Source organism: Molothrus aeneus, chromosome 28, assembly GCF_037042795.1.
Source record: "Molothrus aeneus isolate 106 chromosome 28, BPBGC_Maene_1.0, whole genome shotgun sequence".
Taxonomy (NCBI): Eukaryota; Metazoa; Chordata; class Aves; order Passeriformes; family Icteridae; genus Molothrus; species Molothrus aeneus.
In genome coordinates this window covers 3522110-3761088 of record NC_089673.1, presented here as the reverse complement: position 1 = coordinate 3761088, position 238979 = coordinate 3522110, and the positions used below count along the sequence as shown (strand labels likewise).

The 238979-nt window shown below is 57.7% G+C and overlaps 26 protein-coding genes across 39 annotated transcripts; 16 read left to right on the top strand and 10 right to left on the bottom strand.

Moving 5' to 3' along the window:
• Positions 1–3339: 3339 nt before the first annotated feature.
• On the bottom strand, positions 3340–6309 carry VPS25 (vacuolar protein sorting 25 homolog). Its single transcript, XM_066566909.1, has 6 exons — positions 6218–6309; positions 5925–6070; positions 5795–5848; positions 4747–4835; positions 4497–4572; positions 3340–3963 (listed from the first exon to the last, which is right to left on the bottom strand). The coding sequence occupies exons 1-6, from the start codon at positions 6262–6264 to the stop codon at positions 3851–3853; spliced, it is 525 nt and encodes a 174-aa protein (XP_066423006.1). The 5' UTR covers positions 6265–6309; the 3' UTR covers positions 3340–3850.
• Positions 6310–6628: 319 nt separating this feature from the next.
• RAMP2 (receptor activity modifying protein 2) lies at positions 6629–9388 on the bottom strand. The gene is made up of 4 exons (XM_066567000.1): positions 9262–9388; positions 8217–8327; positions 7751–7853; positions 6629–7014 (listed from the first exon to the last, which is right to left on the bottom strand). Exons 1-4 carry the CDS (start codon positions 9320–9322, stop codon positions 6759–6761), a joined length of 531 nt encoding a protein of 176 aa, XP_066423097.1. The 5' UTR covers positions 9323–9388; the 3' UTR covers positions 6629–6758.
• A 2818-nt stretch (positions 9389–12206) lies between these two features.
• Positions 12207–24453, top strand: EZH1 (enhancer of zeste 1 polycomb repressive complex 2 subunit). Its single transcript, XM_066566925.1, has 20 exons — positions 12207–12270; positions 12782–12902; positions 13236–13364; positions 13642–13761; positions 14256–14376; positions 15052–15225; positions 16090–16192; positions 17039–17202; positions 17967–18058; positions 18616–18790; positions 19179–19375; positions 19780–19871; positions 20404–20444; positions 20871–20996; positions 21489–21667; positions 22183–22278; positions 22627–22708; positions 22824–22904; positions 23007–23095; positions 23195–24453. The coding sequence occupies exons 1-20, from the start codon at positions 12260–12262 to the stop codon at positions 23249–23251; spliced, it is 2250 nt and encodes a 749-aa protein (XP_066423022.1). The 5' UTR covers positions 12207–12259; the 3' UTR covers positions 23252–24453.
• A 378-nt stretch (positions 24454–24831) lies between these two features.
• CNTNAP1 (contactin associated protein 1) lies at positions 24832–33462 on the bottom strand. Its single transcript, XM_066566924.1, has 24 exons — positions 33331–33462; positions 32160–32261; positions 31830–32023; positions 31589–31736; positions 31202–31405; positions 30950–31134; positions 30726–30869; positions 30161–30422; positions 29622–29771; positions 29383–29554; positions 29196–29302; positions 28971–29090; positions 28671–28874; positions 28389–28545; positions 28106–28233; positions 27829–27996; positions 27534–27752; positions 27217–27456; positions 26901–27137; positions 26664–26791; positions 26460–26553; positions 26125–26358; positions 25955–26002; positions 24832–25869 (listed from the first exon to the last, which is right to left on the bottom strand). The coding sequence occupies exons 1-24, from the start codon at positions 33407–33409 to the stop codon at positions 25679–25681; spliced, it is 3915 nt and encodes a 1304-aa protein (XP_066423021.1). The 5' UTR covers positions 33410–33462; the 3' UTR covers positions 24832–25678.
• A 2040-nt stretch (positions 33463–35502) lies between these two features.
• Positions 35503–37586, top strand: CCR10 (C-C motif chemokine receptor 10). Its single transcript, XM_066567070.1, has 2 exons — positions 35503–35514; positions 36510–37586. Exons 1-2 carry the CDS (start codon positions 35503–35505, stop codon positions 37584–37586), a joined length of 1089 nt encoding a protein of 362 aa, XP_066423167.1.
• A 2159-nt stretch (positions 37587–39745) lies between these two features.
• PLEKHH3 (pleckstrin homology, MyTH4 and FERM domain containing H3) lies at positions 39746–46908 on the top strand. Its single transcript, XM_066566907.1, has 13 exons — positions 39746–39941; positions 41806–41861; positions 42508–42596; positions 42722–42916; positions 43098–43255; positions 43506–43629; positions 44010–44307; positions 44405–44612; positions 44842–44978; positions 45095–45215; positions 45294–45743; positions 45817–46008; positions 46089–46908. The coding sequence occupies exons 1-13, from the start codon at positions 39789–39791 to the stop codon at positions 46269–46271; spliced, it is 2364 nt and encodes a 787-aa protein (XP_066423004.1). The 5' UTR covers positions 39746–39788; the 3' UTR covers positions 46272–46908.
• Positions 46909–47793: 885 nt separating this feature from the next.
• On the bottom strand, positions 47794–55006 carry TUBG1 (tubulin gamma 1). The gene is made up of 11 exons (XM_066566856.1): positions 54895–55006; positions 54564–54676; positions 53894–54061; positions 53634–53702; positions 52768–52847; positions 52035–52161; positions 51296–51382; positions 50940–51089; positions 49519–49671; positions 49108–49269; positions 47794–48480 (listed from the first exon to the last, which is right to left on the bottom strand). The coding sequence occupies exons 1-11, from the start codon at positions 54941–54943 to the stop codon at positions 48283–48285; spliced, it is 1356 nt and encodes a 451-aa protein (XP_066422953.1). The 5' UTR covers positions 54944–55006; the 3' UTR covers positions 47794–48282.
• A 210-nt stretch (positions 55007–55216) lies between these two features.
• Positions 55217–63746, top strand: RETREG3 (reticulophagy regulator family member 3). The gene is made up of 9 exons (XM_066566677.1): positions 55217–55407; positions 55894–56000; positions 57138–57168; positions 58258–58384; positions 59054–59138; positions 59890–60027; positions 61186–61265; positions 61634–61766; positions 62237–63746. Exons 1-9 carry the CDS (start codon positions 55217–55219, stop codon positions 62668–62670), a joined length of 1326 nt encoding a protein of 441 aa, XP_066422774.1. The 3' UTR covers positions 62671–63746.
• Positions 63747–64067: 321 nt separating this feature from the next.
• Positions 64068–65589, top strand: PSMC3IP (PSMC3 interacting protein). Its single transcript, XM_066566714.1, has 8 exons — positions 64068–64179; positions 64251–64357; positions 64423–64512; positions 64583–64694; positions 64778–64923; positions 65050–65103; positions 65193–65252; positions 65332–65589. Exons 1-8 carry the CDS (start codon positions 64149–64151, stop codon positions 65389–65391), a joined length of 660 nt encoding a protein of 219 aa, XP_066422811.1. The 5' UTR covers positions 64068–64148; the 3' UTR covers positions 65392–65589.
• Positions 65590–65970: 381 nt separating this feature from the next.
• Positions 65971–69481, bottom strand: MLX (MAX dimerization protein MLX). The gene is made up of 8 exons (XM_066566713.1): positions 69423–69481; positions 69080–69116; positions 68854–68943; positions 68328–68434; positions 68031–68130; positions 67685–67784; positions 67228–67429; positions 65971–67123 (listed from the first exon to the last, which is right to left on the bottom strand). The coding sequence occupies exons 1-8, from the start codon at positions 69468–69470 to the stop codon at positions 67067–67069; spliced, it is 741 nt and encodes a 246-aa protein (XP_066422810.1). The 5' UTR covers positions 69471–69481; the 3' UTR covers positions 65971–67066.
• Positions 69482–69944: 463 nt separating this feature from the next.
• Positions 69945–73954, bottom strand: COASY (Coenzyme A synthase). Its single transcript, XM_066566712.1, has 9 exons — positions 73348–73954; positions 72807–73021; positions 72545–72676; positions 72215–72404; positions 71807–71871; positions 70832–70916; positions 70662–70759; positions 70428–70574; positions 69945–70122 (listed from the first exon to the last, which is right to left on the bottom strand). Exons 1-9 carry the CDS (start codon positions 73952–73954, stop codon positions 70066–70068), a joined length of 1596 nt encoding a protein of 531 aa, XP_066422809.1. The 3' UTR covers positions 69945–70065.
• A 294-nt stretch (positions 73955–74248) lies between these two features.
• HSD17B1 (hydroxysteroid 17-beta dehydrogenase 1) lies at positions 74249–75798 on the bottom strand. The gene is made up of 6 exons (XM_066567039.1): positions 75669–75798; positions 75384–75545; positions 74929–75108; positions 74754–74847; positions 74491–74674; positions 74249–74419 (listed from the first exon to the last, which is right to left on the bottom strand). The coding sequence occupies exons 1-6, from the start codon at positions 75796–75798 to the stop codon at positions 74249–74251; spliced, it is 921 nt and encodes a 306-aa protein (XP_066423136.1).
• Positions 75799–76146: 348 nt separating this feature from the next.
• NAGLU (N-acetyl-alpha-glucosaminidase) lies at positions 76147–79778 on the bottom strand. Its single transcript, XM_066566897.1, has 6 exons — positions 79369–79778; positions 79100–79247; positions 78863–79009; positions 78622–78707; positions 78210–78466; positions 76147–78008 (listed from the first exon to the last, which is right to left on the bottom strand). The coding sequence occupies exons 1-6, from the start codon at positions 79776–79778 to the stop codon at positions 76792–76794; spliced, it is 2265 nt and encodes a 754-aa protein (XP_066422994.1). The 3' UTR covers positions 76147–76791.
• A 1120-nt stretch (positions 79779–80898) lies between these two features.
• On the bottom strand, positions 80899–111631 carry ATP6V0A1 (ATPase H+ transporting V0 subunit a1). Of its 7 annotated transcripts, XM_066567046.1 has the most exons (23): positions 111524–111631; positions 111193–111334; positions 110990–111068; positions 109972–110069; positions 109344–109472; positions 104976–105079; positions 103213–103339; positions 101726–101808; positions 101009–101102; positions 99506–99718; positions 98768–98918; positions 98436–98575; positions 96904–97061; positions 95610–95700; positions 94718–94836; positions 94256–94472; positions 93571–93678; positions 92811–92879; positions 90569–90676; positions 89970–89987; positions 88137–88254; positions 86920–87091; positions 80899–82180 (listed from the first exon to the last, which is right to left on the bottom strand). In XM_066567046.1, the coding sequence occupies exons 2-23, from the start codon at positions 111307–111309 to the stop codon at positions 82087–82089; spliced, it is 2607 nt and encodes an 868-aa protein (XP_066423143.1). In that variant the 5' UTR covers positions 111310–111334; positions 111524–111631; the 3' UTR covers positions 80899–82086. The 7 variants fall into 7 exon arrangements, with proteins under 7 accessions (XP_066423143.1, XP_066423141.1, XP_066423137.1 ...); XM_066567044.1 differs by lacking the exon at positions 90569–90676; XM_066567040.1 differs by lacking the exon at positions 92811–92879.
• Positions 111632–113726: 2095 nt separating this feature from the next.
• CAVIN1 (caveolae associated protein 1) lies at positions 113727–128881 on the top strand. Its single transcript, XM_066567053.1, has 2 exons — positions 113727–114276; positions 126504–128881. The coding sequence occupies exons 1-2, from the start codon at positions 113857–113859 to the stop codon at positions 127167–127169; spliced, it is 1086 nt and encodes a 361-aa protein (XP_066423150.1). The 5' UTR covers positions 113727–113856; the 3' UTR covers positions 127170–128881.
• Positions 128882–129967: 1086 nt separating this feature from the next.
• Positions 129968–143221, top strand: STAT3 (signal transducer and activator of transcription 3). 2 transcript variants are annotated; one of them, XM_066566774.1, is made up of 24 exons: positions 129968–130056; positions 133505–133651; positions 134169–134313; positions 135144–135242; positions 135501–135596; positions 135680–135761; positions 136144–136238; positions 136448–136599; positions 137042–137200; positions 137286–137378; positions 137975–138034; positions 138326–138355; positions 138473–138566; positions 138649–138696; positions 138899–138982; positions 139072–139170; positions 139311–139446; positions 139678–139730; positions 139818–139912; positions 140175–140314; positions 140656–140868; positions 141083–141125; positions 141446–141558; positions 141640–143221. In XM_066566774.1, exons 2-24 carry the CDS (start codon positions 133524–133526, stop codon positions 141693–141695), a joined length of 2313 nt encoding a protein of 770 aa, XP_066422871.1. In that variant the 5' UTR covers positions 129968–130056; positions 133505–133523; the 3' UTR covers positions 141696–143221. The 2 variants fall into 2 exon arrangements, with proteins under 2 accessions (XP_066422871.1, XP_066422870.1); XM_066566773.1 differs by having other exon boundaries at positions 140656–140871.
• Positions 143222–149244: 6023 nt separating this feature from the next.
• LOC136567256 (signal transducer and activator of transcription 5B) lies at positions 149245–164405 on the top strand. 3 transcript variants are annotated; one of them, XM_066566790.1, is made up of 19 exons: positions 149245–149323; positions 158828–158965; positions 159050–159206; positions 159289–159378; positions 159523–159697; positions 159772–159902; positions 159993–160144; positions 160220–160375; positions 160459–160638; positions 160763–160850; positions 160938–161060; positions 161210–161302; positions 161420–161626; positions 161800–161894; positions 161961–162091; positions 162740–162910; positions 163115–163166; positions 163366–163473; positions 163541–164405. In XM_066566790.1, exons 2-19 carry the CDS (start codon positions 158838–158840, stop codon positions 163665–163667), a joined length of 2364 nt encoding a protein of 787 aa, XP_066422887.1. In that variant the 5' UTR covers positions 149245–149323; positions 158828–158837; the 3' UTR covers positions 163668–164405. The 3 variants fall into 3 exon arrangements, with proteins under 3 accessions (XP_066422887.1, XP_066422888.1, XP_066422886.1); XM_066566791.1 differs by lacking the exon at positions 149245–149323 and adding an exon at positions 155819–156591 and having other exon boundaries at positions 162740–162895; XM_066566789.1 differs by lacking the exon at positions 149245–149323 and adding an exon at positions 155821–156591.
• Positions 164406–164874: 469 nt separating this feature from the next.
• On the top strand, positions 164875–167939 carry GHDC (GH3 domain containing). Of its 2 annotated transcripts, XM_066566959.1 has the most exons (9): positions 164875–165131; positions 165232–165362; positions 165435–166011; positions 166248–166431; positions 166517–166588; positions 166691–166824; positions 166951–167039; positions 167128–167211; positions 167622–167939. In XM_066566959.1, exons 1-9 carry the CDS (start codon positions 164921–164923, stop codon positions 167649–167651), a joined length of 1512 nt encoding a protein of 503 aa, XP_066423056.1. In that variant the 5' UTR covers positions 164875–164920; the 3' UTR covers positions 167652–167939. The 2 variants fall into 2 exon arrangements, with proteins under 2 accessions (XP_066423056.1, XP_066423055.1); XM_066566958.1 differs by having other exon boundaries at positions 167128–167939.
• Positions 167940–169022: 1083 nt separating this feature from the next.
• On the top strand, positions 169023–179358 carry LOC136567323 (inactive phospholipase C-like protein 2). The gene is made up of 6 exons (XM_066566902.1): positions 169023–169220; positions 173325–175814; positions 175994–176197; positions 176772–176847; positions 178135–178244; positions 178527–179358. Exons 1-6 carry the CDS (start codon positions 169023–169025, stop codon positions 178710–178712), a joined length of 3264 nt encoding a protein of 1087 aa, XP_066422999.1. The 3' UTR covers positions 178713–179358.
• HCRT (hypocretin neuropeptide precursor) lies at positions 178861–181344 on the top strand. The gene is made up of 2 exons (XM_066566904.1): positions 178861–180109; positions 180724–181344. The coding sequence occupies exons 1-2, from the start codon at positions 180041–180043 to the stop codon at positions 181159–181161; spliced, it is 507 nt and encodes a 168-aa protein (XP_066423001.1). The 5' UTR covers positions 178861–180040; the 3' UTR covers positions 181162–181344.
• A 606-nt stretch (positions 181345–181950) lies between these two features.
• Positions 181951–197028, top strand: KCNH4 (potassium voltage-gated channel subfamily H member 4). 2 transcript variants are annotated; one of them, XM_066566855.1, is made up of 16 exons: positions 181951–182055; positions 184449–184682; positions 185679–185810; positions 185922–186064; positions 186939–187182; positions 188176–188333; positions 189441–189477; positions 189601–189795; positions 190766–190965; positions 192116–192365; positions 192839–193053; positions 193561–193608; positions 194312–194673; positions 194776–194876; positions 196033–196112; positions 196198–197028. In XM_066566855.1, the coding sequence occupies exons 1-16, from the start codon at positions 181980–181982 to the stop codon at positions 196621–196623; spliced, it is 2901 nt and encodes a 966-aa protein (XP_066422952.1). In that variant the 5' UTR covers positions 181951–181979; the 3' UTR covers positions 196624–197028. The 2 variants fall into 2 exon arrangements, with proteins under 2 accessions (XP_066422952.1, XP_066422950.1); XM_066566853.1 differs by having other exon boundaries at positions 189270–189477.
• Positions 197029–197255: 227 nt separating this feature from the next.
• Positions 197256–210285, top strand: RAB5C (RAB5C, member RAS oncogene family). The gene is made up of 6 exons (XM_066567047.1): positions 197256–197335; positions 205782–206019; positions 206990–207141; positions 207440–207562; positions 208276–208369; positions 209136–210285. Exons 2-6 carry the CDS (start codon positions 205854–205856, stop codon positions 209249–209251), a joined length of 651 nt encoding a protein of 216 aa, XP_066423144.1. The 5' UTR covers positions 197256–197335; positions 205782–205853; the 3' UTR covers positions 209252–210285.
• A 1711-nt stretch (positions 210286–211996) lies between these two features.
• Positions 211997–212837, bottom strand: LOC136567335 (heat shock protein 30C-like). The gene has a single exon (XM_066566921.1). The coding sequence runs from the start codon at positions 212724–212726 to the stop codon at positions 212145–212147; it is 582 nt and encodes a 193-aa protein (XP_066423018.1). The 5' UTR covers positions 212727–212837; the 3' UTR covers positions 211997–212144.
• A 1091-nt stretch (positions 212838–213928) lies between these two features.
• Positions 213929–214719, top strand: LOC136567408 (heat shock protein 30C-like). Its single transcript, XM_066567007.1, has one exon. It carries the CDS (start codon positions 213978–213980, stop codon positions 214572–214574), a length of 597 nt encoding a protein of 198 aa, XP_066423104.1. The 5' UTR covers positions 213929–213977; the 3' UTR covers positions 214575–214719.
• A 924-nt stretch (positions 214720–215643) lies between these two features.
• On the top strand, positions 215644–223642 carry KAT2A (lysine acetyltransferase 2A). Its single transcript, XM_066566772.1, has 18 exons — positions 215644–215871; positions 216401–216524; positions 217199–217344; positions 217694–217783; positions 218000–218181; positions 219018–219209; positions 219285–219391; positions 219516–219623; positions 219710–219846; positions 220482–220690; positions 220761–220887; positions 221124–221234; positions 221324–221467; positions 221702–221816; positions 221897–221933; positions 222072–222135; positions 222341–222425; positions 222632–223642. Exons 1-18 carry the CDS (start codon positions 215644–215646, stop codon positions 222823–222825), a joined length of 2400 nt encoding a protein of 799 aa, XP_066422869.1. The 3' UTR covers positions 222826–223642.
• Positions 223643–224100: 458 nt separating this feature from the next.
• On the top strand, positions 224101–228771 carry DHX58 (DExH-box helicase 58). Of its 3 annotated transcripts, XM_066566880.1 has the most exons (13): positions 224101–224282; positions 224360–224561; positions 224642–224832; positions 225027–225143; positions 225347–225473; positions 225553–225735; positions 225810–226066; positions 226174–226323; positions 226545–226706; positions 227492–227682; positions 227922–228018; positions 228243–228467; positions 228548–228771. In XM_066566880.1, the coding sequence occupies exons 1-12, from the start codon at positions 224115–224117 to the stop codon at positions 228420–228422; spliced, it is 2025 nt and encodes a 674-aa protein (XP_066422977.1). In that variant the 5' UTR covers positions 224101–224114; the 3' UTR covers positions 228423–228467; positions 228548–228771. The 3 variants fall into 3 exon arrangements, with proteins under 3 accessions (XP_066422977.1, XP_066422978.1, XP_066422976.1); XM_066566881.1 differs by having other exon boundaries at positions 224642–224757; positions 228243–228771; XM_066566879.1 differs by having other exon boundaries at positions 228243–228771.
• The last annotated feature ends 10208 nt before the right edge of the window (positions 228772–238979 follow it).

Below are 238979 nucleotides of genomic sequence, written 5' to 3'. Positions count from 1 at the left end.
GATGCAACATGGTTTGATTCAGCCCTGTTAAACAACGCTCTTTGTTCAGGTGAGCCTTGCCCAGAACCTTCTCAGCATGGCCAGAAAGGGGAGCATGGTGCCTGAGCCCTCTGGGCTGACTCTGTGGCTGTCCCCACACAGGGCTCCCATGCACTGCCCAGGCCCAGGAACTCAGCCCAGGCTGGCAGGGAGCCCCAGCTCTCCAACAGGAGACACAGAGCCAGGCAGGGATCTCAGCTTGGTCCCTGGCAGGCTCCTGTCTCCTTATCAAGGGTTTCCATCGTGAAACAAGATGCCTTGGAAGATCCCAGAGGAGCAGGGGAGTATTCCAGTCCAATGAGGCCCCTGCAGACAGGAGAGGAAATTAGGGGTGAAGTTTGCTCCAAGTGCTGCCCTCCCACACCTCCCTTTGTGAGTGATCTGAGAAATTCCCTAAATGGTCCCTCCAAATGCCACTCCACAGCAGAACTTTTTAGGGAGGTGGCAGCTCGGGCAGGGGAACAGGTCCTCTCCTGACCTGGTCAGGAACACCAATCTGCAGCCAGCTTGGCCTGAAAGCAGTAGGCTCATGTTCCACAATCAGCAGCCCACTGCAGCTCCTCAGCCTTATCAGGGTGACATTTCTGGGCTGCAGGTGCCAGTGCCAGGCTTCACTTTGAGGAACCGCCACAATCAGGGAACATAACCCATTTCTTGCCTGCATTTGGCTGCCAGAAAGAGTACAGGGGCCTGTGTAATCACTCTCCTCAGAATTAGATCATGAATCAAAGCCCTGCTCAGCTCCAGGCTCCACCAAGCCCTGCCAGGAATTGTCTGTGTGATCCCAGAGCTTGGGGCAGGAGCACAGGGGGGCCAGGATGGGTCTGGGTGAAGGGGACGCACAGCTGGGCATGCACAGCACAGGGTGCCTGCCCCAGGAGGGCTCCAGGGACACCCAGGGCTTGTTTCACTGCTGGCTTCACCACCCCACACCCATGGGAGCTTCTGTGTCTCTCATGTGAGTTCAGGGAGGAGGAGAGGCACCCAAACCTCAGCTGTGGCTGGAACCCTGGGCAGATCACTGCAGAGGATTTCCTCAGCCCAGAGGCACAGATGGGACCCACCTGCACGTTTATCCTGACATATAAAGTTATCAAACTCAAACAGCTCTTGCTCCTAAGCAGCTGCATTAAGAAAAATCTTTCTCAGAATCTTTCCTCCTTCACCAGCAGGATCCAAGTGTGCCCAGCCTGATAGAGCCTTATCTTGGCACCAGCCCCTCTGAGCTCTGCCTCACCCTGCCCAGAGAGCCCTAATCACCACAGCCAGACATGGCAAAGGCCTCTGAGGGGCCACAGGCTGGAGGAAGGGGTTGTACCAGCCACCCCCACCCCCCCAAAACCACCCTGAGCCTCCTCCTGCAGCAGGGCTGTGTGGCTGGGCTGGGCAGCACCTCCACAGAGGGACATCTGCTCCCTCCAGGGTGGCAGCACCAGCTCTGCCACTCCCAGGACTCAGCCCATGGCCTCAGCAGGGACATCCCAGCCTCAGCAGGGACATCTCGGCCTCAGCAGTGACACCATGGACTCAGCAGGGACATCCCAGCCTCAGCAGGGACATCTCGGCCTCAGCAGTGGCACCTCAGCCTCAGCAGGGACACCTCAGCCTCAGCAGGGACATTTCAGCCTCAGCAGTGGCACCTTAGCCTCAGCAGGGACACCTCAGCCTCAGCAGGGACACCTCAGCCTCAGCAGGGACATTTCAGCCTCAGCAGGGACATCCCAGCCCAGGGAAGTTGGTCCCAAAGGCTCCTCACAGGCACTGCTGGTAACCAGCCCAGAGGGTGTGGAAAAGGAATTTTACACAATGTCCACACTGCAGAGGGGATGTACTCTTCCTCCTCCTCCTCCTCTTCCCCCCACCCTGACTGAGTAACTAAATAGGAAGCTGAAAAAGAGAAGGGAATTGCTGCCAGGAGTGGCTTGGAATGAAAAGCTGGTTTTGGGCTTATCTAATGTCACATCAGCCATTTCCTAAGAAGGGAGCAAATTTAATTAAGAACACAGACTCCCTCAAGGACAGCCAGGTTACACAGAGCACTCCCAGCCTGGAACACAGTGCTGGGAGGTCGGGATTGTGCACACAGGCAGTGAGAACAGACACTCCAGCCTGGCTGCTGAAGGGATCAAACAGTTTGGGATCAAATGCAGACACCTGCAGGCACAGCACCTTGCTCTCTGCAGGGCCACCACAGAGGGAAGGGGCAATGCCCACAGAGGGTGGCATGGGGAGGAAAGCAGAGGCAGATCTTGGACATGGAAACAAAGCCAGGCTGGGAGCATAAAATCCTGCACAGGGACTTTGGTGGCTGCAGACACAGAGAGATGATCCCTGATCAAGCAGAGCCTGTGCCAGCTGTGGGGACATGGCACATGCCATGGCACAGCCTGTGCTGCTGGGTTTGCTCAGCACCATCAGTGGCAGGGCCATGACAGAGCTCCCAGGGCTGATGGTCCTCAGGAAGAACCCACACCAGCCTGTTGTGAGCACTGCTGGTGCCTCTGCTCAGCTCACAAGTGCTGGCACTCAGGAACTCCTGCACTGCTGAGCCTGGCACAGAGAGGAAGCCTGGGCTCCAGAGCAAGGTGCCCACACCAGGGCAGCACATCCCACCAGGTCCAGCTCAACAGGCTCCTGCTACAGAGCAAATTTTCACATTTCACAGCCCCCAGAACCTCACCTCCACTGAGAATTCCTCAATGCTGACATCAGCTGTCAGGAGCAGGGGAGCCAGTGCCAGGCTGTCCCCAAGGGCAGGGAAGGACAGACAGGGGCAGCCTGTGGGGTGCAAGTGCCACCTGCTCTGCTGGACCCCCAGACTGACCTGAGGTCACTCCAGCACTGTCCCCAACCTCTGCCAGTGACATACAGACAATGATCAGGGAAAGGTGACCCTGCCCCAGCACAGCCATCCCCGGGGCTCACAGGGTCAGCAACTGCACCTGGCCATGGTTTCTGACAAGTTATCACAATTTCTGACTTTGTTATCACAATTTCTGACTTTGTTATCACCTAAAGCTGAGTCATCCCTCTCCCAGCCACAGTGGTACAGAGCTTACCCCATCAGCTCTGCACAAACCCAGGGGCTTCCAGCAGGCTGCACATGCAAATTTAAAGTAAATGTTGTCCTGAGAAAGGCAGCAAGGGTCCCCTTCTCCTTTCTTCTTGTGCTGTTTCCCACCCTGGAAGCACTGGATTTCCCTGGGGCACACAGGAAATATGGCTGAAGGGCAAAAATCTGGTACAGATTTTCTGTTCTGTCTCTGATGGAAAAATAAAGATAGATGAAAACAGCCAGGCTGCTCTATAAATACATCTCATTTTAATCACCTGAAATGAGTTCCCTGGCTTCCCCCAGCCTGCTTGGCAGCAAGTGCATTTCCTTCTGCCACTGAGGGCTTCCACAGCCAGTGCCCTGCTCCTGCCTCATCCCCTGGCACTGCAGGACCCAGGCACGTGTGGCTGGCAGGGACACGGGGGGGGACCCTCTGAGGCCAAGCTTGACCCCAGCTGGGGCTCCTTGGAGGCCATCACAGGCACAGGGAGCAGCAGCAAGTCCAGTTCCACTTCTGGGTGGTCCCTCCCAGAACTGCCTAGAGCAGCTTCAGCCTCTGGAACACATCAACAGGGAGAACAGACAGACAGAGGATCTCAGGATATTCCTAAGTCTTTGGAAGGGTTCTCAGACTCATCTTGCCCCGAGAAATCCCGAGGTGCAGCTACTTGCAGTCACAGTTTGAGGCCAGGCCCAGAGAGGAAGGCTTGGCAAGGGAGAGCCCAGACTGCAGCAGGGAAGGGGAGGAGGCTGCAGTCAGAAGAATTTGACTCCTCGGCCATCATCCAGCGTGATAATCTCAGCCTTGTGCTCCTGCTGCAGGGCCTGCAGGGCACGGAGCAGCGTGGCCTCATCCAAGCCATGAAACTCTAGGGAAGGACAAAGATCCCCATCAGCAGGAAGGAAAAATAACAATAATAACATAAACAAAAATAGAAAAGTAACAAAAATAACAACGGGAAGCAAACAGGTTTGTGAGGGGACTGGGGGCAGCAATGCTGAGGGCTCTCAGAGCACCATAACTCGACAGCAAACCCAGAGGGATGGACACACTGACAGGCTCATCATCTCTGCTTGGGGAACAGAGCCTGGAGGTCAGCAGGGACGAGCCACAGCAGCCTGCAAGGCAGAGCTGGGGCTGGGCTTGAAAGCAAAACACCCCACAGCACACCAGATAAAAATGTTAAGCAGTGAGGAAGGGAAAATGCAATTACAGAGGGGATGTCCCTGCAAAGTGATAAAAGCCTTTGGAGCAGCATGTGCCAATGGTGGGAAAGGGTGAGTTTGCACCTGAGACTTCAGAATATTTAATCTACAAAAGTGCAATCTGTCAATCAGCTGTTTACATGCTCCAATCCAGTGTGCTCTGAAAACCTGCTCCAGAACAGGAGCCCAGCTTTACCTTCATTCTCTGTATCATCTCCACTGACCAGCTCATACAGCGTGAACACAGAGTTGGTCAGGCCATTCTTGGACACCTGGAAACACAAGGGCAAAACAGCAAATTTTATCCACGTGGCTGAACATCCTTGTCCAAACCTCTCACACCTCCTGGAGTGTGCAAAACTGAGTGTGCAAGCAGTGCTCTCTCCCAAGTGGCAGCCAGGACCCCCCATCCTCATGGACACAGCCTGGCCTGGGTGTGCTCTCACCCATTGATAGATGAGCTTTCCCCATTCTTCTGGTCTCTTCCACATGATCAGGAAGCTGGTTTTGTTCTTATCCAACCATTCCAGGTTCCCTAGAAGCAACAGGGAACAGGGATTGAGGCAGAGAAGCCAGAAGTAAGGATTGTGAAAAATGCGTATTTTATGATTGGCTTTTTGCAAATATTAAATTTAATATTATATGTGTTGTGTTAGAAAGTGATGCTGTATTAATTCTCTTGAGTAGTGTGTTAAATATAGTTTTAGGTTATAAAAAAAAGTTAAAATAGAAACGATGCTATGTAGGATACTTTTTTTAAAGAAAGGACTCGCATTGAGATAGCAGCCACAGGACACCTGAATCTTTCAGAGAAAGAGAATTTATTGCTCCATTATCAGAAGAAATGAACTTCTTCCTGCCTTGAAGGCACCATTAGGATTCAGAGGAAGAAGTTGACACTGACCAGACAGAATCCTGTGTTTGAATGGAATTTGTGCATCATGTATGAGGTGTATGAATATGCAACAGGTTATTGTTTTTAAGGGTTAATCCTCTATTAACGTGGGTCCTTTTTTGGGCTTATTTTACCCAGAAAAAAGGTACCCGGACTGCCCGTAACTCTTTGTTTCTATTGTCTCATATTGTCCTAATCCAAATTGCCCAAATTATTATTACTCTAATTATATTACTATTTTTATAACCATTTTATCACTATTAAACGTTTAAAATCCTAAAAACAAGTGATTGGCGTTTTTTCACAGGACCAAACACGCAGATTTCGGGCCATGTGCCAGACACTGCACCCGGAGGCAGCCTCACAGACCACCTCTGCCCTAGCACTGAATATTGTTGTGTTTATAGAGCAATGGAGCAATATTGTAGTGTTTATAGAGCAACATTCAATGTGTGATTTCTCTGTCGAGCCCTCCCTTCCCTGCACAGCTAACCCTGCCCGCTGCACAGCCCACACCCACGGGACGGAGCCGCCCGGTGGCTGCGCGGGTCGGGCACAGGGGACGGACGGACGGACGGACGGACGGACGGGGCACGCACCATTCTTGCGCAGCTCCTCCAGCACCACCTGGATGGATTCCAGCGGCAGCTTCCCTGGTTGCGGGTTAAGGAGGCGTTGGCGGAGGCGGGGGGCAGGGGCTGGGGGAGGCACCGGGAGCACAAAGGATACGCTGGAGCCGGTGGTTGGCGAAGAGCGGGATGTCCTGGGCCTCCCGCACCGTCATGGCGGGCAGCCGGTGCTCCTGGCTGTAGGCCAGCGCCAGCGCGCACCACGCCGACAGCTGCTTCTGCCGCGTCTCGCCGTTCGGCTGCAGCCTGCGGGGCCCGGTCAGCACGGATGGGCACCGGCACCCCCGGTTCCCGGTGCCCGCGCTCCCCGCCCGGCCCCGCCTCCCCCAACCCCAACCCCAGCCCCAGCCCCAGCCCCAGCCCCAGCCCCGGCCCCGGCCCGGCCGTGCTCACGTGAAGAAGGGCGGGAAGCTGTACTGCCACGGCCACACGAAGCTCATCGCCGCCGCCGCTACCGGAACCGCCGCTGCCGCTTTCCGCCCCGCCCCGCCCCGCTTCCGGCCCGGCAGCGGGACACGCCCACCGCGCGGGGCCCCGCCCTCCACACGAGACCACGCCCACAGAATTCACGCCCACTTCGCCAGACCACGCCCTCTCAATGTGACTACGCCCTCTCGATGTGGCCACGCCCCTGTATAGCCCCGCCCCTCCCGCACCGCGTCCCGGTTTCGGTGCCGGTTCTGGTCCCGGTGTCCCGCCCGAGCGTTCCCTACAGCAAGGAGCTGCCGGGAGGGCGCTGGCGGCGGGAGCTGGCCCGGGCCGGGCCCTGCAGGGATGGAGCGGCCGAAGAACAAGCGCCAGGCGTGGGGGGAGAAGCGTTTAATACCGGGCCGCGGGGTGGGGAAGGCGCGGGAGGAACCGGCCGCCTCCGCAGCGCGGGTTGGTGGCACCGAGAGCCCGCCGGGCGGTCCGGGGGTCCCGCAGCCGGGCAGCTCTAAGCCTGCGCCTTGCCGTCCTTGCTGCGCCAAATGACCAGGGTGACAAGGAAGGGGATGAGGCAGATGGGTGCGATGATCATGGCCAGGAGCACATCTTCGGGCGGGTCGAAGTACACCGGGTGCTCCAGGGTGCAGTTGTGGAAGTAGATGTGGTGGCTCTGGAAGATGTACTGCTCGGCCAGGGCGTTGGGGTAGCTGTAGTTGAGTCGCTCTGCCCACCCCTCCAGGCAGTTCTGCAGCTCGCTGTAGGGCCTGGAGGAGAGACAGCGGGACACCGGCAGGGGATGGGACACCGGGGGCACACAGCCGGGCACCAGCAGTACCCTGGTGGAGCGCCCAGCCCCTGCCCCCTGCTCTAGAGGGTAAGGTGCTGTGTTGGGAAGGATGCAAGTTTGACAAGAGAGTCTCACAGATGCTTAGCAGAAAGATTTTTAAATGTAGGAATAGAGATGGAAGCAAGTTTTGATATAGAAGAAAAGAATTGCTGAGCCAGTCTTACTGGATAACCAAGGAGGCAAAGGGTGTGTTAGTTACAAGGGGTTTTTAAGACTTAGAGCAAGAAGATGTTTTTACCAAGAAGAAAGATAGCACAGGGAAACAAGCCTGCTCATGTTGCAAGTAGAAAAAAGGTCTCAGAATTTTCTACTGCAAGAAAACTGAAAAACAACTTCTAGCTTAAACTGTAATGTTCTAACTTAAAGTGACTGGAGAACAGTGACACGAATATGGTAATTCTCGTAGTTATGATAGGCTATAGATAAAAGTTAAGGTATAGATTGGTTCTACTGTATGAAGATGTTCAGCAAAGAAAAGTCTATAATGCATTGTAAGCAAAAGAAAAGTATAAAATGCATTGTAACCTAAACTAAGGGTCTCCAGGCCTGCCCTGGACTGCTGTAACATCTTGGATACAGTAAACTGCATTTTGAAGAGCCACCTGGAGTCCTGCATCTCTCATTTAGGCTCTTATAGTCCTGCTGGCCCGTACCTGCTGATGACTTTCCACTCGCACAGCTCCGATGTCAGCACATTCCTCATCAGGTAGACGAAGTAATCCCAGCAGTGCTGTGTGATGGCGGTGTAATTCCCCTCTGTGAGGAAAGGGGCTGAGCACGGGGCTGAGCATGCCTCTGCCCCACAGTGCATCCCTGCCTGGCCCTGCTGCCAGGTGACACCTGGCACCTGGAGCCCTGCCCAGGCCGGTGGCAGAGCCATCAGCACAGGGAGGGATGGACCTGCAGCAGCCCAGGGCAATGCCAGGGGCACAGAGGGAGGGCAGGCTGCTGCTGGCTGCCCCCACTGTGGGCAGTGGCAGGGAGAGCTTTGCGGCACGGGCTTTATTTTTGGGATGGTTAAGGGAAAGAAGGGATCACTCTGTGGCACAGGGCCAGCTCTGGCCAGGGCACCATTTGTCCTACAGTGCTGCCTGGCCCTTGCTGAACCCCAACACTCACCCATGGACTGGGCTGTCCCGTTGGACGTGGCCGTGGGTGGGCTTGTCGCAGTGTCCTGGCTGAAGCTCGTTGTCACGGCGTCCGTGTGACAAAGGCCAGGCCCCAGGAGCACTGCAGAGGGAGGGACACCGGGTGAGAGGGGACACAGGGTCTGAGGCAGGGCGTAAGGGTGCTGACAGGGCTCATTTTGGCACTGGAGCCGGCAGGTGGGGCACAGGGAGCCAGAGCCTGGCACATGCTGTGGCTGAGGTGTCCAGCCCCCCATATGGGCAGGGGCTAGGCAGGCTGCAGGCAGCTATCCAAAGGTTCAGAGGGGCTGTTTAGGGGCTACAAACCCTGGGCCATGCTCACAGCATGGGGACAAACGGGGACCCCCAGCCACGGGGAGCCAGCGTGGTGCTGCGTGTCAGCCGGACAGGGCTGGGGCAGGAAGAGGAAGCACTGGCCCCAGCCCAGAGCTGCTGCAGAGCCCCTCTGCCTGCCATCAGCTCCACACCCAGCACTGCCTGCCAAGGGCGTGGGGCACGTCTGGCCTGGCCCACGGGAACCCCATGGCTCAGGGAAACTGCCCCATCCACCTTCCACCCTCGGCTGTGGGGCACTGATGCTGGCTCTGTGCTGAACTGCCGGACTGTGCGCTCCTTGGGCAGCTTGTGGGGAGCTCTGGCACAGCTGGGCACTGGCCATGGGGCGCTGCTGGGCTGGTACACTGGCTGTGCTAAGGGCAGCCCACCCTGTCCCGATTTCTGCCCCTGATGGCCCCATCCAGCCCCCCTGCCCGGCCATGTGCGGTGCTACAGCTCCTCTCCCAGCCCTGCCACATCGTGGTGGGAGCTGCCCACAGCACCTGGTGCTCACCTGCCGTGCCCCCTGGCCATGCCTGCCCCATCTAACCTCAGCCTTGACAGGCTGGTCCCGTTTCGGGGTGGGCCGATGGGGGCGGGCTGAGCCGAGACCCTGGCCCCGGGCCCCACGAGTGGGAGGGCGGCCACGTGCGGGGTGGTTCGGGGCGCGGAGCCCCCGGGGCCGCGCCCCGCGCACTTACCGCAGAGCAGCAGGAGCCCCTGGGAGAGACGGCCGGAGCTGATGTGCGTGCGCGGTGCCATCCTGCCAAAGCCTGCCGGCTAACGAGCGGGACAAGGATTTCAATGGAAATAACAGGAAGCAACTCCTTTCCTCTGACAGGGGCAGTTTGACTACAGGAGACGTGTGAAAAATGAGATTGCTCAGTGCTGCTCTGAAGCCGCTCTCCCGGCGGGACCCGGCGCTGTCCCGTGCGGTGCCGGCCCCCGCGGGCATCGCTCCCGCACCCCGGCACCCACGGCGCCCCCGCCTCACCCACCGGCCTGCAGGATCCGCTCCCTGAACGGCACGTCCAGCGTTAGGAGGCCGCGATTTGTTTACTTGTGTATTTCTCTTTAATCCTGTCTGGGCTGGGTTGTGAAATCCCTCGTCTCCTGCGTGGAGGGCAGGCAGCCCAGCAGCGGGGGGAGTGGACGGGAAAGCACAATGTCCCCGGACGGGTGCTGCCGCCCGGCAATGGGGGCGGCAGGGGGACCCACGGCCCCAAAACCGCAGTTTCTGCTTCACCCGAGCACCTGCCCCATAGGGGCAGCCCCAGCTCCTGCCCATGGCCAAGGAGGGAAGGGTGATGACACAATCCACCCCCAGGCACCAGGCCGAGGAGGTGGGGAGAGGGCAGACACTTGGCCGACCCTGCCAGTCCTTGGCCCCAGTGCCTTCCTCCTGCTCTGTCCAGCCTGGCGCCTGCCTGACTCTGCCAGAGCCCCCCTTCCTGGAGCAGTTCCTGCCCAGGGGCCCGTGTCCCCCGCACTGGGGGTGACTTTAGCCCGCGGGTCTGCGACATTCCTACACGGGACCTTTCACGCCTGGCCGGGGCAGAGCGCAGCCCTTTAACATCAGCCTGCAGAGCAGGGAGCGGAGCGCAGGGCAGGGCAGCTCGGAGGGACCCTCCCCGCTGCGGATCGCAGCTCCCCAGCAAAGGTCCTGGCAGAGCTGTCTGATGCTTCCCCGGCTGCAGCAGCCACCCTCTGCGGGCGAGTGGCCACATCTGGAAGTCATCCCCAGCTCTCCAGTGCCTGCAGGGCTGGAGCCACTGGTCCCTGTTTCTGGTGGAGCCGGCGGAGCCTCCAGCCGGGTGGCAGGAGCCTCTGCCAGGGAGACACCCAATGATCTCAGCGCGGCCCCAGGGCTGGGACGGCCGCCCGCCCCCCTCCTGGGGCGTCCGGAGGGGATGGGCAGGGACAGGACGGTGGCTGCCTGCCAAGGGCTCCCCACCCAGCCTGGCATCCCCGGCGTTCCCTGCCAGCCCCCACCTGGGGTGCGGGGTCAGTTGTGTGGGGCTCTTCTCCCCCCGGTGTTCTCCCAGGCAGATGCAGGCACCTGGAGCCCCGTGCCCAGCCTCCCCTCGCACCACGGGACCCCCTCCATGCCCAGGGAATCCCAAGCTCCCCATCCCTGCTCTGCCCTGTCACCCTCACCCTCAGTCCTGTCCTCCCACTCATTAGCTGCCAGGACTGGGAGGGAAGGAGGCTGTCGCTGGCCCCTCAAAGACCTGGGGGCAAGCAGGAGATGGGCAGCTTCTCCCTGGGATTGGAACCCTTTTCTGGGCTCTGTTGAGTGTGAGGGCAGCTGTGAGGGGCACGAGGCAGCCACAGCCACACTGGGGGCCAACTGCCCAGCTTGGGGAGCCTGGCCTCTGTGCAGCTGGTGAAGAATTCAGCGTGGACCCGCAGAAAGAAGGTGTCGATGGCCCCAGGCCAGGGCAGGAGAGCAGCTGGGTTCCACTGGAGAGCTCGCTGTGGGTGCTGCGGAGGGGACAGCATGAGGCCAGCCTGCAGGGCTGGGGACACATCCCTGTGATGCTCCAAGTGTGCATGTGGTGGCACTGGGGCCTCCGTGCAGCACCCCCAGCTGCCCCTGCCGCACCCGCGGGAGCAGAGACACGAGCGGGCAGCAGAGCAGCCCTAGCCCGGGGAGCATCCTCATCCTCCCGACAGCGGGGTCCCTGCGCCCGGGCTGGGGCTCCCCCAGGCACCTATCCGGGACCCCGGCTCCCGAGCTGTCCGCCCGCTCCCGAGCCAATGCCCGGCAGAGTCGGGGGACGCCGGGCCCCCGCCCCACCGGGCTCGGCGGAGCTCCCAGGTACGGGCGGGCCGGCCCCGCTCGAACCCCGCAGTCACCCTGCCGGAGCCCCGGGGCAGCCGGCACTCCGCACCGCGCACGGGGCCCCCGCCGGGGCACAGGCAGCTCCGGCCGCTCCCCAGCGCCGGGGCCCCCGGGGCAGGAAAGCGGCCGCCCGCAGCCGCTTCCTGCCCGGCGCCGCCACAGGGAGGGGTGGGGCCAAAAGGACCCGGGATCACCGGGACGGCTCGTCGGGGAGCGTGGCCACGCCGGGCAGGGCTGTCCCGAGGCCCGGAGCGCTGTGGAACCGGGCGGGAACGGCGCTGTCCTACCAACGCTTCCGGCAGGACCGGGCCGGTCCCGCAATAGGGGCCGGGAGGGCCCAGGCACACCGGGAGTGGGCGGGCACGGCACTGAGCCGCTGCTTAACCCGTTCCCCGTAGCCGACAGGGGATGTCCTCCAGGCTAGAACGGGCCCGCTCCGCCGGGGCAGCCCATGCGCCCCGACCCACCGGCACCGGCACCGGCACCGGCGGCGGCGGCGGCGGCGCGGGGCGGGGCCTGTGGATGAGAGGGGCGGGGCCTGTGGATGAGAGGGCGCGGGCCCGGGGGGGGGGTGTGAGGACCGGGGGCGGGGCCTGGCGATGTTAGAGACCGGGCCCGGGGCGGGCCGAGGCGGGGTACGGGGCCTGAGGCGGGCCTGGGGCGGGGTCCGGGGCCGGGTCCGGTGCCTGAGGCGGGCCCGGGGCGGGCCCGGGGCGGGATTCGGGGCCGGGTCCGGTCCCTGAGGCGGGCCCGGGGCGGGCCCGGGGCGGGGTCCGGGGCGGGCCCGGGGCGGGGTCCGGGGCGGGCCGGCGCGCGCGCAGTGTGGCGGGGGCGCGCGGCCTCCCCCTGTCGCGATGGCCGAGCAGTGAGTGCGGGCGGGGCCGGGGGGTCCCGGGCGTTCCCGGGGGGTTGCGGGTCCCCGCGGTACCAGCCGGGCCCGCTGGGGCAGGGAGTTGCGGGGCTCGGGCCCGCTCCCCCCCGGCCCGGCCTCGGCTCGCTCCGGGTCTTGTTGGCGGAGCTGGGACGCGCTCGGGCCCGGCCGGAGCGGCAGGGAGGGCGGCTGGAGTGGAGCTTCGGCTCCCCGGCGGCGTGTCCCGGGGGAGGGCGGGGACCCCCGCTCGCCCCGGGGGCTCGGGGGACAGCACGGGCGGTTCTGGTCAGCACCGCCCCTCGCTGCTGTCCCGGGCCTGTCCGTGCGCTTCGGCTGGGGGTGTTCCACAGCCAGGAGCGCTGCAGAGCGGCGGCGTAATTTTGCTCGGTTTAAGTCTTTGATGGACAGAGTGTTTTTCCGGTCCACAGGGACGTTTTTCTAGTATCAGTTATTTCGGGGTTGAGCTCGCTATTATTTAATGTTTATTCTTTCTGTACTGTTTCAGAAAAATGGAAATTACCACTCCTCCGACATCCAAGTGTATCATGTACTGGAAAAGGAAAGTCAAGTCTGAGTACATGCGTCTGCGGCAGCTCAAGAGGTTCCAGGCAAACATGGGAGCAAAGGTACAGCCACAGCAAGGACTGGGCTGAGATGCCCCAAAAAGAATTCATTTCAGCTCAGAGTGTCTTGAGTGATACCAGAGGGTGTCAGCGAGGTGAATTGATAAGCTGTGCTTGACTTGGGTCAATGGGAAGAGATGCCACTTCTCCTCATGCTCTGTCTTGAGCTGTGTGGGCAGCAGCTGTTGCACACACAAGGCCATTGAACAAGCACTGGTGTAACTGCAGCAGGAGAGTTCATTTCCAGTTGGTTTTTTCTCCTTGCTGAACCTTTTCAGTGCTGTTGGAGTTCTCAATGGGTTTTCTTAAATTTTGAGACTCCTCCCTCTCTTTCAGGCTCTCTTTGTGGCCAACTTTGCGAAGGTTCATGAAAAGACTCAGATCCTTAATGAAGACTGGAAGAAGCTTCGAGTGCAGCCAGTGCAGCTGATGAAGCCAGTCAGTGGGCACCCATTCCTGAAACAGGTGTGCAGAGGAAAAGGGGCAGCATCAGCAAGTGGGGACTGCAGCCAGGACTCTGCAGGGAGCTGTGGGGATATGGATGAGTTTTTGTCTGTGTTGTCCATGCCTCACACTTCTGCAATGCAGAAATGGATAAAAAGTACCCCCAAGGCTTTTTCCTGTGATGGAGTGCACAGAGTGCATGTGGGGCTTCTGTGTTTGTCCTGAATTCAGTTTTCCTCAGGCTGTGGCAGCCTCCCAGAGTGGTTCCTCACTGACCTTCTCTGTACTTGTATTCCAGTGCACTGTTGAGAGCATTTTCCCGGGATTTTCAAGCCAGACACTGTACATGAGGACCCTGAACACAGTGGCACTGGTGCCCATTATGTACTCCTGGTCCCCCCTTCAGCAGAATTTCATGGTACGTGAGAAGCATGGGGTCTCAGTGAGGTCAGCATCTGATTGTTACACAGTTGGGAAGTAGCTCTTCATCCCACTTGTTTCAGGCAACATCTGCTTGAGAGATGATGGAAAATGCTACCTTAGTTGCTTGTTTTGTAGAATCCCAGCCAGCCTTGTGTCCACACTACCTCGCCAGGTAGTCTCATTTGCATGTGGCTTCTTGACAGAGTCACCATTGTTTCACAGGATTCAACGAGTAAATATGTTTTTTTGGGGGGGTTTTGTTTGTTTGTGTTTTTCCCTAAGATTTTTATTTCCCTTTATACAAAGAGATTTATTTCTTAGGCAGGTCCTTTTGATTGTGACTGGGTTACAGTGGGATAGCACTGATGTGTCAGTGATGAGACATCTGAAGCTTTGCTGTGTGTTGTTGGCAGGTCTGAGGGACCAGAGCACAGCCCCATTGGGGTCAGCAAACTCTGCTTTTCTGAGCTGTGTCTGATCTCTCTTCAGGTGGAGGATGAAACAGTTCTATGCAATATCCCTTACATGGGTGACGAGGTGAAGGAAGAAGATGAAACTTTCATTGAAGAACTTATTAATAACTACGATGGCAAAGTTCATGGAGAGGAAGGTAACCTGGGAGCAGCCAGCTCTGTCCCCTCCAGGCCAGGCTGGATGGGGCTTGGAGCAACCTGGCTTGTCCATGGCAGGGGTGGAACAAGATGAGCTTTAAGATCCCTTCCAACCCAAACCTTCCTATGGGTCTGTGATTCAGTCTCTTGCAAATATCCAAGTAGTTCAGAAGTCAAAAGGTGGCAGCAGCAACCAGCTTTTCTGTGGGAGCTCTCGGAGCAGGGAAACAGGATGGTGCCTGCTATTCTCCTTTGCAAGGGCACATTCCTGCCTTTGGGTACCTCACTCCATTTTAATGCCTGGAGTGCTCTGGAGCCAGTTCTCCTGTGTGCAGGGATTCACTGGCATCCTCTGGGATGCTGAAAATGTGCTAGAGGGGGAGTAGCTCAGCAACCCTGTTCTGCTTGTTGCCTCAGCCAAGAGTTTAATCAATGAAAAGCGCTGCCTGCCCCATCATAAAATTACCCAGCAGGGAGGAAGACAGGAAAAACTGGTGTGGCCTATCCCCAGATTGCTGAAAATGATCCACCACTACTGACTTTAGTGCTAAAATCCCACCTACCCCAAAAAAACTGAGAGAAGGGCTCTGATGGGTAGCAGAGCACGTAGGCTTGTGGTTTGCTGTGGTGAGAAATGAGAAAGATGGTGGCACTGCCACTTCTGTGTGTTTCAGAAATGATTTCAGGGTCAGTCCTCATCAGTGATGCTGTGTTCCTGGAGCTAGTGAATGCTCTGAATCAGTACTCGGACGAGGAAGAGGAAGGACACAATGATTCTGAGGCGAAACAGGAGGACGGAAAGGAGGAGCTGCCAGTGACAAGGAAAAGAAAGCGAATTGCAGTGGAAGGTGGGTTTGCCCCCAGAGAAGTGAAGATTATGTTGGTCACATTTCTGTCCTGCCCCTCCTGAGCGCTGGGCACTGCTCTGCTGCCATCCCTGGCTTGTTAATGTGCCAAGAGCAGTTCCAGCTTGACAAGTTCTGTAGCAGAAGGGAAATTATTTGTTCTCACTGTCTGCTATGGACAGGGGAAGAGATCACCATCTGAAAGTGTGGTGAGAAGTTATTTAGATGAGTCATCTGGAAACCCACTTCCTGTGAGATTAGCAGAGCTGGGTGTTTTCTGAGTGGCTGTGGGATGTTTTCAAGTGCTGGTCTGGCAAACACCTGTCAGGGAGGTGTGGGTGGATCTATTTCTGTGGGAGGCAGGGAGATGGACATTTTCAAATCCCTTCCAGACCTGCTTTCCATGTATTAGTGTTCCTCTTCCCTCTCCTGTGCCACCTGGAGCTCTTGTTGCCTAGAGGAAGCTCTGGTTTGTGGGATTTTCACGTGTCCTCGATGACCTTTTGAATGCTGCTGGGTAATTTTGTCTTTGTCCTTGGTCTGTAGTGATATGGGCAGCACAAACACCAACACTTCTGTGGATGTAGGAAAGCATTGTCTGCAAGTTCTGCCTTGGCAGAAACAAATAGTAATAGCACTTCAGAGAAGTTGGTGCTCTCAGCAGTGCATCATGCTGCACTGAAAGTGGCCTAGCACTGCTTTGGGAATACCTCAACCTGGCTGCAGATCACAAGGTTATCTGTTGTGCATGGGATTACATTTCTGTCTTAAAACACAATCCTGAGCATCTCTGGAATTGCTCTGTGCAGGGAGGAAAGACCCATCCACATCAGCTTGTCTGAAGAATTGTGTCTCCTCTCTTTGCAGGTAACAAGAAGTGTTCAAAGAAGAGGTTCCCCAATGACATGATATTCACTGCTATTTCTTCCATGTTTCCTGAGTATGGCTTCCCAGAGGATATGAAAGAAAGGTAGAAAATTCCTGCACTGTTGTCTGTTCCTTTTCTTAGCAAGAGTTGAAATCTTTATTTCAGAGACCAGCACTGTGGGCTGGCTGGGCCACAAAGCTCAGTGCCTGCAGGCTCTGTGAGCAGAGTGTGTTTTGAGTGTTACAAGCTGCAGTTTGGTCTTGAGGTACCTTCTCAGGACTTCTGCTGCTCAGAGTGACCCCCAGATGTGGTAGAAATTCTCTTTTCCCAGCCCGGCAGTCAAAGAAGGAGTCAGAACTCTTCTATTCTCATTCTCGAGATTGTTTATTGTTTCTTATCTATAAAATTCTTTCTTTGGCCTGCCGAGGTCCGTTCAGCAGGTCAGACAGAGGCACACTGGTGTTATCTTTTTATATTAAAAACTATGTGTACATTATTTACCATAACTTCCCAATACCTATCACCTATGTTAGACAGTGAGCTTCTACTCAAACCAATCCAAAAGTGCCAACATCACAGCAGAAGATGGAGGCCAAGAAGAAGGAGAAAGACTGGCCATGCCCAGATTCCTCCATCTTGCCTCCTGAACCCCCATTCTAAAAACCCAAAAAATCTATTTTTCACCCTGTGACAAGCTAATCATTATTCTATTTAGACTTTTGTGGCTTGTAGATCCTCATACAATTTTTTCCATGGGTCATAATCAAAGTCACAGGTGTCTTGAGCTCTGTGCCAAGGTCTCTGAGCCCCCTGGCAGGGGTTTGGGCAATGCAGGACAGCCAGAGGGATGTCCTGAATTCTAACAGTACCAGGACCCGGGCCTGATGGTGCTGTAAAGCTGTCCCAGCTGGGGAAGGCACATCCCTGGGTGTTTGTGTTTGTGCCCAGGTACCGGGAGCTCACGGAGGTGTCTGACCCCAACGTGCTGCCTCCACAGTGCACCCCCAACATCGACGGGCCGTGCGCCAAGTCGGTGCAGCGGGAGCAGTCCCTGCACTCCTTCCACACCCTCTTCTGCCGCCGCTGCTTCAAGTACGACTGCTTTCTGCATCGTAAGTGCCGCCTCAGCCGGACGCTCCCCTAGAGCCCTTTCTCCTCAGTTTTCCTCTGCACGCCTTGCTTAGTCCGTGCTGGAGTCTCTGGAGGGTGGTGCCTCGTGCGTTTGCAGTGGGGCCTTAGGAGCTGACGGGTGCCCAGAAGCCTTTTGTACAGACGGCTCCGCTCTTGGCTCCCACGGACGGCAGACCGACGCGCGCGGCCGTCCCCTCTCCGCGCTCAGCACGCCGCCTCCGAGCTCCCGGCAGTTTGTGCAGTAGTCCTGCCACCACCAGACTTTGCTCTTGCTTTGCAGAAGCTCCTCAGTGAAAGGCATGAATGTTTCACTGCCAAAGTCTGGACATGCCCCCCGTGTTTTGTTGCCTTACTGGAACTTACAGCTTCGTCTTAGTCATGTTCCTGCGGTTGGTCCTGCCAAAGCCTTTTGGATACTGATTAGCTGCTGTTCTCCAGGTCTTAAGGGCTTCTTTGGGAAGTCACAGGACTTTTTCCAGTGAATTATTTATTAAAAGATATAATATTAATATGACGTGGTCTTTTTGTTTCAGTGTGAAAGCTGATCCTTCTCCTTTGGCCTCTCCTTCCCAAGCTGCCTAGTGCCCCTTGTGGGTTGGAGCAGGGTTACCCTGTGGGTCTGGTCACCTCAGGCCCTGCTGCCAGGGGAACCCTCAGCCACACAGGCTCCTGCTTCCTGTCCCTTGCAGAGTGGGGGGAGACCCTTGGAGAATGCTAATAGTAAAGATAACTGTTACTTTTTCAGCTTTTCATGCTACTCCTAATGTGTACAAACGAAAGAATAGAGAGACCAAGATTGAGCCAGATCCTTGCGGCGCAGACTGTTTCCTGTGGCTGGTATGTTTCTCTGTCACCTTAGAAACCATGAGAGAAGTGCCCTGGCCAGCTGTGCTCTGCAGAGCTCTGTGGATCTTTTGCACAACTCGGATAATATTTTCAGAATTAGTTCTGGTCCTTGTTGGATTCAGAGGAGCATGACTGCAAATGCAGACCTTACCAGATGCATATTATAGCAGATCTCCAATAAAGATTAATTGCTATGCTGGCAGATGGGAAATTGTATGACAGATGATTTCTCTGGACTCAGTACAGTGTCAGAGAAATTAAGCCCTTGCTAAAAGGAGCAGAGCGAGAATTCAGGAGGATCCAGAGGAGTGGGCTGGGGGTTCAGGCCAAGGAGCCTCTGCTGACTGGGCAGCAATGCCAAAGGGAACAGAGTGGGAACATGCAACACAAGCAGCTGGTTTGGCACTTGCTGAAGGGACCACGTGTGGCCAGCCTCTTCTACCTGCTCTTGGTGGTGGCAGGACAGGGCTTGTCCCAGGGTCTGTGGAAAAGCCTTCCTGCATTCCCTGGTCATTTGCCACCTGTCTTGTCTTCTGCTCTGCTTGCAGGAAGGAGCCAAGGAGTTTGCTGCCCTGCACAACCCCCGATCCAAGTGCTCCGGGCGTCGGCGCCGGCGGCACCACGTGGTGGGCGCGTCCTGCTCCAGCACCCCGGCTGTCACCGAGACCAGGGAGGGCGACAGCGACCGCGACACGGGCAACGAGTGGGCCTCTAGCTCCTCGGGTATGGTGCCAGTCCTGAGACACCCCACTCCTCTCTGTGAGGGCAGGCAGCTCCTCCCAGCTGGAGTTCTCCCAGGCTCAGCTGGAGAATTTGGAGTTAGCAGTCAGTGTTCCCAGCAAACATGAGAGACACCAGCCCTGCCCTTGCTGCTGTGGGATTCACTGTCCTTTCCCAGGAAGGAGGAACGTTGCCAGGCCAAGCAAGAGCTTTGCTGGGACCTGCAAAGCCCAGAGCGAGCCCTTGGCTCCTGAGCACTGTGCCTGGCCTGAAGCAGGAGTGTGTGGCTGGGAATGCAGTGCAGGGATGCAGGGCACTAGGGGGTGACCACTGCCCCCCAGAACCATGATGGCCAGGGTGTGCTTGGCTTACCATGTGCCTTTCCTGCCAGAGGCCAACTCCCGCTGCCAAACCCCCACAAAGCAGAAGCTGAGCCCGGCCTCCTCCCAGCTGTTTGCGGTGGAGACGCCGCAGGAGCCCGTGGAGTGGACAGGAGCCGAGGAGTCACTCTTCCGTGTCTTCCATGGGACCTACTTCAACAACTTCTGCTCAATTGCCAGGCTGCTGGGGACAAAGACCTGCAAGCAGGTGGGTGCCCAGAGCAGGTGATGCAGGTGCAAGAGGGGGGCCAGGGCCAGAGCCACTGCCTGTTGATTTTATTTCTCTGCCACAAACCTCCCCACATCAACGCTTTTGCAGGAAGGTGCCATATCAACGCTTTTGCAACAGTGCTGCTGTTGGCAGAGTGAGCCCTTTGTTGCTGGCATTGTGGGTTCCCTCCCGTGTGCACTGTCACAGCCAGGTGTGCAGGCATTCATTTTCCAGGCAGGAGGAGGCAGTGTGCCATAGGCAGGAAAATGGGGCAGAGCTGCTGCTCTCTCAGCCCAGGCCTGTGAGCCTTGCTGTGCTTACTCACACTCTCCTTATGCTTTTGATAAAACAACTTCAGTGCACTGAACTTGTTTCTTCTTTTTGCTTGTGTTCTTTGGTAGGTCTTTCAGTTTGCAGTGAAGGAATCGCTTATAACGAAACTGCCAACAAATGAGTTAATGAATCCATCCCAGAAGAAGAAAAGGAAGCACAGGCAAGTGTTGGACAAGCTTGTTTTGTTCTTAAAATGCAACCAGATCCTCTGCTTTTTGTGCCAGCGCATTCCTGGTAATCCCCATCTGGCTCCCATCTGTGTGCACGTCCTGCTGTCACATGGACTGCTGCTGCTGGGTGCTGGCCCTGGCCCAGCTCCAGGGCTGCTGCTCTGCCTGGGGGCTCAGTGGCCCTGCAGCCCCAGGCTCAGCTCGAGGATAGGGCAGCACAGGCTGCTAGTCCTGGTGCCACTTCCCTAAGAGCAGCCTCTGCCTCAGCTCCCTGACCTGTAACCCACTTTGTGTGTTGATCTCAGTGTGTCCAATATTATTCTGGCTCTAGTGTTTGGCTTAAAGAGCTCCTGCTGCAGCTGCATCACTCTCATCTCTCTCCACTTTATGATGGCTGCTGATCATTAATGCATGAATCTGCCAGGCCCATCTCTGCTGTGCTGGCTGCTGGTGCTGAGCAGTGCTGGCTTGCTCTCCCTGATGGCTTACACATCCTCTCAACCTTCTCTGCTCCCTTTGCAGGCTGTGGGCTGCACACTGCAGGAAGATCCAGCTGAAGAAAGGTAGAGTTGGCTGTGGCTGTGTCATGGGAGGTTTGCAAAGGTTCAGTTTTCCAGCAGGGTGGCCGTGTCCTGCTCACCAGCCTGGCAGGTTGGCATTGCTGAGGGGAGTGACTGCCCCTGGCCAGGCTCCTTGGGGTGCCAGGGGCATCATGGCCATCCCAGTGCCCACTGGAGCTGCATGTGCAGCAGGGTTTGCTGCAGCCAGGGGAGGCTGAGGGCAGTGTGCAGCCCTGCTGTGGACTGGGCTGTGGTCAGTGAGCCCAGCCATGTGTGTGTCTGTGGGAGCTGGCTGCTGCCAGGCTCCCTGCCCAGTGCAGGCAGATGGGCAGCTTGCACCTTCTTGGCTCCAGTGCCCTGCACTTGCTGCTTTGAAAAGGTTCCTGCAACATTCAGCTTCCAATCTTGGCATTTCTCTTCTTGTTCTAGATAATTCACCAACCCAGGTGTACAACTACCAGCCCTGTGACCACCCTGAGCATCCCTGTGACAGCTCCTGCCCTTGCATCATGACTCAGAATTTCTGTGAGAAGTTCTGCCAGTGCAACCCTGACTGTAAGAAGAGGTCAAGGACTATTGGGCAGGAAAACAGCCAGCTCTCCTGGCACAGAGCACAGGGAGGGTGCAGAGCTGGGGCTTGCTGGGTGCCTACTTTATTCCTGCACTTGCTGCTCTGTCCATCCACAGCAGTTCTGTTAGCTAAGGTCCAAAAGGAGATGGTTCTGTGCTGCCATGCAGCTGTTGGCAGCTGAGACACTCCTGCTAGTGCTCATCCCTGTGTCTGTATCCTGTGGGTGCTGCTGCTGGTCCCCTGTGAGCAGGATGAGCCTCCAGCAGCTAGGCTGGGCATTGGGTCCCTGCTCTGCCATGTTTGTTTATCCTATCTGGGCTTCCATTCCCAGCTCTGCAGTGGAGAAAACAGCCAGACTTTATTCTGTCCCTGCTCAAGATCTGGCTGGGGAGGAGCAGTTGGGGCAGAGAGCCTGCATGGTGCCCCTGTTCTGTTCCAAAGCTCACAGTGCAAACCCACTGTGTGTGTTGCTGCAGGTCAGAACCGCTTCCCAGGCTGCCGCTGCAAGACCCAGTGCAACACCAAGCAGTGCCCCTGCTACCTGGCTGTGAGGGAGTGTGACCCTGACCTCTGCCTCACCTGTGGGGCTTCAGAGCACTGGGACTGCAAGGTGGTCTCCTGCAAGAACTGCAGCATCCAGCGAGGCCTCAAAAAGGTATTGACAGCAGCGCGGCCGGGGCTGCCTCAGGGCAGAGCTGACACACAGCTGCTGCTGCTGTGTGTGGGGTGGGGGGAGCAGCTTTCCTGGAGCTGCCAGAGTCTAGAAAAGAAGCTGCTCTGCTCTGGGCCTCTGCAGCACTTACTCTGGAGTAGGGATTGTAGATGGAAAAATCAGGAGGGATTGTGGATGTCAAAGTCAGGAGATGGGAGTGAGGAATGGTGAGAGCAGAGGAGTGTATAAATTGGCTCTAGAGAAAGATTTAGTCTTGAATTCTGTTGGTCAGAGCAAGGAATTGAGCATTTAAAAAAAAGGGAAATTCAGAGAAAATCACAAATCAGTGTGTGTCAGGTCCTGAGCAGCTCCATGTAAGGGTGTAAGTCTGTAGGGAGCTGTGTCACCATAACAAAGGGATGCTGGATGGACACTGGCTCCCTGCTGCCCCCCTGACCTGTGTTTTGTGAAGTGCTGTAGCTGCCAACTCTCCCCATTTCCTTTCATTTTGGTTCCAGCATTTGTTGCTGGCCCCATCAGACGTGGCTGGCTGGGGGACATTCATCAAGGAGGCAGTGCAGAAGAACGAGTTCATCTCCGAGTACTGCGGGGAGGTCAGTGCTGTGCTGGGGCTGCTGGCCAGGCACACGGGGGCTGTGTGTGGTGGGAGAGCTTCCTTTGGCTGCAGGGTCAGCTGCCTTCCCTGGCTCAGCTGCACCCATGGGCTCTGACCAGGTCTGGAGATGGAGCCCTGTGCTGTCTTGTCTCAGTACCTCTGGCCCTCCACTGTGGAGGAGTGTGTGCTGCTGCCTGAGAGCCCTGCTCTGGCCCTGCCCCATCCCTGGGAGCCCTGGCAAGCTCCTGAGGTGGGAGGGAGAGCAGGGGGGTGTTTCCAGGTGGGAGCCCTGGAACCTGGCTCAGCCCTCAGCTGCTGAGTCTCTCAAGGTGATCTCCCTCTACAGCTCATTTCGCAGGATGAGGCTGACAGGCGAGGAAAGGTCTACGACAAGTACATGTCCAGCTTCCTCTTCAACCTCAACAATGGTAACTTCCTGAGGTTTCCAGGGGTGAAGAGGCCAGGTGGGCATGCTCAGCCCACCTCTTGCCTGGTGACAGGCCTGGCCTTACACCATGGTTTCCTTATCTTTTTTTTAAATAGATTTTGTTGTTGACGCTACTCGCAAAGGAAATAAAATCCGCTTTGCCAACCACTCAGTGAACCCCAACTGCTATGCGAAAGGTGAGGTCCCCCTGCCCAACCAGGCCAGGCAGGACATGGTGCTGTGAGAGCTCCAGCCCAAGCTGGGGCTGCACATCTCTGATGCTGCATCTCTGGTTGCAGTTGTGATGGTGAACGGAGACCACCGCATTGGCATCTTCGCCAAGAGAGCCATCCAGGCAGGAGAGGAGCTCTTCTTTGACTACAGGTACCTGGGCCAGCAGCAACCTTGGCCTGCAGGGTTGACCCCACCTCTGTGCAGGTTTGTGGGGGGAGCATTGCTGCAGCCATGATTTCTGTCCTGCAGGTACAGCCAGGCGGATGCCCTGAAGTATGTGGGCATAGAGAGGGAGACGGACATCATCTAAGCTCCGGGGTGGTTCTGGCACACCTTGCTGCTGCACCTTGTAAGCAATGCCATGTTTGCTTCACGCTGACATGACTGCTGCTGTTCCTGCTGCTGTGTGTGTCACAAGTGCTACTTTCCATCCAGACACCAGAGGGACTCGGGGCAGGAGTGTAAGCAGCCCCTGGGCCGTGGCTGTCCCAGGGTGGTCTCCCCTCTGCCCCAGCTGGCTGGGAAATGGGGACTGCCCAGCTGTGGCTGGAGTGGCACCAAGGGATGCCTGGGGATGGGAGAGCAGCACTATGCAATATGATACTTTGAGTAGGGGTGCCACTGAGCTGGGTAGAGGATGATGTTAAAATCCCTGCCTGTTGTGACCCAGGGAGGGTTTCTCAGAAACCTTCCTTGGGCTTTGTGACCCCCTGGCCCTGGGAATAAAGGGGAAATATTCTCTGGCAGGGTGAGATTTAGCCTTGCACTCCATGCAAAAAGGAAAGAAAAAAGCACTTTAAACTAATCCTCAACTTGTGGCTGGGCCCTGTATTTTGGGGTGGAGGGACTGCAGGCATCCCAGGTGTCCTGCATCTGTCAGCACCTTTGCTGGGATGTTGCTCCAGGGCTGGGACAGGGCAGGCTGGATGGGGCTGGGCTGACCTGAAGGTTGGGGCTGTCCCCTGAGAGCCACATACGGCACCAGCCTCCTGCCTGGCCTGGTGCTGGGTGCTGGGCTGTGCTCCCACTGCCCAGGGCTGGGTTTCCAGGATGACATGGGGAGCCTGACTGAGCCCTGACCTGGCTCCAGGCCCCCAGCCCGCTCCCAGCTTATTTAGTCCAGGAGCACACAGAGGTGCTGGGTTTGCCTGGGAGCCAAGCCCTCCCTGGCCCAGCCCTCACCATACTTTCCCAGGCCCCTGCCACGGCAGGCCAGGCTGTCTGTCTGTCCTTCCCATTGTCCATGATGGGCCCCTGGAGCATGGAGGTGTTTAGGTCTGTCTGGAGCAGTGCTTGTATCCCAGCACCTGCCTGAGCCTCGCTCCCTGCCACCTCCATCCACCCAGCTCCTGCCAGCCCTGCTCTTGCCTAAGCGTCTTCTGCCACTTTGGCCATATCTGCACTATGCCAGGCTTGTGTCTGTGGTTTGTTGACGGTGAATAATGGTAATAATAATGCACTTTAAATAACATGGCTTGTAGCCTTTGTCATAATAAAGTGGTAGCAAAGATCCTTCCCTGCTCCTGGCCTCTGTTACCCTGGGCACCAGCCTGTCCCCAGACTGTCCCCAGCCTGCTGGGCTCTGCCCAGCTGTCCCCAACGTGGCTCCCAGGGTCCAGGGGGGACAGAGTGACCCTGTGCTGCCAGCTGCCTGAATCACTCTGGCTCAGGGTGGGAAGGGGGCAGAGGTGGTGGTGGGGAGAGCAGGACACGATGTGTGTGTGCAGCAGCAGCTGAGCTGCCTCCAGCCCTGGCTCCCTGCACCCTGCATCTCACTCTGGGACCAGGAATTGCTGTTGCCAATGTGGTGCCTCCCTTGGTGCAGGCTGAGCCGGGATGGGAGGGGAGGATCTGCCCAGGCTGCCAAGGTGAAGTCTGGGGAGTGTCAAATGCCATCATTCTGCCTTTATTTGATTATCTTCACATCTCATTCAAAAGAACAGACTTTTTAAAAATAAAGTGCCCAGTGGAGCCAGGCCTTTGGGTAGATAAATGCATATCTGTAACATTGTCTTACCACAAACACAGCAAGTGAACAGGAGCTTTCCCTGGGCTGGAGGTAATCGGCAGGACTGGCACTTCGTACAGAGAAGTAGCAAACTACAGACCACGTACCACGACACGCGGGAGCCTCACTCCCGCGGGAGCTTCCGTTTGGTTTTTTATACAAACCGATAGAATAAAAAAAACCAGAGTGTGTAGTAGAATTATCCAGCAACAAAAATGGTAGAAAGGACCTGTACCTGATTTATGAAAGCAGCATCTCAGCAAGGTGCGGTGGCGGCATGCGCGGCCGGTGTGGAGTATTGCTGGGCAGCGCGGCCGGCGCTCGTGGCTCTCTCTGCGTGGCGCTGGCGAAGCGAGCAAAGCAGCGGGTCAGCTACACGGGTGGCAGCAGCAGAGGGGTGCCCCCGGCCAGAGGGAGGGTGGGCACCGGGCCTGGGGCTCCCCGGCAGAGTGACGGAGGCCGGGCAGGGTTTGGCAGCTGTGGAGGCCTCCGGCGTGGGGGCTGTCGGTGTATCCGGGGCGAGCGAGGCTGGGGCTCGGCGCATCGTGGCCGCGCTGCGGGGCCGGGCGGTGGCGGCCGTGGGGAGGAGGTGGCGCTCGGTCCGCCCCGGTGCGGTCAGTCTGAAGGCGGGTGTTGGCAGTTCAGGTGTGCTCGGCCTTTTGGTCCCGCGGCGCTCGCTCATTGCCGGGCGGCTCCCGGGGCTGTGAGCCCGTCCCACCCCCGGCCCCGTTAGTCCCCTCTCGGCTCCTCCAGGATCTGGGGCAGGTTCTGTTCCTTGCGTGCCGCCGGCGGTTTGGCGGCACCGCCGTAATCCTGGATGGCCTTGGGCTCGTTGGTGTGGTAAGAGCCCTTGTAGCGGTGGTGGTAGAAGTAGAGCAGCACCAGCAGCCCTGACAGCAGCAGGAGCAGGAAGATCACGACTGCGGGGAAGAGACGGCAGTGAGGGACTGGGGAGGGGCCGCAGGGCCGTTCCAGGGGGGAATACCAGCCAGAGGCTTCACTTACACCCAATGATGATCCCAATCCAGCCATCGTCGTGCACGTGGGGGAACTCTGCAGAGACAGAGGAGGCAGCTGAGACCAGGCTGCAGCAAGGTCTCATGCTGGAGCTCCCCTTCTGCAGCTGGTGCTTGACGAGGGCTCCATCCCCACCAGGGTCCCACCACAGCACCCACCTGTGGCCATGTACCAGGGGTCCATCTCAGGAGGGATAAGGATGGTGCTGAGGGGGAGCATTGAGGCACAGCTCGACTCCACCAATTCCCCCCGGATGCTGTAGGGCCGCAGGGGACTGGTGGGGTGGAAGATGGCTTTGAGGGGCACGAGAGTGTTGAATTTCACCCCTGAGAGGCAGCCTGAGAAGCCAGGTGTGTTGTAGCGCTGGATCTCGGGGTCAATCACGCCAGTTTCTGTGGGGCCACAGAAGGGGATTACTCATCCCTCTCAGAGGACAAGGGCCATGCTGTGCAGAGGAGACCCCAGACCCCAGCATGGGCAGGACCCAGCTCACCCATCACACGACCCAGGTACAGGTTTTTGGGTGAGTCCAGCTTGCTGTCCACAAACAGGGAAAACTGCTGCTCCATGATGGGGAGATAGTCCACCTGGGAGGAAGGTGCACAGCATCAGTGCCCACAGAGCCACCCTGCCCATGCCCTCTCCCAGCCTGACCTGAAGCCCCCAGGCCCCACTGGGAGGGTGCCCCAGCGCAAACCTGGGTGTAGAGTGTGCGGTGCAGGCGGGTGATATTGACACGGTGGGGCCGCCCATCTGTCACTGGCTTGTTGGTGAGAGTGAAGACGTAGGGGCTGGTGCCCAGCTGGTAGCGCAGCTGCAGGCTCCCTGTGGGCAGCACAGGGCTGTCAGCAGGGCTGCACCTCTCAGTGGGCACGTCCAGCCCATCTATAGGCTCAGAAAGTGGCACCTACAGTGAAGGGGCCCTTGCCCTCACCATCATCCTTGATGAGCACAGCCATATAGTCCTTGACGAAGGTGCTGACGTAGAGCAGCACGGCAGGTGCTGAAGTGGTGCTGAAGCTGAAGCTGACCTCCTCGCTGGTGAGGTTGTAGCCAGGCAGGGGCTGCCAGGGGCTGCTCACAATGCTGGCAAACTCACGGGCGGCGTACAGCGACATGGGCAGGATGTTGTACCGCACCCAGGTGCCCTCCTCGAAGTACCCACCGATATCTGCAGGGAAGCCCACGGGGTGAGAGAGAGGAGCGCCGGCTCCTCAGCCCCTCCCGCCCCGCGGAGCGCTGCCGCTCACCGTGGTTGCAGAAGGGCCCGGTGAAGGCGGAGACGCTGCAGTTGCAGGTGTAGTGGCTGTAGCGCTCCACGCAGAGCCCGCTGTTCTGGCAGGGCACCGGCGGGTCCTGGCAGTAGCCGGTGCAGTTGACCCTCACGCCCTCCGTCTCGTTGGCTTTGCCCTCCAGGTTGAGCGTGACCCCGTTCATCCGCAGCGCCCGCAGGCACCCCAGGAACGGGCGCATCTTGTGCTCTGCCGCGCCTGCAGCGGGGCCGAGACTGAGTGCCCCGTGGCACCTGGGCACCTGGGGGTGCAGGGATGTTGCCAGGGGCTCTCACCGACGTAGAGGGGCCGGTCAAATTCCAGGCGGACGAAGCTCTGTGGGGGGAATGGCCGCACCACCCAGGGCAGTTTGTCCACCCGCAGCCGGGCCAGCTTGACGTTGAGCTCAGCCTTCACCTGGTGCCACTCATCGTCGTTCCAGGGTACCACCGACCGCACCGTCAGGTTCTCGTCGCCATTCCCGATGTCAAATATAAACGCCACGTCCCTGGTGGCTGCAAGGACACGGTGCTGAGAAGATGCCCCAGCCCTTCTGCCCCCAACAGCCCTGCAGCCTCTGGCCCCCCGTACTGTTGAGCTCAATGCGGATGTAATTTCGGTAGCCTGGGTTCTCCAGGAAGACTCCAGACTGGGCAGTGGTCTTGAAGTAGAAGGAAATGTCAAGGCTGTGGTTGGCTTGGAAGGTGGGGAAGATCAGGGCTGCACCCCTGTTGAAGGAGACAGTGTTCCAGGTGTTGCCTGTGGGGAACAGGAGGGGCAGTGAGGGATGGGCAGGGTCCTTCCATGTGGGACGCCTCCATGTAGGCACTCTGCAGGCAGGGGATGTTCTGTGGGGCCGCTCACTTACGGTCTCCATAGCACCGTAGGGGCCCCAGCACGAACTGGGCTTCAGAGCCAGTGCGGTTGGTGTCTCCAACCACAACCTGGGTGACAGGCAGGTGGTCCACAAAGGTCAGCAGACCCTTGTCTGTCCTCCTGCAAATGTGAGTGCATCAGAGGGGCCATGAGGTGTTTCTGTCCCTTCACCAGCCCACAACCCTGTTACACCCATCTGGGTGCCCCAGAGTTTGTGCCCGGCCATGACTGCAGTCCCCACCCACAGCTCCTGTTCCACAGCTGCCACCACTCACCAAATTGCATGGTCAGCATCACAGTTGCAGAAGTACTGGGGGTCAGCACAGTTCTTTTCCAGCCCGCAGGCACAGCGCTGGATGCCCGGGCGGGAGCCCCCCCAGTAGTAGTGCCGCTCATCGTTCCGACCCATCCAGAAGCTGAAGGGCAGCCCAGCTGCAGGCAGGGAGGAGGGTCAGGACACTGTCCCGTGTCACAGCCCTGCAGTGCAGCCATGCAGCACCGACCCACAGCCCTGCAGTGCAGCCATGCAGCACCGACCCCCTTCTCCCGACGCTCACAGGGGGTGTTGAGCAGGCGGGAGTTATAGCAGTTCAGCTCAATGCGCTGCTCGCAGTACTCAGAGGCGTTGGCCAGGGCTGAGACCTCAGCCCAGGAGGCGTTCCAGTACTCCACGGCCCCCAGGTAGGGCTGGTCCACGCTGGAGCCCGTCACCCGCGTGGCGTAGTGACGGTTGTGCCGGATGATGGTCCACGCTCGGTCCTCTGCAGTGAAAGGGGAGCTTTAGGACTTGACCCCTAGGACACCCCTGCTCCAGGGGCATCAGACAGAGGTCCCCTTTGCCCTCCTGCTACCCCCACCTCGGATGTCACAATACACTGTGAAGGGTTTCAATGGCCCACTGCCATCTGGGTCAATGGTGTAGTTGCCCGAGGTCTTCCCGCTGACCCGGTAAGCATCACATGTTTCCTTGTAAAGGGCTGGAAGAAAAGAATGGAGAGGAGGTCAGTGCAAGGGAGGCACCAGGCAGGAGTAAGGGCTGCAGGTGCCCCTACTGTCCCTGACCCACAAGGCTCCAGGCTCACATTTGTGGCAGGTCTCCCCCTTGTACCCCGTCAGGTCGCAGATGCACATGAAGTCATCCCAGGACTGGATACAGCGGCTGTCATGCTCACACAGGTTGGGGGTGCACCTGAGGGCACAGAGAGCTCCTGTCACAGCACCAGCGCAGCCCCCACAATGTCCCCCACTCCCAGGCAGCACCATCAATACCTGTCTGTGATCCCACAGACGTTGAAGAACACGTTGTGGTACTGTGCCAGCCGTTGCAGTGCCAGCAGCTCCACGTCCACGGGCTGCATGTCTACGTTCAGCATCTGCAGGCAGCCGTGGAAAGCCGTCTGGTTTGACCGGCAGCCAGTGACTGAGGCCGGCTTGGGGCAGCCTGCAAGACAGATGGGGGTGAGCAGCCCTGAGGCACCCATTGCCCCAGACCCTGCCCTGCTGCCCACCTCCAAAGAAGTACTGGCTGCCAGTGCGTAGCTGGAAGGGGTGCGCCACCCGGAACTCGGCACCGTCATCATCGTCAATGGTCACCACAGCTGAGCCCTCCCGTGCCACCAGGTGCACCGAGTGCCAGAAGCCATCATTCAGGCGATGCCCTGTGCAGAGAGGTGTAGGGGGATAGAATGTAAGTAAATAAAGGTAGTATAGAAAGTAATCTTACCCCCTAAAGAGTTGCAGCTGGGTTAATTATTAAAGATTAGGAGCAGGCCTGATTTTAACAGGCCACAGCTGTAGCTGATAATAAGAAGAGTGTTATGAAAAAGTGGATTGGTTGGTTGAGGGGAACTGGAGTCAGTTGGCTACTGCGAGAAGAAGGAAAAGTCAGTGCCTAGAGGAGCTGCCTATGAGAAACATCAAGGAGGTACGAAACTCCAGCAATATGGAACTCTTGCAATGTAATGACAATAGAACTCTTGCAATATAATAACAACAGAGAGGAAGGTGCTTGGGGATGCTCCGCTGCCAGCCTAACCCCCCAGCCCACCTGCAGCAAACTCCAGCTTCTTCTTGCCAGGCTGGGCGATGGAGACATTGACCTGCCCCTCGCTGAGCACCATCTCCAGGGAGCCCAGGCGGTCAGAAAAGCCGGTGTAGAGCAGGAGGCCAACGGTGTCCCAGGAGCGGAAGCGGAAGCTGACGGCCAGGCGGTTCCTCCGTGGGATCCCTGGCACCCGCACGTAGTTGTTGATGCCAGCAAAGGTGATGGGGCTGGTCAGCTGGTCCTGGCAGTAGTGGCCCACATTGCCCTAGGAGTGACCATGGGAGGGGTGAGGAAGGGAATGTCCCCCTTTCATCCCCATAGTGCTGGCCTCAATCGTGCCCAATTGATCCCAATGCCTGGCAGAGCCAGGCGGGTGCCCCAGGCCAGGGACAACCTTGCAGGGTCAATCCGGCACCGCCTGGCTGAGCACGGCCGCTGCCTGGCCCCACATCACCCCACAGCGGGCAGGGAGCCCAGTCCCAGGGAAGGGGGTACCCCACAGTGGGGCTAAGGATGCCCAGGGGTCTCCCCACAGCAGGGAGAGAAGGGGCAACCCCCCAGGCTGGACCTCAAAGCGAATGTTGGGCCGCCGGTGCCGGGCCAGGTCGGCGACGTTGACCCCGTTGAACATGATGTTCTCCACGCAGCCCCGGAAGTTCTGCCGGTACGTGAGGTGCTGCTTGTCGTGGTCGATCACCCCTCCAAAGAACACCTGGCAGGCAGAGGGAAGGTGTCAACCCCTCTCTGGAGGACACCATCAACATCCTGGCAGCCCCTGCCCAGTGCACCCACCTCAGTTTCGAGGTCAAGCTGGTCGAAGGTGCCACGGCAGCGGAAGCGCTTGACCTCCCCGTCCAGCGTCAGGTTGACGTAGTGGCCCAAACGCTCGATGTGCAAGGAGTGCCAGTGCTGGTCATCCAGGAGGCTGCCCATGGCCACCGTGGTGTGGCCCTCAGTGGCGTGCAGTGGGCTGCTGCCTGGGGAGGACCAGCATCAGCTCGTGGCCCCCTGACCCCACGCCCCCAGCCCCTGGTCCTGGCTCACCTAAGCTGATGTGCAGGAGGAGCTGGGCCTGTTTGAGCTCCACTGTGATGTAGTCACCCTGGGAGCCCTCCCCGTGCATCAGCACCCCATCCTGCTCCAGTGTCTTGAAGTTGAAGGAGATGTCATCCTCGAAGGTGCTGACCCTCTTGGCTCGGAAACGGTAGGAGATGGCATCGTCCCCATCAAAGTAGAGCACGTGGGACCCTGGGGAGAGCAGAGCAGCCCCAGCCATGTCACTGCCTGCAGCAGCAGGTGCCCTGGTATGGGGAACACACCCTTCTGCTGCCACGGCTGCAGAGTGTTTGGGCACAACCCCCTCTGAGAGAGGTTTGCCAGAGCCAGGATCCCACCAGGCAGGGCTGCTGGATCCCCTGGCCAGGTACTCACGGTAGGGGCAGCCATAGAGGCCCAGGCGCAGCCCAATCTTCCCACGCGGGTTCCAGGCCACGGGAATGATGCGAATGTACCGTGCAAGGATGGGGTAATGCAGGTCGTGCCGCACCACCCCGCTCTCGTTCACGTTCCCAAAGAATGTCTGGGGATGAAGGGTCACTGTCAACACCTTGCTCTGAGTCAGAGGTCTCTACCCACCTCAGAGAGCCCCCTCCCACCCCGGGCTCCCCCCTACCCAGTTGCTGCCCTGCTGGAAGAAGGGTTTCCAGCTGGTGGGGTGGTCTCCATAGAGCACAATGTAGCGTGTAAGCCAGTCGTAGGTGTTGAAAGTTCCCTGCGTGGCCACTGCGTTGATCCGGTGCTTTTGCATCAGGTCGATCTGGAGCCAGGGCTGCTTGTCCCGGGGGTCGGGGGACCAGCCGCTGGTGCCTGCGGGGGGAGCAGCTCAGCGCCTGCGGCTGCTTGCTCGGCACCACCACAGCACCTGACCGGGCCCCTCAGCCCCGCGAGAGGCAAAACCCGGCCAGGGACACCCCCTGCCCACCTCCCCTGCGGGGAGACTCACTGTGCAGACGGGCGAAGCTGGCCGAGTAGAAGATGTTGTATCTGGAGGAGGCACCGATGGAGTAGGAGTAAAGGGGAGCAACGAGCTCATCATAGCAGGGTCCTGAGGGGAGAATGGAGTTGGGGGCGGCCAGGGAGCGCTGAGCTGGGCAGTGTCCCTGTGGGAGCTCCCCAGCCCTGGGGACCCCGAGGGCTCCGGGGCTCCCGAGGGCCGGCGGAGCGGCGGGCCCGCTTTGCTCTCCCCTCCCACTGCAGCGGAGCTGACACACCTCTGCGGGCCCGGCGCCGGCACCAGCCGCCTCCGCACTGACGTGGGCGACGGGACCCCCGCTCTGCCCCGCCCCGGCGGGGAACGATCCCGCGTGGGATCCCGGGGGATCCCGTGCGAACCCTCGCAGCACCGGCAGAAGACCCTTCGGAGGGGCCGGGGTCCCAAACCTCTTTCAGGGTCCCTTACCGGGTCGGACGGAGCGCGGGGAGCTCAGGAGCATCCCCAGCTCTCTCTGTAGGATCCGTGCTGCATCAACCCCCGGCCCACCGCCCCCCGACTCTGCCCTCCCCTGTACCACCGACCCCCGCCTCGATGCCCCTTCGCCCCGACCCCGGAGGAGAGACCCCGGGCACCGTCTCAGGAGGCCACGGGGAGCTCCCCGGTGCGACCAGGGCCTCGCCGATTCCCGTTCCCGAGCGGCTGCCCCCAGCCCCGGTACGGGGTCGGGCCCGGTGCAGCCCCGCGGCGGGGCCAGCCCGGCGGGCGGCGGCGCTGACCGAGGTGCTGGCAGAGCCCGCAGGTCCCACGGGGCGTCCCCGCTCTCCTCGGCATCCCGGGGCATTCCGGGGCATCCCGCATCCTCGGGGCGTCCCGGTTGTCCCGGGTCCCCAGAGGCTGCGGCCGGCGGGGGGGCTGCGGCGGGGCCGCCCCGGGCGGGGCGCGGTCGGCGGGAGAGCCCGGACGGCCGCGTCCGGCGGTGACCTTGGGAACGATGCGAACAGGGGCAGCGGAGGATCCCGAGGGATGCCGGGGGGGGGGGGGGGGGGGTGGTGCCCGGGGAAGAAGAGGGGACGCCCGAGGGAACGGAGGATGCGGGGACTGCTCGGGGATGCGCGGACGGGGCGGCGGGCGCGGTCCCGCAGTGCGGAGCGGCCGCTGCCGGGACTGCGGCCCCACTTACGTGCGAGGCAGCCGGGACCGGGGCGCAGGAAGCCGGCGCAGGCGGCGAGCAAGAGCCCGAAGAGGCGGCGGGCGCTCATGCTGCGCGCCCCGAGCGCCCTCGGCGCCGCCGCTCCCGGTGCTGCAGCCGCGCGGCGGAGCGGGGCCGGCGGCTCCGCCCACGGGGCGGGAGGGAACCGGGCCGGGCGCGGCGCAGAGCCCCGGCCACCCCCGCCGCGCCCCCGGCAGATGCTCCGCCCGGGAGGGAGCTCGATTTCCCCACTCCTCGGCACGGCGAGCGGCCCCGGGCTGCACCGGGGCTCTGTGAGTGCGGTACTGGGGCACCGGGAGGCTCTGCGGGAGCTCCCCGGGCACCCCCGGTCGGTTCCCAGGCAGTGCCCGGTCCGAGCCGCCGCTCGGGGAGAGTCGGAGCGGTGCCCGCAGCCCCCCCGCAGCAGATGTGGAGGGTTTGTAATCAAGCCGTGGATTAAGGCCTGCAGGTCTCGGGGTCGCCGCTCTCTCCAGTGGTGCAGAAGAAGGGATTTAGTTTGTATCTGCTCTCAACCACCCCCAGACGCCCACAGAGGGGTTTGGGGGGGCTGGTGCCTGCGTGCCCTACATACCCCACAGCCCCGAGGAGCAGGAGTCCTACTGTCCCAGGGGCCTGGAGCAGTCCCGGGGGACGGGGATGCCCCAGCAGCTGCTGGCTCCAGGCTGGCTCCAGGCAGGAGCAGGAGCACGGCCAGGCTGTGCCCAGCTCTGCACCGGTGGCTCCAGACCTGGCAGAATGTGCCAGGCTGGCTGCCCGGGCAGGGCAGCACAGCAATCAGCTGGGGCAGCCGGGGCTGAGCCTGGGCAGGGAGAGAGAATAGAAAGCCCCAGGTGTGGCAGGGATGTGGGACACCTGGCAGTGCACCAGTTCTGCTACCAGGAGCTGGAACTGTAAGCTGAGGGCGTTGGCACCTTCCCTCCTGGCCCCCAGACCTGGCAGTGCCCACAGGTCCATCCCAGGAGAGGCACAGCTTCCCTGGCCTTATCCTGCCACCCCGTCTGCTCTCAGCCCCACATCCTGACCCTGTGCTGGGCCAGATCTGTGACAGCCCCAACAGGGATGTGTAGAATCCCTGCTCTGCACCCACAGACTGGCCCCAGGACCCTCCTCCCTCCCCTTCCCCCCAGATGCAGGGTGCAGGAAGGCACCCCCAGAGCCAGCACAGGGCAGAGAGCTGCAGTTGGCATCCCTGCACTGCAGAAAGAGCAGGAGAGGGGGAAGAGAACATCCAGCAAAGAGCCCTGGGGGCCCCCTGGATACTGGGGGCACCTGTCCTGGCTGCTCTTCATCCAGGGTGCAGCAGCTCCTCAGCCCCACAGAGAGCAGCCAGGATCCTGTCTGGAGGCAGCAGGAGGGCCGAGGGCAGGGTGGAGATAAGCCATGGCAAAGACAGCTGGAGCTGGGAGAAAGGGGGATTGAGGGATTATGGCCAGGAGCCCATCAAAGCTAGGGATCAATCTTCTCCCCCCCGAGGAGAGGAAATGGGGCCTCTGCCCCACAGGAACTAATCTGCTTTTTAATGAGGAGCTGGGAATTGTGTTGTCAACAACCAGCAACAGCCCTGCCCAGCACTGTGGGGATGCAGCACCAGGCTGGGAGCCCTGGGCGAGTGCTCTGCACCAGCAGCCACCCAGCTTCTGGAACCACCACGTTTGCCATCAGGAAAAAACAACCCTAGGCCAGACAGGGCCCTGCCAATCCTGCCTGAGGAGCAGCCTGCCTGTGCCCAGCTCAGTGCCAGCCCACAGCAGCAGCTCCCACTCCGTTCATTCTCTCTGGTCCTGCAGAAGCCAACAACAGCCCTGGGGTGGGCTGGGGTTTCCTGCATGTGCTGGATGCCCTCGGCCAGACCCTGCTCCCCTGGCTGGGTGCTCCCAGGTTTGTCCTGCACACCCACATGACAGAGACTGAGCAGAGCTGCTATTTCTGTCCCCAGCATGCAGATGTAGAAGGTGAACCAAGTAAAAGATTCATTATAGGGCCACAGGGGGGTCACACCTGCCTTGCCTTCCACCCGAGGGCTGGATATGTGCTCTGTTGTTTTCAGTTTTGGGAGCTGCATGTGGTCAAACCACAGGTTAGAAAGAGCTGAGACACCAACAGCTTCAGATCCAGCAGCCAGGAGAAAGGCTCTGCTGTGCAATGACAGAGCAGGTAAGGGGGCTCCAGGGTGAGGGGTGTGCTGGGAGCCAGGCAGGACCCCCCCCTATCACTGGCTTTTCTTAATTTTTTAGTGAGTCCTGTGGGTTTAGACTGAAAGGCAAAACCCTGGGGAATCAGGGCAGTGCCTGGTGCTCCAGGCCCCTGGGGCCCTGAGCAGGAAAGGGTCTGGAGGAGCTGCTGGAGAGTCAACCTGCCCTGCGTTCTGATCCCAGCTGTGGCCCCAGAGCAGCTGAGAGGCCCAAGCCCAGCTGCCTGGGCTCACTGACAGGGGCCAGAGTGCAATTGCTGTTATGAGGCTATGATGAGTCAGAGAGTGTCAGATCCTGGTCTCCAGGTTACTGGGGGTCCAACTGGCCAGTGCCAGGCTGTACCAGGCTGCAGCACCGTCCTGCTGCCCCAGAGGGGTGAGCAGCTGGGAGGTGGGAGCACTGTGCTCCCTGTGTGAGGCAGGAGCTCCCTACCTGGGAACAGGACCAGGCAGTGCAAGGCCGTGCCCACTCTGGGGTCCCCAGGGTGGTGCGTGAGGGCTTTGGGCACCTGGGGATGAGGGTGTGGATCCCCAGGACTCAACTGTCCAGGGCCATAGGCTGGGTGCTGAGCCCCAGAGCAGCTCCCTTGTACGTGCAGGGTGGGTTTGTGGGACAAGGTGTGCTGGGGATGCTGTGGCTGGGGTCACGTCCTTCCACCAGCTCTGCTTTGCAGAAGCTACTAAGGAAGCCTCTGTGGTCGCTCTTGCAATGTCTGAAACCTGCAAAATTAACTGCTGCAGGGTGGGTGTGAGATAGAAACAAATCCCACAGGTAGAGCCAGGGGCTGGGGACTGCGACACACCCGGGCTGGGCTCCCTGTGGCGAGGCTCGGTCGAGAGGGGCTGCCCTGGGTGTGTCCTGGGCTCCCAGGAGTGAGGCTGGGTGGAGGATGGCTGTCCCAGGTGTGGCTCTGCACCTCGTGGCCGGGCCACCCCTGCCGAGCCTCCCTCTGCACAGGTGACTCCCAGCTCCTTCTCAACAGAGCTGATGGCCACCACTGACTTCTACCTCTGGGAGGATGGGTACTCAGGCGAGGCCAGCACGTTGCCTGAGCTCTGTGAGAAGGAGGCAGTGCAGGGCTTTGCCCGCACCTTCCAGCCTGCCGTGTACCTGCTGCTCTCGCTGCTGGGCACAGTGGGGAACGGGCTGGTGCTGCTCACACACACCCGCTACCGCCAGGCACGCAGCGTCACCGATGTCTGCCTCCTGCACCTGGCTCTGTCCGACCTCCTGCTGCTCCTGACGCTGCCCTTGGCCATCCTCGACACGCTGCGGGGCTGGTCCCCGGCCACAGCCGCCTGCAAGGCGCTGCAGGGTCTCTACGCCCTCAACTTCTACAGCGGCTTCCTCTTCCTCACCTTCATCAGCGTGGATCGCTACGTGGCCATCGTGCGGGTGCCGGCCGCCTGCCGCCTGCGCCCCCGGGCTCGCCGGCTCGGCTGCCTGGCAGCGGGGCTGGCCTGGGGGGTGGCCACGCTGCTGGCACTGCCCCAGTTCATCTACAGCCAGGCGGAGCAGCACCACGACCTCCGCCTCTGCCGTGTCGTCTTCCCCCGCGAGGTCTCACGGGCGGCCCGCGGTGCCACCAACCTGCTGCAGGTGGTGCTGGGCTTCGCGGTGCCCTGCCTGGTGATGACGAGCTCTTATGCAGCCGTGGCACGGACGCTGCTGGCGAGCCGCGGTGCCCAGCCCCAGCGGGCTCTGCGGGTGCTGCTGGCCCTGGTGCTCGTGTTTGTGGCCCTGCAGCTGCCCCACAGCCTGATGGTGCTGCTGGACGCGGCCGAGCTGCTGCTCCCCTGGGAGATGAACTGCGCCCAGAGCCGCCGCAAGGACCTGGCGCTGCTGGTCACCGGCGGGCTGGCGTACCTGCGCTGCTGCCTCAACCCCCTGCTCTACGCCTTCCTCGGCCAGCGCTTCCGCCGGGAGCTGCGGCTGCTCGCCAGCGACTGTGTGGGCTCCCTCGGCCCGCGCTGCTCCGGCCGCCCCAGTCCCCGCCGGCGGACATCGCTCTCCAGCTACTTGGACGTGATGTAGGAGCCCGGTGCCGCGGGGCTCGGTCCCTCCGCCACTCCCCGGGGTCAGCCCCGTCCCGTGGGCACCGGCACACGGGCAGCACCGGGACAGCCCGCACGGTGCCTGCACACGCCTGGGCAGAGGGGAGAGCAGCCCCGCGGCGCCTGCACGCCCTGCGAGTGCCCGCACTGCCCGGCGACTCGCGGGGCTGCGGTCCCCGCACAGACCCTGCAGTGTCACCGCGCCGCGGGCCGTGCCATGCTTGCGTGCTCCGGTGAGCCGGTTCGGTGGGTGCCAGGGAGGCAGCTGGTTCCCACTCTCACAATAAACCCCGAACGAGCTGGTTCCCACTCTCACAATAAACCCCGAACGAGTCCCGGTGGGCCAGCGCGGTCTCGGTGCGGCGGTTTTGCGGGGCCGAGGGCGGCTCCGTGGCCACGGGCACCGGCGGGCGATGCCTGCAGGAGGCAGCAGAAGCTCGCGCTTCCTTGTCGCCCTCCGCTCGTCCCCGCCGCTGGAGGGACACGGAGCCCCCAGACAGGGGACAGCAGAGATCCTCGGAAAATCCCTCCTTGGGTCCTGCACCCCAGAGCGGGGGCAGAGGGAGGTTTGTCTCCCCTCCTTACTCCCCCCACGAGCTCCTGGGCCACGGCACATCCCGGCCCGGAGGCTCTGCGGCACCAGGGCTTTGCGCTGGGGCTGGCCCGGCCCGGACACGTGGCGACCAACACAGGAGCACGGGCTAGGACATGGCGAGCGACACTTGTCCCACGGGCTGGCACACGGTGCCATGGGCCGGCAGCGCCGGGGCCGTGTCCCATCACCCGGCCTGGCTAAGGAAACGCTCCACAGTGAGGGAACAGGACTGGGCTTGGCTGTGGTGCAGCTGCTTCATGCAGAGAAGCACCTCCCGGTCCTGCCGGGGCTGCAGGCTACTTCCTGCTCACCCCCTGCTCTGTTTGGGATTAGCCCAGGCTTCCACAGGAAGAAGCCATTCCAGAAGCTTCACCTACTGCTGGGCCAGAAGCAGGTTACTGCTGACTCAGCAGCCGCAGAGGTGGGGTGATGGGCCTCTGTGCCCCCCCAGCCCTCGGTGGGGATCAAGAGCCAGATTCGGGCAGTTCTTGGCCAGACAGCACAGCTGCCCCTGCTGCCCACCCAGCCTGTGGTCTGGGGTGGTCCCACTCCAGCCCTCCGATGCCCCCACGGCTGGTGGGCTCTGCTGGATGCTCGTGGCTGCACAGCCGGCCCCACACCAGGGGCTCAGCCCCAGGCACAATCCAGAGCAGGCTGCGTGGGAGGGGAGCTGGCAGCCGGAGCTTCCTGCCTGTTCATCCCAGCAGCCAGGCTCCCAGGGACGGCGCTGACCCAACAGCTGTAGCACAGCCAGAGCCTGAGCTCCTGGGGCCTGGGGAGCAGGACCAGAGCCTCGACACTGCCATGGCACCCATGGCTCGAGGGTGCCACAGACCCTCTGCCACTGGGTGAGCTCGGGGCTGAGCTGAGCCCACAGCTGTGGCACTGGGTGTGACACCACCACGAAGGCCTTCCACCAGCTCCTTGGTGGAAAGTCGCTATGAGGGCCTGCAGGACAGGCCTGCCTGGGCATGGTGTCCTCCTGCCCACGGTGCCCTCCTGCCCATGGTGCCCTCCTGCCCACGGTGTCCTCCTGCCCCACGGTGTCCTCCTGCCCCACGGTGTTCTGCTCACGGTGCCCTCCTGCCCCACGGTGCCCTCCTGCCCCACGGTGCCCTCCTGCCCGAGCACAGAGCCCACGGTGCTGCCCGCTGGCACAAACTTGGCTGAGTCGCCATGCTGGGACAGGCGCCAGTGCTGCCGGAGCCAGGGCAGCGCACGATGCGGGCGCCGCGGGGCAGGGCAGGGGCCCGTGCCCGGTGCCGGTGCCCACACCGGGAGCAGGCGGCGCTCAGTGACGGTGCCCCCGTGATGTGCCGAGGGTCCCCGGTGCACTCTTACCGGCGGCGGCTCCGGGAGCACCGTCCCCAGCGCAGCCCGGCCCCGCGCTGGCCCCGCCCCTCCGTGACGCACCGGCGGCCCCGCCGCCCCGGGCGGGAGCTCCGCCCCGGGCCGCGCGCGGCGATTGGCGGCGCCCGGTGACGCGCGGCCCGGCCCGCCCGGGGCGGCGGCGGGGCCGGCGGCCGGTGCGCGGGGCGGGCCGGTCCCGTCGCGTCCCGGTGCCGTCCCGTTGGTGTCGGCGGGGCGATGCCGTTCCCGGGCGGGCTGTGGTGGCTGCTGTGCTGTCGGCGGGGCTTCACGCTGCTGCGGCGGGACTACGGCGAGGCGGAGCGGGAGGCGGACGGCGAGGCCGAAGAGGAGGAGGAGGCGTCCTTCGAGCTCCGCGCTCAGGGAGACCAGGTAGGGCCGGCACCGGCGCTGGGGCGGCCACCGGGACGAGCGCGGACGCGCCGCCGGGGCGGCCCCGCTGGATGCGGGGTGCGGGGTGCAGGGTGGGTCGCTCCGGTGGGTGCGGGAGAGCCGCAGCCCAGGGAAGCTCCGGGCGGGCGCGGAGGTCCCGGGCCCGCGGGGCAGCACCGACCGTCCCGCTGGGCGCTCCTGCCCGGGCTGCTCGCTCCTTAGGGCAGGGACCGCCGGGTACCGTGCCAGACCCGCGGCGGGGCCCCGCCGGAGCGGACCGGGGCTGTCCCGGGAGCACGTGCCGGGCGCGGGGAGCGGGCCTGGATCTCCCCTCTCCGGCTGCTTCCTCTCTGGAGGGAAACGGAGCGGCGGAAACCGGTGCTTCCTCCGGCCGGGCTGCGTGTGCGACGGCTGATAGCGCGGGGTGCGGGGGCAGCTCCCGGGGCTCCGGTCTGTCCCGCCGCTCTCCTGCACCGAGACCCGTGGGGCCGGATCCCAGCCCGGACTCGGGGGACGCAGGGGCTGGTGACTGCCTGGTCCCGCTGGCTGTGGCCCCTCTCCCCTGCCCGCTGCGGGGGCTGCAGCACGGCCCTGGCTCCGTCGGTCCCTTAGCAGCAGGTCTCCTTTCACAGCAGTGCCAGCCCGTGGGGACAGTGACAAGGCTGGAGCTGGGCCCTCTGGGGACTGACTGGTGGCAGTGCCAAGGGCACAACTGCGTAAGGAACCGTCTTTGGGCTTCCCACATCCCATGGGCTGCACTGGCTCCGGGCTGGCGTGGGCGACTGGTGACGCCAGCTCCCCCGAGAGCCCTTTGCTGTGGCCAGGGGGTCCTTGGAAAGCCACAGTGTCAGCCCCCCCTTGGTGGGAGCGTGGGAGCAGCTCCCCTGGCCCTGCCGCCGCAGCTCCTCTCCTGTTTATTTATATCCCTGAGAAAGAGCCGGCTGCCACCGCTGCCTCCTCTGGACTGCCCGCGAGAAACCAGGCACTGCCTCCGTGCCTGCAGCCCTGAGGAGCGTGCGAGGCCCTCCCCAAGTGGGACAGTGTCTGGAGCTGCTGGCCCTGTGCATGGGCACCAGCACTGTGTGACAGGTGCCCTTAATGCCACAGGTCAGTGGCGCCTGGCCCTGCCCCACAGCACAGCCATACCTGCGGCGGCTCCCCCCTCCCTGACACTATTTTTAGCATCTGTCTCTTTTTCTTGGCGTTGCGTGCTCTGGCCTGTCGAGCCTCTGGCTGCCCCGTTGGGCTGCAGCTGGCAGGAGCTCCCGTGCATCTCCCAGGACGGCACTGCCGGTGCTTCCATGTCCCCGCACCCCACTGCGCTGGGCGCCGTGCCCGACCCGGTGCCTGCCTGTGCCTGGGCTCTGCCTCGTGTCCCAGCATGTGTGCCAGGCCTGTCACGTGAGCCCCACTGTCCATGTCAAGTTGTGCTGCGTGAGGAGGAACTGACCCTGTCCCACTGCAGGGCCAGGGACTTCCCAGTGCTGCGTCCCACCGCCGCGGGCAGGAAGTCAGCGGCCCCATTACAATGGGACTTTGTGCCGTAAGCGTATTACTCAGCACTGACCTTGTGCAATTCTGCACGGTATTCAGCCAGCTGGGTCAGCTCAGGACACACGGCCAGCGCGCCCGCCGGCTGCCCCCGCACCCGGGGTGCCCCAGCTGCAGCCCTGGTTCTTGCCGTGCCCTTGTGGCTGCCAGGGCTCCTCTGCCCCATGGCAGCAGGGTGTGAGCCTGTCTCTCTGGGCCCAGAGCTGGGTTGATGATGAGGAGGAGGAGGAGGAGGCATACAGTCATGCCTCACCCTCATTGCATGGGGTGCCAGGTGATGACCGTGGGGCTGAGATGTCTCCTTCCTCCCCAGGGATCCCTGGAGGTGAGCCTGAGCCAGCCCACCCGTAGCAGCAGTGGCTCGGAGCGGTGAGTGTTCCCCTGCCTTGTGTCCCTTGTGTGGTGCTGCAGGAGCGGAGGGACTGGCGTGTTGTGGGAGGTTGCCCTGGTGCTGGTGTGTGCTCCACCGTCCTGCTCACTGAGCTAGCACCAGGCTATGCTGCTCTGTCAGGTGGAGCAGGGAGTGGCAGAGCCGGGACTGCCGTGCTTGTCCCCATCCCTGGCGCATCCTCAGGCATGTCTCCATCCCCCTGCCGTGCTGGAGAGCCTGACTGCCTCAGGCTTAGCTGATGGGGCTGTGCATGACTCTTGCTGTGCCAGGAGGCTCTGCCAGGCTGTGTCCATCAGCAGAGGCTGTGCCCTGGGGTGCTTGGTGCTGAGGAAGACGGGGTGCCGGGGCACAGGGGCCTGCTCGCTCGCTGTACGCGCAGTTCTGACGCTGCTGCCAACATTCCTTCCTGGTTGTTCATTTTCCGAATTCCTTGGCAGGGCCAAGACTGCAAACAGCTTATTTTTAGCCGGGGTCATTTGCACCCAATGACTCTGTTCCCACCGCAGGGCTGTGGGGTGCCCAGAGCCCCTCGGGACCCAGCTCATCCCAGCCCTGAGGCCAGCTCACTGCTCCGGGGCTGAGACCCCCTGTGGGTGCCTGAGCTCAGCCCCATGTTGTCCTCAGGTCCCTGCTTGTTGCAGAGGAGATGCGCAGCCTCATCGTGGAGAAGGGCCCAGGGCCAGTGGAGGACGAGCCTGATGCTCTCGTGAAAGGTGGGATTGCGCCCCAGCTGTGGCTGGTCCCACCCCAGAGGGATGCTCAGACCTGTGCAGACCCTTCCCCGTGCTGAGAAGCCGGTGGGGTGGATGTCAGTGAGGCTGAGGGTTCCCCTTCCCAGGCTGGCTGCAGCGGGAGATGCGGGGCTGCATGAAGACGCCCTGGATCCGCCCTCGGAAGTACTGGTTCGTGCTGACACCCGACTCCCTGGACTACTACAGCAGCAACGAGAAGGGGGCCAGGCGCCTGGGCTCCCTGGTGCTCACCAGCCTCTGCTCCGTGCTCTGGCCAGACAAGCAGCTCTACAAAGAGACGGGTGAGGTGCCCATGCCCCTTGGCCAGGCTTCATCTTCCCGGCACAACTTGTACCCTGTGTTACCCTCCCAGCCCTGAGGGCCTGTTTTGCCCAGAGGAGAGGCTGTGCTGAGCCCTGGGGCGCTGAGCCAGCCTGGCTGGGGTGCTGGTGGGCAGTGGGTGAGTGGGTCTGTGCCTTGCAGGCTACTGGAGCGTGACGGTGTTTGGCAGGAAGCACTGCTACCGCCTGTACACGGAGCACCTCAACGAGGCCGTGCGCTGGGTGTGTGCTGTGCAGAAGGTCATTGACAGCAAAGCTCCTGTCCAAACACCCACCCAGCTGCTCATGCGTGATGTCGAGGTGAGCCCAGGCACCGGGCTGCCCATGCCCACAGCTGTAGGCCGCCCTGGGGTGGGTGTTTGGGGCCTCACATGCCTCAGGGTGGTGATGGGGGTTTGTGCACTGGGGTGGGTGTTTGGGGCCTCACATGCCCCAGGGTGGTGATGGGGGTTTGTGCACTGGGGTGGGTGTTTGGGGCCTCACATGCCCCAGGGTGGTGGTGGGGGTTTGTGCCAGGTTACCCCTCTGCAGCTGTTGCTTTGCTCTCCAGGAGCACAGAGACAGCCCCGAGGTTCTGGAGCAGATCTATCGCTGCAACCCCATCCTGCGCTACACCAGTGGCCCCCTCTACGCCCCCCTGCTGCCCTTCCCCTATGGCAGCCTGGACCAAAGTGGTGAGCAGCAGATGGGGGACACAGAGCTGGGTCCTACACTCTAGGCTGGCAGCAGTGATGGCTGGGATGGATGTTCTGTGGGGCAGGTGGGCACTGGGCTGGGGTCTGGCTGGCCCTGGCTGTGAGGGCAGTGCCCAGCTGCTGGCAGGGGGTCCTGGGGAGGATCATGGGGCTGTTAACCCCTATCCCATCCCATCCCATCCCACAGCCCCTGACCCCACAGCTGCACCACGGGGCTGTTAACCCCTATCCCATCCCATCCCACAGCCCCTGACCCCACAGCTACACCATGGGGCTGTTAACCCTCATCCCATCCCACAGACCTTGACCCCACAGCTGCACCACGGGGCTGTTAACCCCTATCCCATCCCATCCCACAGCCCCTGGCCCCCGCAGCTACACCACGCTGCGTGACGAGGCTGTGAAGCTCTTCAACTCGCTGCAGCAGCTGGAGTCAGAGCGGGACCCGGTGCCGCTGATGCAGGGTGTCCTGCAGACCTGCCTGGACCTGCCCCCGCTGGTGGATGAGATTTACTGCCAGCTGGTGAAGCAGACAACGGAGCCGCCGGCGCCGGGCGGGCAGGGCGACCTGCACTACTGGCAGCTCCTCACCTGCATGAGCTGCACCTTCCTGCCCTCCCCGCCTGTCCTGCGCTTCCTGCGCTTCCACCTGGACAGGTGAGTGCCAGGGGTGCTAGCTGGCACCAGGGAGCTCGCCAGGTGCTGGGCACCCCTCAGATCAGTGCCACCCTGATCCTCCTGGCATTTCTTGCAGGACAGAGAACCGTTTCCCTGCCTCGGAGATGGCCAAGTACGCCTGTTTCATCCGAGAGGCGTTGGGAAAGACAAAGGGGAGGGAGTGTGTGCCTTCTCTGGAGGAAATCCTGGTGCTGATGCAGCGGCAGGAGATGATCTGCACAGTGCACTGCCCTGGGGCACCTGCCTGCAGTGTGGCCATCAGTTCCCACACCACAGCCGAGGAGGTGAGGGGTTATGGCTGTGCCAGGCAGGGGGCTGGGGACATTTTGATGCACAGGGTTGGGTGGGCAGTGTGTCACAGCAGGTGAGCAGGTCTCTCCCAGCTGAGCCATGGTGGAGAGGGGCCAGGAGCTGTCTGCCTTTGCCCACCATGACCAGTCTGTGTCCCTTTACAGCCCTGAGTGCCGTGGCCAGGAACACGTGGTCACCATCGGTTGCCTTTGTCTCGCCCAGGTGGCCCAGGAACTTGTGTCACGCCTGGGGCTGTCCCAGAGCCCCAACCTCTTTGCGCTCTACGAGCAGTCCCGGCGACGGGAGCAGCCAGTGGGCAGTGCCACACTGCTGGCTGATGTCCTCACCAGGTTTGAAAAGTAAATGTCCTGTTCTGCTGCCTATGGAGGAGAGGGGCTGGGGGGCCACGGGTGGGAGGGGGCAGATGAGTATGGGACACATCCACAAGCTGATGGAGCCGTCCTGTCTGCTGCAGCCTGGCTGGAGAGGACCGGGAGCAGGACCCACCATGCCGCCTCTGCTTCAAGCACTACGGCTTCCTGGACACGGACAACGTACCACGGGACAGCCTGGAGTTTGCCCTCCTCTTTGAGCAGGTGAGTGGCACGCTGGGGTGGCTGTGCCGTGGTGGCCACGCCACGATGGCCGTGCCAGCTCACCCTGCTCTCTGGCAGGCACACGAGATGGTGCTGCGGGGCTACGTGCCCACGTCGGAGGAGACGCTGCAGACGCTGGCGGCCCTGCGCCTGCAGAGCCTCAACAGCGACTTCTCCACCCACGCGCCCTTCCCGCGCCTGGAGGAGCTCTTCCCTCCCCACGTGCTGCACGCCCGCCTGCCGCCCCTGCCCCACCGGCCCCCGGCCAAGTGCCGCGGGGCCCGGCTGCGTGCGGGGCTGCTGGCCGGGGGGCTCTGGGGCCAGGCGCTGGCCAAGCAGCGGGCGGAGCGGGACCAGCGCCTGCGGGGCCGGCTGCGTGAGGAGGGGGCCAGCACCATGGCTGCCATCGTGGAGAAGTGGAAGCTGCTGCAAGGCATGGGCCGGCCCGAGGCCATGGCTGCCTACGTGGCTTTGGTGCGGGAGTGGCCTGGCTTTGGCTCCACGCTCTTCGATGTCGACCTGCAGGCGGTGAGGCCCCGGCTGGGGGTGGTACAGGGGCAGCCCTGGCAGTGGGCAAGCCTGACAGCCCTCTCCCTTGCAGAGCCCAGTGGGCGCTGGGCCCCAGCGCCTGTGGCTGGGCATCGGGGCCAAGGCTGTCTCGCTCTACAAGCCGGGAGAGCCTGAACCCTTGGACAGCTTCTGCTACGGCCGCATCTCCTCCTTTGGTGCCTCTGACAGCAGCACCTTCCGCCTCTCCGTGGAGGATCGAGACCTGCTCTTTGAGACCTCCCAGGTAAGGGGCTGCCATGCCTCCACCCTCCCCTCTCACCAAGGCTGCCCCAGACTGACCCCCTGTGCCCCCTCTCCCTGCAGGTGGATGAGATCGCCCAGCTCCTCAAGACGTACCTGGCCTCTGCGGGTGCCCAGCGGCTGCCCCGGCCCCAGGAGCCTCCCACCAGTCCCCCCAGTCTGGAGCCCACTGTGCTGCCCCAGGGGCTCTGCCCTGCTCCCGGACCCTGGCAGCACCGGCCACCAGTGGGTTCCTCCCACAGCTAACCCAGCAGCTGCTGTGGCCACGCAGGTGCTCCCATGGCCGGCGTGGGAGGGCAGCCAAGCCTGGCAGCGAGTGGCAGCTCTGTGCTGGCCCCCAGCTGCTCCAGAGAGCAGGGGGCCAGGGGGTCGTGCTCCCCCACTGCCATTGCCTTTCTGGCTATTCCCTTAATTTATTTTGAGACGCCTGCGCGCCCCACGTCTCCCAGCACTTTCCCTGGTGGGCAGCGGGGCCACCCTGCTGTGGTCCCCCACACTGCCCCCAGGCCTGTCCCTGTCCCCTATACCCTGGTGCCTTTGCCTCCAGCACTTGTGTTGCCTGGCCACCCTGCTCGTGCCCTGGGCAAGCAGAGGGTACCAGGCAGTAGTGCTGTGCCATCATCTGTCTGTCCGTCCTCTGGACCCACCCCTTCTGGAAAGCTGCGGGCGGCTTTTGGCCAAGCTGCCCTGGGGACCCACGGGCTCCTCCTGCATGAGTGGCTGGGCTCTGCGGTGGCCCTGTGGCCAGGTTAATGTCACAGGGGTGGATGGTGGAGTGGCAGCTGGTACGGCTGGGGCTCGGCCCCTCTGTAGAGTTTGTTGGTTCTGTCTTGGGATGGGGGGGGTTGGTTGGTTGTTTTTCTAAATAAATGCACAAAGGAAAGGCTGGGCCTCCTGTCCTGGAGCGTGGGCTGACAGCGGGAGGCTGGGACAGTCGGATCCCTGGGGCAGCCAGGGCAGCAGGGCCTGGAACAGGCAGCGGGGAGGAGCAGCACAGCGTGTCCTTGGGGGCAGGGACTGCTGTCCCTCTGGTCATTGCCAGGCGACCTTTGGCATTTCACCAAGAGCACAGGCAGCTCCAGCTCCCCGGCAGCCCCTGGCACTGGCTGCCCCGGCGGGGGGAACTGCCCCAGCCACAGGGGCTGCTGCCAAAGAGGGCGTGGGAGCCCATGCTGCCACCATGGCTGTATTTTTAGTCACCTGCTCTGTGCCCCAAAGGGTAAGAGGAAAATGCTAATTTTCACCTTGGGCTGCCTAGGTTTGGGATGGCGCCAGCACTGCCCCTTGTCCCCAGGCCACAGCCCAACTCCCACAGGTCAGGACCAGCGCTGCTGTGTCTGTTTCTCCTGACACTGTCCGGCCTCCCACCCATGTCCTTCCTGGTGTTGCTGTTCCCTGCCTTGGATCCTGAGTGGTGAGGGCACCTCCAGCCCCTTGTGGCCCACCCCTGCAAGGGCCTCACTCCTGCAGGAGATCCATGTGGGTGCTGTGTGCTCTGCAGGCAGGGCGGTGCCAGTGCCAGCCCTGGTCAGCCGTGCAGGCAGGTCCTGCCAGTATTTCTGGCTCTGCTGCAGCAGTTGCCCAGTGCTGCCTGGGCCCCATGGCACTGCCAGCTGGGGCAGAGCTGGCCCTGCACACCCCAGGGCATGTCAGTGAGCAGTGGCCATGGTACTCCTGTGCAATGGAGCTGGCTGGCCGGCCAGACAAAGCAGGCACCAACCCCCGGCTTCCCTGCCTGGCTGTTCAATCTGGAGTCATGCAGGCAGCATCAGTGCAGGAACAGCCTTTATTAAAGCAAAATAACCTACAAAAATATAGATACAGCCCGTGCCCCAGGCCTGATCTGGCCAAGGAGGAACAAGGCTCCCGCCCAGGGCAAGGACTAGCTCAGCCACACGGAGCCTTTGGCCACGGGGGTTGTGTGCACCCAAACTTAGGGGGCCAGGCCTGTTCCCAGCCCCAGGGTCACTCTCCTCCTCCTCACAGCAAGTGTTGCTCCCACAGGCAGAGGTTCCCTCCCAGCAGAGCGCGCAGCTGCCCCAGTCCTGTCCTGGGCCAGGGCACACGGTGGGGCCGGGGCTGTGCCCCGCTGAGGAGCTGCAGCTCCCCGCAGAGAGCTTTCCACAGAGGAGCACTGGCACGAGGGCTCTGCCACGCCAGGCAGCGCTGAGGGGTGACAAACGTGGGCACGGCAGAGACGAGCCCTGCCGGCGTGCGTGGGGGTGGCCACGGACCTTCCCGTCCCCTGGCAGGGCACTCACTGTTCCTGCGTGCCCCAGGAGATGTAGTCGGGGCGTGTGGCTGCGTGATACTCATCGATCAGCTGCTGCACGATCTCCCGGGAGTTGTCCAGCTCGTCAAAGTTGTCCTTGAAGATGTCCTCCTTGCGGAACTGCTCCAGGAAAGCCTCTCGCTTGCGCAGCTTGTCGTACTGCCGGCACGTCCGCTCGAACAGCTGGGGAGCAGCACCGGGTCAGGGCGGCCACAGCTCCCCAGGGAACCTTCCCAGAGGAGCCAGCAGGACTTGCGAGGACACTGGACCTGATCTGAGCCCTGCTGGGAGCCACCCAACCCCGTCCCTGGTTTTGTGACAGGCCCAGAATGAAGAGAAGAAGATGGATGAAGCCCGGGGACACAGAGATAGACAATGCCCAGGGACAGGAGGATGGACAATGCCCAGGGACACAGAGATGGACAATGCCCAGGGACAGGAGGATGGACAATGCCCGGGGACAGGAGGATGGACAATGCCCGGGGACAGGAGGATGGACAATGCCCAGGGACAGGGAGATGGACAATGCCCAGGGACACAGAGATGGACAATGCCCAGGGACAGGAGGATGGACAATGCCCAGGGACAGGGAGATGGACAATGCCCAGGGACACGGAGATGGACAATGCCCAGGGACACGGAGATGGACAATGCCCAGGGACACAGAGATGGACAATGCCCAGGGACACAGAGATGGACAATGCCCAGGGACAGGAGGATGGACAATGCCCAGGGACACAGAGATGGACAATGCCCAGACACCACAAGGTCTGGGGCTGCAGGGCCTGGCGTGGCAGGGAAGGCACTCACCGAGGAGATGTTGGTGTGGTTGGCCATCATGAGGCCACTGACACGGTGAGCAGATGGCAGGTAAGGGGACTTGCGGGACAGAGCCACCTGGATGCTGGCAGGGCCCCAGGGGATGAAGTTGGCCAACTTCCTCTCCCGGATCCGCTGCAGACTCTTGTGAACCTGCAAGGATGAGAACAGCAAGGGACAGCAGGGTGAGGGACAAACAGCCTGAGCTGCTCCTCACAGCCATGGGGAGTCATTTCAGTCATTTCAGCATGACTGCTGCCTTGCCATGAGGCCAAAGCCCAAACAGGAGCAACCTGAAGCCAGCTCTCAGGCACTGCCTAGCCTCACCCCAGGATCCCTGCACACTGACCATGCTCTTCCCTGTGCCACACCACGGCCATCAGTACCTGAATGGGGACTCACCTGTGTAGGATCCACCTCCCCCTGGATGATGTTGAGGATGGCAATGTAGCAGTGGTTGGTCTGCCTGTCTCGCCCTGTGGACACCATCACGTTTTTAGGCTGCAGCAACCTCCTCATCACGTCCAGGACTGTGGTTTTCCTCACACTGGCCACCTGCACAGGCCAGCCAGGGGTCAGAGGGAGTAGGTGTGCTGCTCCCTGCCCTCCTGCTGCCTGGTACACACACACACACACAGGAGCAGGGGGCAGCTGGACAGAAATGCCCTCACCCCGGGGATGGAGTCACATGCAAAGCCACAGGCAAGACAGGGAAATCCCAACACTGCACAACAGGCACAGCCAGGCCAAGAAACAAAGTGTCAGTGGGGGCTCCAGCATGGGGGCTGTTTGGCTCCCACCCTGCAGCACAGCAGGGGCTGGGGGTGAAGCTCAGCTGAGAACAGAGGGACGGGGACCTGTTTTATGTTGCTGCTGTCAGACATGGGTCCCGTCCCACTGCCAGGCAGGGAGCAGTGGGGGTTCAACAGCAAAGGGGTTGTCCCCAGCTGCCTGCTCTCCCTGCCTTGCCCAGCTCTGAGCCGTGGGCAGCCTGTCCCTGAGTGCTGTTGGGGCTTTGCCCAGCTGCTGCTGGCTAGGGGGGCCACAGCCAGGGCCAGCACCCAGCCTGCCCACATCAGGGACAGCTGGCTGAGGTGGCAGCCCCCTCCTGCACTGGTTGAGCCCTGCCCACACTCCTCCCATGGAGGACAGATCACACACTGATACCCTTTTCAGAGCCAGCAGTTTTTCAGATTTGCTTCTCTGAGAAACATCCTGAGGAAATGCACACAGGGAGAGGAGAAGAGCAGCTGTTAGTTCCTTCCAGGCTGTGGTGGGTCAGTGCAGGTGAGCACCTCCCAAAACAGAACTGCCCCACTGGCACCAGGGGGCTGGGGGGCACTGCTTAGGGACCAGCCAAACACAAGAAGCAGCACTTGAAGTGCAGAGGGGTGGCAAATTCACTCTCAGACACAGCCTGAGCTTCAGGAAGTGGCTGACACCTGCAGCCCACTATCAATGAGCATTGGTGTTTGGACCCAAAGTGCCAAAGCTGATGGCCCACAGGGGTGGCAGGACTGGCAAGTGCACTCTCCTGGCCTTGCTCTCATCACTGCTAAGGGTGGCTTTTGCCAGTGCAGACCCTGATGCATGCAGCAGGTAGCCTGGCACAAGCACAGCTGCCTGCTCAGGTCTGATTCACTGCACATGCGGCTGTCACGTGGTGTGAAGCACACGTGGGTTGGGATTTGGGACGTGAGCCTGGGATCTGGGACGTGCAGTGACAGCTCACAGAGAGACGAGGCTGACACAAGATGCTGCAAGGTGAGTGTGGCAGCTTCTGTGCCCTTGGGGATGGGGAGGAGAGCCTGGGGCTGCCTTACCGACTGGTCGGTGGTGAGCGGTGTGTAGCCCGTCATGAGGAAGTGCAGCCGGGGCGTGGGGATCAGCGAGGCAATCAGCCCAATGAGGTCGTTGTTCATGTACCCGGGATACCTGAGCGTGGTGGTGCTGGCAGACATGATGGTGGACACCTAGGGGAGAGGACAGGCTCAGCAGAGTGTCACAGAGCGTGTCAAAATCTGCGTCATGCTGACATGCCAAGGGAAGGGCACAGGGCCCTCACTCACAGCTCCAGGCTGCCCACCCCTGAGCCCAGCCCATGAAGCTGGTTCAGACTAAACTGAACACAGCAGGGAAACCCTGTGCTTGCTTCTCCTGAGGGAAAAGCCCTTCTCACCAGCTGGTTGATCTGTGAGAATGACGGGTTCTGGATGTGCAGCCGGTCTGTCGCGATCCGATTCAAGGCTGTGTTGTCCAGAACCACCTGCAAGAGAAACCTGGCTCTGAAGGGCCCCTGAGGCAACTGAGGAAGACCAGCCCTGGCCATGTGTCCCAGGGCACTGGTGGTCCAGCACAGGAGCCCTCTGCACAAGTGGCAGACACTTGAAACCACAAGCTGACTCACGCATGGCACGTAACTGACACCATCAATGGAGCCTCTTCCCTCCCTCCTGGCTGAGCTCCCCATGCTCTCCCCAAGAGCTCTGCCCCACTGTAGCAGCTCCAGTGCAACTGCTCCTGCACTGCCACATGCAGGGAGCAGCTGCAGGGATGAGCAGTGTCTGGTGAGATGTGACTGAAGGCAGACTGGAGGTGCTGCCTGGCTGGGGATGCTGTGGGTGCTGCAAATGACACAGGTGCTGCATTCAGGAGGGGCTGCAGCACAGCTACAGAGAAAGCACAGCCAGTCCTCACTGCCTTGGCAAGATCTGCTGGAGCCAAGGCAGAAATGCCAGGCAGCTCTGCAGGGGTGAGCACCAGTGAGGGTCCCTGGGGCCACATCTGCTTGGCCCTTCTGTTTGGGGCGTGCTTGTTGCTGCACTTGGAGCTTGCTCATCTCCCCAGGATGGGCTGCAATTCTGAGCTGTGGGGACAAGGCCACCTCCTCAGGGCTGGCTGCACCACGGGCCTCTTACCACACAGTCAGCATTCTGGGTCAGCCTCTTCAATGTCAGCAGAGAGTTGTAGGGCTGGACTACAACGTCGCTCATCTCATCCTGGTTTGGGAACACTGAGTAGGTCTCCACCAGTTTCTTGGGATACCTGGTGAGAAGTGCAGCATCTCAAGGGTTAACACCATCAAGCTGCTCTCTCCCCTCCCACAAGCTGCCTTAGCAGTCTCCAGGGCTCAGGACAGGGTGAGTCACCAAAGCTGCAGCCAGAGTGGCTCCCAGGGAGGGAGAGAATGTGTCCCAGCAATGCCTACCCCAGCAGCACAGGAGCTGGCTGCCAGAGGAGCTACAGGGAGGCTGAGCCATCCACAGGCTGATTAAGCAGCTGCTCACAAGTCTTTTCAAGAGGATGCAAGCTGCAACAGGCCAGGATGGCAGCTCACAGCCTTCAGCCAGAGCCTCCCACCCTCCCCTGCACCGTCAGGGTGTCCGCAGGCAGCTGCCTGATAAGAACGGCTGAGGGAAGGCAGAGCTTGGACAGATCAAGTCCAGTTCCAGAGCCTCTGAAGTCCCCAGGCGTATCAGGAGCCAGCCTTGTGCAGGCAGCGTGCCAGGGATTGCACAAGGCAGTGTTTGGGTGGGGGTGGTGCCTCTGAGTCAGCGCTCTCCAGCTCCAGGCAGGCTGCCCGGGCTGGGCCAGGCTCTGCGCTCTGGGCAGGGGACAGGGCTGTGCTCACCTGTCCAGGGCTGTGCTCACCTGTCATTCAGCCTCTCCAGGAGGTACGAGCCCAGCCCGGAGCCTGTTCCACCAGCAATGGAGTGGCAAAGCACAAAGCCCTGGAAGGAAGCAGCAGGCAGGTGCTGAAGGTAAAGCTCAGCCCCAGAGTAGGCAGACAATGTGTCAGCCCTGCTACCTCCAGCAAAGACCTGTCAGACAGGGCCAGAGCTTCTCAGAGCATGGAGGCAGCAGAGGCTGACCCAGCTCCTCCAGAGCCCAGCAGCAGCTGCAGCTCCTCAGGCCACTGCTGCCCACACAGTGGGATCCACATCTCTGCACACCCCACAAAGTGCAACAGCTGCTCTCAGGTTCCTCCCACCCAGACCAGCATTGGAACAGCTCCAATGTCACCTCCAGGGTCCAGTCTGTCACAGGAAATGGAACTGCACGTTCTCAGCTCTTTCCTGGGTCCTTCACATCCCTCCCTCCTTCTAGAATGAGGCCAAGCTCCCAGTGCCTGGCTCCGGGGCAGCTCCCACATGCTCAGCTCCCACAACAGGCACTTGAATCTCCTGCCAGCTTGTTTTAGTGATGTTCTCCCTTCCCCTGCTGCCATGTCACAGCCTGACACGAGCACCTGGCAGCCCTGTCTGTCTGTATGGGTTCACATGGACAGCACAGAGAAAAATGTCCCACAAGCAAACACTGAGAGAACTTCTGGGGCAGGCTGGAGTGGGGATGGACAGACCTCCTGTCCCCAGATCCCCTCTCTACATGTTCTGTGCTCAGAAGTTCACTGAGCTAAGTCTGTGCCCACCAGACTGCTGAGCTCAACCTTACAAAGAGCAACCTAGCTGGGAAAACACCAGGCAGGGCCACCAGATCCAAATCCCTTGTTTACTTACTTCCAAGCTGTCACTCCCATCAGCCTCTCTGTCTATTATGTCAAAAATATCTTCATGGATCTTTTCTCCCTGCAAGAGAGAGATCAGCACTGGTTTTGCTCCTTTCCCACACAGAACATGGATGAGAGCTGCTCAAGCTCAGTGTGAAGCTGAGTCAGAGTGGCAATGTGGTCCTGTGTCAGGGTGCCACACAGTGCAGGGACACAGGACAACCCCCAGGGCTGAGGAGTCTCACCCAGCAGCACTAGGGCTGGTGGTACCTGTGAGAAGCCACTGGCCCAGTTGTTGCCAGCTCCCCCTCCATGCTCAGACAGGTAGATGTTTTCTGGGTTGTAGAGGTTGGCATAGGGGGAGTTGAGGATGGAGTGGATGACTCGGGGCTCCAGGTCCAGCAGCACAGCCCGGGGGATGTAGTGCTCATCATCTGCCTACAACGGGAGCAAGAGGATCACCATGCTGCTGCAGCTCACCTCCTTCCCAGAGCATGAGCCACCCCTGGCTGCAGGTGAGGGCGAGAGGGAGGAGGGAGAGGCTGCTCCTGTGCATGAGCCACCCCCTGGCTGCAGGTGAGCCCCACACAACGACAGGAAGGAGGGAGAGGCAGCTCCTGTGCAGCCTGTCCTCAGTACAGCATCTCTGTGCCCCCGAGCTCTCCCAGCCGGCGAGGGGGAGGAACTCCCGGTGCTTATATAAGACACTATCTATGGCAGCCCCAGCCTCGTGCCTCTGCTCCGCCTCCACAGCGCTCCAGTGACAGAGCGGGAGCGCGGGCGGGAGCCCGGAGCGGGCTGGGAGCGGGAGCCCGGGCTGAGAGCCGCTCGTGCCCGCGGGGGTGTGGAACGGGCACGGACAGTGAGCGGAGCCTGCCGGGGCACGGAGCCCCGCGCGGAGCAGGGCAGCTCACGCTCCGCGGCCCGGGGTTGGCGGTACCTGGTAGAAGAAGACATCCTTGCGGTCGGTGCCCTCGGTGGCGAACTCCTCCACGATGCCCTCGGGGCTGATGCCGTGCTCGGCGCAGAGCTGCTTCCAGAACTCGAACCCGACTGCGGGGAGGCGCGGTCAAATGGGCCGGGCACCGGGGCCGGTAGCGGGGCAAGGCCCGGAGCGCCCCGTCCCGCAGGCCCCGCCCCACCCGCGTGAGGCCCCGCCCCGTCCCGCCAGGCCCCGCTAACTGCTCCCCCCCCCCCCCCCCACCACCACAGCATCCCGGCCCCGCCCGGTGCGCGCTGCCCCGGGCCCGCCGCGGCCGTGGCGCGCTCACTCTGGTTGCCGCACTGGCCCAGCTGCAGGGTGATGATCTCCCGCGGCATCGCGGCCGAGGCTCCGCTCCGCTCCGCGCCCCGCCCGACTCCGGTACCGCCGCGTCTCCCGCCGGCGCCAACGGCAGTGCGCGTGCGCGCCGCTCGCTTCCGGGGCAGCGCCTCCCCGGTAACGCGCGTGCGGCCCGGCAGGAGGCGCGGGCGGCGCATGCGTCAAGATGGCGGCGCGCACAGTGGCGTCGCAGTCGGTTGCTGGGGGCCGCCATGCCTGAGGCGGGCGCGCGCGCGCGGCAGACGGGCGGATGTTGACGCCGTGAGGGAGCGATGGCGGCGGCGGCAACGGCGGTGGGGCCCGGGCCCGGCGAGCGGCAGCGGCGGGTGCAGGCGCTGAGCGCGGCGCTGCGCTGCCGCCTCGGGCCCTACGAGCCACTGCTGGGCGCCGTGCAGGCCGCGCTGGTGTGGGAGCGGCCGGGCCGCAGCGCGCTGTGCTGGGTGGCGGTGCACGGCCTGTTCTGGTGAGCGGCGGGGCTGAAACCGGGATCGGGATCGGGTGGTGCAGCGGCCCCACCAAGCCCCGTCACTGGGGGTCGGGGGCTTGGGGGAGCTGCCCCCGGGGAGGAGCGGTCGGTAAGGGGCCGCGGGTTTGCTCCGTGCCCCGTTCCGCACAGGAGGGACCGGGAGCGCTGGGTCTGCTGCAGCCCCGTCCCCGTGCTCTCCTTGTACCTGAGAGCATCAAACCAGCCGGGAAAACTCAGCCGACTCTGTGGCAGGGGAGGGAGGGCAGCCTGCCCGGGACAGGAGCTGTACAGCAGGGCTGTCCCGGGACAACTGACACGAGCAAACCGGAGTCACCCGGCACCTGCCCCCGGGGCACGCTGTGTGCGACTGAGTAGCAGGTGCTGAATTTTCCCCGAGTGAGTGGTTTGAGGTCGGTTTGTGTTACCCCTTTTTGTCTCATAAACATCTGGCTAGTACCGACTCTTTGGTTTTTTTCCCCACAGGTTCTTTGCTCTGACTTCCCTGCGTTTGCTGTTCCTGATTGCTGTAACCCTCATAGTAGTAGTGTGTCTAGACCAGTGGAAGCACAAAATCTGGCCAGAAATTGGTGGTAAGTTGCATTTTGAGCTCATAGCAGCAAATCAAGCCTACTTTCCAGCCCCACAACTACAGGCTCTGCATTGCCTGTAGTTACCTTGTCAAAACCTCAATTTTTTGCTTTAAGGGTCTAGAAGCCAGCAAGAGTACTTGCAGGCATGCTCTTTCTGGAGCTGGAATATTCTGACCTGTGTAAACACAAGTTCTTTTTGTGCTTGTGACACTGGTATTTGTCTTGTAATCCTGAACCACAGGATGTACGTGACCTAGTGCAGGTTTGAGACAGTGATTCACTTTGTGAGCATTCAGTACCAGAGTGTGAAACAGAAGCATATGGAACTCGTCTGGATTCCCCCTCAGAATCCATAATCAGTTTAGGATGAAGACAAGTCCCAGCCTTGCTGTTGATCAGAGATGTCTTTGGGAGAAGAGGCATCTGAAGGGCTGTAATAAAGTTACTTTTCAGCTTTCAGTAACCAAAGCAGTTGTTTCCCTCCTTTGTGACATTAATACACTGATGAACACCCCCAATCCAAGTAGGGTCCCTTGGCTTTGCATGGACAGGCTAGTTTGGAGCAGTGTGAGGGTCTGCATGTTCCCAGGGCTGGTTCCCTGACTAACTAGCAAGTCCAGCTCCCAGCTTTCTGCTTCAATCCATGTTCCCTGTAGTTCCTGGGAAGACATTAAAGCTTTCCTCTGTTTCAAAGCTTGGCTCAGGCTCCTTGTTAGGAGACAGTATCTGTCCAGCTTCCTCATCGCTCTGATTTAATCTCTCAGGGTGGCTGGTACATCCTTTTCAAGTCCCAGCCTGGGTGGGAAGGTATTAAAGGACTTAAATCCCTGATGCCTCCAGTCTGCAGGCTGTTCCTGCTGCCCAGCTGGTGTGTGCAGGGAGTGGGGGAGAGGGAGGTGGGAGCCTCTAGAGTCCAACAAACACCAAGGAGCACCAGGGAGACTCCTGCAGTCCTGTGCTGTCACACGTACACACTCAGGATTTGTTATGGAGTGATGCTTCTCCATCCTGTAATTACACTTAATGTCTTTTCCAGGTGTTCCCCAGCTTATTAAAGCTTTACTTAAATCCTAAGAGCTAAGCATTCCCATGGCAAATTCCTTGCGACTAATGTAGTGTCTGTTCTTAATATTTTAGTGGCAAGACCTGATGAATTAGACAATGAGAGGTAGGAAACTAATTGACTGCTCTGCTGTGATACTTTGCTGTGATACTGTGTTGTTACCTGCACATGCTTGGGATGTTGGCACCTTTGGGTGAGGAGGAGGAGGAGGGGGGAGGAGGGAGCTGGGAGCTGCTCAGCAGAGGGCAGGTGGAGACCCAGGTGCAGCCAGGTGGTCATGAGAAGTTTTTGGCTTGCCCCAGCCATTTTATTATACTTTGCCTTCATACCAGCCTCCAGATATGCCTGCTTGATTCCCTGCCCCCTGAAGTTAGAAGTTCTGCCTTAAGAGCAATTCCTCTTGTGTGGGTCTCCAGTAGCAGGAAAACAGCATTTCTGTGGGAATTAATGAAGTCTTCTGAGACTTGATAGGGAATATTTAACAGGCTTGTTCCAGCAGTTGTTTCTGCATAGTTATGATCTGACTGCAGCATTAATTATGGGTTGAGAAATGCTGAGGTGTTGCCTCACTGCTCACACCTGCCTCTCTGGGCACACCTTCCTGCCCCACTGCCAGGCTGTGCTGGATGTCAGTTCCTGATTAAATCACCTGACCTGCTGCCACAGGACAATTGTCTTTATTTATTTTTTTTTAAGAGGCCCAAGCACAAAAGGAATTGCTCTTTTTAACCTTCAGGTACTCCTGATTAGCAGTTAGGCAACACTAACAAAACTGACCAGTTCAAGGCCTCCAGAGTAACTGAGTACATGAAGTGAGGTGCAAGGCTGCTTCTAGACCTCATGCTGAACATTTGGAGGCTGCAGTTGACCAGATAAACACAGAAAAAGTAAATGGATTCACTTGATTTGCCTCTGAACTGTGCACTCCCTCCAGCAGCATGGAAACTGAAATTTGACAGTGCATTGACTGAAATTCCTGCTCGTCAGCTGCTGTGGGAGCACTGGGATGCTGCTAGAGGGGCTGTAGATGAACTGCTTTGGGCAGGGCACTGCTTGGAGGGCAAGTGGCCCTCACCTCTGGAGCTCTGTGCTGGGTGGGAACAGAAGGAAGCTTTAAGACAAATATTTGTAACGAGGGTCTTCAGCCCTGACACTGATGCAGCAATGTCTTCCCAAATTCTGCCTTCCCTGCAGCTGGGGATACGTCCACCCTCGGCTGCTCGGGCTGCCAGAGCTCTGTCATCATTTGGCTGAGGGATGGGTGACTGGGACCAACTTCTTCAGTAATCTCTTCGTTTTCAAGAGGCAAAGTCCTGGCAAGGTAAGAATGTGCAGTTCAGAAATAACCTGTTTGGTGTGGAGCTTCTGCTGACCACGAGGATCCTCCTGTGCTGGCATCCAGCACTGGCTGAACACGTTTCTGATGGGAGATTGTCATGGGAGGTCTTCCACAGCACCGTGCCTATTATGTGGTGGGGAAGAATGGAAAACCCAGGCAGAATAATCAGGTTGTGGAGGAGGGAGGAGAAAGTGAATGTCAGTGTGTGGATTGCACCACTGAAGTGAGAGCGTGGCTGCTCCTTCTGTAGGTTTCTGGCTTTTCAAGTGTCTGTCAAATTTGTCTCCTCACTGGGTTTTAACAGTTTGAGAATGTGTCAAGCTTTTTCCTTCTTCTTTTTTTGAGTTTATGGAAAGAGAAACCTGTAGCACAGTGATATTGTCCTTGTGCTCTTCACCTTGAAGAGCTCTCTAGTTTGACCTCTTCCTTGCTGTTGGTGTCCCTGCTTTGGGAATCTCCTCTTCTGCCTGTGGCTCTGAGGGCAGATACCCCTGTGCCTGTGCCCACATTGGAGCAGGGGGTTGGACACTGTGAAGGCTTCACCCTCCTTGGAACAATGACCTGACCCAGAATTTGCAGAGGCTGGCATGGTCAAGAAGTGAGTGCACCTACTGCTTAACCCTGGAAACTCACTGTCTCTCATGTCTTCAGTTTTGCCTTCTAGTGTGTGGAGTGTTCACTTTCCTGGCTGTCCTGGGCCGGTACATCCCTGGGCTCTTGCTCTCATACCTGCTGTGTAAGTAAATCTCTGTGCCAACACAGACTTACATGTGAAAGGAGATGAGTGGGTGCCAAATGTCCAAGGAATGGGGCTCAAAAGGAAAGCTTGTGTGAATGGGTTTAAAATTTAAAACAATACATTCTGCCAGAATGGGGTGCTTCTTGACCAGGACTCTGGTCTGGAGAGAAGATGTTTGAGTGCTTAGTAACTACAGATCTGAGCACTAACAGGCTGGCCTCTCCATTTTGTTAAATTGGCAGAGGTGATGTGATATAGTAGCCTCCTTGAGCCAGGTCTAATAAGCTCTTGGAGGGCTATAACACACTCAAGATAGCTCAGCTACCCTTGGAGGCATAAAAGTCAGCAGGATGGCTTCTATTGCAGTGTTGGAAACAAAAAGATTTAATAAAAGGCAAAATAACAAACAGAGAAAAACTGAGCCAGGTGCCAGAAGTCCTGCTCTTAGTGATACACCTCACAAAAGTGATTAGTTTCTTTGTTCACTTCTTTTTCTACTCAATTGCCCAGGCAGGACTTTTTGGCTTCTGTCCAATTAGTTATCCTTACATTTGGGGTGAAGTCCCCATGACCTATGAGGTAGCTTTTTTCACCTAATCGAGGAGAGAAACTTCCAGGCTTCTTTCCTTTCTAAAAGGACAAAAATAGTTTTGTCACTCCGTCAACAAGAAACACACTGCTACAGTGATGGCACCCGCTCCAGCAGCATCCTGAGCACCCTTCTAACCCACATCCCTGCTTCCTGCAGTGCTCCTGGTGCTGCTGTGGCCCCTGGCCGTGTACCACAGGCTGGGGCAGCGCGTGTACCACAGGCTGGAGCCCGTGCTGCAGCGCCTGGACTTCAGCGTGCGGGGATACGTGACAGCGAGGCAGCGCCAGAGGCAGCGTGAGTCCTTGCTGGGTTGGGATCTCAGGGTTTACCTCAGAGCCTCGGGTCCCTCCCCTGATAATTCCCTGCCAGGTGTGTCAGTCACCTCTCCTTTCCCCTCCCAGCACTGTCTGGCAGTCCTGGCATTCCAGAATGATTGGCAGATTCAAAGGATGCCCTCTACCCCTGGAGGGACACTGGGCCATCCAGGTGTCCTTTGTCCCTTGTACCTGGTTGGTGGCTCCCTACCCCTTCCCTGCCCCTCTCCCCGGGGTTAAAAGGAGCAGCAACCACGGGCTCAGGGAGTTCTGTTGGAGCTGGTGCTGGATTCAGAGGCCTGTGGGCCAGAATAAAGCTCTGGATCCAAACCCTCCATCAGAACCGACTCCTTTCCTTCACCATCACCTTAAAGCTTCTCCACCAGAGGTAACCCCAAGGAGCAGCCCCTGTTATGGGGTGAAGCTCCATCCCAGCACCACCAGAGCTCCTGCAGGCCTGGACTTGTCTCCACGTGCCCAGCTGCAGCACCCAGGCAGCCAAAAGTGTCTGTGGGGTGAAAACACCACACACCCAGCCAGCCAAAAGTGTCTGTGGGGTGAAACACCACACACCCAAAGTGTCTGTGGGGTGAAAACACCACAGTGCCGCTGTTTGGTTCAGTACCAAGGGCCAGAGAAACTCAGGCATGTCCCATCTGGCAGTATTGGTAATATTCCAATAGAGTCCTGTGCCCTTTCTGCCCCCAAGGTTTCACACCTGGATCTTTGATCCCTGGAATAGGCTGTGAACAGAGGTTCCGGCCTTGGTGGGTGGTAGGGGCTGCATGTCTGGCATGGCAGATCCTTGGAACTGCCTCGGGAAGAGAGAGGCAGTTCCTCCTCTGCAGCCATCTCCTAGGAAGCAGCTGCTGTGGGCTTTTCACAGCACTGAGCTGCTCCAGTTCTTGGCTGTCAGAACCGTGTGTTCTCTATTCTGGAAAAAGGAAGGAAAGGAGGAAAAACAACTCCCTCTGTGCGAGGGAGTTCTGAACATGTTCATTTCAGCAAAAAACCTGCAAATGATCATGGCTCTGCTGTGGAACAGAGCTCTGCTCTGTAAAGTGCAGTTTGGGGGTTTCTGGTCCTGCACAGAGCCTTGCCCAGCAGCAGTAACAGCTTTGTGTGTGGTTTCTAACAGTGCATGGCCAGGCCCTGGGTCAGGAAGCCACGGATGATGGGAGTGACAGTGAAGAGGAGCTGGCTGCATTCTGCCCCAAGGTAATGGAGCTTCTGGGAGAGGGAAGAGATCAGCCGGAAAGAGCAAACCTCACTGGGGGGGACATGCAGCATCTGGCTGAGATGTGAGCAGCACATCTGGCAGCACAGCTGAGAGTGATAGGAGAGCAGATGAGGACACTGTCCTTTTAGATAGGTCTTTCCCACTCTATTCCAATAAAGAATGTCCAGAGCTGCTTGTGCCAGCTGCAGTCTCCTAGCCTGTGCAGTAAATGTGAATGAGTCTCAGGTACCAGTCTCCCATGGGGTCCAGCTTTAGCTGGAGGGCCACTCCATCATCTGTTTTGTCTTGAGGCATGGGGATAACCTTTCTAGAGCTGATGTTGTCAATTTTATTTTCTATTTCAAAGCTGGATGACTCTGTGGTCGCCAAGGAACTGACCATCTCCGACTCTGAGCATTCAGATGCTGAGGTTTCCTATACTGAAAATGGGATGTTCAACCTTTCCAGGGGCCAGACACCCCTGACAGAGGGATCAGAAGGTGAGAGGGAGCAGCTTCTGGAAGGTGTGGAATGCTAAGCAGGCGCCAGTGTGACAGGCTAGAGGGAGGATGTGTTACCTCCCATCATTGAGGTCTGGCTGTTTGATGTCAGCCTTGCTGCTGGAAATGAGCTACAGCTGCCTGTTTTGTTCAGAACTGAACTTCCTCCTTCATTCCTGTGGTGCTTGAGTGAGGGCAGCAGCTCTGCACAGGCAGATCTGGCTCTGCCAGTCTGGCTCTGGGTGCTGGTGCTCCCCACTCACAGGGGGCTGCTTCAGCACCAGTGTTCCTTGTGAGTGAGCTGGAGGTCAGTGGGATCTGAGCACTTGGGATGAGGGGAGGGAAACATTGAAAAATGCGTTATCTGTGAGCTGCTAACAGTCTGTCCAAGGGAGCTGCTGGCCCAGCTCCTGCCTGGGCCTGTGGGTGCTGGTGAGTCCTGGCAATTAAAGCACTTTCTCCTCTTCCAGACCTGGATGGTCACAGTGACCCAGAAGAATCTTTTGCCAGGGATCTGCCTGACTTCCCTTCCATAAACCCAGAAACAACAGGCATAGATGATGAGGATGACACCAGCATTGGGATCCCGAGCCTGGCGTACCGCCCCCAAGGGACAGAGGATCTGCAGCTCCAGTATGAGCAGGAGGAGTTTGGCACGCTGCCATCAGTGCAGAACCTCACCAACAACATCGCTGGCTTTGTCACCAGGGGCATGATCCAGCTGGCACTATCAGGAGGCTCCCAGGCAGGCCCCTCACGCAGCACCAATCCCCAGAGAGGGGCAAAGACTCACCTCAGAGCAGCCAGTTTGGACTTGGACACTGATGCTGAAGGGGATGACTTTGAACTGCTGGATCAGTCCGAGCTGAACCAGCTGGATCCCACTGGCTCCCGGGGCCAGTAAACCATCCTGTCACTTCCCTCTGGTTTTCTATTTTGCATCATGGAGTGAATCCTAGAAGGAAAGCTTTGCACAGTTCTCTCCTGGGAGTCTGGGTGATGTGACAGCCACTCCTGGCTGGGTGCACCACTGTGACTTGTGACTCCGTAGCCTCGCTTGGATCTTCAAATAAAGGACACTGGCAATCTGTAGGGAAGAGGCGTTGATGGGATAGCTCCACAATCACCCTGCACTGTCTGACATGATGCTGCCTGCTCCAAACTTTCTCTAAGACAATAAATCTGGTGTTTGCAGCTCTCAAGTCCAGTGGGACTGACAGCATCGCCAGGAACAATTGTGCACTGAGTTCTGGCACTGATGTGTAACCAGGGGAACAGGACAGAGCCCCTCAGATGTGGTGTCTGGGCCTCAATGCTGTTCTGTCTCAGACAGCGGTTCCCCAATCCTAATATGTGCACAAATCCAAGTCTTCTCTCCTAGCAATATCCAACTCCAGGTGGAACCAAGCCCCTTGCTCCACTGTGGATGTTGAGCAGCCACAATGTTTTCCTTGCACTGGCTGCTCCCTCGGCTCCAGCTCCTCGTGATGCTGTTTTGTAAGAGCTTAATGGCAATAAGACACCTGCTGTGACCATCAGACCACCTACAAGAACATCCACGTGTGGCCCCTGCTCTTGTGTTGCTTTTCTGAACTAACAGCCTTTGTTAACAGCCAACTAACACTTTGCTAGAAACCCCTGTGCTGCTCCAGTGCGTTCCCGTGGGCAGGGCCGAGGCTGCACGTTTTCCTGGAGGAAGGAGGAGGTGGAGCAGGGCTCACAGGGTCCTGGTGTGTCCCCTGAGCCCTTGCTGCCTCCAGCCTTGTGCAGGCAGAGCCCGGCCGTGGGAACCGCACAGGGACAGCAGTCCAGACCAGCAGTGACTGAAGAGGTTCGTGCCTGTGAACAAACCAGCAGCCTCCAGGGAGAGCCAGCCCCCCTCTGCCCACCGAGTGCCCCCGTTACTTTTCCTAAGCCATACAGACCCGGTTCTGATCACGTTTGTGCAGCCAAGAACGTACCTCGTCAGGGACCCCGTTACCGGCTGCTGTCTCTGATTCTGCTTATCCCACTGGTTCAGCCGTGCCGGGGCTGAGGTCGGGGGCGGGGGAGCGGCCTCGGCCGGGAAGGGGAGCTCGGTAACGGGTTGTTCGGGCTGGGTCGGTAACGGGTACGGGCTGGAGCCCCTTCGCTGGCCGAGTCCGGTGCGGAGGTGGCGGGGGACGAGGCAGCGGGAGCGCCGGCTCCGGCCGGTGAGTGCTGAGCCCTCCGCGGGCTGTGCGCGGGCCCCGTTCCCGCCGGGGCGGGCCGGTACCGGGCGGGGCACGTTCCCCCGCCCATCGCGGTCTGCCCCGCCCTCGCCGCGATTGGCGGGGAGCGGGCGGCGCGCCGGAAGTGCGTGAACGGCGCCAACCGGGAACGGAGCGGGGCTGGAGGCGCGGGATGAGCAAAGGGCGGGAGGCCGCGGCCGGCGGTGAGTGCGGGAGTGGCGGGGGAGCAGCGGGCGGCCCCGGGGGGCCGCGGTGACCGGGGCTGGTCCCGCAGGAGGCGCCGCCGCTGTCCTGCTGCGGTACCTGCGGGAGCAGAACCGGCCGTACAGCGCCCAGGATGCCTTCGGGAACCTGCAGCGGGAGCACGGGCTGGGCAAGGCGGTGAGCGGGGCCGGGCCGGGCTGGGGCGGGGCGGGCCCGGGCCCGGCTGACGCCGCCTCCCGCAGGCCGTGGTGAAGGCGCTGGAGCAGCTGGCGCAGCAGGGCCGCGTTCGCGAGAAGGTCTACGGGAAGCAGAAGATCTACTTCGCCGACCAGGTGAGCCCCGGCCTCCGCCGCCGCCCGCCGGCCCCGGTGCCCCGCAGCCCTGACCCGCCGCTCCCCGCAGGAGCAACTCCCGGCCGCCAGCGATGCGGAGCTCCGCGGGCTGGACGCGGAGATTGCCGAGCGCTCCGGCCAGCTGCAAGCGCTGCAGCAGAGCTGCCGGCACATGGAGGCGGGTGAGTGAGTGAGTGTGCCTGGCCCGGCAGCCCCAGCCGTGCCCTGGTGCCAGCCTGGGCGGTGATCGGTGCCACCTTCCCAGAGCTGAAGGACTTGAACAGCTCCATGACAACCCCTGAGATTGCCAGGGAGATCGAGGCGCTGAGGAAGGACTGTGCCAGTTACACGGAGAAACTGGAGAGGATTAAATCTGCTACCAACCATGTGACGCCAGAGGAAAAAGAGAAGGTGAACAGCTGCTGTGTCCGAACCGGGGCCAGTGTGGATCCAGGATCCAGCACTTCCCTTACAGGCTTTGCTTGCCCGGGGCTGCTGAGAGCCCTGCAGGGCAGCTCTGACCCGGGGCTGTTGCAGGTGTGCCGGGAGCAGCAGCTGTACCGCCGGGAGTGGCGCCGGAGGAAGAGGATGGTACGGAGGAAGAGGATGGTACTGCGGGTGGGCAGTGAGGGCCCCACCGGGAGTGCTGCCCACAGCCCGCACGTGCCCTGTCTCACCAGGCCACCGAGCTGCTGGATGCCATCCTGGAGGGCTATCCCAAGAGCAAGAAGCAATTCTTTGTAAGTACCAGGGCTGGGTTGTGCCCACGGCTGCCAAGCCAGACCCTGAGCCTGTTCTGATCTGCTCGGTGCTGTGCAGGAGGAGGTCGGGATAGAGACAGATGAGGACCACGGCGTGGAGCTGCCAGCGACCACGTGAGGTGCTGGGGCAGCCTTTGTTCTGGGGAGAAGCTGCTGCAGAGCTGCCTCTGAAACTCGGCTGTTGGGTTGTTCTTTTTCTCTTTTTGCAGGACTGGGATTTGTCCTGTGTATTTATTTGGGTTTGTTTTAAAATGTTTTGCAGTTGGAAGGGTGGTGGGTAGCAGTAACTTGGCACTGGCCCTCTCCTTGCAGTGGAATATTGTTTTTTCCTGCCCCCAGTGCACGGAGCTGCCTGGCTGGGGGGGACACGTGGGGGCACTGGTGCTGTGTCCCTGGTGTTGTGGTAAGGAAAGGCAGCGAGGGACTGTCTGGGCTGCAGAGCTCTGTGCGTGTTCTTGCTGCTTCCTGCTGCGTGCCTGAGTGGTCACATGAGCATATGATCCATTAAACACCAGGATTTTGGTTCAGCTGCACATCCCTGTGGTGTTTGTCTCTTCAGAGGGTGTCAGGGAAGGGTTTAAGCCCTCAGGAGTGGGGAGGGCAGGAGCCAGGAAACCTGAGCCACAGGGGTGGAATGGGCTGCTGGAACTCACCAGCTCTAGGGCACAGCTGCAGGAACTCAGCATCAGAAAAATCGTTAAAACATTCAGTGAAATTTATTTAATTACTTTTCACAATAGAAAAATACATCACTTTCACGTGTGAGGTCTGTAAAATTCCACGTCTTCTTCCCAAGGCAGGAGGCAGTGCTCCCTCCTCAGTGCTGGAAAAACTGCCTGAAATAAACATTCCCTGGATGTGCCTCTGGAGCAGGAGCACAAACATGGTTATGGAGAACAAACCCTGCTGCTGGCAGCACCCTGGTCCCCTCACTCTGGACAGTGCCCAGCCCTCACCTGGGCAGAGCTGTGTCCCAAACTGGGCGTGGGACAGGGTCAAACATGTCCCTGATAGCAGCTGCTTCTACAGCTGGCACAGGCAGCACTCTGGGACCATTTCAGAATTTACAATAAAAAAAATCCAATCGAGGCTGGTCATATATGTGTGTGTATAAAAGTTCTGAGGAGGAGCAGTAAGTGCACATGGCCATGCTATGCTACAGCTGCAAAACTTTCCTGTGCAATACAGCCACAGTTTCTGAAAATGAGAGGTGTTCCTCTGTTCCTTCCCAGGGCTGCAGCACACTTGGGATTCACCAAGGCCCTAGCATGTGCTGCCAGGGCCACAGCTCCCAGCTCTTGATGGGCTCCTCCAAAATGCAACAGCTGATTCAAAACAGCTGCTTCAGAGGGGCAGGGCACAGCCCAGAGGGTCAGGGAAAAGCAATTCCTGCTGCTATACCAGAAACCCTTTGTTTTTAGTATGCATTTGTCACATTTGCCCACCTTGGGGACAGCAGGGCTGTCAGAGGCCTGAGGGCACAGAGTGGAGCTGCTCTGGGATCAGCTCTGCAAGGAGAGTCAGTGGCACAGGCAACCCCATGGCACTGCCTGAGCCAGAGACTCTGCCCCCCACCTTTCCCTCCCCTCCTGCCCAGTCCCTGTAAAGATTTGGTGGCACCGAGTGGAGCAGCAGTGTTTGCACAGCCACCGTTGGGCTTCAGAAGGAATACAATAAATAATTCAGAGAACCTTAAAAACAGCCACAAGGGAGAGGGCCCAGGGTGGTGCCTGGCACCCTGGCCTCTGGCAGAAGTGCCCCATCCCCACGGGCACAGAAGTGGCACGGGAGGCTTAGTAGAGCTGGCTCTTCACCTTGTGCAGGACCCCGATGACAACGTCCCGCAGCGTCTGTGGCAGAGAGAGGACACGGTCAGCTGGTCTGTGGAGGCACAGCCACCCCTGTGCCACCGTCTCTGTCCCCTCAGCCACGCCACCAGCCCCTCTGCATTCACCTGGGGCTTGCAGTGCTCCTCAATCCAGCTGAAGACACACGCTGAGAGCTCCTGAAAACTCGTTACAGAGACTGAGGCGTTGAAGGACTGGAACAGGGAGTCCATGATGCCTTGGAAAACATTGAACTTCAGCTCGTCAGAGATCTGGTTCTTCCCCTCGTTCGGGTTGTTCTGATGAGCCTTCACAATCTGCTCATAGTTCCTGAAACAAGCACAGCACACCAAGGTCAGCAGTGAGGTCTCCACACTTGACTCTGAGCTGCCACTCCCAGTTCCTGCTCCCAGCTCTGAATTCCCACACCAACTCCTGTTCCCAGCTCTCAATTCCCACACCAACTCCTGCTCCTGGTTCCCAGCTCCAGGCCCGTCTCCAGATGCAGAACCACTGCAGGACCCCACAAGGATGTGAGGGAACAACAGCAAGTAGAGGACATGACCCCAACAGCTCTTCCCTTACACTTTCATGATCTTCAAGGCCATCACGTCTTTCCTGAGGGTAGAAACTTCCTCCTCCTGCTTTTTCTTCTCCTTGTGCAGGAACTGGATGTAGTCAATAGCTGAGCATGAAAACACAGAGTGAGGATTTGGGAGCACACATGAGATCCCCACAGGAGGTGCCTGAGCCAGGGCTCCATCAGCTCCCACTGACCCAGTTCCCTTGGAGTGCAGGTGAGCAGCACCCAGGCTCCCCAGAGCCTCATCACACCAGAAGGTTCCAAGGTGCTGAACTTTGCCCTGCACACCTCTAGGGCGGAGCTTTGGGGGTTGACAGCACCTCCTTCCCTCCTGCCCTTGGGACTCACTTTTCTGCAGCACAATGGCCTTGCTCAGCTTCTGCGAGCTGATGGAGAAATCCTGCTGCTCACAGGTGGGGACGATGGCCTGCAGGTCATTGTAGCCTTTCTGCAGGGAAGCAGAGCCACGGCGTGTGGTGGGCTCATCCATCCTGTGAGGCCAGGAGCACACCCAGCTCCCACAGCACAGAGCCAGGGCAGCTCCCAGCACACACAGAGCAGGGATCTGGCAGCTCCAGCAGCAGAACAGAAGTGCTGGGAGAGCAGAGCCCTGCAGCACTGCCTGCTGCCTTGTGCCTCGCTCACCTTGATGGCATCCCGGCGTTTCTGCTCGGCCTGGGTGTGTGCCCGGCGGCGCTGGTCCTTGTAGGTCTCCTTTGGGGACTCCTGGGCGCAGTCACTGTCCTCATCATCTGTGGGGACACAGTGGGGCTGGGCGTGGGACACAGAGGACCATGAGGGGCACAAGACTGCTCAAGGGACCATACAGCTGCAGCCAGGCCCAGCACAGCCCCCATTCAACTACAGCAGGCCGGGCAGAAAAGCCTTCCAAGGAGCCCTGGCAATACTTTCAGTCTCCTCAGGGAGCTGGGCAAGAGGCAGATGCTGGCAGCTCCCTTGGGAAGGTGACAAAACCAGAGTGATTCTCGACTCCAAACCCTGCTGGAAACCACAGAACCCTGATGCTGCTCCCACCACCTTCCTCCTCCTTGTCAGGACAGGAATCCTGCCCAGCCACGCTCACCCCCTCGGTGCAGGGCAGACCTGAAGCCCGGCACGTGCCGGATTCCCCAGCGAGCAGAACAGCGTTGTCACGGAGAGCAAACCCCACCTGTGTTGGGGACAGAAGAGGCACTGGTGGAGCCGATGCTGTTGGCCCGGGACACTATGCTGCCTTTCCGGGCATTTTCCATGAAGAGAGCTGGAATTAAGATTGTCCCGGGGTCAGTGCCCAGCTCGGGGTGTGACCGGGCGCGGGGACGTGAGGGGCGTCCCCGGGCAGCCGCTGCCACCCACGGACGGGGTTGGCGCGGGCCGGACGCCGCCCGGGCACCTACCGGAGTCCAGGCCATTGTCGCCGTAGGCTGCGTCCACCTGCGCGGGGCCGGAGGGCGGAGGAGACACGTCAGCGGGGCTGGGGCAGCACCGCGGCCGCGCCCCGGAGCCCCCCCGCTCTCAGGAGCTCGGTCAGCCCGAGGAGAACCCGCCACCCCCGAGCTGCGGCCCCGCCGGGGCCTTCACCACCGCCCCTCGCCCCGGCACCGACTCGTGCGCGCTCCCCGCCTCCCGTACCCCCGGCCCGGCGCTCACCCTGCCCGGCCGCCACGAGCCCCGTCCCGGCGCGCCGCCCTGCGCCCCCGCGGCACCCGGCGGACCGGCCCGACCCGATCCCGGCCCCACCTTCCCCCACGAGTCCTCGGCGGCGGCGGCGCCCGGCGGCTCCGCCATCTTCCGCCCGCCCGGTCATGTGACCGACGGGGAGCGCGCGCCGCCGCCAGGGGGCGCCCGTGACGTAACGGGCGTGACCCACCGGGCACCGGGAGTGACCCACACCGGGCACCAGGAGTGACCCACAGCGGGCACCGGGAGTGACCCACACCGGGCACCGGGAGTGACCCAACCGGGAGTGACCCACAGCGGGCACCGGGAGTGACCCACCGGGAGTGACCCACCGGGCACCGGGAGTGACCCACACCGGGCACCGGGAGTCCCACAGCAGGCACCGAGAGTGACCCACTGGGAGTGACACACCGGGCACCGGGAGTCCCACGGTGGGCACCGGGAGTCCCACACGGGACGGGCCCGGGGCCAGAACGGGAGTGGGGAGGGGACGGGACGGGCGCACGGACACGCAGGGCAGGAGCAGCCTCTTTACTGTCACCCAGCGGGGCTCAGCCCTGCGGGGCTCCCCTCACCGGGGGCTGCAGGACACCCCGGACCCTCGGCAGAGCTGGACGGGGCCGGTGCTCTCGGTCCCACGCTGCTCCGCTCACGGTGGGCATTGGTGGCTGGACACGGAGCATCACGGGGCCCTCACGGGGCGTCACGGGCTGGGCTCGGGGCTGAGGCGCTGCTGCAGCAGGTCCCAGGCCTTGTGCACCTGCACCAGAACCAAGCGGCCCTCAGAGCCCGCGGGGAGGCGAGTGGCAGGAGAGCCACAGCACAGTCCCACGGCTCTTCCCTCCCGGCTGAATTCTGAATTCTCATCCCCAAATCCACCCGTTGTGGCAGCCTCGATGGTGAACAGCACACCCAGGCATGGCCTGAGCCCACAGGTGCTGCAGGTGCTGTCACATCCCCCTGAGCACCCCCTGAGCCCTACAGGAGCTGTCACATCCCCTGAGCCCTGCAGGTGCTGTCACATCCCCCCAGAGCAGCCCTGGAGCTGCAGCAGCCCCAGCTCACCTGCTGGCGGGTGATCTCAGGCTCCCAGAGGCTGCAGAGCACCACCTGGGACTGCTCCACCCGCTGCCTGTTGCTCATCTGGCTCTGCAGCCGGCGCCGAACGGCCTCCTCGGTCAGCCCATCCCTGGCCACAATGCGCCTCACGGCCTGCCAGGGACACAGGGGACACTCAGGAGCCTGGCAGAGGCTGGGGAGCAGCTCCAGCAGCAAGTGAGGGGCCCCGGCATTGCTCACCTCCTCCTCTGGGATGATGGCTGTCCACACCTCGTGGACCATGTCCTGCCAGCCGGCCTCCAGCAGCACAGCAGCGTCCAGCACACACACAGCTTTCCCTGGGGGAAAAAAGGCATTCCTCAGTGCCTGGGCTCACTCCCACCTTCCTGACGCTTCACTGCCCTCATTACCTTGAGCCTCAGCCTCCCTGACCCTCTCCTTCACCATCTGGGCTATTTTGGGCCACACGATGTCCGTCAGCCTCTTCAGCTGCTCCTAGAAAGGACCACAGCAGGATTTGAGATGCAGTCCCTGGTCCTCAGAAGGCCTCTGTAGCCAGCCAGGGGAGTGGGGGTGTAAACAGTCAGGGGACACCCAGGAAGGAGCCACTGAAGGTGGGGAGGTGGGTCCAGCCCATGACTGAGCACCAGGAAAGAAAGCTTTCACCCTGGCCAGAGGCTCCCATTCCTGCTGCCAGGGTCAGGGTGCTTTTTCCTATTATTTTCTGCCATTAGGGCCATGCTATTAGCAGAGCTCTCAGTCTCTCCTGTGAGGGGTGCTTTGCTCCACAGCACAGCAAGCTCCCCGTGCAGCAGGTCCCACAAAAGACATGTTCATGCAGGGAACCTCTTGGATGAACATGTCTTTTGTGGGACCTGCTGCACGGGGAGTTTGCTGTGCTGTGGAGCAAAGAACCTCTCACAGCAGAGACTGAGATCTCATCCACACACTGGATGTTGAAGGGGCTCTTGGTGTGCCTCCACCTTGGCTGGGGAAGCAGCAAGGCAACAGGCTGAGCACCTGTAGAGGCCAGGTGCCACTGAGCCTCCCTGGGCACAAGGGGCAGAGACCCCTGGCTGTGTTTGTCAGGTCTGTTCCTCTGAGCTGATTAAGGAAAAGCACGGTATAGAGGAGATGGGGATGGCAATGGGGACAGGGATGGGAACAGGGAGGCAGCAGCAGCTGCAGGGCAAGAGCAATGGATCCAGCCCAGCTGCTGATTCATCTGCAGAGATGCAATCTGCCCCACCCTGTCCCCATGCCACTGCCAGAAAATACAGCCAGGAAGGTGTCACCATCTCAAAGGGCTGAAAACTCAAAACCCCTGTCACAAGAGAACAGCCCACACTCACAGCATTAAGTATTTACAATAAAGCTGCTTTTACCTGGTTTCCAAACACTTTGGCCCCAAGGACTTTCCTGTTAATGGTTCCATCTTTGTTCAGGATCTCTGCAAGGCAGAAGCACAACAGGTTTGGGAGGGACAACTCCCATCCCTGTGGCAAGCCTGGGTTGGGGAAAGGGCTTTGGCACAGGGCTCTCAACAGCACGTAGAAACCTAACCTGGCAGCTCTTCACCTGATTCCTGAAAAGGACAGGGAAGAGCTTTTTCCAGGCAAACAAACAGCAGCCTGGTTCATCATTCCCCACCAGCAGCTCTGACATGGGGCACACAACACTTGGGGAGCCCAAAACCCATGGTGGGGAGGGAGGGGGGCACTCCCAGGGCTCTCTGGGACACTGGGACACCCCTCCCTCCTCTTCCTCCTCCCTGCAGCCTCCAGTGACCCTACCTGCCCCAAAGGCTGCCACCACTGCCTGGTAGGCCGGGCCACCAGGGGCATAGACGGCGTGGCCCAGCTGGTCAGCGTCGATGACGAAGGCGCCCAGCTGCCCCAGGAGTTTGGCCATGGAGGTTTTCCCACTCCCAGTGCCCCCGGTCAGCCCAATCACGTACGGGCGCAGCGGCAGGGCTGGGTCTTGCTGAGGGAAAGAGGAAAGCCGTGGCAGCAGATGGAGAACTGGGCTTTGCTGGAGAAGGATCCTGGCCTGCAGAGCAGCAGGCAGCCTCTCCAAACTCTTTGACTCTGAGACTCCCACCCTTCCTCCCAGGCCCCCCTCACCCGTGGGGGCTGCAGCAGTGTCCCCAGCAGCCTCTGCCGGAGGCTGGAGGAGCTGATCTTCTCCTCCTCGTTCTGACTGTGCTCGGGGTCCTTCATCAATTGGATTTCGTACAGAGCCAGCTCGGGGAGCCCCTGATGAGAGAAGGGAGCCCCAGCCATGAGTATGCAGCAGAGGGAGGGGTGAATCAAGACCAAATTTGCCCCCAGGCAGTATCAGGCAGGGCGAGAGGGTGGGCAGGGGTAACTCCAGCATGAGAATTACGTTTTCAAGTCTCTTCTTGTTCACAGCCTCCCCTCCCCTGTGGGTCTCCTCACTGACCACCAGGCACTGCAGGTCGGGGTCTGTGACCGAGGGGCCGAAGGGGTCGGCCAGAGGCACGATGTCGTAGCACAGTGAGGGCTTCACATCCTCCAAGAACTCACGCAGCTTCGCTGCCCGCAGCTCGTATGGCTCGATCAGCTCTGGCAGGACCTTGTCTGCCGGGCGCCAGGAGGGCGGAGAGGCAGAACAGTGACGGAAAAGCAAGACCGAGAGATGGGAGAAAAGAGAGACCGAGAGATGGGACTTTGAACGCTGCCTCCCCCTTCCCTTGCCCTCGCTGCACCTGTACGCTTTGCTGGTTGTGGGCACGACATGGGGACCCCACTGGATCCCCGCTGATGCTCTGCCTGGATGGCGCTACCTCGGGTGCGTGGCTGCCAGGACTTCACGGGTTACCGAGCCCCCAGACCCCTGCCCTGCCCCGGGGAGCCCCGGGCTCAGCCCCGGTGCCCGCGCAGTGCCACGGCCGCCCCGGACTCACGGCGGAGCAGCTCTCCGTCCGCCACCCCGGCCAGGAGCCGCCGCCGGGCCAGGAGGCAGCAGGCGCTGAGCAGGAGCCGGTGAGCCCCGTGCAGCCGGTCGAAGGTGCCGCCTACAGCCACGTCCAAGAATTCGGGGAGCGCCGCCTCGGGATCCTGCTCGGGGTCCCCCTCGGGGTCGCCGCCCGCGGTGTCCTCGCCCAGCAGCAGCGCGGGCAGGCTGGGCGGGCAGCCGTACACGGCCGCGGCCAGGCGCTGCAGCCCGAGCTGCACCGGCTCCGGCGGCCCCGGCGCCTCGGCGGCGGCCGCCAGCAGGACGCGGGGCTGCCGTGCCAGGCGGCGGCCGGGCCCGAGCAGGACGCGCAGATCCAGCCCCCGCCGCGCCGCCGCCGCCGTGTAGAGCGCGGCCAGAGCCCGCAGCAGCGCGGGGCCCGCGGGAGGAGCGGCGGGGCCGGCGGCGGGGCCGCCCAGCCGCAGCCCCGGCTGCAGATGCACGTAGAGCGGCCCCGCCACCAGCCCCGCCGCCGCCGCCACCAGCCCCGCCGCCCGCCGGGGCAGCGCGGGCAGCGGCGCCGTCAGCACCAGCAGCCCCGAGGCGAAGGGCGGCATCGCCCCGCCGGAAGCGCCGCCGACCGGAACGGGGCCGGCAACGGCACCGGAACAGCTCCGCCTCCCGGGCAGCCCCGCCGCGGGCGGGAGGCGCGCCCGGCTCCGCCCGCGGGGGGAGGAGACCGGCCCGGTGCGGGCCCGCGGGGCGGAACGAGCCCGGGAGCTCCGCGGAGAGACGGGGACGGAGCCGGAGCCGTGCCGCTACAAAGGGCTTTATTGGGGACAGGCGGCACCGGGCCCGGGCCCGGGCTGGGGGCTCGCAGGGCAGCGGTTCCCGTGTTGGCGTGGCTCCGCTCAGGGCTGGTCCCCGCCGGTCTCGGTGCCGCCGAACACGAAGTCGTGCATGGCGCGGACGTACGCGGAGCCGTCGGGGCTGCTCAGCCGCAGGCGCCGGAGAGGGGCGAGGAGCTGGGTGCTGGCGCAACGGAGGGGAGGGCAGGGGCTGCCGATGGCCTCCAGGAACAGCTGGCACCGCAGACGGGTCAGAGCCCTCCCTGGCACGGCCCCGCGGCCACCCCCGCCCCGCCGTGACTGACCGGCAGCACCTCCTCCACCTCCTGGGCCGTGTCACGGAAGGTGCTCTGACAGTGCCCCAGGTACCGGCGGTACAGCCCCTGTGTCTCGGCGTCCAGGCCCCGCATCTCGCTGCCCTCAGGGTCGGGGCACTGCAGGTTGGCCAGGAAGCTGGTGTGGACGGGCCCGCACTCCACCAGCGTCAGGCTGCGGGAGGCAGAGCATGAACTGCCACCGTACCCCCACCCTGGCAGGACCCAGCCCTCGTGGCATCACCGGCACTCACTGGATGTTGAAGGGGCGCAGGACGATTGCCAGACTCTCGCACAGCCCCTCCACTGCAAACTTGCTGGCACAGTACACAGCATTGAAGGGCAGCCCTGGGGGCAGAGCCACACCCTGAGCACCGGAGCTGTTCCCCACAGGGAGCTCCGTGTGCCGCAGGGTGCTGGGGGTCCCACCTTGCAGCCCCCCAATGCTGCTGGAGACAATGATCCGCCCGGCCCTGCGGCTCTTCATGGCAGGCAGGAAGGCCTGGATGGTGCGGACAGCCCCAAAGACGTTCACATCGAAGAGAGTTTTCATGGCCTGCTCGGAGCAGGTCTCCAGCGGTCCCATCAGTCCCACCCCTGCATTGCAGACTGCCAGGCACACTGCAGTCAGCTTGTGACTGTAGCCCCACACACCACCAAGAAGGCAGAAATGTGGAGGGGTCTTTCCCTGCTGATGATCCTTTGGCACCCCCAAATCCATCTACTGCACATCTGTCCTGCTAAACACATCCTGTCCCAGCCCTAGGACTGACTGCACCTCCCATAATTTGGTTTCTCCTCCTGGTGCCCTGGGGGGGGTTGTGACCCCACAGAAGTCCCCATAGCCACCCCAGGAACACTGGGGCCACCAGAAAGAGCCATACCCAGCACATCCAGCTGCTGTCCCTGCACTCGCTGTGCAGCAGCTGCCAGCGAGCAGGGGTCAGTGACATCGAGCTGCAGGAGCTCCAGCGTGTCGGGGCAGCAGCCCCCCAGGCGCTCCAGCAGCCGCTCACCCTTGGCCAGGTCACGCATGGTGGCATAAACTGGGGAGAGAGCGTGGCTGAGGGCAGCAGTGCTGCACCCACCCCAGCCCACCCCAGGCTCTGCCTCTCCTTGGTGAGACCACCTGGGGCTGGCAGAGCCCCGGGCAGCGCCGACCCCTTTACCTTTGAAGCGGCGAGCGGCGTCGGCTGCCAGGCGTGCAGCCAGCCCCAGGCCGATGCCTGAGGAGCAGCCCGTGATCAGCACCGTGGTTCTCTCCATGCCTGGCAGTGCTGCCCAACTGGGCCACCCCATTTAAGAGGGCTGGGAAAGGGGTCCCCCCGCCTCACACCACAGTGTTGTGTCTGCTGCCTTATCTCAATCCCCTCCACCCACCTCCCCGCGCATGCCTGGGGCTCCCTGTGCCTTGACCCCGTGCAGGTGCTGTGATAAAGACTCCACTGAGCCAGGACCTCCCTGCTGGAGGAGGCTCTGGGGCGCGAGGGGAGCCGCAGCCCCAGCTGTACTTTGCTGTGCCAGGCATCCCAGCTGCCAGGACACATCTGGCAGGGTGTTGTTCCTGCTGGGCAGGCTCAGGGCTGAGCTGCTCCTCTGCCCCCATGTTCCACACAGTCCTGTGCTAGCAAAGGAGTTGGACACACATGGGAGAAAAGAGTCTGTATTTGCTCCATCCATAGCTGGGCTCTGCCCAAGCCCCAGCTGTGGAAAAGGCCTCAAAAACTCCGTTCTGGGGAGCGCAGGTCCAGCAACACTGCAAAGTCTTTTATGATACAAAAGGCACCAAATGTGGGCAGGGACATGCAGTGCCATGTCCCCACAGGCACTGGGGTCCAACGCTGCTCTGTCCCCCTGCCCACTGCCACCTCCCCGTCTGCTTCTCACCCATCACTGGCCCTGCTAGCCAGCCAAGGCCCCACAGCAGGGACACATTTGTCCTGTCCCTCTGCAGTGTCCCACCAAGCTTCCAGCTGCACTGGGGCAGCCCAGGTTTCCTGGGAACAGGCTCAGGGCAGCTGGGCAGAGCTGAGCACAGAGCATGGTGTGGGATGGGACCCTGGGGCACAGCCTGCCCCCACCCACCTGCCAGCCCCTTGTCCACGTGCCAGCCCCTCTTGGGGCACATCCTGCCCATGCAGGGGAAGGGGTGGATCCAGGCTGGCTGAGGGCCACCAGGGCCACCGTGCCCCTCTTCCAGGACACAGCCATCAGGCCAGGAGCCCAGATGGGGGAGGGTGCAGGGGCTCTGTCCACCCTCTCTGGGGGAGGCTCTGGAGGCAGAACCCAAAGTCAGGCAGGCCCAGCCAAGCTGCGCCGCAGGGCGCTGGGGTAGTATTTGAGAAACAGCTTCCTGGAGATCTCCATCGTGTCCCCAACTGGCACAGCTGGGTAACGCTTCTTGTTGTAGATGAAGCCTCTCTCCACTTGGAAGACAGCCTGGTTGAACTGGTCCTGGTGGAAGGGGCGGCCTGAGTTGAGGCTCTCCACCAGCACAGAGACGAAGAGGCTCCAGCGCACAGCATAGTAGTCCAGCACCAGCCCCCCCAGCTGCTTGTTGGCATAATCCAGAATATTCCCGCTGGGCCCCCAGAGCGTCACCTGGTTCCGGGCATTCAGCTCGTACTGCTCAGCCTCCCGGGTGCTGGTGCCCGCGGCACGGGCACTCTCCAGCCAGCGGCCGAGCAGGAAGAGGCTGTGGCTGCACAGGAGGCTGTCCAGCTCCGGCAGCAGGTCGTACACCAGCACGCCGCCGGCCGTCAGCAGCTCGGGCAGCGCGTGGCTCTGGAAGGCCTGGCGGATGCTCAGGTAGTAATCGCTGACCAGCTGCTGCGCTGCCTGCCGGGTCACATCCACCAGGTCGTAGAGGAAGGTGGGGCTGGAGCCCAGCTGGGCACCGGCGCTCAGCAGCAGGCGCCAGGCCTCGTAGACGTCGCTGGCGTTGTACCAGAGCTCGGTGTCCATGCGCAGCGAGGGCCGGCGCACCAAGGGGCTGCGGTTGTGGTTGACGCAGACGCCGGTGCAGTTGTAGACGCTGCGGAGGAGCAGGCGCCAGGCGCCGGCCGCGGCGGCGTTTGGGGCGCCGTAGCGGCGCTCGGCGTAGCGTGTCACCCAGCTGGGCAGGTCCAGGGGCTCCTGCCGCCAGCCCAGCTCGTTCATCAGCTCGTACACCATGTCGTTCTGCTCGATGCCCTCGGGAACCAGCCCCGTGCCCACCATGGTGGAGTTGGGGAAGCGCCGAGCTGCGAAGGGGCCGTGGTTGATGGCCTCCACCGTGCCAAAGAGGCCGTGGTTGCCCCCAAAGTTGTGCAACATGCACCAGATGAAGGGCTGGCCATAGAAGGATTCTGTCCACTGGTAGACGGGCTTGGACTCAGCAAAGAGGTCGAGAACAATCATCCTGCCAAGGGGCACTCCATGCAGCAGAGCCCGCACCTGTGCTGGCTGCCAGAAGTCAGGCTGGTGCTGGAAGAGCCAGCCCTGCATCAGCCACAGCGCCTTGGGGTCAGCTGGGGACAGAAGAGCACTGAGTGAAATCCTCTCCACAGGTGTCTCATGAGGCCCTGTGGCCACTAACCACCTCTCAAGGGGGTTTTGGGGATCTGGCACCAATGGGTTCTGCGCTTATATGGGGCCCACAGCTACCTCCCCCAGCTCCTGCTATCCCACCTGGACCCCTGTGGCCAGGCCAGCACCACACACGGACCCACCTCCTGTCATTGACCTGAAAACAGCATTGCTGACTCTGGAGAGATAGGCAGGGTTGGAGGAGAGGGGGGTCATCTCGTTGAAGGTATCTGCACTATAGACGTGGTCTGTGCCAAACTCCTTGATCAGCTCCTTCAGGAAGAGCGTCCCGATCACCTGGAACATGGGGTCCTCTGGGTCCAGCAGGTAGGTGCACGAGTAGGTGCAGTCAAAGTGGCTCCAGTGCCCCAGTCGAGTGGCATTCACACGGGGGAAGACCCTGCAGGAGAGGGCAGAGATGGGGATCAGGAGAAGAACAGGACAGGACCACCATGCCCGTGTGGAGACTGGGGAAGCTGCAGAGGGAGGTGCTGCAGGAGATCAGAGCCCGGGAAGGGCCCAGGGCTGAGCCCCCGGGGCAGGGGCCGCACCTACCGGAGGATCCCCTGCGGCACATGGCCCGCGAAGGCCGGCAGCACCGTGGTCATCCCCAGCGAGCGCATCCGCTCCACGATGCGGTACTGGGAGAGAGAAGGAGGGAGGGAGCAGAAGGAGAGAAGCCCCCAGGTTCCCACCAGGGGACCCCGGGCGCTGCTGCAGCTCGGGGGGAGCGAGGGGCTCCCCTCGGCCGGCAGGGCCCGGGGGTGACAGGGCTTGCCCCGGGCGGCCCCGGTACCTGCAGGTAGAGCTGTTTGAAGTGCCAGGCGGGCGGCAGCGGCCCGGCCCAGCGGCGGAGGTTGCCCATCCTGTTCCAGGCCAGGAACGCGGGGCCCGTGAAGTATTTGTCGATCTCCGACTGGTTCAGCCCCAGGTTACGGTAAACCTGCACCGGTGGTTAACCGGAGGTCAGCCGGTCCCACGGCTCCCCATCGCCATCCTCCCGGTCCCCGCCGCCCCTCGGCCCGGTCCTCACCCGCTGCCAGACCGCCTCCTGCCCCGCGAAAGCCGGTGCCAGGTTGATGCCGCTCAGCGCCATCCAGTCGATCTCCCGCTCCCATCGCGCCCAGTCCCACCAGGCGAAGGAGTAGCTCTGGGCGCAGACGTTCTGGTAGTACCGGTACCTGCGGGAGCGGCGGAGGCTGCGCCCGGGCCCCCCGCGCCCCCCGGGCCCCCCGTTACATAACAGCGCCTTGTCCCGCGCTAACGAGGCGTGAGCGCCGCCCGGCCCCGCGTCCCCGTTACCTGCCGGGGGCGGCGGCGCGGATCTCGGCCCGCAGCCGCGGCAGCGGCTCCGGCAGGCGGAGCTGCGCCCCGGACCACGACAGGTGGCAGCCGCAGAAATCTCGCAGGTAGCGATAGAGACCGGCGGCCGCCGCCACGCCGCTGGAGCCCTCTACGGCGACGGCCACCCCGGTGCCGGGAGGCGACCACAGCCGGTAGATGTCAGGCCCGCCAGCCGCCAGCGCCGGGTCCACCGAGAGCGACACGGCGGCGGCCCGAGGGCCGAGCAGGCGCCGCGCCAGCGCCCGCACCGCCTCTTCCTGCCGCGCGTCCCCCGCTCGCCCCGCCGTGGCCGCCAGCAGCAGCAGGAACGGCAGCGCCAGCCCCGGTCCCGGACCCAGCCCCGGTTCCGGTCCCCGCCGCACCGCCATCGCCGCTGCGTGCCCCTGCGCCGGCCCCGCCTGTCCCGGTACGGCCCCGCCCGCCGCCGGCCCCGCCCATCCATCAGCACGGGGCTCCGGGAGTGACCGGGACCCGCTCCGGCCGGCCGAGGGCGCTGCGAGACCGGGCAGCGCCGGTGCCCCGCGACCGGGAGCGTCCCGGCAACGCCAGCAGAACCCACCGGGAGCGTCCCGGCCGTGGCCGCCCAGGCGAACCCCGCCGGGGAACGGGCTCGGGCTGCCCGGGTCTCTCCCAGCCGCAGGGGGAATCCGCAGACACTTCCAGGACGGAACTCAGAGGAGGGACGGGAATTCGGGGCTCCCCGAGCACCCCCAGTGCACCCCACGGCGGGCCGGGGTGTCCTGCCAGCTCCAGGGCTGTGAACCCAGAGCCATGGAAACGGGCAGAAATGTTGTGATTGCACGGGAGAATGGTGAAAGGGGACAGAGAACGTTCCCGTGGCCCGTTAGTACCTCCAGCTGCAGGAAAAGCATCCCCCGGACCGGCAGGAAGCCGGTTCCTCATCCAAGAGGTGCGGGAGGCTGGGCCCGCAGCTCAGTGCGGCTCCTCGCCCTCCCGGGGAGATCGGGACATGGGAAACACACAGTGAGCCACACCATGGCCAAACCCCTGCAGAACCCTCCCTTCCGCTGCTCTTGCACACGTGGAAATAAATAAATACCCTGTCCGGCAGGAAGGGGCTGAGCAAACACAGCCCTCGGGGAGCGGGGGAAGCAGGAGCAGGGCACAGCCCCGGGCACGCAGAGCGTGTTACCCCCACTGCCTGTGCAATGGTACCCACAGCACCCGGGTTAAACAAGAAAACTTGTTTAACTTTTTTGGGTCTATCAGGGAGGGCAGGAGGCCCCAGGATAAACGGCCCCGGCCCAGCCTTTGCTCAGGATAAGCACAGAGGCATCACAGCCCAGGGTCACGCTGGTCTTGCTGTACAAACCAGCCCTGCCCACCCCGTGGTTCTGGTCAGGGAGGTGACAGATCCTGGACAGAAATGCCTGAGGTCCCAGCTGTCCCCAGCAGCTCTGTGCTCAGGGTAGGCCAGGGATGAGGGGCTGCCCCTGAGCCCCTCAGCAGAAAACAGGCCACAGTGTGTTTGTTGTGGAGTTCATTTAATTTATACAGTGACAGCAACGTGTTTCATCCAGGCAGCAGAACACAGCAGGACCAGTGTCAAAGCTCCACCTGCAGCCACGCTTTGATTTGACCCTTCAGTCTGCAGACACCTCTGTGAATGCCCAACACATCCCCCAGTGCCCAGGGCCTGCCCAGGTTCAGCACCAAGGCTCCCTGTGCCCCACTGCACAGTACTGCAGTACACATAACCTTCTCACCTAATTTTAAGCAGCCTGGCACCTTGAGACATGTCCTCCTTGCTTCCAGGTTAATGAGTCTTGTTATTGTTCTAATCTGTTCTTACACGAACACCCAGCTCCACTGCAGGAATGGAACACGACAGTCACACACAGCACTGACACACCCACTGCTGCTACAGCTACATCGAGTCGAGGAGTGCAAGGAAATACTGACAGCTCAGACAGGAAAGAAAGCAACAGCTAATGCAGGGACACACCACAGAGACCCCCCTGCCATGGGGCTGTTTTGGCAAGATGGGGCCACTGCTCTCCCTGAAAGGGCTCCCAGAGAGTGCACAGGACAATGTGAGTCACTGGCACACCCACCAGAGCAAAAGCTGCCTCCAGCCATGCCAAGCACACACAGGCACTATCTGATGTGCCTCAAGGGCTTTGGTTTCAAACCAAAAAGCCCAAGAAATGTCACTGCCAGTGGCCAGTGACAGTCTGCACCAAGGCTCATCCCTCCCCATCCTGCCCCAGGCCACCGTCAGGCAGCTGAGTCCCAAGTGCATGAGGGCTCCTCACCACTGCCTCCAGCAATGAGAGGGGGAACAGCCCTCACTCTTTGCTCCTTGGACCTTTTCTCCATGAGCTCTTTTGTCCCCTCAGCACAGCTGCCATTTCTTTTCTGCCCTGATCAGCTGCCAAGGAAAGCACAACACAGGGAGCACACGACTGCACACCAAACAGACACCTCATGCACTTGGTACCTTTGGGAGTAAACTTAAAAGAACCAAAAGTTTCTGTGATCCAGTGTTGTTACCCCTGAACGTCAAAGCTTTTGGCTTTGGGGTGCCATGGTAACGCTCAGGGGTGCTGCACAATAAATTATTGTCACTACACACACACACGAGGAGGGGACAGCCACACCCTTGGTGCTGGGGTCTCACACACACAACATTTAACACTGCTGGAGTGGGGGGCCTCAGTCATCAAACCTCCCCTCACGGATGATGTCAAAGGAGAAAGGGAGAAACTTGAACCCAGTGCCAGTGTAGAACTTGTTCTGGAATTCAATCCTGCAAGAGACAGAAGAGTGATTACTCATTAGGAAGGCAGCTCTAAATTGAACAATTAGAAGTAGGGAGTAGTAATCCTACTCCATTAAAAGTAGGATTACTGATTAAAAAAGCTTTAAAGAGAAAAAAAAGAGGTATTATAACATAATGTATCTTTTGGCACAACCCCCCCATCTACGTGTGGAGCTGCCCAGAGACTTCAATCGCACCCTCAGGGACAAAAAATGGCACAAATGACAAAAAATGGCAAGAGGAGCAGAAGGCTGGCCTTGACCGCAGTGCCCCAGGAAGCACGGGGAGCAGAGACAGCATTTTCTACAGCAGCTGCTGAAGTTCCCTTTTTCATTAGCACAATGAAGCCCCAGCCATGTGACACTGAGCTCAGGCTCCCCACAGGCATTTCTGTTGATTCCCTGCAGCACATTTACACTGGGACGTGCCCGCCGGCTCCAGCCCAGCATTAGCTCAGCCCCATTTGCTGCTGCCCCTAATGAACTGCAGTAAAAAAATAATTATTCCAGAGAACTGCCCAATAGTCAGCCACAGCCAAACAGGGACAGGGAAAGCTAATCCCCCTGATTCCCAGCAAAAACAAGCCCAGGCTTCACAGACACTTTCCACTGCACCAAGTCCCTGCAGACAGAAAAATGACAGCAAACTGGGGAGCCTTTAACACAGTTCAGGAGAAGGGTTTTTTTTTAAGAAAAAAAAGACAAACTGGAATTATTTTTCCCCAAATGGGGAACCATGGCAAACTCCAGAGTTGCTGGATTCAGCTAGCAAAAAAGTGATTTCCCCACAGAGACCAAGAGGGAAATGCTCAGGAAAACCAGCTTCAGCCTGTATCTTCTGCTGCCTCCCAGGCCAAGGGATCCCCAGGATGAGCAGGATTTTCCATGTGGGAGGAAGGGCTCCTTGCCAACATGCTCCAGTTTTTCAGGAACCCTGATAATCTCCATAAGTATCCTGTGACTAAGTAACTGTTCTGTAAGCAAAGGGAAATGAGAGGCAGAGGGTTGAGATCTGTGAGTCACCCAAGCTCACTGTGACTGACATGTTAACCCTGATGATTCACAATTCCAGCTGGCCTCAGCATCCAAACCCTCCCTTTGGACATTCCATTACAACTGGCTACAACTGAAGGCCTGACACCGAGAGAGAGAGGCTGCTCTAAGGTTAGAAAACTAGCCAGAAAAGTGAATTTAAATAATCAGTGCGGATGGGGAGTGGGGTTTTCTGTGTCTCCAGGAACACCCAGAACCCAGCAGGAAGCTCTGCTGTTGCCAGGCTCACTGCCTGTATCGTGCCCCAGTTACTGCTGAGCCCTCTGTGTGTGCAAGCTCTGCAGAGGATTCACAGACACTGGCATTACCAGCAAACAGCCCAGGAGTCCCCTGGCAGCCCCAGTGCTCCAGGAGAGCCTCTCTGCAGCTTTCTGCATTAATAATGTCAGTGTTTGTCAGGCTGTCATGCTTTCCAACCACACAGAGTCAGGGTAATGACACTGGAAAACCAGGCAGCCCCAGTCCTGTCACAGACATATTTTATGAAAAATGCTTTCATTAGGATTTTTCTCCTGAGAAGCTGAGAAACCTCAGAGGAAAAGAGAAACAATAATTATCTGCTGCTGTGCAATGCAACAGGTGCATCTTTGATTGGTCTCATGTGGTTGTTTTTAATTAATGGCCAATCACAGTCCGGCTGTCTCAGACTCTCTGGTCAGTCACAAGATTTTATTATCATTCCATTCCTTGCTAGCCTTCTGATGAAATCCTTTCTTCTATTCTTTTAGTATAGTTTTAGTATATAATTTTCTTTTACTATAATATATATCATAAAATAATAAATCATCCTTCTGAAACATGGGAGTCAAGATTCTCATCTCTTCCCTCATCCTGGGACCCCTGCAAACACCACCACACAGTCCCATGAGCAGGAGACAAAAAAATGCAACTGTCACCCAGTCCAACTGCAAATTCCCACTCTGTGTTTGTGTCCCTGAAGGTGCCAGAGCCTGGGGTCAGGTGTAAACCAGGCACACCTCAAAGGTGCCAGACAGAACTCACTGGGGTGTCTTTGCAGAGGCTGCTGCAGTTACTCCTTCCCAAAACAAGCAGAGGTACCATATCTGTGTCTGGGATATTCCATCCTGCAGGTGACTCCTGGCTCAGGGCATTTACAAAGGAAAATCAAATCCTGGCAGGTGGGTGAGCAGCTGGACTCCACCACTGGACCGAGAGTGGGATGCAGCTCCAACGCACCCACACCTCTCAGGAACAGCTCCCTGAATAGTTACAAACCTTTTCTTTTGGGCACAGTCTGTTCTGGCTCACATTAGAACAGGTGAGTAGCTTAAAAAGGGAGAAACTGCTTTAATCTGAATGTTCACGTGGAACTACATCACTGAAAAGCAATAAATGGAAAGGTTGAATATTTCGGAAGGGTGATGTACTTCAGAAGGGTTACAGCAAAAGAAGCTGACAGCATGACAGCTGAGACATGCACAGAGCTGCAGTGCAGCCCAAATTCACACCCTGCAATCCTGGCAGCAACCCAGAGGGCTGCCTCCACCCCAGAAAAGCCCAACCTGCTCCAAGAATGCACGCTGAAAAAGCACAAAATAAACCTCCCTCATTTTGGGACTGCCAGGCACAGCATGTGGAACAACCTGTGAATTCCCTGACCAGTAAAACACATTCTCAATTCCTCCTCCTTTCCAGGAAGGCTGAACCACCCACACCTCAAATTCCTGATAGGTGACGGTTCTCTCACAGCCAGAAATTCCCATCTGGTCCTCCCAGGACAGCTGAATTTGACCTCCACTCTTCCTTCCTCTTCCTAAAAAGGGAGCACCTGCCATTGGAACAGCCTGTTTTCAGCTCAAGAGCACAAAGGAATGTGAACAGTGTGCTCTTTGGAACCCCTGCAGGTGCCTCCCTCTGATAACCAACACCCAGCAACCTCAAAATCATTTCAGCAGATCACTTGCAGTCTGAAATAGAACCTTCAACTTGCTTTTTGGGCTCTGAGCCTGAACAGATTTTTCTTTCAGAGCCTGTGCATGAAAAGGCTTGAAGGTTTGAAACAAATGTTTAGGGAAAACAGGACTTTGTCAAGCACTCCAGTCCCACAGCTGCCCTGCACAGGCAGAGTGATCCCTGCTCTCACTGCTGCTGCCCTGGGTTTGCCTGTTTGCCATTTCACTCACACACATAGATGGTTTTTCAGAGGCCCTTTAGGGAAATATGAACCATTATCTCCAGCTCACACCTGGTTCCAGGTGTCTGAGCCATATCAGGAGGTGCAGTTTGTGATTAACACAAGACAGGAACCTCCCCAAAAATGTGTTTTCTGCTCCATGGAGCCTGTCTACAGCAGCTGCTCAGAGCTGTTCCCCTGCTGCTGTTTAGAAATGGCCTGGAAATCCTCTAATCCTCAAGGAATTGCAGAGCAAACCCAGCAGATGTGGAGTTACAGCACTGCTGCCCTCTGCTCCTCCTGGACTGCTCTCAGTGCCCAGCAGGGTCTGGGGGGCTCCTGCTGTCCCTGTGGCAGCAGGGACAGGATGAGGGACCTCTGGGCAGCCAGCAAGGAGCTCTGGAGCGACTGCTCTGCAGGGCTCAGGCTGGATGCCAGGAAAAACAGAGGCACCATCCAGCAGCCATTTCCAGGAGTGCCCCCCAGCTCCCTCAGCACAAGATGGCTTCACCCCACGCCCAGCTTGGCTCACTTGGAGAGGTGACCAGGAGCCTCCAGCCTGCACCTCACCAGCTGCCAAGGCAGAGGGCAAAAGGCCAAAGCTTTCCTTCCCCACAAGCAGGGGAAAAGTGCAAAAAGGCTGATTTTATTTATTTTTTTTTTTTAAGAGGCACTTGCTTCCTTTTGCATTTACAGAGTTACTTTCAGAGAGTGCTCCCAAATTTTGCTTCCCATTTAAGCAAGACAAGAGTATTTCTTGTGATATTCAGAGGCTTCCCCTTGCTCTCACAACCCCCCTGCCCCAGGAAATCAGCAGCCTGAACCCCAGGGAGGCACAGACTCTCCTGCATTTCAGGCTGACAAAATCGTACTCCCAGTTGCTCCTCTGACCCCACCAGTGCACTAAGAGGGAATCTGAATTGGAACAATGAGAGCTCTTAAACATGGATTAGAGAAAACTCTTGAATATTTTCCATACTTGGGAGCAGAGTAATTCCTTCTGCTTTGCTGGCTGCATACACAGGAGCTTAATGATGACAGGAAAGGGCCTGCAAAAGCAGATTCTTAAAGCAAGACCAGCAAAAACTTGCAGCCATCCCCAAGGGCAGAAGGCAGAGCCACTCCTGTCCAGGGCAAGGTTTTATAGCAATGAACAGGAGCACGAGGAGGAACCTGCAGTCAGTGGCTACTGCACACAAACAACAACAAACACAGGAAACAGGAGAAAAGACCAAGAAATGGAACAAGAAAGTTCTGCTTCAAGCCACAAAGCACACTGCTCCAACCAGCAGAGCCTCCCCAGCCCCTGGTCCCAAAGCTTTAGGCCCTAAGCTTTCATCGTTTAGTGCTTATTTCTAAGCAGAGCTATAAAACTCCAAACAACAACTGGGAGAGGTGTTTTACTACAAACAGAATTGAAATCTCTGACCCTTTTTAAGACTTTCTGCCTTCTGGAAGATGTCATTTCTGCACAGTACAGCTGACATCAGTTTTCTTGCTATGAGGAGCTCCCCAGGTTTCTGGATGTGCCAGTAACTCACCAGTGCAAGCGCAGAGCGTGCAGGAAGGCTGAGAGCCCCTCCATGACCAGCAGAATGGCCACTGTCAGCGTGGCAAAAGCTGCAAAGATGAAGAAGAGGCCCAAGCCTCCCCCCAGGCTCCTCACACTGAGGCCAATGTGGATCACCATGGTCCAGAGCACCTCTGAGAGCTCTGCAGAGAAAGGGGAGAGGACCAGGTCAGCAGGACAGGGGATGTTCACTGCTAAAATAAAAACTAAAGTCAAGCAAAGCCCTGCTACAATGAGGTGGAAACTGAACAGGGGCAAGAGCTTTTGCAGCCAAGTGTGTCAGGACATTGTCTCCAGCTGCCACACAGGGCAGGGCAGAGTCCTTGCTCACAGCTCTTTGCTTTATTCTGTGATTTTAACTCCATTCCTCCCATTCAGCAGAGCTGTGGGTGCAGACCCTGGTGTGTGGAGCTCACTGCTCCTGGGTAATGCATGTTGTCACATTTCTCTTCACAGTGAAAAGCAAGGCACAATTCTTCCCAAGGATTTCTGAGATTCACATTCCCTGAACCTCAGAGAAAGGGAAAACACAATTCTTATCTTACTTGCCGTGCCAGCAATATGGAGATTATTCACTCACAGTGATGGTGTTTTATTTCCTTGGCTTATCAGGGACAGGTGTGTAGCCTCACATTTCTCTTGACAGAGAAAAGCAAGGCACAATTCTTCCCAAGAATATTCTTATCTCATTTGCTGTGCTTGTGTTTGTGCCAGAGTAGAATGCAGTATGGAGATTGTTTACCCACAGTGATGGTGATTTGTTTCCTTGGCCTGTCAGGGCCAGGTGTGTGTGTGTGTGTGAGGACTGTCACTGACAGCCACGAGATTCTGTGCAGGGTGTGCAGAGTGAGTGCTTGGCAGGTTCAGTTTAGAAATTTATATAATGTACGTAATATAGAATAATAAATGTAAATAAAATAATAATAATAATAATAATAATAATAATAATAATAATAATAATAATAATAATAATAATAATAATAATAATAATAATAATAGTATAAAGTAATTATTTAGCCTTCTGAAATCCATGGAATCAGATGCATCATTCTCTCTCCCTCACCAACGTGGGAGACACCTTTGATTAGTAATAAATGCACACCCGGCAGTGCGGCAGAGGAGCCCTGGGAGGCCTGACAGACAGACAGACAGACAGACTGCCAGCCCAGCTCCCTGAGGGACACTCACGTGCATGGGCCAGGCTGAGGGCCCAGAGGCGCAGGTAGGAGGCTGTGTTGGAGATGCAGCCCAGGCAGTACTCGATGGTGTGGATGGCCTGGTACACCACGGTGTCCCCAAAGTCAAACTGCAAAGGAACAGAGGAGAGAGGAGCTGGGGGCATGGGCTGGGTGGGGACAGGGGCAGGGGGACTGCTGCTGTCACCAGGGACACTGTGTGTGACACTGCACACTGACACTGTCTTCTCCTGGTTTAGCGCGCCAGGGCCACAAATGAAAAACGAAACTTGTCTTGACAGGTTTTGCAGAATGACAAATGCTGTGAGGTGAATATTGTTTTCTTATAGTCAGATATTCCAAATTCATCCACGGGCTTAGCCAGGAAAAGACTGTTCAGCAGAAGGTGGTGCTGGTGTGCACTCCCTGCAGGAGGGAGGCAGTGCCCCAAGCTGTGCTGTGTGTGCCTCTGCTACAGGAGGAGCATTCTGCAAGACATGAACCTGCCCTTTTTGAAAGCAAAAATAATGCATGAAGCTACCCTGAAGAAGTCACATCTGTGTACCATCCACTGGCAAAGCCTCTGTGCTTTGGTAATTTTCTGCAATAATAAAAGAATTTACAAGGATGCCTGCAATGTAGGGCAGTTTCTTATCCTGCAGCTTGGGAAAGCATTCCCTGCAGTTTGGATTTAATCCATGCTTCAGAAACTGCTCAGATTTAAGTGAACATGATGTTTTAAATACATCCAGTGACTAATGCTCTAGGCATGCACACAAAGCTATTTATACTCTTAATTCTCCTCTAGTATATCCAAGGCAATAAATATTTCCAACAATTCAGTTAAATTAGCTGTCAAAATCTTAATCCTTTCTCCACAGAACATGAGCTGTGAAGTTCTTCACTAAAAGCTGCCCCAGCCAAGAGTTCCAGCTCTGGACACAGGAGGCAGGAGGGAATGTGGGAAATGTTTAAACAATGACCTTTCAAAGCTGAATGCAACTGCCAGGGAGAGCAACCACTGAGCCAGGAGTGGGAGCACTGGGGCTGCTGTGGGACAGTCCTTGGGGGCTGCCACATTTTCCCCAGGTTCAGGGAGACACCAGAACAGGAGCCCCATTCCCTTCCCCCTGCTCCACACAGGCCTGTGCACACCAGAGCTCTGAGCAAACCACTCCCAGCACAATTTTCAGCAGCAGTGCCCTGGTCAAGCTGTTCTGATTTCATGCCATTTGTATTTTTTTTGGGTAGTAAAATTGGTTACCTGCTAGTGCTGAAAACTATACTCAATCCTGCATCAGTATTAACCCCCCACTTTTTTAATACTTGTTACAAGTGCTTATGAATGAGCAGTTTCTCAGAATGGAGCTTCTCTTCTACACAGAGCCTCTGGCCAGTTCAGTCTCTTGAACTACACGAAACTGGACTGGTTGTGCTGCATTTGCTCTCTGGGTCAACCAGCATCATCCTTAACATGGCAGATTGTGGGAAGAAATCTCTTTCAACAGTTTGCTGCAGCACAGAATTAAGAAAGCCACAACATAAAAAAAAGCTTCTTTGGAGGCTCAGAAGTGAAAACTTTTCAGTGTCAGACCTCCAGCTGAACAGTTTCCCAGGTAACTGGGAACAATCTGCAGACAGGGGATCAGACAGACAAGCTGTATAGATGAAGTCATTAAAAATCTGTGGATGTATGTGTGTATGAATTAAAAATGGCCTGTAACATGAAAACAGCAAGATCTTTTGGAAAACAAGATGCTGTGACATAACAAATTCCATTCAGCACGTTTTACACCCATGGGAAATGGCCCAGGTACACATGAAGGCAAAGCTGCTGTGCTCTTACCACCTCGTCCTCTGTAGGCTTGAAAACACAAATTTACATTTAGTGCAGTGTTTTGATCACATGAATCATGAACACATTCAGCAATTCCCTCCTAGGCAGGCCACAGAAAGCAGTAACACATCCCATGCACTGCAGAGGCAGGATCTGCTGCAGTCCTTCAGAGGCATCAGGAAACATCAGAACAAACCCCAGCTACCTGAGATCCACTGGTTTTCTCCTCTCCCAGAGGAAAGGGAAGTAATGAACGCTACCCCCAGCAGCCAAAATGAATATATGAACAAAATTTCAGTGCTGCAGAAGTACAGCCCCTGAATTTCCACTGGCATGGGAGAAGCAGATGTGGCACCTGGTAGTGCTGTGCACCCCTGAGATGGTGACACCTTGGGGACAAACAGAGCCACGTCTCCCAGGATATACAAATTATGCTGCTTTTTTCTGGAGTCCTGGCAGTGACCAAGAGACAGTGAGTGAGAAAACTGCTAGAACACACTTCACTGGGAATGCTGCTGTTTAAACAGCCTGGAAACAATAAATCCAGTCCCAGTGAGCTCATCCTGCTGCCTGCAGTGCCCTGAGAGCGAGGATGCTCAGGTGCTTACCTCTTCCCCCTCCTCAGAATGGGTAGATAACTGGTCATGTTGAATGATCTCAGCATCCTCCTCTGTTGGGCCATTGCCCACCCGGATCCCACCAAAGTTGTGCGTGCCCTGACACATGCAGAAAAGAAAGAGCAAAGTGTTGTTTGGGTTTTAGTGCAAAAGTGCAGGTTTCTCATGACTCCATGTGCAGCAGCAGCTCACAGAGGAAAAAAAATATTAAATATCAAATATCAAATATTAAATATTAAATATTAAGGCCCAGATTAAGGCAGGTAGAATTCTATTTCCCAGCTTGGATGGGAAAGGTGCTGATTCCTGCTGGGGCTGGGGAAAAAATAATAAAAAAAAAAATCTGTCTGAGTGAATCCTTGGTACATTTCTACAGTGTAACTGCAACCATGAGGACATGAAAGGCACACCTCTCAGAGGACATCTGCTGGCCCCACATCCTGCCCAGCATGGGCACAGCACTGCTGGGTACTGGAGCAGGTCATGGAGCTGAGCACAAACACACACACACATTTACTCCCACCAGCCTCAGGCACACCAACACTGCATGGAAAACCAGATCTTCCCCTGCTTGGAAACTCTATGCTGTGCAAGCAGGTCCTTTTAGAGATATTTGTTCTGACATTCAGCATCTGACCCTCAGCTGCACCTCCAGGACTCCAAAGGGGAAAGAACAACACACAGACTGAGCTGAAATGCTGAAATTGGGAGCAGATCTCACCTGACCCCGAGTCTGACCCCAAGAGAGACAAACTACAACATCACACATTGAAATAAACCCTGTGACCAGCTTCAGCACTGTCTTGGGTCACCTGTGACACAGGATGTGACCTGACTTGCCACATCTGGACTGCAGAAGTCCAGGGATGCCCATGCAGACAAAAGAGGCTGAAGGTCCCATGACCTGGTGCTTGCACAGACCAGAACAGCTTCTCTGAGTTCTTCTACCTCCTTTGTCCTTAGAAGCCTGCTTTTATTTTAGGCTGAATTATAAATATGCTCAAAACGCCAGGTATGAATTAGAGATTTTGCCAGGTTTCTAAAAACAAATCAGGTAGGCGTCTATGCTCTGAAAACAAAGAAAATTTAAACTCCTCTCCATATTAACAACTAAGACAATGCTTTTATTAGGATTTTCAGTATCTCTGAAACACCACAAGTCACTGGTGACTGCTGTCAATATTCTATTTATGTATTTCTAGCCTGTGTGAACTTGCACTTGAGCAGCCTTTCCCTCACACTCGACTCATATCCATTCCCTGTAACCCAGCCAACCTAAACACAGCTCCAACAGCTCCAATTGTTTACTTGATCCTTCTAAGCACCCTTCACACAAGGCCTCCCCTCACAGCTTCCTGATGGAGATGCATTTCATATGCTGGATGGATCCTGCACAAAAGATCCATTTTAATTTCTGACATTTCTGTGAGGAGACCACAATGTCATGAGAGAAGCAGCTGACATGTCCCTCCCAGCACCGCTGGCACCTGGAGAGCATGATGTGCTTCACACAATCAGTGAGATTCACACCTCCTAGGCAGCCAGGCAGATTCAGAACTAAAAGGTAGCTGAAACAGGGGAAAGACCTAAAAGGTAGCTGAAATAGGGGAAAGGACTAAGTTCTGGGGCTCCCACAATCCTCAGCAGAAAGCTTTGGCAGCAAAGAGCCATCTGTAAACTTAGAAACATGTAAGTCAAAACAACTGCCAACAAGAAGTTTTTTTTTTTGTGCACAACCATTCTATAATAATTTTAGGTCAAAGTGTGTACAGGACAGATGTGTCACAAATCCAATGATTACTGACATGGAGTTGCTGGAGGCCATCACATCACTGTGTGTTTGGGGACATGTAATACAAACAGAAATGCTGCACTGAGAAGAATCCTGATCTGTCTTAAACAAATAGATAAGCAGAAGAAAAAAAGGGACTTTAACATGGGGGGGATGTGTAGCAGGAAATCCTGTGCTGCTCTGCAGCTTGGATTCAGCAGCACTCCTGCAAGGAAGTGTCTCTGTGCACGCAGAACTACCATCCTCCAGCCTGGGTGTTCATCCAGAATGTATCAATTTGGCTAAACTTTGCTCTTTCCAAGAGAAAGTGGTTTTTCACCCTAAAGGTGCACTTGCCATTCCCTTATGAAATTCAGATACATTCCATGCTCCTTTGATAAGAACCAGACACAAAGCCAACTCCCATCTGCAATGCATCAGGCGAGTTTGAAGTGCACTCACTGTTGCAGCCGCTGCTGCCTCGAGCGCCTGCGCGTTCGTGCTGCCCTGGGCCTCCTCGGGCTGCCCTTCCTGGGGGTGGATGGATGCAAGAAAAGAGAGGGGAGGAGGAAGAAAACAAAAAGAGAAAGGGAAACGAATGGAGGGGACATGGGAGGATGAAAGGTGGTCAGAGAAGGGAGAGGGAGTGTCTGTAACTGAGCTGATCTTTGACTCGCTGCACATCCTCGCAGCGTGCAGGGAGCGCTCGCACTTCTCTGCAGTGCCACGTTCCTGCATCTCACACACAGCTGGAAACAGCTGGAAACCTACAGAGCACCCCAGCACACAGCCTCTCACATCAGTCTCCAAGTCTCTTCGAATTGTTATTTTTTAACCATCCAAGCTGCTTTAACAAAGGTAGCTGAGAAATCTGCCAGCCAATTCCATCTCTGTTTCCCACTGCCAGCCACAGAAGTGCATCCAGCAGCCAGTGAGGCTGTTCCTAAACCAGCTACCAAAGCCCAAGCCAGAGACACTGTTCTGATCATTACCAACATAAAGGGTTTTTAAAAGCAGGTTTGATGCTGGATCCAGATCTGGGAAGCAGGCAGGCAACACTCTGTCTCTGTAACACCCACCTGCTGGTATGCCCAGGAATATGCAAAAACACTTTAGAGGTTTCAATGCAGTGTGAACCCATGAATCCAAGCTCAGGATGGAGAACACAGCTTTTCAACCAAAAACAGTTCTCATAGGGAAAATATAAAAGGGAATCACCCACCAAGTGTTTTCTCCTTAGATACTGCTGGCGAAGGACCAGGGGTTTGGCCACCAGCATCCATGGCACACACAGCAAGGCCACCACCACGAGGAAGCACTGGAGCCCTTTCTGCAAAAAACACAAATCTCAGGTGATTCAGCTGCAGCCCCTGCTCAAACACACACACAACCCAGCAAGAATGACTGAATTCCCAGCATGGGGATGCTCCTCCACCTCCCTCTCTTCTGGGAACAGCAATCAAACACTTAATGCCTGCAGCTGCCACCTCTGACTCAGCACAGCATTTACTGCTGAGACTGCGTTAGGCTGGGGAAAAATCTGAAAGATCCTGCAGAAAATGAGAATTTGGCAGATGTCTGATACTGCTGGGAGGAAATAGAGTTGGTGTCTGAGCTAGGCTGAGAGGAATCACATTGCAGACATGGGACAAGATTCCTAATTGCTTTCCACAATTAATCAGGATCCACATGTTTGAAAGCCACAGCTGACTTATGGTCAGACAAATAAAATTTCCTGGTATAGGGATTATTCCTTCCTTCTTCAACATTACATAGTGTCAGCCTTCAGAAATGCTCTGTCAAAGTGGAAAGATGTTTCATGCTTGATTTCCCAAATTATGACAAGGTCAATGAAACACTCCAGTAGCACGAAGCATCTCTGATTCTGTCCTAGCAAGAGCACTCACCTGCCCACTATAAAGCATCTTATTACTGGTGTCTTCATAGGAGAACAGAAACATGTTAATAAAGTGTATTAAGAGGCTGGGTGCTTCCTTGGATGTGTGAGCATCGTAGGCTGTCCACTTGTAAAAGATGAGAATAACAAGGTATCCAAAGAGGGAGGACATGAAAATCATTTCTGGGATAAATCCAAGGTATATGTTCAGTGGCTTCTTAAAATAGCTACAGGGAAGAAAAAAAAAAAAGAAAGTTTATATTAGATTTGGTTAGAATTAGGGCAAAAGCTTTTAATAAGAGTTTGAAGAGAGTGGAGGGGCTCAGCAGCTCAACAACAGCTGGGCCTGGAGCACAGGAACTGCCTGGCAGGCACAATTCCACACAACCAGAGACAGCTGCACCTTCCATCAGGAGGTATCCCAAACCACACAACACCCAAAGCCATGAGAAAACCAGAGCAAAGCACTTACATGTGGTTGAGGAGACTCAGTGCCACACCAAAGAGCATCTGGAAAATGCCAAGAATCACAGACATCTTCATCTTAAAGGAATTGAGGAAAGCCAGCTTATTGCTGGCAATATTCCAGATCTGTGGAAAAACAACACCTAGTCAGATACCAGGGGAAGGAAAACAGGAGAAGGAAAACACTCCCTTTAAGCTAAACAGTATGAACCAGTCAGGAAGTGTGAGGCTGAAAAAGCAGGTTTTTAAAAATGTGTTTGTCCTATTTTGGGGAAATGAGCAGACAAGTTTTCAGCTGAGAACAGCCTGACAGTAACTGAGCCCACCACTGAGTAGGAATCAAACCTGTTTTCATGGTACCTCAAAGGTGCAGGAGAAAAAGAGGCTGTATCCTTAATAGAGAGAATATGATTATCCATTTAAAGGAACAATTACACACAGCTCTGATTTCCTGCACTTTGTGGAACCCACACAAGGTTTGTCATATATTACAAGCAGAGTTAAGAGCAGAGGTGTTGAGGCAGGCAGGTACAAAGTGACAGAATTACTGGGAAATGTGAATTTCCAAGGGGGACCGAAAAAAGGGATTAACAACTTTCCCCAAGGTAAGAAAATAACTTCAGAAAGTGATTTTCAAGGCTAATCAGATTTGATTTAAGGACTGCAGGTTAGAAAGGCTGAGAAAGCAGCCTTTAATGGACGTCAAAACAAGGGTCTCTATCCCAAATTTGGCATCTCAGTAGGAATTCTATAATTCTGGAGTATTCCCACCATTGATGGACCTGCTAAGGGAATGGCTGGGCTGGAGGATCTTTCACAGAACAGTGAACAGGTACTTTTCTTTCTGCTGACACACAGGACTTTGCCCAAAAGGCTGCAGAGGAAGGAGGAGCTCTTACTGGGTCAATGCCAAAGGGGTAGGGCCCACCAAACACCCCTGGGATGGCAGGATCCAGCTGCAGCAGGGGGGTGGTCTCCAGCAAAGCATCTCTGTTTGGGAACAAGATTATAAAACATTAACAACAGCAATACCACCCTCCTTCTCTAAAAACTAACAACACTCTTCCCTGGTGAGAGCAAGGAATAGCTTAAATTGAGAGAACTTCATGGGTGTAGAACCTGGGTGGTTCTAGAGATTTTCCCAAATGAATAAAACCCTGTTTCTTGATTTTTTTTACTCTGTCACAAGGAAGACAGGTGCAGGAGACAGTAATCTTGAAATGTCTGTGGGGAAATAGATGAGAAACTGCATATTTTTAAGTTTTCTGGGAAAAAAAAAAAAAAGCAGTTTTGAATCTTGGCATATTTACACCCCTCTTCCAAATCTACTTGAGACAGATGTCAGAAATTTTTGCTTTCCTGAGCTGGAAGGACAATGGGGAAGGACAAGCCACCTGCTTCTCACTGTGTGTCCCAGATTGCAAGGCAAGATGTATTATTCTATTTGCCATTGTATGGCAGTTATCTTCTGTTCAGTGGGCAGATTTCCTTATCTCTTCCACACCCAATCCTCCCTCTGGGGGAGACACCTGCTGATAACAGCTATTGAATGTCCCTGCATGGCTGATAAGAACTGCAGCATCCCACTGGGAGATGTGAGCCCAGAGGGAGGAGCCAAGCATTCCTACCTGGATAGAATCTGGAGATTCTGGAACACCAGCCAAGCATTCCTACCTGGATATAATCTGGAGATTCTGGAACACCAGCCAAGCATTCCTACCCGGATATAATCTGGAGATTCTGGAACACCAGCACAGCTTCTGCACTGGATTCCCCAGAGAAGCAGCAGCTGCCTCTTCCACTGGATCTTCAGAGGCAGAGACTGCACCTTTCTCCAGGATCCCTGCTCCAGCAGAACCAGCCCTGGCACTGCAGGAGGGCTGAGCCACAATTCCAATGGTTCTGCTGCCACCAGCCTGACCCACAGGGTGTCAGGTTGGGTTCTGACTCTGGCAGTGTTGTTTTGGTTTACTGCATTGTTTATTTTACCCTCTTATTTTCTTCCCTATTAAAGAACTGTTATTCCTGCTCCCATATTTTTTGCCTGAGAGCCCCTTAATTTAAAATTTATAGCAATTTGGAGGGAAGGGGTTTACATTCTCCATTTCAGGGGAGGCTCCTGCCTTCCTTAGCGGACACCTGGCTTTCCAAACCAACACACTGTGTCTACAAAGTTACCAAGGGTTTACTCACGACCAGTTGGCTTTATTAAACATGGGCCTGACACTCCAGGAGGAACCAAACATGTTGAGGGATTTGGAGAAGCAGTCATTGTAGATGAGGCCTGTGTAGGTGGAGAACAGCCCCATCAGCAGGATGATGTATCGACCACTGAACACCATGTTGAACATCTGGTGAAAAAACCCAAAAAGGAACAAAAAGTCCATGAGAACAAGGAATGCTGGAACCCTGGATGCTGAGAATTTTAAATTTTCTGTGCTGAAATACACTGACCCACAAGAGAACACTGCATTTGACCTGAGGCTGTAGAGAAGGCTTCCAAAATTGATTAACAGCATTGGGATTATGGGTGTGTAGCTGGTTAGAAGTGTGTGATACCACAGGGTGGAAAACTTAAAGAGTTTGGTGATTTAGAATATAGAAATAAATATGAAGCAAGATGGAGGTTTTAGGGTGGAGACAGGTTGTTCCTCTTTACCTTCTTCTTCCTTCTTCTTCATGGGTTTGGGTGGTATTTTGTAATTGGACAGAAAAGTCCACATTGCAGGCTTTGAGTGATCAGTTATTGGGTTAAAAGGGAAAATAATCTAGGTGCTATTTCTTAATTGGATAGTTTAGTCTTAAAAGATCTTGTAACAAGACATTGTTGGTCATTTTGTGCCTTGCTAATGAAGGGCTGCATAACTCAGGGTTGTGAGACTGCAACATTGATAAGAAACAATAAACACCTGAGTCTGAACATGAACTATTGTCTCAAGTGCCTTCAATGCCAATCCCGATGGAGGTAGAAAAAACAAGCAGAGAACCAACAAGGGAAGGTCACTCCCAAAGCCAAACCAGGGAAATCAGTCTGTTGTGGGACAAACATTGGCCACATGAACCAAGAGCCCAAAATCCCTGTTTACCCTTGGCAGGGATTAAGGGTGCAAGAGGGAGCGGAGCAGCACAGATAATGAGGATAAAGGGGCAGCATGGATCTCCACAGGGGACCCAGGAGCAGCTGGAGAGGACAAACTGCACTGCCTGATGCAACTCCCAGCTGGCAGCAAGAGTTTGGGACCAGGAGCACAGACCCTGCCAGTCTCCTCCAGCCCTGCCAGTGTATCTTAACTCTGGTTCAGCTCAGTTGGTTGAGCCAACAAAACCAACCTTGAGCAGCAAATAGGAAAAATGCCAGGGATGGGACATAAAGATACAGGAACTGGAAGTTTTGCAGTGGTTAAACCCCACTACGATCCAGCTAAATTTGGGTGATTTGTTTATGCCAGCTTACCTACTATACTTGATAATTTCCTTCAGACAACTGAAATTAATAATTTCTTATAAATATACAAAAGGAAAAATCAAGGGAACTCAATACTTTTATGAAATTACACTACTTAGTGTGTGTGTGTGTGCTCTTCAGGCTTCCCAGCTTATCCACGTGCTTCAAAAATTCCAAAGGAGGAGTAATGGGCATTGTCAACTCAAGGGGAAAAGGATGGGAGTAAACCAAGCTGCAACTCTGTTTGAAATGCAGAGCTCAGCACAGTCTGCCACTTTACCTCATTGTCACTCTTCTGGGACAGAATCCTGCTCTCCCTCACCACCATCCAAACAGCAATCAGAGTCATCAGGATTCCATGGCCAAAATCCCCAAACATCACAGCAAACAGGAATGGGAAGGTGATGATGGTATAGGGTGCTGTAAGGGAAAAGACAACATTCCCAATTTAGCAAATATAATTCCCCAGCTTCTCCTCTGTTACTGAAAGCTGATGAGTCTCTACTAGAATTCTCTATTAGAGATTTCCACACAGGACAGGCAATACAGATAAACATCACAACTAAAAAAAATTGAGACAGAAGTCTTGGACTTTCCTGCATCTGAATTTACCTGGATTTATCTCCCGATATGTCCCAATGCCATAAGCATCAACAATGTTTTGAAAGCCAGAAGTAAACTTGTTCGTTTTGTTGTATGTGGGTGGGGTCTGATTGGTCTGCATCCTGTTTAAAATAGATGGGACAGTGGATCCGCTGTGCTCCTGTTAGAGAAAAACAAAGGAAAGATCAGCAAACCCACCCTCAGAGCATTGGAGGATGAAGTCCAACACAGCTGTCCCTGTTTGGAAAACTGCAGGCTTGAGTGTTTGCAGTGTGCTTGCACAATGAGACACTGCAGCAGCTCAGGAAGGCTGCCAGGATTCCACTGCTCTCCACCTTGTGCAGCAGGAGTAAAGGTGAATATTGTGTAGGATAGACAAGAAAACAAATCTTGCAGGTGGAAGGATTTCAAGAAACTCAACTCTCTTGACTATTTGAACAGAGCGTGAGTTTGCCAACATCCTGGAGAGCTCCTCTATCCAGACACCAGGACTACAGAGCCCAGCCAGGGTAATTAAGCCTCACACACAGTAAAATCCTCACCATTCCAGCCTTCACCTGAACCTTAAGCTTCTCTCAATATATTTGTTACTTCTTTTATCTCCAAGCCATCATTCCTGCATGCTAAACAAGCTGTCCTCTGTGATTCCAGCAGCCCAAGGGGATGGTGCTCAGAGGCTCACAACACAGAAAAGGCAACGAACAAGGAACCCATGTGGTGCTGCCACAGGCACAGCATTTTACTCACAGTGCCTCTCCTGAGAGCAAACTGGATGGAATCCAGGTCAGCAACAGGACACCACACTTCAGCAATCAAGCACTTCTGTGTCACATCGATGTTGCACAGGTTCAGGGTGTGGTAAATGGCCTTCATCTTCCTCACTTTGATGAACCACACGCGGATGTTTTTAGCAGCTGCCTGCAAAACTCTCTGCCGGTGATCCTCAGTTTGGTTCAGCACCTTTCAGACAAGCAGGAGAAAGATGAGGCCAAATCATGGACCAAAGATCAAGGTGCACCAGCAAGAGAAGCTTTCCCACAGAGGACGAACCACCAGCCTGCTCCCCCACCCCATGCCTGCAGTCAGTGATGTAGTCATTAGCCCTCACAGTAATTAGCTGTGCTGAAAAACTTAACAGCTTTTTCCAGAGACACTTTCTGATTATTTTCCTCTTCCAGCTCCAAGGTCAGTGGTTATTTCAAACACTTAACTGTGCCAAGATCACAGGGAACAGTTTTACCTCCACCCAGGTTAAAAGAGCAGAGAAGAGTTCTGCAAGTAAAGGGTGTGCTGCCTTGAAAAAACACACTAATTACCCTGAAAGACTTGTTTACTGAAGGGAACAGGAGAAAGTGTTTCCTACTGAGGGTGTTTTCCAACTGGAACATATCAAACTCAGGCCAAGTCAGATTTCCAGAGTGGAAAGTCTTAGATTGCAGGGAAAGTGAGGACAGAAGGCACATGCAGTTTACAGCAGTTACATTGCTTCTGAGTTCCTGTCTTTAAAATATCTTAAAATATCTTCTGAGCTACACTGCACAACTCCCTACTTGAGACAGTTTCTGTATCAAATAAGTAGGTCATATTCAACCCTTTTTCCTTTTAGCTTCTGAACTTTTCTCCATTTTTGTTTCAAATCCCTTAAATCTTTCTACATTATCACATACTGCCTTTCTTCCTTGAAGCAAGCACAAGGTATTTCAGAGGTGGCACCCACGAGATCTGGGTGTACTAATAACATTTTACCAACACCCAGGCTGCTGCACAAGAGATTAGTTGTAAAGCAGAAGCTCTTCAGGACAGCACAATGTGAAAATATAAAGACAGGCAGAAAAAGGAAGAGCTAAATTAATGTTAACATTGTTGCATCTCAGCTTGAAAAAAGTTTAAAGGTTTCAAAGTACTTGCAGCTGAAGCAGGCAGTTACACAACATGCTCTACGGGATCTCCCTACACGAGTTCCTCTTTTCTCCCTGGTATGGAGTTCTCTGTAATTATTTGTTTATAATAAATTGCTTAGCCCTCCACCCATCCAAAATCCTGACACAGAAACGACTGAGCAGTCTCCAAACAGCTCTCTTGCACTGCTGGTCTCAAGCTACCTGAAGGTGAAAACATGGTCATGTCACAGGGGCAAAATCCTCCTGTTTTAACAGGATCCAAAGTTTCTCAATATAAGTTTCAACCACATTATAAAAAAAAAAAAACAACAACTAAGCAAAGAAAGGTCATTATCCCCAGTTATTTTACCATCTGAAGATCATCAATTCTGGTGTTGACACCAGAAGCCATTTCCTTCCTCTCCTGAGGTGTTTCTGGGCATGGGTAGAGGGAGGCCCGGAACCTGGAAGACAGGGAAGCACCTCAGTGACAGAGATGGAAAGAAAATCAATCACTCAGGGGTGAGCCAGAGGCACCTTGAGAGAAGTTTCTGATCAGCAGAGACTGCCAAGCAGAGCTCCAGCCCCTACATCAAAGCGGGCCAATAAGTCAAAACAGAAAAGTAGAAGTGCTTTAGGCCAAAGCAGAAGCTGAGTGCTAAAGAAAACAGAAGTGGGAGAGAATCCTCTGCTCCCTGTGCTGCCAGTGTCTCCAGGCACTGTCACAAGGCTGGGCAGCCACCCAGCTGAGGGGGGGATGCTGCCACACCAGTGCAACTGCTGACAGAAGCAGTCCTTGTTGTCTCCACTGTGAGAATATCCCACTGATGTCCATCAGGCCTGCCCCAGAAATCTGCACTGCCTTGGTTTTTTGCATTCCCTAGCACAGCAGTTGTGTACTTTGAGCATTACAGGCTGGGGAGTGGCAAGTGTGACTGTAAAATGTGTTTCAGTTACTTCTGGCACATTTAATATCTGCTCCTGCAGCCACTGTGAAACAGGGAGTTGAGAAATATCGATATAAAGTCATGGCAGTGTGTTTCAAATAACTGAGAGCTGCCCAGCTCTCAATTACAGACTTTCATACCCTTCACAGATCTTCTTGACTCTGTTCTTCAGCTGGTCACCTTGGAAGAAGATGATAAATACAGACTTGTGCACGTAATCCCCCTAGAACAAAGGAAAGAATTGTAGAAATTAGCACTGGCTAATTACCAGAATTCTAATTTTCCTTTCACTGAGTGTGTCCATCAGAGCTCAGATATGCACAGCAGGTTAAGAAATGTTCCTGATTAACACTGAACAGTCACAAGGAGGGCAATTTTCTCAGCTTCAGTACAGAATACTTGCACTGTATTTGTGTTCACTGAAGCAAAACGCCCCAGGTTATCCATTATTGATTCTATACAATCCAGTAAATAGGAAAACCTGGTAAGATCTCCAAAAATAACAAAGATTTTATCAGCACTTAGTGCAGTCAGCTCACCTACAGAATCAAGCCAAAAGGGTGAATGAAGATAAAAAAAAGTGGATTTTAACCACTGTGGCTCCCAGGGAGACCAGAGGCACATTCCTTGCACAGCTGTGTCTGTGGGGGCAGTCAGGGCCCCTTTCCTGCATTTGTTGACAAGTTATTGTTCTACCTTACTTAGGAAATTTTAACAAAATGTTTCAAGAATAATTACATTAGGTGTAACCTCAATTTAAGGAAGTTCTGCACAATAAGAACAAAGTCTGTCCTAGCAGACAGATGATTCCACAGGTCAGCTACCAGTGGCTGGGGGGACAAGGGAACACATCAGCCTCACATGAGAAAGAGAGGCTGTTACTGAGCTGAAACCCACGACCCTGAGATTAAGAGTCTCATGCTCTAACTGAGCTAGCCAGTTGCAGGGGAGGGGCTGTGTGGGTTTTCTTTCTGGAGGGGCCCCCTTTTGAAGGTTTTCTCCCAAATTTGCCCTAAAACAGGACAAATTTTGGCTCCCAACGTGCGGCTTGAACCCATGACCCTGAGATTAAGAGTCTCATGCTCTAACTGGGCTAGCCAGTTGCAGGGAGGGGCTGTGTGGGTTTTCTTTCTGGAGAGGCCCCTTTTTGGAGGTTTTCTCCCAAATTTGCCCTAAACCAGGACAAATTTTGGCGCCCAACGTAGGGCTCAAACCTACGACCCTGAGATTAAGAGTCTCATGCTCTAACTGAGCTAGCCAGTTGCAGGGAGGGGCCGTATGGGTCCCCTTTTGGAGGTTTTCTCCCAAATGTGCCCTAAAATGGAACAAATTTTGGCGCCCAACGTGGGGCTCAGACCTACGACCCTGAGATTAAGAGTCTCATGCTCTAACTGAGCTAGCTGGTTGGGGGGAGGGGCCGTGTGGGGCCTCCTTTTGGAGGTTTTCTCCCAAATTTGCCCTAAAATGGAACAAATTTTGGCGCCCAACGTGAGGCTCAGACCTATGACCCTGAGATTAAGAGTCTCATGCTCTAACTGAGATAGCTGGTTGGGGGGAGGGGCCGTGTGGGGCCTCCTTTTGGAGGTTTTCTCCCAAATTTACCCTAAACCAGAACAAGCTCCCTCACCGTGACGGGGTCCTCCAGGGGGTTCTCGATCTCGGCCTGGCGCAGGAAGACGTTGCCGCGGCACACGCGCCACAGCATCCGCTCGAAGGTGGGGATGCGCTCGCGGTTGATCACGCCAGCCACGAACCTGCAGGGGAACAGCACAGCCTGAGGGGCTGCACCTGAAGCCCCCCACAGCCAGCACAGCTGGAAACTGGGGGCTGGCACCACAATGAAAGCTATAATAATCCTGTTTTAATGTTAGTTCTCGAGGAGGGCTGTCGCATTCGTATTTTCTGAAAAATGCCTTTGCCCAGGATTTTTCTCCTGGGAAGCTGAGAAACCTCAGAGAAAAATGAAAACAATAATTATCTGATTTGCTTCTCCTGTGTTTTGCTCATTTGGAGTGTGTTTGGAGATTGTTTACCAACAGGTGGTTGTTTCATTGGTTTCATGTGAATTGCTTTGACTTATTGGTCAATCAGGGTCAAGCTGAGTCAGGACTCTGGAAAGAGTCACGAGTTTTCATTATTATCTTGTTAGCCTTCTGTAAGTATCCTTTTTATAGCATTCTTTAATATAATATAGTATCATAATATAATAAATTAGCCTTCTGGAGTCAGATTCATCATTCCTTCCTTCGTCTGGGGGCAACACAAATAGAACAGAGGGCAACGAGGCTGGTGAGGGGCTTGGAACACAAACCCTGTGAGGAACAGGTGAGGGAGCTGGGGGTGTTTAGCCTGGAGAAAAGGAGACTGAGAGGTGAGCTTATCACTCTCTACAACTTCCTGAAGGGCAGCTGTAGTCAGGTGGGGGTTGGTTTCTTTCTCCAGGCAGCAGCTGACAGAACAAGAGGTCACAGTCTCAAGCTATGACAAGGGAAATATAGGTTGGATATTAGGAAGAAGTTTTTTACAGAAAGAGTGAACAAGTTCTGGAATGTTGTGCCTGGGGAGGTGGTGGAGTCACCATCCCTGGATGTATTTAAGAAAAGATGTGGCACTGGGTGCCAAGGTTCAGTTGAGGTGTCAGGGAATGGGTTGGACTTGATAACCTCGAAGGTCTCTTCCAACCTAGTGATTCTGTTAATTCTGTGAATCAAGCAAAATGGAAGGTCCTCTAAACACACAGAGGTAATACACAACAAAACAACTGCACTACAGCACGGGCTCTGTTTTTTAACAGAATGAAATAAGCTTTTAAAAATATATAAATCACTGCTTATAGGAGATATTTAGATATCCAGTTTCTAGCCTTCATTCCCCTACAATCCTGGTACATTGGCTGCAAGGGTTACACTGCCATGGCTGGCAGTGACTATGTCCTGGCCTCAGACCTCACTGGACCAAACCCCATGTCCAGATAAAGTATTCCACACGTACAAGGAAGCCTGGAAGCAGCTGATAAAGAGGATGTAGAACTATACAGTTATTTCAGACCATTATGTGCCCACAGTAGCTACAACTTTCAACAAAGCTCTGAGGTCTCAATGTCTGAGGAAACAAACAGATAGGCTTACACAGAAGAAACTGGGTTAACTGTTTGGTGCAGAGAGAAACTTGAGAGAAACAGTTTGTTAACTGCAGAGAGAAACTTGTGAAACACAAACATGAACTGGGAAGTGAGTATTTCCTTTTCCCCAGGAAAAGAGCAGAGAGCAACAGCCAGTTTTAGATCAGCTTTCATCTGCTTGGTGTGGAAAGTTTCCACAGCTGTGCTCAAAGCATTGGTGCTTCCAAAGGCTGATAATCCCTGATCCAGCAATCCTGAACTGCAATTACCCGAGTCGGAGCGGGGCACCTCTTCCCATCTCACTCGGCTCCAGGAGTGAAGAGGATTCCTCCAACAGGTCTGGATCCGCCATCTGCTGATGATGCAATTCAGCCTGAATTCACAAATCAATTAATATCTAATGAAACCAGTTAGTGGCATGCAGGGAATGAGGAGCCAGGAGATAGTTGTGGGAGACAAAGAAAGAAAAGAAGAAAGGAAAGAAAAGGAAGAGCAAACGTAAGACAGCAAAAAGAGGAACAAGATGACTGAAAAGACAGCAAGAATCACAAATGAAAGGAGAAAAACAAGAGGGAAAATGGAATGGCTCAGCAGGGCTTCCATACAAAAAAGGCTTGAGGATTGTTGCAACAAAGGGGTTGGTAGATATATAAGTCTGAAGAAAGGCAGAATTCAAAAAAAAATAATTCAAGTTTTAAACACAAGTGATGTTCCCAAGAACCATTTTTAATGGCACAAACCAGAGAAACACACTTGACTCATGTATTTCCCCAGATATTAATTTATCCTTACGGTTCACCATCAGACACAAACACTGCTCAGAGCAGGCTGGCAACATGGTTAATCTCTTGGCCAGCAAGGCCCTAAAACAGGGCAGTTTTACACTGTCCTTCTTTGCAACCAATTTGCAGGCTAAAATTCTTAGGAATATGGCTTGTAAGTGTCAGAAATTCAGGTCAAAGGTGCTCAAATCATATCCTCTTGTGTGCCATCTTCACACTTGTTCAACCCCGCCTCACATTTAGTTCTACCTCTGCAGCTTATAAAATTAAATGCCAAAGATTACAGTTCCTGAGCACAACCAGAGGGCCAAAGTCTACCCTCTGTGCAATGCAGGAGGTCTTTTCCACAAAGCCATGTAGGGAACTTGTTAAATCACACTGGAAGGCAGAGTTTGACCCAAGGACACATCACACCCACACACGCACAGAACACAGCCTTGCAAAACCTGTGGCAAGTGCAGTGACTTAGCCCCAGTCTCTGTATTTGGGCAATAGTTGTGTCAGAGTGAAAATCTCCCCAACACTTTACCTGCTTGTCAAATCAAAGTGTTTGCCATATACAAGAGAGTTTTTGCAAGGCTGACACCAAAAGCAGCTCAACTGCTTGTGCACACACTTGCTGCAGCTTGGGATGTTACATGAGGGAGGGAGCCCTTCACTCGGCTTGGAAATGCAACACAGGAATTCCTGATCCTTTCAGCTTAAAGGAGACTTGTTGCAACATCAAAAACTGAATGGAAATTCAGTTCATAGAGAACACAACTAAAATAAGAAAGTTTGGTACCTGAAAATGAAACACACAGACCAAACATCCGAGTGACTGTTTGACATCTCGATTTCAGGATGTTGAAGAACAGTAAGTTACAATTGTTAGAGGCTTGTATTGTATTTCCAGTAACCAAGACACTGTGATAATCTTTTGTGATGTGCAGCACATTTTAGCAGATGACTCATGAAAAAGGAGGACAATGTGACACCTTTGGATTTGCCACACCTGAGAGAGAATTTGTTATATATGTTTAAAATTAGCTTGGCCCATTTGGACTACATGTCCTTTATTCAGGACAAGTCCTGCTTAGAGGGGGTGGAATTACAAAGCAAAACAGTTTAAAATAAATGTGGATTAGACTGTTTAACTAAAAGAAAACCTTCTTTTGCAAGGATTATTTGCATTACAAACTGCATGTTTCTTAAATTCATTTCTCAACAACTCTGATTTGATGAGCACAATGCTTCTAGAAAGGAAATGACACAGCAGCAGCAGATCTGCAGCAGGAAGGATAACTAAAACACTGCTGGGGGATTTAATAGAAGTAAAAAATTGAGACTGTGTGGAAATGGAAGAACTATCCAGTTCCAGTGCAGGAAAACAGGATTCTGGGAAATCTACTTTGAATATGAGTTTTTGCCAGCAATGAGTGAAATGTCAGTTATTGTGGAGCAGTTTTTACTAGATAAGGTCGTTCAGGTTTGGAATCTCCCGAGCATTTCCATGACAGCAAGCAAGAAGCATAATACAAGAGCTTTCATAATTAAACATTTTTAAATTGCTTATTGATCCCCTGATCAGCATCCAGATCAGCACCTTTAATCTCAAAAAAAGTTCATTTTCTCCACTGATGATTGCAGTCCTGCCCTGTGACATTTCTGGATGCCCAGTGCAAACCCATACAATTCAAGCCCCTTCCAGGTCACAAACAGGACAAAAATCAACGTTCACAAGAACTAAAAAGGATTCATGTCACCATCTATTAACCCAGAGCCAGACAGAAGTGACAGATGCAAAGCAAACAGAGAAAAGCAGATGGCAGAAGAGTCAGAGGGAGGAAGAAGGGACTGCATGCCATTAACCGTTACTTTTCCAGTCTTCTTTTACGCTCACACTCTGGGCAAAGCTCTCAGAGAAATCTCCAGCTCATATGGCTCTTCATAAGCAAGGACAAGAAGACTGAGAAAAGGAGCATAATCATCAACATGGTGTGTTGGAACAAGAAATGGCTGCTTGGGCTGGAATGGTCACAGGAAGAACAAGGGCACATTTTGCCACCCTCCCTCCCACCGTGTTCAAAGTCTGGAGAGCAAAAGCCAGGCATGAAGGAATTGGAGAGTCAGCCATTTCTTGTGCAACTCATTACTATGAATAACACAGTCTTAATTACAAGTTATTGTAGTCTTCAAGTGTTGAAAGTGCTGTGCAAGGGCAGCATGGAGGAAGTTGGCCACTCTGGGATGGTGAGCAGAGGCAGCTCTGGGCTGCTCGGGCTCCCCCCAGCACAGAAAGCTGAGGCAGGTTTAAACTGGCCACACTTACATTTTACTGAACATCACCTGTGAGCTGTCCTGTTTGCTTTTATGTAGAGCAGCACGTGTTATTTGGTGTGTTTTGTTTTATCACTACAGAAAAATATTAAGAAAGAGAAGCAGGTCATATCTAAGCTTTCTGTGGCTGCTTTGTGTGAGGCTGTGGGTGACGTGCCATGGACTGTTTAGAAAATTGATTTTGATCTTTAAATTTAGCTTGATCCCACCACAGATGAAGAAGAGCAGTGGGCAGAGAGGACAGTAATGAACAAGGCCAGGCTGGATGGGGCTTGGAGCAACCTGATCTAGTAGAAGGTGTCCCTGCCCATGGCAGGGGGGTGGATGGGGGTGAGCTTTAAGGTCCTTCCCACCCCAAACCAGTTTGGGATTCATTCTTGGTATAGAAGTGCTCAGCACTTGGTTTTACATGGTTCTCAGAATAGGCAGTGCTGCTTTAACACAGCAAAGTACTGGATTATCAGGTTAATCCTGTTTGTCCAAGGGACACTTGTAAATGAACATCCAACACTCGAAGACAAAGGGGGTTTTTGTACTGAAACCAACCCCACAACCCAGCAGCCCTCACACCAGCAGCACTGTCTGTGTCAGCAGTGACTATGACTGGCACAGCACCAACCTTGGTGCCTGAACAGGCAATATCTTGTGCCAAAACAACAAAAAACAAACTGTTAGATAAATGGCCTGAAGTGTGCAGGAGTCCAGCTCCACTTGACAATAGCCCTTGTAAAAACCAGGAGCCATTTCCGTTAAGAATTCTTTGATCAAATCCTGAGATTAGAGGAAACAGGACATCTATTCAGCAAAAACATGTCCTGAAAAACACACAGGAGCTCTCTGAGAGAACTGCCAAGACTCTTGAGATACTTCAGCTTTACAAGGAAGGGTTATGTCTTCTCCCAAGCAGGATTTATGTCAGTGCCATGAATGACATCGGAGAAGCTGCTCTCAGGTCCAGTGGAAGTTGCCAGTTCCTGGCCCAGATGGTATTTGACAAAATGTCCAAGACTTTAAATGTCAGCTTTGCTCCACAACTGACCTCTGAAAGCTTCAGGGTTTGATCAAAGGCTCAATTAATGAATTAATTTATCTATTACTTCAGTGGACTTTGTATTGTGACCCTGATGAGTCCCCACATAAAACTTTAAAGGCTGAAGAGAAATTCAGCTCCATTTTAAGTCCTCTGCACGTGCACCAAAGAAACTCTGACCCATTGGGGACAGTACTCATTGTAGCACCAAATTCTGGGGCTGTTGATGTGCTTTCAAAAGCACTCACATCTTAATTATTTTACACAATTTTTAGACAAACCATTGCTTAACTAGAACAAGCCCAAATCAGCATTGTGGGAGGTAAATCATGGGTAGCTCTGTGTACTGCATGAAAAATGGAAAACAACTTGTGCAGCTTTCTCAAACAAAGCATAAAATGACCCTGCTGTCCAAAACAGCAACTAAAACATATTTGAGAATAAAAATGGTAATTTCTATGAGAAGAACCAGCTCCCCAAGTGTTAAACCCCAGCGGTATTCTGACCTCATCAAAAAACTGCTGAGTTTTACGCAGTATAAACTTTAATTCTGTCAGCTCCAAGAAGTTTCTCTTCAGAGCCTCCTGGTTGGTGTTGATTTCTTTAAGCTCATTTTCAATTTTCTCAAAATTTGCCTGGAAGATGTGAAAAGGAGAAAGAAAAAGGACTTAATTCCATAATTAAGTGCTGTTCAGTCTGTCAGCACACAGAGGCAAGTGAGATGCTTCACATCCCCACCCATTTTGCATTTTACAGGTTTTGCAGGATTTACAGGTGCATGTCCAGCCTGCTGTGGCACAGATCCACATCTGCCACATGTGCAGACTTTTCACACTCAGCCAGACTTTTATGGACTGGATTGATAGAGCTTCTTCAAATCAACAAAACTGTGATAAACTTTATGACCCACCACCATAAACCACGTGGTTCCAGCAGTTTTTGGCTCATTTCAGTGGTGAAATTCCTACTGAGGACTCTCAGTTCTGTATTTGGACAATGTGAGCTGGCAGAGCTGCTGCCAGGGACAGCTGGAGACTGAGTTAATGTCCCCCTGCCACTAAATCCTGCAAGCATCAACCCACAGAGACAATTTCCCCTGTTTCCATCCAGAATCAAGTCTTAACACATCATTACCTCCAGGTCAATCATGTCACGTGGAAAAGGCACCTCTGGGTTTTCACCTGTGTCCATGATAGGAATATTTGCCTTTTTAATCTCCTTCTCCACAAACCCTGCAGAGACAACATTCAAAGTGTTAATTACAGATATTTCTGTGTCCAACAGTTCCCCCAAACTGCACCTGGCCCCAGCAGCAGCTGATTCCTTCCTCTCCTATTCCAAGGTGTGTTTTGGCCAGAATGATCTGTCCAGGGGAAGGTGAATCCCCGGAGGCAGTGAGCCCTGTCTGTGCCCTCACCCCTGTGAAAAATGTGTATTTTATGATTGGCTTTTCACAAATATTAAAATGAATATTATGTGTGTTGTGTTAGAAAGTTATGCTGTATTCATTCTCTTAAGTAGTGTGTTGAATATAGTTTTAAGTTATAACATAATGTTAAAATAGAAACTGTGTATGTGGGATAATTTTTAAAGAAAGGAATGAGGTACTCCCACTGAGATAGCAGCCACAGGACACCTGAATCTTTCAGGGAAAGAGAATTTATTGCTCCATTAGCAGAAAAAACTCACTTCTTCCCGCCTGGAAGATACTTTTGGATTCAGAGGAAGAAGTTGACAGTGACCAGACAGAATCCTGTGTTTGAATGGAATTTATGCACCATGTATGAGGTGTATGAATATGCAACAGGCTGTTGCTTTTAAGGGTTAATCCTCTGTTAATGTGGGTCCTTTTTTGAGCTTATTTTGCCCAGAAATAGGTACCCGGACTGTCCGTAACTCTTTTTTTTATTGTCTCATATTATCCAAATTGTCCAAATTTTTATTACTCTAGCTATATTGCTATTTTTATAACCATTTTATTACTATTAAACTTTTAAAATTTTAAAAACGAGTGATTGGCGTTTTTAACACCCCTCTGCTCTGTTCCAAACGCTGCCTGCAGCTTCAACCTGCTTTCATCGGGTTTTTATTTTTACTTTTTTTAACCAAAAGCTGCAGAGTCAGAGCCACATCCACCCCAGCGGGAACGTACGGAGCTTTCGGTCCATCTCCTCGCACCGCCGGACCTCATTGACGAATTTTCGGTGGAACACGTTCACGTCGGGGTTCAGCTGCAGGGAGAGACACGGCACTCAGCAAACGCCCGCCCCACCGGTCCCGATCCCGGTCCCGATCCCGGTCCCGGTCCCGATCCCGCGGGGCTCCCGGTGCCGCCACCGCCCCGGGGACACTCACGTCGCGGAACTGGACCTTGCCCAGCTCGCCCAGCTCGCTGACACAGCAGTAGGCGGCCTCGGACTGCAGGAACAGCTGCGCCAGGGTCATCTCCTCGCTGCGGAACAGCTCCCCCATGGCGGCGCCGCTCCCGCCGCGGCCTCTGCGGAGAGGAGCCGTGAGAACCGGGCCGGGCGTACGGAGCGAGGCCTTCCCGCCTCCGCCGCCGCGCCACGGCCCGGCTGCACCTGGAGCCCAGCCCGGTGTCTCCACCCCATCCAATCCCATCTCGTTCCCATCATATCCAGCCCCGTTCCGTCCCGTCCCGTCCCGTCCCATTCCCCGCCATTACCAGCCGCCGCTGCCGCTGTCGCTGTCGCTGTCGCTATCGCCGCCGCCGCCGCCGCCGCCGCCTGACCCGAGCCGGCTCCCGTCCCCGCGTCACGCGCACGTCTCCTGGAGACCGCGCGCGGCCCCGCCCCGGAGCTGATGATAGAGGCGGGCCCCGCGCGCCGCGGTGTGTGACGTCATGAGCGGCGTCGTGACGTCATGAGCGGCGTCGTGACGTCACGCTGCGAAGAACACAACTTGTTTTTTAGACTTTTAAAAGTTTAATAGCAATAAAATGGTTATAAAAATAGTAATATAATTAGAGTGATAAAAATTTGGACAATTTGGATTTAGGACAATATGAGACAATAAAAAAAAGAGTTATGGGCAGTCCGGGTACCTCTTTCTGGGCAAAATAAGCCCGAAGAAGGACCCACGTTAACAGAGGATTAACCCTTAAAAGCAACAGCCTGTTGCATATTCATACACCTCATACATGGTGCATAAATTCCATTCAAACACAGGATTCTGTCTGGGCAGTGTCAGCTTCTTCCTCTGAATCCTGACAGCGCCTTCAGAGCTGGGTGAGGCAGGAAGAAGTGAGTTTTTTCTGCTAATGGAACAATAAATTCTCTTTCTCTGGAAGATTCAGGTGTCCTGTGGGTGCTATCTCAGTGCAAGTCCTTTCTTTAGAAAAAAAAAGTATCCTACATAGCATAGTTTCTATTTTAACATTATGTAATAACCTAAAACTATATTCAACACACTACTTAAGAGATTGAATACAGCACAACTTTCTAACACAACACATATAATATTCATTTTGATATTTGCGAAAAGCCAATCATAAAATACACATTTTTCACATGTGCTGTGGGGCCACAGGGTGCAATGCTGTGATCCCAGCGCCACCAGGCCCAGGTCAGTGGGCACAGCGAGCAGTCACGGGGCAGGCACACTGCAGGGAAAGTGCTGACTGCTGTGGGCAGTGTCAATGAACAATGTCCCTCTGCATCTGTGGGATGTCGGGGTTGCCCAGCTGGATCATTTCTGGGAGGAGCCCAGTGGCAAAGGCTGAGAGCAGGCTTGGCCTGGCAGGAGTGCTGAGGGTGATTCCCCTTGCCAAAGCTGCCACCTTGCCAGTGTGCCCACAGCCTTCCCAAGTGGCAGCTCTGGCCATGGGCACTTGGCTCCCTCTGGCTGACCCAACCCCAGAACCAGAGAAGGCTCTGGCCCAGGGTCACTCCCAAGATCTGAACTTTTCCTTCTCCACATTCCTGCAGCTGGGTTATTGCAAGGCCTGGTGGCACCTTCCATGTGTCTCTCTGTTTTGAATAATTTAGGGTTTTTACCACTAAATCCACGAGTAATTTGGGCTTTGTTTACAAGCAGGGTCGTGCATTTAAAGTCTGGTGACAGGACCTGCAGAGGGCTCGAGGACTGCAGAGCTGGGAGAGCTCCTTTAGGGGGAGTGCCCAGCTGCCTCACAGGAGGGAATTATCCTTCTCTGAGTTAAATCTGTGCAGAGATTTTTAACTCAGAGAAGTTAAATCTCCACACAGATTGGAGATCTGTTGCACCCTGCATGTACCATGTGTGCCTCCTGCACATTCAGGTACATGGGAGGGGGCATTCCTAAGCTACAGACTTGTTGTATCTTAGATTCCTGTCCACTTTTCATGATGCAACTGCTGAATTCAAATTGTGGCATTTCTTTAAAATACTGAAATTCAGTCTCTCATAGTTCTGGAGAAAAAACCTCAAATGTAAGTACTAGCAAAAGGTCTGAGCTTCCAGCTGAACTTCAGCATGTGCAGTTGTTTAAACCTTAAAAAAGTTGTTTAAACCTTAAAAAAGTTGTTTAAAGCCTTCAGTGCACACAGCTGTGCCCAGATGGGGCTGCTTGCTTCCCACTCTCTTCCCAGCAGCTTCCCGAGTCGTTCACTAAAGGATTTTGTTTTTTCCTCCTGTTACTTCAGTGCCTTTAGACTGAGAGTAAAGCAGGAGCGGCTGCAGTTCCAGAGCTTTGCATTCCTGGCTGAGCTGTGCTTGTGTTTGCATGCAGAGCCCTCGTCTCCCCTCCAACTATTTTAATCATTTCAAAAGGGTGGGTCAGCAGGCATTTGGCAGCGGCTCCTTTTCTATAGCCGAGGTGGAGTCAGCCAATGACCTGCTGCAAGGCTGGAAAATTTTGCAGGGCAGTTCCACTGGCCGGCCGTGCGGGGCTGTGCCATTTGAATTTCAGCACAGCCTCTCGCTCGCTGCGCTCCCCATTCCTGGCTGCTCTCCCAGCGCGGAGTTTAGCCCAGGCTCGGGCTCAGCTTTCCCTGCTCTCTCCCCGCAGTGACAGCCACCATGGAGGACACCACCTTGCAAATCATCGAGCCACCCACCGTTTCTGAGACCTCGGAGGAGCAAGCGCCCGAGGAGCCCATCAAACCCGACCAGATCAACGGCGTGATGGTGCTGACCCTGCTGGACAAGATCATCGGGGCCGTGGATCAGATCCAGCTGACCCAAACACAGCTGGAGGAGAGGCAGCAGGAGATGGATAGCGCAGTGACCAGCATCCAGGGAGAGCTGACCAAGCTGACCAAGGCACACACCACCACCAGCAACACCGTCAACAAAATGCTGGAGAAGGTGCGCAAGGTGAGCGTCAACGTGAAAACCGTCAGGCAGAACCTGGAGAAGCAAGCCGGGCAGATCAAGAAGCTGGAGGCCAACGAAGCGGAGCTCCTGAAACGCAGGAACTTCAAAGTCATGATCTATCAGGTAAGGAAAGTGTTTCATGATGTCTTTACGTCCTGTTAGTGGGTGTTTTCTTTGCTGAGGGTCCTGTCACGCTGCATGTTCTCCCAAACTCCCCAGATTTTCTGGCAGTCCAAGCTGAGGCGCGTCCCCCGTCACCTCATTTGTGATTTAACATGTTCTGTGTGTCCTAAGACAAAGTTTGACAGAGTTGTCCCATTTAACAGGAATTTTAATGCAAGTAGGGATCAGTCGTGAGTTCCTAGCCCTAAGAACTCACTGCAATGAGCCAAGTGAAGTGTCAAAATAACCTGATTTAACTGCTTAGCTCAACAAAGAGCAATAGTGCTCTGGGATCTAGAAGGGGGTGTTGGAAATCCATCTGCCAACGTGCCTTCTACCAAGAGACACCATGTGTACGTCTACGTGGAGACCGATGATATTTCAAATTTGTGACATGCATTTGGTAACAAGTGATAGTAACCCCAGCCTCAGGGTTAATCTGTCCAGCCAGGGCAGATAGAGCTGTCAGAGAAAATCCAGCCCAGCCCCTTGAGCTTGGCAGTGCCCGGGTAGCCTTTGCTGAGGGCTTGTGCAATTCCCATCTTCCTTCTTCTGCATCCCGCAAGCCTTGAACCTCCTTGCTGTTGGGTCCCAATAACAACTTTGGTTTGCTTGATGTTCACCCCCTGCACTAAGTGCTGGAGTTTTCACTTAACATTAAACAAGGAGAGAGAGACAGGAACATGATTCTGTCAGGTTTCCTGCCTGGAGTTAGTTTTCTTCATTAGAGCAAACTCTTCTGTTGGGCCAGGGGAGAAAAGTGAGTGAAACAGTTAATGGTACAGCTGAAAGCCTCTGGGTTAATAATAGCCAGTGCTAGGAACAAATGGAGAAGCTTCGAGTGCTGATCATGGGAAGAGAGAGAAGAAAAGCAGAATAAAAGGGAGAATGGTCCTTTCTGTGGGGTTTGAGGGCGAGTGGCTCATGACAGGCTCAGGGGTCAGACACGTACCTGTGGGATTTCTTGGTTCAGAGCTTGAGCATTTGTTGTTTTATCATGACTGAAGGGCTGAAAGCCTGTTCAGATCATACAGGAAACACAACCAGTTATAGCCAGATATGTGTGTGTGGATTTATTACAAGCTCTTTGTAAATCAGTCTATCCGTGGAAAAATAAAACAGAAGCAACGACCACTGCAAAATGAGAGGAGTGGAGGGAATTGTTTAAACATAACATTCCATGTCAGTTACGGAAATAGGTAGGAAGTTGGCAAGGTTCAAGGTCCTTGGGAAGCATCCCAAACATCTCCAGGTCAGTGTTTCATGAGTAGTTTGTGTTGGTTTGCTGTGGCTTATTGATATTGAGCAAAGTTTCTTTTCTAATATGAAAAAGCTTTCTAAAAGATTGGGGCCTGGCCCTGCTGCTGTGGGCAGCCTTGGAAAGATTCCTTTGGCCAGGGGCTGTGCCAGGGGCTTGAGGAATCATGGAGGTATTAGGGGAAGAAATGATTTGGGATTTGGGAGGATTTCCCAGCACAGAATTTAGTGTGATTGGAATGTCACAGAGCACAGGTAAGGAGTTCTCCAGGGCTTGCACTATGTGAAATGGATCTGTTTGTGCCCTCGTGGACGTGCTGGCACTTCCACAGGAATGGAGCAGACCCGGCCCTGGAGGGAAATCATCCAGCTCTGGGGTCCAGCCTGGGGTTAACTGAGCAATTCACTGTGCTTCCCTAACCGTATCTGCAGTTAAAACCAAATAATTACAAAATAACTCTCTAATTCGGTGTCTCACTTCTCAGACCCCCGCCTACCAAAGTGTCTGTTGGGTATGTTACTGGTCATGTCATTAATTCTGCAGTGCTGAGCACATTATTGCTCCTCTCTGACTCAGGGAAAGCTGCTTTCCCAAGCTGGGGGTGACTCCTGTGTGTTTCCAGTTGCTGTGGCAAAAAGTCCAAAGATTTATTAGTCTTTTCTTCTGGAGAGCAAGAGATAAACTCATCCTCGGAGATGTAAAAAAAATTCCGTGATTTTTTACAGCAGCGTGGCTGTTTTTGGGTGAGAGATCCGAGCAGAGCAAGGGTCCTGCTCTAATAGGATTCAATATTGCACAGTTCTGCAGTTGGATGAAATAAAAGAGGTACAGATAAATGAGCTCTTTGCTGGTTCTTGATGTTTGATTATTCTCTCAGCATTGAGTCCTGAGGTTTCAGCCATTGTGGAGGGATTATTTCAGGAGCGCAAATAAGAACTTTTGCACCCCGGAGGGAAGTCAGACTGCCTGTGAGAATTGTGTTGTGCTCGCTGTAGATTAGGAGGAGATGAAAACCAAATTTTTATCAGGGAAAGCCTGACCTGTGGCATGATCCTGAGCACATCTGCTGGGGTGGTTTCAAAATTTGGGGGAGAAAGTGCAGGGCTGGATATCACTCCCATGTCCCGGCTGAGGGGAGGTATTGAGCAGAACATTTACAGGCATCACTCTCAGTCCTGTCCACGCTTGTGTTTTCTCACTTGTTTTTCTCTTTGAGCTGATTTTGCCTGGAGCTGGTTTGATTTCTCTGAATTAAGAGTTTTTTGTATAGACTTAATGTAGGGAATTAAAGAAATTCTTTAGAATAATACTCAAAAATATCCATACCCCTCCAAATTGCCCCATCTTTCTCTTTTGAAAACTTGCTGAGCCAAAGCAGAGGTGAGAGCTTTGACAGGCCAGTGTGTACAGACATTCAGTGCAGAATTTACCTTCCTAAAAAGTCTGATGTCAGTGAGTGCCTGCACTGCTCAGCAGCCTCAGAGCAGAGCTCAGAGCTTCCTTTGTGCCTCTGTCCCGGGCTCCTGTCTTTCAGAGAAATCAGGACACCAAAAAATTCCGTGAGAGTGGTTGCTAATAAAAACAAACTAAAGTGACTTCGTCCCAAATCTCCTGGTTTTAGGATCCTCAACATGGGGCTGGTTACTGCAGTTCATGGTTAAATAATGGATGTCCTGTGCAAGCAGCTACTGCTCTGAAACCAGACTTTGTGAGAGCTGGAGAGCAGCACGTGGCAGTTTATGTAAGCTTGGCATTTTCCTCCAAACTGTTTTTTTGACAATTAAACTTATTCCTGCAAATGCCAGAGGCTGATTTTGTTACAGCTGGACAAACCCCCGCAGCACTCGGCACGCACAAGGAGTATTGAATTTCTAAATTGTGCTGGTCCTTTATTTTGAGGCTGGTGTGGGCTGAGCTCTGGGGATGTGCAGTGTTTTTGTTGGGAAGAGCAGCTTTGTCTGAGGGGTGTGAGTGTGTGCTCCCCACGCTGTCCTATCAGGATGCTCCCTTGGGGCTCATCTGCCCTTCATGGGGTTTTCAGGGAAACTCTGTGAGTTTCTGTGGGAAGGGCTGTGCTGTTGGGAGAGCAGGGTGGGACCTGGATCCCAGCCATGCAGTGTTGGGTGGGTAGGGCTGGGCAGGGAAATATAAATAGCCCAGCTTGGCTTTGTGCTGGCGTGGGCCTTATACGGATGGGAGACTGTGCATGGAGAGGAGGAGGGGGAGATTTCAAACCCACTCATTAATGTGACAGATTCAGACCTGAGCTGCCTCAGTTTTGGGTCTGTGCTCCTCAAAAGAATGTGGAAAAAGACACGAGCTCAGGGAGCTGAGGAGCAGCACAGGGCAGGGACCCCAGGGCATACAAACCCACTGCCCCCGGGCTACAGCCTTTCTCCACTGCCCAAACAGAATGGCAGCTGCCCTGAGCTATGGTTTTGTTTCAAATTAATCATTCAGAAACTCATTCATGATGAGTTTAATGGCAGTGGAGCATTGACAAGAGCCAGGAAGATCCACAGCCCTGAGGGACAGCCTGGCTGGGTGAAGTGCCTGCAGTTCAGTGCTGCCTGCCCAGCTCCAGCATTAAAATTAAATAGGAATTTCCAAAGCAATTTGGGGGAACAGCACTGGGATAGGAACAGCACCACGTACCCAGGTGCTTTTCCTGCAAAACCAGCTGGCTTCACGTGGCTGAGAGCTCTCTGTGCTGGAACATCCATCCCTCTTCCCACTGGGAAGGGATTTGCATTGCAGCAGCCACTGTATTCATTTTCTGATAATACTTTAAAATAAAAAGCAGGTTTCACTATCACTGCAAATCCAGCCAAAAGCAGCTCCTGTCAGTGCTGCCTCCATTGCAGCACATGAACATCCTGATGTACAAAAATCTTGCATATTCTCTGCATATTATGGAACTGTAAGAGTTTCAAGATAATAATTCAGAGGATACTGAGCCTTAAAAAAAGTCAGGATGTTAATAGCTCTGACTCTTAGGACTTCTTTTAGTGCAGATTACCAGTCTACCAGCATACAGCTCTGGAGCATGGATTTCTCTGTTGCAATCTAGTATCAACTGCATTAATATTTCATTGCTCAGCTATTATTTATAAGCAGTTGGTGCCAGAACTGTTTGCTTTGCTAAAATCCTTTCACCATTATAGTTCCAGGCTGAGCTGTGCAGTCACAAATTGTCCCAGAGCAAAGGGCCAGAGGCTGCCCAGCCATTGGGATAGGGTTAGATTGGATGAGTAGTGATCATGAGAACAAACCCAAGGTAATAGCCCTCCTTATCACCAATTCCTCCCTCAGGCCTCTCATGTGCACAACCCAGAAGGCACAGCAATGACTTATAAACTATTCAGCAACAGGCTTAGCCCTCTTTTGTCCCATTTGGGATTGTCCTCTTGATTCTGCAAGATCTCCTACAACTTACAGAGCACCTGAAGAATTGTGGGTCCACTGTCCAGCTGTGAGATAGACAAAGAGCAGAAACAAAATGTGCAGTATCAGTAAAGGAAAATCAAATATTTAGAATAAAAAGTCTCAGGATGTTTAGTCTTCAGCTTTATGTGAGGATGCAAATGTCAGTGTCTGCAAAGGATCTGTAATACAAACCCCATCTTTGCTGCTTTGCTGCTCAGGAGCAGCTCCGGAGTCATCAATCAGCTCAGGCAGATCTGAGAGCAAAGCCAGTGGTACAAACAGACTGATAATGGCATCAAAACTTCTTAATACTGTCAGTGGGGAAAAAAGCTCCTTTTCACTCTCAATCTATTTATTTCTCTGTTTCCTACAGCTCTCCCTCTCTTCTGACTCACTGAAGGCAAAAGCATTTTTCCAAGCACAGCCTCCTCCTCTCCCCAGCCTCCCTCCCTTCCTTTGCACCAGCTCTGGTGCCTGTCCCAAGTGGCTGTTTCTCACAGCTCATGAGGCAGATCCAGCTTTTCAGACACAGCTTCCAGAACACAGGGTAACTGGATGTGCCTGATATGATAGAAAGAAGTGCCAGGCAGATTGCACAACAGCCAGAATTACAGAGGCTAGGAGGACTCTGCTAGGCAGGGAGATGCTACTAGAGATTGAATTATTTATCCCTCTAACATTTACCTAATCCCAACCTGATTTGCTTTCTCCCCTCATATTTTAGATCTTTTTATCTCAGCAGTATTCCTCGGTGACTTCTTACAGCAGGACTCAAAATCTCATCTATAAGGCCTGAGGCTTCTCTTTTCATGAACCTCTTGGCACTATTGGACACAAACTTTGTCCAACCCTTGGAAGCCAAGAGTCAAGGCCATGCCTGACTTTGCTGTGTCACTGGGTGCAGAGATCTGGGAGCTGCTGGGAATTATCTGGCGCTGCTTTAGGGTAAGGTCAGTACGTGACAAAAGCAGCGGATAGAGTTCTGGAGCTGCAGCCGCCTGCTTCAATCTCTGCAGCCTCTGCACTTCAGTCAATAAACACAGGGCTTTCAAATCACCACTGTGGTGGTGTTTGCAGGGGTCCCAGGATGAGGGAAGAGATGAGAATCTTGACTCCGTGTTTCAGAAGGATGATTTATTATTTTATGGTAGATATTATATTAAAAGAAAATGATATATTATAGATATACTAAAAGAATAGAAGAAAGGATTTCATCAGAAGGCTTGAAAGGAAAAGAATGGAATGATGATAAAATCTTGTGACTGACCAGAGAGTCTGAGACAGCTGGACTGTGATTGGCCATTAATTAAAAACAACCACATGAGACCAATCAAAGATGCACCTGTTGCATTCCACAGCAGAAGATAATTATTGTTTACATTTAATTTCTGTGGCTTCTCAGCTTCTCAGGAGAAAAAATCCTAACAAAAGGATTTTTCATAAAATATGTCCATGACACACCACCCCTTTTTTTCATGATCTTACATTTACAAACAAACTCTGAGTTCAGCTACACCACAGCAAAGGGAGACATGTCCCCAACAGGTGACACTGAAGCCCTGTGATTGTGAGCAGAGTCTGGCCCTGTGGCAGTGCCTGAACCCACAGAAGGGATCCTGTGTCTCCTGGGACCTTCTGAATCAGAGACAGGCACTCTTCCATCTCACAGATCTTTGCTGACTCTCTTTTCTGTCAAATTCTGCTTCCTGGCTTCTCCCTTGACTAAAACAGACCCCTGTGCCTTTTTCTCTCTGCCTGTTCTCGTGCTAACCCGGATCACTGTTGTTCTCAATCAGATTCCTGGAAGGAACAGGTAAGTGTTTCCACTGTGCTTCCTTTCCCTGGCCATTGAAATGCAGTTTTCCTCATCTTAGCCCGAGAAGATGCCACGGGTATGCCTTGAGTCTTCGCCAGGGACTGCCCTCTGAGCCCAGCCCGTGGAGACAGGCCCAGGGCAGCAGAAGACACAGGAGGAGGCAGCAGTTTAGGGCCTCATCAGCGGCACCCCCTGAAGATCACTCTGAACCTCTTCTGAAGCTCTGGGAGCTGCTGATTCTGAGCCTTTGCTTCTCTCCTGCTTGAGGCTGCCTCGGGCTCTCAGACCTCCAAGGCTGATCCTGCTCTGACTAATGTGCTTGCTGCATGAGCGTGGGTGTGAGGAGCTGGGATTTTCCCTCAGGAGGAGCTGCTGTGTGGCTTGCATGAAAAAGGGCAAGTGGCCAAGGGCAGCTGGCTCTGCTGTGACTGGGCAAATCCCACCTGTTCTTTGAGCTGCCATTTCTCCCTGTGAAATGCAGCCCTGGAACCTCCTCAGGCTTCTTGTGAGCATTAGTTTGTGATTGTGGTATGGTTTGAAGTTGTTGTTTTAAACAGGTAAAACAGGCAGAGAGCACAAACTGTGACATAAACTTCCAATGTTTTGGGCAGCCCCTGCAGCATCTCCCATTTCTGTCTGGCCACAGTCCCTGGGGCTGCTTGCTCAGAGTCAGGTCCTGCACACACTGGAGTGGTGACTTTAGCTGTTGTTCATGTAACATTTAGTCCACAGAGGCCACTGTTGCCTTCCTGTCATTGTGCAGCTGCTGGCTAAAACACCTCAAGCTCCAGCTGCCCTTTGGGGGTCACCCAGCAGCGTTTGCAGCACTGTCCAGTGGGAATGGCCACAGGAATATTCCAAGAGCCAGGTGAGAGTGAACCAAGTCTGGGAATTTTGGTCTCTGCTCAAAGCTGCCAGGGAAAACTTCTCCTTTTCAAGGAGAATGTCAGATCTAAGAAAAGACTCTTTTATTTTTTGTGATCTAGCAAACTAGCAATTTCAGTCTCCACAGAAAAGGTCTGTTCCACCAAGGCACTGGAGAGGAAAGCACAGCCCCCTCTGTGCAGGATATCTGGACGCTGCTGAGCCCTGCTATGTTCAGGGTGCCTCTCATGCATGCTGTTGTTACTCAGGAATAGCTGAATCCTCCTTCCCATGACACTGCTGGAAGGTCAGCACAAAGCAGTGTCCTCTGAGGCCTGGCACAGCAGAGCAGTTATCATGGAAACGGGAGCAGAACTTGTTCTCTGGCACAGTCTGACCTGACCTGGAGGGCTGCTTGCTGCCCAAGCTCCTCCTAATCCTCCCCCAGGCTCCCCAAGGCCAGGGCCAGGCCGTGCTGCCCGGGGTGGGTGCAGGAGGGGCTCCAGCTCACAAAGTGTTGAGATCAGCCTGATTTGGTCATAGCGGAGCCCAGGAATGTGAGCTGGTCGTTTTCTGCATGTTACTGCTGCAAACATCAACCAAACTCTCCGCGCTGTTGCAGTTGTGTAAAAATAACGGGAGTGAAATGAATTGCAGATGTGATTTGCATGTGCATGTGAGGACCTTCCATTAAACCTTCCAACTGGAGAGCAGAGCGGCTGGGAGTGCTGGGACTCAGTTCCTTACACACTGACTGGGAATGCAGCTCAGCTCTGCGTCTCCTTGGCCTTCTTATACAGCCAGGGGAAGTGTTTACGTATGTTGTAGCAACCAGGCTGGTGTCCATGGCCGTGGGCCGCGGGTGACTCACTGCCAGGGAACTCGAAAACAATGTCAGATAAAAGCCCACTCAGGGGAGAGACTGCTGAGGATCCGACAGCTCGGGGTTGTTTGAAGTAGGAGGACACAGAGCAGCTGGCAGCCAGCTGCCCCTGGGGCTGGCTGTGGGGCCCCTCTGGGTGCCCACAGAGTCCACAGATGGACAGGCCCAGTGCCAGGGAGCTTCCCAAAGCACAGCTCATCCCGGGAGCTGCAGGGATAATCAGGCTCCATGTCCCTGTCCTGCTGCTGGGTGCAGCTCTGCACTGTACACGGAGTTTGCTGCTGCTGGTAACAAAATCTTCTGAAAAATGTTGTTTACTCGCTGTCCTTGTGCCAGTTGGATGCAAGCAGAGAGGACAGAACTGGTTTGCCTCTGCTGATTGGGAGCCAGGTTTTGAACACCCCAACAGGCAGGGATGCCAAGACCCAGGATTTTGGACTCGCCCACTTCAGGATCAGTGTTTTCTGAGTAAAAATAGAATGCCTGGTGTTAAAAATGTGGCTCAACTGGATGAGTCATGAGTAAAATGAAGTGCAGAGAGCATAGTGCCTTGCTTGGACAGAGCAGGGATTTGTGCAGCAGCCAGCCATGGGCCTGGGATGGCTCTTGATTGTTTCAGTCACGTCCCATTATCCTGCACGCCTGTGTCTGCAGGCATGTCCTGCCCACACCAGGCAGTTCCCCTTCCCCACTGGAGAAACCTCCTGGGCAGGGAGGAGGAGACTCTTGGTGGCTCTTGGGCAGTGCCTGGGTGCAGGGGGTGGGTACATGCAAGGGATGCTCAGCAGAACGGGCTGGTCCCCATCAAGGTGTGCCAGAGCTGTGGATGTTCTCACACCAGCTGTGCTGTGCCTGAACCCACAGGAATGCTCCCTGAATGCAGGGGAGCTTGGACTCTGGGGACTGTCCCTTAGCACACTGCTGAAAATCCTCCAGTGGTCCCCAGCTGGTCATCTACTGGTCAGACCAGCAATCAGTGAGGAAGAGGTGGGCTGAGGGTGGGAAATGCAGGAATTATGCCTAGGGGAGAGAGAGAAACCAGGAGCAGGACATGAAGGGTTTCCCAAACACAGCTGGAGAAAAGCTCTTGGAAACAATCCCAAGGGGGGAGGCTGGGATCCCCACGTATGAGAAGGGCTGTGCTCCCTCTGTGCCTCTGGGTCTGATCCATGAGAGCCTCCTGACAGAGCTGTGAGCACTGCCAGGCTGGGCTGGGCTGTGGGGACGGAGCAGGGCTGGCAGAGTGGGAGAAGGGAGAGTGCTCTGTGGGATCACAGAGCTGGGCAGCTGCTGCTCTGCAGGTGAAGTGCAGGGTTTGGGAGGGCTGCAGGCACCCCAAGAGGGGTTGTTGCTCCCACTGTGCCATGTACCCAAAACTGCTGCTGGCCATGTCTTGGTGGCTGTGAGGGAAAAGCTGCAGGACGCTGCTGAGGCTGGATGGGAGCATTGCTGGCCCAGCCCATCCCATCACATCAGAAAATTCAGTCAAGAGCTGGATATACTGGTGTAGCACAAGGAAAGGTGAGGAAAGGTTGTTGTTTATGTGACAGACGTGGAGGTTTGAGGTGGTGTTTCTTGCTGCAAACACATATTCTGGAGCTCACAAGGGGCTGATAGGATCAGGGTTTGCAGGATATGGCCCATTTCCAGGGACAGCTGTGCCAGGCAAGAGGGGGATGCCTTTGTTCTGGCTCATTGTGTTGCCTCAGAGGGAAGGAAGTGGCTGGAGTTCCTGATGTTCTGCTGGCTGGGCAGGGTCCCTGGAATTTTCTGGGATTGCTCTGGCAGGTGTTGTTGTGGAGAACAGGATCCCTGCCTTCCCCCTGATGTGGGTTTGCCCTGGACTGACCTGGCCCTCTGGAGAGTGTGTGTATTGTTTTCTGCTGAAGTGGCTCATCAAATGAAGAAAACACATGTTGGCCACTTCACCTTAATCCCCACAAAGTGTATGAGACCTGACCTGTGATCTGGAGGGTGAAGAGCTTCACCCAGCACAGTTGTCTGCTCTGAAGAAAACCCAGAATGAAAGCTCTGTGCTTTCACCACAGACACTGCAGCCTGTGCCACCCCCACTGAGCCCAGTGCTCCACGGAGCTGGCTTTCCACTGCTCACAAAAGTTTCTCCAGATGCCCTTGTGCTTCCAGAACTTCATCTGGCCCAAGGACCAGTACCTGTGCTTAGGGAAAAAATGAGAAAGCAGCTGAGAGCATCTGGATTTCACGCAGGTGAAGCTGTGCTGGAGTCACATATTTGATGAGTTGTGTCACTTCTCCAGGGGTGGAAGGGAAGGCAGGGCTGGGGACAGCACAGAGGACTGGGGACAGCACCCATGCCTGCAGAGAGGGCATCTCCAGGAGCTCAGGCCAGAGGCACAGAATGGCAGTGACCTTGGTGAGGCAGGGCAGTGGTGTGGGGTGGGACAGTGCTCAGGGCGAGGGTGTGCACACACCCTGTCCCTTCCGGCTCTGAGCAGGGACCGGGATGTTCTGTCCCACAACAGCACCAGGAACACCCCTCCTCATGCCTGGGGGAACGGCCACCCCCCTGTCCTGGCTCTTGGCACCCGTGCAGCTCCTTTGTGCAGCTGCTGTGACACGCAGAGCATGGGAGGTGCCACAGCAGAGTCACCCTGGCCACGTCCCCAAGCCAGGGGCAGGCAAATCACTGCTGGTGTTCCAGCGTTTGCCACGCACTTCAAGCACTTGGGGTACACCAGGGGCTGCCCCTTGATTTCCAGTGCAGGGCTGGAATGCCATCCTTGCTCTGCTCTGCTGCTGCCTGCCCAGGGCTCAGAATGGCACCCGGCTGTCCTGCTGCCCAGGCTCTCCTCCAAACCTCAGCCCAGCAGCTCCACATGCTGAGTGCCCGTTCCACACATTGCCCTTTGGCTGCTGCTGGATTCCTGACAGGCTGGTCCTGGCAGCTCCCACCTCTCCCACCCAGCTCTGTAGATTAGAACTGCTTGGGCAATAAATTTCCGAGCGTGAGCTGCAGCCCTGCAGCTGTGAGGCTCTGTACAGTGATGGGCTATTTCCAGCCTGTCCTGGGAACAGAGAGGTGAATCACTGCAGCAGGGACGCATGCTATGTGCTGCTCAGATGAAAACCAATCCCACTCCAGATCTGTGCCCCTCTCCCAGGCACATGCTTGTCCTCTGCCACTGGGATCAGGAACTTGGCTGGCTCAGGCTCATGGAGAAGCTGAATGAATCCAAGTAGAGCTGTGTCTCCTTGCAGACCAGGCTGTGTGAGTTGGGACCACTGTCTCCACTATCTCCAGATATGGACTTGGGCAAATTCTCTAACTTATTCCCCAGTGGAGAAATAGGAAAAACAGGGCAGCCTGCTGCATCCCAAGAGATTCCCAGCCCCACATCTGGATCCTGAGGCCTTGGGAAAGTCTGAGTGCAGCCTGGGGACGGCCAGGACAGAGTGTGCATGCTGGTGCTGTGGCCAGACTGTCAGCTCTGGCTGTGCCTCTGCAGCCCTGTGCTGTGCCTGGGGTCACAGCTGGACCTGGCCAGGCTGGAATCCTGAAGACCACAGTCCTGGTGGTCCACATGTCCCTGGAGTGAGGAGCTGCGGGCCAGGTCCAGGATAAAGATGAAACTGGAGGGCACAAGACTGTGACACAGACAGAGGAAAAAGGAAAAGGCTCCAGTTTCAGTGCTGGGCTGCCTTTCCCATACTTCTGGCATCACAGATGAGTTTGGAGCCAGCCTAGGGTGAGCAGAGCTGGTGCCTGAGTCCTGGTACGGGAGAGTCCTAAGCGGATCCTCCTCACCATGACTTTATCAGCTGCAGTGAGGGAGGATGAGGCCAGGCCTGAGGTACCTGGGTGTGTTTAGCTGGGTGGAGGCCAATGTGTGGGAGGGAGGACGGGCTGGCTCCAGGGTTGCCGGTGTCTGTGTGTCTCACTGGCTCCGCTCTGTGTCTTGCAGGATGAAGTGAAGCTCCCATCTAAACTGAGCATCAGCAAGTCCCTAAAGGAAGGTGAAAAGCTGGAGAAGGAAGGTGAGGGTGAGGAGGTCCCTGTGGGTGAGGACCATGCGGAGGAGGACCATGTCCAGCTCTCCTCGGATGAGGAGGTGGAGATTGAGGAGATTATCGAAGAGTCACGGGCAGAACGCATCAAAAGGAGCGGCATGAAAAGGGTGGATGACTTTAAGAAGGCATTCTCAAAGGAGAAGATGGAAAAGACTAAGCTAAAGACCAAGGAAAACCTGGAGAAGACCCGCCACAACTTGGAGAAGACCCGCCACAACCTGGAGAAGAGGATGAACAAACTGGGCACTAAAATTGTGACTAACGAAAGGAGAGAGAAGATGAAGAGCTCTCGGGACAAACTGAGGAAGTCTTTCACCCCTGACCACACCATCTATGCCAGATCCAAGACAGCCGTCTACAAAGTGCCACCCTTCACTTTCCATGTCAAGAAAATCAGAGAGGGTGAGGTGGAGGTGAAAGCCACAGAGCTGGTGGAGGTTGGTGGAGAGGAAGGAGAAAATTCAGACCTGATGCGTGGGGAGAGCCCTGACATGCACACCCTGCTGGAGATCACAGAGGAGACTGACGCGGTACTGGTGGACAAGAGTGACAGCGAGTAGGACAGGCTGCAGAGCACAAGGGTTGTGGATGACAGCTGAACACAAAATCACTCACATTTCGAGCTCTCCCTGCCCTGGAGCCCCAGGGAAGTGTACACAATGCATCCTTCTTACCCTGCAGAGCCGATGCCGATCCCCTGCCTGCTTTGTACAAGGTATATTTTATATTTTAGTTTTAGCACATAAACATTAGGAACACGGAACTGTTTTTCTTACACTACTAAATCACCCTCGGAGACCATTCCTGCTGCAGCCTTCTTGCCCTACACCTGAAGATGTGCTTTGAGTGACAGGGCCCTGACCCAGCTGGAGAGTGCTAATCCCAAGAAGCTGTACAGCTGAAAGTTCAAGAGTCCTCCATAAGAAAAACCTGGTGTCAAGAAAGCTTCCTGCAATAGCCCACCAGCCCACACCACCTGGCCCCCTATGCCAGGCTCTGCAGCCACTCCACAGGCAAGAAGACTCCCAGCACCCAACCCGGCTGCTCCTTCGGGGGACCAGAGGAACTGGGATGCAGCCGGTGCACGGGAGGGAAGAGCTGAGGAAATCCTCTTGTTGGGCAGCACATGGCAAAGCTGAGCTGGCCTGGGGCCGGTGGGGCTGCTCCTCTGCCCTCCCAAGGACTCGGTGACCTTTGCACGAAGCCACCCTGCAGCTGGGGTGTCACAGAGCTGGGGCTCACGGCTCCTCCCCGCTGTGCCCCGGGGCTGTGGCAGGAACAGAGCAAGCTGCAGGCTTCTCACATGGGTCAGGGATCTGCCAGAGATCCAGGAGGAGTCCCAGGGCAGGGAGCAGCATGGAGGTGGGGTGCTGGGTCTGCTCCCTCCACACCCACAGAGGTGGTGGCAGCAGGCAGTGGGGCCCACACTTGCTGCCCTGGGAGAGGGGGACACCCAGGCAGCAATGCTGGAGCAGCCACCATGGCTAGGGACTTGTTTCCAGAGGGATATGGGATGCACTGCTGCCATGTGAGCCTCTAGACCATCAGAAAGAGGCCTTGACACCTGCCCAGCACAGGACCTTGAGCATTTCTGAGCGTCTGCTTTCTGCAGGGGTCCTGGCACAGCTCAGGCTCATGCCCATGCCCATGCCCACGTCCTGTGCTTTCCTCCCTGTGTCCTGCTTTCTGCAGCTTCACTCCATGCCCTGAGTGAGGCAGCAGGAAGGCAGCACACGGTGCCTTGGGGGCTCTGCCTGGCTCAGCCCAGCTTGCCTCTTACATACTCAGCCCTGCTGCAAGCCCCAGCCTTGCATTCCCCATCCTGCTCCCCCAGCACGAGGCTGCTGCTGCTGCTCACATAACCCAATATATAAACTTGCTTTACCTTTAAAGAATTATTTTCCTTCAAACAGTGCTGTCCCAGCCTCGGGGTCCTGCCACAGCTTCCCTCCCCACAGGAGGTGGGAGCGGTCGGTTCCGTGTGCCAGCTGCAGGCAGCCCTGAGACACCGGCGGCCCCGAGGCTCCTGGTGTGGGGAGGCACCGGGCACTGGCTCTTGGCTGCTGGTGCTTCCCAGCCCCGTGTGAGCCCACAGCTCACCTGCCCTCACAGAATCTCCTGCGGGCCCACAGGCCGTTTTTTCACGCGGGTTTTCTCTGAGCTGCAGGGCCGGGACAGCAGGGCCAGGGCGGCAGAGGCCCCTGGGTGATCCTCACCTGTCCCTGGCTGTGCCCAGGCAGCAGCGCAGCAATAAAGTCTCTTTTGTAAACCACCAGTGTGAGGCCTGTCCGTGGCACCGGGCGCTGGGGAGGGGCTGATCCCCACAGCACTGCTGTGGGGGCTGACATGCTGAGCCCCACAGGGATCCATCCCCACAGCCCTACGGGGATGATCTCCATAGTCCTATAGGATCCATGTCCACAGTCCTATAGGATCGATCCCCTCAGCCCCACAGGGACCGATCCCCACAGTTCTATAGGATCGATCCCCACAGTCCTATAGGATCGATCCCCTCAGCCCCACAGGGACCGATCCCCACAGTTCTATAGGATCGATCCCCACAGTCCTATAGGATCGATCCCCTCAGCCCCACCGGGACCGATCCCCACAGTTCTATAGGATCGATCCCCACAGTCCTATAGGATCAATCCCCACAGCCCCACAGGGGTCGATCTCCACAGTTCTATAGGATCGATCCCCACAGTCCTATAGGATCGATCCCCTCAGCCCCACCGGGACCGATCCCCACAGTTCTATAGGATCGATCCCCTCAGCCCCACTGGGATCGATCTCCACAGCCCCAGAGGGATCGATCCCCCCAGTCCTATAGGATCGATCCCCACAGCCCCACGGTGATGCTCCCCACAGCCCTATGGTATCGATCCCCTCAGCCCCACAGGGATTGATACCCATAGCCCCACAGGGACCGATCCCCACAGTCCTATGGGATTGATGCCCTCAGCCCCACAGGGCCGATCCCCCCAGCCCCACGCGGGGGCGCTGCTACCAGCACGGCGCACGGGCCCGCCCGGCGCGACGCGGCCCCTTTAAGAGGCTGCGGCGGCGGCGGCGACCGCGTGACGTCACGGCGCTGCCCGGAACTCAGCTGGGTTTCCCGCACGGCTGTTCCCGGCAGCCACCCCCCCCCGGCCCCCTGCACCGCCTCTGCCTAGCGAAGCCCTGCGGCGGGAGGCGGTGCCATCCGGGAATAGCCAGGGGGGCAGCCCCCTCTCCGCGCGCCGTGACGCACCACGCAACGACCGCGCTGATTGGCTGTCATAGACCTACGGGGGGCGGGGCCGCGGGAGCACCGAGTAGCCATTGGCAGCGGGGATGATGACGTCACGACGGGGCGGAGCCGGGCCGCAGGAGGTCCGGTCCCTCGGCGAAGCCGGACGCGATCGCCGCCGTCACCGGGAGCCGCCGCCCCGCCCGCCGGGACCGCCGGTGAGCGCGGGGGGTGTGCGGGCGCTGCTCGCCGCCGGCAGCCGGTGTCCCCCGAGCCGGTGTGGGGCCGGGCCGGGGTGGGAGCGGGAGCGGGCCGGTAGCGCGGGGGGGCCTGTCCCGGCTCCCCGACACTGGAGGGCCGAGCCGCGGTGCGGAGCGGGGTCGGTCTGTGCGGCCCGGGCGGATCTTCCGGGCTGGCACCGCACACGGGGACAGAGCCCGAACCGGCTTCTCGGAGAGCGAGAAGCGGCGGGAGCGGCAGGGCCGGGGGAGGTGCGGCCCGCCCGGTGCGGCCGGGGCTGGCACGGCCTCGGGGGTCCCGTGCGGAACGGGGCTGGTAGGACTGGGAGCGGAAAGGGGGCCCGGGCACAGCGGGGCTGGAGGAGCCGGCGGGATCTGCGGGGCTGCGGGCTCAGGGCTGTCACACGCCGCCTGCAGCTCGGGGCCTCCCGCCCGGAGCGGGGCTCGCCTCGGTGACAGCCCCCGTGGGTGTGTGTGACAGCAGCCGGGTCCTGCAGCTCGGGAGAAGGAGCCCCCCGAGAGCTCTGCGGGGCTGGCAGTGCTGCCCACTGCTCCTGCTGCCCGTGTCTGGCTGGCTCCTGTCCCTCGGGCCATGGGACAGACACCCCCGCGATCCTGTCCGAGGGACACGGGATGGGAGCCTGGGCTGGCCTTTACACCTGCTGGGACCGGCCCTGCCTGGGCGCACATCGGGGAGCAGACCCCGCTCCCACCCTGACAGTGATCCCTGTCACTGTCACTCCCTCATTCTGCTCCATCGGTTGGAGCTGCTGGAGCACAGGAGGGGTGCCCTGCGTGTCCCCTGCCCTGGGGTGGATGGTGACAGTGTCACTCACAGCTGCTGCAGTGGGATTTCAGCTGGGATGGACCTTGGAGAGCTGCAATGAGGAACAGCAGGCCTGTGGGGTGATCACAACTCATGCTGTGGCTGTGAGGTTGCCCAGAGCCATCTCCCTCCTCCTGTTGCAAATCTCTGCGTCGCTGTTTTCCACCTCCAAGGCTGGCTTTGAAATCGCTCCAGAGAAGCAGAGCCAAGTTCTTCTAGCAGCCTTTCCAAAGTGCTGCCAGAGCCCCTGGCTGCCGTGTCGAGCAGTTTTCCATCGGGCTGTTGATGGTTCTGTGGAAGAGGGGGCAGCAAGGTGCTTGCTGCAGCTGCAGGGACTCTGTGAAGTGATGTTGATGGCATCTGTCGGGACCCTGGGATGGCACCCTGATGATGTGGCCTGTGTAATGATGTCAGTGACTGAGATTCATCCTGCTCGTGTCACTGCAGGGGATGTGGAGTCCTGGGGTCCTTCTAAGGCTTTTTCCAGTGACTCCCCCATACACTTTGCCCTAGGGCTCATTTCTTGCTGTAGGAGCACACGTGCAGGGGGTTGCCAGGTGTGTCCCAGAGATAAGGCAGGCAGAAAGCAGTTGCAGGGTTGCTTCCATGGCAGCCCCATTTTAAGTGGGGTGGTTGGAGTGTGCAGAGCTGTCTCAGAGGGTGACACTGTGCAGCTGGGCCTGACTCTTGTGCTCTGCCCTTGCAGGAAGATAAAGGAAGATGAACTTTAGCTCTTGATCTGCTTTTAGCAGCTCTGCTCTGAGCTCTGCACAGCATGTTTACCTGTGAGCTTGCATCATGCTGTGTTGGTCCTGGCCATGCTGGCTGCTCTCTGGCTCCGTTCCAGAGATGGAGGAGAGGCAAACCACAGAGATGGGCAAGCCCAGCAAAATCAGAAAGGTTCAACCCTCAGATTTTTAACCGTGGCTTCCCTTTGGTGGGGCTGACCAGGAAGAGGCTCCTGTGTGGGGTTCCAGGGCTGCCAGGATCAGAGCTTCCTTGAGAGTGGTGGCTGCTGCTCTAAGGAATGTCTTAGGGACCTTTTCCTCCAGGAATGTCAGAGTGCCTTGGGTGGATGCCAGGAGGAGCTGGAGTTCAGTGCTGCAAGCTGCCTTGCCCTGCAGCTGTTTGTGGCAGTGGGAAGTGGCTGAGTCCCGTCCAAGTGCTGCTGCCCTGTGGCAGCCTGGGAGCTTTGGTGCTCTCACACTGGGGCTCCAGCACCGCTCTGAAATGCCGAGATTGTGCCTTTCAGGAGGAACATCTTGGACCATGGGTCCGGATGTGGCACCTGGTTCTGTTTCTGCAGCAGGTCCGCCTGTGAGCTGCTTGGCACCGGGCGCTGCAGGGGCTGCCCAGCTGCCTCCTGTGCCGTGCTGCTGCAGCCCTGTCCTCCTCAGGGCTGGTAGCAGAGCTCTGGCAGGAGCTGGGCTGGGGCAGCAGCTGCTGCTGTTTCCGGAGGGGCTGGTGCAGCCCCCCCGCCCCCGGGGCATGGCGCAATAGGAGGCGGGTGCTGAGCTCACCCTCCAGGCGGGGCAATCCCTGCGGGGCTGGTGGGCAGCCCTGGCACTGTGCCACTCAGCCCTGGCCTGTGCTTTTGGTGGGTTTGCCCCCCAGCAGCAGCATCACTCGTGCAGCAGGAGTGGCCCCCGCAGCTGCATGGGGCAGAGGGAGCATTGCCTGAGCTGCTGCAGCTGAGCACTGGCCACAAAGGGCTGAACCCCCTGCGGAATGGGGGCTCTGCTGTGCTGGGCCACGGTTCACAGCCCAACCCTTGGGCTGCAGCATCACAGAGGCTCTGTCACATCAGCCAGGTCTGGCTCCAGGGCTGTAGGAATCTGTGGCCACTGGCTCTCTCCTTTCTTGTTCACTTGTTGCTCCATTCAAAGCAGGTTTGGTTCATGTGGACTTCTCTGAGGATTGCACCAGCGGGTTGTAGTTCAAGGTTAATGTCCTGCTCCTGCCTTTGGGGCTGTTCAGTGCTGTGAACTACTAAAAACCTCTCTTAACCCCCGTGTCAGTGCCAATGTCTGTCCCCTCCTGGTGTCTCAGAAACATCCACAGAGGATGTTTCCACTTTCTTTTTTTCACACCCAGACAAATGGGGAAAGAGTCCCTTGGGGGAGGAGGCCACGTAGTGATGCTGCATCTCAGTGCAGGGACCTTTGGGAAAAGCAAACCACTTTCTGCAGGGAAGTGACTGCTGGTGTCACGCAGAGCTGTGCCTTCATTTGCCAGCACAGTTGGAGTCCCCGCGTTAGTGTCAGCTTGATTTCCATTGATACAAGTCGTGAACTTGAAAATTGCTCCTTCCCTGTTTCTGTAGCTTCCTGGCAGTCTCCGCCTTCCACACTTACTGTAAGCTCCACAGCCACTTCCCTGCCTCCCAGCAGGACCAACCAGGGGTGCTTTTGAGACCAGATTAAATCCTCATTCCTACCTGTTGCCACTGGCCAGCCTGCCTGTGCCAGCTGTCCTGGAGCACTGTGCCCTGGCTGTCTCTGTTTCTGGCTAGGGAGAAGAACCCTTTTCAGGGTCACAGCCGGGTCCTGGCAGGAGGGAGGCAGGAGCCAGCTCTGAGCCAGCTGTGTTTCCACCCCTCAGGTCTCCCGAGCTGGCCAGGATGGCGCAGTGGAACCAGCTGCAGCAGCTCGACACGCGCTACCTGGAGCAGCTCCACCAGCTCTACAGCGACAGCTTCCCCATGGAGCTCCGGCAGTTCCTGGCCCCCTGGATTGAAAGCCAGGACTGGTAAGGACTTTTCAAATGCCTCTGAGGGGACTTTGCTCATAACACCCACCTGTAGGGACTCAAGAGGGCTGGAGGAGCTCTGTCACTTCCCCTGCTCCCCTGGTGATGGGACTGGTCTCTCTCTGGGGCTCATGTGGCATCAAGGGAATGGAGTGGGACTTTGTTCACTGTGTTGGACCCTGGGCCAGGAGAAGCAGGGGGATGTTCCCATCCAGGGCTGGCTAACACTGACCTCTGTTGTAAAGGGGGCTGACACAGAGCACTGATGGCTGGATCCTGTCCATGAGCATGTGGGACGTGCTCACAGACATCAGGTGCTGGTGTGCACCATCTGCCTGGTCTACTTGACCAGATGGTGATTAGTCACCAGCTGGACTCCATCTTAGAGTTCTTTTCCTTCCTAAAGCGATTCAGAGATTCTGTAAGTTGCACGGGGGATGCTGGGTGTGAGCAGAGCCCCCCCTGCTTTGCCCCTTGCCCCATGCCAGGCACTCAGGGCTCTCTCTCCCCTGCACAGGGCCTATGCTGCCAGCAAGGAGTCGCACGCCACGCTGGTGTTCCACAACCTGCTGGGGGAGATCGACCAGCAGTACAGCCGCTTCCTGCAGGAGTCCAACGTCCTCTACCAGCACAACCTGCGCCGCATCAAGCAGTTCCTGCAGGTGAGCTGGGAGCTGCCAGCATGGTGGGGTCTCAGGGTTTCTGCTGCTCAGAGTGACCCCAAGATGTGTTAGAAAGTCTCTTTTCCCAGCTTGGCTGTCGAAGAAGGAGTCAGAATCTTCTATTCTCTTTCTCAAGATTGTTTATTGTTTCTTATCTATAAAATTCTTTCTCTGGCCCGCTGAGGTCCGTTCAGCAGGTCAGACAGAGGCACTCTGGTGTTATCTTTTTATACTAAAAACTACGTGTACATTATTTACCATAACTTCCCAATACCTATCACCTATGTTAGACAGTGAGCTTCTACTCTAAACCAATCCAAAAGTGCCACCATCACAGCAGAAGATGGAGGCCAAGAAGGAGAAGGAAAAAAGCTGGACACACCCAGATTCCTCCTGAATCCCCATTCTAAAAAACCCCAAAAAATCTATTTTTCACCTCGTGACAAACTAATTATTATTATAATCCCTCCTTCTTGCCTCCTGAATCCCCATTCTAAAAACCCCCAAAAAATCTATTTTTCACCCCGTGACAAGCTAATTATTATTCTATTTAGACTTTCGTGGCTTGCAGATCCCCATATAAGGTTGGTAATTTTTTCCATGGGTCACAATCAAAGTCACAGGTATCTTGGGCTCTGTGCCAAGGTCTCTGAGCCCCCTGGCAGGGGTTTGGGCAATGCAGGACAGCCAGAGGGATGTCCTGAGTTCCGACAGTGGGGGGAGCTGGTGAGGGTCCAAGCGATTCCTTGGCACAGCTCAGCATCCACAGCCCTGATGTGGAGATCCTAGGGCTTGCCTTGTGCCTGCTGACCCTGTTTGACCCTTTACAGAGCAGATACCTGGAGAAGCCAATGGAAATCGCCCGCATCGTGGCTCGCTGCCTCTGGGAAGAGTCCCGGCTCCTCCAGACAGCTGCTACTGCAGCCCAGGTCAGTGGCCACGTATCCCAGAGCCTCCTGGTCCTGGCCATCCTGATTCCTGACAGCCAGGACACAGCCTGGGTGTTCTGGCTGGGTGTCTCCATCTCTCCTCTCCTCTGCTGCTCTCTGGAGCTGATGCTGAAGTGAGCAGCCAGCTGCCAGTGTGTGTTAAGGATGGGCTGAGGACCCTGCAGAACCTTCTCAGGCTAGAAGGGAGCATCCCCAGGTTACAGCCCTGTCCTTATGCCCTTCTTGTCCCCTCTGCAGCAAGGGGGACAGGCAACACATCCAACAGCAGCTGTGGTGACAGAGAAGCAGCAGATGCTGGAGCAGCACCTGCAGGATGTCAGGAAGAGGGTGCAGGTATGTGTCTGCCTGGGCACCTTCAGCTCTCCCCACCACAATTCTTGAGTGCTGTGAGTGAAGTCACATTTCTTACCTTCCAGGATCTGGAGCAGAAGATGAAAGTGGTGGAAAATCTCCAGGATGACTTTGATTTTAACTACAAGACTTTGAAAAGCCAAGGAGGTAATGACAGCTCATTAGCATCTGCAAACCACAGTGTGTTCCTGCAAGGAAACTTGTTGGAGAGGTGTTCCAACCTCGACTCCCAGAGGGAATGTGCTCATTCTCAGGGCATTTGCATGGCAATTGGATAAACCTGGTCTTCTGTTTCTGCCAAGGATGCTGCCCTTGGGGGAGCTGAACTGAGCTTTGCTGTGAGCACAGCAGTGGGGTGGGGAGGGATTGGCCTCTGTGGGTGCAGGAGAGCCACGGAGCTGCTTGGAGGCTGTGCCAGATTCCTGCTTGGCTGTAGGGTGCCCGCACTTTGCTGTGCAAGTGTTGTGTTGTTGTGGCACTTGAGGAGGTGTGAAGAGTGTGGCTGAAGCTTCTTCTCACCTCTGCACAGACATGCAGGACCTGAATGGGAACAACCAGTCAGTGACCCGGCAGAAGATGCAGCAGCTGGAGCAAATGCTGACAGCACTGGACCAGATGCGCAGGGTAAGAGGGGCAACTGACCCTCCAGGTTCCTCTGGGGTGCAGATCCCCCTTCTTCAGGGCTGGAATTTGGTAGCTCCTGCATGGCCAGAACCAGGAGCAGTGCAGCAAGCACAGCCCTGAGCGACTTCTTCCTTGCCTGTGAATGTGAAACTTGTGGGTCCGTGGGGGAAGTCACAGCATGCTGAGGGTTCTGCTTTCTCTCTTGGCAGGGCATAGTGAGCGAGCTGGCTGGGCTGCTGTCTGCCATGGAGTATGTGCAGAAGATGCTGGCAGATGAGGAACTGGCAGACTGGAAGAGGAGACAGCAGATTGCCTGCATTGGTGGCCCACCCAATATCTGCCTGGACAGGCTTGAGAACTGGTGAGAGCTGCCTGGGACTGTGTCAGTGCCCAGAGCAGTGGCACTCAGACACCTGCTGTGGAAATGAGTTCTTGCTCTCTGGAAATGTCCTTGCAAAATGGACATTTCTGATGCTTGCACATGTCAATGTAGCCTGCAGCTTAGACTGAGCCATGATGGTGGGCATGGTGTTGGAAAGGTGTCACACTGTCCCCAGCTCTGTGCCTGGGGGATTCTGAGGCTGCTGCAAAGTTTATGGCCCTGGAGTCACCTGGGCATGTGCAGGTTTTGTTTGTAATGCATGGCCTAGAAAAATGCTCTGGGCTTGGAGCCACAGACACACTCAGTTCCTGACTGGCTTGGCATGGAGATTGTGTTCTTGCATGGGAAGAGGAGTGCTCTGCAGGCTGGACAGTGTGGGCTTGGCAGCCAGAGCTAATGCTGGTTCTCCATGCTCCCCTAGGATAACCTCCCTTGCTGAATCACAGCTACAGACCCGGCAGCAGATCAAGAAGTTGGAAGAACTGCAGCAAAAAGTGTCCTATAAGGGTGACCCAATCGTCCAGCACCGGCCCATGCTGGAGGAGCGCATTGTGGAGCTGTTCAGGAACCTGATGAAAAGGTGCTGAAGGCAGCCAGGAGCTGCTTGGCCGTGGATGGAGGGTGGGCAATGAGGTCTGACTGTGGTCTCTGTGCTGTTCCTGCAGTGCTTTTGTGGTGGAGAGGCAGCCCTGCATGCCCATGCACCCTGACAGGCCCCTGGTCATCAAGACAGGTGTGCAGTTCACCACCAAAGTCAGGTGGGTGCCTCCCCACAGGTGAGGGAGGGGAGCTGAGCAGGGAGGGCAGCCCGGGGTCACTCTCTGGAGATGCTGCTGCAGATGCAGCCCCCGTGCTGGGAAGGGATGGATACCAGCAGGATAGATCCCAGAAGGATGATCCCAGAGGGCTGGAGTGCTGCCCACATGACTCAGTGCAGGGCTGGCTGGGGATCTGCTGGGTTCTGGTAAATCCTGTTGTGCGGGTGGGAAGCATCAGCACATCCCTGGCCAGCTGCTGCTCAGCCTGGGCCATGTTCCCTGCCATGCTCTGACACCAGGCTCTGCCTGGAGCTTCCTTGCCCTTTGGCAGCTGTGCCTCCATGGCAGCCTCTGGCCCAGAGTGGAGTGGAGGGTGTTCAGAGCCTGGCATGGGCTGTCAGCAGCCCAAACGAGCTCCTCAGGATGCTCAGGGGAGTGCCAGCAGTTCCCTGCTTCTGGGGACGGGTCCCAGGGCTGTGTGAAGGTGTGCCCAGGGATGCCAGAGGAGCTGCTCCATGCTGCTGGCTGTGCCAGGTGGAACAGGAGCACTTTCTGTACACAGCATGTTCATGCTCTGTGTCTGCTGACTCTTGCAGGTTGTTGGTCAAGTTTCCAGAGCTGAACTATCAGCTGAAAATCAAAGTCTGCATTGACAAGTGAGTCCTGTGCTTCCCTTCCAGTGGCACTGGGTGGGGTAACTGGGATGGGACTGATTCCTGCTGCCCCTGGATTGGGCTTGATCTCCACAACGAGGGCCAGTGTGGCCCCCAGTTGAAGGGGAGGGTGGAGGGTGGTGCTGAGTCCTGAGGGTTCACCCCCACGTGGGGGGAAGGCCTGTGGGGCTCATGGGACTTGTGCTGGGATGCAGCTGGCACCACACAGCAGCTTGTCTGCATCAGGGTGGGAGGGCCACTGCCATGACCTGGTGTCTCTTCCCCCTTTTCTAGGGACTCTGGGGACGTTGCAGCACTTCGGGGGTAAGTGCTCTGTTTGCTTTTTCCTCATTTCTTGTTTCTGCTTTTATTCCTGGCAACCATGCTACCACACATTCACTCCAAGACTGCCCTGTCAGCCTGACTCTTTCCTCTTGCCAGGTCCCGCAAGTTTAACATCCTGGGGACCAACACCAAGGTCATGAACATGGAGGAGTCAAACAATGGCAGCCTCTCAGCAGAGTTCAAACACCTGGTGGGTACCATGAGCTCCTGGGCTGCTCCTGTACAGCCAGGTGTCATTGTGGTGCTGCTGCAGCCTGTCCCTCTCTCTGCAGACCCTGAGGGAGCAGCGCTGTGGCAATGGAGGCCGAGCCAACTGTGATGTGAGTGTCAGGGGCCCTGGGAGGGGGCCTGGCCATTGACAGGGGCAGCTGAGCTGGGAGGGGATGCAGGGGGTCCAGCAGCACTGACTGGCACATTGGTAGCTTGCCAGGCCAGCCCCAGCAGCTGTGCTGGGTCTGCTGGCCGTGTGTCGGGGTGGGGGTGGGTGTCTCGTGGTGCTCATGGTGTCCCCTTCTGCCCCAGGCCTCGCTGATAGTCACTGAGGAGCTGCACCTCATCACTTTTGAGACAGAGGTGTATCACCAGGGGCTGAAGATCGACCTGGAGGTGAGGCTTGGGTCACTGCCTTCACCACCACAGGCCTGGGTGGAGCCCTGGGAGTTGTCCCAACCCATGGTGACATCTTCTCTTTGCAGACCCACTCGCTGCCTGTGGTGGTCATCTCCAACATCTGCCAGATGCCCAATGCCTGGGCATCCATCCTGTGGTACAACATGCTGACCAACAACCCCAAGGTAGGGCTGGTGTGGGAGGGCAGCAGGGCAGGTGTCAGGATGGGTGAGAGGGAAACTGAGGCTGGAGAGCGGGGCTGAGGCAGAACCTGGCCCTGCTCCTGTCCCATGTCCCACTCAGGGCTGTGTGTTCCCTCGTGCAGAACGTGAACTTCTTCACCAAGCCCCCCATTGGCACCTGGGACCAGGTGGCAGAGGTGCTGAGCTGGCAGTTCTCCTCCACCACCAAGCGCGGGCTCAGCATCGAGCAGCTGACCACACTGGCAGAGAAACTGCTGGGTAAGAGAGGGCTGGCCTCCAGGGTGTCCTGCCCATCCCTCTTGTCCCCTGGCATGATTCCCCACCTGTACATGTCATCCAAAAGTGAGGTCCTGTGTTTTGGCCTAGGAGCTTTTGGCCTGAGTAATTTTCAGGTGCTTGGTTTTCTCCCAAATGGCACAAACCCTGGAAATGGTGTCTTTGGAAGGACAGCTCTATTTATAAATGGTTGTGTTCTTTTTTCTCTTCCAGGACCAGGTGTGAATTACTCTGGCTGTCAGATCACCTGGGCCAAGTTCTGCAAGGTAGAATTTCCTCTCTTCCATGAGCATGTTCCCTTGGCTGTTCCCTTCTTCCAAGCTGTGCTAGCAGCCTCTCTGCCTTTTCCCCAGGAGAACATGGCTGGCAAAGGCTTCTCTTTCTGGGTCTGGCTGGACAACATCATTGACTTGGTGAAGAAGTACATCCTGGCACTGTGGAACGAAGGGTGAGTGCCAGCCCAGAGCCTGAGGTTAGGCTGGGCCTTGGAAGGGTCCCACAGGTTCCACCCTGATGGTGTGGGGTGCTTGTCCATGTGCCAGGTGTGCTGTCCTGGGATACTTTTTGCTGTTTCAGAGTGAAAACTCACCTTGGAATCCATAAAATGTCAGTGGCCAGGCTGACTTCTGCTGTTGAGCAGAGCTGGCATGACTTACAGGCTGCTCCTGTGCCCTGACCTCCATTTGTTGTTCTTGCTTCCTCCTGCCCAGGTACATCATGGGCTTCATCAGCAAGGAGCGGGAGCGAGCCATCCTGAGCACCAAGCCCCCAGGGACCTTTCTGCTGCGCTTCAGTGAGAGCAGCAAGGAGGGGGGCATCACCTTCACCTGGGTGGAGAAGGACATCAGTGGTACGAGCTCTACCCTGGGTGCCTGGCTTGGCATTCCAGCTTCCAGAGGGGGCTTGGGTGCCCTGATAAGCGTTTGTCCTTGTCCCAACAAGCTGTCTGTGTGGGTTAACTTCTGAGCCTGGCTGCCCTTAGCTGGTCTTTGCCTTCTGGGTGTCTGTGCCCACGTGCTGCACAGTTTTCTATGGCACTGAACACAGCCAGGTCGCAGTCCTGCCCTGTGGTCTGCTGTGTGCCTGGTAGGGCTAAACACAGCCCCAGGCCCATCTTGTCCCTGCTGCTCTGGGGATGTCTGAAGGCAGCCCTGCCTTTGTTGTGTGCCAAAATTCTCCTTCCTTGCACAGGGAAGACACAGATCCAGTCAGTGGAGCCTTACACCAAGCAGCAGCTGAACAACATGTCCTTTGCTGAGATCATCATGGGCTACAAAATCATGGATGCCACCAACATCCTGGTGTCCCCTCTGGTGTACCTGTACCCAGACATCCCCAAGGAGGAGGCATTTGGGAAGTACTGCCGCTCTGAGAGCCAGGAACACTCGGAAGCCACGGACTCAGGTAGTCGTTGACTTTCTGTGGCTCCTTTGTCACAGGGAAGCTCTGGGGAGCAGCACTGGCTGTCGCCAACCAGGACCCTGTGCCCTCCCTGGAGGGCACAGCCACAGTGTGGCACCAGCCATGGGACAGAGGGTGGGCACTGCCTGTGTTCTGGGGGGCAGAGACAAGGATTTGTCCTTGAGTGGCTGCTGATGAAGCTTCTCCCTCCTTGCAGGTGCTGCTCCATACCTGAAGACCAAGTTCATCTGTGTCACCCCGTGAGTGTTCCTGGGAGGTGTCCGTCACTGCTTGGGGGGTGTTTGTGTGCTCAACCATGCTTGAGGGAGAGGTTTCCTTCCTTTCTTTCCAGCTCTGTCTGAGCTTTGCTTGGTTCCTGTGGGGTTCCCAGCCTGGGGTGACGGTGGGGGCTGAGCCAGGCTCCGGCTGCTGCCCAAACCACAGCCCCGTTCTTCCCCTCCGGGGCCCCTTTCCTCTGGAGACCTCTGGGGGCCCCTCAGCGGGTAGAGGGGTTGTTAGAGAGCTCTGGCCAGGCAGGCCCTGACTGAGGAGCTTTCTGTGCTTCTTCTCCTTTGGACAGCACCTCCTTCAGCAACACCATCGACCTGCCCATGTCCCCGCGCACGCTGGACTCGCTCATGCAGTTCGGCACCAGCAGCGAGGGCGCGGAGAGCAACGCAGGCGGGCAGTTTGGTGAGTCTGGGGGGGCTCCAGGGGGCCCTGGCTGCCACCCCACACCCAGGGCCCCGTAACCCTGCCTGTGTCTGCCCGCAGAGTCGCTGACCTTCGACATGGAGCTGACCCCAGAGTGTGCATCCTCGCCCATGTGAGGGGCTGCAGCTCAGCCTTCCCACCTCCAGAGCCTCCCCTGGATTTGTCCCACTCGGCTGCAGCTGCTCCAGGCCTGCCCTTGGGAACTGCTGGGGGCCAGGGTCCTTGCATGGGTCAGGTCCTCACCTCACCCAACAGCGCAGCCCCTCTCTGGGGTGGTACAGCTCATCTCTGGGGGAGGGGGATGAACCTTTTTCTATTTCCTTCCATAACAGTTTTCTATTATTTTTGCTCATTCAAGTGCCTATTTGCCTCCGATTGCAGCCACAGTTCCTACAAACGCTTCCACAGCCCTGGTCCCGCTGCTGGAAGCTGCTGCCCTGACTGTGCCCGCACCCAAACCCACAAATCTGGAATTGCAGAGGGGATTTGCCATGTGGCAGGGCCTGCCCTGCTGCTCCCAGCACCTCCTAGAGCTCGCAGGGTGCTGGGGTGAGTCCCCTCTCTGCACCCACCTGGCCCTGGTTTTGGCCAGGATGACCAGGACAGGGCTCAGAGCTGCAGGTGGATGGATCCAGGTGCTCCCACCCTGGACTCAGCAAGCACTGCCCCTGCTGGACTCAGCCTGGGAGCCCAGAGGTTCAGGAGCTGCTTGTGCTTGTCCTCAGCTTCCTGCTTTGGGCACAGTGACCTGGCCAGTGCCAGCAGCCTGGGCTCCTTTTGGGATGGCTGGTGTCCCTGGGGTAGGGCAGTGCTGTTACCCAGTAGTGGCTCCTGTGTGTGAACAGCATCTGCAGCTGTGGCCCATTCTGGGAGCTGGGTGAAGCCACAGGGGCTGCCTTGGCTTCCCTGTGGCCAGGCTGGTGCTGGGAGCACAGTCTTGCTTCCAGCACTGTGCTGAGTTAGAGCAGTTGGACCCTGGGGAATTGGAGGAACCAGCATGGCTGACAGTGGGGCTCCTGGCCTGTCCCTTTCTTTGTGAGTTGTGAGGGGCCAGGCATGGGGTCTGCAGCTTCTTGGGGGCTTCATGTGGCATTTCAGTTGGAGGTTGGCCCCTCACATTTAAGGGTGGGAAGGGTCAAGAGTTGAAGGGAGCAGTGGATGGGAGGAGAGGAACCTGCTGTGGGGCAGTGCAGGACAGTGACAGGGGTGTTGTGAAGGGCAATATCCTGAGTTTTAGGGGGTTGGTCCTGCATTTAACGAAACTGGGGGAGCCCTCCTGCCCTTTCCATGCAGTGGGCAGACACGGGTGAGCAGTGGAGGGGTGGGGGAGGCAGTGGGAGAGCTGCTCCCTCCGAGTTGCATCACAGCTGGTGGGCAGGGAACCAGAGGGCAGGGGGGAGGATCCCCGTGGCTGTGGGGTCTGGGCAAGCCCCTCCAAGCTGTGTGGGAGCAGGAGGGGGGTCCGTGGCTGGCCCTGGGGCTGCTCAGGGGCGATGAGGGCCCTTTGCCCCTCTGCTCGCTCACTGCCTCCGGCCGCAGTCCCTGGCAGCATTCAATACTGTAAAAAAATTTTATTTTTTTGTATATTTTATTGCTGTATCTACAGGCTTTAACTTTCTCCGAAATAAAGGCCCTGAAGCGACGTGCTGTGGGGTGTGAGCTGGGCCCTGCCTGCGGCACCCACCTGACCCTGCTCCGGGAACTGGGGCCTCCTTCGGCGCAGCCCGGCCCCGGTGCCGCCGCTGCGGTTTGCGCGGCACGAGCGGCCCCGGCTCCTGCCCGGCAGGCGTGGGCAGCTGCCCCTTCCCGGGGCTGCAGGGCCCTTCCCAGGGCAGCCAGGGGCCAGCGGCCCTGCCCCAGCCCGTGGTTGCTTTCTCTGCCCCAGAGACGCGCCCGGGTCTCCTGCAGTTGTGTAAAGGAAATGCCGGTGCCAGCGTGGGAGGACACGGCTGCGCTGGGGCCCTGCTCTGGCTGCTCTCGGCCCGGGCTGGCTGGGGCTGCAGAGGGGCCCCTGTGGCTGCTTCTGCCCCGGGGGGTGATGGGCTGGAGCTGGGGGCAGCGAGGGCCAGGCCCTGCAAGGCACAGCTGGGTGGGTGTGTGAGGCTGGGAGCGCTGGCTGGTGACGGTGACACGCTTTGCACACACAGCCCTGGTGGAGCCCACCCCAGCATTTGTACCCCTAGCCCTCTGCAATACCACGTGGATGTGAGGAGAGGAACCACGAACAGGATCATTCCAGGGTTTGTGCTCTGATGAGGCCAAGAGGGAGAGATTATTTCTCTGTCAGAGCAGGATTAGGGGGATTGTTCATGCAGGTCATGTGGAACTGGCTGTGCTGCATCATTTGAGGCGCTGGAGGTGCACTGGAGCCTTCTCTGCCCTCTGTGTGCCCTGGAGCATCCTGCTCAGGGCTGAGCTGACCATGTCCCTGCTTTGGGAACCAGCCCCACTGCATTTCACTGTCAAACCAAACCAGGGCTCTGCCCAGGCCTCACAAACCCATTCCTGCTCTTAAGGCAGCTGTATTGGATCATTCCCATCTCAGTGGTGCAGCCCAGGGTGCTGCAGGTGGGGGGCAGCTCACAAAGGAATGAGGCCCAGCCCTTCTCCTGCCCTGCCATGTACCAGCTCCCCTCTGGCTGCTGCAGGATGGGGTTGAGAACCCAGGACTAAGGAATTTTCTTACCCATATGCAACCCTTGGGGTTGCCACAACCATGTGGTGCCAGGAACATTGTGTCTCATTCTCTATTCCTGCAGATCAGGGGTTCCTTACCTCCCTGGCCCCTGTTGGGACCTGCCCCAGCCCTGAGTGATGGGCTCAAGGGGCCACAGCTCCCACCTTGGAGCTCCTGCTGCCACTGCTCTGGGGAGCAGCAGGCTCGGAGCTCCTGGAGCCTGATGGGCAGCAGGAGAAAGTGCCCAGGGGAGTCCCTGTGCTGGGCTGGAGAAACCCCTGCAGCACCAGCAGCAACGGGGGCAAGGGACACTTGCCAACATCCTGTCCCCCTCCTCCTGCCCCAGTCTGCCCTGCAGCCCTTGCTTTCTGCCTGTGCTGGGGCAGGAGGTTGTTTGTGGCTCCAAAAGGAGGTCACAGGGTGGCTTTGCTCCTTGCCCAGGCTCACAGCACAGTGGGGAGGAGTGGGGACAGTGTCTGAGCCAAGCGTGCAAACGGATTAGGGGTTTCCAAATGCAGATAATCCGCTTGGGATGCGTGACAGGCACAGGGCAGCCCTGTGGGGATGGGCAGCCACCTGCCAGGGCAGCCCTGGGCCAGGGGCACTCCAGAGCAGGGGCTCAGGCAGGGTCCCACTGGTACCTGGGCTGTCTGAGCTGTGCAGTATTGACAATCCTTGGGAATAAGGCAGCAGACAGGGATTAGAGAGGCCACAGTTGATCTGCAGCTCCAGGATCAAGCAGCTGAATGAGCAGGGCTGCAGTGAGGGGTGGGAGGCAAAGATCCCCAGGACCAGCCTGAGGGTGCCCTCTGCCCTCCCAGGTGCTGGGTAGGATCTTCCCACAGCAACACGTGCTGAGCTGCAGAGCACATGCCAGTGCTGGCCAAGCCAAGAGCCATCCCAAAGCCTGCTTCCAGTGCTCAGAACACAACAGTCAAATAAATATTGCATCACACTCGGATAAATACACAGCAGAGCAGAGCCAGGCAGCAGTGGCTTCCGCTGCCACATGTGGCAGAGGTCAGACCCAGAGCTCCAGCACAGTGTGATCACCAAAAACGCCACCTCCCAGCCATTCCAGGAGGACACAACCTGCCTGTTTCTCTACAGATGCCCCATCCTGGCTCACAGTGCAGTGGTGGAACCATCACCGAGGGCTCTGCTCACCCTGACATGGGGTGAAGGTTCCTGGCCCTGGTGCAGCCGCTGCACTGGGCTGACCTGTGGCAGCACGTTGGTGGCTGGAGCAGCTGGGACTGAGTGGTTACTGTGGCAACCTGAGCTCTGCAAGGCAGAGCAGGGATGCAGGGAGAGGACAGGGATGCATGGGGGTGTGCAGGGATGCTGGGATGCACCAGTGTGGGGTGGAGGCCAAGTGCACCCCGGGTGCTGTGCTCCTGATGCCCCCGGCCAGCCCTGGCACTGGGGTGGGCAGGAGAGGATTGTGCCCTTGGTCCCAGCCGGGCTGTGGGTGCCCCCTGTGCCCCCTCAGGTGCAGAGATACTCACTGAGCTGATGGGGGGTTCTGGTGCCCTCTGCAGACCCAGTCAGGCTCTCACTCTCCCGGGTGTTTCAGTAACAGAAACTGGATGTTTTTTCCTAGCAGGAGGAGCTATGGAGTCTTTGCCCAAGCAATGGCACTGCTTGGCTGCTGAGGCCAAGTGTTTGCTGGGTTGTTCCCAGCCCTATCCGAGTGGCTGGAGGCAGAGGTTTCCTGTGGAAGTTCCCCCTTGGACAAAATGTCATTTCCGTTTGTTTTTTTTTTTTTGGCTGGAGCAGATCATCCCCTCCTCCTGGCACTGGGCACCACCAGGCTGAGCCTGTGCCAGTGACAAACATCTCTGGTGCCCCCACTTTGCCCTGCCCACGGCTCCAAGTCGTGTGCTGCCCACGGGTGGCCGGGTTCTGGCAGGGTCTGTGCTGCTGCCCTGTCCCCCTCGCTCTTCCCAGGCTGCCTCTTGCACCAGCAGCAGGGCTGGAACCCCGCAGGGCCCATCCACACTGGCTCTCCAGTGGGACCTTTGTGGGAAAATGTGAGTCTGTGACTAATGTGGGGATTCATCTGTTTCACATTAGCTGGGCTGCATTATCACAACGGGGTTTTGTTTTGAGATCTGGGAGCGTGAGGGATGCAGAGCAGGGATGGGATGGGGCTGGGCTCCCCCATGAGAGCTCCTGGTTCCCGGTAAGCAGGAGGGGATGGAGCCGAGGCCGTGTCCTGCCCGCAGTTGACGTGGTTGGGTGTTTGTTCTTTGCCCAAGCCCCCTGCACATCCCGGGAGCAGCGGGGAGCATTGCAGAGGAGCCTCGCATACAGGATGTGCCCGGAGGGCAGTGGCCAAAAGCGTCAGGACTTCTCCAGAGCCATCTAAATAAATGTTTCCACTCCAGAGAAATAATTAAGACCCTTGAGATGCCACTTAGAGAGAAAGGCCGTTCCGCCTGCACTCTTTGCTCTCCCGCTCCAAACACAGAGGCAATTTTCTCGGAAATCCATTACGAAGCTCCAGGCTCGCTCCGTCCCCGGAATGCGCGGCGTCATTCGGCATCCTGCTGAGCTCATGCGAGGTGCCCATGCGTCCGGCTGCGGCTCAGCCCGGATCATGCTCACCTTCCCAGAGGCTTCCGAGACTCTCTGAGGCACAAAGAGAGCCAGGGGAGAGCTAAGATCTCTTCGGGGCATCGCTGGGGTGGAGCTGGGGCAGTTCCAGGGCAGATCGAGGGGCAGCCTCTCCATCTGTCACTGCTGCAGTCACTGTTCCTCTGTTCTTTTCCTCTGGAAAGGAAGAATTTCTCCTGGTAACATCCCCACCAGCCAGCTCGGAGTTTTCCTTGGGACCTGGCGAAAACAAATTGTGATTGGATTGGATTGGATTTTATTGGATTCCACTTGCCCTCTCAGCAAGGAGCACTCTCCACTTTCTCTCCCAACACTAATTTATTTTTCCTTTTTTCCCCCCTTTTGTAGCAGAAAGGAGAGGGAGAAAGGAGGGAAAGGAGAGGGTGTTTTGTGTTCATCTCCCAGCTCTCCCAAGCATGTGTAGCTGTGCAGGTCTCTGGCACAGGGAGTGCTGTGTCCCTGGGATCCTCCAGCTACCCCTGGATCTGTGGTGCCCAGACAGAGCCCCAGCAGGCACAGACATTGTGTGTGACCTTGATTCTCTGGCCTGAGCAGCCAGTGCCCGCCTGGCTGCCGGCTCCAATGGGTTATGTGGGCCAGGGATTGTGAAAGCTGCATGTCCATGATGCAACTCACCAGAGCAAGAGCGTCCCAGCCAGGCAGGGTGGGCAGGCACCAGGGCCCTGCGCTGCCTTCTCCGCTCCTTTTCTTGTGTCTCGTTGAATACAGACAGTGTGGGAGCTGCTGGCTTCATGTTGGCTGCCTGTCCCTGCTTGCCAGGGTCCCAGCTCACCTCTCTGTGAGGTCTGGAGTGAGAGGAGCACTGGGAAGTGCAGCCAGGGCTCTGCTGGCAGTGGCTCAGCAGCGATGTGTCAGCCTTTGTGCGTGAGATTCTCCCAAGCTGGTGAGCACAGGCAGCAAAACATTTGGTGGGAGCTGGGGGCTGTTGGGGCTGGAGTCACTCATTCAGTCATTCACCAAGGCTGCTCCAGGCACGGAGTGGGGCTGGCAAAGTTGGAAAGCAGCGTTTTGTGGCTGGTGTTTGCATGGAGCAGGTGCTGGGCTGGTGCCTGCCCAGCCCACAGATATTTATCTCTTGGAAGTGTGGGGCTGGATGAGGCAGTGAGGAGCCCGAGCTGGAGCTGGAGGACTTTAGCACAAGAGCACAAAAGCAGTAGAGAGGTGGGAACTTGGGGCTGTGCTCTGACACAGTGGCCAAGTGATTTGCAGTTGCTGGTGCACCAGCTGTCTGAGAGAGATCCCATTCCAGCGCTGGCACAAGGAGAGACGAGTCCCTCCTCCCTGGATTCCCACCGGGGAAGGGTCACCCGTGCTCCAACCAGCCCAGAGCAGGAGAGGGACCTGCGTTTGCTGAATTTCCCTCCAGAGTTTTTCCAGGCCACAGAAGACGAGCTGGTAGCGAAAGTGAAAGCCCAGGAGATCCCATGCGGTGGGTGCAAGCGCTGGGGCAGAACGAGCACACCCAGTATTGCTTCCTGCCGCCACCTCTGCCCATCACCGCACGGCAGCCGCACCCCGGGCTGCCCGTCACCGGGGTACCCCCTGCCCTGGGGTGCCAGTGCTGCCACGAGGAGTCTGCTGTGCTTGCCAGCTGTGCAAGAGCTCCTCAGGATGGTTTTCTTATGGCCGCTGTCAACTTTCCCTATTCGAGCAACTGCAGAGGAGCTGGCAGTGCCTTGGGTCTTCTCACAGCTTGCAGGGGTTGTGGCACCTTGGAAGAAGAGGATGCAGGCAGCATCCTGAGGCTGTGGCAGCACTGGGGATCTTGGCCGTGCATGTAGCTGCAAAGTGTCAGCCCGGGCCTGTGGTGGGAATGAGCACAGAGCAGCCAGGGCTGCCTCACACGGAGGGCCCGGAGTCAGCACAAGGCAGCCCTGCAGCCACGTCTGTGGCCACCTGGTACTGACTTGGTCATTCCTGCTCCCAGAACCAAGGCTTGGTGCTGCTTTGGGCTCCCCTGGTACTTGCTGCCAAATTCTGGTGCTGGTTTGTGTCCTGCCAGAGCTGCTGCTGTTGAAGCCTGAAGTTGTTTTGAATTCTAGTGCTAGAGTCACTACTCACTTATGACACCCTGTGCCATTACCTCGTGCTGGTGGCGTTAACCTGTGCTGCTGCCCGGTACCATCACCCAGTGCCACTGCCTGATGCCATTGCCCCGTGCCCGGTACCGGCACTGTTACCCGGTGCCCAGTGCCGTCACTCAGTGCCATTATTACCTGGTGCTGTTGCCCAGTGCCCGGTACCGCTCCCGTTAGCCGGTGCCGTTCTCGGTGCTGGCGGGGCCCGGCGGGGGCGGAGCCGTGGGGGGGGCGGGGCCGCGCGGGCCGGGCCGGGGCGCGGCGGGGGCAGAGCGGCGGCGGAGCCGAGCGCCGGGAGCCGCCGGGAGCCGCGGGAGCAGCGGAGCCGCAGCCGCCGCCGCGGCCGCAGGTGGGCAAAGGCGAGAGCGCGGAGCCGTCATCGCCGCCGGGACCGCACCGGACCGAACCGGACCGGACCGAGCCGAGCCGAGCGGGCCCGGACCCCGTCCGCCTTCGGCAGCACGGCCGGGCGGGGTGCGGCGGGGCCGGGGCGTTCCGGTCCGGTCCGGTCCGCGCTGTGGGTGTTTCGTAACCCCGGGCGGGCGCAGCAGGGCCGGGCGCGGAGCTCGGCGGGAGCCCGGCTGGGCCCGCGGGCCCCTGGGCGGGCGGAGGCGACAGTGGGGCCGCTCCGAGGGGGCGGCGGGCACGTCCCGGGCCCGTCCTGTGCCGCGGCGCATCCCGGGGCGGGGGCGCTCCTGGCCCGCCGGAGCCGGGCCGGTTTTCGCACGCGGGCCCCGGCGGAGCGGCGGCCGCGGAGGGCGGCTCCGAGTCCCGGTCCCGGGCCGAGGGGAGCATCCGGGACAGCGCGAGGCGTCCCGTGCGGTGCCGGGGGGGTCCCGCCGCAGGCAGCACACCGAACCGGGACGGCGGGAGTGTGAGCCCCGCTGCTGTCGGTGGCACACGCGGGGCGGGTGGGATCGTTCCCGGCGGGAGCGGCGGCACCGCGGGGACCGCAGCGCCCGGTGGCCTTTCACCCAGCTCGGGCGCGGCCGGTGCCGGGGAGCCCGCGGGAGCCGCGGCCACCTGTCCGGCGGGTTACGGATCTGTCAGGGCTCCGTGCCCGGCCAGCCCCGGGCCCGTGCCAGGCCGGCCCCGGGCAGCTCCTGCCCAGCGGCTCCGGGGCTCCAGTGCTCGGCTCGGAGCGATGGGCTGGGGCTGTTGGCTCGTTCAGTTCTCCGTGCTGGGCACCCCGTGGCACCGGGCCGGTGACCAGCAGCGGTTTGGTGGCAGTGCCCGGGGCGCCTTGCGGAGGGGAGACAGCGCTGGGCTCAGGGTGGCTCCGCGTGGTTTGCCCATAGCAGGGGCATGGCACACGATGTCCCTGGGGTGCGGGGCCCTTGGTTAGAGCAGGACATTCCTGGCTGTGGGCTGGGTCATTGCTGGCTGCCTGCGGGTCCCTGCAGTGCTCGTGCCTGTGCCCAGAGCAGTGTGAGCTCCAGCAGTGGCGTGCGAGGGGGGAATTAGTGCAGGCACAATGAGGTGCTCCGCAGAGCCTCACCACTGCCATGGGCACCAGGATCCAGTCCTCCACGGTGGGAGCTCTCCCCTCCAGGTCCTGACTCCTGGCCCAGGTCCTTGTGCTCCTGAAGCCATCAGGATTGCAGCCTGACCTGATGTGGTTCCAAGGACGTGAAGAAGGAGACTGTCTCTCTGGGTTTTAGAACTGTTCCTGCTCATCCCCGGGGCTGGAGAGGGCTCTGTTGTGCCCTGCTGTGTTGTGCCCTGCTGTGCTGTGCCCTGCTGTGCTGTGGGTGCATCATGAGGAGGAGGAGGAGGAGCTCTGGTGTGGGCTGAGAGGTGCCAATACCTGTGTGCTGGAAGGGACATGGGAGAGCTGGGCTGGGAGCAGGGCGTGATGGGTGGCTGTCACCCACTCTGTGTTTTGTGGCACTTTGACAGTGCCCTGCTTTGGGGGTGTTGGGTCCCTACAGTTGTCACGAGAGCCACCTCACTGGGTCTGCTGCACCTGCCTTGTGCCAAGGCCAATGCTTTGGGGCAGGGTTAGGGATGCTCTCACCATTCAGGGGGCGGTAGTTGGGGATGCTCAGCACAGGGCACACAGAGACTCTGGAGGGACCTTCCCTTCTCGCTGCAGGGGAAGTGCTGACTCCAAAGTGACGGTGAAGGCTTTGCCATGGGGTTTCCCAGCTCTCTCTCGAGTGATAGCAAAACTCAGATACCCTGCTTGCAAAAAATCCCTGCTCCCTGCACTCTGCGACGTCGTGGGCGGTGAGTGGCGACTGCTTTGAGCTGAGTACAATGAAGCAGCCCCGTCAGCTGGGAAATTACTTTCTAGTTTGCAAGGAATGACTGTGAGGTGGGTCACACTCAACAGGCTTCATGACAGCCCTGGGATGCCAGTGGGATGTCAGGCAGGGTGAATGGGACCTCCCTGCCATCAGCATCCCCTGGGTACCTGTGCTGGTGGCAGCATCCCTCTGCCTGCCCAGCTGCAGTGTCCCACACACTGTGAGTGCTGCCCTGGAAGCGGCCACTGCAGGGAAGCCAGGGCATGGCTAGGGTTAAGGTTAGGGTCAGGATTAGAGTCCCCACCTTGCCAGCACGGGTCAGGACTCAGCTCTGCAGCCATGCCTGGGAGGCTGTGCTGGCTCCGGGGTCCGGCACGCTCCGGCAGAAGTAGCCTCGACAGCTGTAATGTTTCTGTGGCATGCCTTTCCTTTCATGGGGTGTCTATTTTGCAACCCCCAAGTGTTTTGATCCCGGGAGGAAGGGGGCGGGGGTGTTTACCCTGGCACCGCATGGCTGGTGCAGGGATCCAAGTGGTGCTGGGCATGCCTGAATTTTACATGCAGCAACAGTTCTAGCAACATCTGCTGGCTGATAAAAGGTAGGCTGCTGCACGCCGCTGCTCCCGCCGCGTTGGGAAACGTCGAGGGGGAGGCACTCTGTGAACACGGCTTCCTGGCCGATAGGGCTGAGCTGACTTGCTGATAAAGCAGAATCCACCCATCTGGCTGCACCAGAGGGGCCAGGAGCACGGGCTGCACGCAGGCACTCAGTGCTTCCATGAGTGCTGGGTCCTGCTTCCCGCTGTATCAGGAATGATGTGCCGCCGAGCTGGGACAGCCACAGCTGAACCACACAGCTGAACCACAGCACAGTCACAGCCCATTCCCGGTTCAAACAGTCACTGGTGAGTTTTGCAATCTCCACTTTCAGTGTAACTTTGTGTTATGAGCTGGTTTATAGCACAGCTCTGCTGGAGAGGGAACTGGGGAAAAGGCTGGTGCTGGAGAGCACTGCCTCAAAGAGCCAGAGCAGCGACCCAGCCCTGCCCACCATGTGCTGGGTGCTCATTCTGTCTGGCCTCTCATCCCTATCACTCAGTAGCCCTGCAAAGCCTTTAGCAGAGGAAGAGGCTGCTCTTGCTGGCAGTTCTGAGTTCCTGCACAGGCTGGAAACGCTGCAAAATGATCTTTGTCCTCTCTGGTGTGAATACACGACCCTGGTGCTGTTGGGCTGTGGGCCCAGGGGTGCAGCTTCTCTGGCCCTGCTTGTGGAGATGCTGTGGTGAGGCTTATAGTGCAGCTCAGGGGCAGGGGCTCTGCTGCTGCTTCAAGGGCTGGAAAGCCCATCCCAGGGCCAGGAAAGCCAAAACCCACCTGGACGTATTTGTGTGTGTATGGATGCACGCTGTGCTTCACCCCTCTCTTGATTTGACTGAGGACTTTGTTTCACAAACCACTGGTGTTGGTTGTTTTATTCTGTCTGACTGGTCCCCCCTCCTGCCAGCATCCCTGGATGTATGTGTATCCCCTCTTCCAAAGGCAAGGCTTTACTCCTCTCCATCCTGCTCTGCTGACTTTGTGCAAGAGCATCTCTGCATGCAGAGCTGCTGCAGCTGCTGGGGATGAACTCTGGGAGTGCAATGGGGGGATGCAGGAGCCGCTCTGGTGTCCCTCTGGCTCTCCCTGCTCACCCCACATCCAAAAACCTGTGCTGTGCCAGCTGGGCTAGCCCTGTAGAGCAGCCATGCCAGGGGTGAGGAGGCTCCTGCACCATGTCCCCAGCCCCAGGGAGAGCTGGAGCATGGCATCAACCCGAGGTGATGGATGCATCCAGAGCAGTGCTGTTGGTGCCTGTGCTGCCCACATCTCCCCCAGCCCACCTGGGTCCTGCCCAGCAAATCCAGTCTGGCTGTGGGTGGATTAGTGCCATTGTGTGCGCTCACTGGAGCATGGCAGAGAAAATGAAATTGTGTCTGCAGACCCCAATCGGGACTAATTCGATGCTGAAATGAGCTTAATCCTCAGGTCCTTCGCCCGGCCTCTCCCTCCTGGGCTGGCACAGGTCTGAGCAGGGATTAGCACTGAGCCAGGGGCTGGGATGGATTTGGCCTCGGTGCAGGAGGCTGCCACAGAACCTGTGGGACCCCAGGGCTGTGCCCTCACCGTGGCATTCCAGGGATTTGGGGTTGGGCATTATTAGCATGGAGGGAAAATCCCTTCCTTGAGCGTCCTGGCACGGGGCAGCTGCACATCCCTGCCCGGGCAAGGCCAGAGTCTGGGATGCTGCAGGTGGTCAGTGGCTTTGTGCCTGCCCTGGCATTCCCCCACCAAGGCAGGGGAAGCTCCAGAACTCTGAGCTGGCAACTCCCTGCTGTGCCAGCCCCAAAGCTAGTTAATTCGGCTGCTTGGCCCCAGGGAGCCAGGAGTAATTAAAGCTCTGCCCAGCCTCTCTAATCCTGTCTGGGGGTTTATGGTGGGGGCAGCACCAGTGCTGGCAGGGACTGGGCTCCCCACGGTGGATGTCCTGCAGGAATCACACTGGACTCGTGCCCATGGGGCTGGTTGGGCACTGGGCTCCGCTGATGTGGCTGCACCATGTGTCCTGCCCACCAGTGCTGGTCCTGCTGCATGCTCAGTGTCTGAGGGAATCCCACTGGTGCCTGGGCAGTGCTTGTATCTGGCTGTGGCTGCCTCACGGTGGCTCTTGGTGCACTGAGGTTTTTCTTGAGGTTCCAGCGGTTGGATTCAAGGGATTTTGCTGGGTATTTTGGTGGTTTTGGTTTGACGCAGGTTTCTGGGCCTCTCTGATTGGAAGAAATCTGAAGTGAGGAGGGAAACCTTTCCCAAGGGTGGCAAGTGCTGGCAGGCAAAGAGCCTGGCCTGTGGCATGAGATGAGCTGTTGGCAGCCCCCAGCAGTGTTGCCCCTGGCACCAGTCCCCAGCTGGGGCATCTCTGCCTGCGTGGGGCTGGTGTCCCCTCTGGGCAGCATTAGTCATGAATTCATGGTGTGAATTCTCTGCTTTTGGCTCTCAGAGTTGCTGGGACACCTGGACAGTCTTGGTACTAGTATTGGTACTAGTATTTCCACCTCTGCCTACCTACTCTGCTTCTGTGGGGCCTGTCACCTCTGCTCTTAAGGGGGCATGTTGGATTACCAGAGCCAGCCATGCCTCTTTCATGAGTGTCATGGTACAGATGTTTCCAGTGTGGGCTGAATGGTTCGGCTGTCTCCTCACCGGGGCGAAGCCATCGGTTGCTGCCACTTTCTGTGGGAGACAAACAAACCCCATCAAAGCACGGAGCTTCTAGAAGGAGCTCGCTCCCGTGCCGGTGGGCACTGCCGCCTCCCAGCCAGAGCTGGAAACCACAGGCCGGTGGAAAACACGCGAGCAGCCCTTGGCCCCCTGTTCTAGCTCCACAACGTGCTGGCACCACAGCTCTGAGCAGGGCTGGGGGCTGCTCGCCATCACCCGGGTGCTCCCGCTGCAGGCTCGGCTCCAGGGCCGTGGGCTGGGGGATGTGAGTGAAGCCGGGGGGTGCAGGTCAGGGGGTTCCATCTCCCCCCATGCCGAACTCCTGCACGGCTCCCTGGGGTCCCATCCCTGGCTCTCAGCCAGCCACAGGGGCTCAGCGCGGGCCGAGGACAGGACAGCGGCTGTGCCTGCTCTGGCCCCGCGGCGGTGTGAGGGGCAGTGTGCCGGGTGGCTGCCAGCACTCGGGGGCAGGCTGTCCCGCGCAGGCACCTGACATTTTGGAAGGAAATAGCTGCTCTCTGCTCCTTCCTGTAGTGCGCAGCCAGCGAAACGACCGCCCGGGAGCCCGGCTGTGCCCGCCCCGAGCCGTAGCCCGGCTGTCCTGGGGCCGGACGCCAGAGCGGCACGGGGGGCACAGCGGGGCCTGAGGGCGGCTGCAGGAGCGGGCACGCCACACCGGGCTCCAGCGGGGTCTGAGGGCGGTGAGTGCGGTTGTAGCACCGGGCACTCCGCACCGGCTCCAGCGGGGTCTGAGTGCGGCTGTAGGACCGGGCATCCACACCGGGCTCCAGCGGGGCCCTGGGGGAGCTGGAGCGGCCAGGGGGCCGCTGAGGGCGGAGGGGTGGCTCTGTGTGTGTGTGTGTGTGGGTAACCGCAGCCCTCCGCTCTGCCTGGCGGCCGCTCCCGACTGTCACCTCCACCGCGCTCGGGGCCCGTCTGGGGGCCGGATCTTGCCCTGGAGGGATCTTGCTTGGAGCCGCCCAGCTTGGAGGGCTGCGGGACAGCTTCCCGCCGGGCCTGCCGGGGGCAGCGGCAGCGCTGGCTGCGGCAGCACCGGAGCCCCTCGGCCGCGGCAGCGCAGGGTGCAGGGTCCGGCCCTGCGGCCACAAGCGGGGCCGGCTCTGACCTGGAAGCGATCGCGGGTTCCCGGAGGTGCCGAGAAACCACGTGTCCGTGTTTACTGCGGCGGGAGGCGCAGCGGGGCAGGGCCGCTGCCGCCGGAGCCCAGCCCCGCGAAGACACCGCTCCGGAGACCCCCGGGCTGCCGGAGCGCCGGGCCAAGGGCAGTGCGGGAGCCGAGGGACTGCGTGGGTCGAGGGAGTGGGGCGGTGGAGGGTACAGCCAAAGCGCAGTGGTCTCCCCAGGACTTTGCCTAGCCCTTGGCCCCTGTCTGGCCCTTCAGGGCATGGCTCTGGGCAAGAGGCTGCTGTCGGGGGCTGTGCCAGCGCCAGGACAGGGGTGTCCTGCTCATGAGGAGGTCTTTGGGCTGGCTCTGTGCAGGAGCGTCCCGCGGCAGATTGCAGTGAGCATCCCGTGCAGAGCGTGCTCCGGGGTAGCTGCTTGCTTGTGTTTGGGTTTTGCCGTGCCTGTGGCATGTGGGAAGCTGCTGCTGTCGTGCTCATCCTGTGAGGCATTTCCCTCCTTTTGTGTGCCCACGGATATGCTCTGGCTTTCCTGCAGCTTGGGACTTGCTGGCGCCTACTGCCACTGTGCCTGCAACCCTTTCCCGGTGTGATCATGTCAGTCCCCTGGTTGCCCCCAGCCCCAGCAGAGCTGCCACTTTTCCCGTCTTCTCCTCTCCTCGCTGCTGCCTCTGGCCTTCTGAGTGCTCTTTCTGGGTGGGTTTCTCTTGTTTTGCATTGGGTTTGGCAGTGCTTCCCCATCAGCAGTGGGCAGTGAGGCTGTAAGAGGCAGAAATTATGTCTGCTGGCATGTCCCTCTCTCTGCTCGGTCCCTGTGTTGCTGGGGTCCCTCCCCACAGGTCTGGGGTCTCTCCTCAGCACTGGTCCTACCCTGAGAAGCTGCTGCCTGTGCCCCTTCACAGGCAATGAGTCTGATGAGCACGTCGCTGTGGCTTGTCGAGTGCTGCTGGTTAACCGAGCTGCAGTGACGGGTGGGTTCCAGCTCGCTGCCAGCGAGTAAATGCAAAGTAGCCTAAACCACTACAATTATCTGCCTCTTGCAGTTGTTGGAGTGTGCATGGGGCCGGTGGCTGCCGTGCGTGGCTGACCCATGGCAGTGCTTGAAGCTGCAGTGGCCCTGCTGGGGCTGGAGGTGGCACTGGGGTGGGTGAATGTCCCTGGACATGGGGGTGGATCTGTCCCTTGGGCAGCTGGTGGTGCCACCGAGGAGGGTGATGCTGGAAGGTGATGGAGGAGGCAGGGCTGCCTGGAAAAGGACCACGGTGGGACCATGGTGCTGCAGCTTGTGCTGAAACAGAGTTGCTGCCCCAGCTGTGCTGAGTCTCAGGGCCAAAAGTCTGCCCGTGGCAGGTGGCATTGGTTGCTTGTGCTGGGGTGGTCAGGGTACCCTGCAGCCCATGGGGAGGTTTGGTTTATCCCCAGGTGAGACAAAAATGAGACAAATTTCCCCCAGGAGAAACTGCATGTCCTGCTGCACTGACAGTGTCTGTGGAGGTTGTGCTCAAGCCTGGTGCAAATGCTGTTTTGGGGCACACACCAGGTGAGCTCTGCCACTGTCAGCCTCTGCACAGCCCCTTGTAGAGGCAGCTGTGGTGCTGGTGCTCCCACTCCCAGGCTGGCACTGGCCAAATGCAGTGCCTGCCAGCTCACCACAGAGCAGCCAGAGACTCGTTGCTTAACAACATGCTAGAGTAGAGTAGGAAGTGTTTTGTCACTGTGAGATGGGAAGAGATCACCATTTTATCAACAGGCAGGGCAGTGTCTGTTTGCTCTGTGTCCGTGCAGATGTCCCCACAGTACTGAGGACTTCGGTCACTTTGTGGTGCAGTGGCACTGGCATGGCTGTTCTTGGCTCTGCCCCTTATCAAACGTCCACAATTTCCAACAGCAGCATGTCCTGCTGTCAGCCATCCCACCTTCCCTTTCCTCCTTGCTGGCCTTCTTCTGCCTCCCCAGGCCCCTCCTTGCCAGCAGCATTTCCAGCTTGGTGATTTCTGTGAATGTGGAAACGTTCCTCCCTTTTTATAGAGGAAAAATTCATTTTTAGCCAGCTCTGGGTTATTGTTCCTCTTCCTGTTCAGGGGCGGGTGTGCGTGGCTCGGGGGCTCTGGCTGTGGCTGCTCCACTCGGACCTGCTGCCACTGTCCCCCAGCATGTGCCCCTCACTGTATGGCAGCACCAGCTCTTTTGGGGCTCTGTGGGCCACTGGGTGTTTCTGAGGCTGAACAAAATGCTTTGGGGAGAGGGGGAAGCACAGCCCCCGCTGGCTCAGCCCCTCTGCTTGTCACCAGCCAGTGCAGTGATCAGGTTCTGGCCCAGTCACCCGGCCTTGGGACACGTCCAAGGCCTTCTTGTGCCCCTGCCTGGCCCCTCTGTGTGGTGCCAAATCCCAGGTGGATAGAGTGTGAGTGTATCTAAATGCTGTTTACTGTACTGCTGCCTCCTCACTCAGGGGGGACCTTGAGCCCCCCAGACCCTCCTGTGTCACTCGCTGTCACATCACCCTCACACAGTCACCTGGAGGCTGTTTCTCCAGCCCCCTCTAGCCACAGGTGACCTGGGGCACACACTGGATTTTAGTAGAGGTGCTGTCACCACCACCTCATCCCTGCCTGCCCCTGGGGGAACCAAGGCTGTGTAGTGTTTGGAATCCCTGCATGGAGCCAGAGCCGCCCCTAAGCTGCTTTGGGAAGGTCTGTGTGTCTCCACCAGGACTTGGGGCACACAAGGGACTCGTCAGGGACTGTGGTGCCACGTGGGCTCATGGGGCTGGGGCTGCTCCTGCCTGCTGGCACTGCCAGGGTGTGGGCAGGAGCGGGGTGAATGCAGGGGGGGCCTCTGCTCTGCGTCACCCTGGATTTCTGGGCAGCCCTTCCTCCCCCTGGCCTGTTTCCTCATTCGCGTGGCCAGCGATGGCTGCGATCCCGTGGTGCAGTGAGGGGAAATGAGAACCATGTGGAGAGGCCATGCAGAGGCACGTCCCTGGCCCTGGGCACCCCCAGGGCTGTTCCTAGAAAAGAGGGGGTGACTCAGAGCCAGGGTCCACTGCCCCCGCATGCCCTTTCTTTCCGTGGCTGGAGACAGCGCTGGCAGCACCAGGGACTCGGGCACTCCTGCAGAGGGTGTGGGGACAGCCAGGGCCAGACCCCTTGTAGCACAGTGCCTGTCTGTCTCCCACTGCTGCCTTGACAGCGTGTCTCCCCACAGGTGCTGAACCATGGCGGTGTGGATCCAGGCCCAGCAGCTCCAGGGTGAAGCCCTGCGGCAGATGCAGGCGCTCTATGGGCAGCACTTCCCCATCGAGGTGCGGCATTACCTGTCGCAGTGGATCGAGAGCCAGGCATGGTAGGTCAGGGTGTGCCCTTCCCCAGGGGTGCTGCAGCTGCCCCGGTGTACAGGTGCCCTCACACTTCTCTGATCTACACACAGGGACTCCATCGACCTTGACAACCCCCAGGAAAATGTGAAGGCGACCCAGCTTCTGGAGGGGCTGATCCAGGAGCTGCAGAAGAAGGCAGACCACCAAGTGGGTGAGGACGGCTTCCTGCTGAAGATCAAGCTGGGGCACTACGCCACGCAGCTGCAGGCGAGTGGGGGGCTGTGGACAGGGGTGCAGGGCCAGGGGGGTCCCTGCCCTGTGCCTGGCTCAGGCAGTGCTCTCCCCACAGAACACGTATGACCGATGCCCCATGGAGCTGGTGCGCTGCATCCGGCACATCCTCTACCACGAGCAGCGGCTGGTGCGGGAGGCAAACAATGTGAGTGCGGGCTGGGAGGGGTGAGGAGAGGGAGAGGCTGGGGGGATGCTCAGGGGCTCTTCTCCATGATGATGGGAGCAGCTCTGAGGCAGGGAATGGGGAGGGTCCCCTCACTGTGCTGAGCGCACCCTGTGCCCCATCCAGAGCCCTTCCCCATCTGGCTCCCTGGTGGACGCCATGTCCCAGAAGCACCTGCAGATCAACCAGACCTTCGAGGAGCTGCGGCTCATTACTCAGGACTCAGAGAATGAACTCAAAAAGCTGCAGCAGACACAGGAATACTTCATCATCCAGTACCAGGAGAACATGCGACTCCAAGGTGGGTGGGGGGCCGAGGGGCATGGGCCTGGGGTGCTGGCAGGGCCAGCCCTAACACCATGCCCTGTCCCCCAGCCCAGTTCTCCCAGCTCTCCCAGCTGGGCCCCCAGGAGCGCATGTCACGGGAGACGACGCTGCAGCAGAAGAAGGCATCACTGGAGGCCTGGCTGCACCGTGAGGCCCAGACACTACAGCAGTACCGTGTGGTGAGTGATGCCACCTGGTGCCCCATGATGCTGTCCCCATGATGCCCTGTGACACTGTCCCTGCAGCCCTGATGTTGTCCCACCTCGCAGGACCTGGCTGAGAAGCACCAGAAGACGCTGCAGCTGCTGCGCAAGCAGCAAACAACCATCCTGGATGATGAGCTGATCCAGTGGAAGCGTCGGCAGCAGCTGGCAGGGAATGGGGGCCCACCTGAAGGCACCTTGGATGTGCTGCAGACCTGGTGAGTGCCTGGTGGGGTGGGATGGGATGGGACGGGGTGCTGAGCCCAGTGGTTGCTGAGCCCTGCTCCCCCCAGGTGTGAGAAGCTGGCAGAGATCATCTGGCAGAACCGGCAGCAGATCCGCCGTGCCGAGCACCTGTGCCAGCAGCTGCCAATCCCAGGCCCAGTGGAGGAGATGCTGTCAGAGCTGAATGGAACCATCACTGACATCATCTCTGCCCTGGTCACCAGGTACAGGTTGGGCCCAGCTGGGTGGGGGGCCAGGTTGGCCCTGCCCCCCTTCCCAGCCCCCCTGATTCCCTTGCCCCCCCCAGCACCTTCATCATCGAGAAGCAGCCCCCCCAAGTGCTGAAAACACAGACCAAGTTTGCAGCCACTGTGAGGCTCCTGGTGGGCGGGAAGCTGAATGTGCACATGAACCCCCCCCAAGTGAAGGCCACCATCATCAGCGAGCAGCAAGCCAAGGCCCTGCTGAAGAACGAGAGCACCCGCAAGTAATGCCAGGGGCTGGGGGTGTGTGGCTGGGGCTGCCAAGGCAGTGGGGAGCAGGGGAAGGGCTGAACTTTGCACAGCTCCCAGTCCTGGTGTGCCCTGACTCTGTGTGCATTCCTGTGGCAGTGAGAGCAGTGGGGAGATCCTCAACAACTGCTGTGTGATGGAGTATCACCAGGCCACTGGGACACTCAGCGCCCACTTCCGCAACATGGTGAGTGCCTCTGTTCCCCGTCCTGTCCCCTTGTGTCCCCCTGTGTCCCCATCTGTTCCTCCATGCTCACCCCTGGTGTCCCTGCAGTCCCTGAAGCGGATCAAGCGCTCGGATCGCCGCGGGGCTGAGTCAGTGACAGAAGAGAAATTCACCATCCTCTTCGAGTCGCAGTTCAGTGTCGGTGGGAATGAGCTGGTCTTCCAGGTGAAGGTAAAGCCACTCTGTCCCTTCTGCAGGCCCTAGGCAAGCCATGGGCACTGTGCCCACGGGAGTGGGGCTGGGCTGGGGCCACATGGGTGCCCGTGGGTGATGTTCCCTTGGTGCCCCACAGCCCATTCCGGTCTCCTTCCTCTCGGCAGACGCTGTCCCTGCCTGTGGTGGTGATTGTGCATGGGAGCCAGGACAACAATGCCACGGCCACCGTGCTTTGGGACAACGCCTTTGCTGAGCCTGTGAGTGCCAGTGCCATGGGGGCACGACAGGCCCCATCTGCCTGGTGTGGGAGTAGGGCTCAGCCTCCTGGTGGGATATCAGGCAGAGCTGGTGCTGACCATGCTCTCTGCCCCCAGGGCCGTGTTCCCTTTGCTGTGCCCGACAAGGTGCAGTGGCCACAGCTCTGTGAGGCGCTCAACATGAAGTTCAAGGCAGAGGTGCAGAGCAGCCGTGGGCTGACCAAGGAGAACCTGGTGTTCCTGGCACAAAAGCTCTTCAACAGCACCAGCTCCCACCTGGAGGACTACAGCAGCACCACAGTGTCCTGGTCCCAGTTCAACCGGGTAAGTGGCCTGGGTTCTGCCCAGAGCCCCCCCAGTGCTCATGTTTGTGGGGCTGGATGGGGTGTACCCACCTGCTGTTCCTGAGTCTCTGCTGCTGCACCCAATGTCTGTGCTGTGTAACAGAGGCTCAGAGGCTGCTGACAGGAGTGCTCATTATCTGGAGATTTCAACAGGAAAACCTGCCTGGGAGGAATTACACCTTCTGGCAGTGGTTTGACGGGGTCATGGAGGTGCTGAAGAAGCATTTGAAGCCACACTGGAATGACGGGTAAGAGCCGCCCTGCCCTGTGCAGCCTGGCCCGAGCCCCAAGCCCTGACGCCCTACTCTGCCTAGGGCCATCCTGGGCTTCGTCAACAAGCAGCAGGCACACGACCTGCTCATCAACAAGCCCGACGGGACCTTCCTCCTGCGCTTCAGCGACTCGGAGATCGGTGGCATCACCATTGCCTGGAAGTTCGACTCCTGTGAGTGTGTGCCAGGCACTGGCATCCCTGGATTGAGTGGCTCCAGCCAGGCCACCTCCTGCCCTTGGGGCACTGGCACTGCCACAGCAGGCAGGCTGGAGTTATCCTCAGGAAAGAGGCGAGCACCAGAGCCCCCAGAATGTCTTGGCTGTGCCATGGGGAGCGGTGCTGCCCTCGCTCACTGCAGCTGTGGCTGTGTCAAGCCCTAATGCTGGCAGCAGCAGGGAGGAGGGACCAGGCTGAACCCTCCAACCCAGCCTTGGGGAATGATGTGGACTCTACAAAATCCAGTTAGTTGGTGATGCTCCCCAGTGCAGGGGTTGCCAGGGGTGGCCTGACCCCATGCAGGAGTCTGTTGCTGTTCACAAGAGTGTCCTTTGGAGGACTGCATAACTGAGAAGCACCAGAAAGCCCCATGGCTGGGGAACGTGTCAGGATGAGGCCAGACCTGCCTTGGCTTTTCTGTGTTTCCTATCTTATCCCATTTTCTGGCGACCTGTGCTTTATCCTCAGCTGTTTCTGGGGAGGGGTGCAGTGTGGGACATGCTGTTTGGTACTTGATGTGACCTCGCAGCCCCATCTCCAGAGCACAGCCAGGAGCTGCTGCAAACTCCGGGATTCACCATGATCCTCACGCTTGTCTTGCAGCTGAGAGGATGTTCTGGAACCTGATGCCTTTCACCACCAGGGACTTCTCCATCCGCTCCTTGGCTGACCGCCTCGGGGATCTCAGTTACCTCAACTACGTGTTCCCCGACCGGCCCAAGGACGAGGTGTTCTCCAAGTACTACACGCCGGTTCTCTGTGAGTCCACGCCAGGTAGCGCTGTCCCTTCACCCCACATGTGTCCCCTCTTTTGTGCATCCAGCCAGGATGGAGCTGGTGTTCTCAGCCTCCCCCTGCCCCGGGGCCACACTGGCCCCACAGAGGTTCTGCATCTGGCCACGTGTGAGCCCCCAGCACTGCCTGGGGTCGTGGCATGTGCTGGAGTTTGGAGCCTCAGTGCTGCTTCCTTCTCTCTAGCTAAAGCTGTGGATGGATACGTGAAGCCACAGATCAAGCAAGTGGTGCCAGAGTAAGTGTGACCCCAAAGGGAGATCCTGGGCAGTGGTTGCCATGGGTTCCCAGCATTGAATTGGCTGGGTTGAGTGGCAGCCCAGGGCACTGAGGAGCTCATGGCCACCATCAATGGCCACATTGGTGCTGAGCCTTGTGAGACACCTTGGTGACTTCACCCACGGGGCACCCAGTGCTCATGAGACCCATCCCCACAGGTTTGTCAATGCATCAGGAGATTCTGCCCCTGGAGGGGCCACCTACATGGACCAGGCCCCCTCGCCTGCCGTCTGCTCCCAGCCTCATTACAACATGTACACCCAGAAGTGAGTATCACATCCCTACCCCTGTACTGCTGCAGCTGCTCCTCCCCTCACCGCCTGCCTCCCGCAGCCCCGACCCTGTGCTGGACCCTGAGGGTGATTTTGACCTGGAAGACACGATGGATGTGGCGAGGCACGTGGAGGAGCTGCTGCGGCGCCCCGTGGACAGTCAGTGGATCCCCCACGCCCAGTCGTGACAGGCAGGCGCCTGCTCCCTTGCCCCTGGCCCTGGCGCTGCGGGGACTGTGCTGTGTTCGTGTCTCTGTGCCAGGGGACAGCGGGTGGGCCCTGCCCTGCCCCCAGGATTTGCTCTGTGCTGCCCCGAAACACAGGCTGGCGTCCAGCTCTTTGGTGTTTATGCCCTTGTATAAACGGCAGCGGATTTGTCGCATGGTTTTTCTGTATGTTCCTTTTAAGAGGCCCAGCTTCGGCTTTCCGCTTCTGCCAGCACTGGCCCTGCAGCCCCTGACCCCCCTGTGGGGCTGCTGGGGGCCCCCAGCCCGGCCTCAGGTTTGCTTTCGCAGTCGTCACTAAGAATGTACATGTCGCCTTCTTGTTCTCCCCCGCGGCTCCGTTCCCAGGGCTGCGTGAGGGCAGAGGGCAGAGGAGGGGTTCTGCCAGGGCTCCCCCAGCCCGTGCCGGTGCTCTGCTCCACAGGGGCAGGGTCCCTGCACCTCATCCTCTCCTCTGCCCCCAAGGATGCAGGAGCTCCTCCGGCTCCCGGCCTCGATGTCCCCTCTGGAGGCGGTGCAGCGCGAGGGTGGCAGGGTGTGAGGGCACCCAGCAAGGGCAGTCGGGTGGGCAGGGGGTTTGGGGGAGCGGAGCCCTCTGCCCGCTGCTTCTCCCCTCGCCTGGGCGGGAAACTCTGGGGTCCTGGCCATGTTATTTTTCTATCACAGAGTAAATAAAGCACGGAATATTTTTGTAACACAAAAGCTCTGGGTGCCACGTGTGTCTTGGGACAGAGGCGGGTCCCTCTGGGGAGCTCCTCATCTCGGGTGCACCAGGTGAATGCTGGGGCTGGGCCCGGTGTTCAGGGTTCCTGCCTCCGAGGGCAGGGTCGTCGGGCCTCCCTTGGCACAAGCTGGGCGGATCCGGGAGGCTCTGTCCGGGCGGGAGGGCTGCCCTGAGGAGCAGGGGCTGGGCTGGGGCTGGGGCAAAAAGCAAAGTAAACCGGATCAATAGCTCTTGTTTTTCCAAAGAAAGCTTGCTCTTGATGGAGGGGTAGAGGGCGCTGGTACTGGGGGTTCAGTTGCCGTTGAATTCCCCGCCGAGCTGGGGGCCCGGGGTGTGCTGTGTAAAGGTGAAAATGAAAATAAAACAGGAGCGGGGAGGGGGGCGGCGCCGGGCGCGATAAATCTCCGTCATTTCTGCCGGAGGCGGAATAGCCGGCGTGGGTGAGGAGGGTCCGGGGCCGGCTCCCTGCCCGGGGCGGTGTCCGCATTCCGCGATGCTGGTGGCGCTGGTGGCCGTGGCCGTGGCCGTGGCCGTGGCTGTGGCCATGGCTGTCCCCGCGCTACGGCACCGCTTAGTCCGTGCCGCGCTGCGCCGCGCCGGGGACCGGTACCGGCGGCGGCTGGAGGCTCTGGACAGCGACGTGCGGCTGAGGCAGGAGCGGCGGCTGCGGCGCCTGCTGGGCACCGGCACCGGCACGGCCGGCGGTGAGCGCGGGGCTGCGGGAAGCGGCGCGGGAAGGGGTCGATCCCGTGGTCCCCCTTCTGAGTTTGTGCCTCCCTTCTGAGTTTGTGCCTCTCCCTGCAGGCTGGGAGGAATTCCAGGAGCAGCATCCCTTGGGGCAGCCCTGTCGGGACGAAGCGCCGGGCGTTCCGCCCCCCCCGCTGCCTCTCTGGGCTCTGCTCCCCGGCTGCTGGGGCACCGACCCCCGGCTGCAGGTACGGGGAGCGGCGGGCGGGGTGGGCGCGGATCCCGCAGGGTCTGCCCTCCTGACCCACCCTCCCCCGCAGGGCTCCCTGCTCTACCTGGATGCTCTCGGCGCCGCTTTTCCACGGGCTCTGACCCGCCGGGGCACGGCCGTGCTGCACTGGAGCCCCGGCTGTCCCCGCGCCCCGGCGGGGTGGCCGCTGCCCACCCTGTACTGCACCCCGGCCGCGGCGGCCGTGCTGCCCTCTCGGGCCGCAGCGCTGCGGCTGCAGCTGCTCTTTGCCCTGCGGCAGCGTGCCCTGCACGTGCTGGAGGCCGGGCTGGCAGCCGAGCTGCACGACGCGCTGCTGACCCTGCGCACTGAATGGCCCCGGCTGGCCCAGGAGCTGGAGCTGGGCAGGCTGAGCCCGCAGCCCGGGCTGCCCGAGGAGCTGCGGGAGCAGCTGCAGGCACTGCTGAGCCCTGCTGTTGCCCGGGCGGCCGAGATCCGTGATCAGTGTGCCCATGGCTTTGAGGGCATCGCGTTGCGGCTGTGGCCGCGGCTGGAGGTGGTGGTGGTGAGGACGATGCGTGGCACAGAGCGGCTCTACTGCGACTCCCTCCGCCAGGCCGACTGCCGGGGGCTGCCCTTCTACTGCCCCTTCTACCAGGCAGCAGGAGGTGAGTGTCCCCCACGCTGGCTGTGTCCCCAGGGTGCCCAAAGGGAGCTGCTGCCACATGGCAGCACAGATCTCCCTGCACCAGCACATGCTGGAGCATCTCTGTGCTGCATTCCCTTCCTGCAGCCTGAAAACACCTCAGTCCTGGCACCAGCAAAATTCTGCCCCTTGCAGAGGGGTGAGACAAGGATGGGGGGGTCTGGGGAGCTCACATTGCCACATGCTGCCTCTGCCCAGCCCTGCTTGGTGTGAACCTGTGGCCAGCAGAGCCAGTGCCCCGATTTGTGCTATGCCCTGATTGGGCTTTCTGCGAGTTCCTGCCCTGCCTGGCCAGCAAGGAGCCACGGACGGTGCTGCTGGATGAGCTCTGGGAGGGCCGTGAGTACGGGCTGGTTGTGACAGCCCAGCCAGGAGAGTACAGGTGCCTCTCCCTGCTGTGTAGCCCTGGGGGCTGCCTGCCCCAGCCCCATGCACCCATGTCCCCCTCACACCCCCCTGCCCTGCAGGTGCCGTACTGGGGAGGTGCTGAAGGTGACCGGCTTCCACAAGCAGTGTCCTGTGGTGGAACCTGTGCGCAGGTGAGGACACCCCAATGCCTGTCCCTCACCTCAGGGAGCTGGGTTACATGCAGGGTTTGACAGGAGGCTGCCAGTGACCCACCCTGTGTCCCTGCACCTCAGGGAGAGCCAGACACTGAGCGTGCGAGGTGAGAGCATCCCTGAGGAGCAGTTCTGCCAGAGCCTGTGCCGCACCCTGAGCCTGTGGCCGGGTGCTCGCCTGATTGACTATGTCTGTGTGGAGAGCAGCCTGCTGGGTGAGTTCCCCTGAGCTGTCCAAGTCCTCCTAAAAGTGTAGCTGGCACTGCACGGGGGTCTGCAGCCCTCCTGTTCCTGCAGCACAGGAAGCTGGGAGCTTTAACCTACTCATGATTCTGCTCCAGGTGACTCTTCAGGGCCCTGTGCCCCTCACTACGAGGTGTTCCTGGAGCTGCAGGGCCTGCGGGACCTTTCAGAGGTGCAGCGCTACAAGGTGAGCAGGACACGGGCTCTGCTCTGGGGCTGAAGGATGCTGGTGTGGCAGAGTGGGACCAGCACAGGCAGCTGCCCTCTCTTTGCAGCTGGACCAGTGTCTCCAGGAGGATTTCCCCATCTACAAATCCTTCCGCTTCAAGGGCAGCATTGGGCCCCTGCGCCTGCACCTGGTGAGGCCCAGGAGCTTCACCCGGCTGCGGGAAGCCCTGGGCTCTCCCATGCCCATGCCCAGGGTCCTGCGTGAGGAGCAGCTGCTGCAGCTCATCCAGGGAGCAGTCATCTCCTAGGGCAGCCTTGGGGCCCCACAGCTCTTCCTCCCTGGCATGCACCCTCTGAGGAGGGGCCGTGTCCCTGGGGTGGGAGGGCGTGGGGACAAGGGTGCTCATCCTCAAGGGTTTGGCTGAGTGGAGCAAATGGAGACAGTGAGCTTGACCATGATCCGTGGCAGCAGCTGGCACCACTCAGTGCTGCTGTGGAGGTGGAGCAGGAGCTTGGGAGCCTCAGGGGGCAGCTGCAGGACCCCCTCACTCAGTGCCTCGGCAGCACCTGCAGCCACAGCGGAGTGTATTCCTTTCCTAAGGGACCACTGTGCACCACAGCCCATGGCTGAGGCAGAGGGCTCTGTGGAAGCCTGCAGGAGCAGGAGGAGCAGAAGAGCCATGCCTCATCACTGAGCACTGGGGCCCTGGGGCATTTTGTCCTCTGGCAGGGACACTGCAGGCAGGGCTCAGGGGGCTGCTGGTGGCAGGTGTCACAGAGCAGCCCCAGCTGGGCTTCAGTGCATGTCCACTGGTTTAAAAGTAAGCTCCGGTGAGGGCTGCTTTTAATGTTTTGAAAACCAAATGCAAAATAAAGGAGGATTATCTTTTTGAAATAAATAAAGGACTGCACTCTGGGATTGATTTTTTTAGACTATTATTTTTAATCTTCATTAAAGAGATTGCTCAAGCAATCTGACTGCTCTAGGGGCTGAGGAGTTGCTGCTGTTCTCAGGGGTCCTGGGGAAGGGGCAGCCATGAATATTTAACCAGCTGAGCCCTCTGGGGGCACCAGGCTCTTTGTGCCTTTGAGGCACATGTGTACCATCGGGAGGGATTGGTCATTTCCCCTCCTGCTCATTAAGGGTTATTTCCAGGGCTGGTGAGGGCGTGTGGGGCACCTGCTGTGCCGCAGCAGCTGCTGGTGGGCAGGAGATGATGTCTCAAGCAAGGCTCACACAAAGCAAAGCATCCCCCACCAGGGATGAACCTGGCTGAGGCCTGCTGGAAAAACCTGGAGCAAAATTTCTGCTCCAGGTCGGGGCGAGGCTTTGCCTTGGGCTGGGAGCACGCCACAACAAAAGCCTCCAGCTCCCTGCGTGGCAGAGCCGTGCGGGGCCGGGGCTGCGCTGGGCGGCTCTGCTTGCCCTGCCATGCCTGGGTACCACCCCGGTGGGAGGGGAGGTTCCTGGGGTGGGACCCGCTGGGCAGGGCCAGGCTGCTGAGTGCTCGGCTGGCTCTGGATGCCAGGCTGCAAGGTCGATTTGAGTGCCCGGCTGCAGGGAGCAGCTTGTTTGGGGTGCAGGCTCATTTGTGCTGCCGCTACCAAGGCTGCAGGGTGCGGGTGCCCGGCTGAAGGGTGCCAGGCTGGTTTTGCGTGCCCGGCTGCAGGGTCGGCCGGGGACCCACCGGGATGGGGCGGCTGCCGGGCCCGGGCGCTGCGGTGCTGGGCGGAGGCCGGGGATGCCCCGGCGGTGGAAGATGCCGGTGCTCGGTGCCCGTCAGCGCGCCCCGCCGCCGCATCCCGGGGCGAGGGGGCCGCACCGTCCCCGTCCTCGTCCCCATCCCCGCCGCGTCCCCGCCCCCGGCCCGGCCCGTCCCCTCCTCCCGGCCGCGCCGCCTCCCGCCCGCTCCGCCACTGAGCCCGCAGCGGCGGCGGCGGCGGGCGCAGGCTCCGGGCGCCCCGGGGCCCCGCGGCGGCCGCTGCCCTGAGGCCGCGGGGGATGGCGGAGGGGCCCCGGGGCGCTCCGCCGCCGGGCTCGCCCCGCCCCGCCGCGCCGCTGCCCAACGGGCCCCGCGGCGGCGGCGGCGGCGGCGGCGGCGGCGGCGGCAGCCCCGGCTCGGGCTCGGGCAGCAGCAGCCGCGAGGACTCGGCGGAGCGGAGCCCCGCGCCCGCCGCGCCCCGGGCCAGCATCATGAAGGTGAGAGCCCCGCACCGGCACCGCACCGGGCCGGCCCCCCCCACGCCCCGGGCCCGGCACCTGCGCAGCGCGGGGGTGCCGAGCCGTGCCCCGCGCCGAGCCCCGCGTCCCCCCGCACCCGCTCTGCCCGCCGCTCCTCGCTCCCCCGGTGCCCGTGCAGCGGCTCCGAGGAGCTGCAGAGCAGCCGCATCCCCGGGCGACCGAGGGTCGCCACCTGCCCGCGGTGCTGGTCACACCGGGACTGACACAGCGTCCCTGCGCCCTGCCCGGACCCAGGGTCCCCAAGGGCACGGTCTGGCCCGGCCCGGCTCTGTGGAGTGTCCGTGGGTCGCGCTGTCAAGTGCCACGGCCACGCTGCAGCATCACCCGCTCCCGCTCAGGACACCCCTGGGTTCCCGTGAGGAGATGCCCGCTCCAGCCCCTCGAGCAGCTTCTGCTCTCCCGGGCTCTCCTGACAAACGCTGAGCCTCGGGCCTGGCCTGACCAGCTTGCAGTCTGCTCCCAACACCCGGCGCTGGTGCTGCCGGGCCGTGCTGGCGCCGGGCTCCAGGGAGGGTCTCGGGGGTCTCCCACCTGGGTGGGCAGCGGATCACACGTGTGCTTTCCTAAATGAACGCCCCTGATTGTGCTGATGCCAGCGGTACTCGCTGACACAATAGGTCACGTCCGCCCGGGACTCGCCTCCCTGCTCCCGGCAGCCTATTTTAAGCTGGGATTGCTCCGGTGCTATTAATACCCCGTGAGGGGGCTGTTTCCGTGGTGCCCCAGCCCCACTGTTCCGTCCCTGGGATCCAATTTTCTGGGCAGCAGTGTCAGGACCCCGAGTTCTGCCCGGGCTCTCGCTGCTAACTGTTGCGGGGGTGGCCGGGCTGTGCCCACGCGGGGCGGGCACGGAGCTCTGCCGGTGCTCCCGTGCAGCCAGAGGCTGCTGCCAATGCTCCGTCTGTGCCCGCCTTCCTCGGGGACATTGCCAGCGTCTCCTGCCCCTCCCGGGACGGAGCAGCATCCTTCCCTGCCCAGGGACCATCCGTGGGCACGGCGGGCTGGGGGTGCTGAACCTCTCGCTTGCTGCCGGGCCGGGCACATCGCTGTCACCACCTGCATCACCGCGGGATGCGGCCTCACGTGAAGGTCGGGTGGCCCAGGGTCAGGGCTGGCCCGGGGGGAGGTCTGACCCGAGCAGTGTCCCCAGCTTGTGCTGATGCCTTGTGCACCTCCAAGTCCATCCGGGGCCTGAGAGGCAGCGAGGCACATGTGGAAAGAGCTGCCGGCTCTGTTGTTTTTTGGGATTTCCAGAAAAGGCTGGAGGAGTGAATCTGAAAGTGCGACTCACAGGAGGGCCTGGGGCAGCGGGGCTCAGAGCTGGCCCCTGCAGTGTCCCTGTGCCCTGGCTAGAGGACCTGCTCCCTTCTTTCTTCTCAGCCTGAAAGCAGAGGGGGCTGGTGGTCCTGCGGGCAGGGAGGATGCTGGAGAGGGCATTGAATCTGCAGGATGTGTCCCTTCCCCAGCATTGTGCTGTTCTGTCCCCTGAGCCCCCTTCCCATCGTGTGCCAGCCCCGGGAGCTCTGTGGTGCCTCTGCCGGGATCTGACTCCATGGCCCCTCGCCGGGAGTGGCAGCTGGTGCCGCGGGGGGTGGATGTGTCAGTCGCTCTCTTCTTGGCAGGGAACAAACGACGGTGGAAAAGCCCTGGCTGTGCCTGGTCTCCCACTGCCTCAGCTCCGGGGCTGCTGCCTGCCTGCACCCCTGCCCACGCTGCCCACACTGGGATAGGGGTGGCGGGGACACCCGGGACCTGGGGAATTCAGCTGCAGGTGAATCACACCAAGGCCGGACCGGGGGATAAAGGGGAGGGAGGGACAACTGATGGGCTCCTCTCCATCCCGTGCTTTGAGATGGGGATGTGTGGCCAGTAAGCGTGGCTGTCACGTGGAGGCTGAGATTAGGGCATCAGCACTCACCAGGGCACTAATGCAGGAGATAATTGGCTGAAGAGGTGCTTAACACATGCTGCAGAGCTGGGCAGGACAGGCAGCTGGGCTGGAACGTGCCCTCCGTGCGAGCCCACGCTCACCACTGGCATCGTGGTTGGCATCGGTGCCGTCGTCTGTACTTTGAGCCCTGCCTACTCCCTGCCAGCTCGGTGGCACCGCGAGCAGGATCCCTGCTCTGGCTGGAGCTCTGCCCTCTGTCTGGGGGTGTTCCATGCTGTCATGGCCATGGGTGCTGTGTCCTTCCTGCTCCACTGCTACCTTACCCATCACCTGCCTGCGCTGCTCCTGCTGCGCCTCGCCAGCACTTGTGGGCTGTGCCCCGGCTTGAAGATCCCCTGGAACAGCCTGGAAGGGGCTGCCAGGGAGCAGAGACTGTTCCCTGCCATCCCCCAGGCTGCACTGAGGAGCGTAGGGCAGCTGCAGACGGGAAACTCCTCGCATCCTCTGCTCGCTGCTTGCCCGTGCAGGGGGAGAAGCAGAACCTGCAGGGCGCTCTCGGGTCTTGCCGCACATCTGCACCCCAAAGTGCTGCAGCGGGCACCACATCCCCTACCTGAGCCTGGTAGGGCGGGGGTCTGCAGGGGGGGCGTTTGGGCTTTCACCCCGAGCCAGGGCGCTCGGGGGACGGCTGGGGTGTGTGTGGCTGCCTGCAGCGGGCACAGCTGGAGCAGGTCCGTGCCGCTGGGTGCAGGCAGGCCCCCCGCCCGTGTTTCCTTTCCGGATGGATTTCCTGTTTTCAGCTGTGGGGCCCGGTGCGGAGCGGCGCGGGGTGGGTGCGCCGGGCGGGGAGCGGGTCCGCGAGGGGCGGGGGTCCGCGAGGGGCGGGGGTCCGCGAGGGGCGGCCCTCGGTGCCCATCGGAGGGGCTGCGGCTGCCTCTCGGCGGGGCGCTCAGATTGCAGCGTGCAGGAAGCATCCGGCGTCCAGTCCTTCCCCGCAGGGCTGGCCGATGGCGGGACCTGCCGCTGAGCGCCTGCCGACCCGGGATGGCTGGCACCGAGGCAGAGTCCTGGAGCTCGGCCAGCTCCCTGGAGCAATCTGGCGGCGAGAGGATGCGAACAGCCACCACATCCGAGCTCCAGGATAGGAGGATGTGCCTGGCTCTAATAAGGGGCTGAGGGCTGGTGCTGGTTCCTCCTTCCCTGGGCCTTTGTGTCCCGGGTGTCCTTGGAGGATTCCCCATTCCCTGGGGAAACTGTACATCCATTTGTGTGACTTATCCACATGCCCTGGGCTGTGACTGCCTGACCCCGTGGGGCAGATCCCAAGCCTACAGGACCAGGCATGGGATGTGCTTGCCCTGTGTGGGAGCTGTGGAAGCTCTCAGAGCACTGGAGGGGAGCAGCCCCTCACCTCCAACCTGGGCGGCTGAGCAGGACCTGCCTGTGACAGAGACACCACCAGATTAGAGGTGACTCACCATAATCTTGAAGAAGTGGATTAAATCTCCTCCTACTGTGCTACTTAATGAAATCCATCCCATAATACACTCCTGGCCCTGCTGTTCCCCCTTATCCCCTGCCAGCCCCGTGGCAGCTGGGTCCCCCCTCCCTGTGGTGAGGCAGGGCAGAGTGTGGGCACGAGGTGCTGGCAGCAAACAGCCCATGCCATGGTGACCCTCTGCTCTGTGGGACATGGCCATGGTGGTCCCCAGCACGTGGCACTGGCAGGGGCTGTCCTGCCCCGCTCCTCACAGAAGAGTGGGGGGTTTCTCTTGGGCTCCCTAGGAGCAGCTCTGCTGGTGCATCACACGCTGGGTTGTCTGTTTTCCTCTGCTCCCCAGGCCAAGGAGACAGGGGCTGTGCTGGTTGGCTGTGCCTGTGAGGGTGAGCAAGCAGCGGGGAAGGATCCAGCTCAGGGCCAGGAGCAGGAAGGAAGGAAGGAAAGCAGAGTTAAAATAAGCCAGGCAATGAGCTGTGAGGGAAGCCAGGGCTGGAGCTGGCTCCCAGCCCCCAGAAGAGGGGCGGGCTGGAGTGGACTGGGCTCAGCGTGGTGCTGGGGCAGTGCTGGGGTGGGGGGACCATGGGGCAGGAGGATGCCAGGAGCTGCTGGGGCGTGTGCTGCTGCCTGGCTGTCCCTGACTGATGGCTCTGCCCCTTTCCCACCCTGGCAGGATGGCTCTCGGCAGCGGCCCCCACACAAGAAGAAGACAGTGTCCTTCAGCTCCATGCCCAATGACCGCAAGATCAACAGCACAGCTGCCTGCATCTCCCTGATGCTGGAGGGCTGCGAGCTGAAGAAGGTGCGCTCCAACTCCCGCATGTACAGCCGCTTCTTCGTGCTGGACGCCGACATGCGCTCCGTGCGCTGGGAGCCCTCCAAGAAGGACTCAGAGAAGGCCAAGATTGAGATCAAATCGGTCAAAGAGGTGAGGGTGGGCAAGAAGACGCCAGTCCTGCGCAGCAATGGGCTCTCTGACCAGTTCCCCGACGAGTGCGCCTTCTCCATCATCTACGGGGACAACTACGAGTCCCTGGACCTGGTGGCCAGCTCGGCAGATGTGGTGAGTGCCTGGGTGATGGGGCTGCGCTATCTGGTGTCCTATGGGAAGCACAGCCCTGAGGCACCTGGGACTGGCCACCCCAGCCTCCGGACGTCCTGGATCTCCTCTGTCTTCGACCTGGCTGACCTGGAGAAGTCTGGCCGCATCCCCGTGTCCCGGGCTGTGCAGCTGATCAAAGCACTCAACCCTGGCATGAAGACGTCCACCATCGAGCTGAAGTTCAAGGAGCTGCAGAAGGCCAGCGATCGTCCTGGCACGGAGGTGGCCTGTGACCTCTTTGTGGAGGCGTACTGCGAGCTCTGCACCCGCCCTGAGATCTTTTTCCTGCTGGTCCAGTTCTCCAGCAACAAGGAATACCTGGGTGTGAAGGACCTGCTGATGTTCCTGGAGGTGGAGCAGGGCATGGAAGGGGTGACAGAGGAGAAGTGCTTGGAGATCGTCAGCAAGTACGAGCCCTCCAAGGAGGGCCGGGAGAAGGGCTACCTGGCCATCGATGGCTTCACGCGTTACCTGCTCTCTGCCGACTGCTCCATCTTCGACCCCCAGCACCGCAAGGTCTGCCAGGACATGGCTCAGCCCCTCTCCCACTACTACATTAGCTCTGCCCACAGCGCCTGCCTGCTGGAGGACAACTTCTGGGGCCGCTCAGACATCAGTGGCTACATCAGTGCCCTGGGCTTGGGCTGCCGCAGCATTGAGCTGGTGCTGTGGGATGGCCCCGAGGGTGAGCCCGTGGTCTACACCAGCCCCTCGGCTGCCTCCTGCGTGCCCTTCCGTGCCGTGGTGGGGCTGATCGACCAGCACGCCTTCACTGCCTCCGCCTACCCCCTCATCCTGTGCCTGGTGGTGCGCTGCTCGGCCCCCCAGCAGCGGCTCGCTGCCCAGTGCCTGCGCAAGACCCTCGGGGAGAAGCTGTACCTGGAGCCCCCCAACCCCGTGGCCTCGTACCTGCCCTCCCCGGAGGAGCTCAAGGGCCGCATCCTCATCAAGGGCAAGAAGCTGCCGCCCACCTGCGAGGACAGCGAGGGGGAGGTGTCGGACGAGGAGGAAGGCTGGGAGCTGGCGCGGAGATTGGGCCAGGAGGACCGGGAGGCACCGGAGGGAGGCAGCCTGAGGCGGGTGCGCCTCAGCCGTGAGCTCTCGGAGCTGGTGAGCCTCTGCCAGGCTGTGCCCTTCCAGGACTTTGAGAGCTCCAGGCGTGGGCAGCGCTATTGGGAGATGTGCTCCTTCAGCGAGGTGGAGGCGGGACGCTTCGCCAACGAGTGTCCGGCCGAGCTGGTCAGCTACAACAAGCGCTTCCTGTCCCGCGTCTACCCCAGCCCCATGCGCATCGACGCCAGCAACATGAACCCCCAGGACTTCTGGAAGTGCGGCTGCCAGATGGTGGCCATGAACTACCAGACCCCAGGGCTCATGATGGACCTGAATGCGGGCTGGTTCCGGCAGAACGGTGCCTGTGGCTACGTCCTCCGCCCGGCCATCATGCGGGAGGAGGTCTCCTACTTCAGTGCCAACGCCAAGGACTCCCTGCCCGGCGTGCCTGCCCAGCTCCTACACCTCAAGGTCATCAGCGGGCAGAATCTCCCCAAGCCCAAGGGCTCGGGGGCCAAGGGGGAGGTGGTGGAGCCCTACGTGTGTGCTGAAATCCACGGCATCCCGGCTGACTGCGCCGAGCACCGCACCAAGACCGCCCTGCAGAGCGGGGACAACCCCATCTTCGATGAGAGCCTGGAGTTCCAGATCAACCTGCCGGAGCTGGCCGTGCTGCGCTTCGTCGTGCTGGACGACGACTACATCGGGGACGAGTTCATTGCCCAGTACACCATCCCCTTCGAGTGCCTGCAGCCTGGCTACCGCCACGTCCCCCTCCAGTCGCTGGCCGGGGAGCCCCTGCCCCACGCCACCCTCTTTGTGCACGTGGCCATCACCGACCGCCGTGGCGGGGGCAAGGGGCACCGCCGGGGGCTGGCAGGGCGCCGGGGCCGCCGGGTGAGGGAGTACACCTCCACCAAGGCCACTGGCATCAAAGCCATCGATGAAGTCTTCAGGACGGCCACCCAGCCACTGCGGGAGGCCACGGACCTGCGGGAGAATGTGCAGGTAGGACCCTGCAGGGGCAACAGGGGACCTGGTTTCTTCAGGGGAGGATGGGGCTGTCCCCCTTTTCCTGGGGGACGTGAGTGAGGAGCCTTACCTGGAGCAGAGAGCTGTGGGAAATGGGGGTGTTCCTGGGGGGTCCTCCCAGCTGAACTCCTGACACTGGACACTGGTCTCTGCAGAATGCGTTGGTGTCCTTCAAGGAGCTGTGTGGGCTGACACCCGCTGCCAACATGAAGCAGTGCATCCTGACGGTGTCCACGTGGCTGCTGCACAGTGACAGCGCGCCCAGTGTCACCCTGAACCTGGCAGAGCAGTACCCACCCATGGAGGCCCAGGGGCCCATCCCCGACCTGCTGCGCAAGGTCCTCACTGCCTACGAGACGGTAAGTGCCACCCTGCCAGCACCTGGCTCCTTGGGGAGGCTCCCTGGCATCACTGGCGCTGGCACCAGCACCCACGGCTGGTGCAGGTTTTATGGGATGAACCTGAGTAGGTTTTATGGGATGAACCCAGGCAGGTTTTGTGGGATGGGTCAGAAGGTCCAAGGATGGGGAACCCTGAACTCCCTGTACCCATCCTGGGGCAGGGGGCTGCATGGGGGCTGCCCGGGGAGGAATCTTGCCACGGCACAGGCTTGCCCTGATCGGTCTGACCCTGGGACACTGCAGCCCCTACCCTGTGCCTGCACTGCCTGTGCCTTGCCCTGATCCCACCAGGTGGGAGAAATCCCATTAATAGCCACAGCCAGAGCTGCTTCCTTCTTTTGTGTTGAAGGAAACCTGGCCATTGGCCACGTGCTGGTCACACCATACCCGTGTGGGGTGAGGAGGGAAGGGCCAGACCCCGGGCACTGTGCTGGTTCAGGGGGCAGCCCCTGCTTGCCCTGTGTCCCCTTCCACTTGGCCAGGGGACACAGGGCCAGGGCTGCCCAGCTGCTCACGTTGTCCCTCTCCCTAGATGATCCAGACCAGCAGGACCCTGATCGAGTCTGCCGACGCCGTGTACGGGAAGCTCATCCAGGCACAGCAGGCAGGTGGGTCCTGGAGAGCAGCCCCAGCTCCACCACAGCTCTGGCACATCCTGGGGGGCTCAGGGCTTCCTGCACTGGGGCAGGCTGTGGGTGGGTGGGCTGCAGAGCTGTGTGGTAGGGAGCAAGCAGAGTGGGGGAGGCTGATGAGGAAGCGGGGAAGAGTCATTAGCTGTCAAACGCCAGAACATAATTAGTGCCAGAAATAACAGGCTGGGGCTGACAGCAGAAATGGCAACTGAGTGTTAAGACTTCCCAAACACATGGCAGAACCCACACAGGCAGGTGCTGCTGCTGCCTGCCCTGGTCCTCCCTGCAGGTGCCCCCACTTTGGCAGCTGCCTGGGACCTCTGGCCCCACTGTTGGCTGGGACCCCACAGGAACAGTGCCCCCAGCTCCAGGGGCTTCTGTGGGCTCCCTGTGGGGCTGGGAGAGTGTCAGGAGCTGGAGAGGCTTGGGAAGAAGAAGAGAGCCCTGCTCTGCTGTCCCTGCCATGCCAGCCCTGCTGCCAGCAGCCGTGTTTGTTCCCTGCCCACGCTGCAGACGGAAATCTCCCCAAACTCTTGGCTCAGCTCTGCCACTGCTGCCAGCCCTGGGGGAGTGGAGCAGTGGGGCACAAGCTGCAGGACACAGATTGGTGCTGTGCCCTCCTGCATTGCAGGAGCAGAGGCACTCTGGGCTGTGCAGCCCCTCGGGGTGGTGGCAGGCAGCAATTTGGCAGCTGCAGCCCCCAGCCCAGTGCCCTGGTAGTGCCTGCTTTCACCCTGGCCGTGCTGGGGACGAGCTGCTGTGGTGCTGGTACCCGGCTGGCAGGAGCTGGGCCCCGGGGAGCTGCAGGGCTGTGGGCGGGCTGATTGGCAGCACCGGGGCGAGGGAGCTGCGTGGGAGCCCTGGCGTGGGCCCCGAGCCGCTGCTGCGTCACCAGGGGTAAATATAGCACCCACCCAGGGGGTGGGGCACAGCCATGGGGGGCTCTGAATCCCCCCCAGATGAGCCATGGAGGGCAGGGGTTGTGCCTCTGCCCAGGGTCTTCACTGCCCTTCCAGACCCCGTGGTGTCTGGGTCCAGAAGGGCCCCAGGGTGCAGCTGACCGTGGTGCTGGGATGTGGGGGGGGTCCCATCATTTGAGGCATGGAGGATTCTTGAGGCTGCTGGGGCAGTGGGGAGCCCACCCAGCCTGCAATGCCATGGTGGGCAAAGGGCATCCCTCTGGCTTGGTCCTGTTGGCTGTGGGTGGTGGTTGTCCCCGTGCCAATGTCCCTGCACGCCCTGAGCACCTCTGCCGTCAATCAGGGATGGATTTCCACAAGGAGCTGCACCGCATCGAGACCAAGGAAGGGCTGCGGGGCCGCAAGCTGCAGAAGGCGCTGGAGAGCTTCGCCTGGAACATCACTGTCCTCAAGGTGAGGGGCGAGGGCTGCGCGGACAGCCCTTCCCTTCCCTTCCCTTCCCTTCCCTTCCCTTCCCTTCCCTTCCCTTCCCTTCCCTTCCCTTCCCTTCCCTTCCCTTCCCTTCCCTTCCCTTCCCTTCCCTTCCCTTCCCTTCCCTTCCCTTCCCTTCCCTTCCCTTCCCTTCCCTTCCCTTCCCTTCCCTTCCCTTCCCTTCCCTTCCCTTCCCTTCCCTTCCCTTCCCTTCATCACCCTCCTGCCTCCACCCCAACACAGCCCCGCTATCTCCTGCCCCAGGGCCAGGCTGATCTCCTCAAGCACGCCAAGGCGGAGGCTCTGGACAACCTGTGGCAGATCCACAACGCGGGACAGTCCTGCGGCATCGGCAGGAACGGATCAGCCTCGCCCGAGCCCTCCCGGCTGCAAGCCCCGCTGGAGCCGATCCCTGAGACAGACGGAGGTGGCGACACAGCGTCCTGCTGACCCCGGTCTGGGGCTCGGGGCCCGGACTGAGCAGCCCTGGCCGCAGGGGCCGGGGGCAGGGAGCCCCAGCCTGCCCGGGCAGTGTCTGTGAGGCCGGGTGCTCTGCCCTGCTGAGGGGCTTGCTCCAGAATTCAGTGGAGAGCTTGGGGAGAGATGTCTCTGCTCCCTCTTGCCCTGCCAAAGCTCCCAGAGGACTCATCCGTCCCCTCCATCTGCTTCTGGAGCCAGATCTCTGCTGAGGGGCCAGTGGGGATGCTGGTACCCCAGTACCCGTGTGCATGTACCCACAGCCTGCCGTGCCACTTGGAAAAGCAGCCCCAGCTCTGGGCTCCTGCCCACCCTCCCCAGGGCTGCAGGTTTGGCCAACACTCCACTGGCCCTGGGGAAAACTTGGCTGGCAGAAGGATCCTAGCTGCTCCTGTCACCTCCACAGCATTCCTGGGGTCCCCAGTATGCAGAGGGACTGGGAGGCTCTCTGGTGCAGAGGATGTAGGGCCCAGGATGTCCCTGAACAGTAGATGTGGCTTCTGGCATCAGGGAAATGTTTGGGTTCATCCCCAGGGCAGGGGAGTTCAGCACAAGCAAAGGCTGGAGGTGCTCTGGGGTCAGGCTGGGGCTGTGGAGTGTCATAAAGAGTGCAAGAGCCTCCCTGGTGCCCTGTGGCTCCCTCTGTTCCAGGCACAGCACCACGATGGGATGCAGCACAGCACAAAAGGGATGGAGGGTGGCATTATCCCTGCCTGGCACCTGGTACAGGACCCTGGTGGCACTGGGTACAGGACCCTGGTGGCACTATCCTTCCCTGGCACAGGACCCTGGGGCACTATCCTTCCCTGGCACTGGCACAGGACCCTGGTGGCACTATCCCTGCCTGGCACTGGGTACAGGACCCTGGTGGCACTATCCCTCCCTGGCACCAGCCGAGCACAGGGTGACAGCTCCCCATGGCTCCTCACGTCAGTCAGGGAGCTGTGTAGCTGCTGGCACCCCTTTGTTCAGGGGGTTAATTAGCCTAACCCTTTGTTCAGGGGGTTAATTAGCCTAATGGGGCTCTGAGCAGCGGCCAGCTCTGACCTTCAGCCCCTTTGTGCCAGCCCAGCAGCGCGGCCCGTGGGCAATTATGGCCTCATTAGTGCCAAGCACCCCTTGCAGTGAGCACCCTCACAATGGGGAGCTGCAAATGAGGGGAAAGGCCTGGATGGTCTCCGGGCTACCACGTCTCCCAGACACCGCTGCTCCCGCTGGCCCAGGTATTTTTGGCAGCCCCATTGTGCCGGGCCCTATAAAGTGGCAGTGGCAGTGTAGGGTGCTGTGCTGCTGGCTGCCCGATGGGACATGCCCCAGAGCTGCTCGGCCACATGAAGACCCCAGCAAGGATGGAGGTGCCCAACACCAAGGTGGGGCTGGGGTGCTGCAGCCCCTCGGGATGAGAGATCAGTGATGGGTGGGAGGTTAGAATGTTGGGCTGGGGTTGTGGGAGGGCCTGGCTGGTTTCTTGGGAAGCTCCAAGAGTGCAGCAAATCCCTGGGAATCCCTGACTGATGAGGGGAATACTTGGGAGGGGAGCTGGGCATGCAATTCCTGCAGCATGGGTGCTTTCAGTGCTTGTCCTGTAGCACTGGGCAGCGAGAGGAGGGAGTTTGTGTGCTGGAGCAGGGCAGTGAAAGGTGAGGACACAGGTGAGGTGCAGGGCAGGGATGCAGTGAGCACACCCACATCTGGCTGGGACACAGGTGAGGTGCAGGGCAGGGATGCGGTGAGCACACCCACATCTGGCTGGGACACAGGTGAGGTGCAGGGCAGGGATGCAGTGAGCACACCCACATCTGGCTGGGACACAGGTGAGGTGCAGGGCAGTGAAAGGTGAGGCTCCAGGTGCACCTCGGGTGCGGGGCTGAGTCAGGAGGGCAGGGGGGAGTTGAACACCACAGAGAGGGGACAGTCCTCGGCTGGGCAGTCCCCATCCCTGCCTTGCCACTGCCCTGCCCTAACGCTGCCCGTTCTCTGGCAGCCCCAGCGAGCTGCCTGCCTCCTGCTGCTGCTCCTGCTCTGCTCCCTGGCCGCTGCCCGGCAGAACCTGCCCCACTGCTGCCGGCAGAAAACCTGCTCCTGCCGTGTCTACGACCTCCTGCACGGCATGGGCAACCACGCCGCCGGCATCCTCACGCTGGGCAAGAGGAAGAGCGTCCCCCTGGCTTTCCAGAGCCGGCTCTACCGCCTGCTCCACGGCTCCGGCAACCACGCTGCGGGCATCCTCACCATGGGCAAGCGCGGGCAGCACTCGGGCACCGCCTGCCCCGATGTGTTGGGCTGCCCTGCGGGCACGGTCGCGCAGCCGACAGCGGTGCCGCGGGGCGCTGCCACCAGCCCTGACAGCCCCAGGGAGTGCCAGGGACACTCAGGGAAGGACCTGAGCACCAGCCAGGGAGCTGCAAGGAGCTTTTACTGAACGGGATGGGGGCAGCGGGACACACAGAGGGGATCCCTGGCAGGACGGACTGCGGGGACGCCCAGCCGGAGCTCGGTGTAAATAGCACTTTTAGATACCTCCTCGATGCCCTGGCCCTGGCCCAGCTTGCTCAGGGCACCGCGGGCACCGCGGCCTTTTACAATAAATGGTAGCCTGATGTCAGCCGGCTCTGCTGTGTCTCTGGGGAGGGGTCGGGCGGGGACAGCTCGGTGCGGGGACAGCTCGGTGCGGGGGCAGCTCGGTGCGGGGGCAGCTCGGTGCGGGGACAGCTCGGTGTGAGGAGAGCTCGGTGCGGGGGCAGCTCGGTGCGGGGACAGCTCGGTGCGAGGGCAGCTCGGTGTGAGGGCAGCTCGGTGCGGGGGCAGCTCGGTGTGAGGAGAGCTCGGTGCGGGGGCAGATCGGTGCCGGAACGAGTTCCTTCCCCCGCGGGGCTGGGGCTGGGCTCATGGAGAGCCTTATCCGCGGCGCTGCCCTGGTGTGTGCCCGTGTGCGGTACCAGGACAGAGTTTAACCGAGGTGCGGCGCCTCCCGCTCCTTCTGCAGCCCCCGTGAGCCCGACAGGACCGGGGGTGAGTGGCTCCCGTGGCCGGGCAGCTCCCGGGGCCTCCCGGTGCGGCGGCTCCCGAGCCCCCCCAGGCCAGCCCGCCGTGCCCGCGGGTGCTCGACGGTGCCGAGGCCCCTCCCGGTGCCGGGGCGGGGCGGGGGCGGGGCGGGAGCCCCGGGCGGGCCGGGATCAGCCCGCGGTGCTGCGGAGGGGCAGGGGGCGGCGGAGGCAGCCCGGCCGGTGGGGCGGGACGATGCCGGTGATGAAGGGGCTGCTGGCGCCGCAGAACACCTTCCTGGACACCATCGCCACCCGCTTCGATGGCACACGTAGGGCTGGGACGGGACCGGGGAGGGGCCATGGGGGGAAACTGGGTGGGGGAAGCCGGTGCTCGGTAGGAGACGGCGAACGGGACGGGGATCGCCCGGCCCCGCTGATCCGGTGTGCCACGGCCACCAACGCGCTGTAACGGGACCGCCCCGTATTGGGCTCGGTGCTTCGGTACTCCCTGTGCCCGTGTCCCGGGCCGCCCCCGCTGCCGGTGCCGCTCGGTGTCGCCGCAGCCGCGCTCAGCACCAGGGACAGATCCCGGTGCCTGCGGGAGCACCGGAGAGGGCACGGTCGTCTCAACAGACCCGGGCTGAGCCGGGATCCCCAGGCCCCTGTCCCGTGCCCGGGTGGTGCCGGTGTCCCCGGGCGCTGAGCTGCTCTCGGTGTCCGTGTGCCGGGCCGGGATGGATTGAAGCTGGGATGGATTGAAGCCGGGATGGATTGAAGGTGGGATGGATTGAAGCCGGGATGGATTGAAGGTGGGATGGGTGATACCCAGGTACCACATGCCACCAGCACTGCTGGCACCATGAAGCCACCCAGGGATGGGCCGTGTTCATGACTGATCTCAGCTTCCCCTCTAAAACACCTGCAGCAGGTGTGTCCCAGGCCAGCTGCCTGCATGGCTGAGCATCTCCTCTCTTGCTGAGCATGATTGGCATGGAGATGGCACTGGGAGCCTGCAGCCACCTCGAAGGACACTATCGAGGCACTTGGAGCACTCTGAGCATGTGTTTGCTGCCATGCTGAGATGCCTCTGAGCCTGAAGTGACACGGGGCAGCCCTGGTGGCACAGGGGGTCATTTACCCAGGGAAGCTGAAATTTGGGATGTTACCCTTGGGCTGCAACGTGTGAGAAATCTCTCTTCCCCAGTCTGAGCTGTGCCTGGAGGTGACAGGGCAGAGCCACATGTGCCTCATGGTGGTGATCCCACTGTCCCTCCAGAGGGGCAGAGCTCATGGATCATGCTCTCCAAGGGAAACTGCCTGCAACACCAGGACCAAAACCTTGGGAATTTGCCCCAGAGAGCCTGGCATTGCCTCCAGTGCCCTGGCAGTCCCCTGTCCAAGGCTGCCCAACCACATCTGCCGGGCACTTTTAAACAGTGCGGGGCTTTGCGGGTTTGATGTGCCTCTTATCGGCTTTATCTGCCATGGAGAGGGGTTTAGGGCAGTGATACTCCGTGGGGAGTTAACCCTGCCTGTCCCAGGCAGCTGCAGCTCTGGGCCCCGGGGCACCCAACCAGGCACAGTGCCTACTGTGGCTGGGGTCTGCCAGCCTGCCAGGGCCGCATCCTCCAGCTCAGCCAGCCACTCCCAAATGCAAACCCTTGTTTTCTGTTCTAATAACACATCCTGGATATCACCATAATCCCGGCTTCCCAGAGCCAAAATCTGGCCTTAGTCACAGCTTCAGGCTATTTTTGCTTCTCCGAGCTAATCCTGGGCTGAGCTGTGCTGTGGTGGCCCCACGGCACCTCCATCAGCCAGAGCTGCCTGGGGTTGCCTCCCCTCCCTCCCACAGCCTCTTGCTGCCTTTGCCTGGCCCTGGCACCACTCTGCCCATGGTGTGCGGGTGCTGGCATCACTGTGGGCTCATTTCTTCTGTGAGAGGGGCAGAGCACATCCACCTGATCCTGGCTGTGTGATACAAGGGTTCTGTGCTGGGCAGAACCAGAGACCAATTTGGGGCTGGGAATACCCTGTTTTGCCCGTGGTTCCACCACAGTCTGTGCCAGCTGCACAGCCTCTTCCTTGGCACCCTGCTAACATGAGCCCCTCTGTCCCACTGTGGGGCAGGGCTGGGGGGCAGAACAGCTCCTCTGTGACTGGGCAGGGCACAGGGCTGGCAGCACTCTGCTGTGGCTGGTGCCACCTCCCACCACTGGGCTGGGTGATGCTGGGGAGTCTCTGTGCTGCTGAGAGGATGAGGATGCTGCAGTTCATCCCTGGCTGATGGCACCTGGGTGCTGGCCCTTGATGGTTTTTCTCCCACCCTCTCAGCTGGTTTCTCAGCACCCCACACCTCTGGGGATCTCAGCACCACAGCTGGGCACCCCTGGGCTGGGCACGCCCAGCTGGGAGCTGCTGCTCCCACTAAGCTCCCTGAGCCCTGGCAGAGTGGCAGATGGTGAGGGGGAGGCGTGAGCTGCCTCGTGTGGGCGATGGGGGCCAGGAGACAGATCCAGCCTCCTTCCCCTTCCACTACACAGGGCTGGGGTCCTGCCTGGGCTGGACAGGGGGCGAACAAGCTCTGGGAGCATCTAGGGACAACCAGCAGCCACATGGAGCTCTGGTTTCACCTCCCAGAGCAGGGCTGTGAGTGCTGGGCTGCTGTTTGTGCCCCCTGAGGTGGCCCCAAGGCCTCGGGGGCAGCTGTGTCTCCTTTCAGACAGCAACTTCATCCTGGCAAATGCTCAGGGCCGCTGTGGCTTCCCCATCGTGTACTGCTCCGATGGCTTCTGCGACCTCACCGGCTTCGCGCGCACCGAGGTCATGCAGAAGAACTGCAGCTGCCGCTTCCTCTGCGGGGCTGACACCAGCGAGCCCGCCCTGCAGGGCATTGAGAAGGCCCTGGACAGCAGGCAGGAGTACCAGACTGAGGTCTGCTTCTACAAAAAAAGTGGTGAGTGGCACGTGGGGCTGGGTACTGGCCACAGCTCCAGCTGGGATTTGGCCCAGTCGTGGTCTCGTGGTGTCTCGGTTTGGAAAGACAGGAGTCTGATAAGGAAGGCAGGAACCTGCCCTGAAATGGAGAATGTGAACCCTCCCCACCCCTCTGAATTGCTATAAATTTTAAATTAAGGGGCTCTCAGGCAAAATATATGGGAACAGGAAATAACAGTTCTTTAATAGGGAAGAAAATAAAAGGATGAAATAAACAATGCAGTAAACTAAAACAACACTGACAGAGTCAGAACACAGCCTGACACCCTGTGGGTCAGGGTGTTGGCACAGTCCCATTGGAATTGTGGCTGCAGCCCTCCTGCAGTGCCAGGGCTGGTTCTGCTGGAGCAGGGATCCTGGAGAAAGGTGCAGTCTCTTCCTCTGAAGATCCAGGGCAAGAGGCAGCTGCTGCTCCTCTGGGAAATCCAGTGCAGAAGCTGTGCTGGTGTTCCAGAATCTCCAGATTATAGCCAGGTAGGAATGCTTGGCTGGTGTTCCAGAATCTCCAGATTATATCCAGGTAGGAATGCTTGGCTGGTGTTCCAGAATCTCCAGATTATATCCAGGCAGGAATGCTTGGCTGGTGTTCCAGAATCTCCAGATTATATCCAGGCAGGAATGCTTGGCTGGTGTTCCAGAATCTCCAGATTATATCCAGGTAGGAATGCCTGGCTCCTCCCTCTGGGCTCACATCTCCCAGTGGGATGCTGCAGTTCTTATCAGACATGCAGTGACATTCCATAGCTGTTATCAGCAGATGGCCCCTCCCGAGGGAGGAGTGATTGTGATCACTCTCAGAGAGAGATAAGGCAAACTGCCCACTTGACAAAAGACAGCTGCCATACAGCTGGTAATAGAACACATCTTGCCTTGCAACCTGGACCACATGGCCTGGGGGAAGCTGCTGAGCAGTGAGGGAGCTGCCCTGCCCTCACCAACTCTCTCCTGCACCCAGGAGCTGCCTTCTGGTGCCTGCTGGACATCATGCCCATCAAGAATGAAAAGGGGGAGGTGGTGCTCTTCCTCTTCTCCTTCAAGGACATCACAGAGAGCCGAGGCAGGAGCTGCCCTGGTGAAAAGAAGGAGGGTGAGCTGTGGCTGTAGAATGGGAGCAGTGTGAGCAGTGGACACGGGGCAAAGGGGCTCCCTGTTCCCTGGTGGGGAACAGCACTAACTCAGCATGCCTTGTCCACTGCAGAGAAGCAGAGGAGTGAGAAGCAGAGGAGCAAGAAGCCTGGGAGCTCTCACCTGAGGGCTGCACGGAGGCAGGGCCGGACCATGCTGCACCAGCTCAGCAGCCAGTTTGTCCGGAGGGACCGTGGAGAGATGAAAATCAACCGTGTAAGGACCTGGGGGACCCTCAGTGCCTCCTGTGCTGGGGATGTGGTGAGCTGGCAGTGCAGCAGCTCTCCTGAGAGCAGAGCCCAGCCTCACTGGGATGCTGTTCCCATGCACGTCTCTGCCTGGCCTGCCAAGTACTGAAATTCCCCCCAGCTCTGGCAGCCACGCTGTACCCAGGCTGCACTTGTGTTTGGTTGGCAGCAGGAGAACCCAGTGGGTGCCCAGAGCTGCTTGTTGAGACAGCAGAGCTGGCAGCTCTGGCAGAGCTGTGCCTCTCCTCATATATTCACTGTCAGGAAACCCCAGTGCTGGCTCTGAGCGCAGCCACACTGGCTCTAGGGAGTGCTGTTACCAGGGCGCCAGAGCTGTGGAGCTGCCAGGTGGAGTACAGTCCTGTGCCAGCCCCTTTGCACAGCTGCTGTGCCCAGTACAGGGCACCACCTGCAGTTGTGGGGCCAGAGAGGGAGTCTCAGAGCTGCTGGGTCCCAGAGCTGATGAGCAGGCAAAGGGTAGCAGTGCACCAGCCTTGAATTTTGGGGATTTGGGTGGGATGGCCCTGGCACTGCCGTCACCTCTCCCCTCCTCTGCCCCAGCATGTGAATTCCATGTGTCTGAAACCATCTCTGCACCTGAGATGGTTCCAGGCAGCAGCTGGCATTGCCAGGGGATCACTGTTAATAGCAATGACATTGCATTAATTGATGTGCTGCAATCAGGGGTTCTGTGCCCATCCCACAGTGCAGGAAAAGGGGGTCATCACCCTGGCATCAGGGGGTGCCAGCTGGCTGGCAGGACTCAGGGGAAGGGGTGGCTGTGGTGGCCTTCACCCCTTGTGTGGGATGACCCCTGTCCCACCCCACGTTTGCCCCTGCAGAACGTGTTTGAGAACAAGCCGTCCATCCCCGAGTACAAGGTGGCCTCGGTGCAGAAATCCCGCTTCATCCTGCTCCACTACAGCATCTTCAAGGCTCTCTGGGACTGGCTGATCCTGCTGGCCACCTTCTACGTGGCTATCACTGTCCCCTACAACGTCTGCTTCACGGGCACGGAGGACAGCCTGTCAGCTGCCCGCAGCACCATCGTCAGCGACATCGCCGTGGAGATGCTCTTCATCCTGGGTAGGTCTGAGCACTGATCCAGGGTACAGGACATGTGGGGCAGGGATCAGGGGTGATGGAGAGGTGTCTTGGTTTGGAAAGACAGGAGTCTGATAAGGAAGGCAGGAGCCTGCCCTGAAATGGAGAAAATTTTTTTTTTTGAAAATGAATTCCCCCCCCCTCCGAATTGCTATAATTTTTAAATTAAGGGGGGCTCTCAGGCAAAAAAATATGGGAGCAGGAAATAACAGTTCTTTAATAGGGAAGAAAATAAAAGGATGAAATAAACAATGCAGCAAACTAAAACAACACTGACAGAGTCAGAACCCAGCCTGACACCCTGTGGGTCAGGGTTCTGGCAGCAGTCCCATTGGAATTGTGGCTGCAGCCCTCCTGCAGTGTCAGGGCTGGTTCTGCTGGAGCAGGGATCCTGGAGAAAGGTGCAGTCTCTTCCTCTGAAGATCCAGTGGCAGAGGCAGCTGCTGCTCCTCTGGGAAATCCACTGGAGAAGCTGTGCTGGTGTTCCAGAATATCCAGATTATATCCAGGCAGGAATGCTTGGCTGGTGTTCCAGAATCTCCAGATTATAGCCAGGTAGGAATGCTTGGCTGGTGTTCCAGAATCTCCAGATTATATCCAGGTAGGAATGCCTGGCTCCTCCCTCTGGGCTCACATCTCCCAATGGGATGCTGTAGTTCTTATCAGCCATGCAGGGACATTCCATAACTGTTATCAGCAGATGTCTCCCCAGGAGGGAGGAGTGATTGTGGTCACTCAGAGAGAAATAAGGAAAACTGCCCAAAAGACAATTTTGACAAAAGACAGCTGCCATACAGCTGGTAATAGAACACATCTTGCCTTGCAATCTGGAACAAGAGGGGAGATGGGATTGCTGTGCCCCTGCTGTTGGCCCGGGGCACACCAGAAGTGACACCAATGCTGGCTGTGGACACTGGCTTAGCTCTGCCAGCCACAGGAGGGGTGGTGAGGGCTGGTCCTGCTCTCGTGGGGCAGATATCATCCTCAACTTCCGGACAACATACGTCAGCCAGTCGGGCCAGGTTGTGTACGACCCTCGCTCCATCTGCATCCACTACGTGGCCACCTGGTTCTTTGTGGATCTGATTGCTGCTCTGCCCTTTGATCTGCTCTACATCTTCAACGTGACCGTGGTGAGTGCTGCTGGCACAAACACAGCCCTCGACAGCAAAGCTGCTGCCCACCTCCCTGCTCCTCTCCAGCACCCACGTCTCCTGGGGGTACTTGGTGCCCTGACACGCCACGACTATTGAAATAATTACCAATATAGTTGGATGGGACGTGCCTGAGCTTGTCTGGCCCTTGCTGCTTGACCAAAAGGTGGAAACTGTGGTGATCTCACCCCAGAGACACCTTTGGCTGGCTGGATGCTGCAGCTGGGCACATGGGGACAAGTGATTTGGAGAATTGTTTACCCAGACATTCAGGAGCTCAGGTTTCTCTCTGGCGGAGAAGCTTTAAGGTGATGGTGAAGGAAAGGAGTCGGTTCTAATGGAGGGTTTGGATCCAGAGCTTTATTCTGGCCCACAGGCCTCTGAATCCAGCACCAGCTCCAACAGAACTCCCTGACCCTGTGGTTGCTGTTCCTTTGAACCCCGGGGAGAGGGGCAGGGAAGGGGTAGGGAGCCACCAACCAGGTATGGGAGGCGGAAATCTCAAGGGACAAATGACACCTGGATGGCCCAATGTCGCCCCAGGGGTAGAGGGCATCCTTTGAATTCTGCCAATCACTCGATGCCTTCTGGAATGCCAGGACTGACAGACAGTGCTGGGAGGGGAAAGGAGAGGTGACTGACACACCTGGGGAAGGAATCTTCAGGGAGAAACCCGGGCTATCTGAGGCAAACCACGACATCACACCGCAACACACGACCCTGGCTGCCTGCTGGGTGTTGGGCACGGGGCTGCAAGGCTGGTTGGGATGAGCTGCCTCTGCCTTGCCCTGCTCCCCATCACCGTCCTGGCAGCTGTGGGGTTCACAAAGGGTTCCTGCCCTAGGGGTGGTGTTGGGGTCCCTTTTCATCCCTGCCTGCAGCTACCCCAGGTTCCCCTCCCTGCCTGCCCCCCAGACCTCGCTGGTTCACCTGCTGAAGACGGTGCGGCTGCTGCGGCTGCTGCGGCTGCTGCAGAAGCTGGACCGCTACTCGCAGTACAGCGCCATGGTGCTGACCCTGCTCATGTCCATGTTTGCCCTGCTGGCCCACTGGATGGCCTGCATCTGGTACGTCATCGGCCGCCAGGAGCTGGAGAGCAACGACCCCCGCACCTGGGACATCGGTGAGTGAGGGCTGGGGGCAGCTCGGGGCACTGGGATCCTCCCTGTGCTGTGGGTCAGCAGAGCCAGGGGTGCAGCGCTCTCAGCTGGCTCCTGCAGTGCTAACCCCAGGCTGTGCTTGGCAGGCTGGCTGCACGAGCTGGGCAAGAGGCTGGAGGCTCCCTACATCAACAATTCGCTGGGAGGCCCCTCCATCCGCAGCGCCTACATCGCCTCCCTCTACTTCACCCTCAGCAGCCTGACCAGCGTGGGCTTTGGGAATGTTTGTGCCAACACCGACACCGAGAAGATCTTCTCCATCTGCACCATGCTCATTGGGGGTGAGGCGGGCAGCGGGGCCGGGCAGGGCGCTCACCTGGGGCTGCCAGAGGGTTGTGTCCCTGGCAGGGCGCTGGGGGAAGTGGTGGGATTGTGAGAGAGACCTGAGAGACAGCCCCGGGCTGGGTTTGGGGAGCAGTCCCCCCACCATGCTGTGCCCACAGCTGCCCTGTATAGTTTTGCAGACACCCCCAAGGAGGGGAGAGAATGATGCATCTGACTCCATGGATATCAGAAGGCTAATTAATTTCTTTATTATACTATATTATTCTATACAATATTACACTATTACTATATTACACTATATTATTACTATATTACACTATATTCCTTTGAGAGGATGGAGGCAATGATGCATCTGACTCCATGGATATCAGAAGGCTAATGAATTACTTTATTATACTATATTATTCTATACTATATTGCTGTACTATATTACACTATTACTATATTGCACTATATTATTACTATATTACACTATGTTACACTATATTACACTATGTTATTACTATTATAATTACTATAATTATTATATGTATTACACTATATTCCCTCGAGGGGAGGGGGGAAACGATGCATCTGACTCCATGGATATCAGAAGGCTAATGAATTACTTTATTATATTATATTATTCTATACTATATTACACTATGTTACATTACATCTAAACTGAACCTGCCAAGCACTCAACTCTGCACACAACTGCACACAAAACTCATGAATGTCAGTAACAGTCCTGACACACACACACACACACACACACCATCACTGTGGGTAAACAATCTCCATATTGCATTCTACTTTGGCACAAACACAGGCAACACAGCAAACGGTAAGAATTGTTTCTCCTTTCTCTGATGTTCAGAGAATGTGAAACCCAGAATAATATTCTCGGGAGGAATTTTGTGCCTTGCTTTTCTCTGTGAGGAGAAATGTGAGGAGCAATCAGGCTGCCCTCCCTCCTGCCCCCAGCGCTGATGCACGCCGTGGTGTTCGGCAATGTCACGGCCATCATCCAGCGCATGTACTCGCGCCGCTCGCTCTACCACACCCGCATGAAGGACCTCAAGGACTTCATCCGTGTCCACCACCTGCCCCAGCAGCTCAAGCAGAGGATGCTGGAGTACTTCCAGACCACCTGGTCGGTGAACAACGGCATTGATGCTAATGAGGTAGGAGGTGTTGGTGGGGCTTGGCCAGCCCCCTCCAGCCCCAACCTGCGCCTATCCGGGGAGCAGTGGGGCTGGAATAAACCCGACTGCCTGCTGGGCTGATCTTGCTCCTGAGCAGGCAGCACGGGCCAGATAACTCAATCCTTCCTGGGGACAGAGTGTCCGAGTACCCAGGCCGCTCGTAGCCGTTGGCTACCTTAGCAAGCCCAAAGGATATCAGCTCTTTAGTGATTATCAGCTCTCTTAGGATTCCAGCTCTTTGCTTGCTAAGGCGCCTTGCAGGCTAGTTGGGAAGCAGATGTGAAAGAGGAGAAGAAAACGTCCTGGGGTTCCACAGTGATGGTTTTATTGAGGAGTCTGTGAAGGGTTCCAGTGACAGCTCTTCTTCTGCCGAATGGGCTAAAACAGCCCCTTTTTATAGGGTATAAAGGGATCCAAACTTGTCCAATAGTAGGGGTTAGGGGAAAGTGACCTGTGGGGTTGCAGAGACAAGCTGGGGTCCGAAAGGCAGAAGACAGGATCTTATTTTGCTATTTCATCATAACTCAGCAATTCCTATCGTTAAGCCTCAGCCTTCCATGGGGCCATAGCAAGCTTGGAGCCTGCTACACTGGCAGGGCCAGCTCAGAGTGGTGCTGGAGGGACCAGCTCTGGGGCAAATTGCTGCCAGCACGGGGAGCAGGACAGGCATATGGAGCAGAAACAGCTGATTACCACAGTGCCCACCTCTGCTGAGACGCTGGGGCAGCTCAGCAGCAAAATTCCCCACGCTGGAGGGGAACCTGTCCCTTGGGGCTGCAGGAAAGCTGCTGCCTGCCCCTCGTGCCCACAGCCCCGGTGTCGCTACAGGACACGAAAGAACACAAGCGCACATCACTGTTCTCAAGGTGAAGAAAAAGGGAAGTTTATTTTCTGACTAACATTTATAGTTTTCCAAGAGTGACAGTTGATTGGAGGGTGACAGTGCCACCTCTCCAATGACACTGGACAAGCTAACAATCTATTAACTTTTTCTCCTTCTATAAAGGAATGCAAAACAACGAGTTATTTACAGAAAGTGTGTGAGAAAGCTTGCTGTAAGAATGTCAACATCAGAAGGCTTAGAAAATTTTAAAAAACCAGAGTGACACCCCGGCTCCTCTGTCCCCAGCTGCTCCACGATTTCCCCGACGAGCTGCGTGCCGACGTGGCCATGCACCTCAACAAGGACATCCTGCAGCTGCCCATCTTCGAGACTGCCAGCCGGGGCTGCCTCCGCTCCCTGTCCCTGCACATCAAAACCTCCTTCTGTGCCCCGGGGGAGTACCTGCTGCGCCAGGGCGACGCCTTGCAGGCCAACTACTTCGTCTGCTCCGGCTCCCTGGAGGTGCTGAAGGACAACGTGGTGCTGGCCATCCTGGGTGAGGGCAGGTGGCGTGGGCTCTGCCCCAGGGTGAGGGGTGAGGGTGTGACCGTGTGTGTTCACAGGGGTCTGAGGATGAGGGAAGAGATGAGGATCTGACTCCATGTTTCAGAAGGCTTGATTTATCATTTTATGATAAATATTATATTAAAACTATACTAAAATAATAGATGAAAGGATTTCATCAGAAGGCTAGCTAAGAATAGAAAAAGAAAGAATGATAACAAAGGCTTGTGGCTCGGACAGAGAGTCTGAGTCAGCTGACTGTGATTGGCCTTTAATTAGAAACAAGCACATGAGACCAATCCCAGATGCACCTGTTGCATTCCACAGCAGCAGATAACCATTGGTTACATTTTGTTCCTGAGGCCTCTCAGGTTCTCAGGAGGAAAAATCCTAAGGAAAGGATTTTTCATAAAAATGTCTGTGTCAGTGAGGGGCTCGTGTCACTGAGCCCAGCCCCTCCTGCAGGCAAAGGGGATTTGATTGGAGCTGACCTGTGCAGAACGGACCAGGTGATCAAGACCAACGCGGATGTGAAGGCTCTGACCTACTGCGACCTTCAGCACATCGGCCTGCGGGGGCTCTGTGAGGTGCTGCAGCTCTACCCTGAGTACGCCAGCAAGTTCACAGCTGACATCCACCAGGACCTGACCTTCAACCTGCGCGAGGGCAGCGAGATGGAGGTGGGTGCGTGTCCCCCTGCTCAGCCCCTTGCTGTGCTCGCGGCCCTGGGGCTGGGCACGGCCGTGGAAGGGCAGTCTGTGCACTCAGGGTGCAAGGTTGGGGAAGGGGCTGCAGCTCTGCCACCCTGGCACGCAGGTATGTCCTGTCCTGGCTCTGTGCGACCCAGGGAATTGGCAGAGAGAGCCTTTGCCGTGCAGGAGGATGAGGTAGATGGAAGGCCTGGAAATGGGGTTGGAGAGAACTGGACAGATAGCCAAGGCAAAGCCCCCTGGAGTGAAGCATGCAGCTGGGTTTAGTCATGCTGATGGCTCCAGGGGGGATGTTCTGCTGCAGAAATGGCTCTGCTGCACTTTACCTCCCCCAGCTCTGCTGAGAGAGGCTTGGAGCTCCTCTGGAGCATCTCCCTGGTACCCAGTTTCCCCCTGTGGTGGTGTGGGAGGGCCGTGCAGGGGCTGTGCAGGGGCTCTCTCCTGCTGCTCAGCTGGCACCGTCTGCTCTCCCCGCAGGGGCTCTGCCGCTACTCCCGGTCCCCGAGGCTGCCACAGGTGCCACAGGTTCGTCCCTCGCCGAGGCTGTGGGGAAGGATGGGGCAAGGGTGGCTGTGGCTGGGACCAGTCCTTATTGGAATATTGCCAATATAACCATCGGGATGTGCCTGAGCTTGTCTGGCCTTGCTGCTGAACCAAATAGTGGCACTGTGGTGTTTCACCCCACAGACACTTTTGGCTGGCTGGGTGCTGCAGTTGGGCACATGGGGACAAGTCCAGGCCTGCAGGAGCTCTGGTGGTGGTGGGATGGAGCTTCCCCCCATAAGAGGGTCTGCTCCTCAGGTTTACCTCTGGTGGAGAAGCTTTAAGGTGATGGTGAAGGAAAGGAGTCGGTTCTGATGGAGGGTTTGGATCCAGAGCTTTATTCTGGCCTCTGAATCCAGCAACAGCTCCAACAGAACTCCCTGAGCCCGTGGTTGCTGTTCCTTTTAACCTGGGGGAGAGGGGCAGGGAAGGGGTAGGGAGCCACCAACCAGGTACAGGAGGGGAGATCCCAAGGGACAAATGACACCTGGATGGCCCAATGTCCCCAGGGGTAGAGGGCATCTTTTGAATTCTGCCAATCACTTGATGCCTTCTGGAATGCCAGGACTGCCAGACAGTGCTGGGAGGGGAAAGGAGAGGTGGCTGACACACCTGGCAGGGAATTATCAGGGGAGAGACCCTGAAATCACAATGCAACAAGTCCTGACCTCCTCCCCTCCTGCAGCCTCGTCCGGAGAGCGGCGCTGCCCCGGAGAAGCCCCTTCCCTCCATCGTGGAGGATGAGGAGGAGCCCGACGAGGTCTTCCAGCAGTCCCCTGCCAGCAGCTCCCGCCGCAAGCTGCTGCTGCCGGCTCTGAGCAGCTCGGTGCGGCGCGGTTCCCTGAGCAGCCTCCTGGGCGATGAGCTGTGCCAGGTCTCAGCCCTGCGGCACAGCTGCCCCTCCCCGGCCCGCGGCAGCCGCAGCCCCTCTCCGCAGTGCCGGAGGGACAGCCGGCTGCTGGAGAGGGGCGGCGGTGTGGGCAGGAGGCCGGCCAAGCTGCTCATCCCCTCCCTGCACTCGTACGGCCCGCCCGACCTCAGCCCCAGGTAGGTGCGGATGCGCGGGTGGGTTATCCCTGCCAGCCAGGCTGCCCAGGTGCTGGCACAGAGGGGGTGACACGGGGCAGCCCTCACCCCCTCCTGCTCCAGGGTCGTGGATGGCATTGAAGACAACGGAGGCACTTCGGAGTCACAAACCTTCTGCTTCAGCATGGAGCCACTGAGTGCGGCAAGGGACTCCCCCAGCTCAGGTACTGCCAGGAGTGTAGTAGGTTCATTTAACTCAGAGCCTCAAACCCTCTCCCTAGCTTAACTCAAACCATCCCCCATGACTAACTGCCCTCTCTTAATCAACCTCATCACAGCCCTCTCCTATGCCCTTCCAATCTGAATTGCAGCAGCCTTCCTCACGCTAGTAAAGCGCAAAATCCTCAGCTACATACAAGGCCGAAAGGGCCCAAACATTATTGGCCCTTTCGGGCTCCTACAACCTCTAGCAGATGGAGTAAAACTATTTATCAAAGAGCCTATTCGACCATCAACATCATCCCCAATCTTATTCATTGCAACCCCAATACTAGCCTTACTTCTAGCAATCTCAATCTGAACCCCACTGCCCCTTCCATTCTCCTTAGCAGACCTCAACCTAGGCCTACTCTTCCTATTGGCCATGTCGAGCTTAGCAGGGCACTCCATCCTTCTCGGGTCGCTGTTGTTAATTGCTGCCCCAGGATGTGCAGGGTGTCTCTGCTTCGGCCCACGCGGCTGAAGAACGAGTCTGGATTCTTCAGTTTTCAGTCTTGAGCTTGTTTATCAATTCTTATCTATAAAATTTTCTTTCTGCCCAGCTGAGATCTGCTCAGCAGGGCAGCCACAGGCACTCTGACCACCCCCGAGGTGGTGTTGTCCCTCTGCACCACAAACCATGTACAACATATCTACACTTAATTCCCAATACCTATCACCCATGCCAGACAGTGCACTTCTACTCTAAACCAGTCCCAAAGTGCCAACATCACTGCAGAAAACGGAGAACAAGAAGAAGAAGAAGAAAGGCTGGACACGCCCAAGTTCCTCCATCTTGTCCCCAAAACCCCCATACCAAAAAATCCCAAAATCTACATCTTCACCCTGTGATCATCTTGTTACTACACCATTCAAACCTGTGCGACTTTCAGGTCCTCATACAAAGTTGGTAACACACTCCAGGGGTCAAAATCAAATCCCCAGGTGTTCTGGGCTGCGTGCCAGGGTCTCTGGTGGGGTCCTGGCAACTCTGGACACCCAGAGGAATGCACTGAGTTCTGACACTTCCTATGATCAGGCTGAGCTTCCCTGCTGGGCAAGGCCAAAGTGCCAGCCCTAGGGGTTGGCACGGCATCCCACCTCTGTCTGCATCCTCCCCAGCAGGGACTGACCCCGGTGGCCCAGCCCTGGTGATGGAGGCAGAGCAGATAAAGCAGAACATCAGCAGGCTCAACCAGGAGGTGTGCTGGGGACCACAGGTGGGTGCATGTCCCCAAAAACCCCGCGGGCATCGGCCGCTGCTCACTGCCGTGTGTCCTCTTGCAGATCAACCACCTCAACCAGGAGGTTTCTCACCTCAGCCGGCAGCTGCAGAGCATGATGGAGCTGCTCAAGGCTCACCTGGGCACCCCGCACCCGCCTGCCTGTCCCTGCCGCCTGCCCGCAGCCGTCCCGGTGCCCGCCTCGCCGCCGGTGCCGCCCAGCTCGCTCAGCTCGCCCACCGGCAGCCCCCGGGCCAAGCGCTGCCCGGTCCGCAGCCGCTCTGCCCACGCCGCCGCCCTGCAGCCCGGGCTGGGCACCGAGGGGGCGCGCCCGCCGCGAGGGGACGGCCCCGACCCCCGCCGGGGCTCGGACTCGCAGCCGCCGCCGCCGCTGCCGCCGCGCTCCGCCCGCTCCTTCCCCGGTTGCTCGGCCGGCGCTTGGTGTCGCGCCCGCCCGCAGCCGCGCTCCGGTTCCACCAGCTCGCACTGACCCCGCGGGCACCGGCGGGAGCCTCCCCGGGGATCCGTGCTCCCGGGGATCACCGGGGCTCTCCGCTCCGGGTGACTCTGCCCGGGGATCACCGGGGCTCTCCGCTCCGGGTTACTCTGCCGGGGGTCCGTGCCCCCGGAGCCCCCCGGGACGCCGCGTTCCGGACACACGCAAGGATTTTGATACGGTTTTATACTCTTGGCCCTCCGGGCCTTTTATGTAGCCCCGCTCGGGTCTCCCGGGGCTGTGGGACGTGGCGGGGCAGTGTACGGGTCTCCGGTGGGGTCTCCGGTTTGCCCGGGGGTCGCGGCCGCTGCCGCCCCTTCGCGGCTGTAGTTCGTGTTGTTCCGCCCCGCCTCTCCCACGCTCCCCGCAGCACCGAGAAATAAAGGCTCTATTTTTCCAGCCCCGGCTCCGCTCAGTCTCCGTCCGCCTCCGCCCCACCCTGTCCGGGCCCCCCCGATTCCCCCCACGGGGCCGGTCTCACGGGACACCTCCGGACTACAACTCCCAGCAGCCCCCGCGGAGCGCCATGACGTCATGCATAGCGCACCCAAAGGGCGGGGCGGGAGCGAGTGATTGACAGCTGCGCCTGCCTGTGGGCGGCGAGCGGGGGGCGGAAGGGGTGGTCGGTCCCGGAAGCGGAACGGGCAAAGGCGGAAGTGAGGGCCGGGGCCTGCGAGACGCACCGGCGGGAGCGGCGCTGCGGGCGGTGAGTGCGGCCGCGCCCGCGCCTTTCGCCCCGAGGCGACCGAGCCCGGCCCGAGAGTGCGGACGCCTTCCCCGGGATCTCCCCCGGCGGAGGACGGCAGCCAGGCCCCGCCGGTTGGGGGACCCCGTGGCGGGAGCGGAGCGGGGGCTCGGTGGCGCCGCCGTACCGGGTGGGGCTGTGCCGGGGCTGGAGCGGACGGGCGGCGCCGCCGGCTGGGCGGGGGCTCAGGGCAGCCGGGAACCCTCGCCGTGCGCCGGCCTAGCGGGGCCCTGCGTGCGGTGCGAGGCGGGGCAGCGGCGGCTCCGGCCTGGCGGTACCGGGCTGTGCTGAGCGGGAACGGGAGCCCGGGGAGCCCGGGGCACCGTGCCCGGCTCGGGGCAGGCGTCCCGGCGGCGCTGTGGGTGCTCGGGTCGGGCTCCTCCCGTGAGCAGGAGCGGCTCCCGGCACAGCGGGACCGAGCACCGGCAGCCGGTACCGGGGGGTTGTGTCCCGGTTCCCGCCTGTCACAGCCGTGGCTGAGTGGGAGTTGGATGGGGTTGGGGAAGGTGTGGTGCCGGCACAGACGGGGTTTTATGGTGGGATTGTATTTTATAGCTCCTGAGCCCCTGAGGGGGGGATAGAAGCTCCAGGAGACCCAGCTGGGTTCCATGAACTGAGGTGAGGGAGGTGGCTTGGTTTGTGCAAATGCTCCAGGGAGCCTGTCCTGGGTCACTTCTGGTGCCAAACCCAGCCCTGTGCCCCTCCAGGGCCCTTCTGAAGGGAAACCCATGGGGCTGGAGGGTCCTGAGCAAAGCCCACGGGCTGCAGGGACATTTTGGTGCTGCTGAAGTGAAGGAGGTGATTTAGTTTGTGCAGATTCTCCAGGGAGCCTGTCCTGGGTCACTGCTGGTCCCAGCACAGCCCTGTGCACCTCCAGGGCCCTTCTAAAGGGAAACCCATGGGGCTGGAGGGCCCTGAAAGGCCCACAGGACATTTTGTGCCTTGTCTGTAAGGGGATCTCCAGCAAGGCTGTGCTTGGAGCTCTGTCACAGCAGGACAGACCCTGCTGTGTGAGCTGCATTCTGCTGGGATTGCACCAGGAGTGTGAGCAACAGGTTTGCCCTGCTAAATCCTGGGGAAACTGCTCAGACCTTGTTCCTGGTGATGCTCAGAGCTCCTGGGACTGGGAGCTGCAGGGAGCCCAGCCCAGCTCTGACCCCAGCCCAGCTGGGCTTTAGCTGGGATGTGGCTGCTGGAGCTCTGACCTTGGCTGTTTTCAGTCCTGCAGGGAGGCTGGGGAGGAGAACATGGCGAGGGACTATTTTAAGTCTGCTGTGGAACAACTTGCATCTGCTATTCTTAGCTTTTTGTGTGGAGGGTCAGCACACTTGAGCTGCCCTGTTTACAGCCTCACACTGGGCCTGTGCTCTGCTGGGGCTCCTGAGCCACCTCTGAGCCTTGGCTGGGGCCAAAAAAGCCAACTCAGTCCATTGTCTTGACTTGCCATGGAGTCTGAGGGTGCTTCCTGCAAGTACCCACTGATGTCCACTCTGCCTTGACTCTGAAAGTATTTTATATTTCTTTCCAGCTCACCTAGGGTAATGAGGTGAAAGAACTGTGTCTGAAAAGGGCTAAGAATTCAGGATTGTAGCTGTAGGTGCATTCCTGGAGTGAGGCAAGCAGGTAAAGCACGAGCCTGGCTGGATCTGGGAGCTCAAGGACAGGAACGTTTGGGGTCATAGCTGGGTCTCAGTGTTGAAATCACCTCAGACCCCTCATGAGTCACAACAGTTTGCTGCAACAATCAATACCTTCAGACTAAGAATCTGCTGCTGGGGTGGCCTTCTCTGCTAAGATGCTCTGGCTGATTTAGCTGACATTTGATTGCAGGTTGTGCAGGCAGTGAGGGGTCTCTGTAGGCTCTTTAAGGGGTGCTGATGCCTCTCCAGGTGATGGAACAAGCCAGGCAAGGTGAGATGGACTCCTGGAAGGGTTTGAGTTACTGGAGAGCAGGAGGGAAAGGCTGGCTTGGCATGTGGGTATGAATCTAGTGAGATAAACCATTTGTCTAGTTTGGCATTGGTAGATTATTTTGCTTTCCTGTGAAACCAGTGATGTGTTGGTGTAGTGGTTTTGAGATTTCACCAATTTTTAGATTTCCCAGCCAATTGGACAGCTGGGCAGTGTGTGAAGGAGCTGTTTGGTGATGTGTGTGTGTGCCTGGCCAAGTTGTTGTGCTGAGATGTGGGATTATCTCCATCCCAGCAAAGCCCTTCTGCATCTCAACAGGGATCATCAGCTCCAGGGTTCCTCTGGGCCCTGCCAGCCACCAGCTCTGCATCCAGAGTTCTTCAGCTGCTGCACAGTTGTGCATGGTGGCCATGGCATCTCCCTGAGGAGGGAGGGGGAAGGAATCCAAGCGCTTTCAGACACAGGAAATGAAATGGGAACGCTTCTAATGAAGTGGGTGTAGCCCAGAGTATTCCTGTCAGCAGACTTAAAAGAGGATAGAATGTAGAAATGTTGGAGTCAGCTGTTTTCTTCCCTTGGGGTATGAAGTTTGCAGCCTCTTATGCAAGTCCTGAGAAGTTGTCAGAATTACACTGAAAACACTTAGACAGTGGCCGGAAACAGGAACCCTTCCTGGATGTGACAGTACTGGGGAGGTACAAAATTCATCTGAGCTCTGGGGGGGATGCTGTCCTCCCTTGGAGCACAGGAATGAGCTGCTGGAGCAACTCTGCATAAACAGATAAGAAAACACTGCTTTTCATGTTTGCTTTGGTTTGGTAGCACTCCAAATAAGGAGCTGCTTGAGGCAGGAGATCTTTGTGCAGTCTGGGAAAGATATTCTGAAGGTCACAGATTCTTTGCAGTGCAGGTGGCAGTTCGCTGCTTTGCATTGCTGATGTTGTCTTCTTGCTGACTGAATAGTGGGTGCTATCCAGGGCATGCTGAGTGTCTGCTCCAAGTGAAGCTGTGTCTCTTGAGGGCATCTGAACAGGAGTTAAACAACTTTTGCTGAAGAATTAAAACCTTGATGCTTTTGTTGCATTTGAGTCCGTCCAGGCTGCATCCAGGAGCTGATCCTGTGCAAAGGATAACTGGAAGTGGGTGAGGGACCCAGTGGGCAGCTGATGGGAGATGGAGGTGATGTAAAACTCTTCCTCAGAAGTCTGTGCTGGAGGGATTGTCACAGCAGGGTGGTGGCCTTGAAATCTCAGGGGATGGAGTTGTTTTGGAAAAGCTGCTTTGGAAAACAGCTGGCTGGCTGCTGGGGCTGCTCCAGAGGCCGTGGATGTGCAAATGTCAGGAAACAGATGTGTGTATCAACAGCATGGGAAGGAGATGGTACCAGTTCAGGTTTGTAGCTGGATGAATAGCTCAGCTTTGGAATGGAAATCCTATTTACCTCTAAATTAGAGTGAGCGTGTCCAAGTCTCTGTGAGTCTCGGACGTGGGACTGCACAGAGAAGTTGTTACACTGTCATAAGTTAGTCACAGCCATGGGAGTGCTGCTCAAAGTGCTGCCTGAGCTGATTTGGGTCTGTGAATCTGCACTTCAGGGCTGTCGTGCAGCTCCTGCCAGCTGAAGGGGAGAGTGGCCCAGTTCAGAGCATTCCTGAGCTCCAGACTGTGTCCTTGCTGGTCAGGGCTCTGAGGGCTCCTTCTTTGGAGAGGGAGAAGGTGGAAGGGCAGAGAGGATCGTCTGTGGAAGGGCAGGGAGTATTTTCTGTGGAAAAGCAGAGTATTTTCTGTGGAAATGTGGAGTATTGAAACTCATGCACTCTTGGAGTGGGGCCAGCAGGTAAAGCCTGAGCCTGGTTGGATCTGGGACTGATGGGACTGAGCTCTGTAGGTTAAATGTTTCCTGGTTCTTCTCCTCTGTAACAGCTGGGTCTGTTCCTCCTTTCTCTGCAGCCTGGACCCTCCTGCAGTCAGGCTCAGGAGGTTTGTTCTGATTAATCATATTGATGAGTTGGAATATTAGGTTGATGTTCCATGCTACTGTGCTAGCCTAGGCTAGTGTGGTCTGTGTGTGGCTCTGGTGGGACCCACACTTTCTTTCTGCTGGTCCTGCTTGTGCAGATTCTCCTGACTCCATGTCCTGAAGCTGATCTGCAGCCCTGGGCCAGTTCCCTGTGCAGTGTGAGGTGAAGCAAAACCACTGGGTAACTTCAGGGCTTCCTTTGCCAAGGAATTCATGTAACACTGTCAGCTATTTAACGAGATAAATACTTCACTGGGGCTTTTGTCTTGAGTATTTTGGTTCTGAGCCAGCAAATCTCCAGTGAAGCAACTCCTTGCATAGCTGAGAGCAGCAGCAGTTTGGGTAACCAGAGTCTTCAGGATTGGGTTTCTAAATATCCTCAGCTTTCAGAGTAGTTTTTGCTACTGGGTGAACACAGGGCAAAAATATCAGATTCTCTAACTTCTGACACCTTAAGTGAGCAGCTTCCTGCAGGGGTTAACATGGGGATCTGACAGTAATTCCCATGTGGAGATTTGTGTCCTTGTCCTGGGTGGGTTTGTTTGAAATGAGCTCTGGTGCTATTCCAGTTATGGAGCTCATGGAGAATGCTCTTGCACTTGGGCAGGCAGGGAGTGCAGCAGCCATGGCATGTGCTTTCTCATTTAGGGCACTCAGATTCTTGGATTTAATATTCCTGGCTGTGTACAGCCCCCTCCAGCAAACCCTGGCAGGCAGAGGAGGGCTTGGAGGAGCACAAACTGCAGAAGTGATAGACCTGGAGCTCTCACTTGTGGGACAGCGTCAGGAATTGCTACTTGGCTTTGATCTCAAAGCAAACAAGAAACTATGCTAAGAGTTCACAATAAAAAAATCAGTGCTGTGCTGTGGGATGCAGAGCTCCTGTGTGTGCTTCAGTGAGCAGGAGGTGGGTAGGGCAGGTAAACAAACAGCAAGAGCCTTTTCATGGCTTGAAATGCAGTTGTGATCTCCCAGCTGCTGGGTTTCACTAGATAAAAGAAACTAGGAGAGAAATTAATGCCTGTAAGTCTTGATTACATGAGTACCCCTTCCTTTTCACGGCCTTGACAGCTTGAATTAGCATGACAGGCTGGGGTTTCAGCTGCTTTCCCTTGTCTGTGTGGTGCTGCTGTGGTTATTTTGGTCTGCCTGACCCGTGGCTCCAGTGTCAGGGTTCTCGTGGGGAGCAGGGAGGGTGAGTGCCCAATCCTCTGCTGGGAGAGGTGGGAGGATGAGCACAGAGAAATGGCTTCACACAGCAGGAAGCAGTCCCTGTTCCTCAGGTCAGTGTCCATGGTGGGTGTGGGCTGATCCAGCACAGCTTCAGGCTGTGCAGTTCAGCTGCCTCTGCAGAGCTGAGTTCTCTGGAATCCTCAGACACGTTGGCAGAAAGTTCCTGTCCTGCCAGGGAGTGTGCTTGCTGTCTGCAGCATTGGTGGCAATTGGCTTCCTCCTGTGACCATCAGCTGCTCCTCCAGGTCTTGGCTGAGGTTTATGGAGCTCATGGTGAATGCTCTTGCACTTGGGCAGGCAGGGAGTGCAGCAGCCTCCAGTGACCAGCTAGGGTCTCTAAATTCCACTCAAACACCTGAAAGATCTGGCAACTTCTCATGTGAACATGAGGCCATATAAGCATCAGACCACCCTTAGATGATGACCTGGTTCTCCACAACTGGAGCAGCTCTGCTGCTCTGCCTGCACTGCCCAGTGGCTGTCCACAGTGAGCTCAACACAGATGTGCTCACCTCATTCTGTAGCACAAGCAGATGGCAAAATGCATCAAGATCTGCCTGCTGCCTCTGCAGAGCTGAGTTCTGCCTGACTGGAATCCTCAGACACGTTGGCAGAAAGTTCCTGTCCTGCCAGGGAGCATGCTTGCTGTCTGCAGCACTGGTGGCACTTTCTTGGGTTATTTGCTTCCTCCTGTGACCATCAGCTGGTTGTCCAGGTCTTGGCTGTGTCCTTAGCCCAAGGCCACCAGTTAGGGTCTCTAAATTCCACTTCAAACATCTGAAAGATCTGGCAACTTCTCATGTGAACATGAAGCCATATAATCTTGTGTAATCTTGTATCCAAGCATCAGACCACCCTTAGATGATCATCTGGTTCTCCATAACTGGAGCAGCTCTGCTGCTCTGCCTGCACTGCCCAGTGGCTGTCCACAGTGAGCTCAACACAGATGTGCTCACCTCATTCTGTTGGAGCTCCTGTAGCACAAGCAGATGGCAAAATGCATCAAGTTCTGTGAAATATAGGTCAGGCTAAGACTTGAGGATGTCAACAAGCTCATTTCCTTGCTTTGCTCTGGGAATGACCACTATCACATTTCGGGAGGCCGTAACTCAGGCTCACTGTGATTTCACACAGTGTTTGTGCACAGTGTTGCTCTGGAGCAGCAGTGGAGCTGATAGACTGCCCAGGGAGTTATAAATACAGACAGCTCTAGAAATTCCTTTTGTCCAAGTGCCTCATGACCTGCAGAGCTGCCTCCTGCCACTGTGGCACTGGTTAAACCAAAGCTGTTCCCTTGCAAGCTCTGTTAGAGGGGAAACTCTAAAAGGTGGAAGCCTCTTCAGGCTGAGCTGCTGCTGAGCCTCCTGAAGCTGGTGGTGACCAAGCTGCTCCTGGCCAGAGCAAGCCCTGCTGCAGCCCCACTGTCCAGCAAAGCCAGTTGTTGGTATGTTTGATACCAAACTTTCTCATCCTGTCAAACAGCGTTTGCCCTTCCTCAGAAGAGGGGTCCTGACTGTGCTGCTTGCAAGGACCCAGCTCTGAATTGCAATATCTTCACTGCTTAACCCTACACTGGGACTCAGAGCAATGGCTTCACAGCTCTGGCTCCTAAAACACCCCACAGCACTCAGAAGTTTTACTCCCCTGTTTCTGTCCTACCTGCCAGGTCTGGTGACTGGTACCAGTTTAACAGCTGGTGTGTGACAGCCTCCTGCTCAGAGCAATTTGAGGTGAGATGTCTCTAGGTCAGTGTATGCTCAAGTGCTTTGTGTTGTGTAAGCTGCTGGCTTCTCCAGCTGCTGGCACTCACAGGCTGCAGAGTAGCTCTGAAATGGCTGCAGGTTCCCTGTCAAGCTGTGGGATTGTTTAAACTTGAGGCATAGTTAAAGTAACCTCAAGCAGTCACAGCTGGACAGGCCTTGCCCTGGAAAGCAGCTGTTTGAAACTCTTCTCTGTGCTGAGGAGGCTTGAGCTTTGTTCACAGTTTGCTCCAGTTTGACCTGTTTGAAACTTCTCATTCATGGGTATCTAATTGCTGAGAAAATGCAGGATGTGCAGAGTTTCTTTGGGAGTACTTTCAGGATGAGGAGAAATTGGCTTTTGGGGCATTTTCTTTCAACAAACAGCCTGATTTAGGAGAGTAGAAGGGAAAGTGGTGATCCACAGCAGATGCAGTCAGCTGTAGCATTTATCATCCACAGGGAAGTGGGAGTTGTGAAGGCTACAGGAAATGTGCCTAAATCTGTAACTGTGTACTTGGAAAGCATTCCTGTTCTCTGCAGGCAGCAGAGCTCAGTGCTTAGGGAGGCCTTGGGATTCACTTGTGGGAAACTCTGGATGTAGATCAGCTTGTCCTGCTGTTCCTGCCATGGTTTTGTGCTTCTGCAACACTCTGGAGGTTGGTGCTGGGGAGTGTTTGGCAGTGCTGATCCCAGAGGATGCTGTCTGTCCATGCTGGTTTTGAGCAGTCCATGTGAGGAGCAGTAGCCTGGTGACCTGGAACGCTGTGGGATAAGGGTGCAGAGGCACTGGGGCGGGTGTGGGAATTCCTGGTGTGCTGCAGGAATGGGAGGGGGAGCTGCTGTCAGCCCCTGAGGGCACAGCCTGTGCCCAGAGAGCAGCTGCTGTCAGGTGCCCCCCCTGTAGCAGCCCACCTGCCTGGCTCCAGGGCCATCCTTGGGCCCTCTGGGAGGTGCAGAATGTTGTGGTGTAAGTGCCTCAGGACAAACAGACAGCTCTGGAAATTCCTTTTGTCCAAGTGCCTCGTGACCTGCAGAGCTGCCTCCTGCCTCTGTGGCACTGGGATGGCTCTGCACAGCATTCATAGTCTGAAGTTGCTTCCTTGTGAACTCAGGAAAGGAGGAGGGAGCTAAAGGTCAGGCTCAGGTACCTCTGTGAACTGAGTAATTGCTGTTTGAGTAGACAAAGCTCTAGTAACACCCATTGTGTGCTGGGTGCTCCTTACCTGCCTCACCCCAGCAAGGTGTGTGCAGCATCCACACAGGGTGGAAGTGCTGGAGGGCCCACTGGTGGGGAGGAGAGCTTGTATCACCATTACCTCTTTTCCAGGGAGGCTCTGCAGGCTGAGATCCTGCTGCAGGGGCTGCTGCCTGGCAGGAACTGCTCTGTGGGGAAGGAACCACCACCAGTGTGTGCTGATGGTGGCTGCAGATCAAACCAACCCTCTAGAACTGGTACAGCTGGTCCCTTGAGCCTGTCACTAACCCTGACCTCCTCTTCCAGTTGCAACCTGCCTACAGGTGGAGAACCTGCAGCATCCTTAACTCCAGGCACTCCTGCACTTAGACCACCACGATGGCAGGTCGAGGTGGAGCTGCCCGACCGAATGGACCAGCTGCTGGGAACAAAATCTGCCAGTTCAAACTTGTTCTCCTGGGAGAGTCAGCGGTGGGGAAGTCCAGCCTGGTCCTGCGCTTCGTCAAGGGGCAGTTCCACGAGTACCAGGAGAGCACAATTGGAGGTGAGTGCCAGCTCCAGGAGGTGCTGACCTTGCTGGGGCAGTCTGGGGTGTCAGAAACAAGACTGGCTATTTTGGTTTGGATTTTTGCTATAAATAGAGTCCAACAGTTAATGCTTTAACTCTTGGTTCACAATTTGTTTGTTGGTGTAATGATCAGCACAGCAGAGAATAATGCTATGGCAACCCCACACTTTGCCTCTGAGGCTTTGTTTCCAGTGCCTCAGCTCCAGCTTCTAATTGGTACTGAGGCCTTTAGCTTGGTTTATGGCCCTTAATTATCTTTTCAGACCATGACCTGGGATTTTGGGGCTGTTTCTAGCCTGATTCTGTTAACTGCTTTCACAGTGCTTTCAGGTCCAGTAGTTTATTAGCTTGTAATCATTAGCAAGGTGTCACCAATCAACCAAAGGCTGGTTGGCACATGGATCTCTGAGCAGCAAAACTGGGGGGCGTCCTGAGAAAAGGCTTGAGTTGTTTCTCTGTCACCTGTGCAGGGAGCAAGCACAGCTCAAAGTGTGGTTTCCTGGCAAGCAGGGCCTAATGTCTCTGTGGAGGGCTGTGCTCTGCCTCAGTCTGTGTCTGTGCCTCTGTGCTGGGTGTAACATGTGGTGTTAGACTCACTGGGACAGCAACCAGTTACTAAACTGGGCTGTGTGGTGTAAGTGGGCTGAGTTTGGTGCTGTTGTTGGTGCTCCCCGGGTCTGATCTTGGTGGTGCCACAGGCTGTGTGATCCCTGTCAGGGCTGCCGGGAGGGTCTGGCACTGTGGATGCTCCAGGGGCTGGCTGCTGCCTGGGCCCTCTGAGCCACCTTCCTGTCATGGTGTGACAGTTCTGGGTTGTGACACAGCAGAGCTGCAGCTGCCACAACGAGTGGCACCGGCCTGTCCAGGGCTCAGCTCGCTCCCATGTGGCAGCAGAGCTGCTCTGAGGGGCCCTGCTGGAGCTGAGGCAAACCCCCTTCTCTTGCAGCTGCCTTCCTCACACAGACAGTGTGTCTGGATGACACAACGGTGAAGTTTGAGATCTGGGACACGGCGGGGCAGGAGCGATACCACAGCCTGGCCCCCATGTACTACCGGGGGGCCCAGGCTGCCATCGTGGTCTACGACATCACCAACACAGTGAGTCTGGGCAGGGCTGGGGGGCTGCCAGGGGTTTCTCCCTGTGCCAGGGGCTGCTCCCTGGGGCTGTGTCCTGGTCAGAGCCCTGCAGGTACCTGGCTGGGGCTGCCAACTTCTTGAAAACTGCGGACGGCCTCTTCCTCAGCTCCGGCCAAGGCTGGGAGCTGGTAAAGGATCCTGCTGCCAAGTGCTGCAGAGGCAGGACTCCTCTCACAGGAAAGCCTTGTTCTAATCATATCTGCCCTCTGGATTCCTACATGGCTGCCCTTCCTGACTGCTGCCTCCTGTTTGCTTCCAGGACACATTTGTACGAGCCAAGAACTGGGTGAAAGAGCTGCAGAGGCAGGCTAGCCCCAATATTGTAATTGCACTAGCAGGAAACAAGGCAGACCTTGCTAACAAGAGAGCTGTGGACTTCCAGGTGAGTGAGAATCCAGAGAAGTTGTTACCCTAGCAGGTCAGGAATGGATATATTTGCTTAAGTGAGGGAGGTGGCAGCTATGGAAAATGTGATTTGAGGGAGAATGAAAGTGAAGTTTTGTGCTGAGGACTGCAGGATGCCACTGAGCAGGGTCTGTGCCCTTGTTTCTGTAATAACACATGTGGCCCTGGCTGGTGAAAGTCCTTGTGAATGTGGAGGAGGAGGCCCACAGAGCACAAGCTTCTGTCCTCATCCTCCTTTGCTGCCTTACTCATATGGGGATGTCTGCAGGGTATGAAACAGCATCTTCTGGGTATGAGACACATGAGGAATCACTCCCAGCTTGTTCTCTGCTCTTCACAGCTCTTACCTCATCTGAGGCAAGCGCTCAGGAGAGGTTCTTACCCAGCCCTTGCACAGGATTGCTCGTGGTGCCCTTGCAATGGGGGGCACACTGCCAGCTGAGCCAACTCCCAGGTGCTGTGTGGCTCAGTCAGGCTGTGCCCCAGCCCAGCTGTGGGACACTGGCTGCTGCTGGAGCATGTCCCTGGGTTGTCCAGGCCAGGTGGGAGCAGGGACAAGGGAGGGAATTTCTGGCCCAGGGTGGGACACAGTGTTTCTCCAGCAGTTGGTGTGTTGACAAGTGAAGTGAATAAAGTCTGCTCAGGCCTCCTGCCAGGCTGCTTTTAGCACTCTGATGTGTTTGTTTGTAGGATGCACAGACATATGCAGATGACAACAGCTTGCTGTTCATGGAGACGTCAGCGAAGACAGCGATGAATGTGAATGAAATCTTCATGGCAATAGGTACGGCCTGTGTGTGGGGCTGGGGCAGCTCTGAGTGCCAGCACTGCAGCCCAGGAGGGTCCTGTGTCAGCCAGGGCTGCTGGCTCTTACTGGGGCAGTTTGCCACGCTGGTGTGATGGGTCATTCCCTGAGTGTGTGGAGCCTTGGCCTTGCAAAGGTTCCCTGAGTCTGGAGTGGTGATGGAGGTGGGAGCAGGTCTGATGCCAGCCAGAGCTGAGGAAGGGGTGGCAAACTGCATGTTTGTGCTGTCCCAAACTGTTGGCAGTGAGGGCTCAGGCTGGAGCGGGCTGCACCCAGCCTGGGATGCACAGTGTGAGGAAGTTGGGTGTGGTGGTGTTTGCAGGGGTCCCAGGACAAGGGTAGAGATGAGAATCTTGACTCCATGTTTCAGAAGGCTGATTTATTATTTTATGATATATATTATATTAAAAGTAAAGGATGTACTAAAACTATACTAAAACAATAGAAGAAATTATTTCATCAGAAGACTTGAGAGGAATGGAATGATTATAAAATCTTGTGACTGACCAGACAGTCCGAGACAGCCGGACTGTGATTGGCCATTAATTAAAAACAACCACATGAGAGCAATCACAGATGCACCTGTTGCATTCCACAGCAGCAGATAATTATTGTTTACATTTTGTTTCTGAGGCCTCTCAGTTTCTCAGGAGAAAAAAAATCTAACAAAAGGATTTTTCATAACAAGTGTCTGTGACAGCTGGCCTCTCTGGACAACCCTGCTAACAATCCCGTTCCTTCCTAGCCAAGAAACTGCCAAAAAACGAACCCCAGAACGCTCCTGGTGGCCCGGGCAGGAATCGGGTGGTGGACCTTCAGGAGAGCAGCCAGCCCAGCAGAAGCCAGTGCTGCAGCAACTGAGCAGCTGCTGCAGCCCACGAGCCCTTGGAGCAGTGACTGGAACCCACGCTAACGATCGCACTTACCGTAGGGCGGCTGCTGCTGGCGCCGCCGTGATTCTCCATCCCTTTCTGATCATAGGCTGGAGGGAGTTCTTCCACCTGCACCTTTCTGTACAAATACTAATTCAATTCTAAGTCTTAAGTCACTTTTTTAATATATGAACTTCTGCTCTTCCCTCTTCCTGGTGGTGGTGGATGCAGGAGCTGGTGTCTGCCCAGCCAGCGTGGCCGTCCCGCAGGTGAGGCCAGCAGCAGCCAGGTCCCACAGCACTGTAGTTCACTATGGGAAACAAAGGGATATTGGGACACGTGTTTAAAGTTCCCTGTCTGTAAGAGCTGAGGCTGATCCCGTACGATGTGCCCAGAACAACCACTAAACTGTAGCATTAGAGACAAACTCCGGCTCTTGGGCCACTTATTGACCAAATCAATGATGAGTATTTGGGGTGGGGCAGAGGGAAGCAAAAACTGGTTTCTTCTGTATTTTGTATTGTATGTTTCTCCATGTAACCAATCAGTATCTTGTCAATATAGTACATCCAACGAGCTGCCTGTTGTCTTTCTTTGTGTTGGACTCCAGCATGCCAACTCTTCTTTTCTCTCAGTTCTGTCGTAATGCACTAATCCTGTTGCAACTTTTGCAAAAAAATCTTGTATAGAAATTTGTCCTTTTCTTGATGGTTGTGATGCCACTAATATTGTTAACCCTGCTCTGGTGGGAATACACAAGGTTTACTGATGTACAGAGGTGGGGTGGGGGAAACCTTGGGTAACCTGTTGGTGGGAATGACATGTATTGCAAAAGCCTGTAATTCCACAAAGAATGAAGGGAGGTATTAAATGGCTTCTGTTGCCAGACTCTAACTGATGTTGGCTGCTGCCTAGTGCCTAATGCAGTGTCTTATGCATCCTGGTATTTAAGAGGAACTGTTGACTTAGTCTTCATCACAAACTTCAGTTTTGTGTGATTAAAACAAAATTTTTATAAACCTATCATAACAACAATGTTCATGTTTCTTAATGCAGCAGGGACTGGACCTGAGCACAACAGTTCTTGGTGGAAGCTGAGCTGTGCTGGGCTTCTCCTGGTATGTCCCACATCTTGGTAGGGAAATGGGGCCCTTCCTTCCTTCCTGAGGAGGGAGAAATGGGGCTCCTGAGCTTGGGCTGTGTGGCTGCTCCAGTGATGCTGCTGCTGTTCACTTGGCTCCAGTGTGCTCAAGGAAGCTTGAGGGAAATTGTGGGAATTATTCCTTGCTTGATACTTCTGGGGAAACTCTACAATGCAAGATGGGAAGGGGGGGGGAGCACTGTGTGGAGGAGCTCTGCTCTGCAGTGGGACAGGCTTGGGATGGTGCTCCAGAATGCATGAACACAATGCCTGTCCCTGGAGCACAATGGCCTCAGAAGATGCTGCTCTCCTGTCACTGCTGCAAGGACTATGAGACCCCAACACCCTGGGACCTGGAGTCAGTGTGGAAGAAGGAGCAGCCCCTTGCAGCTCCATCCCTACCAGCTGTGCTGCCAGCAGCACCATTTGTGCTCAGGAGAGGCTGAGGATGGAGATGTGCTGCCTTTGGAACCCACTGCCCCCCTCAGCTGAGGGGCTGGGTCACAGAGCCTGTGAGTAGAGTTGTGTGAACAGCTTTGGCTTGTGTGCCCTTCATCTACTATCCAAGGTCTCAGTGCCTCTTCCTCATGCTGGATTTCCTTAAAATCCTGGAAGCAGGAAGGGTCTGAAGTGATTTGGTGATGGAGTGCCTGGGATCATGCTGGAGCCTGGGCTGCCTGTGGGGTGTGGGCTCCTTTGTGTGGTGCTGTTTGTGCCTGCCCTGCTTAGCTGCTGGAGGTGCTCAGGATCTCTGTGGGACCACCCAGTGCTCGCTGTGTGGGGTGGGCTGATGCTGCTGGTTTCCCCAGGCAGCCAGAGCTGGACCAGTTTGGAAAGGAGCTTCCCCGATGCCACTCAGAACCATTCAGTGGACACTGTGTGCGGTGCTGTTGCCATCTGCTGGCTCCTCTCCCTGCTTTCCTCCTAGACTTGGAGTCTCTGTGAAGGCACCTGTAATACCCTAAGGAGGGTGTTGCTGCTTGCAACAGGTGCTCAGGGGCTCAGTAACGAGGCTGGGGACCTGCTGGTGTTCCTGGTGTGTGTGATCTCAGGGTGCTTTAGCACAAACAGGCGTTCCTGCCTGCATACCTGCTGCCTGCCCACACAGCTGCTGCCTGCCCGGGCCTGAGCAGGGTGTTTGCGGTGGTTACGCGCCGCACCCGGGGTTGGGCTTCTCCCTCCCTGCTCCTGGGAGCTCAGGGTGGACTCCAGCAGCCCCTTGCCAAGCTGGGAAGGGGAAAGTGTGGTTACAGCAGTCTCACACCACACCCAGGCAGGCAGCCCGATGTGGTTCCCTCCCTGTTGTGTGGGGATGGGTATTGGCTGGGGTTGTGGAGCTGGAGATGATGCTGGCAGCAGCGTGAGGAAGGGGTGAGGCACCCCTGCTGCTCCTGTACAGATGAGTGGGACTGCCCTTCCTCCCAGATCCTCTCCCCTTCCTCACAGGACCCTCTGGGTCTGCTGTCTGACCCCATTTGGTGCTGCCCTGAGAAGCAAGAGAGATTCTTCCCTCCCTGTGCGTCCCATTCCTCTGGCACCAAGAGCAGGGTGCAGCCTCCCCATTAATCAACGCCCAGAGAACACAAAAGAAGATTCAATGCAAAAGTATTTTTATTGGTTACAAAAACATTCCAGTTTAGTGAAAAAAATGGCATCATTGCTGATGAAGCTTGTCTGGGCTTAAACCCGAGACTTGCTCCTGTCTGCTCCGGTCCTGCCGTGGCCATCGTGTCCCATCCTCTCACACCTGGGCTTTGGTGGCTCCGTTCTCAGAAGCTGGTCCGGTCTGTGGGGCAGCAGGGCTGACCTGGATGGGCACACTCCTCTCAGGAGCAGCTGGCAGTGCCAGCTTGGGGGCCTCGATGCGGAGCTGCCCGTCCTTGGACAGGGAGCAGGTCAGCGCCTCTGCGTCCACCTCCTCGGGCACGTCCCACTCCCGCTTCAGCACCTCGTACTTGTAGGAGAAGGAGCCCTTCTCGTCCGTGCTCTGCGTCTCCTTCTGCCCCACCAGCACCACCTTCCTGCCCACCACCTTCACCGACAGCTCCTCGGGAGCGAAGTTCTTCACGTCCTGGCACACAGAGAAGCCGTCCCCGGAGCTCTGGCTCAGGCTCATGCTGCTGCTCGGGCTGTGCTCCATGGCCATGGCTCCGTGGTTGCTCAGGAGCTGCTCGAAGCTGCTCATGAACTCCCGAGCTTTCTCCATCTCCTGCTGCAGTTCGGTGAAGATGGTCTCTGCGTGTGGCCACAGGGTCCTCACTGTGCCCAGCCGGCTGGCCAGGGAGCTGGAGGCGAAGGGTGCGAGGTGCATCCGGCAAAGCATCGCTGCTGCTGCTGCTGCTGCTGCTGCTGCTGCTGCTGCTGCTGCTGCTGCTGCTGCTGCTGCTGCTGCTGCTGCTGCTGCTGCTGCTGCTGCTGCTGCTGCTGTTCTCTTTCCAGTGATCTGGAAGCGTTCTGCCTCGCTGCTGCCGCCGGAGGTTTTTATACCCGATTCCCTGGAGGCGTGGCATTGTCCCGCACATTACGTCAGCCTCGGGAGAAAAGCTCAGCTCTTTCCAGCCCGTTCCAGCTCATTCTTGTTACTCATCCGTGAGGAGAGGCAGGGCTGACGTCGTGCCCGGCATACCTTCGCCCTGACTCTTACAGCTTTGCTCTCCTGGCTTATAATTAGCAGCATCACCTCAGCCTCCGAGCGGGATGCCTGAGCCACCCTTGCCAAAAATCTGTGCCCTTTGCATTTCCCAGGCACGGTGTGCGTCTGGGCTCGTCTCCTCCCTGCCTCCCCCCACCCTCCCCTGTGTTCCATTTCCCCCCATCTGTGCCCAGGTGGGTCCCCTCAGGTGAGACCAGAAGTTAGCCCGTGTCCCCATGCCAGGTGGGGTGTACAGTTGGGTGTTTAGGGGTCAGCCCCTGTCCCCATGCCCAGGTGGGGTGCCCAGTGGGGTGCTGAGGGGTCAGCCCCTGTCCCCATGCCCAGGTGGGGTGTACAGTTGGGTGTTTAGGGGTCAGCCCCATGCCCAGGTGGGGTGCACAGTGAGGTGCTGAGGGGTCAGGACAGCATGGGGGTGCCCAGCAGGGAGAGGGGTCCCAGAAAGTGAAGGAGGTGCCTGGCAGCAGAAGCCGTGGGACATGTACAGGGGTGGGATTAGTTCCTGTACTGGCAGGAGTGATGAGCTCCTGGCACAGTGGAGCCTTCCTCCACCTAGTCCCTGGCAGGGGGGCCAGGGAAGGGCTCTGTAGCCCCCCGGCCATGGCCCCACGGGCCCTGCTGCATCACGATGGCTCTGCAGAAACCTGAGCTCACGGCGGTGACTGCGGCTCCCTATTTGTGGCATGTGACCTGTCCCCAGAAACAGGCGCTGCTATTTTGGCTGGTGGATAATCAGCCTCTCAAAAATAGGCGATGGCTCCAGGAGGCTGCGTGGGGGGAGAGAGCATTCTGGAAGGGACACACCCCTGGGCAGGGGAGAATAAAACCCGCTGCTCCCCTTCCCCAGCCCAGCACGGCTCCAGCCACTGCACCGAGCAGCAGCAGCAGCAGCACAGACAGGAGCACTCCTCGCTCGGAGCAGAGATGCTTTGCCGCCTGCACTTTATGCCGCCCATGTCCAGCTCGCTGTTCCCGTGGCTGGGACCCGTCCGCACCCTCTGGCCACATCCAGGCACCCTTTTCGCCGAGCTGGAGCGGGAGATGCGGCTGGAGATGGAGAGGGCTCGGGAGTTCATGAGCAGCGTGGAGCAGTACCTGAGCAGCGGGAGCAGCCCCGGCCGGCTCGGCATCGCCTCCAGCACCAGCGCAGCGCTGCCCCAGAGCTCCGGGGACGGCTTCTCTGTGTGCCAGGACGTGAAGGACTTTGCCCCCGAGCAGCTGTCGGTGAAGGTGGTGGGCAGGAAGGTGGTGCTGGTGGGGCAGAAGGAGACGCAGAGCACGGACGAGAAGGGCTCCTTCTCCTACAAGTACGAGGTGCTGAAGCGGGAGTGGGACGTGCCCGAGGAGGTGGACGCAGAGGCGCTGACCTGCTCCCTGTCCAAGGACGGGCAGCTCCGCATCGAGGCCCCCAAGCTGGCACTGCCGGCCGCTCCTGAGAGGAATGTGCCCATCCAGATGGGGCCGGCGGTGGCACAGCAAGCTGGCAGCGCTGAGGAGGGAGCCGAGCGGGCCAAGGCGTGAAGAGGAGCGACGGGGACCAGGCTGAGCCTGGCGACAACGGGGGCAGCTGCTGGCCGCAGAGCGGGACCGCGCCATGGCCCGAGGCGTGGTGTCTGCCCGAAACATGTGGCTTTTTTTGATATGTAATAAATATTCCTAACTTTTATTTGTGTGGTTTCGGTGTTTCTGGTCTTGCCCAGCCCTGTGCTTTGCAGTGCTCCTGCCGGTTCCCACGCAGCACGATGGCAGGGTGGGGAACGGGGGCTGTGCTGGCACCGGGCATGGCCCTGGCACCTCTGCCAGGGGAACGGAGGCTCGGAGGCTGTGCTGGCCCCGGGCAGGGCCCTGGCACCTCTGCCCAGCTCTGCCCTGGCAAAGGAGGATGTGCGAGGGTCTCCAGGCCATGAGCAGCACCGAGAATCCCCGGCAGGTCCTGAGCATCCCCCTGGGCAGCATTGGGACCGGTGATTCCCATCTTCGGGATGCTGCTGGAACAATCCCGTGCCTGCCCCGCCGGCAGTGCTGGCACATTCCAGGTTGTTCCCGCAGCTCCGCCCACCAGCCCGCCGCTAATCCGCTTCCCCCGCGGGGAAAGGGGCGCGGTCTCTCATAAACGGCCCTGCTGGCGGAGCCGGTTCGCCGGTACCGGGCAGGAGGCGCGGCCACGCTCCGCACCAGCCGCCCAAGCCGGCTGCGAGCAGGCGGAGGGCGGGTCACACACCGCGTTTGGAGAACAGGGCGTGGCCACGCTCCATATTTGCGGGAGGCAGCGGAGCGCTACCGGCTACCGGAGTGGTGCGAGCGCTCCGCCGGGCACCGACGGCTCGGCATCGTCCCGTGAGGGGCTGTCGCGGTGGGTCGTCATGACCGGGCCTCCATCCTCTCTGGGCGGTTCACGCCACCCACAGTGCCGAGTGGGAGCTCTGCTCCCGTTTGGGGCAGCGGGTGACGCGAACCGGCCCCGGGAGCGCCGTCCCGGGAGCAGCGGCGCCGCCTCCCCCGCGGCCGCCGCCGCGAACTACAACTCCCGGCGTTCCCTGCGCTGCCGGCGCGCAGGCGCAGTGCGCGCGGGGCGCACGCCGGGCCCGGCATGGCGGAGCCGGAGGCCGCGCAGCCCGGGCGGCCCCCGCCGGGCCCGGCCACAGCAACGGCGGCCACAGCGGGGGCGAGCGGGGGAACGGCTGGAGGAGCGGGATCCAGCGACCCGGCACGGCCCGGGCTGAGCCAGCAGCAGCGGGCGAGCCAGCGCAAGGCGCAGGTGCGGGGGTTCCCCCGCGGGAAGAAGCTGGAGAAGCTGGGGGTGTTCTCGGCTTGTAAGGTGGGGACGGCGGCACCGGGAGGGCACGGAGGGCAGGAGGGGGGGTTCGAGGCTGTGCACGAGTGAGGGATGCAAGGACGGGCATGGTGGGGGTGCAGGGGATGCGGGAGTGGGGGTTCAGTGCTGTGCATGGGTGGGGGATGAAGGATGAGGATGCTGACCCGAGTGGGGGATGCAGGAGGGGGTGGCAAGGACGGGTATGGGTGTGGAAGGGGAATTTAGGGATGCAGGAGGGTGAGTGGAAGGAATAAATGGACAAAAGATGCGGGATTGGGATGTACATGGGGTGCAGGACGGGGGTGCTGGGCAGGGGGTGCTGGAAGAGGGTGCTGAGTTACCCAAGGGAGGTGTAGGGATGTCACTGAGCAGGGGCTGCCGAGTCCTGGGGCTGCACGGGGGAGTATTGGGGTGGTGGGGGCTGAGAAAAGCTGGGCAGGGTGAAAAGGGGTAGATGGGAGCTAGGGAAATCTTTGGCCACAGAAGGTGGCAGCCACTGCAACAACCACTGCTGTCCCTCTCCTCTTCCCAGGCCAACGATGCCTGCAAGTGCAATGGCTGGAAGAACCCCAACCCCCCCACAGCCCCTCGAATGGACCTGCAGCAGCCAGTGACCAACCTGAGCGAACCCTGCCGGAGCTGTGGCCATGCTCTGGGTAACTCCTGTGGCACCCCCTGGGCAGGGCCAGGGGTGCTGATCCCTTGTTCTCACTGTGGTGCTGATCCCTCCTTCTCACTGTGGTGAAATAGGAGCTTCTTTGAGCCAGGTCTCATAAGCTTTTGGAGGTCTTTTTCACACCCAAGATAGCTCAGCTACCTTAGAAGGCATAAAATCAGCAGGATGGCTTCTGTTGCAGTGTTGGAAACAAAAAGGTTTTAATAAAAGGCAAAATAACAAAACTCTTTACAGAGAAAAACTAAGTGCAAAAAGCTCTCCTGCCCTTAGTAAAACACTTCACAAAAGCAATTAGTTTCTTTGTTCTCTTCTTTTTCTAGTAAATTGCCCAAGCAAAATTTTTGGCTCCTGTCCAATTAGCTCTCCTTAAATTTGATATAGAGTCCCCCAAATCCTATAAGGTGTCTTTTCACTTGATTGAAGAGAAGCACTTCTAAGCTTATTTCCTTTTTAAGAAGACAAAAGATAGTTTTGTCACTCCATCAACAAGAAGTACATTCCTATACTGTGGTGCTGATCCCTTGGCTTTCTCTTTGTGGTGCTGATCCCTTGGCTTTCTCTTTGTGGTGCTGATCCCTTGGTTTTCTCTTTGTGGTGCTGATCCCTTGGCTTTCTCTTTGTGGTGCTGATCCCTTGGCTTTCTCCCTGGCACAGCTGACCACGTGTCCCACCTGGAGAACGTCTCAGAGGAGGAGATCAACCGTCTGCTGGGCATGGTGGTGGATGTGGAGAACCTCTTCATGTCAGTGCACAAGGAGGAGGACACAGACACCAAGCAGGTGTATTTCTACCTGTTCAAGGTGAGTCTGGGGCTGGGCAGGTCACAGTGCCCCACTCCTGGGGGGACTTGTGCAGAGTTTCTGGTCATTGTGGGGGTTGCTGTCCCGCTGTTTGTGCTCTGTTGGAGCTGGTGCTGAAGCTGTGAACCATCCCACAGCCCAGAGACTTGGAATGCTGACTCTCTAATGGAGTGACTGCTCTCCTGGCCTGGAATTCCCATGGGGGGCAGTTCTATGGGATGAATAGGTGTGCTCCAAGGGCAGCACCGGTGCCTTCCTGGCTGTAGAAATTGGAGCAGCCCCATGGCAGCATTCAGCCACCTCCACCATTCCTGGAATATCCAGTTCATGTCTCTTGGTGTCTTTGTAGCTGCTGCGGAAGTGCATCCTGCAGATGAGCCAGCCTGTGGTCGAGGGGTCCCTGGGGAGCCCTCCCTTTGAGAAACCAAACATTGAGCAGGTGAGGCTGCTGTCAGGCTGGTGCACTGCCCTGATGGCTTGTCCTGCGTTCTGCTGCTCTTGCACGGTCCCCTCACCCTCTGGGAGGCAGCATGGAAGAGCCCAGAGCAGTTCCTGGCACCCTCCCACTGTGCCCTCCTCTTCCCAGAGAGTCCTGAATTTCGTGCAGTACAAATTCAGCTCCTGGCACCCTCCCACTGTGCCCTCCTCTCCCCAGGGAGTCCTGAATTTCGTGCAGTACAAATTCAGCCACTTGCCACCCAAGGAGCGCCAGACCATGTATGAGCTCTCCAAGATGTTCCTGCTGTGCCTCAACTACTGGAAGCTGGAGACGCCGTCCCAGTTCCGTCAGCGCTCCCAGAATGACGACGTGGCCACCTACAAGGTCAACTACACCAGGTGAGGAGGGCAGGGGGCCTCTGAGCCAGCCACCCTGGGCTCTCCCAGGCTGTCAGTCACTAGGAGAGCAGGCACCTAATGGTGCCAATGCTTCTAAATGTCAGCAGTGCCCTCATCCAGCCTGCTCCCAGCAATATTGTCCCAGGAGGGGTATGGTTGCTCTGGGGTCTCTGGTTCTCTCTAGCTGGTCAAAGTGACCCCGAGATGTGTTAAAAAGTCTCTTTTCCCAGCCTGGCAGTCAAAGAAGGAGTCAGAACTCTTCATTTCTCGGTCTCAAGGTTGATTATTGTATCTTATCTATAAAATTCTTTCTCCTGACCTGCCGAGGTCCACTCAGCAAGACAGTCAGAGGCACTCTGCCTGTCCTTGGGGCAGTGTTATCTTTTTCTACTAAAAACTACGAGTACAATATTTACAATTACTTTCCAATACCTATCACCTATGTTAGACAGTGAGCTTCTACTCTAAACCAATCCAAAAGTGCCAACATCACAGCAGAAGATGGAGGCCAAGAAGAAGAAGGAGAAAGGCTGGACATGCCCAGATTCCTCCATCTTGCCCCCTGAACCCCCATTCTAAAAACCCCAAAATCTATTTTTCACCCTGTGATCAATTCACTATCATTCTACTTAAACTTTCGTGGCCTGTAAATCCTCATAGAAGGTTGGTAATTGTTTTTACCAAGGGTTAAATCAGAGCCACAGGGGTCTTGGGCTCTGTGCCAAGGTCTCTGAGCCCCCTGGGCAGGGGCTCGAGTCCTCCAGGGCAGCCAGAGGAATTTCCTGGGTTCCAACATGGTTCCAGCCCTGTCTCCAGAGCCCCTTTGTGTCCCACAGGTGGCTGTGCTACTGCCATGTGCCACAGAGCTGTGACAGCCTGCCCCGCTATGAGACCACGCATGTGTTTGGGCGCAGCCTCCTCAAGTCCATCTTCACGGTGACGCGCCGGCAGCTGCTGGAGAAATTCCGTGTGGAGAAGGACAAGCTGGTGCCAGAGAAGCGGACACTGATCCTCACCCACTTCCCCAAGTAGGTGCCCGGTGTGGAGATGGCTGCTGGAGGGCACTCCTCCTTTGGCATGCTGATGTGCCACTCCCCTGCCAGGTTCCTCTCCATGCTGGAGGAGGAGATCTACGGTGAGAACTCTCCGATCTGGGAGGCTGATTTCACAGTGCCAGCTGCAGAGGGTGCCCAGCTGGTGTCTCGCCCAGGTAGTTCAGGATAATTCAAGGTTTTCCCCTCCCTCTATTTGGGGGCTGAGGGATAAAGGGTCAAAGTGTGGCTGAGCATTTTCACAAGGCATTTTCAGTCATGGGCACCGTGGGTTTCTTGCAGCTGCAGTCAGCACTGTTGCTGTGCCCACCACTCCTCTCTTCAGCAAGAAGCTCAGCAGCAGCAGCTCAGCCACCAGCCTGGACACTAGCACCCCAGAGCCCCTGCCAGGTAAGGTCACCTGAGCCCACTCCAGAAAGCTGGAACTGTCCATGGTCCTTCCCAGCACTGCATGTGCTGCTCTGCTCCCATGCCAGGAGAGAAGAGGAAGCTCCCTGAGAGCCTGACCCTGGAGGATGCCAAGCGGATCCGTGTCATGGGAGACATCCCCATGGAGCTGGTGAACGAGGTCATGCTGACCATCACGGACCCTGCTGCCATGCTGGGCCCCGAGGTATGGCCTGGGGATGTTGGGGTGCCTCCATGGCCTACAGTGTAGCAGGCACAGGGCCTGCCAGGGCCCCATGGAGGGCAGAGGCCTAAAGATAGGAAATGCCAGGTCACAGTGAATGGCTGGAAGCCCTTTCTTCTGCCTTTTGGACCCCAGCTTATCTCTCTGTAACCCCATAGGTCACTTCTCCTTAACCCCTGCTATTGGCCAATTTCTGATCCCCCTATACCCTATATAATGGGCTGGTTAAGCCCAGTTCTGGAGAAGAGCTGTCACTGAACTCTTCGCAGACATCACTGCAGAATGCCAGAATGGCCTTCTCCTCTCTTGCCCTGAGTCTGCCTGCCTGTGGCACCTTGCAGGCTAAGAGCTGGAATCACAAAGAGCTGATAATCACTATAAGAGCTGATATCCCTTAAGCTTGCTAAGGTTGCCAGCAGCTGAGAGCTGCTTGGGTTTTGGGCAGTCTGTCCCTGTAAGAGGACTGAGCTATCCGGCCCGTGCAGCCTGCTCAGGGGCAAACCTGCACCCTCCAGGAGGCTGAATTACTACAGAGCTGCTTCCCCGGCGTGCCAGGGTGGGGTGGGCTCCCCCAAAGAGGGTGTGCAGTGCCAGTGACCCCCACTCTGTGCCCCCAGACCAGCCTGCTGTCGGCCAACGCGGCGCGGGACGAGACGGCGCGGCTGGAGGAGCGGCGCGGCATCATCGAGTTCCACGTCATCGGCAACTCCCTCTCCCAGAAATCCAACAAGAAGATCCTGATGTGGCTGGTGGGGCTGCAGAATGTCTTCTCCCACCAGCTGCCCCGCATGCCCAAGGAGTACATCACTCGCCTCGTCTTTGACCCGTGCGTGGCTGGGGGGTGCATGGGGGCCGGTGTGGGGGGCTCCCCTCACCCTCGGCCGTGCTGCCCGCAGGAAGCACAAGACCCTGGCACTGATCAAGGATGGACGAGTGATTGGGGGCATCTGCTTCCGTATGTTCCCTACCCAAGGCTTCACGGAGATTGTCTTCTGTGCTGTCACCTCCAATGAGCAAGTGAAGGTGAGAGAAGGGAGGTGGGCACACAGGTGTCCCCCCCCCAAAGTTTGGTGTGGGCAGGATGGTCTCTTTGTAGCCCCTTGGGCAGCCAAACCTGCTCAGCACTGGACAGCCCCAAGCTGTGGTAGTTGCTCCTCTCCTGGTCATCTTCCAGCTGCCCTTTCCATGGGTGGGAGGGGGTTGTTTATCCCAGCTGGGGCTGCCTGAGGGGGATCTCTGTCTCATGGTACTTCCCCAAGGGCTATGGGACACACCTGATGAACCACCTGAAGGAGTACCACATCAAGCACAACATCCTCTACTTCCTCACCTATGCAGACGAGTACGCCATTGGCTACTTCAAAAAGCAGGTGGGCTCCTTCCCCTGGGAGCTGCTCCCAGCTCTGCTGCTCACCTACCCCCTTCCACCTACCCCTTCCCACCTGCCCCTCTCCCCAAGGGCTTCTCCAAGGACATCAAGGTCCCCAAGAGCCGCTACCTGGGATACATCAAGGACTACGAGGGGGCGACCCTGATGGAGTGTGAGCTGAACCCCCGCATCCCCTACACTGAGCTTTCTCACATCATCAAGAAGCAGAAGGAGGTATGGCCCAGGGGTGGGCACAAGGGTAGGTGACTGCCAGCCACCTCCTGAAGGCAGAGGAGAGGTGTGGGACTGTGCTGACCCTGAGTGCAGACTTGCAGGGCAGCGAGGGGGCAGTGGTGGCATTGATATTGACTGGGGTTGTCTCTGGCCCTGCACGGTGGGTTTGTGGGGCCCTTGGAGCATCCTGCAGCCCCCACTCACCTGCTCCCTTCCAACCCCTGTTCCATGCAGATCATCAAGAAGCTGATTGAGAGGAAACAGGCTCAGATCCGCAAGGTCTACCCAGGCCTGACCTGCTTCAAGGAGGGTGTGAGGCAAATCCCCATCGAGAGCGTTCCTGGCATCCGTGAGTCCTGGCAGGGGGGGCTCTGTCCTTCCTCCCCATGGCTGCAGAGCAGACATGGTGACACTGACACTTTATTCCAGGAGAAACAGGATGGAAACCACTGGGGAAGGAGAAGGGGTGAGTGCTGCGTGGGGTGCTGCTGCTGCCCTTCTGCAGCAGCAGGGCTGGGGGCTCAGCTCGGGCTGTGCCTCAGTCTTGGTGTTTTCCTGGCCCTGGAGTGGAGAGAGGCTGATGGGCACTGGCTTTGTCCTGCAGGAAGGAGCTGAAGGACCCAGACCAGCTCTACAACATGCTGAAGAACCTCCTGGCCCAGATCAAGGTGTGGGCAGGAAAGGACCCTCAACTCTGGGGTGCCTGTCTCCCTGACAGCCCTCAGAGCTGCCTCCCTTGGGATGGGCTGTACAGGGCTTTGCCCTTGGGGACTGCTGGGGTGACCCAGGTGTGGGGAGGAGCAGGACCCCTGCGTGCTGGAGCAGACAAGGGTTGTGTGTTCATTGCTCCAACTGCCCCCCACTTCTCCCCAGACCCACCCCAGTGCGTGGCCTTTCATGGAGCCAGTGAAGAAGTCAGAGGCACCAGACTACTATGAAATCATCCGCTTCCCCATTGGTAGGTTGGTGTGTCCAGCACCCCAGGACAGGATTGCAGCAGAGGGGGCTGAGAACCCCACAATAATCGTGGGGTCTGTGCTGGGGACTCAGGTTTGGGGCGGTGGGAGCCTCGGGATAGTCCAGAATGAGAGGGATGAGTTAAGACCCGTGGCTGATGTCCAGCTCAGTGTCTGGGGGAGGGATCCTGATCTGTACCACCTGCAGACCTGAAGACCATGACGGAGAGGCTGAAGAACCGCTACTATGTGACCAAGAAGCTGTTCATCGCAGACCTGCAGCGCATCATCACCAACTGCCGCGAGTACAACCCGCCCGACAGCGACTACTGCAAGTGTGCCAACACCCTCGAGAAGTTCTTCTACTTCAAGCTCAAGGAGGGGGGGCTCATCGACAAGTAGAGGGGGCTGGTCTGGATCTGCTGTGGCCACCGGCCTTCCTGTGGGAGGGGCAGGGCTCCTGTGGGATCCAGCCCCACCCTTTGTGTTGGTAGGAGCTGCTGGAGGGATTGGTGCTGCTGAGCAGCCTGGGGAGCTGGGCTTTCCTTCTTGGGGAGCCACAGGGGCTGGGGGGCTGGTGCTTTTATCCCTGAGGTGCTCTGGCTGCCTCTCCTAGGGAATGGGGGTGAGGCTGGCGCTGCCTCATCAGGATCTGCCCAGGACAGGGACAGCACTGAGCTCCCGCCTCTGCCTGGGGAGGGGGAGCCCCCTGAGCCCTGTGCATCCCCTTTACCTGGGATCGTGCCTTCTGCCCTGACTCCCTGTGACAGGGCAGGGGCACACAAGTGCTTTGGTCTCTGCTCCGTCCACACGCAGGCAGCCCCTGCCCCTCACACTGAATGTAGGCGGGCTCAGCCCTGCTCTGCCCGCGGTGCTGCTCCTGGGCCGGGGTCCTGCTGGGCAGGGGGCTCTGCCCTGCTCACCCAGCTCCTGCTGCCTCTGTCAGCCCTTCCCTCCCCTGCCGGGGCAGGTCTGCCTTCCCTGCCTGTCCCTCCTCCCTGCCAGCGGGGCAGTGGGGGCTGCCAGCCCCAGTCCTGCCCCTCTGAGTGCCAGGGAGCGTGGCTGCCCGGTGCTGTGCTGGCCTCTGCTCCCTGCTCTGCTCCTTGTCCCCTCCTTGCTCCCCACCCCTTTCCTTGCCCTCCACTCCCCCATTTCACTTGACTGGTGTTTTCGTTGGTTTGTTTGTTTGTTTGTTTTTTTTAATAAATGTCCTTGTGCAGCCCCAGATCCATCCTTGGGGCTCACCCCAGCATGGTGGGCGGGGGGGGGGGGGGGGCAACCTGGGATATTTTGGAGGGTGTTGGGGAGGGGAAGAGACACAGCTCGGGATGGGGAGAGTGTGAAGATCCCTGTGGATGGGCTGGGGCCCACTGGGCAGAATTGGGGTGCAGAGTTTAGTTGGGGTGTAGGTGGAGGCACAGGGGCGATCTGGGTGCGGGGAGGTTCTGTGGGAGCTCCACTCGCTTTTGGTTTCGCTTCCAGTTGGGAGCCGGGGCTCCCGGGAGATCCCCGAGCCGGTCGGCTCGGCTCGGCTTGGCTCGGCTCGGTTTTCCCCAGCTCGGCCAGCGTGGCCCCCCCTTGCTGTTCCTTCCCCGTGCCCCGCCCGCCGCTCTCAGCGCCGCCTCCAGTTTCGTTTCCCGGCGGCTGCGGCGGCTCCGGGACGCGGAGAGCGGGGAGTGGAACTGCGGGGAATGGAGCTCCGGGGGTACCAGCGGGAGGCGGCGGCCCCGGCCCTGAGCGGCCGCAACAGCATCGTCTGGCTGCCCACGGGGGCCGGGAAAACGCGCGTGGCCGTGCACGTCTGCCGGCAGCACCTGGAGAGCCGCAGGGACGGCAAGGTGGCCGTGCTTGTCAACAAGGTGCTGCCCTGCCCCGGGATCGCGACAGCCACCGCTGGCGGTCCTGGCCAGTGCTGAGTGTGGTCCTGTGGGCGCAGGTGCACCTGGTGGACCAGCACACCGAGAAGGAGTTCCACGTGCTGCAGGACACCTTCAAGGTGGCGTCCATCAGTGGGGACACCAGCCACAAAACCTTCTTCGCCGACCTGGTGAAGAAGAGCGACGTTGTCATCTGCACAGCGCAGATCCTGCAGAACGCCCTGGTGAGCACGGAGGAGGACGTGCACGTGGAGCTGACAGGTGGGCACCAGACTACAAATACTGCTGGCCCCACAGCTGTGGCTGAGCCCCAACCGTCTCACCTTGCTCCCTTCCCCCAGATTTCTCATTGCTGGTGATAGATGAGTGCCACCACACCCACAAGGACGCTGTCTACAACAAGATCATGCTGAGATACCTCCAGCGCAAGCTCCGTGGGGAGCAGGACCTGCCACAGGTCCTGGGGCTGACGGCATCCCCTGGCACTGGGGGGGCAACATCCTTTGAGGGGGCCGTAGAGCACATCCTGCAGGTGCGTCCTGTGCCCCCTGTGCTGTTTCAGCACGGCTTCCCCTGGCGTTCAGCAGGGTGTTCCTTGGCATGGGGGTTGATGCCCAGGTGTGTGGGTGCTGGGAGCTTGGAGGAGTCATCCCCAAACTCACCGGGTGAGTAGCATTGTCCTGGGCAGCTGGGCTCAGGGTGGAAGCAGGGTCTTTTCCTTCTCAGATCTGTGCCAACCTGGACACTGAGAAGATCACTTTGGTGCCGGACGAGTTGCAGCACCTGCAGAGCCACGTTCCCCAACCCAAGAAGCAGTATGACCTGTGCCAGGAGAGATCACAGGTGAGGGATGGCTGCTCAGAGGCATGGGGCTGCTCACTGGGTGGAAGATGAGACCCCCCCCAAGCCCTGCTGTGTGAGGCACCTTCATCTGAAAGTGTGAAAAATCATTTGACCCAGAGCTTTGGTGCTGGGGGATCCCACAACTGTCTGGGCCATGCAAGCAGCCACAATTCCCATGTCCCTGAGCCTCTCTCTGCTGCCAGGACCCCTTTGGCGATCAGCTGAAGAAGGTGATGGTGCAGATCCAGCAGTTCATGGAGAAGCCGGATTTCCCACGGGACTTTGGCACGCAGGTTTACGAGCAGCGCATTGTGGAGCTGGAGAAGAGAGGTGAGGCTGTGCCAGGGAGGGTGTGGCAGGGCTGGGCCATGGGGACAGGCTGTGACTGCCGTGTCCCCTGCCCTGGCAGCTACCGAGATGTTTTGTCGCAAGACGCGGGTGTGCGCCCTGCACCTGCGCAAGTACAATGACGCTCTGCTGATCAACGACACCGTGAGGATGGTGGACGCCTTCCAGTGCCTCCAGCAGTTCTACAGCTCTGAGAGGGATGAGAAGGACCCCACCGAACAGTTCCTCAGCACCACATTTGAGGGTAACTGAGGGGCCTGGAGGGGGGTGATGCTGGCTGCATTTGGGGTGTCCCTGACACTCCTGTCACCTGTGCAGAGAACAGGGCCAGCCTGCAGGCGCTTGCTGGGGATCACCGCTATGAGAACCCCAGGCTGGCCAAGCTGGAGGGGATCCTGCGTGAGCACTTTCAGCCCCTGGGCACTTCTCGTGGCATTGTGTTCACCAAGACAAGGCAGAGTGCCCACAGCCTGCTGAGCTGGCTGCAGAGCACGGCCACGCTCCGTGGGCAGCACATCAGGGCCGCCGTCCTCACCGGCGCCGGCTACAGCAACCAGACCAGGCACATGACGCAGGTGAGTGCAGGGAGGGTGGGCAGGAGCTGCACCGACCCCGCTTTGCAGATTTTGGGGGTCTCAGAGCCCTACACAGCTGCTGAAGCATCGCCCCTCTGTCTACCCAGAATGAGCAGCAGGATGTGATCAAGCAGTTCCGTCAGGGAGCCCTCAACCTGCTCTTCTCCACCAGTGTGGCTGAGGAGGGCCTGGACATCCCCGAGTGCAACATCGTGGTCCGCTATGGGCTGATGACCAACGAGATTGCCATGATGCAGGTGCTGCCCAGGCTCCCTCTGGCTCTGCCAGGATCCCCCAAAGGCGCAGGGGTGGGACATGGTGGCTCTTGCATTCCCTGCAGGCAGCTCATTGGGGATGAGCCCATCTCCTTGGCAAGGCGCAGAGGAGGGTGGAGGTGGCTCCGTCCTCACAGGGTGGCACAGAAGGGTTGGCTGTGTCCCTCATCTGTTGACTGCAACATTTGAACCTTGCCCTGCAGGCCCGGGGCCGTGCCCGTGCTGAGAACAGCGTCTACTCTGTCCTTGCCAAAGCCAACACCAGAGAGGTGACCCGAGAGCTGCTCAATGAGGAGCTGGTGGAGCTCATGAAGAGGGCGATTCAGGCAGTGCAAGCCATGCCTGAGCAGGAGTACTTCCAAAAGGTGGGTGCTGGGTGCTGCCGTGGGTCTGGCAGGGCCAGGCAGCTCTTGCTGCTTGCTCTGTCTCAGAGAAGCAGAGATGCAGATTCCCCAGATCCTGGGGTGGGGTTGTGTGAGGGGCCTCACCAGCGTGTGCCCATCCTGCCCTGCCCTCCTGGTCTGTGCTGATAATGCCTCCCTCGGTATCCGTGGATCTTGCTGTGTCTCCCATCTGTCCTTTGCTGACCCCTGTCCCCCGCTGTGGGAATCCACAAAATCAGAGGGTTTTGGGAAAGCTGCAAAAGGCAGGCCTCAGAGACAGCAGAACTGTGATTAGAGCTAAGCAGCAGCCATGAGATTGGTCTGCAGAAAAATTATTTAGAAAGTAGAAAAGCAAAGACAAATAGAAAAATGGTCTGTGTATTAACACTTGTCTAGAATAACTCTCTAAGCTACAGAAAAGTTTATCTAGCAAGATATTAGGAAGTTTGAAGCTTAATAATGGAGCTCTGTGCATTGTGTTTTAAGGCCTACAAGCAGGTATTGTATTTGAAATAGGCAAGCATTGTTTTAACCAAAGGTACGTGTGCTTATAGTGGTTGGATAGAACTACTGTCAATGTGCTTTTGCTTTGTGTGATTGGTCAAAAAATTTATGAAGTAAGTTGTAACATTAAGTTCTGTGTCTGCTGCCTGGGATGTGAGCTGCTGGCATCTTCCTTCCCATTGTCATAACCATGTAATGAGACTGATGCTGGAAAATCAAACAGCTCAAAGCACATTCCGGTGATACCCCCCTGTCCCCCCCAGATCCAGGAGCTGCAGAGGGTGGCTGTGGCCAGCTGGCTGCTGAAGCAGTCCAGGATCAGCGAGCGGAGGCAGCTGCACCAGGCGTCTGCTGTTCAGCTGTACTGCATCAACTGCAGCAGGCCCGTGTGCCGGGGCAGCGACATCCGCACCGTGGAGGGCATGCACCACGTCAATGTCAACCCCAAATTCGGGTAGGGGGCTCAGGGGCAGGCAGAGGGGTAAGGGGAGTTATTGGAATATTACCAATATAGCCATCAGGACGTGCCTGAGCTAGTCTGGCCCTTGCTGCTGTGCCAAATAGCAGCACTGTGGTGTTTCACCCCAGAGACACTTTTGGCCGGCTGGATGTGTGGTGTTTCACCCCAGAGACACTTTTGGCCGGCTGGGTGTGTAGTGTTTCACCCCAACCCTGATGGCCCCTTCCTTCCAGGTCATATTACAGAGTTTCCTCTGGGAAAATACAGTTCCCGAGGACTTTCAAGGACTGGGAGCCTGGCTGCCGCATTTCCTGCAACAACTGCAGCCAGGTGAGCACCACAATTCCCCAGTGTCTGCAGCCCAGGCACAGCTGGAGGGACAGGAAGGGCTGAGCCTTGTGAGCTGTGCCACGTGTGTGCTGTGGGACACGGACACAGGCTGTCTCCTGTGGAGGGACACGCCTTGGGAGCAAGGAACTGTCCCCTCCCTGTGGCCCTGCAGCCTGGGGATGCCGTGTGTGCCTCGGGTGACTGTCCCCTCCCTGCCCACACAGGACTGGGGCATGGAGATGCTGTACCGCCAGGTGAAGCTGCCTGTCCTCTGCATCAAAAACTTCGTGGTGGAGACACCAGCAGAGAAGAGGAGGTACAAGAAGTGGGGGGCTGTGACATTCCCCATCGAGGCCTTTGACTACGTGGAGTACTGCTCTGGCACCTACGGCCTGTCCTTGTAGCACGGGCTCTGTTCGGAAGAGGACCATTCACAGGGTGCTTTCAAGGTACTGCATGAAAAGGGGAGGCTTCCTCAACCCTTGGACAGAGAGCCATGGCTCACTCCTCTTTTCCTTGCTGATCTGAGCCTCAGCAGCCTGTCCCACCTGGAGCCCATGGTTGCTGAAGGAGCTTTGCTGCACCCATGTAGAAAGGATGAGATGCTGGCACTGAAAACCACCCAAACCTTGCTCCCCGTGCTGCTGCCTTCTCCTCCACAACCCTGCCAGGAGAACCATCATTTCTGTGGGTCCAGGACACTCTGATTTATGAACTTGATGGCTTCCCATTAAAACACACATGCTAGACTGAGGGGGAAGAGTGGCTGCATCACTCGTGGCAAGAGCTGGTTGGGTACAGGAGGCTTTGAGGGGGGAAAATTGCCCCAGAGCCACAACCCACTGTATCCTGTGCCAGCAGAACAGGGGTCTCCAGGGGACAGAGGCTGTGAGGCTGCCCCAGCCCTACCCCAGCCACAGACAGTGCCCTGAGCGACCCATCTCACCCACCCACCCGAGACTGACCCTTCCCAAGGTGCAGAACGAGCCTGAACCCCTCTGGGGCAGCCCCAGGGGTCCCAGGGGGCTCCCCGTGTCCCCTCGGTCTCACCTGGGAGCGGCCTGGGGAGCGTCCGAGCTGCGGGGGAGCCGCGGGGCTGTGGCAGGAACTGGGACCGGGATCGGGTGCAGGAATGGGCGTACGGGGGATTGGGTACCGAGGGATTGGGTACCGGGGGATTCATTCAGTTCTGAGGGATTCAGTACTGAGGGATTGTGTACTGGGGGATTCATTCAGTACTGAGGGATTCGGTACCGAGGGATTGGGTACCGGGGGATTCATTCAGTACTGAGGGATTCGGTACTGAGAGATTGGGTACCGGGGCATTCATTCGGTACCGAGGGATTGGGTACCGGGGGATTCATTCGGTACCGAGGGATTGGGTACCGGGGGATTCATTCAGTACTGAGGGATTCGGTACCGAGGGATTGGGTACCGGGGGATTCATTCAGTACTGAGGGATTCGGTACTGAGAGATTGGGTACCGGGGGATTCATTCGGTACCGAGGGATTGGGTACCGGGGGATTCATTCAGTACTGAGGGATTCGGTACCGAGGGATTGGGTACCGGGGGATTCATTCGGTACCGAGGGATTGGGTTCCAAGGGATTCATTCGGTACCGAGGGATTGGGTACCAAGGGATTCATTCAGTGCCAGGAGATTCATTCGGTACTGAGAGATTCGGTACCGGCGGATCCGGTTCCGAGGGATTCGGTACCTGGGGATTCGGTACCGAGGGATTCATTCGGTACCGAGGGATTCATTCAGTACCGAGGGATTCATTCGGTACCGGGGGATTCGGTACCGAGCCCCGGACCGGCAGTGCTGTCCCGCCGTCAGCCGCTAGAGGGAGCCCCGCGCCGGGCTGGGGAATGCCCGGGGAACCGGGGAACGATCGGAGGGGACCGGGGAACGATCCGAGGGGACCGGGGGATGCCCGGGGAACCGGCAACGATCGGAGGGGACCGGGGGATGCCCGGGGAACCGGGAGATGTTCGGGGAACCGGGAAATGATCCGGGGGGACAGGGGGATGTTCGGGGAACCTGGAAACGATCTAGGGGGACCAAAGCATGCCCGGGGAACAGGGAGATGATCCAGCAAATACTGGGGAATTCCCGGGGAACCGGGGAATGCTCGGGGAACTGGGAGATGATCCCTCGGGGCCCGGGGGATGCCCCGGCCGGTACAGGGGCTGCAGCGCTCGCACCTGCGGCTCCAGGCGTGTGTCCCTGCCACACGTGCTGCTGCTGGCCCGGGGACCCCCCTGCGGATGCTCGGCAGGTCAGGGGGAGCTGCAGGAGGACAAGGACGTGAGCAGGGGAGCAGAGGCTCCCGCGGCGCCAGGCACACATAGCCCGCTCCCAGGTGGACATGGCCCCGGGGAAAGCAAGCTCCCGTGCATCAGAAACTGGGTAATGAGGCCATTTGAGTTATTTGTAGCTCCTTGTGGGCTGGGATGGCCTCTCCTCCTGCTCCCTAGGCAGGATCCCTCCCACAGGGACCCCAGAGCGTTTTGCTCAGCTCAAATTGCCCTGATTTGTGCTTGGAGAATTCAGGTTGTGAGTTAGCCCAGTGGGTGCCCACAACCCTGGCAGATCTGTCTGTCCTTTTGGGACAGCCCCAAACCAGAATTTCTGTAACAAAACTTGCCCCTTTTTGAGGGGGTGCAGCTGATGTTATGGAATGTGGGACCAGGACAGCACTGTGAGTCTCTCTGGGCTTTGGAGGTGGGTTTGTATCCATCCTCTGCTTATTCTTCCCTCTGCATCCCTGCTTTAACATCATCTGCATTTGATTTCTCCTTCCCAGGGGCTCGGTCACCTTGGGCCTGGCAGCAGGGAGCAGCTGAGCTGCAGTGATCACTGCTGTGACCTTGCTCTGTGTCCTTCAGGGCTGGCATCCTCCTGAGCCAGCATCCTTCAGGACTGGCATCCTTCAGAGCCCGTGGCCCAATCCCCAGGCTGGGAGAAGTCTGTGGCTCGAAGCACCTTTGCTTATCTCAGCTCCACTGCTGTCCCAGCCATTATCTGTAAGCAGAGAGGGGCACCACGGCAAACAGCTGCTGCAGCAAGTTCTGCTGGCACAAGCACCCTGAAGGGCTTTGCCCCTTGCCCACGGGCTGCCAGGATGGGCACAGCCCCAGGAGCTCCTGTGGCCTCCTGCCCCAGCACCCCCCGTGCCCCTGGCTGTGCTCACAGAGTCACGGCAACGCAGCAATTTCTTTTTCACAGCTCATTTCATTTGTCAGCAGTGCGTCAGAAAGCTCTGATTCCCCTCTCGAGGCACCAGCTGGAAAACCTCTGGCTCCTCCACCTGGCCGTGCCTCAGGTCAGCCCTTTCCCCAGGGTGGAGTTTAGTGGGATTTAGTGCTCAGGCTGTTATCAGGAAGGAGCCTGAGATGTGACTCGATTCCAGCATGCAAGTGTCTTCCTGGGGAGAAAACTGCTGGGTATTAAAGGGCTCTTTAACTTGGCTCACAGAGAGGGATGATGAGAACTGGGGCTGAAAGATAAAGTCAGGCAAATTGAAATTTGAAATCCAGGGCAGGTCTGCAGCAAGGAGGGCACAGAGCAGCCAAAGCAGGACCCCAGGCACACCTTTATCAAAGAGATAAATAAAGGTGGGGGTCCTGCCCTGAGGGTGGCTCCATCCTGCCCCATGCTCCTGGCCCAGGGGAGGGGACCTGAGGTTCTGAGGAAAACCCTGAGATCACAACACAACCCAGAAGCCCTCTCCCCATTTTGTCTCTGCCTGGGAGCCTGTGAAGCATGCAGGGTGTCCCTGTCCTGCTGCAGGAGTTAATCCTGCCTGTTGGCATCTCAGGATGCTGCTGGATTAAACAAGGGGATTAGCATCAAACAATTTCCCTCGTGCCCCCGAGCGGGAGGCAGGAAATACAACCAGTGCAGGTTTATTCTGCTTGGGTTCAAACAGCTCCCTGGCATGTGGTGTGTGCTGCCAGCCCAGCCAGTGGCACAGCCAGGCAGGAGCACCAGGGTGGGGATGGCCAGAGCAGGGGTTGCCCTTCCCAGGGGAATTGGGGAGGTCTCCCTGCTCCTTGGCACTCTGGTGCCCACTGCATCCCGTGCCCAGTGTGGATCAGCCCAACCATGAGGTGCCAGTGCAAAGGGGCAATCCCAGCTTGGGGAAGGGGCTGCAGCCCTTCACTGGCTGGTACCAAAGGCAGGACTGGGGAGGCTCCAGCCCCCCACAGTCACTGAGCCCCCTGGCACTGCTCTTGTGGCTGCTCCTGCCAGCCTGGGCTCAGCTGTGGATGGCAGGGGATGGAACAGCCTCGCAGATGTAAAAGCAAAATCTGTTTTCCCAACAGCTCCTGGGTTCCTGAGCCAGGGAATGGTGATGCTGCTCTGATCTGATGGCAGCAGTGCTGCAGGCTGCCAGCTTTCATCCCAAGCTTCGTGCCCACCTGTGATCCCAGGGCCCCCTGGCAGCAGCAGGGCACAACCCTGTGCTCTCAGCCACTTAGAAAAAGTAAAACAAACCCCTTAATCCTGGGGTTTTGATGGAACTGCTCGTGCTGCACTGGCTGGAGCACAACAGCCCCATGCCTGGCAAAGAGACTTGACCTCTCTTCAGACCAAAGCACTGTGGGAGCAGCTGGACTCACATCCCCGTGTCCTCACTGGCCCAGATCCTTCGGTCCCTGGAGGTTTCTTGGCTGCTTTCCTCTGAGGAACATTCCCAGGGCAGCCAAGTCCCTGGTCAGCTGAGAACAAGACCATTACACATGCCCACCTTGTTTTTCTAGGAAAGGGCTAAAAATACCATCCTAGGGCTGTGTGGAAAGGCCTGGGCACATCCTCAGCTCCTGGGAATCAAATGATTTACAGCTCCTAGCCCGTGTGTGACCCCTGCAGGGGCAGGGACAGTCCCTGGGCCAGGGCACGTCTCTGTGGGGCAGGGGGGCTGCAGATCCCCCCTTCCTCAGCACTGCTTGGGGTGGCCACTCTCCTCCTTGCCATTTTTAGGTGACAATTTGGGCTGGGCACTGGCAGGATGTGGCAGGGAGGGGACACAGCACGGTGGGGTGAGACCCAGACACAGTCTGGGGCCTGCAGGGACCCCTGGCACGAGCTTCAATATCCAAAAAATCCCCCAAACAGAATTTCATGCACTAAATCTTAGGGCTGCAATTCTGCTGAGGCTTGGCTTTATAATTGGATCTGTCAGAAACCCGTCACACTTAATGTGCAGCTGCCAGCCTGCGTGCAACTCCTCAGCTCTGCTGGGCAACGGGAAATCTGCTCCTGGGATTTTCCAGCGTGAGGAAAGGTCTAGTTTGTATCTCAATTTCTAACCCTAGGAGGAGGGCAGCCCTGGTTTTGACTCGAGGTGCCTCAATTTCCCTCTGTGCCAGGGAAGGCGGTGGGATGGGGATGATGCTGCTGAGGAGTGGGAGCCCAGTGTGTGAGTGTGTTCTTCACCTGAGTAATCAAACCCTTTATGCAGTGTTTGATTAAAGGCCACAAAACAGATTATCTTTGATTCTTCCACTTTATTTTTGTTGCCTTCATTTGTCCCTTGGAGATGAGAGAGTTGCTCTGGTGCTTATTAGTCACAAAGCCCCAACCTCGCGCTGCGTTCCTGCTATCTGAGAAATGAATTATTAATGGTGCATTAAACAGAGACTGGAAAGGGGCCCTGGGACACTGATAATCAGGAGCTAATTGAGGAAGAAATGAGATACTGCTCCCATTGCAGAGAAAGGACTGTGCAGTGCTCTGATACCAAAGGTGACCCTGCTAAAATTCCTGGGCCAGCTGAGCCTGGCTCTGCCTGCTCAGCCCTCGCTGGTGGCTCTTGTGTGCACCTGGCTGGGATCTTCTCCCTGCCTGGGATGTTCTCCCTGCCTGGGATGTTCTCCCTGCCCAGGATGTTCTCCCTGCCTGGGATATTTTCCTTGGCAAATGGAACATCTCCCCTGGGATGTTCTCCTTGGCTGGGATGCTCTGCCCTGGCCAGGATGTTCTCCCTGACAGGGGTGTTCTTTCTGACAGGGATGTTCTTTCTGACAGGGGTGTTCTTTCTGACAGGGATGTTCTTTCTGACAGGGATGTTCTTCCTGACAGGGATGTTCTTTCTGACAGGGGTGTTCTTTCTGACAGGGATGTTCTTTCTGACAGGGATGGTTTTCCTGACAGGGATGTTCTCCCTGATAGGGGTGCTCTGTTTCAGGCATCAGAAAGAAATCAGACAAACGCATTTCTGGCCCTGGAAAGATGCTGCATCCCAGATTCTGATGGCATGAAGCAGACCCCAGGGCTGGCCAGGAGTGTGGGCACAGGCAGCTCTCTGTGTCCCAGGGCTGATATCCCACCTCAGGATGCTGGATCCTGCCTGGAGCTCACCTGGACTCCTTCACAAGTGACTGGGGCTGAACAATTTCAATCCATTTTATTTGTCCTCCTTTACTGTTTTCCCACACACATTTCAGCTGGGCCTGTCAGATTTCTCCTCCTCCACTCTGGCTGCATTAAAGGCTCACCCCAGCCCTGGCACCACCTCGGGGGTCCTGTGGGACATTGCCACGAGGTCCTGAGGGTGGAGAAAGATGAGAGCATGGAGAATTGTCACTGTCACTGTCCTCCCTGGCTGCGGGCTGCTGCTCTGAGAACATCAGGCTGACACGTGCCCAGTGTCCCATCACCTCCCCTCTGCAAACCCCAGGAAAGCAAAACCCAGCTTTAGGACTGTCCTAAACTGTCCCAGGACTGTTCCCCTCCTGGTGGGCTCAGTGCCACCCCCTCCCAACAGCCAGGCAGGGCTCCCTGCTCCAGCTCTGCTGAAGCAGCAGCAGCTCACCCAGACTCCTTGCATAAATATTTATGCACTGATGCAACACTTTTTCTAAATATAAAGCTTTATCTGAAATTTCATTTAAACATTAAGTGTAGATAATTTATTTATAATTAATGTAGACATCAAGCCCCATCTCTGGAATGCCTGTGAGCTTTCATTTATAATTGGGAGGTAAGTCAGGAGCTAGAGGCTGGGCTCTTATCAGTTTCATTTTAATTTTCCTCCTACAGCAAATGAAGCTGGTGCAATTCATCTCTCATTAGGAGGAAGCACAAACTCCCCTAAAATAACAGTTTTATGGGGAACAGGTAATAAACCCATCTTTGTTCCTCTTTGATAATGTCACTGGGGCTCACAGATCCCACCAAAGTGTTGCTCTCCCTTAAAAATAAATCCATGAAAAATTAAAAAAAAACACTTTCCTATATAACAAGATTTACTCCCTGCAATTATGCAGAGGGAGCAGTTATCAGCCTTCTGTAGATTTTAATTAAAAGTTACAATAGGAAGGAAATAACAAGGGCCACAAAATAACAGCGGCCTCTCCCCTGACAGGGAATTATTGGTGCCTCTCAAAGCAATGCCCAGTGCTGGGGTCAGCGGGTCCCAGGGGCAGTGCTGGGGTCCCTCTTTCACTCCTGCAGCTGTGGGGGAGTTCCTGCACCCATGGGTGCCCAAATGGGGGCCCAGCTCAGCTCTGACCCCTTTGTGCTCTTGTTTGTGCACCCCAGTTAGAGAATGGGGCTGTGGTGCCCATGGGGTGGGGTTAGGGTGAGGATTAGGGTTAGGGTCAGGGGGAGGGTTAAGCTTAGGGTTAAATTTAGATTTAGGGTTAGGAGGTAGCCTTGGGGTTAGTGTTATGGTTAGGGTCAGTGTTAGGATTTGGGTTAAATTCAGGGTTAGGTTTAGGGTTAGGGTGAGGTTTAGGGCCAGGTTTAGGGTTAAGGTAAGGATTAGGGTGAAGTTGAGGGTTAGGCTTAGAGTTAAATTTAGAGTTAGGGTTAGGTTTTGGAGGTAGCTTTGGGGTTAAGGTTATGGTTAGGGTCAGTGTTAGGATTAGGGTTAAGATTAGGGTCAGGGTTAGGGTGAGGTTTAGGCTCAGGGTTAGGGTTAGGATTAGGGTAGGGATTAGGGTTAAGGTTAGGGTTAAATTTAGTGTTAGGTTTAGGGTTAGAAGGTAGCATTGGGGTTAGTGTTATGGTTAGGGTCAGTGTTAGGATTTGGGTTAAATTCAGGGTTAGGTTTAGGTTTAGGTTGAGTTTTAGGGCCAGGGTTAGTGTTAGGGTGAGGATTAGGGTAGGGATTAGGGTTAGGGTAAAATTTATAGTTAGGGTTAGGGTTAGGTTTTGGAGGTAGCATTGGGGTTCCTGTTATGGTTAGTGTCAGTGTTAGGGTTAGGGTTAAGATCAGGGTTAGGGTTAGGTTTAGGTTTAGGGTGAGGTTTAGGGTCAGGGTTAGGGTTAGGATTAGGGTAAGGATTAGGGTTAGGGTTAGGTTTTGGAGGTAGCCTTGGGGTTAATGTTATGGTTAGGGTCAGTGTTAGGGTTAGGTTTCGGATTAGGATCACGATTAGTTTTAGGGTTATCCTTTCCCTGTGATATGGCTGTTCTGATCCTGGGCTGCAAACCACAACCCAGCTCTGTCAGGCTCTCAGGGCACAGATTCTCCCCATTCAATCCCTCAAGGCACGTGGGTCCTGTCTGGGTTGATCCAGCATCCCCAATTCCTGCCTTGAGAAGCATCTTGTGGCAGAGTGGGGCTGTGGGAGCTGCATGTGCCTGGCCCAGATATCTTACAGAGCTCACAGAGACCATCAAAGGCAGCTCACACTAAAAATAGCAGGTGCCCAGGCTGGTGCAGGGGCTGCTCTGGGAACACAGCTCCTCTGTCACCTGCAAACACCTGCACATGTGGGAAGGGCTGCAGCGCTGGAAAACCTCATTCCATGTTTACAGCAGCTCCTGAGTGCAAATCGTTGCTTTTGAGGGCACCTCAGGCTCGTCTGAATTCAACCAAGGGTGTTTGTGGGGTCAGTGCCCCTCACCCACACTGGTTTGGGGTTGAACTTCCCACCTGGCCAGAGCTGGGTCGCTGCTGCCTGAGCTGATGAGAAGCAGGTGAGAGCCAAGAGGTGCAGCTGCACTGCCCGTGTCAGCGTTGTGCTCTCCTGGCGTCTGGAGCTGCTGTGCTGTCACACCCCCGTCCCCCACAGGCCATGCCAGCATGTGCCATGGCAATCAAGGTGAACTGAACCACCTGGAGCCCACCTGGGCTCGCTCAGCTCCCCATGGGCTGCTGCTGCTGCTGCCCAGTGCTGTTGTTCCTTTAACCAGTTACAGCTGTCCAGTGTTCCCCTGCTGCTCTGCTCATTGCCTTCCCTGCATCCTGGCTGTGAAGGTGCTAAACCCCTCCCTTGCTCTGGCTCTGAAACGTTTATGAAATCTTTATGGGCTTTTGAAAAGATTTTAATTCCCTGACAGTGCTGCTTTCAGTGGGGGAAAAAAAAATAAATTATGACTCAATGAGCAATTACAGCTCAACAGCTGCTGAATGGCCACGGCAGCTGCTGGAGCAGCTTGGCTGAGGAGCCAGAGAGGCTTCCTGGAAAGTGCTGCTGGGTCTGATCACCCCACACAGACCTTCCTTGGCTGGCTTGGCCCCTGAGCACGGCCCTTCCTCTGCCCACCTGTCTCCCATGGCCTGCTGTGCCCAGAAATCTGAGTTCTGCCTGTGCTGGCCCTGCCAGGGGATGGCACAGAGATGGGCACTGCAGGCAGCTGCTGGTGTGGGACCCTCTCAGGTTTTTTGTGGTTGAAATGGCTCCCAAGGTATTAGAAAATCTCTTTTTTTCCCAGCCCCACAACCAAAGAAGAAGCCAAGATTCTTCTGTTCTGGTTCTCAAGGTTGTTTATTTTCTCTTATCTGTGACATTCTGTCTCTGACCCGCTGAGGTCTGTCTGGCAGGTCAGTTCATGGAACAGTGTCTGCCCTTGGGGTGGTGTTGGCTTTATTTACAATAACTTTCCAATACCTATCACCTATGTTAGACAGTCTGTCTTTAAACCAATCCAGAAGTGTCACCATCACCCAGAAGATGGAGGACAAGAAGAAGGAGGAGAAGGAGGACAGGACAGGCCCAGATTCCTCCATCTTGCCTCTTGGGCCCCCATTCTAAATCCCCCAAATTCTACTTTTTCACCCTGTGACAAATTAACTATCACTCTACTCAAACTCTTGTGGCTTGTAAATCCTCACACAAAGTTGGTAAATGTTTCCATGGGTTAAAATCAAAGGCACAAAAGGTGGTTTTGACTCCGTGCCAAGGTCTCTGAGCCATCCAGGGCAGCCAGAGCAATGCCCTGGGTTCTGACAGAACCCAGTGGGTGCTGCAGGAGGGATCCTCCTTCCCTGGGCTGCTCTGGTTCCACATTTGGGATTGGCAATGTCTCAATGGGATCATGGCTGGGACAGCTTGTCACCCCTACCATCACCTGTGTCACTGCAGAGCTGCCACCCCAGTGTCCCTGGCAGTGCCAGCACCTCCCTGTCTGGGGGCAGGTCAGAGCTGCCAAAGGATGAAGAACATTGCTCTGGTTGTCAAAATCCCTGTTTACTGAAAGCAGAGCTGCTGAGCTCCAGAAAGAAGAAGAAAGAGGAAACATTGCCCTGAGAGTGCCCATTCCTTCCTGGCAGTGCCCATTCCCTCACAGCTCCCTCCTTCCTGGCAGCACCCAATCCTGTTTCCCCAGAGGCTCATTTCTGCCTTTTCAAATGCTCAAAAATTGCTGTACAGAACTGAAAATGGGGTTGGGAGAAATTTTATGAGCAGCTTCAATGTGATGGAGGGGCTGGGTGTGCTGTGCCCTCTGCTGCTCTGTCCCGTGGCACTTCAGGGTGCTGCAGCTGGAGACGACCTTCTCTTCATTTAGAGTTTTGTCTTCAGCTTTGGAGATATCTGCAGCAACCCAAAATGTCTGAGGGTGACCGTGGTCTTGGCACAAACAGGGACGAAGGGCTGCCCTTGGAAGGGAGAAGCCAGAGTTCACATGGAGGGGAAGAAATGCATCCATGCATCCCCAGTGCTGAAATTCTGGGAGCTGTGGGTCATCTCTGCACTTTATGATCCCCATGGGAGGGGAG

Excerpts from the sequence above, each read along its gene's own strand:
- VPS25 (XM_066566909.1), bottom strand. The coding sequence starts at position 6,264 with ATGAGCTTCGTGTGGCCGTGGCAGTACAGCTTCCCGCCCTTCTTCAC. Across the intron at positions 4,836-5,794 it reads GGAGGAGCTGCGCAAGAATG|GGAACCTGGAATGGTTGGAT; the intron begins GTGCGTGCCCCG and ends TGTTGCTTCTAG. Across the intron at positions 3,964-4,496 it reads AGATGATACAGAGAATGAAG|AGTTTCATGGCTTGGATGAG; the intron begins GTAAAGCTGGGC and ends GTCCTTCCCTAG.
- RAMP2 (XM_066567000.1), bottom strand. The coding sequence starts at position 9,322 with ATGGCACCGCGCACGCACATCAGCTCCGGCCGTCTCTCCCAGGGGCTC. Across the intron at positions 7,854-8,216 it reads CGGGACAGCCCAGTCCATGG|AGGGGAATTACACCGCCATC; the intron begins GTGAGTGTTGGG and ends CTTTCCTCACAG. Across the intron at positions 7,015-7,750 it reads GAGTGGAAAGTCATCAGCAG|GCCCTACAGCGAGCTGCAGA; the intron begins GTACGGGCCAGC and ends TCTCTCCTCCAG.
- EZH1 (XM_066566925.1), top strand. Across the intron at positions 21,668-22,182 it reads TCCAGCGAGGCCTCAAAAAG|CATTTGTTGCTGGCCCCATC; the intron begins GTATTGACAGCA and ends TTTTGGTTCCAG. Across the intron at positions 22,905-23,006 it reads CCCCAACTGCTATGCGAAAG|TTGTGATGGTGAACGGAGAC; the intron begins GTGAGGTCCCCC and ends CTCTGGTTGCAG.
- CNTNAP1 (XM_066566924.1), bottom strand. The coding sequence starts at position 33,409 with ATGAGCGCCCGCCGCCTCTTCGGGCTCTTGCTCGCCGCCTGCGCCGGC. Across the intron at positions 32,024-32,159 it reads CAGCTTCGCCCGTCTGCACA|GCACCAGCGGCTGGTCCCCC; the intron begins GTGAGTCTCCCC and ends CTCCCCCCGCAG. Across the intron at positions 27,997-28,105 it reads CCTACGGTGCTATGGAGACC|GCAACACCTGGAACACTGTC; the intron begins GTAAGTGAGCGG and ends TGTTCCCCACAG.
- PLEKHH3 (XM_066566907.1), top strand. The coding sequence starts at position 39,789 with ATGCCGTTCCCGGGCGGGCTGTGGTGGCTGCTGTGCTGTCGGCGGGGC. Across the intron at positions 41,862-42,507 it reads AGCAGCAGTGGCTCGGAGCG|GTCCCTGCTTGTTGCAGAGG; the intron begins GTGAGTGTTCCC and ends TGTTGTCCTCAG. Across the intron at positions 44,308-44,404 it reads CTGCGCTTCCACCTGGACAG|GACAGAGAACCGTTTCCCTG; the intron begins GTGAGTGCCAGG and ends CATTTCTTGCAG.
- TUBG1 (XM_066566856.1), bottom strand. The coding sequence starts at position 54,943 with ATGCCGCGGGAGATCATCACCCTGCAGCTGGGCCAGTGCGGCAACCAG. Across the intron at positions 53,703-53,893 it reads GGGCCAGTGGCTTCTCACAG|GGAGAAAAGATCCATGAAGA; the intron begins GTACCACCAGCC and ends TCTCTCTTGCAG. Across the intron at positions 52,848-53,633 it reads ATGGGAGTGACAGCTTGGAA|GGCTTTGTGCTTTGCCACTC; the intron begins GTAAGTAAACAA and ends GCTTCCTTCCAG.
- RETREG3 (XM_066566677.1), top strand. The coding sequence starts at position 55,217 with ATGGCGGCGGCGGCAACGGCGGTGGGGCCCGGGCCCGGCGAGCGGCAG. Across the intron at positions 55,408-55,893 it reads GCGGTGCACGGCCTGTTCTG|GTTCTTTGCTCTGACTTCCC; the intron begins GTGAGCGGCGGG and ends TTTTCCCCACAG. Across the intron at positions 61,266-61,633 it reads TGGCTGCATTCTGCCCCAAG|CTGGATGACTCTGTGGTCGC; the intron begins GTAATGGAGCTT and ends TCTATTTCAAAG.
- PSMC3IP (XM_066566714.1), top strand. The coding sequence starts at position 64,149 with ATGAGCAAAGGGCGGGAGGCCGCGGCCGGCG. Across the intron at positions 64,924-65,049 it reads CGCCAGAGGAAAAAGAGAAG|GTGTGCCGGGAGCAGCAGCT; the intron begins GTGAACAGCTGC and ends GGGCTGTTGCAG. Across the intron at positions 65,104-65,192 it reads GGCGCCGGAGGAAGAGGATG|GCCACCGAGCTGCTGGATGC; the intron begins GTACGGAGGAAG and ends CTGTCTCACCAG.
- MLX (XM_066566713.1), bottom strand. The coding sequence starts at position 69,470 with ATGGCGGAGCCGCCGGGCGCCGCCGCCGCCGAGGACTCGTGGGGGAAG. Across the intron at positions 69,117-69,422 it reads CCGAGGACTCGTGGGGGAAG|GTGGACGCAGCCTACGGCGA; the intron begins GTGGGGCCGGGA and ends GGCCCCGCGCAG. Across the intron at positions 67,430-67,684 it reads GCCTTGAAGATCATGAAAGT|GAACTATGAGCAGATTGTGA; the intron begins GTAAGGGAAGAG and ends TGCTTGTTTCAG.
- COASY (XM_066566712.1), bottom strand. The coding sequence starts at position 73,954 with ATGCCGCCCTTCGCCTCGGGGCTGCTGGTGCTGACGGCGCCGCTGCCC. Across the intron at positions 72,405-72,544 it reads CACTGCTGCAGCCCCCACGG|CAAGACCCAGCCCTGCCGCT; the intron begins GTGAGGGGGGCC and ends TCTTTCCCTCAG. Across the intron at positions 70,917-71,806 it reads CCAAAGTGTTTGGAAACCAG|GAGCAGCTGAAGAGGCTGAC; the intron begins GTAAAAGCAGCT and ends GGTCCTTTCTAG.
- HSD17B1 (XM_066567039.1), bottom strand. The coding sequence starts at position 75,798 with ATGGGGTGGCCCAGTTGGGCAGCACTGCCAGGCATGGAGAGAACCACG. Across the intron at positions 75,546-75,668 it reads CGCCGCTCGCCGCTTCAAAG|TTTATGCCACCATGCGTGAC; the intron begins GTAAAGGGGTCG and ends CTCTCTCCCCAG. Across the intron at positions 74,420-74,490 it reads AGGTGGAGGAGGTGCTGCCG|CTGTTCCTGGAGGCCATCGG; the intron begins GTCAGTCACGGC and ends CTGCGGTGCCAG.
- NAGLU (XM_066566897.1), bottom strand. The coding sequence starts at position 79,778 with ATGGCGGTGCGGCGGGGACCGGAACCGGGGCTGGGTCCGGGACCGGGG. Across the intron at positions 79,010-79,099 it reads AGGAGGCGGTCTGGCAGCGG|GTTTACCGTAACCTGGGGCT; the intron begins GTGAGGACCGGG and ends CCACCGGTGCAG. Across the intron at positions 78,708-78,862 it reads TCAAACAGCTCTACCTGCAG|TACCGCATCGTGGAGCGGAT; the intron begins GTACCGGGGCCG and ends TCTCTCTCCCAG.
- ATP6V0A1 (XM_066567046.1), bottom strand. The coding sequence starts at position 111,309 with ATGGGGGAGCTGTTCCGCAGCGAGGAGATGACCCTGGCGCAGCTGTTC. Across the intron at positions 110,070-110,989 it reads GGAGATGGACCGAAAGCTCC|GGTTTGTGGAGAAGGAGATT; the intron begins GTACGTTCCCGC and ends TTGTCTCTGCAG. Across the intron at positions 109,473-109,971 it reads GTGACATGATTGACCTGGAG|GCAAATTTTGAGAAAATTGA; the intron begins GTAATGATGTGT and ends CACATCTTCCAG.
- CAVIN1 (XM_066567053.1), top strand. The coding sequence starts at position 113,857 with ATGGAGGACACCACCTTGCAAATCATCGAGCCACCCACCGTTTCTGAG. Across the intron at positions 114,277-126,503 it reads TCAAAGTCATGATCTATCAG|GATGAAGTGAAGCTCCCATC; the intron begins GTAAGGAAAGTG and ends TGTGTCTTGCAG.
- STAT3 (XM_066566773.1), top strand. The coding sequence starts at position 133,524 with ATGGCGCAGTGGAACCAGCTGCAGCAGCTCGACACGCGCTACCTGGAG. Across the intron at positions 135,597-135,679 it reads ATGTCAGGAAGAGGGTGCAG|GATCTGGAGCAGAAGATGAA; the intron begins GTATGTGTCTGC and ends CTTACCTTCCAG. Across the intron at positions 139,447-139,677 it reads ACTGGCAGAGAAACTGCTGG|GACCAGGTGTGAATTACTCT; the intron begins GTAAGAGAGGGC and ends TTTCTCTTCCAG.
- LOC136567256 (XM_066566790.1), top strand. The coding sequence starts at position 158,838 with ATGGCGGTGTGGATCCAGGCCCAGCAGCTCCAGGGTGAAGCCCTGCGG. Across the intron at positions 159,698-159,771 it reads GGAGAACATGCGACTCCAAG|CCCAGTTCTCCCAGCTCTCC; the intron begins GTGGGTGGGGGG and ends CCTGTCCCCCAG. Across the intron at positions 160,851-160,937 it reads GCGCCCACTTCCGCAACATG|TCCCTGAAGCGGATCAAGCG; the intron begins GTGAGTGCCTCT and ends GTGTCCCTGCAG.
- GHDC (XM_066566958.1), top strand. The coding sequence starts at position 164,921 with ATGCTGGTGGCGCTGGTGGCCGTGGCCGTGGCCGTGGCCGTGGCTGTG. Across the intron at positions 165,132-165,231 it reads CGGCACCGGCACGGCCGGCG|GCTGGGAGGAATTCCAGGAG; the intron begins GTGAGCGCGGGG and ends CTCTCCCTGCAG. Across the intron at positions 166,012-166,247 it reads CTTCTACCAGGCAGCAGGAG|CCCTGCTTGGTGTGAACCTG; the intron begins GTGAGTGTCCCC and ends GCCTCTGCCCAG.
- LOC136567323 (XM_066566902.1), top strand. The coding sequence starts at position 169,023 with ATGGCGGAGGGGCCCCGGGGCGCTCCGCCGCCGGGCTCGCCCCGCCCC. Across the intron at positions 169,221-173,324 it reads CCCGGGCCAGCATCATGAAG|GATGGCTCTCGGCAGCGGCC; the intron begins GTGAGAGCCCCG and ends CCACCCTGGCAG. Across the intron at positions 178,245-178,526 it reads GGAACATCACTGTCCTCAAG|GGCCAGGCTGATCTCCTCAA; the intron begins GTGAGGGGCGAG and ends CTCCTGCCCCAG.
- HCRT (XM_066566904.1), top strand. The coding sequence starts at position 180,041 with ATGGGACATGCCCCAGAGCTGCTCGGCCACATGAAGACCCCAGCAAGG. Across the intron at positions 180,110-180,723 it reads TGGAGGTGCCCAACACCAAG|CCCCAGCGAGCTGCCTGCCT; the intron begins GTGGGGCTGGGG and ends GTTCTCTGGCAG.
- KCNH4 (XM_066566853.1), top strand. The coding sequence starts at position 181,980 with ATGCCGGTGATGAAGGGGCTGCTGGCGCCGCAGAACACCTTCCTGGAC. Across the intron at positions 189,478-189,600 it reads CCCCCGCACCTGGGACATCG|GCTGGCTGCACGAGCTGGGC; the intron begins GTGAGTGAGGGC and ends TGTGCTTGGCAG. Across the intron at positions 193,609-194,311 it reads GGCTGCCACAGGTGCCACAG|CCTCGTCCGGAGAGCGGCGC; the intron begins GTTCGTCCCTCG and ends CCCCTCCTGCAG.
- RAB5C (XM_066567047.1), top strand. The coding sequence starts at position 205,854 with ATGGCAGGTCGAGGTGGAGCTGCCCGACCGAATGGACCAGCTGCTGGG. Across the intron at positions 206,020-206,989 it reads CCAGGAGAGCACAATTGGAG|CTGCCTTCCTCACACAGACA; the intron begins GTGAGTGCCAGC and ends CTTCTCTTGCAG. Across the intron at positions 207,142-207,439 it reads TCTACGACATCACCAACACA|GACACATTTGTACGAGCCAA; the intron begins GTGAGTCTGGGC and ends GTTTGCTTCCAG.
- LOC136567335 (XM_066566921.1), bottom strand. The coding sequence starts at position 212,726 with ATGCTTTGCCGGATGCACCTCGCACCCTTCGCCTCCAGCTCCCTGGCC.
- LOC136567408 (XM_066567007.1), top strand. The coding sequence starts at position 213,978 with ATGCTTTGCCGCCTGCACTTTATGCCGCCCATGTCCAGCTCGCTGTTC.
- KAT2A (XM_066566772.1), top strand. The coding sequence starts at position 215,644 with ATGGCGGAGCCGGAGGCCGCGCAGCCCGGGCGGCCCCCGCCGGGCCCG. Across the intron at positions 219,392-219,515 it reads CCAGCTGGTGTCTCGCCCAG|CTGCAGTCAGCACTGTTGCT; the intron begins GTAGTTCAGGAT and ends GGTTTCTTGCAG. Across the intron at positions 220,691-220,760 it reads ACTCGCCTCGTCTTTGACCC|GAAGCACAAGACCCTGGCAC; the intron begins GTGCGTGGCTGG and ends TGCTGCCCGCAG.
- DHX58 (XM_066566880.1), top strand. The coding sequence starts at position 224,115 with ATGGAGCTCCGGGGGTACCAGCGGGAGGCGGCGGCCCCGGCCCTGAGC. Across the intron at positions 225,736-225,809 it reads CCTCAGCACCACATTTGAGG|AGAACAGGGCCAGCCTGCAG; the intron begins GTAACTGAGGGG and ends TCACCTGTGCAG. Across the intron at positions 226,707-227,491 it reads AGCAGGAGTACTTCCAAAAG|ATCCAGGAGCTGCAGAGGGT; the intron begins GTGGGTGCTGGG and ends TGTCCCCCCCAG.